Here is a 288,358-nt window from a genome sequence, read left to right on the forward strand (position 1 = left end):
ATGGGTTCAGAGTTTTTGTAGGAAGCTGTGGGAACCCAGCGCCCTCTCCTTCTCTATGCAGTCTAGCTTACTGTCCTTTCACGGTGCCCACAGAGGAGCAGAATTATATTCTCTGGAGAGGGTAAAAAAGCCAAGGGCAACAAGGGAGACACAGTTGACAATACAAATCGCACGTACACGTGCATGTGCTCTAGCGCACGCACACGCCTTCACACACATAACACATACACACACACTGAAGCTCTGCCACGTATAGAAATGTTCAAATTCCCTGTTCTTCCTCTCTTTGGCTCCCAGAACACTGGCAGAGTCCTGCTCTCTTCAAGAAGTTCCACCTTTCTAGGGAATTTTATAAGCCTGGAAAAAAGTCTGAAGATACTAATATGTTAGTGCCCTAGGGAAACAGGCAGGAGCTGTTGAGGAAGGATCAAGTCTCAGACCCTATCAGGCACCCACCTTTCTATGCCTGGCTCAGCAAACTGAGAGACAGGGGTTCTAAGTCCTTGCAGAAAACACCTATCATCGATACAAGGACCAAAACAAATAAGATCAAGCCACTTGGAATAGAAACAGTTCATGGAGAAAAAATAAACAAGCAAATGCCATCATCAAGAGCCTCAGTAAGAGAGGAGGCAAAACATGGAGGACAGAATGCTGGGTACAAAACGACGCTTGCATGCACCTCAAGATGGAGCTTTCAAAAGTCCAGTGCAAAAGGACACCATTTTAAAATAAGCCCAAGAGAAGGTTTGTAAGATAAAATTCGAGAAATAAGATTGCAAAGGCAATGACAAAGGAATGGAAATAGAGAGATATGCATTTCAACAACTCGGCTCTGATAGGAAACCTAGTGGGAAAATCAGAAAAGACATCGAAAGAGAAAACACTGGCAGTGGAGAGGAGAGATCATGCAAAAAACAAAACAAGAAAATGTCCCAGAATTTATGAATATGAATATCTGATTAAGGACCAGAAGAATATTTCATAAAATAGACAAAAGCAAAACTCCATCAAGTCCTTGTCATAAAAATTCTCAACATTTTTGGGAAAGAAATGATCCTGTATTTTCTAGGGAAAAGAAGTAGGCCTTATATATAGAACTGAGACTCAAGTTAGGGCATGGGCAAGATACTGTGGAGTTGGCTAAGATACATACAACCAGAAGTCTCTCCAGAGTCAAAAGTAAATGAGAAGATCATAAGTCTGATAGGTCAGCCTGGGCTCCATAGAAAGATCCTGTCTCTAAAATCAAACAAACAAACACAAAAGAGTCAGGGTAGAATCAGACTTCTCACCTGCCATTTTAGAAGAAAGAGAGACATGGTGGAATAATAGCTTCCTGCCCAGGGGAAGCTTCCTGGATGGGATGTGCCCCCAAAAGACCTTCCCAGAGACTTGGGTATTTACAAAATAATCTGAAGCAAGGACCACACTGAGCCTGGGCGAATAGGAGATATCTGTGCACCTGTAGTACCCTCATCAAACCAAGGGCACCTGGATTTGTAAAGTAATGGGAGGCCTTTAAGAATACAAAATTGGAACTTTTCTCTTGAACTAAATGCACATCATGAAAGTGTTTTGTTTAGCCTGGGCTAAAATGAACTCATTTAACTATACTTAAAGAAAATTTTGAGGGAATTGTTTCCAGGCTAGACATGTGACTAAGTTGCAAACAAATTAAAGGTAAGAACAGAATGGAGACATTTCAGCTATGTTCAGTATCCAAGTGCATTCATTCACTCTTAGGGAACTGCCAGGGATGCACTCTACCTAAAATAAGTGTAACCAAGAAAGGGAATGAGGTTTGGAAAATATAGAGAATTCTTAAAATGGTGGAGGGAGATCCCAAGGGAAGATGATCCATCCAATCTAGAGGGAAATCAGTTCAAATTAGGAACAGACTAAAAATGGAAATGCATGTTTTGCCTCTGCTGACTCCTAATTAAAAAGGAATTCACATTTTGGTTGTATTGGCTAGCTGCTGATGCAGTAAAGATGAGCTCCAAATTTAGATGCTTAAAATAAATGTTTGCTTATTCCTCCCAAGTCTGCGAGTTGATTCAGTGTATCTGCCGATCGGGGCTGGCGCAGATGCCTCATTTATAGTTATGTTGTTGATAAACTGCTCAGAGAAAAGCTGCCTGATCTAGGGCAGCTTCATCTCGGATGCCAAGAGTTTGTTTCCATATGCCTCTCACATGCTACCAGCTGGCTTGTGTAGGCCTGGCAGGAACCTAAGAAGAAAACGGATGCTTACACAGCTCCTGGTGGCCAAAGCCCAGAACTAGCTTTCTATGATGCCACCATATTGTATTGGCCAAAGCCAAACCCAAGAGTAGCTCAGATTTAAAGAAAAAAAGGAGATTCTATCTCCAATGGGAAGAGTAACAAAGACACCTTCCAAAGGAAGCTAGGAGACCAATTACATGTACTTTTAGTGTCGTCAGTTTACAGTAGGTGTGTTGAAAGATTTCTATGGCTCAAGGGTACCTCTCATGTTTATGTTTAAGAAATGTTGGGCCATATTGGCAATAGCATGAGCTTGGGAAACCCTGAGTAATTTCATAACCGCCGTGCTGTTAGAAAAGGAAGGAGCAGGCATGTGTGTTTGGGAGGATGCCCAGAGCGTTTAAAAGAGCATGAGCGTTGGCATCAGTATTAGATGTTGGGTTTTAATATTGATTCTCTCACCTACTTAATACAATCCTGCTCACATATCTTAAATAACTGGAGTCTTAGTTTAACATCTGCAACAAAGGGGTGAACAGGAAAACTGCCAGAGGGGTACTCTTATTAGACAAGGGACTTCTGTGTTGCCTGCTGTGTTAAAGGCTCTCAAAATGTTAATTCCAGGGCTGGGGAGATGGCTCAGTCAGTAAAGCACTTGTTTTATAGGCATGAGGACCCGAATCCTCACCTCCAGCATCCACATAGATAATCAAGTGTGGTGGTCTCACTAGCTCTGTAACCCCAGCACTGGCAGATCTCTGGAGCTCATTGGTCAGCCAGTGTAGCTTAATAGACCAGTCCCAGATGCAGTGAAAGAACCCGTCTCAAAATCAAAGATAATTAGGGATGTTAAGAACATTCGACATCAATGGCTGGTCTCCACACAGAGGTGCACACATCCATACACACACATACACACACACACACACACACACACACACACACACACACATTCCTACCTGCCATGTCCACATATACATAGGTATTTAGTCTCTCCCTTCTCCATCTCCTCCAAGTTCCTGAACTCTGATCTCAACTGTGTGGTTATTAACTTGGGGTGATTATATCCAGATTATTTCAGAATCAAAGGCACCTTGGGAAGGGAGCTCATTGATTTTCACAGAAGAGCTTTTGTTTTCAAAGCAACACCTAAGCGCAAGGAGTCACCAAAGCAAACAGCTGGCATCCTTGATGTAATATTGGCTACCTAACATGTGGCTACACATTAACCAAAATTGGGTTACCCACCCATGGCTTTGATGTCATCCTCAGGAAGTTGTCTCACCCTCGGAATGAACACATTCACCCTTCCTAGATGCACCTTGACCTTGCCCACGTGTTGCTGATATAGTTCAACTCTATCAACTCCCTCATCGTAGTGTCTCTCCTACTATGGCAGACCTCGTGAGAACTGGCTCTGTGTTTTGTACCTCCAAGTGGTGACAAAAGTCCCAGCTCAATTATGGCCTCAAAAGTGACTATTTACTACTGATCACTTATGGATGTCTGTGTTTATGCATTCAACCTAGTGAGGAAGGAATTCTTATCCCATTTTTAATGGATGAGTCAGCTAGAAACACAGAGAAGCACATTGTAGTCTCCAAACCACCCAACGAGAAAGTGCTATACTTAGGATGGGGCTCTGATTCCCTATGTCTTATTGCCTATCATTAAAAATGTGCCAAGTTGAATTTGTTGACATTAAGAGATCATCTCCAAACCTCGTGAGTCAGAGCAGCCCTCTGGAGCTCTCTGTGCCTAATGGCATCAAAAGAGTCCTTCAGGAGCTACTGGGAAAGGTTGGGAGTAAGTGAAAAGATGCACCGTGTAGGCTTTATTGACAAAGGAGTTTATTTAGAAAGCCATAAAGAACCCCACAAATGCTGTATTTACTGGAAGAAAAAGGATCAGATCATGCGGAAGTGTAGGGAGTTGGGCCATGATGGCCCACGCAAAGGGTCATGGAAGATGGAAGTCTGATCCAGTGCCCTAGCCTCCGGCTCCATTCCTTGCCTGTGCTGACATCTGGTCTTCAACACCAGTAGTTTGTTTGCTCGTTAGGGCTCCCCATCTCCCACCCCTTCCATGCCCCACCCCCAGGCTTCCAGACTGCTGACTTCATCTTGTGGTGACTGCTGTTTTCCAACACTCTCATCCAAACCACTTCCTCATCCTCGCTCCCTGGAGAAACGCAAAAACTCCAGGAAAGGCAGCCAACATTCAGTTTGAACACCATAGGCTTTAAAATCAGACTCTCAGTTCAAACCCAACTTGGTATTCTTTTGTTTCCTTATGTGTATCTTAATTCATTTAGCATCAGAAAGACATCTGGGAAATTCAGTGAAATAAGATGATGGTATTTGGTAAACGCGCAAGGCTTTTCTGCTTCTCCTCCTCATTCCAGACAGCTTCAACACCATTCTTGTGTGATACACAGTAGGAAGCTGGATAGATCATGAGTCACTACTGGAAGGGAAGTCAAAGAAGCGCCACAAGTCTCTGAACCTCTCGTCAGGCCTTCTAAGAATGGAACTGTTGAAACCCCAGTTCTTTCCTGCTATGCCAATAGCCATCAGAGAGGAAAGGGAGACCCCTTCTGTTTTAAAGTTTTAAAGTAGACAGATCTGTTACTGTAGGAGGAGAAAATGGTACCCCTTTCCAGGGTCCTGCCTCTGCAGAGTCTGACAGACAACTTGGACCTCATCTGTCCAGAAGTGAAGAGACAGGTTTTGAGCAGTGGCAGGCAAGTCAGAATTCTAGACAAGTCAGCGGAGTTCCGTAAGAGCTTCGCTTTCTAATTCTCCTCTTGTCATTTGAAGTCTGCTCAAGGACCGAAGAGTGAATTGCCTGGAAAAGCTGTCAGAGAGGTAAAAAGGAAAGCATGGAAAGAAGAGGGGACAAGTAGCTAACAGCTGTTTACTGTCTCATCTGAGAACACAGTAGCTAAATAAATAAAAATAGCTACAAAGCAATCCCACAAATTGGGTTTACAATATGAATTCCCAGGGCAGGGTGGATTAGCCACTCTTGGCTTCTCTTCTAAATCTTTGAAGCCTGTGTGTGGGGACCACTGAGCAGAAATACAAAGTTGCGGCTGAGCTGCAGTACCATTGCAATGCTGGGGTCTCAGTGTAACACCGAGCTGGCGTCTCACTGAATGAGCGAGGAATCCCTGACACCTGGGTTCGTGTACTTTATAGAAACTTGGCTTTCTCTTTGTGGTTTTCAGCCATCTTGTTGGCTATCTTTGACCTGTTGATAATGCGCCCCCTAGTGGACGTCTCAAAAAGTTCTTTTTGCTCTATGTGAAAGTTGAACTCTGCTCCCTGACTTTAATCTTTGAAGCCTCCAGGCAAATCCAGAAAGAAAAAAGAGGATGACCGTGAGGGTCCTTTCACTAAAGGCTTGTGTGGAGGAGCGGTGTTGCTGAGCAGTCTGGGTGGGGAAAAGTCAAAAGTACAGCCAGCAATCCATGTTCTGACTTAATCAGCAACTTGTGTTGTGAAAAAGATTCTCAGATCATGGGGAAAACAGCACATTGCAATGTGACTATCATCTGCCCAGCATTTGTGAATTCCAAGCATTGTGTTGTCTATTTACACACACTTATAGCTGAAGGATACAAATAACTGTAGTTAAGAGTTTTCTGAGGGGAATATATAGGAGGATTTTACCACTAATGACATGGTGTATGCTACCCTGAGTTATTCAACTTCACTGAAGACTGATAGATCCAGATAATAGAATGTGACTTACAGACTGAGCAAAACTAAACACACTCTCAGAATATTGCCCAATGCAGAGCTCTCCACTGGTGCACGCTAAAATAAGAAAGCTGAAGTGAGATGCAGAACACCTCTGTGAGATAAAGCTCCACTTGCCATCAATTCTACAGAGAGGTAAACTGAGGCACACGAAGCATGGTCACTCCACTAGTAAGGGGCAGAGATGAGCTCTACATGAACAGCCTGGGACAGAATACATTCCCTGAAGGCTACACCAGTCTGTTTTAACTTGAACATACCAAGCCCTTTCGGTGGGGTTGGGTGGGGGTGCTGGTGTGTGTGGGTTGAGGCTAACCTTAGGTGTTCTTCCTCAAGATGCTATAACCTTAGACGTTCTTCCTCAAGATGCTATAACCTTAGACGTCCTTCCTCAAGATGCTATAACCTTAGACGTCCTTCCTCAGGATGCTATAACCTTAGGTGTCCTTCCTCAGGATGCTATAACCTTAGACGTCCTTCCTCAGGATACTATAACCTTAGACGTCCTTCCTCAGGATGCTATAACCTTAGGTGTCCTTCCTCAGGATGCTATAACCTTAGGTGTCCTTCCTCAGGATGCTATCTGCTTTGTTATCATTGTTTGTTTGTTCTCACTGGCTTGGAGCTCAATGGTGCAACTAGGCTGGCTAGCTAACACTTCCCAGTGATACGCCATGCTCTGCTTTTTGAAATTTTTAGTGTGGATTCTGGGGAGCAAAGGCAGGTCCTCGTGCTTATATAGCAGCAAGCACTTTGAACCAACTGAGACTTCTCCCCAACCTTCTGTCATACCGTAAGCCCTTTCAACGGGAATATTTTCATTGCACTTCCTAAAGAGGACTGGTGTCAACTCTAATAAACCATCAAACAAATTTCAAATTGATCCAAATTGATTGAAATTACTCTAAAACAAGATTTGCCGATTAGACATGTGGGTTGATTATAAAAGGTTTTCTAGTTTTATTCCCGGTGTTGTGGTAAAAAACACCTGCGCCTAAAACAGGGGAAAAGTGATTTAGTTTGATTTACAAATCCAGGTTTCAGTCTATCATTGTAGGAAAAGTCAAGGAAGGAACTTCAAACATCTAGAAACATCACATCTACAGTCAATGATAAGTAAAGGCGTTGATGCTCGCTTGCTTGATTTCTCTATTCTCACACAGTTTAGAATCCTCTGCCTAGAGAATGGTACCACCCACAGTGGTCTGGGACTTCCCACAACAATTGATTTAGTGAAGATAATCCTTCACACATATTCCCAGAGGCCCACCCAGTGTGAACAATCCTTCACTGAGACTCTCTTCCCAGCGTTTCTAGGTTGTGTCACGATGACTGTTAAAACTAACATTCACGGAAGTACAGATTCATATTGATTTGTACTTGAGGAGCTGATCAACACTGTGCTGGTCTTTAGCTCTGTGTTTTCATTTGGAATTATCCTTTTGGTAAGATAAATTTGCTAGAACAAAATCTAGAACTAGTTAATAAAGATGATATAGCTTATTATTTTGACTTTTGTTAGGCTTTTAAAAAGTTAACATTAAAAATGGAAAAAAAAAAGTATTGGTTGGCTTCAACTTAAGTGAGAAATAAACAGTTGCCATCGATCTTCTGGAAAATGCTTTATGTCCATGCACAAATGAGCAATAACAGGAGACGACAGGTAGCAGGGGAAGCGACGTCTAACTCACCAGTTACTCTAGGATTCCCAGGGATCAGAATGCTACGTCTGGTGGCCTTTGGCACACATCATACAGAGATTTAATCTGGGGGTAGTTCCTCAGATTAGCTGCCCAGCAGCTTGCAGGATATCACCACATCATTGAGGATCTAACTCAAAATATGCTCAATGTGTTTTCCGAGCCACAAACACATTTTAAGTATGTTAGAAAATGTTATGGTGGATTTTACTTTAAATGGTGTCAGCGTGGCTGGATGGGCTGAGATTTCTCCTCTCTCTGCAGAATCTAAAGAAATGTGTCTTAGATGTGACATTCCTTATAGTCTAGCAACAGTAAGATTTCTGATAAATTACCACATGGGGCAAGGTAGGGATAGATATTTTTCTTTCTCTGGGCAAGTCTGGGTATTAATTCTGCTAAGAAGAGTATCAAAATGAGATGGCACAATTGCACTTGTCTGGTCAGAACAGGGGCTTTCTGGGAGAAATTAATGGTAGAGGTGGTAAGACTGGTTGGGTTTTCAGTAACCCAGGGGAAAACCAACCACAAGTCAGGGTGAAGCTCTTTCCCACCAGTGCCCAGGGGCATGCTTCAACCTGGAAAACCCAGAGGATGCAGAGTGGCATCCTACCCTTCTCCATGGGGTGTGACCACCACCGAGAGAAAAGCAGCTGACACTTAGGGATGGAGGGCGGGGAAGCTGAGAAGCTGACATGGTAGATGTTTCAGTATGGCCATGGGGAGGGGCTTGGGGAATAGGAATAAGGGTGGCTGTGAGGATGGCAGTTGGAATTAAAGGAAGAGAGGTGAGGGAAGGAGCTAAGAAGAGGTGAGGAACATCTCTTGGGGAGGTGCCCTTCACACTGCTCACTTCAGAAGAAGCACACACAGCAGCAGAGCTCAGACATATATACCGAGACACATGCATGACAGACACATGTGACTGCATGAGTACACATACATAAGCTTCTGTGACTTCTGTAAAAAGCTTATCACCCTTCCTCCATTCCACCTTTCCTAGTAATAATCAGGCTTTCAGTCAACTAACAGCTTAGACTCCACTAGTAAGTCAGCACCACATTCTTTGTGATCCTCCCATTCCTGGAAATGCCTGGGGCATTAATGTGTACTCACTTAGTTGAATAAATGGATGCTAGCCAGAACACCCTAGGTATCAGGGAAAGAGAAATCAACTCACTGGCTGTGTTTTAGAGCACTTCCAGGCTACCTGAATCTAAGTCATAACCTAGAACTAAACTGCTATATCTTCTGCAGGTTGGCGAGTACAGTGTCACCAGGATGTCAAGGAGGAGCCAGCTAGTGGAGCAATGACAGGCATGCTGTGCTGCTAGTCACAAAGGAGAACATGCTGTGAATCCCACTTGAGAGTGAATGGATGATTCAGATGTGATAATATTCTTCCCTCACTTTCCCTCCTCATCTCTTTCTTTTCTTTCTTTCCCTCTCCTCTTCTTCCTTTTTATTTTACTTTATTGAGCCAAGGTCTCATGGAGCATAGGCTGTCTATGTAACGAAAGATAAGCTTGAACCTCTGATCCTCTTGGCTCTACCTCCATAATGCTGGAATTACAATATGTGCCACAAGGCCCAGTTTAGTGTTGCTGGAGATCTACTGAACCCAGGCTTCATGAATTCTAGGCAAGCACTCTACCAGCTAGACTGCCTTCCCAGCCCCTTGCCTTCGACTTTCAGTTAAACTACACTAATAGGATATAGTCATGTACGTATTTCTGTAAAGAGAGCTCCCATCGTGGCAATGTCTCAAAAGAACATGTTCGCACAAATACAAAGACACTGGGAGAAGGAACACAAGGAGAGGAAGATGTGAGCAGAATTTGGAAGACAGGGAAGGCAGAGGAAGCCTGCTGGAGTCAGTGTAGGAAGCTACAAGCTAAGGTGTGGGCTGAGTGAGGGGTTGAATGGATGGCTCAGCAGTTGGAGCACTTACTGCTCTTCCAGAGGACCTGGGTTCAGTTCCCAGTACCCGCTTCAAATAACTCATGACCACCTGTAACTCCAGTTCCAGAGTGTCCAACATCCTCTTCTCACCTCTGTGGGCATTGCATGTATGTGGTGCACACAGACTCATGCAGGCACATGAATGTACACATGAAATAGAAGATAAATCATTGTTTTGGGGGGTTTGATGGTTGGTTGGTTTTTTTACTTTTAAAGGACTGTCTTATGTCCCAATGCAACCTGGGCACTTCTGTCCCATAGACACCAAGGAGGCAGAGATGATGGGGTGTGGAGTGAATGAGGAACATAATACATTCTCTTCTAAGGGCTTAGACTCTGGAGCAAAAGGCAAAGCGTAAGTAGTAGTCACCAGGGTTGCAAGGTTGAGGCTAGGTTCAGTAGATGGTGTATAGACGCTGTGGTGACTGTACCCTGCAGTTAATCTGCCTCCCAGACTCCACATTTCTGAGGTAAAAGATCCCTGGTCATCACCTTAGCAGACATTATGCCTAAGATAGCTTGCTTAATGTTTACTGTCTGTATCTCTTTATTTGTCCAAAGAAGCTAGGAAATTTCCTAGGCGAAAAAGCATGGGATAAAACCAGACTCTCTGAACATGGAAGACAATGAGGGCTGCTGAGAAGCCAAGGAAAATGGCACTGGGTTTTGATCCTACTGCATGTACTGGCTTTGTGGGAGCCTAGTCTGTTTGGATGTTCACCTTCCTAGACCTGGATGGAGTGGAGAAGACCTTGGACTTCCCACAGGGCAGGGAACCCTGACTGCTCTTCGGACTGGAGAGGGAGGGGAGGGGAGTGGGGGAAGGGGGAGGGAAATGGGAGGCAGGGAGGAGGCAGAAATTTTTAATAAAATTAAAAAATAAAAATAATAAATAGAGCACCGGCGCGCAGGCAGGCCCGGGCGGCGGAGGCACCAGCACGCAGGCAAGTCCGGGCGGCAGAGGCACCGGCGTGCAGGCAGGCCCGGGTGGCGGAGGCACCGGCAGTCAGGCCCAGCTGGCAGGCCTAGGCGGCGGAAGCACCGGCGCGCAGGCAGGCCCAGGTGGCAGAGGCACCGGCAGGCAGGCCTAGCCGGCGGAAGCACCGGCGCACAGACAGTTCCAGCCGGCGGAGGCACCGGCAGGCAGGCCCGGGTGGCGGAGGCACTGGATACAGGATAGTGTGGGCAAGAAACAGTGAAGCCTGCACTGAGAACAGATTGCCCCGCTACAATTAAATCAAACCCAATAGATAGCATCGGTAAGAGGAGATGGGCAGACGCCAAGGCAAGAATTCACCCAACAATCTGAAAAACAACATGAAAACACCAGAACCCAATGATCTTACAGCACAAGGACTTGAACACCCTATCACAGGAGAAGAGGAAAAAACTGACTTTTTGAAAGCAATAGAGTCCCTTAAACAACATGTAAAAAACGCCCTCATAGAAATGGATGAGAAGTATAACAAAAAGTTTGAAGAAATGAGTAAATACGTAAATGATACCCTGGGAAGCCAAGAAAAAACGATCAAACAGGTAATGGAAACAGTCCAAGAATTGAAAACTGAAATGGAAGCAAGGAAGAAAACACAAACTGAGGACCAGCTGGATATGGCAAATATAGGTCAACGAGCAGAGACTACAGAAACAAGCATAATCAATAGAATACAAGAGATAGAAGAAAGAATCTCAGATTCTGAAGACAACATAGAGAAAATAAACGGACTGATCAAAGAAAACACCAAAACCAACAAATTCTCATCACAAAACATTCAGGAAATATGGGACACAATAAAAAGACCAAACCTAAGAATAATAGGGATAGAAGAAGGAGAAGAGGCACAGCTCAAAGGTCCAGAAAACATTTTTAACAAAATTATGGAAGAAAACTTCCCCAACATAAAGAAAGATATTCCTTTGAATATTCAAGAAGCATACAGAACACCAAACAGACTGGATCAAAAAAAAAACGTCCCCTCGCCATATAATAATCAAAACACAAAATATACAGATTAAAGAAAGAATATTAAGAGCTGCAAAGGAAAAAGGCCAAGTAACTTATAAAGGTAAACCGATCAGACTTACACCTGACTTCTCTATGGAAACCATGAAAGCCAGAAGGTCCTGGATAGAGGTACTACAGAAACTAAGAGACCATGGATGCAAACCCAAACTACTATACCCAGCCAAGCTATCATTCACTATCAATGGAGAAAACAAGACATTCCAGGATAAGAACAAATTTAAACAATACGTTGCCACAAATCCAGCCCTACAGAAAGTAATAGAAGGAAAATCACAACCCAAGGAATCCAACATTGCCAACACTGCCTACAATAACCCAGGCATCTAGCGACCCTTCAACAGCACAACTCAAAGAAGGGAGACACACAAACTCTTCTACCAAAAGCAGTAAGAATAACCGGAGTTAATAACCACTGGTCATTAATATCACTTAATATTAACGGTCTCAATTCACCAATAAAAAGGCACAGGCTAAGAGATTGGATACGAAAACAGGATCCAACAGTCTGCTGTTTGCAAGAAACTCATCTCAACCACAAAGACAGGCATCTACTCAGAGTAAAGGGTTGGGAAAAGGTTTTTCAAGCAAATGGTCCTAAGAAAAAAGCAGGTGTGGCCATACTAATTTCTAACAAAACTGACTTCAAACTAAAATCAATCAGAAGAGATTGACAGGGACACTTTATACTCATAACAGGAACGATTCAGCAGGATGAAGTCTCAATCCTGAATATCTATGCCCCTAATATAAAAGCACCCACTTATGTAAAAGAAATGTTGCTAAAACTCAAGGCAGACATCAAATTACACACACTAGTAGTAGGAGACTTCAACACACCTCTCTCACCAATGGACAGGTCAATCAGACAGAAAACTAATAGAGAATTAAGAGAATTGTTGGAGGTAATGAATCAAATGGACTTAACAGACATCTATAGAACACTCCACCCAAATAGGAAAGAATACACCTTCTTCTCTGCAGCTCATGGAACCTTCTCGAAAATTGACCACATACTTGGAAACAAAGGAAACCTCCACAGATACAAAAAAATATCAGTGTCCACCTGTGTCTTATCAGATCACCACGGATTAAAGTTAGAAGCCACCAACAAAGCTACCCCCAGAAAGCTGACAAACTCATGGAAACTGAACAGTCAACTACTGAACCACACCTGGGTCAAGGAAGAAATTAAGAAAGAAATTAAAGTCTTCCTTGAATTTAATGAAAACAAAGAGACAACATACTCAAACCTATGGGACACGATGAAAGCAGTGCTAAGAGGAAAGTTCATAGCACTAAGTGCCCACTTAAAGAAAACGGAGAAAGCATACATTGGGGACTTAACAGCACACCTGAAAGCTCTAGGAAAAAAAGAAGCAGACGCACCCAGGAGGAGTAGAAGACTGGAAATAATCAAACTGAGGGCAGAAATCAACAAAATAGAAACACAGAAAACAGTCCAAAGAATCAATGAAACAAAAAGTTGGTTCTTGGAGAAAATCAACAAGATTGACAAACCCCTATCCAAACTAATTAAACGACAGAGAGAGAACACGCAAATAAATAAGATCAGAAATGAAAAGGGGGACATAACCACAGACACAGAGGAAATTCAGAGAATCATTAGATCTTACTACAAAAGCCTGTATGCCACAAAACTGGAAAATGCAAAAGAAATGGACACTTTTTTAGATAAGTACCATATACCAAACCTAAACCAAGACCAGGTGAACAATCTAAATAGACCTGTTAGTCGCGAAGAATTAGAAACAGTTATCAAAAATCTCCCTTCCAAAAAAAGCCCAGGGCCAGATGGTTTCAATGCAGAATTCTACCAGAACTTCCAAGAAGAGCTAATACCTATACTTCTTAATGTATTTCACAATATAGAAACAGAAGAGTCATTGCCAAATTCCTTTTATGAAGCTACAGTTACCCTGATACCAAAACCACACAAAGACCCAACCAAGAAAGAGAATTACAGGCCTATCTCACTCATGAACATCGACGCAAAAATTCTCAATAAAATACTGGCAAACCGAATCCAAGAACACATTAGAAAAGTTATCCATTATGATCAAGTAGGCTTCATTCCAGAGATGCAGGGCTGGTTCAACATACGCAAATCTATCAATGTAATCAACCATATAAATAAACTGAAAGAAAAAAAAACATATGATCATTTCATTAGATGCTGAAAAAGCATTCGACAAAATTCAACACTCCTTTATGATAAAGGTCTTGGAGAGATTAGGGATACAAGGGGCATACCTAAATATAATAAAAGCTATTTACAGCAAGCCGACAGCTAACATTAAATTAAATGGAGAAAAACTCAAAGCCATCCCACTAAAATCAGGAACACGACAAGGATGTCCACTCTCTCCATACCTCTTCAATATAGTGCTTGAAGTTCTAGCAATAGCAATAAGACAACATAAGGGGATCAAGGGGATCCATATTGGAAAGGAAGAAGTTAAGCTTTCATTATTTGCAGATGATATGATAGTATACATAACCGACCCCAAAAACTCTACCAAAGAACTCCTACAGCTGATAAACACCTTTGGTAATGTGGCAGGATACAAAATCAACTCCAAAAAATCAGTGGCCTTCCTATACACTAAGGATAAGGAAGCAGAGAGGGAAATCAGAGAAGCATCACCTTTCACGATAGCCACAAATAGCATAAAATACCTTGGGGTAACTCTGACCAAGGAAGTGAAAGATCTATTTGGCAAGAACTTTAAGTCTTTGAAGAAAGAAATTGAAGAGGATACCAGAAAATGGAAGGACCTCCCTTGCTCTTGGATTGGGAGGATCAACATAGTAAAAATGGCAATTCTACCAAAAGCAATCTATAGATTCAACGCAATCCCCATCAAAATCCCATCAAAATTCTTCACAGATCTGGAGAAGACAATAATCAACTTTATATGGAAAAACAAAAAACCCAGGATAGCCAAAACAATCTTATACAATAAAGGATTGTCTGGAGGCATTACCATCCCTGACTTCAAACTCTATTACAGAGCTACAGTACTGAAAACGGCTTGGTACTGGCATAAAAACAGAGAAGTCGACCAATGGAATAGAATAGAAGACCCTGACTTTAGCCCACAAACCTATGAACACCTGATTTTCGATAAAGGAGCTAAAAGTATACAATGGAAAAAAGAGAGCATCTTCAACAAATTGTGCTGGCAAAACTGGAAGTCAATCTGTAGAAGAATGAAAATAGATCCATATATATCACCATGCACAAAACTCAAGTCCAAATGGATTAAAGACCTCAATATCAGTCCAAACACACTGAATCTGATAGAAGAGAAAGTGGGAAGTACTCTACAACACATGGGCACAGGAGAACACTTCCTACGTACAACCCCAGCAGCACAAACACTAAGGACATCATTGAATAAATGGGACCTCCTGAGACTGAGAAGCTTCTGTAAAGCAAAGGACACTGTCACTAAGACAGAAAGGCAACCCACTGACTGGGAGAAGATCTTCACCAACCCCACAACTGACAAAGGCCTGATATCCAAAATATACAAAGAACTCAAGAAATTAGACCGTAAAAGGTTAATCAATCCAATTATAAAATGGGGCACTGAGCTGAACAGAGACTTTTCAACAGAAGAAGTTCAAATGGCCAAAAGTCACTTAAGATCATGCTCAACTTCCTTAGCAATCAGGGAAATGCAAATCAAGACAACATTAAGATACCATCTTACACCGGTCAGAATGGCTAAAATTAAAAACACCAATGATAGCCTCTGCTGGAGAGGTTGTGGAGAAAGGGGCACTCTCATCCATTGCTGGTGGGAATGCAAACTTGTGCAACCACTTTGGAAAGCAGTGTGGCGGTTTCTCAGGAAAGTCGGGTTCAACCTACCTCTTGACCCAGCAATACCACTATTGGGAATATACCCAAGAGATGCCCAAACATACAACAAAAGTATATGCTCAACTATGTTCATAGCAGCATTGTTTGTAATTGCCAGAACCTGGAAACAACCTAGATGTCCTTCAATGGAAGAATGGATGAAGAAAGTATGGAATATATACATATTAGAGTACTACTCAGCAGTAAAAAACAATGACTTCTTGAATTTTGCATACAAATGGACGGAAATTGAAAACACTATCCTGAGTGAGGTAAGCCAGACCCAAAAAGAGGAACATGGGATGTACTCACTCATATTTGGTTTCTAGCCATAAATAAAGGACATTGAGACTATAATTCGTGACTCTAGAGAAGCTAAATAAGAAGGTGAACCCAAAGAAAAACATATAAGCATCCCCCTGAATATTAACCTTCATCAGGCGATGAAAGAAGACAGAGACAGAGACCAACATTGGAGCACTGGACTGAAGTCTCACAATCCAAAGGAGGAGCAGAAGGAGAGTGAGCATGAGCAAGGAACTCAGGACGGCGAGGGGTGCACCCACACACTGAGGCAATGGGGATGATCTATCGGGAACTCACCAAGGCCAGCTGGCCGGGGACTGAAAAAGCATGGGACAAAACCAGTCTCGCTGAACATAATGGACAATGAGGACTACTGAGAACTGAAGAACAATGGCAATGGGTTCTTGATCCTATTGCATGTAATGGCTTTGTGGGAGCCCAGGTAGTTTGGATGCTCACCTTAATAGACCTGGATGGAGGTGGGTGGTCCTTGGACCTCCCACAGGGCAGAGAAACCTTCTTACTCTTTGGGCTGAGGAGGAAGGAAGACTTGATTGGGGGAGGGGGAGGGAATGGGAGGTGGTGGCGGGGAAGAGGCAGAAATCTTTAATAATTAAATTAATTAATTAATAAAAAAAATCAGCAAGAAAAAAAATAAAATAAATAAATAACCATTTTATTAATTATAAAAAATAGATTAATAACATCTATTTGCCTGCCTATCTATCTATCATCTATGATTTATTTCTGTCTATCATGTCTATTATCTATTTCTATGTATCATATTTTTATCTACCTATCATCTATTTCTGCCTATCTATCATCTATTTGTATTTATCGTTATCTATAATATATATTGCTGTTACCTACCTACCTATCTATATATCTATCTATTCTCTATGAATCTATCTCCCTACTTACCACCATTCATGTATCTCTATATTCATGTTTACACATAGTAACCTATGTATTTCCTGAAGCAAAATCCCAGCTGGAGAAATAAAACTTACATCTTCAGACAATGGCCACCCTGAGGAACTAGAAATAAAAGTCTATTATCAGCTTATGGAAATTACAAAAATCAACCAGTTTGTCATTGCTTGTCATAACATGGTTGATTTTTGTTTTTATTTTTATTCTACATTATGTATTTTTATTTTATTGTTGAGATAATAATATAATTACAACATCTCTTCCTTCACTTTCCTCCCCCAAGTCTTCCTTTTTTAGTGCTTCCCACTCTTCTTAAAACCTGTGAACTCTTTTCCCACTAATTGTTATTGTATTCTAAATATAAACTGTCAGTTCATGTGAGGTTACTTGTATACATGCATGCAGGGCTGACCATATGGCACTGGACAACCAGTTGGTATGCTCTTCCCTAGGGAGGATCACCACTACTATTTCCGGCTTTCCTCTGCTGCCTGTAGTACTTTGTGTAGGGTTGAGCCTTGTGAACTTTGCCTGTCTATTTGGGCGTGGCCATTGGTGTTGTCCTTGTTCAACAATTGGGCAGTCATGGTGCTGAGACTTTATGAGTTACTTTTAGTAACTTTTGGAGTTTTACTTTTAGTAACTTTTGGTATTACTATGAGACAAGTCTCACAGTAGACTCCCTCATTCTCTGGCTCTAACAGTCTTTCTGTCCTCTATTCTGCAATGTTCCTTGAGCCTTTGGTGTAGGAGTGTTCTGTTGATATATTGAGACAGAATCTCTTTATATAACTAAGGATGATCTTGAACTTTTGATCCTCCTAACTCCACATTCCAGATGCTGAAATTACAGATGTGCAGAAATCCAAGACTGTCTCCACTCTACCAACTGAGTTGCATCTCCAGACTCAGCTCCATTATTTATTCTTTTTTCTACACTGTTAGTGAGAGATTTATTTTTTTATTGTGTTTATTGAGCTATAATATATTTTCTCCACTCTCCCCCCTTCCTGTCCGCTCCTCTTCTTCCCTTTCACATGATCCCCATGCTCCCAATTTACTCAGGAAATCTTGTCTTTTTCTACTTCCCATGTAGATTAGATCCATGTATGTCTCCCTTAAGGTCCTCTTTGATGTCTAGGTTCTCTGGGATTGTGAATTGTAAGCTGGTTTTTCTTGTCTTTATTCTAAAAACCATTTATGAATAAGTATATATGATAATTGTCTTTCTGAATCTGGATTACCTCACTCAATATCATGTTTTCTAGATCCATCCATTTGCCTGCTAATTTCAAGATGTCGTTATTTTTTTCTGCTATGTAGTACTCCATTGTATATATGTACCACATTTCCACTTTTCAGTTGAGGGGCTTTTAGGTTGTTTCCTGGTTCTAGCTATGACAAACATTGCCACTATGAACATAGTTGAGAACATGTCCTTGTGGTATGATTGAGCATTTTGGGGGTATATACCCAAAAGTGGTATTGTTGGGTCTTGAGGAAGGTTGTTTCCCTATTTTCTGAGAAATCACCATACTTGCTGTGGGACAATGGTCTGTACCCTGTTAATTGTATTTTAATAAAATGCTGATTGGCCAGTAGCCAGGCAGAAAGTATAGGCAAGGTAAGAACAGGAGACTTCTGGGAAGAGGAAAGGGTCAGTTTGCAGTCATGGCCCAGCCACAGAAGAATCAAGATAGAAAGATGTGACTGCCTTGCTGAAGAAGGGTGCTGGGCCATGTGGCTAACACAGACAAGAGTTGTGGGCTGATTAAGTTGTGATGGGAGTCCTGAGCTAATAGGCCAATTAGTTTGTGATTGGTGTGGACCTCTGTGTGTTCATTTGGGACTGGACAGCTGTGGGACCTGGTGGGACAGAAACCTCTGTCAACAAATGGCACCCAACGTGGGGCAACTGCATCCACAGAAAATCTGAGAGAGCTTGGGAAGTAATTCTAGACACAAAATAACAGCATTAAGAAGGGCTTCTTGGTTAGAGCAATTTCTCGGGTTTGCTTTCTTTGCTAGAGGCAAATCCATCTCATTTAAGAGAAGTTTTCTGACAGCTTTAGCTGTGAAACTTTGTAGTACTTTTAAGAGGCCCTGCCACCAAACACTTAAATGGTGTTTAAAAATTGCTGACAGCATGCTTCTTGGTGGTGTCGGGGACCTTAAAATGTCATAGAGTTGTGGCAATAAACATGGCTCTGGCCAGTACCTCTACCATGAGGCTAGACTCTCAAAAAGCTAAGGAATGGGGTGGATCCATCCATCAAAGCCACAGCTTTAATCCTAGCCACATTGCTTAACAAATTAAAGACTCATGTGGTTAAAAAAAAGAGAAATATACAATAAAGATAGATTCAGATAAAGAAAACCTCTAAACAGTTTAGAGTCTGTTTAAAAATATATGTAGGCTTGGGAAAGAAAAGGTAAAAGATAAAATCCTTAAAAGAAATAAAATAGTAGTTGGGTGTGATGGTACACACCTTTAATCCCAACACTCAGGAGGCGTAGGCAGACTCCTATGAGTCTGTGGCACACACCTTAAATCCCAGCACTTGGGAGGCAGAGGCAGGTAGATCTCTGTGAGTTCAAGAACAGTCTGGTCTAACATGTGGCTAACACAGACACAAACAAGAATTGTGGGCTGATTTAGGTTGTGGGAGTTGATAGAAGGCCAATCAGTTTGTGATTGGTGTGGACCTCTGTGTGTTTATTTGGGACTGGATGGCTGTGGGACCTGGTGGGACAGAAATCTCTATCAACACATACGGATATCCAAAGGGGCTGTACCAGTTTGCACTCCCACCAGCAATGCAGGAGTGGTCCCTTTACCCCACAGCCCCTCCAGCATAAGTTTTCATCAGTATTTTTGATCTTAGCCATTCTTACAGTTGTAAGATGGAATCTCAGAATTGTTTTGATTTGCATTTCTCTAATGGCTAAGGATGCTGAGCATTTCCTTAAGTGTCTTTCAGCCATTTTAGATTCCTCTATTGAGATTTCTCTGTTTAGGTCTGTACTCCATTTTTTTATTGGATTATTTGTTCTTTTTATAACCAGTTTCTTGAGTTCTTTGTATATTTTGGAGGTCAGTCATCTGTCTGTGTGGGGTTGATGAAGGTCTTTTCCCATTCTGTACACTACCATTTTGTCTTGTTGACCATGTCCTTTGCTTTACAGAAGCTTCTCAGTTTTAGGAGGTCTCATTTATTAATTCTTTTTCTCAGTTTCTGTGCTACTGGGATTATATTTAGGAAGTAGTCTCCTGTGCCAATGCATTCAAGTATACTTCCCACTTTCTTTTTTATGAGGTTCAGTGTGGTTGGTTTTATATTGAGGTCTTTGATCCATTTGGACTTGAGTTTTGTGCATGATGATAGATATGGATCTATTTTCACTCTTCTACATGTTGATATCCAGTTATGCCAGAACCATTTGTTGAATATACTTTATTTTTTTCATTTGATATATTTTTTGCTTCTTTGTCAAAAATCAGGTGCTCGTAGGTGTGTGGATTAATATCCAGGTCTTCAATTTGGTTCCATTGGTCCTCCTGTCTATTTTTATACCAAAACCAGGTTGTTTTCTATACTGTAGCTCTGTAGTAGAGTTTGAAGTCAGGGATTGTGATCCTTCCAGAAGTTCCTTTATTGCACAGGATTGTTTGGGGGTATCCTGGGTTTTTTCCTTTTCCATATGAAGTTGAGTATTGTTCTTTCAAGGTCTGTGAAGAATTTTGCTGGAATTTTGATGGGCATTGCATTGAATCTGTAGATTGCTTTTGGTAAGATTGCCATTTTTATTGTGTTAATTCTACCTATCCAAGAGCATTGAAGATATTCTCAATTTCTGGTGTCTTCTTCAGTTTCTTTCTTCAAAGATTTAAATTTCTTGTCATACAGGTTTTCCACTCTTTGGTTAGAGTTACTCAGAGATATTTTATGCTATTTGTGGCTATTGTGAAGGATGATGTTTCTCTGATTTCTTTCTCAGTCCATTTGTCATCTGTGTAAAGGAGGGCTACTGATATTTTTCAAGTTATCCTGCTACATTACTGAAGGTGTTTATGAGTTGTAAACACTTGGTAGAATATTTGGGGTCACTTGTTTAAACTACTATATTATCAACAAATAGTGAGAATTTGACTTCTTCTTTTACAATTTGTATTCCCATGATCTCCTTTTGTTGCCTTATTTCTCTAGCTAGAACCTCAAGAACTACATTGAAAAGATATGAAGAGTAGAACAAGCTTGTCTTATTTTTGATTTCAGTGGGATCACTTTGAGTTTCTCTCCATTTAATTTGATGTTGACTGTTTGCTTGCTGTATATTGCCTTTATTATATTTAGGTATGTGCCTTGTATCCCTGCTCTCTCCAAGACTCTTATCATAAAGGGATGTTGTATTTTTTTTCGGAGATTTTTTTCAGCATTTAATGAGATGATCATGTGAGGTTTTTGTTTTTGGTTTTTTTTTTTCAGTTTTTTTATATGGTGGATTACATTGATGGATTTTTGTATGTTGAACCATCCCTGCATCTCTGGAATGAAGCCAACTTGATCATGATAGATGATGGTTCTGATGTGTTCTTGGATTCAGTTTTCCAGCATTTTTGCATCAAAGTTTATGAGTGAGATTAGTCTGTAATTCTCTTTCTTAGCAATGTCTTTGTGTGACTTTGGTACCAGGGTAATTGTAGCCTCATAAAAAGAGTTTGGTGATGTCCCTTCTGCTCATATTGTATGGAACAATTTGAGGAGTATTGGTATTAGTTCTTCTTTGAAAATCTAGTAGAATTCCTCATTGAAACCATCGGGTCCTGGGCTTTATTTATTTATTTTGGTTGGGAGACTTTTTACTTTTCATGACTGTTTCTATTTCTTTAGCAGTTATAGGCCTATATAGTTTGTTTATCTGGTCTTGATTTAATTTTGGTATGTGATATTTATCCAGAAAATTGTCCATTTCCTTTAAGTTTTCCAATTTTGTGGAGTGCAGGTTTTTGAAATATGACCTAATGATTCTCTTGATTTCCTCCATGTCTGTTGCTATGTCCCTCTTTACATTTCTGATTTTGTTAATTTGGATATTCTCTCTCGGCATTTTGGTTAGTTTTGGATAAAGGTTTGTCTATTTTGTTGATTTTCTCAAAGAACCAACTCTTTGTCTCATTGGTTCTTTGTATTGTTTTCTTTGTTTCTCTTTTGTTGATTTCAGCTCTCAATTTGATTATTTCCTGCTGTCTAGTCCTCCTGGGTGAGTTTGCTTCTTTTTGTTCTAGAGTTTTTAGGTGTTCTGTTAACTCACTAATGTGCGATTCTTCCAGCTTCTTTATGTAGGCATTTAGTGATATGAACTTTCCTCTTAACACTGCTTTCATTGTGTCCCATAAATTTGGGTATGTTATGTGGTCATTTTCACTGATTTTTTTGGGAAGCCTTTAATTTCTTCCTTTATTTCTTCCTTGACCCATTGATGATTCAAGTGAGCATTGTTTAATTTCCATGTGTTTGCAGGCTTTCTGGAGTTAGTGTTACTGTTGAATTCTAATTTTAAGCCATGGTAATGCATTAAGATACATGGAGTTATTCCAATTTTTTGTATCTGTTGAGGTTTCTTTTGCTACCTCATATATGGTAAATTTTTGAGAAGGTTCCATGAGGTGCTAAAAAGAAGGTATATTCTTTTTTATTTGTATGGAATATTCTATGTCTGTTAAATCCATTTGAGTCATCACATCTGCTATTTACCTTATTTCTTTTTTATTTATTTATTTATTTATTTATTTATTTATTTATTTATTATGTATACAATATTCTGTCTGTGTGTATGCCTGCAGGCCAGAAGAGGGCACCAGACCCCTCTACAGATGGTTGTGAGCCACCATGTGGTTGCTGGGAATTGAACTCAGGACTTTTGGAAGAGCAGGCAATGCTCTTAACCTCTGAGCCATCTCTCCAGCCCCTATTTCCCTTATTTATTTGTTAATTTTCTGTCTGGCAGACCTGTCCAGTGATGAGAGTGGGGTGTTGAAGTCTCCCACTATTAGTGTGTGGGTTTTAATGTGTGATTTAAGCTTTAGTAGAGTTGCTTTTACATATGAGGGTGCCCTGTATTTGGGATATAGCTATTCATTATTGAGATTTCCTCTTGATGGATTTTTCCTGTGACTAATATGAAATGCCTTTCTTTGTCTCTTTTGATTTATTTTAGTTTGAAGTCTATTTTGTTACACATTAGGATAGCTAAACCAGCTTATTTTTTAGGTTCATCTGATTGGAATTTTTTCCCAAACCTTTACTCTGAGGCAATGTCTGTCATTGAGGTTGAGGTAAGTTTCTTGTATGCAGCAGAAGTATGGATTCTGTTTTTATATCCAATCTGTTAGCCTATGTCTTTTGTAGTTGAGATGGGTCCATTTATATTAAGAAATACTAATGATGAGTGATTGCTAGTTCCTGTTATTTTAGTTTTCATTGTTGGTGATGTTATAGTGTGTGTTTTTCCCTTCTTTTGGATTTGCTGCAGTGATATTATCTGTTTTTTATGGATGTATTATTATCTATTATCTGTATATTATTATCTATTATCTGTGTTTTTGTGGATGTAGCCAACTTCCTTTGGTTGGAGTTTTCCTTGTAGTACTTTGTGTAGGGCTGGGCTTGTGGATACATATTGGTTAAATCTGGTTCTGTCATCGAATATCTTGTTTTGCCTAACAATGGTGATTCAAAGTTTTGCTGGGTATAGTAGTCTTGTCTGGCATCCAGGGTATCTTAATGTCTGCATAACATTTGACCAGGACCTTCTAGCTTTCATTGTTTCCATTGAGAAGTCAGATGTAATTCTAATAGGTCTGCCTTTATTTGTTACTTGGCCCTTTTCCTTTGTAGTTCTTAATATTCTTTCTTTATTCTGTATGTTTAGTGGTTTGATTATTATGTGGCGAGGGGACTTTTTTTCTAGTCTATTTGGTCTTCTGTAAGCATCTTGTATCTTCATATGCATATCTTCCTTTAGGTTGGGAAAGTTTTCTTCTATGATTTTGTTGAATATATTTTCTGTGCTTTTGAGTTGGACTTCTTCTTTAGGTTTGGTCTTTTCATGGTGTCCTATATTTCCTGGATATTTTGTGTTAAGCTTTTGTTAGATTTAATGTTTTCTTTGACCCATAAATCTATTTCCTCTATTGTATCTTCAGCACTTGAGATTCTCTCTTCCATCTCTTGTATTCTGCTGTTTATGCTTGCATTTGTGGTTCCTGATTGTTTTCTCATAATTTCCATTTCTATAACTGGTGTGGGACCATTCTGTATTCTGTCAATTATGTTTTAAATAAACGCCGATTGGCCAGTATCCAATAATAATCAAACCACTAAACATACAGAATAAAGAAAGAATATTAAGAACTACAAAGGAAAAGGGCCAAGTAACATATAAAAGCAGACCTAGCAGAATTACAGCTGACTTCTCAATGGAAACAATGAAAGCTAGAAGGTCCTGGAAGTACAGGCAGGACAACCAGACAAGAAGTAGACGCAGGTCAATGAGAACAGGAGAATTCTGGGAATGAGAAAGCCCATTTCTCCCCAGTCCTGTCCAGACCACGAAAGAAGCAAGATGTGACCTACCCTGCAGAAAAAGGTGCTAAGCCATGTGGCTAACATAGATAATAATAATGGGTTCATATAAGTTATAAGAGTTAATAAGAAGCCTGAGCTAATGGGCCAGTCATTTTATAACTAATATAGATTTCTGTGTAATTCTTTGGGACCTAACAACTGTGGGAACCAGGTAGAACATAAATCCCAACAAGTAGGCCCTCATGTTACATATAACTCACTTGGTTTGCACTTTCTTTATTGTCTCTATTTCGGTTTTCAAGTCTTGAATCATTTCTTTCATTTGTTTGATTGCTTTTTCTTGTTTTTCTTTAAGGAATTTGTTGAGTTCTTTCAAGTTTTTGTTTGTCTTTTCCTCCATTTCTTTGAGGGAATTTTTCATTTCCTGCTTTAGGGCTATCTGTGTCTCTGGTGATCAGTCTTCCAGGTGCTAGTGTATCCAAGGCTCAGATGGTTGCTCCTTGTGGTACAGTTAGGGACAGCACTCCAGTTACCCGGGAGGTCCCTTGGTGTTCCAAGAGGTCACTTGGCTCTCCAGGAATGCTCTGTAATCCTAGAGGTCATTAGGGCCTGCTTCAATGGAGGTTGTTTGTTTCTGGCTGCTCCCACTGAGGTCACTGCCTTGGGCCTGCTCTGGCAGAGGTTGCTAACTCAGGCCAGCTCTGGAGAAAGTTGCTGATTTGGTCTTGCTCCCTTAGAAGTCACTGACTCAGGCCTGGTTTCTCAGAGGTCTCTGGCTGGGGCCTGCTCCCTCAGCAGTGGCTCCCTTGTACTTGCCTCTGTGGAGGTCGTTGTCTCCGGCTTGTTCCTGTAGATGTTCCTGGCTTGGGCCTGCCCCCATGGGGGTCCCTGGCTTAAGCCTGGTCCCACAGAAGACTCTGGTTCGGGTGGATCTGCTCCCTCAGCTGTCACTCCCTTGTACCTGCTCCAGTGGAGGTCACTGGCTCAGCTTTATTATTTTTATTTTATTTTATTTGCATCAGTGTTTTGTCTGCATGAGGGTAACATGGCTGATTTTTAATTGCTTGATGGTTTGTTGCTTTCTGGAAGTGGTTGTTTTGTTTGTGAATTATGTTTGTTTATTTGTTGTTCCTCTGAGACATGGTCTCACTGGGTAGCACTGTCAACCTTTGGAATTGGTTAGGTCAACCAGTCTAGCTTCAAACTGACAGAGGGCTACCTACTTCTGCCTCCTGAGTACTGGGATTTAAGGGGCATAACACCACTATGCCCAGGTTAACATGAATGCTTTTTAAAAAATAATCTTACTTTTAATTTGAAATTGAACCAGAAAAAAAATTGTGTGTGTGATTCAGAATCTTTTGCCCACTTTGGTAAACACCTGCAGATCTAATTATCTTAGTAGGGGCTATCTCTCCTGCCTTTCCCTTGGCCTGCTGTGCAAGGAAGTCTTTATTACTATCAAACACATCATTTTCTTAGACATCATTTGTTGCCAGTGCATAAGAAGTCTCTTATTTTGTTTTCTAATGAGCTGATGGCAGAGAAGAAATATCTAAGCTGAATTTTAAAATGTTCTTCATACAATAAAATTTGGTCATGTATTTCCCCTCTCTCAACTCCTCCCAACCTCCCTACCCACCCAACTTCATGTCCTCCCCCCTCTCGCCTATGTGTTCTCTCTCTTGCTCTCACTATCAAAAATAAGATAAAATAAACCCAAACCAAAACAAACAAAAATACCAATTTGATAAGAAAAAAAATCCCCAACAAAAAACCCACAGGGGGAAAAAAACCACGGAATTCACTATATGTTGGTCAGCTCCTCTGGGGCAGGAACATTGCCATGTAGTGTGTTTGATAAACCCAGGGACAAAAACAAAAGCAAAAGTAACAAATAAGAAAACCAAAAACCTGATTTTCCATTTGCCAGCAGGCATCACTTACAAATGTCTCCTTGGTTAGGAGTAGAACCCATGCCTTCTTCACCCTCTAAGTGCTGGGACCCCAACTGGCTTGAACCCATGCAGGTCTCACGTGTCACCACACTGCCTGAGTGTTCACGTGTGTGTCAGTCTTGCTGTATCTGGAAGGCAGTTTTCTTGGAGTCCACCTCCCCTGGTTCATCTTCTGAGTTGATGATCCTTGAGGGGAAAGGTTTGATGAAGACATCTCATTTGGGACTGATGCTCCTAAGTCTCTACCTCTCTGTCTGGTTGTGGGAAGAGACATGTTTTTAAAGGCCTGTGACTGTAGCTGTTAGCATATGAGGCTATTTCATATACAGTAATAGGGTCTGAAGAAATGGCACTGGGGTTAAGGATACTTGTTGCTTTTTCAGAGGACCAAGTTTCATTCCTCTGCACCCACATGGTGGCTCACAACCATCAAAGATCCAGATTCCAGGGGATCCCATGCCTCTCTGGCTTCCATATGCATTTCACATATATATATCCAGGCAAAGCAATCATACACATAAAATAAAAATAAATAAATAATATCTTTAATGCCAGAGAAGATGTTAAGATATGTAATTCTGGGATCAAGAGAAGAGTCAGTCAATCTAGTGCTTGCTGTGCAAGCATGAAGGCCTAAGTTTGATTCTCAACACTACATAAACAGCTGGATTTGGTGTGTACACTTGTAATTCAAGCACTGGGGAAGCAGAGACAGTTGGATCTCAATGGCCAGCGAGTGTAGGTGAACTAGTGAGCCCCAAGTCCCAGTAAGAGAGGCTGTCTTAAAAAATAAAATAGACTATACCTGCCAACATACATATGCAGACATATATTTAGATCTGTACACACACATGTATATCTGCACATACACACACAGCTATGTGTATACAAAAACACACATGCATTCGTGTGCATGCACGCACACAGTCACACTCACATATACATCCTGCCTTCCCACTCCAAAAGAAGAAATGTAATGCCAAAGAAACTCTCCTATGCTCTGGGGACATACCATGCATTCACACAGACTCACATATACACATGAACAGAAAACAATAAAAACATTTGAAAATAATGTATTCATAATACTCCACAATTCATAAATAGTAGACTAAGATGTAGTGGGGTCTAGATATTGCTGAGAACCTGAGATAGTCATAAGCAACCGATGACCAAGATGCTCTCAGAATTTTCTTACAAGCTCTGCTTTTTGGAGCTACTAGGAGAGAAGTGTGAATATCATTTGTGCATGAACAGGATGCAAAGGAGAAAAGAATGAGAGAAAAGAAGCTACCGGGGAAAAGACCCACCCAAAGGAGTTCTGAATGGCTCTGCTGGGTTGGGCACATTCCACAGAAGTGATTTTTCTCATGACATTTGTCTCTGTGAGGACATGAACACTATTAGCTGGGGACTCCCCAGGGGACTCTCCAATAAAGAAAAGAATTGCTTCATTTCTCAAAATCCCATTCCCATCTGGAGGGTGAGAAGTTCAAGATCCCATCCCAGGGAGCAGCTTCTTTGGCCAGGCTTTTTCCTGAAGAAACCCTATGTCTTCTCTTCTTGCTGAGCACAGGAGTTTAGTATGTAATGAAGGGTATCTCGAGGATCAGACAATGTGAGCCCAGGACAACCATGGAACTTCTCTAGAATTAAGATGCATTACCGCTGACTAGTTCAGCAGAGGCCAAAGTCAGCAAAACTCAGGTTTGGGGAAAGGCGGCTAAACTGTAGACTACACAGTAATGTCTGTGTGATGTAGATGGGGAAAGGACATTTAAAGTGAGAGAAGGGGTGTGGTTTCTTGCAAGGTAAACACTAAGAAGTTGGGATCAATAGCACAAAGTGGTGGTGATGATGGTGTTGATGAAGAAGAAGAAGGAGGAGGAGGAGCAGGAGGAGGAGGAGGAGGAGGAGGAGGAAGAAGAAGAAGAAGAAGAAGAAGAAGAAGAAGAAGAAGAAGAAGAAGAAGAAGAAGAAGAAGAAGAAGAAGAAGAAGAAGAAGAAGAAGAAGAAGCAGCTATCTTTAATTGAAGCTTTGCTGCCCTCCAAGTACAGTGCTAATATTTTAAGGATATTCTGTCAGCTCCTCTCCTGGGCTAGGGAAGGAGATGAGTTGATAGAGCGCTTGCCCTATAAACATGAGGGTCTATGTTCAATCCAGCCACCTACATAAAAAGCTAGACATGGTGTTAACAATCCCAGAACTGGGAAGGAAAGGCGGGATGATGGGATCACTGACCAGTCACTTAAGGCGAATTGGCAAACTCTATCACTGCCTCAAGAAACAAGGTGGAGAGATCCTGAGCATTAACACCCGAAGCTGACCTCTGCCTTCCACATGTTTGTGCATATGTGTGGTACTCATGTACTGCCCCCTACACCACCATTAAGATCAAATCAGGTCCAGTCAACAGAGGAATAAGGCAAGAATTAGTGAGCAATCAAAGGCTCCACAGCAGTAAAAAGAAACAGTATGTAACCTTGACAAATCTCCCCATTACCACTAGCTCATATAAACAGGGTGTCCTCATATGCAAAAGACATAGGCTAACCTGAAAATACTACATCTTCCTCAAGATCCTTTATCATCTCACAGTGGAGTATGATCCCTGTCTTCCTCTCTAAGATGAGAAGGAAATCTGGGATCAGGTGGGAAAGGAAGCTTACATTACCAAAACAGAAAACAAAACAACAACAACAACAAAAAACTAAAAGAAACAAAACCTCTTTCTGTCCAGCTGAGGCCAATGGGAAACTCCATGACTCCTCTGTGAGCCTGATGCCGCCAGTGCCCGGAAGACATCTGAGGACTGCCAGAAGCCAGGGAGAAGCTCAGTAGAGCCAGGTTTTGCAACCAAGGAGGCAGCCATCCTATTTTTGCATTTTCCCTTAACTGGAAGCTACTAGATTGTTTCCAGAAATATTTGGGAAACTAAAATCTCATCACCTTACACAACAGAGGAAGCTTTTGAGGTTTTGCATATTCCTTCTGACTCAGGGAAGCAGGAGGGAGGAGCAGTGGAAAAACATTGTATTAGTCTGCTTTCTGGAATACACCACTCTCCTTATAAATGTGCAGGCCTAGAAGCATGAGTGTCTCTGTCATTTTCGTATCGCTTGGACGAGCTTCATAGACTATGATTTAGACTTTTACTAGGACAGGGAATCTATGGCCGCTCACTGCCAAGTGAGGGGATGAAGTAACTAAATTTTAAAAACTACCAGGAAAAAGCTGTAAAGCTAGAAGCATTTTCATTTTTGCCAGGGACTTCCCAGACTTCTATTTTTACACGACACGTGTCAACTCTGTAGGCAGCACTGTCTCCTGGCCTTCTTACTGGGCTGAGATGTTTGATGAGATCTGAGCTAGCTGCTGACCCGTCTTCTGTGGTTCTGCTCTTGAGCGTGCAAAGACCTCACTTCCTCATTTTATCCCCGTGCTTAGAAGGAGATCCCTATGGTTCACACTGCAGGGGCAGCCACACAAGAGCGCATCTTCTTCAAGGCCACTTTATGACTTACCATCCTCCATCCTGGGGCTGGCAGTAAGGATGCAATAAACCCAGAGGTTGTGTTTTCCTCAAACCCTAATGGCCACACTGATGGCATTAGCAGGTGTGACCTCTGGAAAATGATTAGTCTTGAAGATGAAACTCTCAAAAATGAGATTAGTAGCCTTGGTAAAGGGACACCGTAGATCATCTATCTTACCCTCTGTCTTCTATATAAAGACACAAAAGAAGATAACGGCATTAAAGCTGAATGGGGATCCTCCCCAGAACCTATGTTGTTCTGTGGACTCAGAGATCCAACCTCTAGAATGATAAATAATTTTCTGTCGTCTCTAAAATACCTAGTTTATAGTACTTTGTTGGAGTGCAGTGAAGGAACTATTGGTGGCTCTTGGGCGGGTAGAAGGATCTTTTGTGACTGCCTTTGTCCAATGGCAATCCATGTCACAGGGGACAACCTGCAGCGAATGGGCAGAGTCCATGAGGCCTCACGCATTATTGCTCAACGAAGATGTCAAGGACCAGGAAGGGCCTGTCTGGCTCCTCATTCTCCTCTAACACATCTCATGAGTGCTCCCACGCAGTCTGAGGAAGGAGGACCTCATCTTTTAAACTTAGCCATCCTCCTGCTGATGTCTTTGCATGACTCAGGGTCCCTGCTGGAGAATCTGACTCCCTAAAACAGGCAGTGGTATTTTGATCCCCAGGTGAGTGGCCCACAGAGGGCCCATGAGGAGGTCACTGAAAGTCTGGGTAAGGGTTCCTCAGCTTCACATACATGTGTATTATCATCATCACCATTATTAGCGTGTCTCAAGAGTGCACACTCCAAAGCCTCCTGAGCACACACAGAGGAAATACGGACGAATGTTTGCATCAGCTCCATCTGACAGAAAGAATTTGCTAGAAATCAGGCAAATGTTCACTGGCAGGAAATCAAGTAGCAATATGCAGCATACTCCATATGCTATCCATATTACCAGTGAAGATAAACAAGTGCCAGGTATCTTAAACAACACGGATGGACTGAAAAACACTGTGCTAAGCAGAGAGAAGGACCATGCTAAGAAAGCTGCATGTTGCTGTGGGATAATCCTTCTGTACGCTGTGAATGTGCACTACTCTCCTTAGTTGATAATAAAGTCAATTTGGCCTTTAGCAAGGCAGAATAAAGCTAGGTGGGAAAGTCACACTGAAAATACAAAGAGGAAGAAGGGCAGAGAGAGGGAGAGATGCGAGCCAGCAGCCAGATGAACGAGATGGGCTAGAGGATAGGTAAAGCCACGAATCATGTAGCAAAATGTAGATTAATAAAAATGGGTTAATTTAAGTTGTAAGAGCTAGTTAGTAATGAGCCTGAGTGATAGGCTGAGCATTTTGTAATTAATATAAGCTTTTGTGTGATTAGTTGGGACAGAAAAGCTAAACTCTGTTTACAACATGTGACCTGGATTCCTTTCTATAAGGACCCAAAGCTAGTTTAGGGTTGGTCAACAGGGTATGTATGCTTTTAAAGGAGATTGTAGGAGAGCTTGGCTCTTCCTCTTCTCACCTCAATCAGGAAACTATAATCTCCAATCTCTCTCTCTCTCTCTCTCTCTCTCTCTCTCTCTCTCTCTCTCTCTCTCTCTCTCTCTCTCTCTCTCTCTCATATGTGTGCATGGCCAGAGGTCAATATCATGTATTTTTTTATGGTTCTCTGCCTTAATTTTTGAGGCAGAGTCTCTGGCTGAGCCTGGAGGTCACTAGTTCAGTTAGACTGCTTTGCAAATAAACTCCAGGCTTCTTCCTGTCTCAACTTTCCCAAAACCGGCATTCCAGGTATATCCGATGACTGGCTCTTTATGCAGGTGCTGGGGATCCAAGCTCGGGTGCTCATGCATGTATGCTAGTATTTTACCCGCTGAGCCATCTCCCTAGCCCCAACCTGTTCTTTAAGAAGCAGAGGAATGAGCAACATCAAAGGAAGCAGCAGAACGGGCCAGTGGGGTGTGGGTAAAAGAGGGTCATGAAGGTTTGCATTCCAAGTAGAGTTACAGCTCAGATTTAGGTGACATTTATCCTGTTATAATAAGAAGTTATACATGTGTGTGTGTGTGCTCACATGTGTACATGTGTGTGTGATATGTGTGTGCTTACCTAACTTAAATAAAAAGCATTTAAATTTCAATGTTCAAAACTGGGAGATTTTTTTTTTAATCTAAGCCTATTATTTTGAATGTGCCAAAGACTTAATTACCACGGAAATTTGGACTTGGAATGCCCTCCTTAAGACCTGTGTATTCAAGGCTTGGGACTAATGGAAACCAGCAGAAACTCTGAAGAGTGGGTCTGCTAAGAGCCTTGCAGCCTCTGGGGTGAAGGTGAGTGAGGGTGGGAGCCTGTCTCTCTCTCTCTCTCTCTCTCTCTCTCTCTCTCTCTCTCTCTCTCTTCTCTCTCTCTCCCTTCCTCCCTCCCTCTCTCTCTCTCTCTCTCTCTCTCTCTCTCTCTCTCTCTCTCTCTCTCTCCCTTCCTTCCCCCCCCTCTCTCTCTTTCCCTTCCTCTCTCTCCCTCTCTCCCTTCCTCTCTCTCTCTCTCTCTCTCTCTCTCTCTCTCTCTCTCTCTCTCCCTCTCTCCCTTCCTCTCTCTCTCTCTCTCTCTCTCTCTCTCTCTCTCTCTCTCTCTTTCTCTCTCTCTCCATGGTCTTAAAGTGGGGAGGTTTGGGCCCATCAAGTACTTCCTGCCAAGTTTGCTACACTGCCTCAGACCCCAAAGCAATAGCATCAATTCACCTTGGTCTGTAAAACTCAGGCAAAGAAACCTTTTCTCTTTGTAGTTGGATCCCTCCTGGGCACTTCCTCCAGGAACAGAAAGCTAACAGTCGTGTTTGCAGAAGTCTTCAGTGTCCTAACTCCCAGTCTACAATTGCTTCTCTTATACTCACCCCAAATTAGTTTTCTTCTCTCCTTGCTTCTTTGTTGGTGACAAAGCAACACTTGGCTCACACAAATGGATGGATTCCCACTTTTGACCCATGAGTGATGGGTTCATGGTCCTACTCAAGTTTCTCCTAGTCTGTGTCATCCTTGGAAGGCCTGGCTGACCTTGGTTGAGTTGTATCTACTCTAAACATTGAAATATTCACCTTGACTCTGGTTTTAGATGTTTGCCATCTTAAAGAAAAACGGCCACCAGGAATGCTTTCTGTAATTGAGATTTTGGTGACGTTATGCATGTGAATGGGACACACACTTAGCTTCAAGGGAAGAAAGCATCAAATGAAACGTTCATTTTCACCAACAATTTAAGTAAATTGTCATCATTTAGTGATATGAATTATGCTGTGTCACGTCTATGAATTTTGATTATTCAATATCAGATATATGCCTCTTTCTTCTCCCAAGAATGGAAGAGAACAAATCCATCCCATCTATCAGTGGGGTGCAGTGTGAAATGTGGGCCTGTCACTATCTAGTGGACGTTCATTGCACAAGCACCTCAACATGTCTATAGCAATCCTTCCTTGGAAGACCTTGTGTTTAATTTCTCGAATATGACATTTTAATGCTTGCTGTGCAATACCTCAGGGATAATTGTTCTAATTCTCTTACAAGACTGAATATGATTGTTCTGTTGGGATACAAAGAAACTGTTTGACTATGTCTTTTATGGACTGTTTAAGGAGATCAAGGAAAAGTTTCATGTCCATTTTCTTGCCATGTATTTGATGAAGTTGAACTTTCTTGCCCCCTTGAAGTTAGGCAGAGCTGTGCCACTTGCTTTGGCCACTGAATCATGTGCACTGAGGGTGAGCATGGGTTCTGTTGTCTTTTTTTTACCTGCACTGGTAAACATGGAGATGGTCTCCCTCCTACTTCCTGTTGTGGTTTGTATGTGGATCTCTCGTACCCAAGGTTCATGTGCTCGAAGCTTGGTCCTACGTGTGAAAATGTTAGGGGATACGGGACCTTTAAGAGGTGGGATGCAGTGAGAAATGATTAGGTCATTCAAGAGACCATGCTCAGAAACACTGCTGTCTGCTTGTAGGCAATGGATTAGGTACCACATAACTTGACTGGTTACCTTGAGGATGGGTGGTTATTGTGCAAGCGGGTGTCATATTATTCTTTGTATTCCTCTTCTAAACACTACACTGACCGCTCTTGCTTTCATTTCTCTCATGGAATGTCACCTACTTTGGCATTATGAGGCTCTTGCTGACCGTATTCACCTGAACTTGGACATTTCCACTTCCCCGAAAATGATCCCAAACAAACATCATTTCCTCACAAGGTATTCATGTCAGATGTCCCAGAGAAGCCCCCAGTGGACTGAACACTCCCTGGATGAGGACAGTGAGGAGCAGGGTTTTCTAACTGAGTAGGGATTGATAGGCTGCATGAACAGGGCTTTTAGAAGCCTCTGAGGTTAGGGGCTAACCTGTCATGGCTGGTTCACTAATGACATATCCTAACACCCAACTCCACTAGCTTTACTTCATTAGACATGACTATTGTATACTGAGATTTTTCAAAAAAAAATGTTTATTTGTAATACTATAGATTTAGGTCCATAATTCAGTGATCCTTTTATCACAAAGATCACCGAAGATGTAACTAACACTCTGTAACTAAAAGAATAAAGTAAGAAACGAAGAATAGGCAACCACCAAGAGAAACTGGAATCCACATTTATTGATGATATATATATATATATATATACACACAAAAGTTAAAACACTTAGTGAAGGATTGGATTCCCAGGTTATTTCCATCAGATGAAGAGTATCCAGTTATTTTACACAGGAAATGTTACAGTTATCAGTTCACATCACAAAAACATTGAAGACAAACATGGGAGACCTCAGCTACCCAAGATGTGCTTTGCCAGCAAGGTATTTCCTAGTACCATATATAAGAAACAGTCTCCAAATTAGTTGAGTTTCTCGTCTTTTTCCATTCATTAGTCTTTAAATACCACGTGCTATTATAGATACACTATGCTACATGACACCAGACTAGCAGGGACTGTGAACTTGAGGGACACCATTAATCCTGCCTACAGTCTACTTTCCCTTCAGTCCAGTTCTCATCCAGAATTTGAAGGACCCAGACACCACATCCCCTCACTCCACATATCTGGAGCAGCCACTGGAAATGAATGAACTTCACATCTTCATCATCTCTGAAAGAAGGAGGGGCTGCGGGAACGCCAGAGCTCACAGCACGGTATTCAGTGAGTATGAGGAGGGATGTGGTTTGGGTCATCAGCATCAAATTGCCCTTGTTAATCTCATTCTCATCCACTTCACACAAGCAAGCAGGGCATTCTGGGTAGGGAGATCAGACTCCTGTCACATACTTGGGATCAGCGCATCAGACGTTGGCTGTCTGCCGCAGCCAAGGCTGGCCCCTGGCCACTGCTGGCCCCTGGCCTTGCTGTGCTTATAGTATTCTGTTGTTTTCTGACAAATGTGCAATGCTGCCAGGACTGTGCTTTGGGGGGGGGGGGTGGGGGCAGGGGGTTTCACCTGCACAGCAGCTAATCAGTAAATGCATCCTCGCTTTCTGACTCAAGACGTCAAGGGGAACACGGCTCTTCAGAATCTTAGGTCATGAGCATCATGTCATGATGAAGATCTGACAACCAGGAGGTTGACTCTTCCCCAAAGACATGATTTGAGCATGCCAAGGAGTAGAGGGAGCCCCCCCTTCTTTTGTCTCTATAGGACCAGCCCTCTGGTGAGGGAGGACAGGAGATGAGTGTCCTCATTCTAAACCTCCCTCGGCCTTGACAACCACAACTTCCCCAGTGCATGGAATGGGAAGGATGCAGGCATGGAATGACCTTTCGCTGTGTGGCAAGACACACATTTAACCCTATCCCTGCTCAGAGTTGTATTTACAAAGGTGCTGAACACATAGATTTGCAAACAATCATCAGTATGGAGGCTTCACAGGTAAGTTCTTCAGATTACATTGAGAAAGAGAAATAACCCCTAGAAAATACCCAAGACGGCAAAAAAAAAAGTATTCCAAACAGCAATCAACATATCTATTGCATTTAGATAAACAGCAAGAACAACATTTAAATTAAATTACATCTATACAGCATTTCACTGAAATTACACACAAATACCTACATTATCACTACACAAAGTGCATAGGCACTGTCTTCATGCGTGAACCAAGTGTCAGCGTGTACACACAAGAACGCCATGCTCTGACAGCTAGCTGTGCTTGGAAACAGGTACAATCTTAGCCAGTGGAGGGCACATCTAATCTGTTCATTAATGAGAAGCAGGTTCAAATACATGCGAGCATGTGTTCTATGTAACAGACTACCCTTGCAAACACGGCAAAATACTAGCCCTGCTACCACCTCAGAGAGTGTGTTTGGTGGAGGAAAGACACCGCGTGTTTTCCGTGGCTACTGGTTTACCTTGAGGGAAGGTTACATAGTTTGATGTCTACCTGAGGTTAATCTATTTGGGTTTATCCTAAATAAACTCAGTGTGCCTCTAAATCCCACCTCCAGTCCCCCAGTGACACAGTATGGATTCTGAAATCCGGGTACTAAAAATACGTTATCTTTAATTTTCTTTAAAAATATATGTTCAATTCATGCAACAATGTGAGGTTTTGCTCTCGTTTTGCTTGGCAAGACTCAAAACTGCACCTAACCTGTCCCTAATTCTTGTCCTACCACTCATCCTCAGTCTTTGCTACTCAACATTTTCCTAGGCCAATTTTCACATAAGCGTTTAGGAATGTATAGAAGACTCTGATATAGAAAAGACCCCACTGTTAGCACCAGCCTTTATCTTATGGGAAAGGAAAATTAGAATGGTCGATTGGGAAAGCAAGGTCCAGTGCCGGGAGAAGAGAAGTCATCCCCGTTCCTTGGCATTGGAGGATTAGCTGTCCAGATGCGCATCCTGAGTACCTAAGGGGGTTGAGCAATTCCTTGTGCCTAGTTAGGTCATGTTACTCATTGCATCGTCAAGGACCGAGTTCCTAAACTTCTCAAATGTGGCTGTATGCTCAAGAAACAGCTGATAACCCTAAATTGCTATAGTAACTTGTGCTCAAATTAGTTGCACTTCTATCTATGTGGTTGTATAGAAAATATCATAAGAAAATATCTGTCTGAAAAATTACAGATACTAAATACATTATTTCGGCCTACTCTGAGTCTTTACGATTTTTGAAGAATAGATATAAACATGCGTAATACTATTAAAGGCTAAATTAAGGTTAAACTTGTAATATCCAGGACTATAAATATTTCTCTTTATAAATAATAGCAAAGAACTTTGGGGATTCGTGTAAGAAAGAATGTAAGATTGGGCCAAAATAGCTTTTGTAGACTTAGGGTGCAATACTGATCAGAGGGCAATATGCTGTCCCTAGTAACACAGGTTCTTCCCAGGAAGCTAAAATATATCTGCTGGCATCAAGATAAATTCAGTTCACAGTTTGCCAGCTCTCTCCTCAAGCTGTAGAAAACAAATAGAAAAAGAATATACAAAATTTCTCTCAAAAGTAGGTTTGTTTTCATATATACAAATCTCTATATGACCAGATGATCTGAGTGTGATGTGCAGCGTGAAGGTGGGATGCTGAGCTCTCACAGAGGAAGGAAGGAAGGAAGGAAGGAAGGAAGGAAGGAAGGAAGGAAGGAAGGAAGGAAGGAAGGAAGGAAGGAAGGAAGGAAGGAAGGAAGGAAGGAAGGGGAAAAAGCTGAGGTGAGCCGTAGAAGAATCTGGGTACCAAAGACTCTTAAGACAGGAAGGGAAATATGGAGGATTAAGTCACCAGGGAGCCGAGTTTCTGACTGTGTTTCAGAGAATTTGCTCCAGCAGGGAGGAACCTTAGGGATATGTTTGATCAACTTCCTTGGCTTGTGGTGTATCTGTCCCCTAGGAAAGGCAGCGGGCTGTTTCCAGGCAGAGTAAATAGTTGCCACGAGGAGAAACAGAGCCCAGAAGCAGCAAGGCTCTGACTGCATCATGCCCATGTCCCAGAGGATGGTAACAAGGATAACAGTCGTTGTCAGGTTCCAAAGCTCATCCAGGGATTGGGGGTGTCTCCAGAGGAACCCATTGTCTAGGTTACATACTGGCTCTGCAGAGAACAGGTCTATTCCAACAGTAGATTTTGTTCTCGGCACAGAAACTCCTCAAAATACAACCAGAAAGACTTTTAAAAATACCAGAATGGGTAACTGGGTCACAGGATAAAAAATAAAACAAGACTGGAAGATGGCATAGGAAAAAAAATGCTGATGGGAAATGATTCCCGGTGGTAGTGTGCACCTTATTCCCCAGGGACCTTATCTCTCACTTTTCGACAGCGACCTCAAATGGGTCAGTTAAGAAACATTATCTCTCTCCTCTGCTCCCGGTCTTCTGCTACCTCAAGGCTGGGGTAGGGGTGGTGGTGGGGGACAGGGGGATGGATATGGGACACCCAACCACCATCACTACCACCAGCAAAAGGTAACCCTTTTAGACCTCGTTTTCATCTTGCATGCCCAAATCTGAAGAGCTGAAATCTTTTCTGGCAAGAAGATGTCCACTGCACTAGACATATCAACTCCACTCTAGCAGAAATTTGGTCAGAGGGCAAACACGCAAGCTATGGCCTATTACAACAGAACCGGAGAGGGTAAGTGGGCTTACAACATCCTAACTAGAGACACAGGAAAGGGCTCGAGCAAACGGGAAAACACCCCTCTTATAAGTGACGGCGTCCGTCCCTACAATGTTCTGTCCATTATGCAAGCAAACCAAGAGGGAAACTTTCAAATCTGCCTGCACGTCCCTCTGGAGGAAAGGTGTGGCTCCCTGGCTCAGGAATAGATGTATACGCCTGCACGGCACGCATGTGGAGGGAAAGGTACGTGGAGATGGTTGCTGTGGTTGTGTGAATCTCGCACCAAATGTCAGGAGTGTTCAAGCTTGTTTGCCAGAGCCTCCCAAGTTCCCACACAGGTTTGGCAATTAGGGCTGTTTGGGGAAAATGGTGTGGGCTGAGTATTTGGAGTGAGCTCTGTTGCCACAGCAGGCATGATGCAAGAGCCCAAGAGCATCTGTGAGGTGTCTGGTCCCTCACCGTGACTCTGCAGAGGATTTCCCTGGGCAGAATGGCCGCTCCTGTGAGAACAGTGAGTTTAGGTTAAAGGAATCTTTCAAAAAAAAATTTACCGTGGGTTAAAGTATGGGTTAAAATGGTAGCTCTCCAAGCTTATTTGTAAAGGATGGGATGAATAGAGGCTTGAGCTGGAGTCGCCCAAAGGGAATGCGGGGGGGGGGGGAGGGACATCTAAACCAATTATTCGTTATTGTGGGTTTTTACAACTTAAAATGCAAATAAGCCATGCTTTAGACCAGGAAGCCTCTGAAGATTAAAGAGAGTAAAGTAGAGATCAGAAAAGTACATGCGCAGAGCTAGACTTTAGTCATTTGGTCCAATCCCTTTCCTTCTCATATGGAAGCGAGAGAAGCACTGACGGACAGTGGCCTGTGTAAGCCACCCAGCTACAAGGAGGCAGTGTCTAAATCAAATGTTTCCTCTCCCAAACCACGTTGTTTTTAAGCATCCCTGTGCCGTTGCCTAATTATGGTTTAGGCAGTGAGACTGGATATTACTCAGTTAAGATCTGCTGTCTCCTCCCCGGCCAACCCCCACATAACTACATGATCATTTATTTACCACCCTGACTGTTGAGCAATGGGATGGAAAGAAAGGAAGAGAGCAGTGAACTGGGAAGAGAGTTTTAGGGAAATTCCTAAACCGATGGGTGTTTTTGAGCAGATTTTATATCACTCCACCCGCGAAAAGATAGCTGTCACTTTTGCCACCTGACTTGGTTGGCACGCAGTGACCCTTCTTTTGGGTATAGCCAGAAATTTCTACAGATGCCAAGACCATGAATATTCAGTGACAACTTGATTTAGGAAACCCTCACTTGAGACACTGTATCTTCCTACAGTCCTTGGCCCTGGGGTCCCGTAAGTATCCCAATATGGGAAAATCCCATCTGGTCCTTCTTCTCGGTTTATCACGAATTAGGCTGGAAAATAAGCAAAAGTGTGAAGCCCACGACAGAGAGCAGAAGCTGGGTGAGCTGCCCCTGGGCTGTAACTGCTGCAGTCTCAGTCATCAAAGGTCAGAGCTGCTCAGACTTGTCTACCCGAGTCACAAGTGTGGGAACTCCTGTTTGGATTTATTGCTCTGCTGCATGAGAGAAATCACGCAAAAGCGAGAGCCTGGGTCCTGACAAAACCAAAAAGTTAGAGTGATTTGCTTTGGAGGACAAACGGGAGATTATTTGCAAATCAAGGCAGGATTGGGTTTTTTTTCTGAGGACCCCAGAGATAAGTTTCCCAATATCTCAGTGAGAGAGGTCCTCTAGATAATTGTATCTGCATGCGGCATGATTTTCCAGCCATCACAGGAAATTACCCGAGACCTGGTCAGCTGACCATTGAGACTCCCAGCATCCCCTTGCAGAAACTGTCCCCTACACTGAATTCTTCCTACCCACTTCTCTGCTTTCTTAGTCTCCATCCAGGGACATTTCAGTAGCCTTTCACTCTTGACTGTCCAAGCTGACTAGAGAGAGAAGAGGCCATTTGTCTTCTATGGAGCATGAAAATTCTACAGGCAATGGGACCACACAGGCTTTTGCTATACCCAACAGGAAGTAAAAAACAGAATCTGGTTGTAACCTTGTGGTCCTAAAATCACCTCCAGGCCTTTACTGAGGTTTTGTGTGCTTATATCCTGATGACTGTATATGGAGAGGCTACCCTCAGAAATCTAAGGTTAAACACTACCTTCAAAACAATCATCTTATTCACTGACTGGATTGGCTTTGCTGGGTTTTACTCAATAGCTGAATATTAATTCCTCTTGCTTCTCAAAGGGAAAGGATGAGAAATGGAAGGCTGAATGTCTGCTTGGTTGGTTTGCTTCTGAAATGATTTTGTTTCCTAACAAGTAACAACTGAATCCATTTAAGGAATAGGGCTACCAAAGTACCAAAATACAAACCTCCCTAGATTTAGTGTATGTGATGACACATTCAGTGTGTGTGTGTGTGTGTGTTTTAGAGAAAGGGAGAGAGAGAGAGAGAGAGAGAGAGAGAGAGAGAGAGAGAGAGAGAGAGAGAGAGAGAGAGAGAGAGAGAGAGAACTACACATAAGAGACTGGACATTCAGATCTACAATTCTTGTGAGACCAGGTATGTAATCTGAAATCAGCAAAACCCGACTAGGGAAGCAGTGTCCCTTGGCTCTCCTAAAATCACTGCCCTCTGACATAGGTTGATGGGACAGCTAGGGACAAGCTGAAGACAAAGCAAACTAGAAAGGTTTTCAGGCAGACTATGAAACGACAGCACACATTGTCATCATGTGACTGCTTTTGAGAAAAGGTCAATGTATAAGTAACGATCTGGGGAGAACCATTGTATGGAAAGACGTCCCCCAACACACATAGCAAAACCCAGCATGCTCCTGGATGCCTTCCCTAGATACATCTACACAGGTAGGAAAGCATTTCCTACGGGAGTAGTGGGTACCACTTTCAGGCTATCTGGAACAGTTCCACGGCTACACCAAAGACTGTCATCTTGGTCCCTCTTGTCTTCTATAAGGGATTCATTGCCTGTCATAGCTACCCTGCTAACTGTCCTTCAAATGAAGGTGAAAACAAACAGCCCTCAAAAACCATCTGCCAGCTGATACGCTGGTGCCCATCTTAGAACTGAGGCTGAGCAGGAAGGCTGTGAGTTTGAAGCTAGCCTGGGCTGCACAGCAAGACCTTGTTTCAAAAGCCAAAAACCAAACCGAAAAAATAAATAAATAATTCAGTTAATACTGCTCCATGGTGGTCCTTGTTTAAAAACAATTAAGGTTTATGAGATTAAAACAAAATAAAACAAACAAACAAACAAACAAAACCCAGGAATCTGTTGTCTTTTGTATGTTTCCAAGCTGTCTGATTTGAAGGAGAGAAGTCACAGAACTCAAAGAGAGACAATGTCGCAGTACCCTTTGTCAGAGACACTGTATCCTACTCTTATTTATGAAAGTCTCCCCAGCTCTATTGGCCTCGGAAGACGTATGTACTTTGACCTATAGACCAGGTTCTATCTGCTCTTTAGAGTCAAATGTGTTCTGTTTCTCGGTTACTCAAGTTCCCAGCTCACCCTTAAACCCAGGAATCTTAGGAAAATACTGTGGGTTATTCATCAGAAGATAATAGTGGAGACAGAATTTTAGCTTGCACAACTGATCATTAAGGATTCATTGGCTGCATATCACAGGCAAACCACCATGCTGTGCCAATTATACTATTTCTTCCTTCAGACTTTCACAGCCCTTGGAAAGGATTCTACCTGGGAGGTCGTGTGGAGTCATTCCTTGTCCCTACTTGATGCTTTGAGGCTGCCTGCACTCTGTCTTGGGAATATCACCTTTACAGGGTTTTATATAGAGGTTGGCTTGCTGTTCCTTTCTCACTGAAGAGGAAGAATGCTTTTGTGTCTTGGGATGGTTTTCAGGCCCTTTATAAAATGGAACACTTTCTACATGTTATATATCAAAATGATACGAAAAGAGGCATAGTCAACATGTGTCCCTCTGTGTGAGGAAGCTAAAATGCTCAGCAATGTAGACGGATTAGAGTGTGATGGAAGCAATTTGGATATTGAAAATCTTTTTGTTAGGAACTCAAATGAGAATCTTATGCGTGGAACAAATGCAAACAGATCAGACGATCACACAACTTCACTCTACTGTCTGAATGCAAATCAAACAAGTGTGCTTGAATATTTAAGTCTGGTTAAAAGTTAGATTGACTATGTTCTCCTACTTTTCTCAAGGTATGTAGTAGTTACGTGCAGATAATTCCTAGTTCATTTTCAAATTTTAAATTCCCCATTTTTCATCTACACACACACACACACACACACACACACATAGAAGGCAGAGCAGCTGTGATAGGCTCCAGGGTCACCTGCCTTCCAAGAGTATGGGTACCCACTGAAACTCTGAAACATTTAACTTAGATAGTACCCAAATTGTAAGTCGTCAGAGTTCCCTACAACAGATGCTTCAGCTCAACGCAGGTGCTGACTCTACAGGTTGGAGAGGAGGAACTTCTAGAGGCTTCTAGCAGAATCTTTAGTGCAGAACAAGGTGAGCCATGAACACTTTAAGGAATACCATACTGCGTGTGCTCACTGTCTCCAGTCCCTGGCGTGTACCACACTGCTTTCATCCTGTCTCCCTGGGGAAACAGCGTACACAGGTCTGCATCGAGACACAGGGAAGCTCGCAAGAACGTGTCTTCTGTTCAAAGTGGTTTCTCCAGGAGCATCCATCCAGACAGTAACACAAGTAAGAAAATTAGACAGTTATGAAGCATTATTTGGCAAAGACACAGCACGGTGCCTGTCATCACGGTGCACAACAACTCCTCTAAGCCTCGGCTAACAGATTAAGTAAACATAGAAATATATGCATTTTTCCTTTCGCAAAGGAAGCCTGTTTAGAGCATCTTTTACCATAAGATACGCTGGGGAGTTTATTCAAGAATTGGCTGAGATTCAGGTCATTATTTTTCACGTTTCCAAGGCTCTTCCTCAACACTGCAGTCAGCTGACTTTCCATTGGCCGCCAGAGTTACCTGAAAACAATTACCATCAACATCCAACTTACAGGCCACGAACCACAAGAAACACTACCCATGGGTCATGTGGAGAAGCACCAGATCCAAGCTGAAACCATAGTTTTAAGTGCTATTCCTTCAAAATTAGTTTTAAAGCCATCTTGGTGTTCAACGGCGGATAGAGAATTAAATTATATTTGCCTGGAGGGTATTGAGGAATCACAGATACTCAGCATTGCAGGGACAGCTTCAACAATATTTTTAGGGTTGTGGGGAATCTCAGTGCCCAGAGATTCATTACATATTACTGTAATCCTGAAATTACAGTAAGTGCTACGTGCTAGTCCATACAACCATACAGACAGAAATCCAGAATTAGGCAGCTACTTCTACTCATGCATGTGAAAGGTTCAGCCACAGTGAGGCCAGGTGAATTTCATACATGTTTAGTCTTAATTACTGAAATGATGATGTTTTGTCTTTACTGAATATGTTATCTTGACTTGAGAAATGAAAAGGGGGGGGGGGAGTTTAAAAGTTGGAGATCAGTGGCAATGTATTCCAAATCATTTCAATGCAAACACCTAGGGACCTATAATTAGCAAACCGTACGTTATTTTTTTCTGGCCCAGAGCAAACGGAACCTTTATGCAGGAGGGAAGCCTTCCCATCCACTTCTAAGCAGGTGTCCTAGCTTACCTTCCGTCTGTCTGTCCTCAACGTCATGTGTAAACTTAAACCCAGGACTGATATTCCACATAATGAAGAGACTGGATTTATGGAAGCATTAGAATATGGAGACATGACAAATGCAGCAAGGTTTGAAAGAAGTCTGACCTCCTTTTTACCCAAGTGGAAATGAAATGCATGCATCTAGAGCATGCAGCATGCTAGGAACAGAGACCCAAGTGACCTTCGGGAACCATGCAATGAAAATAAAAAAACCTACCCGTTCTTTCAATTCCCATTAGCACACCCCAGCCCCTCTCCCACCATTAAAAAGCCCATGCAGTTAGCAGGGATGCCTCTCATGCTGTTAGTCCAATGAGAATTAATCGACTATTACATAGCTCCCAACTACCATTAGGAGTTAGAGACCGGCATGACATAACAACGCTTGAAATGTTTTGACCAGAGCTGCAGCAAACTGGTTTCCCCTTCACCAAACTGCCAATAAGGACTGCCAGGGACAGACTGGAGAAGCCCGCCTATTCCTGGTGACCTCGAATGTGCTTGTTTTGCTCTCAGTAATCAATCAGATCGACAGCAGCGCACAGTTATCCATCACGATGTGGCATCCTGGGGGAACCATACAACATGTGGGATGTGTTCTTTTTTTGTGTGTAAATACTGGGACCTGTATTTCAGAAGTAGTGGAAACAGTGGCTTTTTCTGGCACTTGTCCCCCTCCCGGCCCAAAGAAAGCTGAAAAGTTCTCTCCCAAACCCACTCTACACCTGTCTTGCTCAACCAAGGGTAGGGCCTTGGCAACAAGCATTGACACTCTTCCTGCTGGGCTCTAAAAACTGGACCTAAAAGGGGGTGAAGCTGAGAGCTGACTGGAAAGAAGTTCAAAGAAATGAATGGGTGCAAGCCGGATACTTGTGGAAAGGTGTGCTTCTGTGCACATAGCTCTGGCTGCCTTCTACACCAGTGACACAGGTACCAGAGGGACAAGACCGAGGATCTGCTCCTCTTCGAAGAGCTAAAGTCAATCGCCTCCCTAAAAAGGCAAGCATCTGAGATACTTATGAAACCGGTACACCCAGATACGTTATCCTCAGGGCCTGCTCAGATTGAATATTGACACCATCTAAATGCTAATTGTCAAAGACAGATGTAGGTGGTTGATAAGGTAGTCAATTTTATGGAGAGATTGAGCAACTCGCTGTATGATACTGTGCAATAAAAGGGCTATCTAGACACGACATGGAATCAAGATGCTAGTGCAGTTTAGTCAACAAATACGCACTGAGTGCCTACAACAGCCTAGGCACTGTTGGGGAGTCTGGGCACAATAATGCTGGATGGAGACCACATGCCACTATGTATGGGCTTGTTTTATAGCGACAGGATCCATTTATTCCCTTTATTTACCTTTGCAGTTTTCTTTAAAACATGTGGTAAATAGACTTACAATATTTTGCTTTGCTTTGTTTTGATTTTTGTCTTTCCAGACAAGCTTTCTTAGTGTAGCTCTGTCTGTCCTGGACTCCATCTATACACCAAGCTGGCCTCGAGCTCAGAGATTTTCCACCCTCTGTCTCCCAAGTGTTGGGATTAAAAGCTTGCACCATCACTTCCCAGCTTTCTGCAATCTTTAAGAAGAGGAAAGTGAGTCTGAAAAAGAAAGACATTTCCATAGCTCTACTCCTTCCTTTTCAAAACACATTCGGTTCCATGAAGCCCTTTGAAAAGTCACCCAAAGGGCTCCTGAGTTAACTGGGATTCTTCTTCACATAATAGCGAAACAAAAAATACATATGGTTATTCCTGCATCTCATCCTATGTTTCCTTGAGTGAAAATAATCTGAGTTCAAATCTTCTTTCTTGTGTTATAGTGCATGTTCTTGTTTGCATAGCCCCAGGACATAGTCAATGCCTTACAGGGACAGGCACTCAGTAAACACTTGGTGAATGACAAAACACATGCGATGTCATGGGGGAGGGGACACACACCACTAAATCATACAAGGCACACAATAAATACTTGATAAATATAAGATAAAAATCATTTCATGAGAATACTGACCCTTTTTGATCCAAAGATCCAAACTAACGTGTGTGTGTGTGTGTGTGTGTGTAAAGGAACTTAACATGTTCACTTGGATGTGAAAAACACTAACAAAGCAAGAAAATGGATTATTGACCCAAAAATTTGTCTGAAATTTAAAAAATAGACATCACTTTTGCCTTGTCAGTTGATCAATGAGTAGTCACACGCCTCAGTTTGTAGCAGAGCCTTGACTCATCTGCACATGTACTTGATGCAGAGGGAACAAGCAAGGCTCTCTGGTCTACAAGTACTACAGACCCATCATCCAGTCTGGTCGATGGAATTGCTCCTGTTAGCCTTAGCTCTCTGGCAGAAACCATGGAGTTATTTGGAATAACTCAAGATTTACCACAGTGCGAAGATTAAGCAGGATCTTCCAGCAGGAGTCAAAAAGGCAGCAGGGATCTCCGTTGACTCAAACCGGCCTCAGCCACACACTCAACCATTTCAGCAAGCCAACCCTTCTCTCACCACCAGGGTCTCCAGGTTTGCATCGCTCTGGTCACAACAGTATACCTTTAACAACGTCAGGTTAGCTACAGTGAAGGCCAGCAAGGACCCGTCAAGCTTACAGACTTGGCACCCAACAGCTTGGAGGAGAACCCAGAACACCCACAGTGCAGGAGAACTGGAGTGTGTGATACCTAGCATTTTAAAAAGATTCTGGGTAACTGTTTGGAAAGATGGTTATTCTTGGAACGGCATCCCTATTTGGGATGCAAAAAAAAAAAAAAAAAAAAAAAAAGAAAGAAAGAAAGAAAATAAAAAGAAAAAAAAGTCAGACTAAAACTTACCCTTCCATCCAAAAATAAAAAAAATAAAAGGATGACAGCCAATCAAACTTTAAAAAAAAAGGAATTTATAATACAGAGTAAGGAGGAATACTCATGCTACATAAAGTCAATGATACTTGATCAACATTTTTCTTGACCCTTCCTTTGAGGAAGAGAATATCTGAAGGCCATCAAAGCTCTAACGATCACAAATTCTTGTCCCAACAAGTGAAAAAAATTGGCCAAATTAGAGGAGTGAGGTGAATGAGGGAATCTGTTGAAACAAGCAACTGCTTGTTCTTTTGGAGTTAGATTTACTGATTTCTCCACCATGCAGAGTGGGATGATCTGGGCCTCATGGAAGCTTGGGTTACATGATTCCTTACAAAAGCATGGTAAGAATGGATGCAGGGTTTTGTGTTTTTAAGAAGTCCGGCATGCACTATTTATATGCAGGTCTCGATATCCAGGAATGGGAAAGGTACCTTGCACTCGTCTATGATGACAGAGTTGTGTGCAGCATAGACACACTGATTAGAGTTGCTTTCCCTATGGTTCTTCGTGTCGTCGTAAATCGACGGCGTCTTGGTCATTTCGATGTCTTCATGCATTCGGTGCTGCGAGTCGATGGTATCCAGTTCAGACTTGGAGAGGTGATAGACGATCCCAGCCCCAAAAGAGTCACCCACAACATTGACTGAAGTTCTCATCCTGTCCCTAGGGATGAAGCAAAGAAGCTCAGTGAGGAATTGCTCTTTCTATGAACCTAAGAAGAATATTTTGGAGTGTTTCTCCAACCAGCAAGTATCCAGAATATCTTTCCTTGTGTCCTATGCTGCAAGTTATGAATTTTTTAAAAAAGTGGTTGTTAATGATATAAAAACTCACTTCTGGGAATCAGCACCAAGAAAGCTCACTGAGTTCTTAAGAGTACTTGTGTTCGCTCATCAGAAAGTACAAGCCAGCCACGGTGAAGGAACTTTTGACTACATTTCCTACACTACGAAGTCCTGTCAATGAAGGTGCTGGAAAGCTACTCAAGAGCCAAATAAATAAACAAATAAATGTGAAGAGGGAAAGAATGGAGACGAAGGAACGTTGTTGCCAGCATAGCAGTAGCTGAGGACATTACGACACAGTACTTCGGATTCTATGAGTATGATTAAGGTACAGGAAGAGTGGAAACCTTAACTTTAAAATTCGAGCAATGACTGTGAATAAATTCTGTTTACTGGAATGCAGTCTATCTGTCATCAGGAAATAGGAATAATGAAGCTACACGCTCGAAGGAACCTGACATGGCTCCCTTGCACATCTGGCTGCCTGACTTCAATCAGGCAGATCTGCCCACGGTGCTGGGGGTGCCTGTCAAGTGATCAGCACTGGATCTGAGTTCTTGGGTGTGTCCCTGTCTTCGAATGTGCTGGTTCCTCTTCTGCTCTTGAGAATTTGACTAAGGGATGCTGGAGTCTGTATGTGAATGAAGATTTAGGCCTGAGGACATCCACGGGTACCTGAAGCTGATGGTAAAGAAACCCCAGCATAAGTGTCTAAGAAGGAACATGGAACAGGAGTTGCCAAGGCATTAGAGACCGTCAGATGAGAGTAAGAAACCCCACTGTGCTATTATATAACAGCAGAAATGCCCTGTACATTTCAAAGGCAAAAGAAGGATATAGGCAGTTTTAGCATAAAGAAATTAGTTCTGAGAAGACATATATATTTAACTTGACTAAGATACTACCCAATATGTATATACATACATACAATACAGATACATATAATATATATAATATATATATACATCAAGATATTATGTGGTACCTTTCTAATATGTGTGTTTTATATTTTAAAACATAAAATTATGTGCATAATATAAATTTTGTATATAGCAGAGAAAGTAAATTGTTGGGATGCAGTTCAGAGCATCCTAGCGTGTACAAGGCTTTGGGTTTTATCACAGCACCATAAGAAAAGTCATATATTCCAGAGGTAGCCTGCATTGGAGTCAAATGTGATCTTTGTATCTTACCTAATGGCAGCTCTGAGCATCTTATTACCTTTTAAAAAGTGAAATAACCAGAGGTGGCCAGTGCACAGAGTTGTTAGGAAGATAAAACAATAGAACCAAAATGTTGATCACAGTTTCAGACACCTGCTAAAAATTATAAAAAATTATTTAACCTGATGATAATATACATGTAATATCACTACAAGCTTTACTTAGTTAATCAAATGTGTCTTGGCAGTTTCTAGGCAGCACATGACTGGTTAAGCTGCCATCTCCCCCTGAAACCATTAGCCTCACCTTTACTCCAACTCCTATAACAGGCAGGAAGTGGCAGGCAATGCCAACTACCACCTTGAGTCCACAAAAGAGAAAAGTAGCTCTAGTTTTAGGAACAAAGAGACTGCAATTGATCCGACGAGAGCAGTCTATAAGGACAGAAACTGGCTTTTACAAGTTGAGAGGAGGAGTGGGGACATTATTTATTTCTCCAAAGGTGGAGAAAGCAAAAGGGATGGTTGATGAGAGAGGCAGAAAACACGGGTTGTTTTTATTTTAAAAGCAGAATACTTGGAGCTGATTAAACATTAAGTGAAGCTTATTGAGATGGCAAGACTAAAGGGATGGAGAAAAGATGATGCTCTCTGGTGACGAGTCCTGGATAGATTCAAGAGAATGGGACCCAAAGTGGAGATGACAACTGTAACTTTCGGTAGAGGGACTCAACTCTATAATATGGAAGAAAAGGGACGTAGGACAAATCCATGAAGATGGGCTCCTCAGGAAGACGGCGGGAGGGAAAGGAAGTATGTCAGACAGCAAGATACCCATCTTGCCAACTTCCCAGGATGCCCAGTCAGGAGATCAATCATGGCCATTCTGTTTATATGTTTTTTTAATTAATTAATTTTAAAAACACCCTATTTTTTTCTCATTTTACATATCAATCCCAGTTCCTACTCCCTCTCCTCCTGTTTGTATGTTTTTTGCTCCTCCAATAGTGCAAAGTCAAGCAACTTCCAAACCACCGGGAAATGCCTTACTCATTGTAGAGAACTGTAACTCTGGCCCAAAAAAAAAAAAAAAAAGATACGAGAATTTTTGGTTCATACATGGAAAGTTTTCTACAAGCAAATAACTTTCATTTTCTGTCATGGTCATCAGTGACCTCTTGGTAAAGTCTGTCTTCCATGTTGGCCCCAGTAGTAGTAGAGAGAGAAAAGAGGGAGAAGGGTGAGGAGAAGAAGGGAGGAGGAGGAAGAAGAGAAGGAGGAGAGGAGGAGAAAGAAAAGAGGGCAAAAGAAGAGAGGATTAAAAAATAAAAGGAATAGAAGTATTTATGCTACCTCTGGGATTCTGTCTGCCAGGAGGGCAAGAAAACAAAAAAGATGGGAGCAGAATTTTGCATTTAATGAATTCACTACAAATGGCACAACTCTTCTTTCTGGGCTGGCAGGAACCAGAAACAAGAGGAGTCTGAACAGTCCTTCACACCAATCACTGGACCTGGCTTATTTGAAGAGAAATAATTGCCAAGGTACTCTGGCTCTTTTTTGTCTTGGTCCAAGTCCTCTGGCAGGAAGGTGTGAGAATGTCTAAAGGTCCAAGTTCTCACAGGGAGTGCTGGGTCATCCAGCTCTTCTGGGTCTTTGTAATGTGTTAAATCCTGAGGAATGATTATTGTTGTAGATGTAAAAGAACCCAATACTGGAATCTCATAGAACTTCACCAAGTAGAAACTAAGCACAATGTGGGCTCTTAAAAGACAGAGTGTTGAAGGGACTGTCCTGAGGGTCTCTTTGTGGGACCCTCAATGAGTCACATAGAGTTCCTGACCAGGCTGGCATTGGAGGGTTAAAGCCACCTGGGGTTCAGGAAGGAAGAACACTCGCCCAACTGTTAGTTGAGATTGGATTCCATCTTGAAGAGCCATCCTGCTCTAATAGGTTTTTCTCGTGCAGCTTTCTCATTTGTCCCAGTTAGAACGGGTATACCCACCAGCGGGGAAGATAAGAACCGCTGACATGCCATCTGAGAGGCTCGCCACAAAATCTCAGAGCGGGTATACCCACCAGTGGGGAAGATAATAGCCTCCGACATGCCATCTGAGAGGCTCGCCACAAAATCCTTTGCATATAAAAGGCTGATATGGCACAAAGTAAGTGCCATTCCATTAGCTGCTTGTGGTATTGCTATTATTAGTCAAGTGATGAGTTTATTTCCTCTTTAATCCCCCACAAGTTCTATACTCCTCATTTTGCACCTAGTACACTGTTGGGATTTCTTGAGCACACCACATCTGGTTGCTGTTTTGAAACATCTTACTAGAGTGTAAGCTCTTTGAGCACTGAGACCATGTTTTATAGTTTCTATGGAGGAACTGGTTTCAAGACCTCCCACGGATACCCAAATTCGTAGATGCTCAAGTCCCTTACACCAAATGTCCTAACAGTTGCTTATAACCGATAGGCGTCTCCCCACATACACGGAACCACCTCTAGATCACTCACAATTCCCAATACAGTAGCAACACCACATAGACACCTGTACCATTTTGTTTTGAGAAGACTCAGAAGACAAAAACATCTGTACACGATCAGTTCAGATGCAATTTAAAAACAATGTTTTCTAGCTACACTTGAAGTCTGAGAACACAGAAAGCAGAAAGGGTTGTGAGCATTCAGTGTGGCCTGGGGCAGGGTGGGAGAGTTGGGAAATGGCTAGGAGCAGGAAGAAGAACAGAATGGATTGTTCATCTGGATTAGAAGCAGATGAATTTAAGAGAAAGAAAGGATTGTTTGTTGTTTGGCAAAACATCTGGCAGGATTTGCACAGCGAAAAGGGACGATGCAGGCATCATTCAAGAGGAGGAGCAAGTCACGGAAATCCAAACTGAAAGAGGTGGACAACGAGCTGGGAGAGAACAAAGAGAAGAGCAAGAGGATTCAACAAGTCAAACCACGGAAAATGGCCATCCAGGCAGGGGTGATCATGAGAGGTGTGGGTGCTGAAGAGTTGTTTTTTCTAAGGAAAATGATTCTCAGTACTAAAGTTATCATTGCTGACACAGGCTTGGCAGTTATGAGCCTGAACTGCTCTTGCAAAGAACCTGAGTTTGATTCCCAGCATATATATGAGGTAGATCACAACTGTTTGTAATTCTGGTTCCAGGAGTCCTGAAACCCTCCTCCGGCCCAGGAAACCCCACTCACATGCATATACTTACACACATACACATATATAAAAACGAAGCAAATCTCTTTTAAACTTTAATTCCTAGGCTGATATATCATATCTGATCTATCATAGGGTTCAGCGAACACTGAGATTCAACTGCAGGTGAAAGAGACTTTCCAATTTTACTTTTTTTTTATTCTTTTGTGACCTATCAAAACTGGTCTCGCTGTGCGGGGTTTTACGTGCAGCCGACCCCTGGATCTGTGATCGCCTTGCCTTGAGTTGGAGACCCACTGGTTGGGAGTAGAGGCCTTGGTGGACCGTGGATCACATTTTAGAGTAAAGTTGGCACAGGTTAGAGATGAGAAGAAGCCTGTGTGCATGAAGAATGAGAGCCGCAGACTGACATAAACATGGGCTTCTAGAATCTTCAAAGAGATGAGGATGTAGGAATTAGTTTTCTTTTCCTTCAGGATAGGAGTGGAAGTTAAGTATGTTTTGTATGTAGTAGTAGTTGTAGTGTGTATGTGTGAGTGTGTGTGTGTGCACGCACATGTGCTCATTCATATGATTATACACTTAAAATTATGCACATGGCTTAAATAAGGATCAGAGACTCCATCTTCTCGAGCCTAGACTACCCAAGAAACACCCAAGATGTCTGTATTTGAATGACAGGTTAGTCATTTAATAGCCACCGAACAGGATAAGTTACCACAACTACATGGCTTTATTTGTTGTGGTAACTATCAGATTCCTTAAAAATTGCTGTAACTTTTAAGTGAGCCTGAACTGCTAAGTGATCAGAACAACGGCTAATACTTAATACATTGACAGTCTAATTTCGTCGAATGGATGCATAAACTGTCAACAGTCATTCAATAGAGAGCGCTTAGATCCTGGCTGATCACAAACTCCCTCCCTACTCTAGCTCATTTTCCCAGGCGTGAGATCCCCCTGGACCCCATCATTAGCACCGCCTGGGAACTCAGAAGACATGTCAGTACTTGAGCTCCATCTTATACCTCCTGAATCCACATCATATTGGGTGCAGACTCGGTTTGAGGACCAAAGCTCTGCTGCCTCCAGAAAGGGGTGGTAACACATGGAGTGTCCCACATGGTGGGGACCATGTTAGGTAACATTTTGTAGATGTCATCTCAGTCACACTTACCCTTGCTTAGTAAATATGAGTCCAGAAAAGACCTTCCTAACTGAGTGTCTTCTGAGATGTGGAGCACACATACATGCTGATGTCACTGTATGTGGTTTTCCCTTAATAGCTCTTGCCAGGCCCAGGAACTGATTTTGGTATTGGGTCTCAGTTTTTCCTTCATCTTCCGTCTTTACCATCCTCCAATAGTTTCTTATAGATATCTGAGTTTGGATACAAAGGTTTCCTGGGTCCCAGGAGATGGTTCAAGTATTAACCAGGCCTGATTTTTTCATACTTCAGGACCTAGGCGTTTGGAAATGTTCTAGAACCTTGTTTTTCGCCATGACATTTACAGAACAGCTAAGCTTGCCCACAGAGACGTGCTGGGGCTTAGTGAGCTGTAAGGAGGCTGGATCAGCTCCAGCAATTGACAAATACTGTGACACATTAAATGTCTCCACAGGCTCTGTTTGGTTTTAAATTGAAAAACTGCTAGCAGAAAAAAAAAAAAAAAAAAAAAAAAAAACCTTACAGATTTTGCCTAAAGAAGAAAACACTCACCACTGTCTCTTTTTCTCTGCTCTTCCTCCACAAACTACTTTTCTAAGGACCAGACAACCTCCCCTTGCAACCCTATCTCAACCCAGCCCCCTGCCCCACTTAAACACCAGTGATCAGCATCCAAAGGATGGAGCTTAGCAAGTTCGGGCGCTTGTTTCCAGAATGCTCTCTGGTAGAAACGAATGTGACATCAGTACTGATTGAAAGCAGATGTGACCCAACTCCGATGCCCATCTTCCCAAGATCCTCCACTCTTCCTTCCTCTTTCCTTCTTGACCACATGGCCTCAGCCCCTCTGAGATCAGAGCCTTAGAACTAGAAAAGAGCTTTCCATTGGTGCATTGTGCTCGTCTTTCCTGTTCCAGCCCTGGAAGGTTGTTTGTTTGTTTGTTTGTTTGCTGCATGATTTCCTCAAGGAAATGAATCCAGATGGATCATCCTTTTTGTTGGTCAACATTCTTCCTGCTGGCACACTGCAGGCATACAGTTAGGACACCATACCCTCCCACACAGTGTGAGCATGTAGACATTGCATGGGGTGAGCAGAGAAGATCCAGTCCTCCTATTCCATTTGCTAACATTCAGGTCAGACAGAGGTGATAGAGGTGGGTCTTGTATCTTATCTGTTGTTTTCATTGATTAACTAATAAAGAAAACTGCTTGGCCTAATAGGACAGAAAATTAGGTAGGCGGAGTAGACAAAACAGAATGCTGGGAGAAGAAAGCTGAGTCAAGCAGTCGCCATGATTCTCCCACTCCAGACAGACGCAGGTTAAGATCTTTCCTGGTAAGCCAGCTTGTGGTGCTACACAAAATATTAAAAATGGGTTAGATCAATATGTAAGAGCTAGCCAATAAGAGGCTGGAACTAATGGGCCAGACAGTGTTTAAAAGAATGCAGTTTCCTTGTAATTATTCCAGGTAAAGCTAACCTGGTGGCGGGACACAGCCCTGATGCTCCACCAACACACAGGAAGGGTCTTGAATATGTCATGAAGTGACTCTCAGACAACAGGCTTGAGAGCAGGAGACTGTCAAGAACTCCAGGGCTCATGGTGGCAGACATGATGGGGCTGGAGAACTTGAATTGTAAGAGTAGCTAAGGCCTTGGTCCTACATCACTGTCCTACTTCATTAGGTTACTGGTTATAGTTTAATCATAGGAGGAAAAAAGAGAAAACAGGGCAAACAAAAGGTTCTTGGTTTTTAGTACATAGACTCAAGAATGTCTTTGTCCATTTGTAGTACTATAACAAAACACTTGAGACTGGGCTATTTGTAAAGAACAGAAATTGATTTTTCTTAGAGCTATAGGGCCTGATAAGTCTTGGATGAAGGCACCAGAACCTGGTATGGCTGTGCTCCTGTGCCATCAAATGCTAGAAGGTAACAGGGCAAATCAAGAGGAAGAAAGGACTGAACTCATCATTGTATGGTGGCACCAGTGCCACTCTCCCTGGAGCAAGCAGATCTTAAAGTCCCATCTCTTAATTCTGCTCAAATGAAAGTGAAATGCCAATGTGAATTTTTAAGGGGAAAAAAATAAAACCCGTGGGGAAGACCATGTAGGAGGTCCATCTTCTCCAGCTTTTCCTACTCCGGGCCTCTCTGTTCCCCTCTCCATCGACAGACTTTGTGGTGACAATTAAAAAACAACAGACACAAAGCAAAGAAAAACCAACGTACAAGTCACAATCCCAGAGAACCTAGACAACAGAGAGGACCCCCCAAGAGAGACGTACATGGATCTAATCTACAAGGGAAGTAGAAAAAGACAAGATCTCCTTAGTAAATTGGGAGTGTGGGAATCATGGGAGAGGGTAGAAGGAGCAGGAGAAGGAAGGGTGGAAAACGGAGGAAAATATATAACTCAATAAAAACAATAAAGAAAAAGAAGGGGAAAAAAAGAAACAACAGAGAGACTGGGTGGTAGTAGCCCACACCTTTAGTCCCAGCACTCAGGAGGAAGAGGCAGATGGATCTCTGTGAGTTCAAGGCCAGCCTGGTCCACAGTTAGTTCTAGGGCAGCCAGGGCTGTTACACAGAGAAACCCTATCTTGAAAAACAGAGGGGGGGAGGAGGAGGAAGAAGAAGATGAGGAGGAAAAAGAGGATGAGGAAGAGGAAGAAGAAGAAGAAGAAGAAGAAGAAGAAGAAGAAGAAGAAGAAGAAGAAGAAGAAGAAGAAGAAGAAGAAGAAGAAGAAGAAGAGACAACAGAGTCATCTAAAGGGTCCCTGTCCTGGTCATACTAGCTCTACTGTGCCTCAGCAAGACACTGACCCTTGTGATTAGCAGTGTCCTTGTCTAAGACATCCTCCATAGAGCCAACGCAGAGATGCTGCCATATCTGCCAAATGTGTGTCTCTCCCTCATTCCTGGTGACGTCACTCCTTACTCGCCACTCTAAGACCCTGGCGTGACAGGGGACTGCTCCACCAGCACAAATGTATAAGAGTTGAAATTGTGTGTGCATTCGTGTGCATGTGTGCAAGCACAAGTGTGATGGTTCCTGTGTGTGCAAGTGTATATGTGTATGGGAGACATGTCAGAAACCAACCCCAGCTCTCAGCCACTTTTATCACAGACCGCCAGCCTTGTTTGTGAGTCAGGCTCTCCTGCCGCTCACCAGCCTGGAACTTACTGATTTGGCTAGGATGTCTGGCCACAAATCTGCCTGTCTCTGCCTCCCCAATGCGGGGTTACAATGCATGCATCACTATGACTAGTTTATAATTTTTTAGTGTGTGCGTGCCACAATGATGCTTATGTAGAGAACAGAGGACCACTTTGTGAAGTTGGTTCTCTCCTTCCACTTTACATGGGTTCCGGGTATGGAGCGTGGGTTGTCAGCTTGCACAGTAAGTGTGTCTTTTCTCCCTGAGTCATGCTGATGGCCCACACCTACTATTTTTATATGGATTTTGGAGAATGAACTCTGGTCCTCAGGCTTGTAAGGAAATTACTACGTGAGCCATTCCCTAGCCCTGAAAGATTAATTCTAATTGCGGATTTCAGGCTTCAGGAAAAAAAAAATCAAGAAGGGATGAGGCAATGGAGTTGCAGCAAACAAGAGACTCCACAGCAGAAACTGAGGAGGCTCAAGAGGGAAAAGCTGGAAGAGAATAAAAGCAAGGAGTGACAGGGGAAGGGGGACAGAATTGGCTATCTGCCTTTGTCACGTCTTGTGGGGTTAAGGTTAGCAGACTCCTACTATGTCCTCTGTCCCCAAACACTGACAATGTCTTCCTCTCCCCTTGGTCCTTTTCCTCACCCGTATCTCACCTCACACCTTTGTCTCCTTCATCTGACTCCCTCCTAGTCCTTCTCACCCTGGGCCACCACCAACTCATAGCTGCCTCACTTGAGTAGATACCACAGCCAACACAGGGCACAGAAAAAAAAGGAAGTTGTCAGAGAAGGGCTCTCCGTGAGAATATGAGAGGCTTGCAGAGTCAGACATGAGGTCCTAGTCAAGCCATTCTCTGCAACACACCTCTGACATGAAAGAGGCAACCAGAAAGGGACATGGCTTCTCGGCAGCCCCATGGGACTGAACAGATTGTGTTCACCGAGCCTCTTCTTGCCCCAAACCAATCCCTACTGTTCACACAAACATCAGGCACAGATGTGAAGAGACCAGAGTTCTCCTTCTAGCCTTCCCCCGTGTCTTCCAGGCTTTGCATTTCTGGAAGAGTGTGACTATGTACACTTGAGTGGCTTCTTCATCCTGAAAACTGAAAAGGAAGTGCAGGCATTTTGGCTTTCCATCTCTGCTAACGCTTGTCACAGTACACCTCTTATGTTAAGGCTGGTGACACTGTCCAGCACTGCAAAACTGGATGTGATACATTGGTATGATGTTCAATAAACAGCAGTGTCCTTCAAGGCCTTAGGGAGGCTCTATTCCAATCTCCCTGCTTAGAGATGCTCTAGCCAGGCTTGTCCACCTTTATAAATGGGCTATGAATCTTCTACACTAGTAAAATGTTCTTCATCGGGAAATGCAGCCTGGCGAAATGCACACAGTCAGATTCAGCCTTCCTGCATGGTCTTCAAGGTGTTGTTCGCCTTACCGCACCTGCCATCACGTAAGTCTCCACACAGTGTGTAGCCCCATGCCTTTGCACAGGCGACTTTGATAGGGATGTCCTGCATCTCCTCCACCCAAGGAGCTCTGGGCTTCTTATCAGTATAACTCTGCACAGCTAGCCCTGCCTTCTGAAACTTAAATCTGACCAGGAGCAAGAAAATGAAGAATTCCAGAAGCAGGCAGGCCTAGGGCTGACCTATGGTATGACAATGATAACAGCAAACTTTCAGGACTGGCATAGCCTGTTACAGGATCAGACACATGTGCGCACCCAGATTCAGCAACCACTTCTACTGCTTTCTGATAGCTCCTTTTTGCCCTTTTATCTTAGACTGACATAGATAACTCTTTTCAACATTGTGCTTTTAACTGTATGTTGTCTTAAATTATGCTTCATTTAGTTGTAACTTATGTACATTAAAATGTACCAACTTTTTAAAGCACATAGTTCAACCAGTTATGACAAATAAAAACACCTGTGAATAGTGGATATTTCTATCATTCCTCAAAGTTTCCTAATGCCAGGGAACCAGTGATAACTTTTCACAGCTATGGCTTATAGTGTCTTCTCTGGGAGTTTCATGTAAATGCAGTTACACAGTGCACGTTCTTGTGTATATGGCTCCATTCACTCAGTAGATCATCTTGAAATTCTTTGCATATATCATTAGTTGGATCATTACTGATACATTTTCTTTTTGATACAGCTGTGTTTGCCCTATGCTGGTATTACAGCTATGAACCATGTAGCCTGGTTTATGCAGTGATGGGAATGGAAGCTAGGCACTCTGCCAACTGAGCTGTAGCCCAAGATCCTCTCATTGCTATATTTTATTCCTGTATTATGATTTATATGACCCCTCCACTAGACTACTGGACCTCAAATTACTTTTTAATCCTTTAGTCCTCCTGTGTAGATGATGTGGGAAGTTTTTCTGTATATGTGCTGCTTTTATTAGTTAATGAATAAAGAAGCTGTTTTGGACTGTGATAGGGCAGAGTAGAGTTGTGAGGGGTAACTAAACTGAATGCTGGGAGAAAGAAGGTGGAGTCAGTGAGACACCATGTAGCCTCCATAGGAGACAGACATGCTGGAACCTTGCCAGTAAACCACAAGCCCCGTGGTAAAATATAAAATAATGGAAATGTAGACGTAATAACTTTTATAGGAGAGGGGAGAGAGAGGACACACAGAATTACCAAGGGAGATTGGCTAAAGTCTTAATACAATCTTGTCACCTGTCTACTCCTAGAAGGCAGCACGCACAATCCCCAGAAGAACCCGGCCCACAGGCACTTACAAGAGCCAGTCCACCGCCACCAGCAGACTGATATCCTCCGTTGGCAGGCCCACAGCAGTTAGGATGAGGAGCATGGTGACCAACCCGGCACTGGGAATACTGGCTGCACCGATGCTCGCCAGGGTGGCTGTGAGGCTGCAAGAACAGAGAGAGCCGGGTCAGGGGAAGAAAAAGATTGGCAAACTTATCTTTGGCAATCTTATAGATAGATAAGAAAAAAAAATCTTCCAATTTTCCTATGATCATTAAAAATCTCCTTTTTTCTCCAAGGAACAAAGAAATGTGAAATACTACTATCCAGGAACTGAGCTTAACAATAATGAAAGCTTATAAATTCATGGATTGGAGTTGCATCCCCTTTGTGATGCCCAATTAGCCTAAGGGATACAGTATGAAGGCGTTCTGAGTTCTAAAACAGGCATGGAAATATTAACGATGAAGAAATAAATCACCCTCAGCCCTCCTGCGGGAACACAACTGCATTCATTTCTGTTTAGCCTCCACGTGTCTGTGAGTGCCACAGTTCTTTGGACGACGTGGAGAGTCTGAGGAGATGGTTGCCAATATTAACACGAGAGCTGAGGTTAGAAAATATACAGAACCGACTGAGTGGACATCAGGGGAAACAATCAACATATTCCAGGAGACATTCAGCTTCACTTGCCGGGACACGTCCCCCAAGGCTGGAAAAGACATTATTCAGAAAGAGGGGGCCACGTAACGATAATGAAATAAAAGGAAACTTCTCATGCACTTTCCATCAACGTTTCAAGCAACATCAGGAGCATACCTGGCACCATGTTAAACTCTCCGCAGAGTTCAAAGGTTAATCTTTGGTTCAAGTGTCCTGACTACATACCAGAGGGTTCTTGAGGCTCACCAACTGGCAGTGACTTTTATGTCATTTTATACACTCAATCTTTTCCTTTTTAATTGCCTAGGTGTGTGGGGGTGTATATATTGCTGCTAGTTTATACACATAAAGGTCAAAAGATAATCTTGGATGCCATCTTCAAGGACACCACCGTTCCCTTTGAGGCAGGGCTTCTCATTGGCTTAGAGCTCACTGGCTAGCCACTGTGTCCCAGGTATCTGCCTGCCTTCCACGCTCCAATACTAGGATGAAACACACTTGCCGCCATGCCTGGTATTTTTATGTGGGCTTGGGGATTGAACTCAGGTCCCTGTGTTTATCAAGCAAGCCATCTTTTGGGACTTGGAACTGCCCCTTCTTAACAGAATGTTGTTTCTTAAAGTAAGCCTCCCCAGTGTGGTTTTGTGACTGCTGATGAAAATGGGGGCTGCTTGCTTCGGAGTTAAAACGTCAGAATGTTTCTAGAACAGCTACTTGGGCCCCAAACCCCAGGCTCTCAAAAGGCTTTAACCAAGTCAGACCATCAATGTGATCAGGCCTGGGACCTCAAGGCCTGTAATTGAGAGGGACGTGAAGGAAAGGAAAGTCCTTGGAGCGCCAGTGGGCTGGCATATTTGTTCATGGTGTCATCTACAGAACATGTCTGTGCCCTTTCCTTGTCACACCAACATGGCGCTGGTGTTGGGTTTTAGAGAACTCCATGGCTGAATTCATTTGAGAGAGCAGACGGTGTATAGTAACTTTTTTTTTCAGTTTTCTTTTCTTTTTCTTTTTTTAAAAATATCCTAGGTTCAAATCCTAGCTCCACTACTTGTCAACCACATGACTTTGGGCGACTGCATCTCTTTGTACCTTGACTTCCACATCTGTGCAAAGGAGTGGGGAGGGGATCTCACTCATGAGGTAGCCAGCAGCTTTTAGGAACCAATAAGTGCAAAGGCACTTAAGAGAGGTTGGGCACATCACAACCCCCTGGCCAACAAACTGTCATTCTTATCAAGAGTTGTGGGAGAGAAACTTCCCTGAAGCCCCAACAGCTGGAAATCCTCAGACCTTCCCCAGTAAGAACAGAACAGAAGGGAAGAGGGGATTCCTGGGTTCCAGTCTTCCTTAGCCTTGGTTGTCTGATGTACAGCATCCGTTGCTTTGGCCATGAGTCACTCTTACAAGTTCTGTGGCCATTTCGATCTAACTAGTTTTTGGTTCTGGGAAACAAAGTCTTATATGTACATAAAATTCTTGTTGGGAGTCAAATGTTAACAGTAACTTTGCCCTCCTACAGATCGTGTTCTAGAGAATTCTCAACCTGCCGCTGGTCCCTCGGCTTGTTCTGCTTTGTCTGATATTCCACTTCCCTGGCTGGTTTCTCCAGAGTCAAGTTCCTGGAGGCTCTGCCAAGTTCTATGTACACAACATCAAAGAGGAACCTGACAATAACCATGCAAGGAACATAAGCATGTTATTTCACCATAAGACAGCCAGGGATTGGGTGGGTGGGGTCACTTAGGGTCACTAAGATCCAATGTGGTCTTCTGGGATTTGAACACTCCTCTGCTTGATACTGTTGCATGCTGACTCTTGATGACCCTGGGAGGTCGGTGACTTACTAAACATACGTAAAGTTCTTGGTCATTGCTCTCATACATGAAGGAGAAGAGAAAATGAAGGATTTACACAACAGCGCAACATAAAACTAGACTTGGCTACTTTTCCCCCAGACACATTGCAGGCAGAGAACTGCACAGACGCCCTGTGGGAGCCTGTAAAAGCAGACCTTCCGATGTCTACAATTAAGGAGGATTTGACTTAACTTGCCCAGAGGCCAAGATTTAAACATATATGGCCAACCTTATCCAATTTCTCGGTGAAATTTCCCAACAGTAGCATTGTTAATATAAAATAAATCCCAAGTAGATTAAATTATGTAATGCCGATGACATTCCAATCACTTAGTCATTGCCCTAATTGTAATCTCACAGTGTGCACTGGATGGTAAGCCTGGTTGCCGTCGAGGCCAAGAATGAAAGATCATGAAGCCATCACTGCTTGGCCAAAGGCTTCATTAAGGCAAGAGGCCCTCTCACCTAAGAGTTTTTAAGCATGGGAAGCTGGAAGTCTCAGGTGATATCTATTAGGACAAGAGCCATGTTTGATACTCTGATCTGAAGCAGGCTTCCCATTGTGGTTAATTTGTGGTACTCAAATTAAATGTGCCATAGCCACATTTTCAGTTACTATAATAGGATTGCTGTTTGACTTTATTGATTGTCATTGATAGGGTGATATGTGCCACATATGATGCTCCCGGCCACCTTAATTCTGTGACTGCCGCCTTTGTGGTACATATGAGGATGATGGAAGTTCTACTCTAGCATATACAGCAAAGGTGTCTGTAAGGTCTGATAAATCAACACACAAAGGCAGTCCAATAGCAGAATTAGTCCAATTATAGCAGAAGCAGTGTGACCCACTTTGAGGTGGCCTGGGTTCAAGTCCTACTTCACCATTTATAAGCATGATCTTGGGAAGGTGTTCTTTTCTTTCTTCATGCTTTATTTTCACCAGCTGAGATACACAGACCCATTACCCATTTTTCTAAAGTCACCCCAAAGGCCACAAATTAATCTTTAGTAAGCAGAAAAATATATCCAAATTTGGGAACTTGAATTTTAGCCATCCTTTGGATGACTAGAATCTTTGAGTCTCAGGCTCCTCATCTGCCAGATGAGATGGCTTCACAAGGCATTATTTGTATTTCCAAATCATATGTTAAGCCTGGTAAGGTTTCATTTTGTTCTTACTTAGTTGTTCAGCCAAGATTTGATGTGTATGGAATGTTCATTAAAATATTCTGGAATGGCTATAAGGAAATGAAAGGAAATAGTAACCCAACAAAAATAGTTCTCAATTGGCTAAAAGGCTCCCAGATAGATAAATGAGGCAGGGCCCTGTGGTGGCGACTCTCTGGGGTGTCTGGGATGTCAGCCCCTAAAACACTGAGAACCTCAATTTCCAGTGCCTGAGCCTGACCTTTCAATAAGCTCAACATGGGGAGAATCAGATACAAATGACCCCTCTTCCCTGACTCTTAAGATTGTCACCTAAAGTGATCCTAAGACAACCAAAGGCCTCCTACAGAATGAGCTACAGGCCAGACACCAGCTGTCATTCTAAAGTAGAGAAGACCTTATTGTCAAGGGTTTGAAGGGCAGAAAGTTCATTGCATGAATCTGGACACAAAGGGTATGGCCTCTTTTTCATGTGCAATGGAGGCGAGACCAACAGAACCATTATTCTAAAGGCTGCTTTTGAGTTAGGGAAAGGGAAGGGGTAGGGCGTGCAAAGAGGTTGCCTAAGGGGTTTGCAATGGGGACAAAAGCCATCCTTCCTTTGCAGATTGCTAGAATGTCTGAGGTGTGATATGAAGAAGGCCACAGGGGCCCCACGAGCCTGGAGTTCTCACTCTAGAAGCTAAAAGTTATCTCCATGTCAGTCTAATCTTTTCTCAAAATGAATCCGTGGGGCTGTGGTTGTTACAGTTCTTTGGATTTTCTTTTGCCTGTAAGTACAGTAATTATACAGAATGAGATCCATCTAGCCGTTGTATTTACCAGTCTCACAGAATCTGAGAGAGAAAGGGAACATAATTCACAACATCCCAAAGTAATCACTTTAAATGCCTTAAAGGGATAGGCACCGGTGGTAGGTGACAAGGCCAGGTCTGGGTGGTGAGGGCTGGGGGTGACCAGCAAATGGAAAACACCTGTCTGAAAGACACTAACATTCTAATTATTTTACAGCACATCACAGAACAAACAGCTAGGCTCCCAGCTGGCTTCGGCCCACCAACTGCCACATCAACAGTCCTCAACTCTGAGTGCCTTCCTCATTTGTAGATGGGAATTCAAGACACTGCGAGAGGGAGTGGGACTAAGTGGGACTAAGTGGGACCAGGAGGTAGCTCACTGGCTTTTTGTTGTGTTTTTTTATTTTAACTAAAGCCGAGAACTGGCTCCTAGTTTAACAGAAGTTCCTAGTTGAAGTAGCAGTGACGATACTAAAATGATTTCATAGTATAATGTCAGCACAACATTGGACAGATTGAAGGCTGAAGCCATCAATGACTCTACCTACAAATAAGATCTCCGTTTATGGAGAAGCGATGCATTTTAGATGACCTCTCGGGACCACGTTCTCACTGTCAAAACAATAGTAAATACAGGCAATAAATGAACGCATTAGTGAAAGCACAATTGTTTGCTACTTATTTACACTAACATATCCTATGTCATACTGAGGAATCTCAGTAGTTCATCATGTGTACCGTCATGCCTTGGAACATTGAAAAGAGCATATTTAAAATATTAATCTTGCATATTTATGTGTGCAAACAGTACATGTCTGGAGACCAGAAGATTTGGTTGTCTCTTTTCATTATGTTGGGCCTGAGGATGGAAGTCTGGTGGCAAGTACCTTTATGCACTGAGATGGCTAGCCTACCCAGAAGGGAACGTATTTTAATGACAGGATAATTGACCCCAAATTAGTAAATGTCACCCCAGCCACAGCCATGCCAGCTCAGACGAGTCGTATAGCCTGGGACAAGCCACTATCCTTCCAAGCCTAATTCTCCTTGTGTGTTGAATGAGCATACAACTAACTGGTCACATCATGTCTGGGCTGTGACGTGAGTGGGCATGCGTAATATACCAGTAGCCCCTTCCCTTCCTGTCACAGTCTTCCCCTTTCGAAGTCTGCCAGTCGTTCCTTCACTGTGCCTCACTGGAACGGAAACTCGAGCGGCTTCCATCAAGCAGAGTTCACACGGAGTGAGAGTAAGGAAGATGGATGCTTCTCCGCTCCTTCCGCGGGTGCTTTGCTCACCTTACGGTCACAATCTGCCCTCCGTCCAGGATGACACCATTCATCTGGGCTATGAAGATGGCGGCCACGGCTTCGTAAAGGGCTGTACCATCCATGTTGATGGTTGCTCCAACCGGGAGGACAAACCTGGTCACACGCTTATCAATCCCTAGATTGTCTTCCAAGCAACGGAAGGTGACAGGCAAAGTCCCAGCACTGGGGGCAGTGGAGAGAGAGACAGAAAGACTGCTTTAGAGACAGGACAAAGCCCAAACCAGAATGACACTGCAAATTTTTGCTCTGTTTTCTAATCAGTGTGACATGCCAAAAATAGTAACTAGAAACATTGTTCTTAAGTGAGTTGGGAGTTTAAATTCAATCTTAGTAAGCTGCTGATAGGCAACAAAATATTTAGTTGGTTCTGGTTCCTCAGAGCTACCCAGTGCCTGCCAAGTCCTCTATTCTTCAGTTCCTATTTCCATCTTAGGACAAATCTTCGAGCACATCTGATTGTGCACATGAACTGGGCTGCAAAAGAATTATGTCAGAAAGCAATCAGCTGTCAACAGCAAAATAGAATGAGGAATTTCTGAATGACCCATAACTTCATGCCAGAAATGCTGTTCCAACAAAATGACGGCCTGGACTGCATCGAGCCCCTGGGAACTGTCTTGAGTGGGGTATACTCATTTGGAGAATGCTGGGCAAACATGGTGTGTACCCTCCATCACGAACCCAAGCTTTAAACAGTCCACTGGGGAACTTGACATACAGTGAAACTCCCAGAGACAGGGCCTCCAGCCAGCCCTAAGTCTCTACAAGGACAGGGCAGGAAATCATGTGATCTGTAGCCAAAGGCCACGAAGAGTGACTTCACTTTCACTCCTCCCAGGCTTGGGCTGGTGATCCAACCGTTGGATCCGCCCTTAGAGGCGAGAAGATCTGGCATAGTCCTACGTCTTCTAAAATAGAACACCTAAGAGAACAAGGCTTCCTCGAGGCCAGAACATTACATCGTTTTAGACGGTACTGCGAAGGAGATTGGGTGGACTTGTTCAAAGTTTAAATAATGTTGAAATCAAGCAAACGAGCCAGACAACATGGGACTGTGCTGCAGTTTGTCTTGCTTTGATTGCTTTTGTCCTGTTTAAGTGAATTGGAAATTTTCCACTGCAGGCAGTATTTGGAGGTGCTTACAAACCTTAGTCAGAGTTAAACCCTCATGCTAGTTACAACTGGGGCTTCAACAAGACTGGACAAGTTCACAAAGGTCTCGGTTTCTCAGTGGGAGAAAAGGTCAGTTTAGGGATGTGCTGGTCCCGGGATCTACTCTGGACCAATAAATCTGAAAGCTATAAAATAAGAGACACCAAAGTCCACACCTTAAGCTGTCAAAACATTTTTTGTGGTTACAGACCAGGGCTCTGCTGTGCTTCCTGCTGGTCTTGGGGTGGGAGAAGTCAATTAATTGGGCCTGGGGGTGTATGTGTCTCCTTTACAAAAGCCTTACAAGCCCAAGGAAAAAGTGAGCCTTTGTTCTCATTTGCATGCAGGAAATACCATGTTCCTGGCTCGCTGCCTCAGCTGCTGGAATTAGAAGCTGGTGTCCTTGTATTCCTCCCCCTCCCCCATCTCCCCATTTCCTGGGACTGTTTCAAAGGTTTCCCAGATACCATAACTGATCTAAATTGGCTACTCTATCATTTTTGGTGGCCGGGATTCTGGACAGAGAGCCTGGGACAATGGTTTGCCAAGCATGAAAGCAGTTCCTAGGCTTCTACTGAGCAGGTTTTCTATGTATGCCCTCCAAATTCACATAACCTCCACTAATCCCAACTAGGATGTGAGATTTTCAGTGACTTCCTGTGCGCACAGACTGGCTACTCCAGCACTGACTGCTTTCCGGCTCCCATCAGAGAGGTCCTAGGATGTTGCTAATAGTAATGTCTAAATACTTGAGATTCTTCCTATGATTAATGGCATTCACTGAAGCCAGAGAACTTCTCTGATACCAGCCTCTGTGTCCATCAAGAAACACCAGTCAGCCACCCTCAGTGTTGCTATGGTTGTTGTGGTGGCCCTGTTTGGAGCGGTTTGGAACCTTTGGGATGGAAGGCTTTAAGTGGATATAGGCCAGATGGATGGATCTTGAGGCTTTTAGCCTTGGCTCTGCTTCAGGCCCCACCTCTGCTTTCTGATTGGCACTAGGAGAAGGCATCATCATGAGCTCCTGCTATCGTGAATACACCGCCCCATAGTGGACTGTGTCTCCTTAAACCCTGAGCCAGCACAAACCTTTCTTCCTCAGGTTGTTTCTGCCGGTGTTTCATTACAGTGATGTGAGAAGTAACTGGCCAGAGTCTGCCTTCAGCAGAGCGAGGCAGAGCAGTGTTTAATGGGCTGTTTCTGGGTGCTGGATATTTTCCCCCTTTTGCCCATTATGGAAAGACACCATGACTCAGTTCTTGGAATGTGCGTCTTGCCTGTTGCCTTTTAAGAGAGGGGAACTCCACATCCAGGCAAAAGCCACATTTTAAGTGAAGATGAAAACCATATTTTTCTCCCTATAATACGGAGTAAGGGAGGGGAACAGGTCTAACATTTGAGGCTTTCTTTAGATAAGCATTTGAGTTTGATTTAATGCCATCCATATTTCTTTAGGATTTGTCTTGCCTTTTAAAGTTACTAGGATAATGGCCTGACTATTCAAAAGAACAATAATAATAATTTTTAAAACAATTTAATGACAAAATTCACGAGAGCACTAGAAAAATGTGAAGCATTATGATATAATTCATGTAGAAAAAAACATTTTAGCAAAATTGAATTTCTAAATAACAAAAGAGTATTTACAGCTTTGAATGTATACATATATATATATATAAAAAAAAAAAAACCTCCCAGTATCAAGAATCATTATTTATTTTCAAGCCACATGTCTAGTGCGGAGGCTTCTTAGCTGTCGTGTGTGATGGAAGAGTTAATAACTTGCATGCATAAAGCGAGTCTGAAAGCCATCCAGGAAAGGATGAATATCCACAAAGGAAAACAACGAGCTGGCTCACACATGACTCAAGAGGCAAGGAATGGGGAGGAAAAGGCAATAGGAAATAAAAAGATGTTTTTCCTCGTCTGTAATCAAATATATGCAAATCTGCTGAGTAGCTTTGCCATCAATAAGACTGGAATGCACCAGAGCAACAGAGATGTGGGTGGGGAGAGACTCTCTCTCAAACACAGTCGGTGGGGATATTAAATTTGAGACTTTCTGCAGTGTTGACTGGTGATGCATCCCTACACTACCAGTGTGCACTCCTTGACTCAGCAAGACCAGGTCTAGACTACATCCTGAGGGGACCATCAGGGAGCCTGACAGAGGTGCGCCCTGTTTAGTGGGTGTGCTTCGGATTTACACCTCTGCACTCGGGTACGCTAGAGTAAGGTGCTTCATTAGTGATTCATGTTATTTTACGTGCTTGAGTGCTTTGTCCACATGCATGTACGTGCATGCCTGGTACCTAGGGAAGACAACAAAGAGTGTATTGGATCCCCTGGAGCTGGAGTTGCAGGTGGTTGTGAGCTGCCATTTGGGTGCTGCAAACCAAACCCAGATCCATCAAAGCAACACAGATACCGACTAGCCAGCTCTGGTGAGTGGGTAGAGAGAGACTCTCTCAAACACGGTCGGTTTGAGCAGCAAGCACTCTTAACTGCTAGGCCATCTCCCCAGCCTTTCATATCCTGTATACTATAATAAAGTTCACAAAAATAGTAGCAAAAATCTATTATATTAATAGATAAGATTTTCATGATCTCTTGGCCCATGGAAAAGAATAGAAGTTTCTAGAGCAGCATATATACATAGAAAAAAAAAAAAAAAAAAAAAACAAGGTCATTGCATACTGTTATTATCTGAATACCTACTTTGTCTGGTGAGGCTCAGTGTCTTCCTCAAAATTTTATTCTGTCTGAACTTTGTCACTAAAGAGATATTTATGATCAAATAACAAAAAGATAAATAAGGTTGGTTTCTATTTGGGGGTAAATGGTTGATTTTTCTCTGAAGAACAGTGTTTTCATGGATACAGACATTTATCTGCAGAGGATTTAAAGCATAAGGAAGTAAAAGGGAATTTTTGAAGTGTTTCCCTTCATCTCAGGAAACAGGATGCTGAGTCTGGTCCCCAGTACTGTTCACATTTGTGCCTTTTCTGAAAGCTCATATTCTATTCTCATTGAATTCTCGCTGGCTTGCAATATGCAAATATAATTTGGCTTCCCATGTGGCTGTTGGGTCATTTGAGGCGACTTTGACTGCCTGACCCTCCAGCCATGCTATGCCACTAAGTGGGGACCTCACTAGCAGGACACAGGCTCAGCAGCTGGCCCTGGTGGCCTTCCACTGCAGGTTTTGGTATTTGCTAGACTCTCAGTTATGATCTTGGGCTCAGTTTTATGATGCAAAGACAGATGTCAGAAGTAAAACATCAATTTCAGTCTGAAGAGCAAAACTTTCAGTCTTTAAAACTCTACAATTCTATTATTTTTTTAACTAGTTTTTTGCTAACTTTGGTTCAAGACTATATTCAAAAACTTACTTTTTGTTGCCTATGTTTGAGGTCACTATTGATTTCCTAGGCGCTAGAAGCAGATAATGAAGCAGGAGATGACTTTCTAGCAAGGTCACATCATTTAAGCTGGATTCAAGTAGGGTGAGTTAGGGTAGAATTGTCCAGTAAGAGGTTTATGCTAAAGTCAAATAATTAGCTGGTTTCTGCTTGTTAGAAAGGAAAAAAAAACACCATTTACCCTGTGAGAGTTGGTCCTTCTAGTGCTGGTGAGATGGCTCTGCGACTGTGCAGAGGCCCTGGGTTCATTCTCAGCACCCACATCAGACAGCACACAACTGCTTAAGACTCTGCTGGCCTTTGAGGGCACTAGGCACGTATGGAGAGCTGTGTGTGTGTGCGCACACGCACAGTCACTTACACAGACACATAATATAAAAATAGACACATCTTTTCTCAAAACAAGTTGATTCTCCCACTCTTGAAAAATTATTGATGAAAACCTCAAGAGCTATTTTAAAAATAATAATAATAATAATAATAATAATAATAATATTTTCCAAACTACAGGTGGTGTGTTAAGTGAACGATGCTGTTCTTTTGGAGACAAGGCCACACATGCGCAGAGAATACAGCCTCTCAGTGGACCACAAATCCCAGCAGCACAATGGAAAGCCACGCATGTGCAGGACATTTTCTCCCAGACACCTACAGCCCCCTTAAAAGTGGGGCGTCTCAACCCGCCTCCCCCTCTTTTCCTTTTGTCTCTTCACTCCCATCCCTTACCTATTACCCCCTCCCATTAAAGTTTACCCACGTGGGACCCCACGTGTCTCATGTTTCCTTTCCAACCCCGCAGAAATAATAACAGACGACATCATGCTATGACCTCTGAATAATACTGAAGGCTGCATTACATCAGTGCTTCAGGTAACACATTAGGCAAATTCACACAGTGCAGCCACCCAAACTTATTGTGAGGTTCTCTTTCTAGCGCAGCGGCCAACCAGCCAGGCTAACCAGAAGCTTCGGCACTGCCCAGGACAAGCCAACAGTTCAAAGTGTCTACCTTCTAGAAAATATTTTCATATGATGTGAAAGGGATTCTCACTGAATTTAGGGGAGATCTGGGGAGACAGGAAGTGGCTGATAGAACAAAAGAACCAACATGGAGAAAGGTGATTTCTCCCGCCCTCTACCTGGAAGCTGTTCCCAGGGCAGTGATCCAGGCTTGGAAAATACCAGCAAAAAAGGAGAACGGGTTTTTTCTGGTCACCACAAAGTAAATCAAGGGGAGGAAGATGCCCCCATGGATGATGAGGCCCACGATCACTGTGATCATGTACATCCCCAGTTGCCTAGCAACCACTTCTAAGTCCTTGATGGCGATGATCTTCCCACAGATCAGGCAGGCAATACCCAGCGGGGAGTACCTGGAAAACAGAAAAGGAAACAATAGCTTTGAAGAGGTCGTGAAGTTAGTGATTCAGGACCTAAATCCCACCTGGGGACTGCACCTGCAGGAAAACCCTCCCTCTTTTTATTTTTTTATTTGTTTGTTTGCTTTTCTGCACACACACACACACACACACACACAGTGCTTTGCTGAGGGTGAGCAGAAGATTCAATACTTTGAACTGACCGGCTTAACTGTTTTATGGACTGTGTGACGCATGTTCTGACGATTTAAGCGCAAAGGTAGACTTTATTGCTACGGTGAGTTCTAGGAATAAAGGAGGCAGGCCTTGCCGTCTTAGAGCTTATCTTTCTGCAAACACTGAGTTGAAGGCTGAGAGAGATGAACTGTGCCTCTGGAATCTTGTTTGACATCCTTGTTCTTCAATTCCTTCCTAGAATTTGGGGACTAACTTGAGGAACTTTCTGGAAACGTACAAACTGGGATTTGTAAATGTCCACCTTTTTTTGAAAATATTGGATGTTAGGAAATATATTTAAAATGATGGAGAAACCAGGAAAAATGGAAGGAATTAGAGAGAGGGGCCTGCCAAAATAAAAGCCCCTGAACCAATGAGTGCATTTAGAGAAACGTAGTTTGGTGACTTTTAAGCCTGAAAGCCTTTCTCCCCATATAACAGCAATAACGCTGGCACTGTTCGTTGTATTTCAGTCACTATAGCAGGGCCTGCACACTCAGAACCTCTCTTAACCTGACCACAACCCTAAAAGCTGCCCTTCAGTATTACTACTTAGTAATTAAGGAAACAGTCCTTTGGAAAAGAGAATCACTAGTCCAAGCCCACAAAGCCAGAAGGAGAACCATCCCTGCTTATGAAAACCCAGACCTTGGAGTTTTTCTTACCAAGCCAAACTGCTTCCCTTTACTGCACTGTCCCAGTTCCTTGTAGGTAAGCGTACAATTGCTATATACCAATAATGCCATATTGACATTTGTATGCTGTCCTTATCTTATAGAGGGCTTAGAAACTGTTCCGTTCCCCTTCATGGGAAAACTCTCTCACTTTGACTTGGTTTTTGATTGTCTGAGACTATTCTTTATTATAATTAATTATAATAATAACCAGTATTAGTATTATTTAATAGAGGCACTGCTGGGCATGAATTTGTTCACACTCTGATAGTGTCTGTTGAAATAAGATATTTATAGGAAGATTTATAACTCATTAACAATTAAAGACATATTTTTGAGAATAACGAAGAAGAAAATAAAATCCCCAGATAGGGATTCCAATGGGGAAGGGGAAGAGGTGAGACTCTCTTTCCCCTCCCTCCCTCCCTCCCTCCCTCCCTCCCTCCCTCCCTCCCTCCCTCCCTCCCTCCTTTCCTTCCCTCAATCAGGCCTGGGTCCAGTCCTTTTCTAAGTTTAAGAAAGGCTGTGGAGAGCAGATGAGAGTCCTTAAATACGGAAAACATGGACTTTCTCCAGTCTTTCACCGACTACTGGACCTCATTGGGGACATATTCTCATTTTTCCGCCGTGGGCATCAGGGCTAGGGGCTGACTCCGCCATCACCAAGTAGCCGTGAAGCTTAGCACAAACGTGCATCCATGTACACACTGCCAGATTCCCTCCCCCATCCTTCTCAGTTTGATTCCTGACTCTTGGAAACTTTCACAACAGCTTCAGATAGCACAAACATGGGCAACAAGGCCTCTCCTGGTCCATGCCCCTTCATTCAAGTCTGAGCTAATGAGGCTTTCTACAGCCTCTCGCAGGCTGCCCAATGGCAGATGGTCTTCTGAGCAAACCTTGTTCAGAAAGAGCCAGGTTATATCTGAGAGCAACAGAGTAGAGCCTTAGTGTAGCTCCGCTCTTCCTGGTGGAACTTCCAGCCTGACCCTCTCTTGCTCTTCCCTAGGGTGCAGGCTGGCCATGGTTGGGGACAGCTTCCCTAGACGTTAATAGCAGTGCAAAACAAGCATTCTGTCATGTCATTTAACCCTCGTATTTCTTGCCATTCGATATTCTTCTGGTGTGCCCATAGTCACAACATCTCATAAATCAGCTATGGAGCCCCAGCGTCAGCACTTTGTCACGGAGACTGTAAATAACTGAACAGAATGCCTTCCTATAGAGCCCTGAAGGGTTTATCTTCATGAACCAAGAGGTCAGATCTTTTCCCAACACCAATCACCCTTTAAAGCCATCCAGAGAAACAAAGATAGGAGCTATTTGGGATGCTAGTCAGTTCTCTTTCACCCCCCCCCCTTCCCCCCGGGTCAAGTCATCTGCAGAATGGAGGAAACACCTTTTCAAGGCGCTTAGCCATGGAAGATCAGCTGCAAAATTCCCCCGGGGCAGTACAGTTGAGCCAAAGGCAGATGGGCTAGAGAGAGGCTCAGCAGGAGCACCCAGCAGGTGGGGTTTGGGCAGAGGAAGTTGACACCAGCTCCCATTCTAGATAGAAAACACTAACCAAATGCCACTAGGTGAAGCAAGAGAGTTTGAGAGTACAGAAGATGGAATATGGAGTAGCCCTTGCTACTCCAAACACTTGTCCACCCCTAATTGGATGAATATTAATGGAGGGTGTAAAAGAGCCTTTGCCCTTGGACTTACAGCCCTTACTTCCCTGCGCCTGACTTGAGCTGTATTCCTGGGCTTCCACTATCAATGAATGAGCTCACTGTAGATGAGAGTCCATGGGAAAGAAAGGGGGAAATGCCCAAAGTCCAAGGCTACCACTCAAACTGCCTGAGTTGAAACGATGAAGACCATAATTAAGTGCAAATAGAGGCTTCAGGCTCCACCCAACAGTTCTGAAGCCAGTGACACCCAGTAATTACTGGGTCCGCTTCCAATTCAAGACACAGTCATTAGGACAGAAGTAGGGAGTGATTCCATGTAACCCACAGGTGGGTTGTTTTCTCAGCTCTGCGTTCTGTTTACAAGGGCACTGTGCCCCCCCCAAGCTTCCTGTTACAAATCAATTAAATTCAAGCCATGAGTGGCCCCCAAAGCCCCAGAGGCTCTGACTCCTGCCTGCCTCTCCACCATCACCCCCTCCTTTCACCATTTTAGCCATTCTCACTCCAGTGGCTCCACAGCTGGGTTCTGAACCTCAGAAGCCTCCCCTCCCGGCTCCCCCTCTTCAGAGTCCTCCTCCCAGTTCACTGTGCTGTCTGCCAGGTCTGGACCGTGTCTTCTTCCCACACATCCTGGTCACTCAGGCCTACCTCCTTTACTCTTGACCCTGCACCCTGCTTTTGCTAGACAGCAAAAGTGACATAGACTGTCACTAACTGGATTCGTGTTTGTTTCCTTTTGTCTGGTTCCCTTCTCGCCTTTCACTAGAATGTAAAGCACACATAGGGCAGAATCCTCTGTGGTATTCACTGTTACACCACATCATCATCAGTTTAGAAAGGATTAGTTATTGAGTGAATGGACAAATGGACTGAAAAAAATTCTTTGCTTTACCAAACTTTAGTTAGGTCCCTCCATCCTTAAGCTCTATTTGTCTCCTTCCTTTAGAACACTGTTTTAACAAAGAACCCCACCAACTCAGTTTAGTGAGTATCTCCATCCTCAGTGTGTGGCTGTCCATCTATGACCAGGTTCCTCATGGTCCACCACCCCCTTTGTGATATCTTGCTAACCTGGCCTGACTTCAACAAGAATCCTGCTAGGTCCTTAGCAGAATCCCAGAGTCTTGATTATAAATTCTCAACTTCACAGTACGGTTGGGTCTGAGCCTAGCTCCTTTCCATCACTGTAAAAGCACATTGCTGTGGTCCCTATCTCCTTTGAGGCAGCCTTGAAGAAAGCTACCTTCCCTGGCTCTTTAACAGTATGGTTGGTGGAGAACCAGTAGTCAAGTGGTAGAAACAAAGAAAGGGCAGATACCTCTTTCTCTAGTAGAGGAAGACTATGAGAAGTTTTGTTTCCTGTTTAAGATTTTTAGGGTTTGGAAAAAATTTTAAAGAATTTTCAAAAAGTTAAGTTATAGAACTTTCAATAAAACCAGAGGGTTTTCAGACTTCTTAAAGACTTAATACACACAGAGATGCAGGAGAGAAGGGTTAGATTGATAGTGAGAATGGCCGCAACAGAATAACCGCAGGCCTATTCGTAGAAATGCTGTGGTCCTGTGGGGACAGAACAGTTTCAATGACTGGGGTCACCATTTTACCCAATTCTCAAAGCAGCTTCATGACATGGATTTTACAATTATTCTTGTTTACTAATCAGAATATTAGAATTTAATGGGTCTAAGTTGCCTATGGTCGCATAGCTTGTAGCCAGAAGCTCTTACGTTTCATCTACTTCGGACTTGGAAAGACACTGAGTTAGACACAGCTGGACAACAGAGCTTTGCAACCTTTGTGCTTAGTGTTGGCATCTGGAAAACGGGCTACTGAAAGCATCTATTTTGTTAGGTACTACTAGGGAGAAAAGGGGTGAACGTGGAAAGTTAATTAATACCAAGTATATTGAAAAAAATGGAAAGTCTTAGCTATAATTTAGTGATGATAATTTTTTAATAAATTAATTTAATAATATATTAATTGAAGTTGAACACAAGACAAGATAAAAATCATTCCAGCTTACATTTTAATAATCATAATTTTTAAGCCAGATATGGAGGTGTATACCAATACTCAAAGGAAGGATTAAGTCATGGTCTTCCTTGACTACACAGCAAGTTTCAGCTGGCAAATACTAATAATACAAATTATATTATCTTCACAATGAGTTTTTCACCAAATAAATATGTATAAATTTAGTATCGCCCGAGGAGCTGAAGACCCAGCACCACTACCGATGGGAACACCGTATTTTACCACCCTCCCTTTATCCCTTCTTATTTCAAAAGTTCAATGAGGTGAACATGCCAGAACTAATATTTTGTCATCTTATTGAACTGAAACCTCAAAGCCTCCAGTTGGCCTCTCATTCCTCAAGTTTTAATGAGACTCAACCACAAACACATCACTACATTTGGCTCCAGGGAGATAATGTGTATTTCTCTTAATTCTCAGGTTATGGGATCTCAGGATATGAATGTTATCATCCTATTGATTTTGCTTTCTGTCACTTAGTTTTAATTTCTTAGCCATTTCAACGAACTGAATATATTGCCTGCCCCCATTTAAATGTTGAAATCCTAATACTGGGCATGTAGAAGTGGACCTTTTAGAAGTGATTAGACAACACTTGAATGAGTAAGACCGGTGTCTACTAAAGTTGGGACGGTTCTGTCCCCCAGATTCCTGCGTGTTGAGTCATAGCCTCAGAACGGTGGTTTAGAAGACGGGTCACTTGGAGGTGAGTCCTCCTAAATGAGATTAGTGTTTAATAGAAGAGTCTTGGTGAAGCCCATTCATTCCTTTCACCATGTGACGGCACACATACAGAACCGTCCACAAAGATCAGCCCCTCACCAGATACCAAATTTGCCAATGACTGATTTTATACTTGCCAGTCCCCCGACCTGTAGTTTAAAAAAAAATCCTTTGTTTGTGATTTCGCCTAGCCTGTGGTCTGCTGTTCTAGCAGAAGAAAGAAGCAGACTAAAGCAATGCTCAGGAGAAGAGACCTGGGATGTTCCCTCTTTCTCCCCTGAGCTGTTTCTTTCCCAATTCAGATGAATGTGTTAGGAGTTGATCACACAGACAGACACCTTGATCAGACTTCCAGTTTTCTGACCTAAGAGAAATACCTGGGGTGCACAAGTCCCTTAGTGTATAGCATGCTGTTACAGCAGTCAGAGCTGGGAGGACTGAACATGGGAAGCAATAAAACCTGCTCTCAAGTCAAAGGACAAGCACATCAGATTTGACCCAATGCCTACCACTGTGGGAAGAAAGGGAAGCAAGAGGGAGTGGAGGAGAATTTCCACCTTCTCTGTATCATTCTGGTCCACACCCACTCTTTTCTTACTGGGAGGAGGCCACTGTCCTCTGGGGACCAGGCTCTGCCTGGCACCATCACAATGTCAGACCAAGCAGACTTACCACATGATCATGATCACTAACTTCATTACGATCTCATTCAGGATGTTGAAGAACTCCACCATCAGTTTGGCCTGCTCGCCCATCTTCCCCATGGCAATGCCGAAAGCAATGAAGAACCCTATCAGACCTGTGGGCAAATGACAAATGAGTCAGGACAAATGACAAAGTCTGTGCTTCCTTTCCCTCGCTCTTCAGCATGATTGAAAGGGGGTCAATTCTGCCTGCCAGTCACCCTTGAATAAATTAGGAATTAGAAGGAAAAAGTATTCCATTTCACACTTGAAAGCCACCCCGCCCCTGCATCCTCTAACTGTTGCTTTTCTTGAGATTTTTCACATGGGCAGGCCAAACTCTAAGCAGTTCAAGTGTGAATTCCTTGAAGAAAATGAATTCATTTTCATTCCAAAATGAAAGGTGCCATCCTCTCTTCCTCCTCCTTAACAAATCCTGTGGGAATAGCTCCCATTATCACCCAGATTAACCGAGAGGAGCCTGTTGGCACTCAGGGATTGCCATGCAAACTCTGGAGCCACTGTTGGGACAGCAAAGACCAAACAGTCCATAAAGTTCTTGTTGAAGAAACGTCTAGACCATTTTGGTGTTGTTCTGAGATGACACATGGCAGGAACACTTCGCCCTGGACTACCCTCCAGTTACAGAGCAGGTAGAAGGAAGAGCCGGTGAAACACGAGACAAGAAACCCAAACTTGCTGGGAAACCCCAACTAATTGTCCTTTTAAAATTCAACTTGTCACGCCTTCTTTTCTCAATCTGTTTCAGGATGATAAAACCAGAATGTAGAGCTGATTGTTAGATCTTGCCAATACCTACCCTCTTGGCCATCTTCTCTTTTTAACTTGACATCCTAGTTCAATCACACACAGACTCCAGGGGCAATCCTAACCTAAGGCAGGATGGATTTGAGGAGCTCGCTCGCTGCTCCTCTCTCTTGATAGAAGCCTCATTTCACCACATCCTGAAGCAAATCCAACACTCAATCCCACACCTTTTGCATCTTTATCTAAGGACCTGGTAACCTGCCCTTGTTCTTTAGATCCTTAAAGACCAAGCCTGGAGTCTATTTCCAGAGATTCACTCTCACCCCCACCCCATCCCTAGTATCTCACCTCACACACTGGAGACTGGGCCCACTGGCCATCTTCTAATTCCTCTTTCTCCATCCTCTTCTTGACCCTGCCCTGCCTCAGTTTACCAGGGCTTAATTTCAAGTCTTTCCTTATTACAGCCAATTATTCTTGAATTTTGGTTTATGTCGGGTCAATCACAGCATTGTAATTCGATTCTCCTAGATATAAACTCCTTCTTTCTGAACCTCTGACTTTACCTTTCTCCCCCTCAGCCCCCAATGCCACCCTTCTTCTCTACACCAAACATTCATTAGTCTCGTTAACTACACTTGCTAGGATCCCATCTCTCTTTAGTGAAAATAATGCAGCCCTTGTATTGAGATGGCTAACATTTGAAATTTAATATCTTCCCTTCTTAGCTCTTGACCAGAGGGATTGATTAGTGACTTCAAAATTGAGTTATTGACCCCAGGAAGATGCCGCTCAATGAAGACCGAATGCAGGGTAGAATGAACTAATTTTGCAGTAATATGGAAAACTGGGTCACAGCTCTTCCTCCAACCATGCGGGGCAGCTTGCTGGGTATGACGACAAAGAGTCCATCTGCGGAAACTCAGGCTGAGAAGTCCAATTATTTCTGAGCTAATAGTGTTGATAATGTATTATACTAAGTCTTAAGATCCCAAAGAATTAGAATGAAGACTCTTCTCAGAGACAGCAGACACTTTAGTATCTATGACTTTATAGAAAACAAAACAAAAAGATTTTTAAAGGAGGAGTTGATGCTGGTTTAAGCAACTGGAGTTAAGTTGGGGATTCAGAATTCTTTTGGGAGTTCATCTGTTTAGCTGACTTTTGAGACCAGTATTGGTTTGCAGCTCAAGTTGGTCTTTGACTAATCATCCTCCTGTCTCAGTCTTCTAAATGCTGGAATAACAGGTGTGCTATACCACACACTGTAGCTCTCTGGGTTTCTTAGGAGAAAAACCCGTCCTTGAAGAAGTGGAAGAGAGAGCCTGGGCTCTATCTTCATGTATTGCAAGGCTCAGTCCTTGGGACTTTCCAAAAATCAAGAGCAGAAATACAGAAAAACAAAACAACAGAGTCACTACCTCTGCCCTTGCAAGGCCACGGAAAGAACCTTATTTCAGCTGAGACTGGCAAATGGGAAGTTTCTCAACAATCTAACTTCCCTTGGCTTCACAGTGCCTTGCTGTGTACTTGGATGGAATGCCGCCATTCAGCCTGCCATTTCCCTGGGTAAACATTGCCTAATTGAAATTGCTCACTGGAACAGGGGTGTTTCATTTGAACAAAGCCCTTTTAGACTTGGTCGTTGGGGTTGAGCGAGTTGCCAGTGTTTTGAAACTCCCAGGCACAGCCAAAGGTCACGTGACTTTCTAGAATTCATCAAGCCTCTGGAAAAGACGAGGGCTAAAGGATTCATTCCAAAATATCAGCCTGGTAGACGTTCAACCTTCTGGAGGGGGGGCTTCCTTTGTCAAGGAGGTGGTATCTAAAGTTACGACCCACCAGAAGGAGCACAGAGGGCTGAGAAGGCCCCCCGAGAAGCATTGTGGATATCTTTCCAGCGGGGAGAGAGAGGCTGCTGGCATACCTGCAAAGCCTCCACCTCACAGGGCCTCCCACACTTCCTCCTCTTCCCTCCAACCACCTCTGGCCTCTCACTGATTCACCTGTGCTTGCTGATTGCTGGTTGCCTAGTAACCCACTCAGTTTATCTCCTCACTCACTCTCACCTATCCAGCCTGCTTTCTTCCAGGTCAGCAAAAAAAAAAAAAAAAAAAAAAAAAAAAAAAAAAAATCACTTCAGCCCAGCAGTCACAAAGCCAAAGCTGCCTGCTCCTCCGCCACCTGCTCTCTACACGGATGTCCGTGGCGAAGGACCACCAAGCACAGAAAAAAATCAGTCAAGCAGAACTCCAATCACGTTCTGAATTCCAGATACATATGAATGTTTTTTCTTTGTTTTAGAATAGCCCAGGCACATGGGACATGCTTACACTAAATTACTATTATTGTCCTAAAATTATTATTTTTCATTGTCCTAAAATTTAAGTTTACCTGATAACAGTCCAAGGAGACAAGGGCATTGATGTCTGAGATGACAAAGGGACAGCATCTCCGAGCTCACCCATCTAAACAGTTCTCACTTGAGTCCTTAGAAACCTTGTTTGCAAGACCTCGCTTACAAATTCCTATCTTTCCATCTTCTGGATAAATGTCCCATTTTCTTGACATCATAGTATTGGTGAGTGGTGAAATTTAAGGCGTGTGGGCCCAGCCTGAAGCCCTACGGTGGTTGAGTGGGTAGTAAAACTGGGCAAAATTGGAGCCGATCCCATGAGGGAAACCTCACCCCCGCACTTGGTGAGATGTTTTCTGGTTGAGTTCTCCCTCGGTTCTTCATCTACTTTTCATAATGATCAGAGCTTGTCTGAACAGAACTCGGGGCATGTACTCATTTCACAGTTAAACGGCCGGTCCATGAAACCCAAGCCAATGCCATTTCAGCTTTCCTGCTGAGGCTCAGAGAAGTGGAACAACTTGCCTAGGAGGTAGACAAGCTAAATCCTAAACCCCACATCTGTCCAGCTGAAGAGAACCTTTGGATGGGTGGGGAGAAGGCACCAAGCTTGAGGAGAGAGGTTCCTGAGATCCTAGAAAGTCAAACACGATGCTCTACAGTGCCCCTTTGTTCCCCAATCTAATGCTGGCCAATACTGGTAACTTTGCATATTTTTTTATAGATAGGAATTGGGATGGGGCAACCAGCAAGGTGTTATTGCAAAGCAACATCTAAAAAAATTTTCTTAATAAACCAAAGATAAGGATATCTTATTTCATAAACTGGTTAGTGTCATAAGGTGAATTGACAAAACTAGACAGAGTCAAGGAATGCGCCTGACAAACGTCAGCTCCTTCCTCTGTTCCCATTCCTCATCTCCGACTGCCATGTCCCTTTGGGGTCTCCTTTCTGCCCGTCCATCCTTCTGTCCCTCTTCCTTTAGGGCTCAGCTCAGTCTCAGTGACCCTCTTTTCGTTCCCCAGATAGAGCCTCATGCGCCACCTAGAGGTCAGCATAGTTACTGCATCCTCTGAGAAGAAAGCTTGGGAAAAAGAGCTGAGGGAAAAAGGCAACAGCGAAAGGCTGGCCACTGTCAGCAGCAGAGGCGATGGACAACAGCAACCAGTTTACCTACCCAAGACATTCATCCCATCTTTGAACTCCAGGCCCTTCTTTATAATGATCTTAGTTTCTTCAGGGGCCTCGTTCATGGTTTCATTCAACATGGAGATGACCGCCTTGGTTGTATTTGCCTCCTCGGCCTGAGGTGCCACCAGGACTTTCTTTGTCACTGTCTGAATCTATTGGAGAGGGAGGAAAAAGCATAAAAGTGAGGTGTTGACTGAAAGGTCAACAATGACACGGCCAACCACATATTTTAGGGTTCCCAGGAATGCCAGAACGAGGCTAAGAGAAGTGGGAAATGATTTATGTTTATGCTCAACAGAATGTTAGCTCATTGTATACGCAGTAGGGTGCCACTGTCCTACTGACAAGGCTCTTAAATGATTTATGAAATTTATTTGCACCCTATGCTCCCTAAGCAGTGCAGTTGCTGAAGTTGGGGGTTATGTGTCCCTTTTTCCTCCCATGATAACACCTTGTTTGGGGGGATGACATCATGTGTCCATCTTTGATGCTCCTCCAATCTGTGAGACCCAGCTAGGTATTCCTTCTGCTGTACAACATCACCAGAAGCCTGTCCTGGGCCTTCGGTCCTCCCCAAACCAGGCTCTGCTTGAATCTGGACATCAGGGGTGACAGCTGCCAATAACTATCTTCCAGGATCATGTAATTCATATGTAAGGTGGGAAAATAACCCCTTCTTTCAAGCAACGAAGCCAGCTAATGCTTGCCCAATAATCCCCAAGCATCTCTCAGGCTATTCCTCGACATCCGTGGAAGTGGTTCTAATTTTAAAGGTGTCAGGCATCCTGCATGCAAAAATTCACATCTTAGCCTCAAAAAAATACCACTTTCGAGCGCATTAAAATAGAAATCATTCAATATCCTAGAATGTGGGTGCTGGCACACAGAGGTGACAGATGGCTGAACTTTGAATAGATACAGAAAAGGATGCATGGGGAAGTCAGCTGACGTTTCAGATGTCATAGTTATTAGCAGAGCTGACACTTGAACTCAGATGATCTGACCATCATTGAGTTCTACCCACCTCCTGCACCATCTGCTAAGTTATGTGGACTTGATCCTTCTGTGGCTGGGTTTCACAGTTAGCCATGCAGAACTGGGATGGCAAGGGCAGGGGAGAAGGATGGGCAGGCTTCTATAGGAGGTGCCAGGGGTCTTCCATGTTAACCTGGCCACATGTGTACAGGGTAAGAGGACCCAAGAGTGGCTACACAAGGAGATGGTGACCCAAGTTCTGAGGAATAGCAGCGTGAATAGAAAACACAGAAGTGACCAGAAGGGACACTTCTGGATGCAGCTGCCAGGCTCTGAGCCACGAAGGTGGTGAAGAAGCCAAAGCTTGGTTAATCTGAAGTGATTATCAAGGCCTAGGTAAATCGTGACCGTCAGGATCAGGTAGGAGGCCGGGAGCTAAAGCCTTAGCATCAAGTATGTCCTCTATAGGTAACCCAAGGCTTGATTCTCAGTTAGTCAGTGAAGTTAGATTCAACAGAAATCATGTTTGACTCCAAAATCTGCTTTCAAACAGCACAGGAAGGGCTTTCAGTTGAAGGCGAGGAGACAGGGACACTGACCGGCACACTGGTCAGGTCTTCTGCCTGAGGTCTCACAGAGCCTGTTGTGTTTGGGCCATCTGAATACCTGCTGTAGGACCTGAGCACAACTTCCCAGCATCCCTTACCTGGAAACTAACACATGCCTCCTAATTCACCTCCACACCTTCCTTCCACCAGCCTCTCACATTCTGCTAACCTGTTGCTTTGCCTGTACCCAGCTGTCACGCTGGGAATTTTTCAATAGAAAACCAGTCATTCCATGACTCAATCTTCATTAGAATAAGAATGTGGATTTGACCTGGGTCCACAAGCAACTGCTTGAGGTGAGTTCTGCCTTCTTCCATGTGACAGGAAACATGTGGAAACTTAGGTCCTCTCAGCCAGCCCTGAACAATAGGCAGGGGCCACCTTGCTTTTACACACACACAGGGGCTGACTCAAGCAAGTCAGGATGACCGAAAACTGCCTTCAATCTAGGAACTGGGCTCCTTCCTTTTCACATCTGTTTCTAATTCTGGTCAGGAATCCCCCTTCACTCAAGACAGGCAATTTTAAAATACTCCCTGCCAGGCCACAGGAACCCAGAAAGGACTAGTGACACCCCTTCTCCTCATCTCTGTCAATGTTACTCTGTAAGAATGGACCCCTCTAGTCAAGGTCCTTGGAGCCAGGGTGAGGATCTATACCCACTCTCCCCTCAAGGTAGAGGACTATTCTTTCTCACACCACCCCAACTCAAAGGGAGCTTGACCCAGGCCTTAGCTGGGGGAAGCAAAGCTCAGGGACCATAGGAAGAAGCAGGATAATGGCGGGGAATAGATCCTGATGTAGTCTTCTATCCCCTAGAGTTCAGATAGTACCCTTCGCCATGGGATAAAGAACATCACCACCCAGGAACGACCCCAAATGTGAATATGGCCAACACCAGAGAAGCTGACTCCGATAAGATCAGAGCAACAACTCCGCGTCCTAGGGCTTTCTGGTCTTGTTTTCCAGACTGGAATGGGGGTATCTGGGATGCGACCCGGCACAGGCAGGAGATCAGCTCTGTTGGATCTCTCATACATCCCCACCTGCCCTTTCTTAGCTAATTTCCCAGGATTCATAGGTACAAAACTCATATCTCAAAATTTTCAATATAGACTTGGCCGTCACTTGTACCTACCACTCCAAAACAAGCAATTTTGTTCTCTTAGGTGAGGCTAGGAAGCAGATAAACAGGGGATCCTCAGTATGGTTCCTTCCTCAGCCTGTAGTTACTCTACAGTCTACTTGTCCTGTCTGGAACGGTGTTCTTTAACATAGGTCCACATTGACTTAACCATACATATTCATGGTGTGTAATGGAATATTTCCATACATCAACAGACACTGATAATGATCCAATCAAGCAGAGGAGTACATCTCTCATTTTAAATATTCATTTCTTTATCAAATGCCATTTGGAAATCAGAAAAACCCATCCCAGCCTGCTGTGATGTGGGTTCAGGGGGAGTTGGCACTGCATTTGGAGGGCTGGAAATCCAGATTTTTCTTCTAAGCTGCCTGTCTCATAACTTCATTCTTCAGGGATTCCCTGAGAAAGCCTGAAGGAGACATATAGGGTCCAGTGTATTAAGGGGAGTGAGGTGTGTGGCCACCTAAGCTGGCCCTGTGAAAAGAAAGCAGGGCAGTGAGTGTAACCTTGGCTGGTGGCTCCATGGCTTCAATTAACAGAATTACCTGTTTTTAAAAGAAATAAGAGAGAGAGAGAGTGTGTGTGTGTGTGTGTGCGCGCGCGCACGGGCGTGCACATGCGTGTGCGCACACCCTGGTATGCATATGAAAGTGCATGTGGAGACCAATAGTTGATATCAGCACCTACCTTGGTCTTTCTCCCTCTTCTGTTTTGAGACAGGGTCTCCCAGTGAACCAGGAACTTGCAAATTCAGCTACACTAGGGATCCTCCTGTCTCAGCTGCCCCAGGGCTAGGATTATAGATGCATGTTGTTTTCACAATTAAAAAGTTATCCTAAGTCCTCTGTTCATTTTGAGGATGGATTACAGGTTTTCATTTTGTAGGCTAGATTAAATCGGTATCCTTTTTCTTTGTGGAATACATAGAGCTTTGAGATAGTGTTGAGAACCAGTGGGCAGTTCAGAAGCTTATGAATAAGACTGGTAAGAATGTGTTCATGTGCAACTCGAAGGCAGGAACAAGAAGGAAAAAGGGAAGGGTGAGTCTCGGAGTGACAAGATATTAAGGATGCAGGAAACAATGATTCTGGAGCCACTGCCAATGCTGGAATCCTTCCCCAGAGCACTTCATTCACACAGCACTTGGGCATGGCAGATGCAAATAAACATTAAGAAAATTGCTACTCAGAGCACTAGGTGGGAGATTGGGCAGGGATGACACGGGGCTCTGGGTTACCTGTTGGAAACAGGCTTGCACCAGGTTCTCCGGGAAGAGGTTTCTAATGAGATCCAGGAAGGCGTCCAGGCTAGACACCTCGTCGTTCTTCTTCCCAGGCCCCAGCTGCTTCTTGAGCTTGGGATTGCCAGGGTGGATGGCCAGCACCAGGATGACTCCCAACACAGCGGCAATGATGGTCGTGGACATGTAATATACCATGGCTCTCGTACCTAGGCGGCCACTGGCTTTAGCATCCAGGCCTGACAAGCCTGGGTTTAAAAGAAATTCAGAAAGATCAGCTCTGTTCTTTTCTACCCATGACCTCATCCCTACATATCTGCAACCCCTGGTTTTCCATCGTTCAGTTACATTTAGTGGTCAATTAACACTCTTCCAAGTAAATATGTAACCAATTCTATACTTTACATTTCTATTTTCTAGCGATTTTTCTTTTAGATTCTTTTTTTTCCAAGACAGGGTTTCTCTGTGTAGCCATGGCTGTCCTAGAACTCGCTCTGTAGGTCAGTCTGGTTTTGAACTCACAGAGATCTGCCTGTTTCTGCCTCCCAAGTTCTAGGATTAAAGGCATGTGCCACCAACCCCCGGCACTTTTTGAGATTCTTGAGAGCTGGTGGAGTTGGTGACAGTTGGCTCATAGTTTACAGATAGCTATATGATGTACACACCGTCAGTCAGCATCGCATATGTGAGAATAACGTTGAAGAGTTTTCCATTTTTAATTCCAAGGTAATATATTTTCCATTTTTGTGACCTTAAGTATCTTCTCGGGGGTGATGGTCTAGCTGAGGCTAGTGTTTCACTTGTTTACTATTGCTATTTATTGTCCTTTTTAAGGAGAATCAAAAGCTGGTACATCAAGGTCGTGTTCACATGTCTTTAGAATACATTACTAGAGCCTTAAATGGAGAGTCAGCACGGCCCTCCCATCTCTCTGTGCTGAAACGTGGTGGCCTCATGTGTAACCTCATGTGGCTATGGGAGAACACGTGTAAGAAGCAGCTGCCAGCAGCGTGTGCAGCATCTGTCCTGAGTGAGGTGAGAGGAAACCCCAAGTTAAGTCACACAGACCTCAGCCCAGTGGGTTTTTCTCCAGATGCTTTTTCAGTGTGCCCACTTCCTAGTTTCAGTTCCTGCCTCTGCTGAGCAGAGAGATTGAGTCTCTTTCTGGGGATAGGCCCTTTATCACATGGGGGAGGAAGTTGGTGTGAATTTCTCTGCATCAATCTGACCCATGTATGACCCATGTCTCTCTACAACCTAAAATCTAATTCTGGGCAAAGGAAGCCAGACTTCTCCTAGATGGCCTGTATGAGATTTGCTGAACAGAATCGGAGAACATTTTCTCTGGTTCGGAGAGATTCTCTGAACCCATGATTCAATGATTGCAAACTTACTGGGTCCCTAAACACTTGAACCTGAGACCCAGTGTTGCTGGTGTGAGGCTGTGGGGTAACTCGCCCAGCATCTGAGTCAGCTGGAGTTATTGAACCCCGCTTCTACAAGGGGGTCAGTGTCAAAGACAGCTCTCGAGGTCACCTGGTTCACCGGTACCTAGCTACAAACCAGCTTGGCACCTCTCACTCTTTTTGTTTCTCTGTAGCTTTGGAGCCTGTGCTGGAACTAGCTCTTGTAGACCAGGCTGGCCTCAAACTCAGAGATCCACCTGTCTCTGCCTCCTGAGCGCTGGGATTAAAGGAGTGTGCCACCACCGCCTGGCTGGCACCTCTCACTCTTAATTCCAAAGTAGTCACTATGCAATGCAACGTACCCTGTTTCAATAATATTGTCTGGTGAGAAGAAAATTATCAACATGAGTTCAAACATAGGAAAAACTCAAATCAATTAATTCTTTTAGCCAAAAATGTTAGAAAGTATGTTATCGCATATTAAGGATATAATCTTTGACCAACCCTCAGCTTTTATGCCTAGCATTTAATCTCTTCTCAATTCATATCTTCCCATATACCCAAGTAAATAATAAAGGCAGCGTACTTTTTCAGTCCCTATACCAGTTTCTGAATAAAATATATTTTTGAACATAATAAAAATGAAACAACAAGATACCATCACTGTTAATACACAGCTGTTCCTTTATATCTTTGTCTGTAGGGAGGAAAGGCAGAGTGAATGATGGTAGTTTTTTTCTTTTTTAGGACCAATGATTCATATCTTAGAAACAGTAGAAAGTTCAGAAATTCAACGATCACATCTGCTGACTCAGCCAAACAGAAACTCTACTTGGAACCTCAAAGCCAGGGCAGGGCTCTGCTGCCCTTTGGGCAGGCAGCAAAAAGGAGCGCTCACCTGTGATTAAACTGGAGATGATGAGAGGGAGGATGAGCATCTTCAGCATCCTCATGAGTATGTCCCCCGGGAAGGCTATCAACATGACCACATCGGGGTGGATGGGAGACGCCAGGCGAAGCAGCCCGCCACATACTGCCCCCAGGATAACACCTGTTGAAGAGAGGGAAGATGAACTTAGTGTTTTGTCCTCGTCAGATGAATAACTCCGCGGACTCCTCTCCCTCATTATCTTTTTCTCATGTGTCTGCCTAATGAACTACAAATACCACAAAATGAAGACGTGATACGTGGGGAACCGATTTTGACAACTAGCACGATCCCTCTTGGTACAGCTCCAACCATTCTAACACTAGGGGAGTTCAGAGAACATTTTCAGTACTCCACGGGGAGAAGTAAACACTTGACTCCGAAATCTTTTGAGATATTGATTGCATGTAGCACAGATTCTCAGAAGAACCAACTCCCAGCAGGCAGTGTCCTTTCTTCTCTCAGTCGGATCTGGAAATGTGATCTGACGTTTGGTGTGTATCTTTCCTTTTTACTGGAGGCCAGAGGCATACAGGGCTCAAATGATCTCTAATCTAGGAGGAGTCAAGTAGAGCGAAGATGCTGACAGAGATGCTGTTTGCTGCACAGACTCCTACATTCCACAGAAAAACCTTAAACTGTTGAAATTGGGTGGCCAACATAAGCTACAAAAGCAAAAACTAGAATCCAGGCCACGGCCCCTTTGGTACTGGGGAAGGAGTTGCCACTCACACAGGTCATGGAGTTAATTCCGGGAATGTACAGAGAAGGGTGCAACTCAAGGACAGATCTCTTTTCCTGGATCTACAGGTTAAAAAATGTCAATCTTCTTCGAGTCTTATGATGAATGAGACTTGATTACATAGTGTGTGGGTCTTAAAATAATGTCTGTGGTTCCCTGTTTCTCAGTGAACTAAGGCAATCCCCAGCCTTGATTCCAGTCCACTGGCAGCTGAGATGGCACAAGGCATGGGTGCACGGGTGGGTGCTGAGTGTTGGTGAGGAGGTGGGACGATGAACTTTAGTTGCTTCTCTGTAGGCTAAGTGAGAGCCGAGGAACAAGGAGAGAATCGAGAACAGAAACTGCGGCTGTCATTACAAGAAACTGCCATTTGCTCTGCTTTCAATACACCTTGTAGAAAACCCCAAAACGAGATTATATTGACACCTCAGACCAAAGAATCACCGTAGAACGAGGTCTCTTCCATGCCCCCCTCGCCAGCTTTATCAGTTAATCAAAGTCGGCGATGTTTCTGGCAAAGGCCTGATGGGGTTCTCTGGCCCTGTTGTCCTTATCTTGAAGCAAGTATTTCTCTAAATGTCTTCTGCCTGTCTGCTCAGAGATCACTCAGGTTTGCAGCACTGCCGATTCCTTGGCCTCTCTCCTAACCGCTCAAAACAATAGTCTTCATGAGTGTGGCCTGGAACGTGCATTCACACTCACGGGGAATATACACACACGTTATTGAGAACCACAGATTCCGGTGGACAGCAGATGCCTAGTTGGGATAGATTTGCCTCTAAGGCAGCAGGCTTCCTTTCCTGGGGGAAGCACTCTCTGAGAGGCTAGCTTCCCCACAAATCAGGCGAGCTTGGGAGAAAGGAATGGGGTGAACTCAGGAGAAAGGAGAGGAGAGACCGTGGGCACCTACCAAACACCGTCAGTGACAGCAGGAGGTTCTTCCCCAGCTTGTCGCACATGCGCAGACCCAGGTTTCGGTGCTTAGGCTCCTCAGAGCTGAGGTGGCTGTCGTGCATGCGCACTTCCACCTGCTTGGGCATATTGTTGGCACTGCAACAGAAAGCAAGCTCATGATTAGTGACTCCCTGGGCTGAGGTAATAGGGGTCTCCTGTAGGCAAAATAGGGGGACAAATTAGGGGCACAACAGGATTCCAGTTGACCTGTAGAGCAGATAGATGCTTCTACCACCGCCACACCCATTACCCTGTATCCCCATGGAAAATAGCAGGGTTTCTTTTCCAAGAGTCACTCCCGTGCGACTCTGGGATGGGGGTGTCTATTCCATTCTGTTGGGATAGGCTTTAAAATCTACAGGACATTAAGTTCCAAATCCGGATATGTCAAGTTCCAAAATTTGAGCTCTTTCATTCACCTAATGACAGGGGAAGCGGTATTTTTTTTTTCCAGGAAAGTCGCAACTTGAATTACACCAAAATTAGAATGCCCCCAAGTTCAAATTTTCCACATCCTACACGGGTGAAAGTCACACCTGCTGGTAACCCAAGCCTTCCCTTTGTCCTGGAAAAACCACTTATACAGCTAAAAGAAAGTTCAGCCAACTGTGGTTTTAATTTTTTTTTTTAAGACAGGGTTTTTCTATATAACAGCCCTGACTGTCTTGAAACTAGCTCTTGTAGTCCAGTCTGGACTCGAACTCACAGAGATCTATCTGTCTCTGCTGCCCAAGTGCTGGGATTAAAGGCATGCACCATCACTGCCCAGACTGTAATTTTAAAATGTTTTAAATCAGAGCTCTGCTAAATCGCCCATGAGTCAACACCACTAATAGTCAAAGCAGTATGGCAGCATTTTGGCCACTGTCATCCGAGATACAGCTCAGTCATTTCCCAGATGACACACCCTAAGTGAACACAAGCTGTCTTGGCGGGTCTGCTCCACAGAACCACTGCTACATCACTTCCTAGCCCAGTAAGATTTTTAGAATGAAGCATGCGCATTTCCACTTTGATAAACTGAGGACACATTTGGTAGCTCTGTTTACAAACACCATCGTTTGACGGGTGAAAACAGAACAGACGGAAAGACTGTAACGCCCAGAAGGACACGTCACTGTTGGCGACATGACAGTGCCTTTCAAAGAAGGGCGGTGGTGGCGCAAGCCTTTAATCCCAGCACTCGGGAGGCAGAGGCAGGCGGATCTCTGTGAGTTCGAGGCCAGCCTGGTCTACAAGAGCTAGTTCCAGGACAGGCTCCAAAGCCACAGAGAAACCCTGTCTCGAAAAACCAAAAAAAAAAAAAAAAAAAAAAAAAGGGTGCTACCCTTGCTCTGGTACTCTCAAAGGACTGGACAAAGCCTCGTGGAAGCAATGTCTGCTTACAGAGCAAAGGCCCGGCAGCATCTGTGATGGTAATTGGGAGAGGTGGACGTCAGGGGTCCAGTCCTCACTCCAGCACCTGCTAGCTGTGTGATCTAGTGTTTCGTGTGTCCAATTTTTTAAGCTGGAGGCCAGAGGCCAGGGCTCTAAAGATCTACAGTGTGCGATGAGTCAGATTATATTATTATATGGGAAGGAAGGCTCTAATATTCCTTCATGAAAATTCAGTAAAGGGGGAGACTAGAAAAATGGCTCAGTAAAATACTTGCCCTGAAAGCAGGGAGATTGAATATGGTCTTTGGAACTCACTTTAAAGAGCTGATTGTGGTGGCATGCATTTATAATGCCATTACTTGGGAGGCAGAGACAAGTAGATCCCTAGGGCTTGTTGGCTAGACAGTCTAGCCTATTAATGAGCTCCAGGCTAAACATAAGGGCTTGCCTCAGAAAAGGAAGGTTGACAGATGGCACCTGGAGAATGGCCTTTCACCTCCACATGCACATGTAGACATGTGCACACACATCTGCACATGCATGTGCACCCATCCCCCGGGACAACAATCATACACACATAAACAAAATGTTCAACAGAATACACGAGTGTGGTGCCTGCCATAGGCAGTCTCTTTCTCCAGGGGGCAAGAGGAAGAGACAAGACTCATCAAGCTCTTGGCAAAGATGCCAATACGTGGAAGGACCTACCCAGCTGCCCCTGCATGCCAACAAGATATTGAGACGTTAGCTCTGAGCTAAAACTTTGGACCTAACTTTTCATAACAAGCTGTTTAATGTATTTGATATCAAAATGCCTTAAAAATCAAGAATAGTACTTCATAGTCTGGCAGGATACTCACATGAGAATAAGTATCCAAAACCTAAAAGGTTCCTAGTGGCCCTATATTCTACTTCCTAAATTGATATTGTAGGCAACTCTGACTTCCTGTCACATGTGGGCACTTAGGACTACTCTGACCACTACAAAAAGAAACAGTATGGTTGGCTCCCCGTATTCATAAGGATTGCCAAGCAATCGGGGCCACTTCCTTCACTGCCAAGTGAAACAGACAGCCAAGGGCTACATGTGACCAGCAGGAGAAAATGCCCAGAATGATCTCTTTAACACAGACAGACCACATTTCTAGATGTGCATGGGGCTCTTTTTCTATTTTTAAACAATTCTCCAGACAAGGCTGTAAAGTAAAATGGAGCTCAAAACTTAGAAAACGACCAGTGAGGAACAGAGGTGGTATGAGTTCTGAGATAGTGAGGATGCTCCCTCAGCCAGTCCCTCCCCAAACTCTGGCATCCCCCCCTGCCCCACCCCAAGATCATCAACCCCCTTGCCTTCTACTTCAGTTGTACCCTGCTGCCATCGAAATTAGAATCAGACCCACTCTCTCTATTAAAATGAGCTTAGCAAGTATTGAAAGCAAACATTCTGGCAAGTTCCACATGGTCTCACAAAAGCGTAAGGCATCAAAACAGCCACGGCAAAGTGGAAACACGCAGATAGTAGGCTCACATTTGCAACAGGGCTGGGTGCCTGTTGCACACATTTCTTTGCTATACAAAACTGCTGGTGCTTGCTTAATCGTTTGCTTTTCCGTCTGTGACAAAAATGTCCCGGGAGCCCTAAATCAAAACAGCCACATCAAAGTGGCAGAAGCAAGATGTCAAGGATCCACAAGTGTTTACTTGGAACCCTTCTGACTTGCTTTCTTAGAATTAAGCAGATGCTCCAGGCATGTGGAAAATAAGTTTTAACATATAACTTTATTAATCTATTATTATATTACTATTATAGGGGCATCACGACACTCGTATGGAAGCCAGAGGACACCAGTCGGGGGTCAGTTCTCATCTTCCACCATGGGTATTGGGGGCTAATTTTCAGGTCACTGGGCTTGAACAGCAAGCCTTTTTACTCAGTGAGCCATCTTGCCAACACAGAAAATAATTTTTAAAGTAAATTAGAACCTCAGTTTCAGTCAGGGACACAGGAAGCTTCCCAAACTATCTGCAAAATTTCTGCAACCAACTGTTGCGCTTCTCAGACCACAAGGGTAAAGGGGAAGATTCTAGAATATTACTATGAAATATTAATAGCGAAGATGATTATATACCATTGCGCAGAGCTGCTGTGGCACCTACATACCTTTAGAATCTATACATATGCTGGTTACTTAGCAAGCACCCAAGTAACAGGCATGGATTCATTGGCTATTCTTCATGCTTCTCGTACCACGCTCAGAAGTGAGCGCCTTTGCCTGGAAAAAGGGAGGAAGTGGGCTGGACTGTAACTATCTGCTTACATCTGTGCTATGATAGAAACCTGCATGGGTTGCTACGGGAATCACGAGAACTACACTAATCCAGGCTGGGCAGGCAGAAGGGGTATTCAGGAAAGGTCTCTCGGAGGGGCTGGTTCCTGATCTGGATCGTTTTAAATCCCGGCATCCTTTACCAGTCTCTGAGCTGTGAGCAAGCAAGCCTGTGACATTTCATGGAAGCAGCAGCCAAAACAAACTGGGAGATGAAAAGATGGCCCGCTTTCTCCTAGGAAGGAAGACTTTCTACAGACGCTGGCAGCGTGTTTCAGCACGCTCTGTCCATTCTTGCCTTTAGTCCTCGGATTTCTTCTGGGAGCAGAGTGTAGCCCCCACTCTGTCAGAGCCACTGAAAATGGGGCCGTGAATAAAATAAACCCAGACCAAAAGCTCTTGCTCTCTTGGTGTGAACATGTAGTGAGTGAGAGAAGGAACAGATGCTGATGGCACCGGGCAGAAGTAGAGACAGGAGGAATATATGATTTTATGTCATGTGGTCATGGCGGGTCTCATGGGTAGGGGACATGTGAACATCAGCCTGGAAGAAATGAGGAGCCTTTTTGAACTATTTCTGAAATTTTTTCGTTGCTTAGCAAGTAAAATAAATACAATATGACCACAAGTACAGCTACCCTGCAACCTATAACTCTCACCAGATGTAAATTGTTATGTCTAAATGTTATATTTTAGCAGGGCACTGATTCAGATAGATGTCAAATAAGTAATACTAGGGCCTATTACCAACGTGAAAGTGGCAGGGTTTTAATGGTTGTCCCAGCTCCTACTGGGATACATGACTACTAGAAGAAGGGAGGATGGACGAACAGAAGGCCTAATGTCTCAGTGGTATAAAGGTTTCCTTCCAGGGGAACGGACAAGCAAGGCAAAACCTGATCTATGTACTTGCCCTGAATCAACGCAGTGGCTTCAAATGTGTGCGCTCATCTTTTCGTTGGTGTCCACACACTGTGCAAACAGAACAGGGCAATGAAGGGCAATCACCTAAGCAGGGAAATGGGGTACACTGACTCCATAGTGTTCTTCACCACTCCTACCCCATCTCCTGAGCTGCAGCCACAGACACTGTTAGTCACCTCTGTTCTTACTTGAGGACATCCTGAATGAAGGAGCTAGCAATAATTTCTGAATATTTGAGGCCGGCTCAGCCAGACTTCTCCCGTGCTCTCCATTGGCCAACAAAGGAAGGCCACGTGACAAAAAAGCTGGGGTGGAGGATAACTAAACCTTTACATGAGCTTACAGTTTCTCTCAGCCTTAGTTTCTCCACCGTGTTATTTAAACAGGCTGTTAATTTTGCCATCACTACCCAGCCCCATCTCATATGCATGCAAGCCCTGTTTCAATGGCAAATTCAGCTTCTCTTGCAAATTGTGCTCCGTGACTAAAAGGGAATGCCTAATGGATCCATGCTAAGTTTTCCTTGTACCTGCTTTCCATTGGTGTCTAATATAGCAACAGGCTCCTTAGATATGGTGGTGGAGTCTGATTTCCTGCAGCACACTCTCCTTTCACCTCGTGTGGCACCAATTCCTTTTTTCCTCCCTCCCTCTCCCAATGAAATGACAGGAGAATGCTCCCTGCTCTGGGCCTGGAAGTCAGAATCAGCTGGTGCATTTTTCCTGGAGGTTGTGAGGTCTGCAATGCATTCATTCGTCTGCCTCTTCAAAGTCCAATGCCAGGCTTGAGAGCCCCAGAAGACACGGTGAGGGCAGAGATGTCCCCACATCACTTTTGCCCCAAGAGACTTGGCTAAGTGACATAGTGGGAAATGCTCATTGACCAAGAAGTCTCTCTCTGACAGTTGCTGTGTCTTCACAGACCCTGCACATGCCACCTAAAGGGTTCCAGACTCCAAGGGCTCCTCCAGTCCCTTTTTCTGGTCCTTTTCTAGCCCCTGTGTTCATTCACTGAGCTACAGATATGCTTTCTGGAAAGGTCATGCTGAGCGTGGATTACTCCAGACTCCTTTAGGGGAGCATTTCCTCTAAGCTGCCCGAGTATCTGAGGGGTGAGGGGCTGGCTAGAGCACATCTTAGGCTGTCCCAAGTCAGGAGGCTAAGACCTTCCGGGAGGCAGCATTTGGGAAGGCAGCAGCAGAGAACAGTCAACACTGAATTTGCTTTCTTTTCTTTCACTTAATAAACGTCTCCACTGGTTCAAGAAAACCATTCGGACAATCTAGTCACATTTGAGTTTTAGGAAGGAAGCCCACCAGACTAGAAAGAAAGTGGGGTCCAAGCAGTTCCCCCCAGTCTTTGGCCCTGTTTAAAGTGGAGTGACCAGACAACTTCCTGGGGAACACAGGAAAAACAGAAATTATTGTCCTAACTTTCTTTCACAGTGATAAACTGACCTAAAAGCAGCACGGGAAGGAAAGGGCTTATTTCATTTCCATTTCCAGGTCACAGTCACTGAGGGAAGTCAGAGCGGGGTCCAGGACGCAGGACCATGGGGGATGCTGCTTACTGGTTTGTTCCCTCTGATGTTCAAACTGCTTTCTTATTCCGTCCAGGACCACCTGCCCAGGGCAGCATCACCATAGCAATCGGGCCTCTCACATCAAACATCAAAAGAAACTGCCCTACAGACTTGCATACATGCCAATCCTATCGATGCATTTTTCTCAGTTCAGAGTCCTATTTCCCAAATGTGTCAAGCTGGCATAAAACAAAAACAAAAACAAACAAACAAAAAACCCAGCACAATAATAAAACCTCTATACTTCTGGGAAATCCTCTCCGGGAGAGACACCTAAGGTTATTTTGACCTCACTCATCTGCCGTTTCCATGAAGACTTACTCACCATGGCACAGTTAGGAGTGTTTGGCCATTCCAAATTGGGAATCACTTCTAGAAATAAAAATGATGCCATGGCCTGAAGCACGCTGGTCAGCCCAGTCCCCAAGGGCACACTTCCAGAGTAATTGCTGCCCATCTCTGGCTCATGGAGCATGAGAATATGTCTGAAAACTTCACTTAGCTCCCACAACGTAGGGAGACCATAGGGCATGGCCTGAGCCACAGGGCACTTGCCCCATTTCCAGGTGAATAAAGGCCATGTGACTTTCAGAAAACTGTCTCCTCTGCCTGAAATACCCTTTGTATCACTCCATCCAGCCCAGGCTTCTTAAGCCAGCATCTGCTTCACCTTCACAACCCAGGCATGCTCACATCTAGAGGCACTGAGTCCCAGGATCGAGGTTCAAATCCCCCCTATGCAGGTTGCTCTGAAGGTGCTTTTAAGGCCTCTTTCAAACTTTGTGGCTTATTTTTCCCTATGAGAAGACAAATGCTGGAAAAAGACTCTCATATATTAGCTCCCTCTCCACATGTAGCATGATTTCTGGGAAAAAATGTATGTTTAATAATTATTTGTTGGACAGATGGATGGACGGATGGTTAAATAGTTCCGTGTGATACTCAGTTTTGAGAAATAGAGAGGTCCAGATGTCTGAGAAAGGGAGAGGAAGGAGAGAAGTGTAGTTTCTATCCAAGTCCTGGGTATCTATGCATGGATTCTGGGACTTCTGAGGATACCAGAGTCCCTTATACAAAATTACCTAGTATTTAACATGAAAACCTACACACATTTTCCCCTGAGTCATGTATAACACTGTGAATATGCTATGGGGTTAAGAAATAATGACAAGCAGAGGGGTGGGGTCTGTACCCATTCATTACAGACATAATTTTTTATTTAAAATATTTTTTTAGCCCATGGCTGGCTGAATCCATAGATATGAGATCAGCATTAGGTGTGAGGTGTATGGCTGCAAGTATTTGAGGGAGCAATGATTTAAGGGTGATGCAGTAATCTGGGAGATACCTGCGGGAGGAAGCAAGGGTAGGAATGACCTTCTGAGGTCAAGCATGGAATAAGAGGTTTCTCTTACGGTCATGGCTTCAGAATGACACATAGACAAAGCATGAGAAAAGATATCTGAAGTCCCTTAGCCTACAAGTACAACAGGAGTCTCAGGCAGCATCTTAGGATGTTGCCAAGGGCAACCAGGGCTTTTAAATGTAGTTAGAGGCCATGGCATCACTTTGTTCGCACATCCTAAAGTTACTCTAACAGAACCACATACCAACAGCCCTGAAGTGGTTTTAAAAATCCCCACCATAATGGATCATCAACATTTAACTCCTAAGCATCCCAATAAAAAGGTTTTCATTCCAAGTGTCCTAGAAGAAAGATTTTTCTCTTGCTCAATTCATATAATCTTCTATTTGGGGTGTGGCAAGGTTTCTTCATGTGTCAATGGCTTACCTGGATGGGTCTTAAGCTATGGCACCCAAGCTAAGATTACATCTGTCTTACTGAGTCCTCTATATTACAGTATGCACAAGGTCAGGCATCTATTGGGTGCTGAGTAAAACTGGGAGATTGAATTAAACATTAGGACAAAATACAGTAGTGGAGTTAAATGAGGTCTACAGTATTTCTTGAGTGTAGACATCTGGGCTCAAATACAGAGCGGGCTTTGAGTTAAGACAGAAATGTCAGGCTTTTTGTGCCTTGTGCATTTTTTCCTTCTTCCCCCACCCACGCTCTCCCAGTGTTTCTGAAGCTACATTCAGTGCACACTGAGCCTTTTGTACCTTACTTCAGAACAGACCCCCAACTCTGCGGTCCATTAATAAGAGTCTGGCTTTTATGGGGAGAAAGGGAAGAGGTTTATATCATACACAACCCAGAAAACTTCCATGGTAAGCTTTCATTTGGAGCAGTTTGGCTCTTTCCTTAGGCCATTGTGCCATGTCGGATGCAGTAAAAGTTGCCATGTTGGCTACTGCATCATCAACACTAGACTCATAAGCAACCAGGCTAAAGAAACCAGGCTTTTCATTCTATGTGTTCTGAAAGAGAGTTTTGCCCCTTCTAGACTTACAAACCTTCAAGTTGAAACAAGGTTTTGCCTTGAATCAGTGGCTCACCTAGTTGGCCCAAGGCTGTTGCTTTTATATTTGAATTAACAACATTCAAACACAAGTTGGTTTCATTTAAAAAATCCAGATTTTACCTCTCTTAAAATGTGGAAAATAGAACCATTCTGTGGCACACCTCTGAGTGGTTATCAGTTAGAAATGAGAAGCGAATATACTTAAGAGCCCACCACCACAGTTCCCGCCAGTCCCTAGTGCCTTGTTAATTAAAAAATACCAAGTGTCCATTAACATTTACCAGCAATCACCCTGTGGTGCTTTCCTAACAGAAGATAGTTGCCTCCTGCCTGCCTCCTCTGAAGGTGGGGGCTCTTTCCCTATTGAGTTCTGTCCTTGCATGGGCGAGACCATTCTCTGCATGCTTAAACAAAATTCCTGCACACAAAGTATGTACTGGACAGGAGACAAAAATTATAACAGTGAATCGCCTTGATTTTACAAGGATGCCACATAATTTATAACTCTGAGTAGCTTCTCTGGGGACAAATATGAAAACAGAAATGATCTCACCTTCAGGGCTGTGCAGAAAGACCAGCATGTAACTGGCAAGTCATAGGGAATGGAGGGGCCTCCATCTTCTTCTCTGCCAGTCCCCTTGTTATCAATGGTCCAAAATTATATCTCTCCAGAGTAATAACTCAGTGTGCTAAGACACCCAGCCAAGACATCAGCCTTTTCTTTACAAGTCTACAGTGGGGATAGGTGCTAAAGATTGTGGGCTGGACCCACGATATATAAGGGCTGGCTTGGCAGCAGGAGTTGTAGCACTTCTGAAGACAGTTGGGATGAATGACTGTTAGTCATTTCATTGAAGAGGGAGCAGGGATGACTAACTTGCTTGTCGTCAAGGAGCTGAGAAGGGGTAGAGCTGGGATTCTCAGCTCCGCTCTGTCCCCATCTAAGCCCGATTCTCTTCACTGTAGTATGGTGGCTACAAGAACCTAGAACTTTAAGGTGAGAATAGTATGTACAGGTGTCGCTTTAGTTACTGGATCACAGACCTGACCTCAATTATCTGTGTGTTTGTATCTGTGTGTGTGTGCATGCGTGTGCACATGCGTGCATCATGTGTGCATATAAGAAAAGAAGTGCGTTGTTTCATTTTACTGATCTCGAGCAAACTTCTCATTCTCGGGTCTTACTAAGACACTCAGTCTTGCTCTCACAGCTGTTAATTCGCCATAAACACCCACAAAACTTACTTATGAAAAGCAGCGTACCTATTTCTCATGATGATAGTCACTTAGATGGCTTCAGGGACAAGGCAAGTGCTTTAGACCTAAACACAGCAACTGTGTTTGCACAGCTAGTACAGTTAGATGAAGTCACTGGGACTGAACCAGAGGGTCCAGAGCTACTCTGACCTGTAATCACCCCTCACTTTGGCTCTGAGGTGATGCTGAAGGGCTTGGGTCAGAAGGGATTGATGTTCAGCTTAACCCTTGCTAAGAGCAAAGTTCAGAGGATGGGTTCGAAAGTGCTATTTGCCTCTGAATGATGGAGACATCATGTTTTGGAGAAAAGATGACAACTCACCCTAACTTAGTCCCAGCATTCATACAGCCATGCAAAAAATATCCCATCCAGTTCCTTCAGCCCTTCCCAGAAGATGCTGATGACACATTTCGGGATGCTCTCAACACAGATCTCTCTGAAGGAGACCCAGATATATCTGCTCATTAACATTTGGCCTTTTATTTAATTTCTAACAAGATACACAAACACATAAAAATCATACAAATGACCATGTGATATTTGAATATGTGGACATATTATGAAATGTGCAGACTGAGTTCAACTTACCTATGTCCTCAAGTATTTATCATTCTTCATTGGGGAGAGCATTTAAAAATCTTTCTCATAGGTTCTGAAAACACATCATACATTATTCTTTTTCTCTCATGAATAGATGTTCTCACTCAGTGAGTTAAGAGGTCCTGATGATGCTACCAGCATCTAGGGAGTTTGGGAGACAATGCCTATTTTCTGCTTCATCCCCATAGCAGCAGCTTGGCAGGCAGGCAGGGGTGGGGTGTGTCTCACTATAAAACTCTCAACTTATAAGGAGGAAACTGGTAACATTTAACTTGCTAAAATCACCTACCAAACAGCAGACCAAGGAGAAATCTGTATCTCTCCAACACAAAAGCTTAGGTTTTGATACTATAGCCAAGTAACCGGGAAGCCGTGTCAACCACACCTCTCTCTTCTGGTCCTGTATTTAAACCTTCTGAGCTCCTCGGCAGGAGCTGAAAATCATGACTCGACATGGAAGTGTTTGATGCCCCCGGCTTAGGGGAATGGCAAGCCAAATCCCCAACGCCACCTAGTTCTCTACAGCACTTGGGGACCATAAGATTCTAAAGTTTGTTTTCTTGATTCGTGACTCAGTCTTTGCACTGGAATTTGTAAGCAGATGTGAGCGAAGGCAGTGGGTATAACTTGAAAGGGGGAAATAAGAGCTCAAGATTCATCCAGGGCCTGCAATCACTGCAGAGCACCCGCTTAATCAAAATCCAATCAGTTTTCCAGAGTAGTCGAGAATTTGATGAGCAAATCTTGGGACACACAAAAGCTCCCATAGGCCGCTCTCTGGCCATGGGGGACTAGGGAAATCCTTACACCAGCATGCAGCCAACCTGAAGACTAGCAGTTTAGGAGTGTTCTTTTTTTTTTTTTTTTTATTAAAGATTTCTGCCTTCTCCCTGCCACCACCTCCCATTTCCCCCCCTCCCCCACCAAGTCCCCCTCCCTCATCATCCCTAAGAGTAATCTGGGTTCCCTGCCCTGTGGGAAGTCCAAGGACCACCCACCTCCATCCAGGTCTAGTAAGGTGATCATCCAAACTGCCTAGGCTCCCACAAAGCCAGTACGTGCAGTAGGATCAAAAACCCATTGCCATTGTTCTTGAGTTCTCAGTAGTCCTCATTGTCCATTATGTTCAGCAAGTCCGGTTTTATCCCATGCTTTTTCAGACCCAGGCCAGCTGGCCTTGGTGAGTTCCTGATAGAACATCCCCATTGTCTCAGTGTGTGGGTGCACCCCTCGCGGTCCTGAGTTCCTTGCTCGTGCTCTGTCTCCTGCTCTTGATTTGGACCTTGAGTTTAGGAGTTTTCTGCCCGCTAAACCAATCAAACAGTAGCAAACCAGGAAGTCGGCAAGGCAGTGATCAAGCAGCCTTTCAGTCCTTTGTTTTCAAATGCATTGAGGGGCATCTCATAGCCTCTGTGTGAGACAAACATCTGAGTCATGTTAGCAGCAAGGCGTTCCCCCGACTCACGAAACAACTGCCAATCCCGAATCAGTTCTTCCCACGAGCTTGAGGACCTGTCAAGACTCTTACCAACACTACTGCATTTCCCAGCCTGGATCCAGACACCAACGACTATCCATCTCTGCACACTTGTATCCAGAAATTTACTATGCATACCAGATGCCTGGAAGATCTCCACCTTCAAGACTGCAAGAGGGCTAGAGGAAACAGACACATACCCCAAAGCCACCCCTAACTTGTTATGTGAACTTGTGCATGTGACGCTTTTTATCTGAGCCTTGGGCTCTTCTATCTTTAAGGGGTGAGGGGGTGCATGTTGTATGTGCTCAGGTGTGGACCAGGGGAGGATGCTGAGTATCTTGCTCCATTTCTCTTCACTCGATTCTCCTGAGGCAGGGTCTCTCACCGAGCTTGAGTCTCACCATTTTTGTTGGTTGTCTGGTTAGTGGTCTCCAGTGATCTTTCTGACTCCCTTCGTGCCTTGTGCTGTGCTTACAGACCCATGGATACAGGGATCTGAACCTCGGCCCTCCTGTTCACACAGCAAGCGCTCTTACCACAGTGAGCCATCTGCCCAGCTCTTAGGGCTCACCTACAAGTGCAGTGTTTGTGTAGACTACCTGGACACTGCCTTCCAGTTCCATAAGTTGTTTGTGGAGAGGAAGCTCAAGCACCAATAAAAAGCATCCTAGCACACATGGCTGACATATGACTTTTGCTTCATATGTCTAGTTGTTCAGTTAGTGTTAGTGTAATTACCACCAAAGTTAGCTTGTTGTTATCCTTACGGCATGAATCATGCTGATAGCCAGCATCCAGTGAAGGCTCTTTACATGCAGATGTGATGTGCTGAGGTTTCTAGATTATTCTGGAGGAAAAGATTCTATGCACTTCATAGACCAAGGATCAGTAAACTCCAGTAAAGGGAAAATCTCAGCCCAGTGACTGTCCCCATAAACAAATGTTTATTAAACCCAGCCACGACCAGTGTTTACCTACTGACGAGGGATTTTTTTTTTATTCCATGAGCATAACTATGTAATTAAAAGAGAAATACTAAAATAGGTGCTAACTGGCCCTCTATAGAAAAATACTTTGACTTTATATTACAAACCCATTCCTTTGTCCTATCTAGGGCCTGATGCCACCCCTTCATATCTAGTTTCTCGACCATCCCTCTTCAACTCCTGTTCTTGTGGCTTGGGAGGAGCTGAGCTTATGCCCACCTTCAGCAGGGTACACCAGAATGTTCCATTTAGGACCACAAAGATGCACAGGTAGTGCCTAGGTAGGGTTACTACGGCCGTGATGAAACGCCATGGCCAAAATCATCTTCAGGAGGCTCATTCCACTCACAGGTCCATATAACACTTCATTTCAACAGCAGAGAAGGCAGAAACTCACTCAGGGCCAGAACCTGGAGGCAGGAGCTGATACAGACGCCACGGAGGGATGCTGCTTACTGGGCTGTTCCCCATGGCTTGCTCAGCCTGCTTTCCTATGTAACTCCGAACCGCCAGCCCAGAAATGGCACCACTCACAATGGATTGAGCCCTCCCCCATTGATTACTAACTAAATGCTTAATTTTCTTATGGAGACATTTTCTCCTGTCTGATGACGCTAGCTTGTATCAGGCTAACATAAAACTAGCTAGTATAGGTTGAGTCTGAGATCAAGTTAATCCAGCAAGATTCAGCCCTAAAACTTTTTTTTAAACATAAAAAGTAGGGATGAGAAGCTCTTGTTTGATGAGGTTTCTGAGTTGCTAGAATGTAAAACCAGGTCTTTCGGAACATCTAGAAGCCCATATGGAAGTCATCTCTTTGTATCTGAAGACAGAGAGGCATAGCAGAGAAGGCTCTGATGATGAGATTTAGCCTCTGGGACCTAACAGAGTCTAAAGTTACCTCTAGAACCTCTGGCAAATAACCTAAAGTAGCCTCCTTCATCTAAGCCAGGTCAGGCTAGGCATCTGCCACAACTAAAGAAAACAATCTCTTGACAGAATTGGTATTATATAATTATTTCCCCCACTAAGATATAACCGTTAAAAGTCAAAGCTAGTAAGGCACAGAGGCTAGAACCTACTACCAAAGGGGTCAGTGTCCAGAGCTCTCTGGAACCTACTAAAAAGGGCCATTGTCCAGAGCTCTCTGGAAGAGCTGGCTTCGATGAGGGACAGATCAAACAGGTTATTTTCATGACTTTGAAGAGGAAGCCTTGCAAAAACACGGAACTACTACACCCCAGCAGCGTACTGGCTTTTCATGGGTTAATTTAGAGTGAGTTTTAATAAAGAGTGTTGTCGTGCCAGTTAACTGGGAAAAGCATTATGAGGACAAAGTTGACTGCCTTCGGTAGAGTTATCCAGCAAGTTATCTTAGGTAATCATATGGAGATCAGTGTTGTAAGTCTACACCCCTCTGGGGTAAGGAATGAGTTAGGGCAGACTTCCCAAAGCCCAGGTTCCTTGGACTGGCACCCAGATGGAACCATCTTTGCCAAAGGGTATCTTCTTATACATTACATTGAAGAACAGGAACCAGGAGATGAACAGGGCAGTTTATGTAAGCAAAGCCATCAGAGACATCTTTGGTGTACAGGTCCGTGTTAGTCCTTCCCAGCTGAAGGACTTTATAATGACGTCTGGGTCCCAGATGGGATGGGTATCCCAGAAGCTCACAAGGCCCTGTGTGCTCATCCTGGCACAACCCCCAACAAGAGATTAAGCTCAAGCATTTTTGCATATTTTCAAACACAATGGATTAGTCTTAAGAGGGATGGCGGACAGGCTGTCTGTCTGGATGGATAGATGCGAAAGAAATAGATGCTGGGTAAGCATAAACATATTTATCATGTATACAAAGATTAAAATCAATATTAATCACAGTGCAATTGATAGTGGTGCCTCCCAGGAAGAAGTCTAGGGGTGTTACATGTGAAGAGAGGGTCTCACCCATCACTACTTACACTTTTACATGCTTCTAACATTTTATCATGCAACTTTATTACTTTGTAACGTCATGGTTAAAAACTCATGGGAAATTATCGCGAATATATTCAATGACATACCCTCTTCATGGAGGTTAGCCATCTCTCAATGGCCTGGAATGTTCCATAACCTTAACGCCATTGTCTCAGACTACCTGGGTAGGCTTTTTTTTTCCTTTTAAGTTTGCTGATACCTGCTATTGTAGACGGTCACATTAATGAGAGTTCTCTGCCCACGTGTTATTTCCCCAAGCAGAGAGAAGGAACCACGAGACCCAGCTCATGCCAGGCCCATGGTACATGTGACATGCTCTTTTGGAAAATACCTCAGCTCAGTGCCAAGCCACAGCAAAGGAGGAAAAAATGACATTAGGGAGTCCAAAAGTCCAGGCACAAAGACCCCCCTCCCAGTCCATCTGGGCACATCAGGATCAGGTCAGAGCATCCTTGGCAAAGAGATCAAAGCACTGGTCACTGTCTGGCCTTTAGTGCACCTGCTATCAGAAAGGCCCAAGCTCCATGTTGCTTTGCTGAAGAATGTGGACAAAGTTTAGACTTCAAGAGTATGGGACATGAAACTTGCTATCTATAAGGCCTTCAGGAAATCACTCACTCCCCAGAAGTCATTTCCTCCTCTGCCCTAGCAGTGGGGAAGTCTGTTGGGAGGGTATGTTAGTAGATAAGTGTGTGCTGTCCAGTAGCCATCAGTCCTGTCCTTCCTTCTCTTCTCCCCCCTCCCCCCCCCAGCCAGCTCTGTATTAAGGGGAAATTCTGTGAAAAGAAACTGATGAAAAGAGACAATATGAAACCCAGTTCAGAGGAATGCTCAGACTTCCTAGAAAACCCCACCATCTCTGAAGCGGCGCTCTGGACTCTCACAAATCCTAGAACATTAGCAAACACGGATGAGAGCAGCTCAGGCAATGGGTGAGTTAGAAGGCATCAGTGAATGGCATAGAAGTTAGAAACCACTAGGCGAGATGCACGGCTGGTTATCTGGCAGAGAGAGGGAGAGGGGATTGTAGGAATAATTCTGAATTTAAATGACCTCAGGTTGTCAAATCATCTGGATGAAGGTGGGACTCATTCTAGAATAGGGCCTGGCAGATCCTCTGAAGTGTCATACATTAGCCCCAGACAGCTGACCAGGAGAAGTCTGCAAGCCCAGGCCACAGAAGTAGAGGACAGGGTAGAGATCCTGAGGCTTGAGACAGACAAGGAGGGGCAGAGGTGAGCCTTGGATAGGGGATTTCAGTGGCAAGATGATTCTGGAAGAAGCTATGTGAAGAGAATTAATGCACATTTTCTGGGGTTTTAAGTAGAATTGCATTGTGTTTTTCTTTGCTTAGTTTTGAGACAGGGCTTTGTTATGGAACACCGGAAGGCCTGGAACTCACTATGTGGACCTGGTTGGCTTCAGCCATCCTGCCTCTGTCTCCAGAGGGCTGGGATTTCAGGTGTTCACCACCACACTCATCTGGGTGTTTTCTTTGGAAACACCATTGTTTCCGCATTGTGTTGCATAGTCAAGACTTCTGTCGAGAATTGTTAAGGGATCATCTAGAAAGGAAGAGGACATCCATTTTGAAAAAGAGGAGTCTGAGTAGCTGCCTGTACAAAGGCAGAGGCTGGCAAACCCTGGCTGACGGATGCCCTTCTCCCTCTGGCTCACTAGGTCCAGATATTGACAAAAGATAACCTTCTGCCCCAACAATCCAGAGTTTGTGTGTTTGAGACTCAGAGCAACAAGCAATGTGTCTCGGAGAGACGGGGGGTATTTTGGCAGAGTGTGCAACCTCTTTATTCTCCACGTTCAGCAGGAAGCATGGCATGATAGTTTCTTTCATTGACTCCTTTTAAATTAGAGAAACTGCAAAATCATTTTCTCAGCTCAATTCCACTGCTCCTTAGCCAAGAGAGCTGGCAACACCTGCCCATCTGGGTGCTCCGGCATCAAAGGACGCTTGCCCCAGGCTGGTTCTGCACATGCTTGTTCAACCACAGCACAATCTCTGAGCAAATAATAATGACTCTAGAGTGTGATGGAGTTAAATGGGACTCTTATGCATGTCCTTCTGGCAGCATCTGAGCTGCAAACTGAGATACTCTGTTGTCGTCAGGACCTAGCCTTCCATTTACACAAACACACACACACGCATGCGTGTGCACACACACACATGCATACAAGCATGCATGCACAGTGCGGTGGCAGTAGGGAGAACTCTCCAAGTTACCCTGTGTATTAAGGACTGATGAGATTCCCAAACACTGTGAAATCTCTCTTGACGGCAGCCATGCACAGGTGGCCAGGCGATCATTTCCTAGCAGTGAAAATGTTTGGGACAGCAGGAATTTAACTGAGAAGTGGTCCTGATGAGAATTCAGACCTTCTTTGTCAACCCATAGAAAAGTGTGAAACCCAGATATGATGAAAACTGCATTAGCCAACATTATAATAATTTCTGCATTCATGGGTCCACTCAACAGATATCATGGGGTGTCTGCTATGAGTCTGGCCCTGTTTGGCATGCCAGCAGGAAGCACCACAAAGATATTCATATTAAAAGCAGTTTATAAGCCGCAAACACTCCATGGGAGTACATACCACAAAGAAAGCTAGATGGGTGGAGAGTAAAGCCAGTGCTTATGAGGCTATGAGGAGGCGGGGATGAAATTTAAGGCACGACATGAAGTTACCATGCATCATCTTGGAGAAAAGTAACAGGGAGTGCAAAGACCCCAACATGGGAGCAAGCTTGGAAAGATGTGCAGTAGCCATGGAGACCGCAGGTAAATGGAGCCACTTCTTTGCTAAGTTTCTTGATCCACCCCTCATGGGGCAAAAGCAAAACAAAAGGAAAAGGCTAAACTCATTCTGCAGACCAACTAACAGGATTCCCTCTGAACACAAGATCCTTCCTGCTGTCTAGGCTAGAGGCTAACCCAGGGTAATGAAGACCCCTGTCCAGGACCAGCCCACCATTCTCCTCTGGAACAGGAGAGGTGTCTGGAGTGCTGACCTCTGTGACAGCAGGGTCGGATTCCACTGCACTGAGATGCAAATGACTCAGAGTCACTTGCTGCCTCTGGAAGGAAATAAGAGAACTGGACCATCTTGTTGGGCTTAGCAGCTCTGTTTAGACAGCAAACAACTGACCTATAATTTTACTTTCTAAGTGGAGTGAATACTGTAAGAATAAAGATGATGATGAGGAGGAGGATGGGGCTGAGGAGGAGGATGTCAGTTTAAGTATCACACACTACTTTAAGCATCATACTGAATCTAAACATCATCTCAGTACACACTCCAGTGACGTACAGCTGCTCTTCAAGCCAGTGTCATGTACGACTTCAGGTGCCTGGTGCTAAGCCTATCCCACCTCATAATTCTCACTAAATCCCAGGGTTCCAATTACAGCTTCCCTGTAAAACACCCCATAAACAGTGCATGCCTTGCTGCTATTCTCTCTCTCTCTCTCTCTCACACACACACACAGCCATACTTCTCCCTCTACTCCCTCTAAGCCAATCTCATTATTTGGGAGGGTTGGTGTCTCCACTGGCTGGCAGGTGAGCATGACAGAGGTGGGAATGCAGTAGGCGGGCATGACAGAGGCAGGGATGCAGCAGGCGAGCATGGCAGAGGCGGGAATGCAGTAGGTGAGCATGGCAGAGGCAGGGATGCAGTAGGTGAGCATGACAGAGGCAGGGATGCAGCAGGCGGGCATGACAGAGGCAGGGATGCAGCAGGCGGGCATGACAGAGGCAGGGATGCAGCAGGCGAGCATGGCAGAGGTGGGAATGCAGCAGACGAGCATGACAGAGGCGGGGATGCAGCAGGCGGGCATGACAGAGGCAGGGATGCAGCAGGCGGGCATGACAGAGGCAGGGATGCAGCAGGCGGGCATGACAGAGGCAGGGATGCAGCAGGCAAGCATGGCAGAGGCAGGGATGCAGCAGGCGGGCATGACAGAGGCAGGGATGCAGCATGGCAGAGGCGGGAATGCAGTAGGCGAGCATGACAGAGGCAGAGATGCTGAGAACTGGGAGTAAAGACCTCCTCTCTAAACTAAGGACTTCTGAAATACCAACAACAGGCAAAGAAGGAAGCTGGTAGGGTCAAAAGTACACCCCTTTCCAACCAGACTTTGTTCCCACTTCAAAACCAGAAAATAATTGTTCATTATATGGTCTTTAAGATTTACAGATCATGTGAGTTTTTCCCTACAGAAAGCTGTACACATGAAAGTGGAAATCAGTCCTCAATCCCATTTGCCAGGAAAATTTAACTCACAGTCAATATTTGTACCAATGAGTTACAGTGTTCTGGACTCATTTAAATTCATTCATTCTTTTAAATCTCACAACCAGTTTAGAGGCTGGGGTTGTTCTAAGACCCACTTCTCAGACAAAAATGCTAAGATACGGATTGTAATGTAAGGCTCCCAGCAACGGAGCTCAAGCATAAATCTACACCATGTTCTTAATGCATCTTAGCTCCCTGCTTTCTGCATGAGGCACCCATCCTCCACCCCATCTCCTGCTGCCAAAGGTCCAGCATTGCAAAGAGGACCTATCCTCAGGCTCCTACTGCCAGCCCTCCGGCCTCATGGGAGCCTTTCTGAGAACAACATATTGTAGAATGAGTGGCTGTCCAGACAGGAGGAAAAGCCACTTTCCAGTCAACTTCAGGGACATACACAGACCCGAGGGGATTGGATGGTGTGCAGCCAGCCCAGACCACAACGGGTCTGGTGTGTGGCTGAGGAATGCACTTAAACTAGAGGCTAGCAGAAGATGCGGTCAGAGTCTCAGCTCGATTGGGACCTGATTGTCTCATTGTCAGCAGGGGCTCATAAGATCCACTTCCTAACCATTGAATGCCTCTGGGAGAGAAAGAACCATGGGTGGTGGCATGGGATCCTTCTGAAAGGCATAAAGGCGACAGAATGGCTTTCTCAGTGAATGATAATGAGACTCGTGGGCTAGACTCATGTGACTAAACAAAGTGGAGAACAGGCAGTGGCAGTATCACTCCAGTGGCTGTTAACTGACACCATGCAGCTAGGATCCCAGCAGAGTAAGGCCAAGTGTTTTAAGCAGGCTGAGGAGAGAGCTCTGAAGGTAAGTAGGCGCGGATGGTGGAAATGACCCAGGGCCAGAAGGAGTTTTCACTTTGGAAACTCGGTTGCTGGTCTGGACTGGGGAGTCCGTGCCATTGGCCTCTAGTTAAAAATAGACAGGAAGCTATCAAAGAGAGCTTTTAAAAATTGTGGTAAGGATGCTGAAATGTCGCTTTCCACAACGGATGGTTTCTACTGGAGGTGCAGGTGGGGAAGGACTCAGTTTTCTTTAAGGGGCTGGCCACTGAGAGTTTGACACTCCCGTGAGTATATGGGCAACATAAATTGAACTTGTAGTATTTTTTTCTTTCTTTCTTTCTTTTTTTTTAGAGGGTGGGAGTGCAGACCTGGGAAGGTTGGAAATAAAGTATGGCTGGGGTACATTATGTGAAATTCCCCAATAATAAATAAATTATTATGTTGGGGGAAAAAAGCGAAAAAAAAAAGTCATCTATCCACTCTCCAACTGAAAGAAGTTAAGGGGGAAAAAAGACCTTACGACAGGCAAGGCCTAAATCTTAGGAAACAGCTATTTCTGAGGGGGAAAACCCACAATAGCCAGGGGAAAAGGAGTTGATGGAGCTAAAGGATTGGGGTGTCTCACAGATCAATCATCTCTGACTTTTGAGCACCACTGAGGGATTCTCCTCATCTGCCTTAGCCACTCTGAGGAATTCACTGCACACTGTCTTTTGGGCCTTTTTTTGGCCTTTATATCATTTCAGAGACAAAAAAAAATTGCATTAGAAGCATATTTCTTTTCTCAGGGGAAGAATCCAGCTCACTAACAGAGGCTGACTGGAGTAGGGTGTTGAGAAGGAGTCTGAGGTGTACTTCAGATTCATGTGAATGGGCCCTATGACTGATTAGCCACGTTCGCCATACACTCAAGCTTGAGAGAATCTACAGATGGACCCATGCTGGCCATGCTTGCTTTGTGGAGGTGAGCAGATCATTATTTTCTTATTGGCCATCCAGTCTGGCTTTTCTGGTGAGTTTCGGGCTACTGAGAAACTCTGTCCCCAACCCCAAACAAACAAACACACAAATAAGGTTCCTATGGATCAGCACTTGAAGGACAAGAGCAGAGGTAATCCTCTGGTCTCCACATGCATGTACATACATGTGCACACTCATGCACCTGCACACACAGAAACGTACATGTGTGTACACACAGAAACATACATGTGTGTACACACAGAATCCTCCTCATCAGACACTGGGACGAATGTTTCTGCTCTCAACATGTGTCTCTGTGGTTTATTTGCTGTGGGTTGGGAAGAGATAAAGATGAGAGAGGAGAGAAGAGGAGAGGAAGGGAGGAGAGGGGAGGGGAGGGGAGGGGAGGGGAGGGGAGGGGAGGGGAAGGGAAGGGAAGGGAAGGGAAGGGAAGGGAAGGGAAGAGAAGAGAAGAGAAGAGAAGAGAAGAGAAGAGAAGAGAAGAGAAGAGAAGAGAAGAGAAGAGAAGAGAAGAGAAGAGAAATCAAGTCTTGGGATTCAGGAAACTTAGAGGCGAGCATATAAAAGGTCGTTCCTGTCCAGTTCATATTTATATTTTCCAGCCAATGTCAGTAGTCACACATTGGAGTGATGGCAAATATGAACTTCATAATGTAGCTACCCTACAAACCCCAGTTCTCCCACTGAACAAACTGTGAGTGAGCCGTTCAGTGTCTCTGACTCTGTTTTTCTCCCTATGAAATGAGAGCACTGGATGGGGCCGCCTGCTCCAGGGGCCGAGTATTAAGCCTTGTGCCTCATAACCAATGCCTGAGATGAATCAGGAAATCTTGGCGGCTCACTCCTGTTTTCATCAAGGCAGACTGATGGTCAGATCACTAGAGAACATGCCCAAGTCCTAGGGACTGAAGAGATTCTGCTTTTAATTCTGACTTCAGTTTTTCGCAAACGAAGGGCCTAAGTGACTCTCCTGCCCTGCCTTGCTTTATTTTATGTGTGGGAGGCATCACCTTCATCGACTGTTCGCCCCAAATGCAGAACGATGCGGTGTGCTTCCCAGCCTTTCTCCTTTCAAGTCCTCACCCCAACATACATAGGTTTACTCCAGGTTAACTGAGAAAACAGGGAGGCTGGCGTTGTGAAACTTGTGCAAGGTCAAACTGCAGAGCTGGGTTACAATCCTGGGATTCTTGGCCTGTCCCATGTTCTGCCCTGGCTTCTGATTTGAGCTAGACATGAGCCTCAAGCACCTGGGGATCTTGGCAGAGATACACGCTGTGATAAGATTGCACAACTTAGAAAGTTTGGCTTAGGCAATAAGTCCTTTGATGATTGACTCCAATAGACTTGGATGACTGGTCAAGCCTGATTAGAAGAGGTCTAGGCTAAGACTCGAACTCCCCTTGCGTCTGGACCTACAAGCCACTGAAGCCATCAACTCTCAACCAGAAAATGTTAAATAAGGAATTGAAGGCTCCATTATTTCAGCCACACCGATCTTAACCCTCCCACCCTCTGACCACATACGCAAACCAGCTAACAGAGTTTTGTTTTTGTTTTTTAGGATTCAAAGAATAACCTCAATATCATTTAAGTAATTCTTTAAAACTTTCATACAAGCATGCAATGCGTTTTAATTGCAGTCACCCTCCCACTCTTCCCCAACTCCTCCCAGAGGATCCACTGAGCCCCACACCCAACTTCATGTCTTTTTTTTTTAAAATAAGCTACCAAGTCCAATAAATGCTGCCTATATATTCATAGATGTGGAGCCATTCCCTAGAACATGGTCCACCTTCTCTTAAATAAAACTGACTTTCTCCCTCCTCTGGAAGCCATCAACTAGCAATAGTTCTTCTTCTTGGGGTGGGGGTTCATGAACCCCTTTCCCTCGGCCAGGTAGAGTTTTACATTTCTTTAAGTGTGGCTCTTGAACAGTGAACCTATCTTCCCACTGTCCTAATTCAACTGAAAGCAATCTGCCAACTTAGTCTTCTTCTGAGCAAGGAATAGCAACAGCGTGTTAACAACAGCTACCACTTACTCCAATAACTCAGCAAACTAATTCCTACCACCCATGCCACTTTCCAGACAAGACCTCTGAGGCTCCGGAAATTGAGTATGTTACTTGTGATCTGGTAATTAGTGAGGGGCAGAAACAGAACCCATTCCAGAGACCCTGGCTGCGAGCTGGTGCTCCATGGTCTGCACCGTGCCATCCCTAGGAAGGTTGGGGGAATATTTCCATTCCTTCTCCATTTCCTAGGGTGATCAGAGGCTTTTAATGTCTCTGATGGGACCTCAGTTTACCAGAGGCTGTGGAGTCTGCTTGCAGAACATGCCAGACCACAGAATTTTGATAACAATATAAACGTGTGTTCCCCCAGGCTTTTCAGCCTACTCAGCCCTGGTTCCAACCAAATTTTAAGCTAAAAGTTGTCTGATGTGCAAACAATATTTAGTGAACCCATGAGATGGAGTGCCTTTGGGAGGGTGTTAAATGTGTATTTAAAGGCAAGATAGAAAGTTGGACATGCCCCATGAAAGGAGGCTTCAAGGGCTAGGAACACTAGCAGGGGCAGACATTTGCCACCAGGGCTCACTGTGTACAGTAACTTAGAATTTTAACTGCTTTTTGTTTGTTTGTTTATTTATTTGTTTGCTTTAACACCTCTAAAACTTTAATTCATATAGATTCAAAAACCATAACCATCTACTGTGGTGATTCTCCTTACTCCTCAAAAATAAATTCAATTTCAAGTGCACCTTACATGCAGGGCAGTAAAGCTGAAGAGTCTTCTGCCGTGCAGGTGAGGTGGCCCTGCTTGACTTTCTCCTTTCTGTCATCTTGATGATGCAGGTAGTAAAGCTGCAGACATCCAAATAAATCCTGGCAAGCAATGCCCCACTTCCTCCCTTCTCCACCAAGGCCCCTGTTTAACCTTCTTCCCAGGGGTCCAGAACTGCCCCTCTTAGAAGGCCCCCTGACCTGACTGCAGGTGTAACTCCCCTGTCTCTGTAACTGACTCCTATTGTCCCTGCTAGACTATACGCCCTGTGAGGATAAACTTAGATCTTCCCCCTTACCACACAGAGCTATAAAACAAGCGTTTGATTCCCACATTAAATGACCAGAAGTTTCTTTCAGTAGCCTCACCAAGACACAAATCCATTATTAGATGACAAAGATGTGTCCTGTGGGTGGCATCCTGGAAAAAGTGACCTCCTATGGATAGCAAAAGACTAAGTCCAAGAGTAGTTTATCAGTCATCTTTCCAGAAGTTTCTCTTCTGCCCTGAAACTGGCTCTCATCAAGGTGTGGTTTTGTAACAAGCTGCTCCAGCTAGGGGCAGAGATGCTTTGGTGATTACCAGTCAGGAACACTGCTAATCACAACTGCCTCACAATGGAGACTATCTGGGCCCAAGGGCAAATAGCACCAAGCAGAGAGATCCTACTGGGGCAGAAATCAGGGGAGGCCGAAGGCATAATGAGCCCTATAAAACTCCTCAGAACCCCCATCTCATCACTGACCCCCCAATAATACATCTGTAACTGTGCACCGTCTACTGAGGTACTTTACCATCTTCAATACGCACACAACTATGTGCCAGAAGACTGGAAACACCAGATATCTTCAGAGAATAGTTTTTGATCCTAAGATACATACTTTTCTCTCAGTTAAACACTTCTGAAAATGGAATTATCTTATAATTTATGTGATTTTCCTAAAAAGAACTGATGGTATGAAACTTATGGAAACTCTTATAAATGATTATACATTAGGATCTAAGAAACATGGTCGCTGAAACACACTGACATAGAAATAAACACAAATCCATGATTGAATGTGACATAACATTTCCAAGAATCAAACAAACACAAGGCTTCAAAGAATGTTCCCTCTCTGTTGGCTGCTTTGGCCAGTGTGAGCTCACATCCTCTACTCGGTTGGTAGAATGGCTTAAAAGGCAGACATTGCCTTCAGGACGGCCTATGGCCAGAGGACTGTGGATGGCACTGACCATGGCAGGCACTGTCAGGACTGCAGTGCCATGGAGCCCTGATCTTGCTCCTCCTGTATCCCCACTCCAGTCACCCCAAGCCTCCTTTGTCTGTTTTCTCCATAACTAGCACCAATCCAAGTGATCAGCCCATGGGCGTAATGAGAGTTCCAGGAAGACATGCACCCGGGAGTTCTGTCTGCCTGTTGTTTCCTGCACTACAAACAGCAGGGGTCCAGACTCAGCTTCAGAGTGGGGCTGGTAAAAGACACACACTTGCACACCAGCTGATTTGTTTCCTTGGACAAGTAGGCCACAACAAGAAGTCACTATCTTATGTCATGCAGAAAGAGGGAGCACTACCCATTCTGGGTTATATGTTCTTTGCTTTTTAAGTAAAATATGGTATTTTTGATAATTTTTTTTTACTAAAAATAGTAAGCATTACTTAATTCCTTAGCAAGCTTAATAAACATTTATTTAAGTCAATCTAATTAACTTACTTTTAAGTCCCTAGTAAGACAGCAAGTGGCTTAAACAATTCAAGAGTATAGCTTCCTGCAAGCAGGCACATTTGTCACTGTGGATAGCAAGTCTAACTGGACTTGCACTCTCTGGGAATTGGTAGGGAGTATTTTAAATCACATCCACCAGCCTAGGAACACAAGACTTATTTTGCAAATACGGTGCATGCATATACCAAAAATGGCATACAAACAAAGACAAGCACTTTCGATACTAGCTATGCATCAAGAAGACTAGGAAACCACCCAGTTCAATCTGAGAAAAAGTTAAGCAGGTGACATGGGAAGAGTGAAGCGCAGAGCCATGAGGACAGCATTTGTTATCCACATTTCCATGTGGTGACCCACTCTAGTGTGTTTAAAACTCCAATCACGGAACACACCTAGTAACACTGTCTACCCGATCTAAGAGCAGTCATAAGAATAAGGCCCAAGGCTAGCATGGAGTTTAGGATAAGGCTATCTAGCAAAATGGTCTAAGTTCATTTTCATTAAAATAAAATGCAAGACAACCTTAAAAACTGGCAAGAGAGCAAAACTGGAGAACACAATCCCAATTGTCTGCTTGTATATTACGACGAGAAGAAGACACATCTGGAGCTTTTGAATGGCATGGTCCCCATCCAAAGCTACAATATAACCCTTGCTCAGAATCCATGTGGTTCTTTTTGGTTTCCTGAGCCACTACTGTCAGCCGTTTCTGTTTCATCAATTCCTTTTTTAAAAAAAAAAAAAAAAAACACTTTTTTGGACTTCTGAAGCTATAAACCAGCATGTTTTTTAAAAAGGACAAGGTATTAGAATATTGTCCTAATTACAGTGATTCCCCCTAAAACTGTGCCAAGAGCCTAGTAGAGATGTGTGGGAAGCGGGGAAGCCCAGCCTTTTCTTTGTGCATCTGGAAGAGGAAGGGTAACCTGAAAAGGAGCAGAGGGACCAACGTGGGCTGCTGATTCTTGGAACATCCACACTGTATTGTAGGCAGTTAAAGGTGCACATTCTGCAAGGTTCCAAAGATACAGTTGGACAAGATACTTCATGGATTTGGCAACGCTAGGAAGATACCTTTTCACCACCAAAACCAAGTTAGATGAGAAAGCCATGGATGACGGTTTGGTCAAAGTGCCAGCTTTCCCAACTCACCACGGAGCATCTCACAGGCATGCAATTTAGGAGTCTCTGTTAAAGAGGGAGAGCTCCAAGTGGAAAGAAGAACATCAGCAGACAAGGCTCAGGCCCAACGGACAAACGCTCATTGAGAAGTGTGTCATGAGATGCCTGGCCCATCATGGTGCACAAAAGTTTGGAGACTTCCATGTCTGACACACCATCCAGAGACATCCTTTCACTCACAGAGCCTCTCCTTTCTAAGCAAGGTCTGCTTGGCTGTAGGAGGCAGATGTTGCCAAGTGCCAGCAATGGCTCTCACACACCTGTAATAGCACACCCTCCCTTGCATCCATCTTCTTCCCCTTCCTTCTGTCCACCCTCCCTTCCATCCTTCCTTCTAGTCGTTTCCCTATTCTGGGTGTACAGTCCTTCTTCCCTTCTCATTCCCACTCACAGCTCACCCACGCCACACTCAACCCCGCTGTCTGACCTGACTACTTGCTCAGCTGCAGGAATCCACTGGCTTCCAAGTTCCAGGATGAACTCAGCTGTCCATCCCCAGGGTGAAAATGGGTATTTTAAAGCTTACCTAGCCAGTGCTTTGATGTCAAAGAAGTCACATGCTGTCCTATTGATGGCTGTCGTTTGGCTCCAGCCCCCAAGGTTGCTAGGTATTTGTTTGTATATTGCATAACATACAAGAATTGAAGTCCTCGTGGGGACCAGTTGGGGCCTTTGATGTCCCTCTCTGCTCTGTGAGAAAGAGTCAAAGCTATCTCCTTTGTAGACCCTGTGAGTTTCCATGGGCTAGTCCAAGGTTCGGCAGCTTGCTTCTGAGTCCAACAAAGTCATGTGAGCCCTATCCATGTCACCACATGCTTTATTTCTTCAACATACTCCTTCCGAGTAGCATCATGTAGGCAAGCCCCCAAAGCCGTGCTTGCTTGACTTTTACCCCGGACCTAGAATCTCCACATCAGTGCCGAGGACTAGTCCAGCATCTGAACCTCTCTAGGCTTCCATTCTCAGTGGTCCAGGGTTTCATTTACTCAGCAGATTTTGCCCTCGTAAGCACCTTCATATCCTTCTCTCTGATAAGAGCACCTTTCCCCAGGCTGTGTCCCTGTGAGCCCTAGTAGCACCTTCAAGTGTCCCTTGATCTAAAGAAGGGGCCTCTGAAAGACTGGAAAGAGATGTGTGCACTGAGTGATAATGAGAACCTGGGTATCAAATGTTCTGAAAAGATCCGGTGTGAAGAAACTCATCCAGGAGCTGGGGAGGAGGCCCAAGGGGTATGGCGCTCGCCACACAAGTGCAGGGATCTAAGATTAGATCTCCTGTAGCCATGCAGAGCTGGATGCGGTGGTGCCCATCCTAATCAGAGTGTTCCTATGGTGAGATGGGAGGTAAGGACAGTAGGGTCCGCAGAAGCTCTAGGGCTTGCTACCTGGTGATTGCAGTGGCAAACAAGAGGCCCTGCCTCAAACAAGGAGGAAGGGTTTCCATATGGGTACTGTGGCATATTAGTGCACATATGCACACACACACACAAATATAGAAAGAAAGAGAGAGGGGGAAGGAGGAAAGGAATGGAGAGGGTGAGTGGGGAATGGAAGGGAGAAAGTGAGGGACAGAGACTCTTTCAGCTTCACCTCATTTGGCTCCCAAGGTCACAGAGACCCAGAGTTCACCTCCTTTCTTTATGAAGAACTGAACGTATCCTATGCATAATGGGCCTTTGAGCATACTCTCTAACATGGCACATGGCTGGCCTCCTGAGCCACAAGAGAACACCTCTTGGCATTGCTCCCGTAATCTCTGGCAAGCATTCCAAACTGTACTTGGGCCATGTTTCAGGTTCAGAGAGAAGCCACTGCAATGATCTACATGGTGGAATGCAGTCTTATCACAGAGAAGGCTTTGCCCCAGAGCAGGCAGGAGTCCACCTGACACATCTGGCTTTGCTGTGGCACGGGGAACAGAGCCTCTGTTTCTGTCTAGAGGCACCCAAGCTGGAGATATCTGCCCCAGGATGTGGACAGCGTGGACATTTCACTGATGAGCTCATGTGACTGTCCCCCATACCAGGGTAAGCCCCCAAAGGGTCCCCTGAGGTCCCCCTCTCACAGCTAGCCCTTGTATATGTGTCACTGTTTCATAGTGTATGTCCGGCCTCACTGTGGGCCATTTCAGTCCCAATCCAAAAATTGCACAGGCAATATTGTGTCTGAGAAAGAAAGGTGCCTAGCTTGCCTTCCAGTCACAGCTATAAACAGACATGGCAGGGTAATGTGAATTAGTGGACATGGTGACATCTGTTGGCGTGCCACCCAAGACTCATTCAGCTCTCCCTTTGACACACATGAACTTGGGCATATTGTCTTAAGAATACTGAATCTCAAACGCCTCATTCACACAAGGAGTGTTTCTGGTAATAATAACAACATGTGGTACTGTGGTAGAAACCTAATCAGCTGGTATATACAGAAATATCTGGAAGAGAACACGGGACACACTGTGACCACTACCACCACATCTAGTATGTATTTGATCATTTCAGAAATATTTCTTGGACAATATTCCCATTCTATTCTAAAACCTTAATTCCCATCGGGCATTTTGCTTCTGAGGATTGCTGCTGGAATCACAGCAGAGGCATGACGGACTGAACTTTCTGCTCCAGGTCTCTTGGAAGCTTGACTCCACCCACATCTAGCCACAGCCTCTCCATCCTCTTTAGCTGACATTCATCACTTGGGGCCATTGATGCTAGCTGACCGCCACGAAAGGCTTTCTATGTGATGGACACATTGAAAATACTTTCCAGGTATCTGGCTTCTTTAAATCTTTTCATGTCTGTAAGTGGGGACTACTCTATCCCCATTCACAGAAAAAAGAAAAGAAATAAGAAAAGAAAAAGCCCGGAGAGGCCGGGTAACTCTACTGGTTTGTAGTAGGCCAAGGGAGACTCTGAGCCTGACTTTGAACTTGGGTTGAGCTGTCACAACCCTTCCCTTATTGGGAAGGTGTGCCGCCTCCCCAGACAAGAAAACATGGACAGTGGAGGAGACAAGAGTGGGAAGGTGAGGGAGGGAAAAGAAGTCGTCTCTGGGAATGTGCAGAGATGACAGCTGGTTAGTGGATTAGTCAGGCATCACCCAAACAGAACTGAGTAGCATTCTGGAGGACAGAGCCAGCCTCCTCCCCACCATGCAGGTCTGAGCGGGAGGCGGTCAGCAATCTGACAATGAGAGAGACAGGGACAGGGGACACCTGGAACTTGGACAAGTTGCTAAGAGCAATCCACTCCTGGCAAAGGGGTGTGTGGTGTTCACAGTTCATCAGAGATACTCTTGAAACTGGGAGACAGATTATGGACCCCTCCAAGCAATGGGCTTCTAGGATATGGGTTCCTCGGGGATTCTGCTAACTAATCTGGCCATCTGGAAATGATGGACAGGACTGAACTTGAAAGCAGATGCTATATAGGAATTGCGCACACTGCACAGAAAAAAAGGGACTTGCCCCAAACACACTTTGCTGGTAGGGTTTCAAGTCAGGGTTGGAGCTGAAGCAGGAAGAAAATCATGTACTTACTGAACAGACGTCCCCACCTGTCATTTGTTCATCCCTTCCCATTCTTCCCATCCCAAGCTATGGAAGGAGCAGGGCTGCAAGGCTGCACAAGGCCAGCAAGCAAGTCCATGGTGCCCAGGAGCTGTGTTTCTCTTCCTTAAATGAAGAGAGTCTCCAAGACTGAAGGTTAGCAAAGGACAGGTCAGGCAGGAGGGCATACTTAGCTAGGGAACTGTGTGTGGCTTGCCAGTGCCACTGCCATTCTTACAGTTGCTATACTGGTTTTAATGCTAAACCATTGGCCTTCTTTTAGAGGTGAGTGGGAACTCTGGGCATCACACAATCTAGGCACAAGGAGACAGTGACTGGAGTCTGAGTGTCATTCATTAGCCCAGCATTTGGGCAAGTGGCTAGATTAATTCATGCCTCTGCTTCTCCTATGTAAAATAGAGAGCATGTGAACAACTCCTGTCCACTTGAATTAGCACACTTGGATCCCAGGACAGTGCCTGAAACACTGTTATATGCCATCCACGTAGGGACCATGGCTGTCATCTCTCTCTCTCTCTCTCTCTCTCTCTCTCTCTCTCTCTCTCTCTCTCTCTCTCTCTGTCTGTGTGTGTGTCTGTCTGCCTCTCTATGTCTCTCTCTGTTTCTGTCTCTTCCTCCTTCCTTCGCTCCCTCTCTCCTTTTTTCTTCTCTTTCCCCAACCACTCTGAGTATAGCCACTGTGGATGTAAAGGTATGTGGGCTTTGCAACCCTCAGTCCTTGAAACAGCCCTTTGAGGTGGACATCACAGAGAGCTGCTGAGACCAAGCCCATCACAAGACACCACCAGGGTGGTATAGTCTCATTATGCAGGTACAATAAAACTGAAGCCAGCAGCTGGTGTGGAAGGTCCTTCTGTATATGTGTTGCTCTTATTGGTTAATGAATAAAGAAGCTACCTTAGCCTGTGATAGGGTAGAGTATGGCTAGATGGGGACAACTAAACTGAATGCTGTGAGAAAGGAGTCAGAGCCACAGAAGTCAGGTGGCCACCATCAGAGACAGATCTGCCGGAACCTTGCCAGTAAGCCACAGCCTTGTGGTGATGCACAGAATAATAGAGATGAGTTAGGTTAGGATATAAGAGCTAGCTATAAATACGCTGAAGCTATTGGTCAAACAGTGTTGAAATTAATATAAATTCTGTGTGATTTTTTTTCGGGTCTAAACTGCTGGGGATGAACAAATAACCTCCTACAAAGATTGGCACGCCAATGTGGTCAGCTATGTACACATAAAACCTGAGAAAGCTTAAAAAGGAATTCTAGATACAAAAGAACAGAGTTAAACATGACGTTTTGGTAGCAGTATTTTCTTGGGCGGGCTCCATTTGCTAGAAGCAAGCAAATGCACAATTTTTTTTTTAAAGAGACAGCTTCCTGACTCAGCAGTAGCAGCAAAAACTGCATGGCTCCTTTAAAAAAGGCTTCCTAGTTCACCAGCACAAATGGCTCTGACTCATTCAGGAGTTTCAGGTATGGAGCATTTAAATGGGGGTCTGTGAGCAGAGTGCTATAACTTGCTTAATGGCATCATAGACCTGCTATAAGCCTAAAAACAGGGCTTTTTCTGTGTACATGGCTCTCAGAGGCAGCAAACATGTCTTCTCCATGTTGGACTGAGCAAAGCAAGCAGGCAGGGCCATGTTGGCCCTCGCCACACCCACTTAGCATTAAAAAAAACAAAACAAAAGGTGCTTCTGGTCAGAAAAATAATTACAGATACACAATAAAGACAAATTCAGATAAAGCCTCTAAATGGGTCATGGTGTTGGATAAACGTACACAGGCTTGAGAGAGAGAGGGAAAAGAATATAGACAGTTATAAAGAGAAGTAAATGGTTTAAAAAAGGGTAAAGTCAATAGTCATAGATTAAAAGAGTACAGAAAATAATCCATATAAAGATGGCATATACACAGAGAATTTGGATTATGTATACTATTGTGTTTTCTTTAAAATATTTGACTGTGAAGGAGCTAAGTGCAGAGAGACATTTCACTGTACAGGCTGCTAAGCTAAGCCAACATATACACTTTAAAGGTATCATGACTTCAATCTTTGGGTCTAAGGATTTGTTGCTTTGGAAAGGGGTTCTTCTTTTGTTCCTACAGAGGATGAGAACTTGTGGAGTTCTTCCAGATTAATGTGGTTTGATGGACCAAGACTCCCCTGAAAGGTCATCATTAACACCCCCCAAAATGACTTCACCTAACAAAAAGCAGGAAGCAGTTTGGAGAGAACTACACTCAAATTCCCAAATATTATTTATAAATGTGTGTTTGCATTTAAAAGGGAATATGCTATAGAGATGGATACTTTGCACTGGTATGGATCTTGGTCTATTGATGCAAATTTAAGGTCAATTTTATTATACTATATACAGGTATTCTTGCTCTTGATTAAGGTATTGTGTTTGTGCAGCTCATTTAAAAATGCAATGTACAATTAAGAAATACAGGTAAATAGATAATCATCTATAATAGTCAAACTTGTAGTCATATTAGTTAGGTTTTCCAGATATATAGAGATATATTTCAATTAGAACAAACAAGTGGCCTACTATAGCAAGCAGCAACAAAAAAAATTTATGATCTCTATTTCACAGGTGACATCACTGAGGCAGAGACCTGTGGAACCAGAAAGCATATCCTGTTCCCTTTGCACAACTCACACATGAAACATTGGTGAGACGGGAAACAATACCCACAAAGGTCATTTCCCTTGGTTCCCTTAGAAATCATGGGGCAAAGACACACTTGACCTCTTGGGCTGGGATCTGGCAGAACCTCTAACCCTAAGCACCTCCAAACCCTTGACGTTGCTCCTACTCCATTATTCGGAAGAAAGCATAGCAAGCTTACAGACAGCCCTGTAGTCAGACAGTGTGTGTATAAGAAGGCTAAGACAGCACACCCCACACCAGTGGCTGTAGTATCTCAAGTCTCCCACCACCAAAGATTGCATTCAACTTCCCATAGATTTCTGGGCCTTGGTTGTTATAGAGAGAAGTATTCAGAAGTATTAGAGGCAAGGAATACCACTAAACGTCATACAAAGCATAAGCAAGCCCCACCCCTAGGTCTACATGGCCACTCCCTCTGCCCACTGAAGAGCTCTCAGCCCTTAGCACCTCAGAGTTCATGTTATCTAAAGAAACTGCCTTTGTGTTTTCTGTATCTCTATGGAAGGATCGCATGTCCCTAAGCACATGTTTTGCCAATGAAATGTCCGCAATCTCAAGCCTTCAGTGTTTCTGCCACATTGCATCAATGGCCTCAGGTCAGCAGTCACCTGCTGGCATCTCTAACTGACTTCACCTAAGGCCCATCAGAAGTGAGAAGAAGGCGAGTCTGCCTGTGTTCACACAGTCTGATGCACTGCAGAGTTGGTGCCCCAAAACAGCCTCAACATTAACCAGCAAGCCAAGACTTGACAACACAAAGCCCAGGGTGATCCAGAGCTCTGTGGCTCATCTGTCTCAGCTGCTGGTCCTTCTCTGTCTCACTCCCCACTTCATTACTGTGGTTTCCTGCAAATAAGCTAAGTGAGCTCAGATTCTTGTCCTAGAACCTTCTAGGAAATCAAATAAACACAGAAGTCACACCTGTCTACTTCCAAACAGAAGCATTAAGAGTCTTCCCATAGTTCTGTCTTCTCTCTTTGGTCCTCTGTAATAAGAGGCACCCAGGCAGGAGCTACTTCTTGGTATGGATCCCATTCCTAGAATACACATTCAAAACCTGAAGTTCACATTTCAGTGGCTGGGATCCAATGAAACTGGGGGAGTTTGTTCCTGCAGCATAGCCCGGTGGAGGCTGACTGATGCAGGACCTCTTACTCTTTCAGAACCTGTCTCACTGGCTGTAGTAGACCCTGGCCACTTATCTTCCAACTGACACTTTCTACAGTGAGCATTGGACAACACAGCCCTGCTAGAAAAGGGGCTTTGGAGACAGCCATCTCCCCTCTGTCTCTGTGGACTCTTTCTGTAACTCATGGTGTCCCGTGCAATGGTGAGGCACTGGGGAACTGTCTGCAGGCTGAGCAATCTCACTTTGGGCTAACATGTCTACCGTGACTCAGTTTATACTTCACAGCATGAGAACGCGGTCCACTTACTACTATGGGAAGAGACTACAATGCTGGGGCTAGGGTAGAAAGGAGAAGAGGAAGCCACCCCAAAGCCACCCTCCGCACTGTCATCATGGGCAAGTCCCTACCTCCCCACAGTCCTGAGGCAGGCTCTGACCCCAGAGCCCATGCCAGCGGCATGACTCAGACTCTATGGTTCAGTGAAGACAGAAATGAATGTCCACTTCTCGTGTCCCTGCTTGAGCCATCAGTTTTTAGAACGAACTTGACTAACACAGTTTCAGGGGAACGGTTAGTTTACCTCGTCTACAAATGGCTCACTTCTTTGAACAAATGAGAAGTGGGAGTGACTTTGTTGGCTCCCCATGACCTTGACATGAGTTGAGTGTGAACCACAAATTCTGCACTGACTGGGAGCCTAGCAAAGGCAGCCTTTCCAAACTCCATGTTGTAGTTAGCGTCAGAGCCACCTCAGCTGCTATTCCCTCCAGAGGGGGCGGCACAAACTGCATTCCAAGGGACAGCTTTGCATTGCCTCTGTCAGGAAAAGCCAGTACGTCCTGCCGTGACTTCAACAGGAAAACAAAGATGACAGGAAATATTTGTGTTGAGACTGGCTACACATTCTTATTTGCTGGACGTAACAGCATGTTAGCAGGGTTTGATCTTTTCGCGATCAGAAAGATCAAGAGAAACACAAGGCAAGCGCTCTCAGCGTGCGATATGACTTTGAAAGTTCCTCACGAGGGCACCTCAACCTTCTTGTGTTCTGACATCAGCTGTCACTCACCAGGGCAGCCCTTTCATACTCAGGTTAGTGGTATTGTGTCCACAGATCCTTAAACAAGGATGGCCGAGAAACCGACAGCACCAGCCTTACAGCTGGCCCTCGCAGAACTTTATCCTGTTCCACCTGTGTGACTTTGTCAAAGTCGCTAAGCTTCTCTGAGCATTTTCCTCGCCTGCAGAACTGGGATGACTATGGCGCCCATTTATCATGTGAAGGCCTTCAGAAAGTTCTTGGCCAACAGTCCTGTTTAGTTAGTTATGGCTGTCATTACAATTTAGTACTATCAAGTGTCTTTAGTGTGTATATGTTTCTATCCATGCGTGTGTGTGTGCGTGTGTGTGCGCGCACATGCGTGCATGTGTGTGAGTGTGTGTGTGTGTGTGGTTGCATGTGCACACATGCAATACATGCCTATGGAGGGCAGAATCAACATGTCTTCTATCACTCTGCACCTCATTTTTTGAGTCAGGATCTCTCATTGAAGCTGCAGCTTACTGATTGGCTAGACTAGCCCGCTAGTGAGCCCCGGGAATCCTTCTGTCTCTGCCTGATCAGCTCTGAGATTACAAGGGTGCATGGCCTTACTAGGACTTCTACATGGGTGCTGGAAATCCAAAGTAATGTCCTCACGCTTCTGCGGCAAGGCCTTCCATCACCACTGAGCTATCTCATCAGCCCCATGATGGGAATGACGACACCAAGTCTATAGCTGACCATTGAGAAAGCCAATTAAGCAATCTGTCCAAATCATATCCTCTACTTCTCCCACCTCTAGGCTACTTCCTTAAGTGGCAGCAAAGGTTGCCACTGACATGTTAGGTTGGGTATTGTTATTTCAGTCCTGCATCTTTCCTAACTCTGTGGGCCTGCTTCCCTATGCCACAGGACGGCACCAAGGATACGGGCGCATGGCTGCAGGCAAGCCGTCTGGGTAGGTTCAGGTGCAGTTGGGATGTATGTGCTATGGTCCCATCATGGGCAGGTTGCCCTGTAAACTGCAGACCTGTGGAGGAAGTGAGAGAGGGCAGTAGGTCCTGGACCACTTGGAGGAGGACCGGAGCCCTGCTGTGCATCTCATGGTAGAATGGAAGCAAACAGAGCCGGTGCCTCATGCTTTTATTTTTAATGTCCCACCTGCGGCTCACCAGCTGCAGCAAACACATTGGAAAGCACAGCGTAGCGCGCTATAGCTCTTGCTCACACTCTTTTTAGCAATTTCTCTTCCAAGGCAGGGCAGCAACTTTTCACCTCACTCCGTGACTCTGCCATCTCCAGTGTTCCCAATTAAGAACCAGGAAGTTGAGTTAGAACAAGAAAAAAAAAATGGTTAAAAAAATAAACAAACAAAAACCCATAATGTTTAAGTTCATTTAACATTTTATACGGTGCTGCATCCATAGCTCTCCTGGGGTGCATGTGGCACACAGGCTACGGGTGGGACGCACTGACGACAAGGTGTGCTCTGGACAGGAAGTTCTTGACCAGAAGTGTCAGTGAGGAGTTTACTTCTTAGCGGTGGTCAGTGGGCAGCCACAGGGTTGGCCCAAGACCTTTCTATGTCTTCAGAAGATGCTGTTGGAGAAAAGCTGGGTCAGGGTCTGGGAAGATGGCTCAGTATGGGAAAGGGACTTGCTACACAGTATAAGGGCATGAATTCAGAACCACAGGACCCATCGAAAAGCTGGGAACGGCAGTGAGTGTCTGTAACATAAGTACTCGGGGTCGGGCAGAGATAAGTGGGTTCTACAAGCAATCTGACAAAACCTAAGTGAGCTTCTGGTTCTGTGAGATCCTCTCTCTCTCTCTCTCTCTCTCTCTCTCTCTCTCTCTCTCTCACACACACACACACACACACACACACACATACACAGTGGAGCACCACAAAGGGAGACGCCCAACCTTGACCTCTTGGTACACATACAACCAGATTAGAAGAAAAATGGCAATTCTTTGGTATGTCTAAAATGATCTTAAAATAAAATAATTGTTTAAAAACAGAGATGCCGAATGACAGCAAGAACCAAACCACTGCTGTTGTCAATTTATGAACTTACATGTTTATCTTTGAAATTATAAACTAATTATATTCCTTCCACTTACATAAGTGCGTATCTTGATTTAACTTTAAGTCTGTTTTAATTTGTGAATGATATTTTTGGAAGCTGGCAGCGCTTGCACTGAGCCAGTCGGATCTGCCTCAGCAGGACAGATCCTCTCATGTGTCTCCTGGTGCGGCTCCATCCGTGCCTGTCCCTCTTTTTGACTCACGTTTCCAGCAAACCTATATAACTGCTACAGGTCTATGGAGCTAGGAAAGGCAGGAGAAAGGTCATTTATAGGCAGAGAGAGGCTTCAAGGAATCCAGCACTAGTATAAATACTGAAACAGGTGAATGGAGACGCCAGTATCCTGATGGGGTCAGGAAAGCTGAGATGCGGAAGGCTGAGGGAATAGAGGGGGCATCAGTATTTACACTCTGATGTGACATGAGACATGCTGGAGGAGCAAGTCAGCTCATGAGTTCATTCATCACAGCCCTAGGAGAAAGGAGCCATCTTCATCATTCCTACGCCACATACCAGACTGCACACGTCAGCAACAGAGCCCAGGTACAGCCCAGAAACTGTAAATTTCTTCAACTTTCTCTTTTGTTTTTTTCAACCAACATAAGACTCGATACTTCTGTCACTCATCTTCTGAGATGTCCTCAAGGCTAAGAGTGGGTTGGGAGTGAAACAGGCTAGGGTCACACAGTAGGAGTCAGATAGAGCACACAGTGGGTGGTCAGACAGAGCACACAGTGGGTGGTCAGACAGGGCACACAGTGTGTGTCAAACAGGGCACAAAGTGGGTGTCAGATAGGACACACAGTGGGTGTCAGACAGAGCACACAGTGAGCGTCAGACAGGGCACACAGTGGGCATCAGACAGGGCACACAGTGGGCATCAGACAGAGCACACAGTGAGTGTCAGACAGGGCACACAGTGGGCATCAGACAGGGCACACAGTCAGTGTCAGCACACAGTGGGCGTCAAACAGAGCACACAGTGGGTGTCAGACAGAGCACACAGTGGGCATCAGACAGAGCACACAGTGGGTGTCAGAGCACACAGTGGGCATCAGACAGAGCACACAGTGGGTGTCAAACAGAGCACGCAGTGGGCGTTAGACAGGGCACACAGTAGGTCTCAGACAGGGCACACAGTGAGTGTCAGACAGAGCACACAGTGGGCGTCAGACAGAGCACACAGTAGTGTCAGACAGAGCACACAGTGGGCGTCAGACAGAGCACACAGTAGGTGTCAGATGTTCAGCATGCACTGGATCATGACAAAGAGGAGGTGAGGAGATGAGCATGGAGTCCCTGAGGCTCAGAAGGGCCAGCTGTTTCTCTGGTGTTACACTCACTGCTAAGTGGCCAGTGCTCAACACTGCCACTCTCCTGCTGACACCATCTGTGTGTCTCCCTCACAAGTCCAGAGTCACAAGCTGTAAAGACCATCACACAGGGACCAGAACCTGAAGCCCCAACAGCCTCTGGGGAGGAACCCTCCAAGGCAGGCCTGTGGGCACACAGAGGGATGGATTTGACCATTGCCCAGGTCCCGCTGTCGAATTTGTCAAACAGTTCTGACTGTAAACAAGCAGAAGGCCTTTCTTTATTTGACTGTTCTGACCCTGAGTCACCCATCTGAGATACCTACATGTTCTAACTTTCCAGGTGTGTGTGTGTGGGGGGGGGGCTGTAAACACCATTTCTTTCTTTCTAGTGGGGGTTTTCTTTAAGATCTCCGATCAGTTTCAAGCAGCCATCGCTAAATGTGGAACACATGTATGTGCACATGACAGGCAAGCAGCACGAGCATTGTACAGAATGTGGACACTTGTTTATAAGTTTCAGACAGAATAGAGACACATTAAACCAGGCAAGTGCCCATTAGTTCAAATTCAAGCCTTCACCTGATTTTATATTTGAAGATATGATCAGTAGCACCACAGCCTCCCATTCCAAGAGCCCATTCTCTGCTCAGAACTCCAAATTTTAAATAGTAACACAATGCATATCAGATGTAGGAAAAGACAGAACCCCAGGTCCTGTGAGGCAGGCTCACGCCTGTGGCTGGATGCCTCCACAAGGCTTCCCCTTAGGGACCCGTTACTCTGGAACGTTGTTTGGGTGATGGCTCCCAGAACGGCGGGGGACCTTGGCTCCTGGGAAGCCTTTTGCTCTGCAGCCCTACCAGAGGCAGAAGAAAGCCCAAGAGAGCATGGCTGCAGGCCGTTCCAACCAGAAGCAACTGGGCTCAAGTCACTAAACCCAGCCCTCCCAGAGAACTCACCCTTTGCACTGACATCAGCAGTCCAAGTGTACGAGAAACGCTGGACACCCGATGCCCCTCCTTTTCACAAAAACTGAGATCAACCAACACAAAATTAAACCATTTCTAATGCGCTGACGCAAGGGTCAGAAGACTAGCAATTCTATTCCCCTTTAACGTATAACAGAATCTCTCAAATGATTAAATCTCGGGCCTCACACTGAAGTCTCCTCGGAGAACTAAGAGGAAAGGAGGAGGATGTCTCCAAACGTACAACCCGTGGCTGCCTTCAGTTAAACTCTGTTAAAAGCCAAGTCTGGATGAGTGCAGTTGAAAAGGGCACTCAGCCAACCGACCTGATTTTAGCTCCGAGAAGGAGAAGGCAAACAGAAAAGTGTGACTATGAAACCTGCTGTCTGTGGGTTAAATGCCCTAAAATGTATGCTGCACAGGGAAGCAGCCTGGCATGCGGGAAGTGCTTTGTAAAGGCTAGACCCTTCTGCTGCTGCTGCTGTCACTGTTATGATGAAGTAAAGGCTAGACCCTTCTTTTGCTGTTGCTGTCACTGTTATGATGAGGTAAAGGCTAGACCCTTCTGCTACTGTCACTGTTATAATGAGGTAAAGGCTAGACTCTTCTGTTGCTGCTGCTGTTACTGTTATGATGAAGTAAAGGCTAGACCCTTCTGTTATTGTTGCTGTTACTGTTATGATGTGGTTGTCTTAATTCACAAACCTTCTAAATTCTTTGCCACATTTAGGCAATGCAAATTAAATAGACACTGCTGCTGCGCTCGCTCTCTCTCTCTCTCTCTCTCTCTCTCTCTCTCTCTCTCTCTCTCTTTCTTCCTTTTGTAGTCATAAGCTCCTTAGAAAGAAGCTCCCACCCACAAAGAGACACACACCCCTGCCTCTGCCCTACTCCTTGGGTGCGACCACCTAGCAATTTGGAAGCTCAGATGACTTCACTTGAGGCTTGAAAAGATGCCAAAGGCTCTCCATGAGAACAAGCCTAGGGAGACAGCTATTTGACCGAGTTTTCCAATGAGAAGCATATGTCCAGGGTACGCACATACTCTTTCCCTCATGTACGGAAGGAAACAACGCAAAGTACATCTTGTCCCAAGGACTGACTCAGCTTATCCTCTGAGACTTAGCTTTTTTATTTAAATCCCGGGATCCTGCCATCAACAGGTTAAGGGAAAGACTGTTCTGAGAACTTCTGGGCGATTAATCGAGTGACAATTACCAATGGAAGGCATGGAAGTTAGGTGAAGCCCAGGCATCCTCAGAATCAGTAAGAAGTCACCGCCTCTGTTTCTCCTGTCCCTGACCATCTCTCTAGTAGCATCAAGTCAGTTCCATTCAGTCAGCCAAAGCCATGACCTGGATGCTCTCACCAGTAGAGTCCATTATATTGTTAAACAGACACAAGGTGATTCCAAACAGCCTAGGAAAGGTCATATCTGTTAAGAGTCACGTATTTCCATAACTTAGCTGATCATATCATGCAATCCCTTGGCTAGCTCTTGAAAACCCCCAAGACGACCCACAGCAAGCAGCCTCGCTGACCGTAGCTGTTCAGCACGGGATGCCTACATGGGCCTCTTCAGACACAGAAGAGAGGCACACACTTGAATTTGGAAGACCCTGGTTCCGTGTGTGCTTCAACTCTACTGGGTTCTACAGAAAGACCTTTGGATTTTTCTTGGTTTTGGAGGAATAACGCTGGGTCGTGGCCCTGGTCGGCATGCACACTAACCTCCTCTGAATGCTGTGGTCCTTGGGCCTCTTCATGAACGCATGCAGGAGGGTTTGTCTAGGTGATTTCTTGGTAAGGAGTTTTAGTTTAAATCCCGGCTAATCTGCGCTGCTGCTCTGATCTCCTGAAACATCTTAGTTCACGTCTACAGAGAGCAGCCAGTCAGGGCAAACAAACAGTTATCAGTTTCCCTCATTTCCTCTCTTCCACCAACTGCCCCCTTGTTACCCCAAGTCAATGGGGTCCTGGCAGAATCTAAAACCCAACCCAGGGAGGAGGCGGATGAGCCAGTGGCTGTCCCTGCAGAGCCAGTGCTAAAGCGGCTTAGTGGCTGAGTGTCCGTCCCCAACGCCGGCACGCCCTGCTTGTTTTCAGTGCTCTGGGTATTTTTAGCATCTGTAGGGAAAAGCTAAGCCACACAGGGTGGCTGTTATGCCACTAATGACACCCTGAGCTCCAAGAAACCAGCAGTCCCTGCAAGCGCTGAGGCTTCAGGTGTGAGAAAACAATACTTCATTGAAAAACCACACCCACGAGGAGGTGGAGGAGGGAAAGGAGCGGATAAATTCAGCTGGAATGAGCTTTGGTGAGAGTTACCTAACTATGAGAATTTTCAAGTTTGTAGTAGCCACACATATTTCTCCTCTTCCTCTCTTTTGTTTTCTCTTCCTTCCTTTCTTCCTTCCTTCCTTCCTTCCTTCCTTCCTTCCTTCCTTCCTTCCTTCCTTCCTATTCCTTTCCCTTCCCTTCCCTTCCCTTTTGTCTTCTCCACACCTCTTTGGAGAACTACCTATCTCTATGTGCTCCACAAAAGTACATACAATAATTCACATCTAGCCAATCAGAGTGAGCTTTTCCTCACTGGTCACACCAGGAACAGATGAAACTGGAGTTCTCCAGTGAGCCTCTTCCCTGGGGCCCCTTCTGGAAGCATCATCACGAAAGAGGCAATTTTCACTGCTGGGATTGACTGTGAACGCGCCAGATGCCTTGAACTGTCAGGACCCATGGCTGCCTGAAACAAAGATAACTCAGAAGCAAGCCCAGCTAAGAGACTCAGTAACGCAGATCAGCTCCCGGGCCTGCTGTATCTAATCCGGCAGAATCCCTGGACACCTCAGTGATGTCGGCTGATAAGGTTTCCTCCTCTTGCCTTTAGGAGCGCCGCCAAGAATACTTGAGGAAAACTGTACAGGGCTGTCATTAACTTTTAAAAACTTTATAACAGAGAAACTATAAGTAACCCACAAATCTGTCCATTGACATCCACCGTGTTGTGTCAGGGGCCCCTAAATTGCTTTATCTCCCAGAGGAAGTAGGAGACTCAATAGGTCCCATAGTTGCCTTTCCAAGAGAAGCTAAACATCCCTGATGGCCTTGAGGTTCTGCATGCAGTGAGTGAACACGGGACTCTTCACAGAGGAGAGAGGCTTATGATGACGAGTATAACGGTATAACTGATGCCAGGGGCCTGCACCCAGCAGCCCACAAACTCACGTTCTCAAGGTTAAAAATGCTCACCATGCCCTTATGAAGCATGCATCTCAATTGGCCCATTTCACAGATGGAGACACTGGAGCTCAGGACTGATCGACTTGTGCAAGATGACAGCAACTGAGATGGGAATCCAGCTTCCAGTTCAGCCATTTGTACCACAAAGCAGGTGCTCAGCCACTGCACTGATCTTTCTACGGTGTCACCTGCTGCTCGTGGATCTCTCTTGCTGTCATTTCACACTGCCCACCTGACCTGCTCAACCTTTAACGTCCTCGTCACAACAGAGCATCAACTTCTCATGAAACATGTCCTTATCATTTGTGAAAGTACAAACCATACGTCTTAACATTTATCCTAATGCATGGGTGAGTGGTTAAGATCTGCCTCAAACACGTGATGTACTTGTTTCTGGTGATGCAGTAGTGAGAGACACTTGGAGGTTGGGTACAGGGGGTTGAACTCCTCACACCCTATGGCAAACACTTGCCCCTCCATTCAGCTGTATACCCAGTCCCTCAATGTTTTCTCTGAGTCTTAGTCTTCAGTCTGACTCAACTTTTGCCACCAGGACACCATACAAGCTAAAAATCTACAGCTAAGGAAATCATCAAAAACATAGAGGAAAATTGTGTGCTAAGAGATTTATCACAGTACATAATGATGCACATAATGATGAAGTCTTAAAAATAATATAAATGCCCAGCAATAGGGGACTTATTAAGTCAATTGCATATTGTAGATATAATTTAAAAATATATAAATTGACTGAGTTATTAATAGTGACATCAAGGAAGAATGCAATAGGAAAGATATCTGATTATTCCTAAATAAAAAATAGCACACTTCAAAGAGTACGCATAGATTTTTGTTGTTTTACTTTGGCTTGGTTTGGTTTGGGGTGAGGTGATGTTTTGACACCTTACTGTGAGGTTCAAGCATGTCTAGAACTTTCTGGTAATTGTGATGGTTAAGGCTTTTTTTGTCTCTATAACATAAGCTAGAGTCATCTGAAAAGGAGGAAGTGCAGTTGAGAAAATGTTTCCATCAGACTGGCCTGTAGGCAAGTCTATGCAGCATTTTCTTGATAGATGGTCGATGTGGGCGGGTCCAGCCCAGCATCAGTAATGCACCCCTGAGCAGGTGGTCCTGAGTGGTATAAGAAAACAGACTGAGCAATCCAGCGTAAACAAGCCAGCAAACAGCAGCTCCTCCATGGTTCTGCTTCAGTTCCTGCCTCCAGGTTCCTGCTTTGAAGTTCTGTCTTGACTTCTCTTGGTGATGGACTGTGATTCAGTGTGTAAGTGAAATAAACCTTTTCCTCCCTAAGTTGTCTGTGGTGATATTTGGTTTGTGATCTAACAAATAAAGCTTGCCTGAAGATCAGAGTGCAGAGCCAAACCACTAGTTAGCCATAGAGGCCGGGCGGTGGTGGCTCTCACCTTTAATCCCAGTACTTGGGAGTCACACATCCTCTTGGCTGATCTAAGTTCTGATCTCATCAGAATCCCAGGACTAGGGAGGTGGAGACAGGAAAAGATATGGCTGGGCAGAGAGAGGAATTATAAGGCGGGAGGACACAAGAGGCATGGCATTCAGTCTGAGGACTTCAGAGACAGGATACCCCATTGGGTCTGAGGGTTTCGTAGAGGTAAGAACTAGTGGCTGGCTGTTCTGCTTCTCTCATCATTCAGCTTTTACCCCCTACTATCTGAATCTGGGTTTTTAATTATTAAGAACAATTAGAATTTTTAAAGTTGCTTTTTGTCAGTGTTTTATCACAGCGACGGAAAAGCAATTGGGACAATACTCGAGCCAGCCTCCAACTCTCAGCCATCCTCCCGTCTAACCCCAAGCACGGAGGTTACAGGGATGAGTCCCCATGCCGTCACACAGCTCTGTCCAAGTGACAACCACACAGACTCAAAGGATGCAAACTGACAGCTTAAGGATTTGGGTAGCTTTTGTTTGGGTTTATTACTTTGTATGTACATATGTTTATTAATTTTGGACAGAAATTCATATTTTTCTTTTATTTTGAAGGATTATTTTCAAAATGGGCATTGTAAAAAAAAATAAGCCTAAATGTGTTGTAAGATCTAAGGAGATGAGACTGTTACTAGAACTTCTGTAATAGGAGTGTGTTCCTGCCGCCCCAGCTCCTGGTCGCCTGGCTAGCTTATGCCCCAAAATAACAACACACAAACTATATTCATTTAAACACTGCTTGGCTCATTTCTATTCATGTGTGTAGCACCCCAAGGTGCGCTTACTGGGAAGATTCTAGCCTACATCCATCCTGGGTCGGAGCTTCATCGCATCTGCCCCAGAGAGCAGAGCTATCGAATCTGAGCTCACTTCCTCTTCCTCCCAGCATTCTGTTCTGTTTACTCCACCCATCTATGTTCTAACCTATGAGGGCCAAGCAGTTTCTTTATTTTTTAACCAATGACCTTCCTCCATCAAACTTCAAAGAGAAGGAATGGCCAAGCTGAAAGGGCCAGGGCAGGTGCTATGTCAGAGGCAGGTGCTGGCGTGGGGCCTGGTTTCCTGCTCAGTAGCTGTGAATGTTGAGCTGCTCAGCACCTCTGGGTCCTCCTTTTCCTGTCCACTAAAGAAAGATGCCACTGTGGTCTCTCTGCCTGGAACGATAAGGCTTTCCGTAGCTTGCTGCTCAGAGCCCACCCAGGTGTGGAAATAGGGAGATGTTCATTCCAGAAACAAACCACTCATAACTTTCACGTTGTCACCCTGAGTAGCATGGCCACATCTTGTGGCTTCCAGCCCCACAAGGACAGACAGGAGTCATCCTTCATCCCATGTATGCATACTATGGATGCTAACCACTTTGTGTCCCTCAATAGCAACTCAGATAGCAGTAGATTATAGTCATGGAATCCCACAGCCTTTGATTAAATAATCCTAGTTCTACTTAATAATGGCCCCAAGGTGAGAGCAGTGATGCTGATAATGTATATTATAATGGTATAATATTATATATTGTTAGTTTCTTACAAGCCAAATTGATAAAGTATTTTCAAGGTACATACATGTAGGAGAGAACATAGTTTGTCCAGGGTTTGGTACTGTCCACCATTTTGGGTATCCACTGGTGTCTGGTGTCTTGGAACACAGTCCCTCACAGATGGTGAGGGTGGTGAGGGATGGAACACTACTCCTCACTGGTGTTCTGGAGATCACACAAACCAATGAATTTGATGCGTTTTAAGCAATCCCTGACATAGAATAAGCTCTTCTTAGGTCACAGCTCCCATTCTGCAGCAAACTCCTCAAGATGAGCACAATCAATCACTTGTCTCTGAATGCCCATCGCCTACCAACAGATTTGAGTCTCAGTAGGGGTCTAATCAGTGTGGTCTGGTGTCCAGTAGACTCTACAAGATAATGCTGAGGTTCTGAAGAACAGCCACCATGATATCACCTCCCAGCAGACACACTATATACCCCATCTCCTGACAGATCCTGTCTGTAGGCTCTCTAGAGCTGCAGGGACATCTGTGGGGTCTTCACAGTCAATCAGATGGAAGGGGCCACTGACAAACGATTGTCACAGCACAACAGACTTCAGCCAAGGCCTGTCCTTTCCTCGTCTGTTCTAGTCAACACTTCTGCAGTTGTCTGAAGAAGAAACACACGCCCGTGTAAAGGAGAGTGTGGTGTCGCTGAGCACAGCTCTCTCATGGAATCTCGTGGACATGAAGCAAAACGGTAACAGAAGCTCTCTTGTCAAGTGTGATTTGTATCTGTGATTAGGTTATAATCAACAGAGCCAGTTAGAGCTGAGAGTGATTTTTTTAACGATACTATAATTTTATAGATATTTGAGCTGTTAAAAAACCATTCATGTGTCAAACTGTGGAAAAGTTTGGATGTCACAGAGGACTAGGAAAATAACCATCCTTTTGGCTGATCTAAGTTCTGATCTCATCATTGGGCCCCAAGATTCTCTGAGAAGGAATGTATAGATAACGAACGTGTGTCTCCACCCTCCTGAATAACACAGACCCACATCTGCATAACACATGGCTGTAAATCAAAACAGCAAGTAGACTCAGGAGTCTTAAAGAATCTCAGAACTTCAGCTTTCTGGCCTGTGGATTAAGGATATCGGATCATCAAGTCATCGAAGATGCTTGTCAGCTGACTAGAGAGGCCGAGCCTCTTACCGAGGTGGTAACTTCATCCCCATCCTCATTTCTAAGTCTCAAGAAAGGGAAAAAAGACCATTATGGAAGTTTGATCCCTTATTTATTTTTTCTACTGTGCAGCTACACAGAGACTTTCAGCTACAGAACTGGAGAACTTAAGAGGATTTTAAAAATCCAAGCCTTACCCTCCCAAAGCCTAGAGGAGAGAAGGAGGTAGTTGTTGGTGATGGTGGTAGTGGTGGTGATGATGATGGTGATGATGGTGGTGATGGTGGTGGTGGTGGTGGTGATGATGATGGTGGTGATGGTGATGGTGGTGATGGTGCTTGTGGTGATGATGGTGGTGGTGATGGAGGTGTGGCGGTGGTGATTGTAGTGATGGTGGTAGTGGTGGTGGTGGTGATGATGGTGGTGATGATGATGGAAGTGATGGTGATGGTGGTGATGGTGGTAGTGGTGGTGGTGATGATGATGGTGGTGGTGATGGTGATGATGGTGGTGATGGAGGTGATGGCGGTGGTGATGATGGAGGTGATGGTGATGGTGGTGGTGGTGATGATGATGGGGATGGAGGTGATGGTGATGGTGGTGGTGGTGGTGATGATGGTGGTGATGATGATGGAAGTGATGGTGATGGTGATGATGGCAGTGGTGATGGTGATGGTGATGATGGCGGTGATGATGGTGATGATGGTGGAGGTGATGGTGGTGGTGATTGTAGTGATGGTGATGGTGATGATGGTGGTGATGATGGCAATGATGATGGTGATGATGGTGGTGGTGGTGGTGGTGGTGGTGGTGAGAAAATGAGATAGAAATCTGTTTATTCCTTTCTAAGTTGAAAATTAGAAAAGTCAATCTCCCAATCAAATTGGGAAAATGGGCAGCTTTTCCAGAACATAGAAGGGAGGTAACAAGTGTTACTACCTCAGATTCCATAGCATGACAAATATATGTCACATAAGTTCCCATTTCATCCTCCAGACAACCCTGCAAGGAAACCCGTATTGTTTACTCTTCCAGTTGGGCAAATGGAGGCTCAGAAAGGTTGAAAGGGTGAGCAATCTGCCCAAGGTTCAGCTCTTGGGCCTTCAGCTCTACATAGAGGGTTACAGGCCAGCCTGAGATACATGATACGCTGTCTCAAACCCCTGCCTCAGGAGCTCAACACTAGAGGAATGTTGAAGAATGGCCCAGGGATAAATCAACTTCGCAGCAATGGCTGGAACACAGAGGAACTTATGGGCATTGATTAAGTTCTTAACCACTGAAACAAATTTTTAAATTTAAACCCATCTTACATATGCGAAAACTGAGGCTTGGAAAGCTTAAGTAAATTGTCTTAAAATTCTCTTGCCTGGGAAACTTACCCTTCGCTAAACTCCAATTCTTTGTATTGTTAAATAAAATGAGGGGCTGAAATTTATAACTCAATACATAACAACGCAGCTTCTTTCTTCTTCCATCGCCTTTCAGAAACTATTGTATGAACTTGTTTCTGGTCAGCTAATCACTGAAGGTGATGGCCTTAATCTGTGGGAGAGGGTTATCTAAGCAGGGGTGAATCAAGTCCTTCCGAGGGACAGAGGAAAACGGGGTAAGGGGAGGGGACTGGCTCAAACATCCTACTTCTGGAAACATGATTCAGGGCACCAACTTTTTATGCAACTCCCAAATGCCAGGGGAACAGAGTCCTTAACCGGTGAAGAGGCCCCAAGGACTATGCCTGGCCCCTGTAAATCTTTCCCCACCAGACGGATCAGCAAGGAACAGTGGCCACTTTCCTGAGCAGTGGCTACGATTTACCTCTTCCTGAAAACACTGGGTGTGCTTATTAACTATGATGGACACAACTCATTAATAATTCACTTGAGAATGACTGGCAGGAGAGTGCTTGGCTGCCATGGTAACAACAGCAAGGCCTGTTCGCTCGCTTGCTTGCTTGCTTGCTTTAAAGCACAGTTGTGTGGTATATCTGGGATGTTTTTTCATGAATGTTGAATTCCTGGAGACACTGCGTGTGTCTGAATGAATGTGGTAAGTGCAGAAGAGATGTCTCTAAAATGCAGTTTATGGGCCACTAAATGGCAGGACATTGCAGCAGGGGAAGCTGAACGTCTTTCTCGGCTTCATACTGCACCCTTCTGGGAGGAAAAGGAAATAACAGAAATGCATCCTATTGCTGGATGCAATTAGCTGTTATTATGAAACTTTAACCATATCAAAAATTCTACTGAAAGTATACTTAACCTTTTTCTTACATTATTTAATATTTATTTATTTTTAATTATATAAATGTGTGTGTGCTTATATGTGGGTGAATGAAGGTCAATGACAGAAGCCAGAGGCATCAGATGCCCTGGAGCTGGAGTTACAGGCAGTTGTGAACCTCCTGAGAAGGATGCTGGGAACCAAACTGAAAATATTCTAGCCACTTCTGATTTTATCTTTTATGGACCTGCAAGATGACATTAAAAGCTTGCCTTTGCCTCACTCTGAGTCCCTCTGACCTCTGTCTATAGAAGCACAGATGCTGTCTTCAAGGTGAGCTGATAGCACATGGACCTGTGCCTCTCTGTCTGTGTGTCCAGCCAGCTCTACTCATGGGCCTGTGCCTCTCTGTCTTTGTGTCCCAGCAGCCCCATGCTCGACACTTAACCTGTGTTCCCCAGTACATGACTCTCTAAAGATGCTCCAAAGTGTTTCTGGAAGGAGTCAACGAGAGAATCTGGGCAAAGCAGTATCTCTTCAGTCTTGGCTTCCTCTCTTCCAACATTTCAGGTCTTAGTAGCTCATGAACCTAAGTCATCAGCTGACTCAGTTTCCCATTGGGGTGTCTAAAAGAGAGTGAAATATACACAGAGGGGCTCTTCTCCTGGCTGGGCACGTGGGTTTCATCGTTCTTGTTAAGTTTCTGCCTGGGGTTTGGATCTTTCTTAGGTCATCAGCTGTCCAGGCTTCAGTTTGTGTTCCGTCAAATGAGAAATTCTTTCTCAGACAGTGACATTCACAGTTTGTGATGCTGATTTGTAATTTGAAATGGCCACCATGACTTTCAGTAACTGGTTCGACTAGTTGTACACATTCATTTGGTCAGTAGGTGACTGACCCTGCCCCAGCAGAGCCCAGGGGGTGGGGGGGAAGACGAGAAGCAACTCAGGCAGACTTAAAACTCAGAAAACAAACAAAGAAACAGTTAACACTGAATTTTAAATTTTTGGCCACAGTTCACAGGAAGAATGTTTGTGTTCACTTTTTCACTGTGATCCAGGCATGTACATGCATACACAGGAATGCACACTTGAGTGTGCACACATCGACCTGCAGAAGCAACCCCTGGCCTTTCCACACATGGTGTACACTGGGTATATACTGCCACTTCAGATATATGGTGTTCTTTCTGTACAAGAATATCACTGACATTATTTAATTTCTCAGTTAAACACACCAAAATAACAAACAATACAATAGAACAAACAGAAGAACACACTGTACATACTGTAATAAAATGGTCATCATTGCCCCCCTCATACATCTGGGAACAGCTGTGCTCTAATCATTTCTATTCTCTGCCATTTTGTCTTTAGAGTTTGCTTCTGAGGTTTTTGTTTTATTTTTTTGTTTTGGGTTTTTTCTTTTTCAGGTCAATCACCATGTCACTACGCAGCATAATTCTGGGACCCACACTTTGAGAAGCACTAGTTGGAGCCGTGCTCCCCCACTGCACCCACGTAATGAAATGAAACATCACAGAGGTTGAAAGCACACAGCAGATTTTGGAAATAATATCAAGACTATGTGAGGGCCTGGGGAGACGACTTGGTGGGTGGAGCGATTGCTGTGCAAGTGTGAGGACCGGATTTTGGATCCCCAAGAATACGCACGAAAGTCAGGTAGGTGCGGCAGTCATCCTGTAACCCCAGCTCTGAGGACAGAGACAGGGAACCACCAAGCAAGGAGCAGTCTGACTGACCAGACTATCCAGAACCAGTTCCACATTCAGGGAGAGGAAGGTGCTCAAGCCTTGAAACGTGAACACGCACACCTGCACACGCGTGTGTCGAAGCACAAGCAAGCACTCAGCCTCAAAAATAAAGCAAATAAAAAATGAAAATTAAAAAACACTCATCAATGGTTTTTCATATCTGCTGTACAATGGAACAACGGAAGTTTCTGTGCCCTGAGATAAACAAAATCCTCTTTCAGAACTAAGTTCATCTCTTCCTTTATTACTGTGGTTCCGAGATAAATCAGTATTATGTATGTGACTCTGTTTTATTTCTGTTGGACAGAAATAATGTTTGAAATTTTTCTTTTTGTATATTTTATGCACAGAGCCCTGGTTTACATATTTTTATGCACACATATGTTTTATGTTGGGTATATTCCCCATAGGCCCTTCTGTCCCCTTTCTCATCCCTACCCCTCCTGTTAGTTCCCTTTGTTCCCCTAGGTAGTTTTATTTCTACTTTTATGATGTCATACAGACAGGCATGGTTTTATGTGTCTCTATAAAATCTAGAAGCCAACCACACTTGAGAGAACACACTAGAGCTATCTTTCTGAGACTGATTTAATTTGTCTAGCATGATTATCTCCAGATGCATCCACAGTATCATCTTACCATGGCCCACTCATCCAATAGAGCCTGTCATCTGCTTATGCAAATAAAGTTTTATTGAAACACACCCACAGTCATTCATCGACATATTGTCCATGGCTGTCATCCACACTGAAATGGCAGACTTGAATAGCAACAGCATGAACGGTACTGCCATACACAAACCCTAAAATATTCACTAGCTCTTTGAGGGAAAAAGTCAGCCCCTGAACAGAACACTAGCTCTGCAGGGCACTGGCTCTGGAATCTCCCATGGGTGCCACATCATGTGTAGAGCTAGTCACCTTCCACCCACCTGAGCACCCATCACCCCAGAAGGAAAGGGAGACGGGATTGGGTGGCCCCAGGCATCTTCCAGAAAACTGAAGGGTTTAAATGGCATTTCCAGGTAAAAGTTCTTGCCTCCCCACCCCACCCACCCCCCAGCATGCCAGCAAGTGCTGCAGTTCATAGCACCCTTTCAACGGTCAGAGTGGAAGCTGTCCACACCTGTCCACGCTCACATGAAGAGCCCTCAGATCGCGGGGCTTCAATCTCAGCTATCTCAATTATCCAAAGTCACTTTGAAAACAACGGATGGAAAAGGTTTCCTGGGCTGGTTTGGAGGGAAAATGCAAGCAATGTAACTGTTTGCAGAGTGAGGCCTTATCTCAGTAATCAGATAATGATCACTCATAACCATCCCTGTGTGTGCCTGCGCGTGCATGTATCGAACACAATTCTCAGAGAGTCAATGGGAGTCGTTTTCCCTTACGTCTACTTTAAAATTGTCCTATTGTGAAAAGTCAATTGCTTGTGCAATTTTGTGCTCCTGGTTGAAAAGAGCGCATTTGTCAGTGTGGGATTTTGAGCACATTGCCAGCCTCCTACTGACTCCTACAGGAAGACACACAACATGACCTCAGGCTAGTACACAGGAGGACCAAAGATGGTTTGAGGGTCAGATGGAGAAGCTAGCCAGCCAACTTTGTGCAAAAGAGAGACTACAGCACCCCCCTGTGTCAGGGCAGTGGAAGACCCAGGCATAAAAAGAAGTCTGCTTCTTGGCGTCTCCGGAGGGCAGGCACTATGGGACAATCCTGTGCAGACTGGGGTCTCCAGAGCCAAGAAGCAGTTAAAGTCTTCTAGAGTTTGTTGTTCATATTTCCTCTTGCCAGATCAGACATGTGAAGTGTCCAAGGCCCGTCCTGTGGCTGCTCAGAGAAGGGTCCAGCATTCCCACACTCATTTTTCCCAAGGGATCTGAGGGTCTTGGGAAAGCCTACTAAGGGGACTGTTTTTTCAGTGTCTGGTCACCCGTGGCATCCTCAAAACCCCCTTTTCTGGAAGATTCAGAATCAGTGAGGTGCACACGTTTGCTTGGAGAGGGTAATATATGTGTCACTGACAGGCGTTGAAGGATATTAACTTTGGAAGGCCCAATTCTGTGTGTTTTGGGGAAATATAAGCATCATTGGGCTTAAGTGGTAAGAGGTGAAAAGCTAAACCAGCTACCTTTGCCAAGCACTTACATGTTCCATGTAATGGCAAGAGACGGTTATTTCATCCTCCAAGGCAGCTGTGGTTTTACCTAGTCTATAGTAACTCTGGATAAGGAGCCTGAATTTCCAGAAGACCAAATAGCAAGTCCAGGAAATAGCCTGCGCTGGATTCAAACATCTTGAGGTTCCTCATTGGTGCCAGGCACCCTACACTGAGATTCACCCCAGAGTATCATGCCATGTAGCAGAAAACCCATAGGTACCCTACACTGAGGTTCACCCCAGAGTATCGTGCCATGTAGCAGAAAACCCATAGGTACCCTACACTGAGGTTCACCCCAGAGTGTCACGTCATGTAGCAGAAAACCCAGGATTGGTTTTCTGAGCACACAGGTTGCTACGCTCTGTGTGGCTGTCAGGTGTTGAGTCGGTGACCGTACTCCAGAAGGCCTTCCTAGCACCTAACAGAGGCCAGTCGATCTACAAGCATCTGCTGAGTGACTGGCGGATGCCACATTTTATTGCCACTTGAGGCTTCCGTGTTACAGTCCAGAGGGGCTCTCTGTTTACAGCCCCCACATTTAAGACGCGGGTACTTACTGCTCTCCCTCCAGTGCTAACTGCGGGGTTCCTTCCCTGATCACTTCAAAGACGGATGGTTGAAAGTGGTCTCCAACACACACCACCCATCGAAAAAGCTCTGGTACCCCGGCACCTTCAGCCCTTTCTGCTGCCTCGTTGGTTCAGACAGTGACGGCAAATCAACTCCAGAACCCGAGTCCATGATGCAGTCTTGAATTAAACTGGGATTTGGCAATGAGCAAGGGGCATTCAGGCAACACATGAAAGGATTTAGAAATATGGATGGGGCACCCAACACTTTCCCCTCCCGATTTGAACACTCCCTTCTGGATTTTGTGCTTCTCCAGAAACATAACCAAATGAAATTTATGAATAAAATCAAAAAGATGATATAGGTGCTCTAGGATTTATAGTGGGATTATTGCCCAACGCACCCTCAGTAAATTAAAAAACCTGTCATTTGACCATTCACTTAATAGATCTGACATCTACACATCACAGCTTAAATAAACCTATTGTAAACGTGCTGAGAATTTTACACTGGCCTACAGTTGGACAAACTCATCCGAAATAAGACCTATTCTAAGGTAGTGTTGCCTATCTTACACAGTGCCCTGTCTACTGTACTGAGAAGGAAGAGCAGAATCCAAATACGAGTGTGTTCTCTCCATCACGATGTCAGGACATCTTAAATCAGGGACTACTGTCTATCTAAAAGGGAGCAAGCCCCCTCCTGTTCACTTGAGTGTGAACTTGCTGTGTTTAACGGAGTGCTGCCTCTTTTGGTACAATCCCATCTCTCTTTGCAGTCCCCCTTCTTGCCCCCATTGAATACTTCTGTTCCAAGATCAGAAAACTTTGCCAAAAAGGCGGATTTTCTCACTCCCCTTGCTCAGGTAGTCCTGTTATCCTGGCTTTCCTGGGACATTGCAGCACACGTATTAGGTAGGCACCCTGTACCTGATGTGATGTCAGTTGAGCATAGGGGGACCAAAGACATCCAGGTGTCTGAAGCTTCCGTCTGCTCTACAGCACCACACGGATCAGGCCTCTTGTTGTTGGCACCCATAGCCTTGGTCCTACAGATGGCTGATATGCAGATAAGAAAACTGGAACTTGAACCTGCTGGAGTGGAAAGGTACCTTACAAGTACATGAACTAGCTAATTGAATTACCCTGATTGAGAACAACAACAAAAATTGTCTTCAGTTCAAAGAGTGTGAACTTTACCCTATTTACAATGTCTGGATGATCCAGCAATAACTGACCAGAAGGGCAGACGCCTGCTCGTCTCTGGAGATTGCATTCTATTGTCTCACCTTCCCGTATTTCCACAGACGCTGTGAGGTTGCCAGTCAACTGGCCATGAACAAGTTGGAAACCCAAGTAAAGTAAAAGCTAGAGACGGCATTATTTCTGTTAGGAGTGACCAGAGCCATTTGTTATTCCTGGGGATTGGAGAGGGACGGTACTGCATTTCAGTTCTGTTACACAAGAAGCCATCGGTAAAGGAGGAAAGGGCTTTGCACGAATGCATGGGTCATCTTTACGATGCCAGAGTAACTCAGACACAAGCTACATTGTCTGAGAGAGGTATTTCTCCCTTGAGGGCTTGAAGGATACCCGGCTCCTGAGGACCACCCTCAGAACCTGGGCACCATGTGATGGTTTCAGACAGCCAGTGAGAGAAAAGCTCTCAAGGGAACCAGAGACAGCCCGAGCTGCTGGCTAACTGAAAACAATTAGCCTTGGCTTCACCAGTAGCCTAAACTGAATAAGCATAGGCTGTTTCTGAGCAGTTAGGACGCTGAGGAGCGTGTGATAGGTCATGGAAGCTCCTACTGGACAAACAAGAAGAGAGGGGCAACCCTGTGAGGAGGACAGAGCTAGAGTCAGATGGACAGACTGAGTTATCTCTCTGGAGATTCCCATGGAATGTTTCCAAGATTTAAAAAAAAAAAAAAAACACTGAAATCAGCTGCTTTTATAATTGCCATTACTTTATCATTTGCCTTCAATAGGATCTGCACATTGGCACCATCCCTATATGCCCAGGAAACAAAAGGCCAGGGAAGCAAAGCGAACTAGAACTTTCCCATCTCCCTCTGTCACAAAGACATTTCGAGGAGTGGGCATCTAGCCTAGAAAGAGGCCCCAGCCTCACACACAGAGAAGGGGTGGCCCAAAGTGAAGCAAGGACACAAATCAGTCGGATAAGAGATCTTCAAACACGTGTGTACTTGGCAGAAAGAGGGAAGGCTCAGGGCTATCTCAAACATGTCTGGGAGCTCTGGGCTCAATAGTGTGAGCTTGTGTGTACGACCCTCCAGAGTCTACCTGCCGAAATCCTAATTGCTAAAGAGATAGGATCAGGTAGTGGGTCACTGAGAAGTGGGTAGGTCACAAGGACGAAGCCCTCACAAATAGGATTAGCACCCTAACAAAAGAAGCAGAGGGAGCTCATTCTCCCCTTTCTGTAGGCACAGGGAAGAAATGCCATCTATGAAAAAAAAAAAGGTAAGGCCTCACCAGACACCTGCCTCCATCTTGGACTTGGGCTTCCCAGCCTCTAGAGGCACAGAAAAGAAATTTCTATTATTTATGAGCCACTCGGCTTATGGAAATTTGTGAAAGCAACCAAAACAAATTAAGACATGAAGGAACCTCATTGTTTTCTTTTGCCCAGTCTTTAAAGCTCAGAAGATATATTGTGACATAGATTGGAACTCTTTCTGGTCCAGCAGCCAGTGAGAGCCAGGATCAAAACACTAACCTTTCTACTGACTTTTATCAAGCGCTTCAGGATAACGAAGAGGCAGGCCAAATGTTCTGGAATATTCTGAATCCACTTTGACAACCATTAGAAACACCGTACTATCTCCAAGAGTGTATAAGTCAGTTTGGCCTCTGCTTCCAGCTTTTACACACACAGAGCACTCGCAGTTTTGCAAAGGCTGAGACGAGATGGCACGCCGGTCCAAGGACACACAGCCTAAACTCAGAGTGGCACCCACAGCAAGCATGCCCCTTCCGAAGGTTTACTGTTAAGTCGGCGGCAGCTTCTCATTCCGCTAACTGAAGGCTGCTTCAATAGGCTTGTCAGGGTCTCAGGTTTAACTTATACTGTAAGTAACCCCACTGTCTGACTGTATCTGGGAGGTGATGTGAATTACCTTATCCCTCTGTGTGCACGTGTGTGTGTGTGTGTGTGTGTGTGTGTGTGTGTGTGATCAGAGGACAACCTCAGTGCCATTCCTCAAGCACTATTCACCTTATTTAAGATGGGATCTCTCTCACTGTCCTGGAACTCATCACATCGGCTAAGCTGGTAGGTCAGTGAACCCCGGGGCTGTCTGCATGCCTCTGCCTCTTTAACTTGGGGATTACAAGTATACACAACCATTCCCAGGTTTTGACTAGGGTGCTGGGTCCTTGTGTAAGGCAGACACTTTGCTGACAGAATCATCTCCCCAGCTCTGCCTCATTTTAGGGGTGTTGGGGTGAAGTAAAGTCTCCCACACACAGCAGCAGCAGGTTTAAGCCACTAAGTCAACTCCCAGCCCCATGAGTGTAAGAGGAAGGCCTTTCAGAAGAATCACCCAACAGCATCCTGGGTGGGGGGATGCCTGCCTAGCCCTGCAGCATCTGCCTGCGCCTGAGCCACCTTGCTCTAGGAGACACGCCGTTTAGCCGAGTGTATTTCCATCAGCCTAAAAGTTGCTTCCAGCATATAAATGGTTGGCTTGCAATCTGTTCCTCCAGTGTGGAAAGGGCAGGCCACCCACACTTGCCTTCAGCTTGTCCTTATGTTCCCTCTCCTCCTTCTCCCACCCTCATCCTGCCATCTGACCAATGTCGTCTCCCTTTATCCTTAAAGAAGCCAACAGCTGAAGTTTAACAGACTCGGGTTTCCCACAAATACTTCCTAAGTCATAAGGGGAGCTAAAGTTAGGACTTTTAATTATTCAGTCCAACTACCTCGCCTTTGATGTACTCAGACAACTGAACCACACTGCCCTCTTTCCTCTGTTTATTGGGAAGATGTTTTTTTCAAGTCTTCACCTGACTTTGTTATGTAGATGTCACTACTAAAGACTCCCGTACAAAATCTAGACGGCCATCACAGGAGGCAGTGAGTCTGAGGAGAGGCAAAGCCAGGTCATAAGACATGATGGCTGTGGTTGGGTGACAGTGGCTGTACCTCGGAAGGGACAGTTTCTTCTGCCGCATGTTACCTCTCATGGATGGATGGATGGATGGATGGATGGATGGATGGATGGATGGATGTGGAGTTGGGGACTCCTTGCTTGAAGTGATTCTGATATTACAGGAAGAGTATATAATAAAAAATAAATACTTGATTTTTGTCTCGGGTTCCTGGCACACAGTTCTAAAATCTTTAAAATCCCATTGGACTTCTAAGATCCGCTAGGTGTCTGTGTATGCTAATGAGATATCTGGTGGCTGAGGGGCCTCTAGCCAGCTTCGGGTAGGGCTGTTCACTAGGAAGATCCAGGATTGGAACTTTCATCACCACCCCAAATTGCCCAGGGGAGACTGGAGGTTAGTCACCAAGGATCGATGATTCAGTCAGTGGTTTTATGTTGGTGAACCCAATAAGTTGTGAACACTCTGAATCCTACTCCTGTACTCGATCTATGCATCCTTGTGTGGCTGTTCAGAGTTGTATCCTTTACCACAAACCAATAATTCAAATTCTGTCCATCCTCTGACCTGTTCTAGTTATGAACCATACAGCAGAGCCTTGGGATCCACCTAGATTTATGGCATCTATGGTAGGGGTGGACCCTTAACTCTGATCAGGATGAAACTGTCTGTAGAATTCCCTTTAGGTGCTGAGAAAGATGCTGTGCACTTGGAGTAAGGTGTGTAGCAAGTAAAACAAGTAAAAAGCTGAAAGCATAGAGAAGGGGGGATCTTCCAGCAGCCCACAAGCACAAACATGCCACTCACGCCATCAAAGACACCCGGGCTGCTTTTCTAATCTTATCGTTAATGACTTCATGGGAAAGACTTAGCAAACATACTTGTGGGTGCACACCACATGTTACCAAGTAGTCTGTAAAGTCAGGAGGCTGGTGAAAACCCACGCTGAGCACAGCAGGCTGCAGGTAACCAGAGTTACAATTCCAAGAACAACGACAGTGACCATTACTGGGAGTCACCCATATGCTAGGCACTGTCCCCAGAGTGCTTCACACATACCTTGTGTGCCAAACCCTGTTGAGTAAGTGGCGTTGCCCCTACTTTAAAAAAAAAAAAAAAAAGACGCTGAGCCTTAAAGCGGCTCATTATCTTGCCTGAAGTCTGAAGCTAATGAGCGAAGAGACAAGAGGTTTTTCTTGGGTTTGATGAGGGATTCAAACTTCTTCATAACTGCGCAGCATTGGCTCCTCGAAGCTATTTCATGCCAGGTATTTCATGGTCAACTACTGTAGTTTATAGCAAGATAGCAAGTGTTCTCGAGGTCTGCCCTCATCCCTTTCCTTGTCCACTACCACCGGAAGGAGCCTTTCGTGTAAGCTTGTTCCTGCATGACTCCCTGTTAGAACTGGCCACATAATTTGCAGGGGATGGTGCAAACTAACAACTTGAAGTCACTTGTTACTAAAAAGTTCTGCCAAGCACTGCGCCATACGCCCATGAAGCTGGCTGGCCCTGCTTTACTGTTTATGTTTGTTCCCCAGTAATCTGAGAGGCTCTCGATGGCGAAATCAGAAGTTCTTACGATAAAGACTTCTCCAACGAGCTCCCCTCCAGAGACTCTCACTCATTTAGCCATTCAACAAACATCGTGTGAGCCGATGACAGAAGAAACCCAGAGCTTCACTTCAAACGCCCTCCGAGAGACACTAAAGCCACAGCTGGGTGGAACAAAGACTTCCCTGCTTCCAGAAAATGTGGGCAAGTTGCCCCCTCACTGACTTGCCTCGGGAGCTTAGCCACAGGCAACGGGAAAGCCCTTAGAGGACTTATGGACCGGGGAACAGTCTTGCGCTCCTAAGGGAACGTGTCCTTTAACTAAAACGGGTTTGCACGCCTCCTTTAATTTTGTTGCCAACTGGCTTGAAGCACAAGCTAGTCCTCTGGGGTGCCTCGTTAGTCATTTTGAGAAGAATATCTGCTTTCACGACTCCATTCTTGAACTGTTTACTCTGGGGTTTCTCCAGTCTTTCAAATGTTCTCTTTATTTCCTCAGGTACCTTTCCGTTCAGCCTTAGAGCACACTCCTGTTCTAATCGATACTTGCCCCTTCATCTTAAAGAAGTCTGTCAATAACCCAGACAGAAACAGTTTGCACATACCTGAATCCAGAAACAGGGATCTTTCTCGAACTTTGCTGAAGAGAATCCAGGAGGCTGAGGACAAGGTGATAAAGAGGATCCAGGGCCAGGGTAGGCAATGAAAACCAAGACAGCCAGCTTCCTCGCAGCCCCAAGGTTCTCAGTTGGGTGTAGCCCCCAAAGAACTATGGATCTCTGGATGACTTGACAACTCAGGGTGACTTGAAATGTATAAAGTCAAACATCAGGGCTTTTTTTCGTTAAAATCCAGGCAACAGCCGGTGCTGGCCTGGGAAAGGACGATTTGCCCTCTGGCTTGCTTCAGTGGCAGGAAGATGGCCATTGCCCAATCTGTGGCCCTACAGCTCCATTGCACCCCCTGCTGGGAGAAATGCTTGATCCACTTTGGTGAGCAATGGTGCATGCGTTGATAGGCTTTGATATCTGGAGCTGACTCAAAATGTGTTAAGAGTCTTCTGACAGAGGAAGACAGTGAACTGGGGAGTGCCTGGTTCTCAGCACTCACAATGACTTCTGCAGCAGAGGAAACTAGAAAGTGCAGAACATATGATTTCATTGCATTTTCACACCAAAATCTGCAGCCTTGGATCTGAATCTAGCAGCATTCACCCCATGATAAGAGAGGGTGGCTGCAGCTAAGGAGCTGGCTTATAACTGGCTTCTTGTCCTGTCGAAGGTTCTAGGAATGGCTTTTGTCCTCTTAGTCCAATAGAATGCAAATACCATCAAACACAGCAAAGAACCAGAAAACTGAAGCAAAGGAGTCCACTACGGGGCGTGCTGGGGGATATGTATGTATGCATGCATGCATGTATGTGTAAACATTCTTGTTCAGGTTAGCAGAAAATGCACTTACTACAGATGTCATTTCTGTCCCTGTAGGAAGTCACAGTAAGGGAACTCCACTGGAAATGACTAAATGCTCCTTAGCAATCAAAAGCAACAATTTAGCCACATCACCGGCAGCTTCTGGTAACTATTCTTCTAAATCAGCTTTATAAGCAGTTAAACTGTCAAGCCTCGAGTTTTATGCACTGACGAGATTTAAATACCAACTTTGACTCAGACCACTTCTTCGCATCTGAATGTCTTGTTTCTTGTTTCCCTTTCTAGCTTCTTGTTTCCCTTTGCAAAGAACAAGGAAAGAAAATAGACAAGATTCTGAAGGGAGGCAGGTGGTCTCAGGAAACCAGAGACCTCAGAGATGCTTATCTGACCAGAACCCACTGTGTTCTGAAAGAGGTACAGAGAGGGGAGTTTATAGTCTTTCCCAGGCAGCGGAGCAGGGACACAGTGGACTATGGTAAATCAATGTTTGGCTTCAAAAGATGAGTTGCTGCCCAAATGATGGCGTTTGTAAGCTACTTGAACCCTGCTAACTTTTAGCTATCAAAAGGCTGGTTATTGACTGTTGGCCAGGGATATTTCACTGACCGATACCCTATAAAGATGGCCACCTCCCAAAGAACCAAAAGACATCTTTTCCTAACCCCAGCTCTATCACTGGCTTAAGCCTATTTCTTCTCTCTTCTATATGCCCTTGTGAGTCTCTTTCCCAAAGCAGACAATTCAATTACAGCAACATTGACTGGGATGAAGATAATAAGTGGAGGTGAAAATAAATTAAGATAGTCCCGATCCTTGGAGAGGTCTGAAGGACAGGCAGACCAGGAAACGCTTGGTACAATCGGATCTACTGATCTAATGAAGTGCTGAGAGAAGTCTGAGCAAAGCAGAGCGGGACAGCCTCCCTGGAGGAAGCTCAACTCAAATGTCACCCCTTTTAAGACCCTATCCTTATTTCCCCCAGACTGAGAGGGCCATCTATTTGCTGACTGCATGCACACACTATCTTAAAATCTAGGAAGATGCAAAGCCAACTGGTCCTCAATATTCTAACAACCCATGAGAGCCAAACGAAGAAGAGGACAAATAAGCAAGGCATCTGAAAGCTATGTTTGCTGCAGAGAAGGAAGAAAACTGTGAGGCCAGGAAAGGGAGGATCGTTCCTGATGGCGTAGGGAGCGGGGAGAAGGCCCTTCTAGGAAATGACATTGAAAATGATCACCAAAGAAGACATAGCCAGCTTGGGATGATGGGAGAACAATGGAGAGAAGTGGCCTGGGAAGGAAAATGGGTGTGCAAGGTGCAGGTAAGAAAGATCTGGAAGGTTGGAAGCTACGCACCTCCAAAGAAAGCACTGGCTGTTGCCTGGGCTAAAGTGATACCTGTGGCTACAGAGGGAAAGGGCCAGACTTAAGAAATCTTCTGGAGAGAAAGACACCAGCAAGCCTGTGTAGCAGAACTGAGAGAAGAGAACAGGACAAGGACGAAGTGGGTATTAATGACTTCAGTGCTTAGATGTGTGGCCACATGGTTGGCTGAGGTGGGGTGACCTGGAAGGAAGCAGGTGTGAATCTGCAGAGGAAATACCAACAGCTCCACTGCAGCACACTCATCCCCGTGTACCCATGCATTTGTGCAATGCATGGGTGCATGGGGACTCCAAGCAGGCCATGAGATCTGGCAGTCTTGGGGTAGGAAAGGACCTGAACTAGTACCGTTCTTCTGAAGGTGTCAAGAAGACAGTAGTATGGAAATGTTCCAGAAAGGATCCAAAGAGAATGCAGAGCCCAAAACATGACTAAAATAATATTGAATCCAGGTCGTGTAGAGATAGCTTGGTGGTTAAACTGCTCACTACACAAGCCTGAGAAACAGAGCACAGAAGCCCAGCATCCACATAAACAGTCAAGTGCACCAGCATGTCTGTAATCCTTTCACTGAAATGAGCAGGGAGGGAGAGACAGGAGGATCCTGGGAATTGTTAGACAGGCAATCTAGCAAACTGATGAGCTTTGGGTTCAGTGAGAGACTCTGCCTCCAAAAATAAGGTAAGGACTGGCAGAGAAAGATGTCTAATGCCAATTTCTGGCCTCTACACACACATACAGGGATGCAAGCATTCATGTGTGCTACATCTCTCTCTCTCTCTCTCTCTCTCTCTCTCTCTCTCTCTCTCTCTCACACACACACACACACACACACACACACACCACTGAGTCCAAGAAAGTCTACACAGACATTACATAATGACCTGGGTTTAAGGGGAGAAAAAGAACAGCTCCAGCTAAGGAGACATAAGAAGGTTTATACAAGGTGGCTGTAGAGAAAAATGGTACCCACTGCCCAGCAATGATATCCTAGCCAGCTGCTAACAACAGAGCTATACAGACAAGATAAACTGACTGCCCACATCCTCAGGTCATTATGATTGATGATAGGAATTTGCCCATTTGGGCAGGGAGTGTTTTCCTTTTTCTCTGCTGTGAGTCATCCTCCCTAAGTGTTCTGGCTAGCCTATGTCAACTTCACACAAACTAGAGTTATCTGAAAGGAGGGGACGTCAATTGAGAAATCTGTTAGATCCAGCTGTAAGGCATTTTCTTAATTTGTGATTGATAGGGGAGGACCCAGGCCATTGTCAGTGATACCACCTCTGGGCTGGTGGTCCTGGGTTCTATAAGAAAGCAGACTGATCAATCCACGAGAAGCAAGTCAGGAGGCAGTACCCTTCCATGGGTTCTCCACCAGCTCCGCCTTCAGGCTTCTGCCCTGTTTGAGTTCCTGTCTTGATTTTTTTCTGTACAGATATGGAAGTGTAAGCTGAACAAGTCCCTTCCTCTCCAAATTGCCTTTTGTTCCTGATGTTTTGTCACAGCAACAGAAACCCTAACCAAGACACTGTGTCATTGGCTAAACATGGATTGGTTAAACATGCTGTAGGAAGCTTCAACCAAGAATTCCCAGAGACACCCTGCGCTCCCTCCAGGAGGCCAAAGCAAGCAATAAGCTGACTCCAGCTCTGATTCTTGTCTTAGACACAATCTTGCAAAAAGATGAGTCTGAATGCCTTCACTGACCCAGGCTTTCCCTCAGAATACACACACATGCTGCACTCACACACCCCAAAACTAAGACAGAGGACCCAAAGTTCACTCTGCTGCCCTGCGTATCAAATTTCCTAATCACCATCTCTTCTTGATTACCACTCAAAATTACAGTAACAACAACAACAACAACAACAACAACAACAATAATAATAACTTTGAGGTGGAGGGATGTCTCAGGCAGTAAAGGTATTTGATGAACTTTCAGAAGATCCATATTCAGTTCCCAGCACCCATATCTGGCAGTTCACAACCACCTGTAACTTGAGAGCATGTGCGGGCATTCGTGCATGCACACACACACACACAATAAAATAAAATTAAAACAAACCTTAAAAAAGCAACTTACATTTTCTCTCTACCCATTTACAGCCTACACCAGTAGCACTACAGAACCATCACTGCTGATTCTTGGCTGGCAAAGTTGGCCTTGAAACTGATTCACTCAATGGCCGCTTTGCAGAACTTGGCATTTCAGGCATGTCTGTGACAGGCGACATTGTCAGCCACTCTGAGACACCGGGTCCCTTCTGATTCCTCTCCTTACATCTCGGCATGCCACAGATTTAATTACACTCATCTCCAACCTTTAGAGACATCACGGCTCACCAGGATCCTTTCTCAGCCCCATTGTTAATTCCTTTCATGATCAGCCGGGGTGAGTTTGCTTACTCTACCATTGGAGTAGCATTCCGTAGAGACCTAGGTTCTTACGTGAGAGTATATGCCTGGTGTCGCACACATGCAAAAATTTTAACCCAGCGCGTGAGATAAATTCCTTATCTTCTTCTTCCTTTAAGGTGTCACTCCTTCCCTGAATTTTTTCTCTGAGCTCATCTTGTCCCCTACTTGCTTCAGCTAGGAATCTCAGAGCTGGCTTTATGCTCATCTTGCCTCCATAGGCACTTGGTCATTGAGTAGTCCTACCAGGGCCAGAATATCCACCCCACGCCCTAATTCTTTCCACTATCTCCTTAACTTGTCCACCTCAATTATCACTGTTATCTTCTCATTGGTCTCAATGACCATGTCTCACGCTTCTTCTGCTTCTACTCACTCAAAGGCCACCAATATTATTATAATAAGAAAGGCTCAGCAATCGCCCACATGTCTAAAAGAGACTGGTTAAATGGATTTTTATATAACAATTCTGTGATCTATTATTACGTTTTGAAATACCTGTTTTATATACAGCATGAATCGCACATCACATATGTACCACAAACTCATACAACCAAAAGTATTGGGTGAATAAACAACTAGCTACAACAGTGTGTACAGGATGTCCCAATTTGCATATTAAGATTAATATATTTACGTATGCATAGAAACTGTTACAATCATGAAGATTTCAAGGGGACAGGATCAGAGTGGGAGGCATGCTCTGCCTTCATGCCCTCCTATAATATGTGAGGCATATATGTTTGTTTTTAAGAATGCCCATAATTTGTCATATGGGAAGAATGGTAAAAATTTTTGTAGAAAACAATTTTGACAATGACTCCCAAGTCCTTCAGACCTATATGTTATTTCAATATGCAAAATAAACTAAGTGTGGATTGAATTTAATCTGTGACCTCTTTACTGAAATACTGGAAATATGCACCGCATTTGACTTCCATGGCAAATAGTGGGTGTTATTTATTTAATGAGATGTTAAAAGGGAAGGAAAGGGACCTGGAGTGAAACTGGCCAGCTTGTTTTAGTTTCTGTTGCCCTAAAGTTGTGCCCCCTTGAACGGAGTTGAACTGCTGAAAACATAAACATGGGGACCACCAGTGTCACAGACTCAGAGCACAGCTGAGGGACCTGAGGAATGAAAGGACACACACAGACCTATCATCTCCAGGACTTGGGTTGTGCACAAAAGTGTTCTTCTAGCTCAGGAAACATAACACTCAGCAACAGGACAGAGATGACAATGCACAAGCGGCTTTGTAGATGCTGGAAAACGCCTGACGTGGGTCCCTAGCACAGCAGAGCAGATATTCCAGAAGGGGCTCCCAGGTTAGTGCTCACTCTCCTCAGGATGAGGACTCCAGGACAGCACAGGTAGGAAGAGACAAGCAGCCGTGGTCAACCCTGCGCGTTTCCATAGCAGCTAGTTACACTCTGGTCTTATGATTACTGTTGCTTCTGGCCCATTCCATTAAGCTCACTGCTCAAGATGGCAGACAAATGGAACCAGAGCTGATGTCTCTCTCCAGGACATTTCAGATAGCATCTTCTCATTGGACCAGGCTTGGACCTGAGCGGATGGCTGTGTGGGTCATAACTAAAACTAAGGAGGATGACAGCTTCTGATATCCTCTATTTCCTCCTCAAGGATTCACTCCCCTCCCATTTCCCCGTACAACGCCCTGCTTTTAAGGTATGATTTGATGGATTGATTGAATTACTTTTAACTGTAATTAACAAATAGCTCTATGTATTTATTATGTATATATGTATATAATTTACATAACATATGCATATATTATACAAATATAATATATGTATATATTATTAAATGACTAACTCAAGTTACTTAGTACACTTATTACCTTGCATTTTTTTAGTAGTAAAAAGACTTAGACTACAGTCCTAGCCATTTTTAAATAAACAGGACATTGTTATTAGCTGTGATCCCCTGTGTTGTGATCTGGGAACCTGGGATAGGGAGATGGCTTAGCATGTAAAGTGCTTACCACACACACATGGGGTTATGAGTCTGGGCCCCCAGCACACACGCTAATGCAGAGCAGGGCTGGTATGGCAGCTCCTTGCAATCCCAGCACTTGGTGGACCTAGTCAGGGGGGTCCTTGAAGTAAACCGGCTATTCAGCCAAACTAAGTTCTGGGTCCAAGTGGGAGATCCTGCTTCACTATATAATGTGGAAAGCAATTGAGAAAGACACCCAGCATCAACCTTAAGACAGCATACATTCAAACATCCATAAACACATGTGCAAAGACACACACACACAAACACACACACACCTCTTTGAACTTATTTATCCTATCTACCTGAAATTTTAGAAAGTTTTTATTTGTTAACTGGAGTAGCATATCCTTTTGCTACAGATGACAGCACGGGGGTAAGGGGGAAGCTGTCATCCACACTTCAACGCACAGACTGAAGGCATCTCAAGTGGGCATGATGTCATTTCCCAAACACTTACACGAGACAGGAAGTGGCTACTGCAGTGCACTGCCAGATGCCCAGGCCTTTGACTTCAGAAAAGGGTTCGCTGGCCTAGCTGTTAGGAAAGTTGGACTGACAGCTCTTGGGTATGGCTCTTTCCAGACCCTTACATTTTACCCATACAGAGCCATGCTCCTGCCCTATCCCAGTTCCGCTGAATGACTGGTTATTGTGGGGGTAGAAAACACGTATCTTTCTCCAATCAGGGAGCACTCCGAAGTGCTCCAGAACATCCCAGGGGTAGGATGAGGCCTTGGCTGAGTTTTCACCTCTCCATCTGCCCACTCTTGTTTCCTTTATCCACCCAGGGAATTTTAGACAACCCCACAGGCTTCCAATAAACTGCACACTTGTCAGCCTCCAGCTCAGACTCTGCCCCCTGCACCAGTTCCTCAAATCCAACATGTCAAGGCTCATGGGGAAAAAAGAAAGTCCAGATCTAAAAGGGTTAGCTTGGATAAACTCCCACAGTAATTAGTGTTTCATTTGAAATGTTGGCATTTAATCTATATGACCATAGCACCTGATCTCATCATGCTTATGGTCATGATCTTAAAACAGATAATTCAATGTTATGATTCCATGGTAGTTCCAAAATGTTGGATAATGGATGACTTTGAATTCTCAGAAAACACTGGGAATTAGATCCGGTCTATAATTCCATTACTCTCAAATCCATTCTTAGAAGTTAGTCCAATTTTTATTCCTGACACTTCTTTTCTAGACCACATGTTGCATATAAATATAGACAACACCATCTGAGATGTGCAGTCGTCAGTTGATACCCATCCATTTCAACCCTAAGTAAGCGCATCGTTCAGAATGGCTTCCCCCACTTTCCTATAAAATCTGGCCATCAAATCCCAACTGGCCATTTAAGTATGACTGAGATAAAAACAAGCAAATAAATGGATCACTAAGGCTTGGGAGCTTGACTTCCCTTGGCATTTATAGGGGTGCTTTCCTTCCTCCCTGTGTCATTTTTCCTTATCTCCCCTCAGCACCGCTGCCCCGTTTGAAATCCCTCTGGTTTGATGTCTACAAACTGCAATGCGACAATAGTTCACCATGACCTAAACTTCCTCTTACGTCTCTTTACAGTGCCATTTTCTCCGCAGCATCCTTATCCAGAGATAAGCTGATTTCTTCCTTCTTGTGCATAACCTACGGCATGTCTCAAAATCTTCTTTCTTCGGAGGGCGCTTGCTTCCTCTTATCAAAATGACTGGAGTCACACACTCACAAAAATGTAGTAAAAAGAAGGAAGGCTTACCAAAGTTGGAGGAAGCGTGAGGTAATTGTGAAATGTTAAAAATGCTATATTAGATGACAAAGGGGAGGGGACTAGGAACCCAGTGATGGCATTTAGCCAGAACTTCTCTAAGTTTCAGTGTCTCTCTATATCTAAAATGAGCATAATATTATGAGCTATTTCAAAGATTAAATTAAGTCACAGACATGCAGTCACATGCACTTGAAATAAAAACTAAGTGAATGTCCCTACTTAAATCTGTCTAGGGTGACAGCTTCCACCACTTCCATATATGACAATTATCTCATTACTATCCGACTGTGTGTATGGTAGAGGAACACTATTTGATCAAAAGGGAATGAGGTGCTGCGCTGTGCTGTGCTGTGCTGTGCTGTGCTGTGGGATCTGGGATTTCCTAAGGTGGAAGAGTTTCCAAAGGGCGTCACATTTCCACAGACATTAACTGCTCTCACTGACCCCTGTTGGGTGATCAACAAACTCCATTCTCTTTAAAAGGGGGGTTGGGGAGCAAGGAACTAGAAAGATGGCATAGTGGATAAGAGCATTTGCTGTTCTTCCAGAGGACCAGAATTCAGAATTCAGCACCCATGCTGGGTAGCTCACAACAGCTTCACTCCATCTCCAAGGAATCCAATGCCCTCTTCTGACCTTCTCCAGCATGGGCACACATGTGGCAGATACCCAAACACACTGAGTTACAGATAAATAAAAGTAAATCTTGAAAGCATGTCACACAGACACAGCCTCTGAGTTCTTGCCAATTCGGAAGGTGTCCTGGGGGTCATCACTATTTGCACCAGGCAAAATAAACGATATCGAGAAACTGAGTAAGTCACGTCACTTTGATGACTGCTCGGCTACATCTGCCACCAAAGAGCACAGAAGCCGAGCCTAGCGATTGACCCACATGATCACACAGGCACTGTGGAGAGACGAGGCAATGCCATTAGCTTTGTAGAAATCAGTAATTATGGAGGAACCCTGTTAAGAGCAACTCAGGGCAAAGTTAAAGGAAATGACAAGAAGTGGTTAGGGGAAGGAGTGGTTGTGGGTTCAAAGGAAAGAAGCTGGGGGTGAGGAGAGAGTGGAGAGGTTTCTCTTCTCTTTTATTGCAGTGAACCTGAGTTCTGCTCCCAGCATGGTCACTCGCCTATCTCTGTTTCCAGTTCCAGGGTATCCAATGACCTCTTCTGTTGACCTCTTCTGACTTTCGTAGGCACCAAGCACACCTCTCTCTCTCTCTCTCTCTCTCTCTCTCTCTCTCTCTCACACACACACACACACACACACACACACACACACAGAGGCAGGCATTCTTACACATAAAATAACATAAAATAAGAACAAACAAATCATTTAAAGTGTCTTGAATTGCATGGCATCTGACAACCTCTTCCACGCTCAAACCGTAGAACTTAGGCATGGTGTGTGTATATACCATATATATGTATACAGACAATAGTGCGTGGTATTAGCGTGTGTTCCCAGTTGAACCCTCGGTTGCTGCCCAGAGAGGTAATGGATTGTGCATAGAAAATGAGTAGTGACATGGCCTCCCAACAATGGTACCCAACCTGAGTGACATGAGCTCTGTCTCAGGATTCTGTCACCTACTCCTCAGCTTCAGCTAACCACGGCCACAGAGAGAAAGAAACGTGGCCCACTAGTTAAACGCACGGCTCCATGACCCAGGATCACTGAATTTGAGGTCTAAGAAATTTGGGTCAAATTGCTAAATGATTTTCCGCTGCAGTTGCTATCTCTGGAAACACAGCACTAATAATAATGTTTGCTATCTCATATATTGTAAGAATTAAGTAAATGTGTAGATGCAAAGTGCTTTAAAAATTCTTAAAGCTGTGGCACAGGTCTGTAGTCCCAGTTTCTAGAGAAGCTAAGGCAGGAGGGACAGTAAATTCAATGTCTGCCTGGGCTATAAGTGAGTTCAAGGCTAGCCTTGAACAACCTAGTGAAAATTTATCTCAAAAATAAAAAATGTGAAAAGAGAATAGAATATAGTGCAAAGGCAGAATGCTTGCCTATCAGGTGCAATCTCTAATGCCAAACACATGCTCGTACATGCAACAATGAAGCATATACACCCTCAAACATACATACACGCATACACACAAGCAGACACACATCACACACACACACACAAGATACTGGCTTAGAATCATAATAAACGTATTAAGACAGAAACGTGAGTTCTCTGTCAACAGGTTTCTAATATTCCAAAGAGGCCAGAGTGAGAAATTTGGGACTAGAGAGATAGCTCAACAGTTAAGAGCTCTGGTTGTTCTTCCAGAGGACTCAGGTTCGATTCCAAGCACCCACATGGCGACTCACAACCAACTGTAAGTACAGTTCCAGGGCCTCGAACACGCTCTTCCTGCTTCCACAAGCACCAGACATGCATGAAGACACAGACATGCTGCAGGCAAAACACCCAAACACATAACACAACAAAGAAAGATTCAAAATTGGGAACTGTTTTTCAAGTAGGCAAATAATTCAAACATTTTCAAAATCCACTTAGAGCCAAAACAAGAAGACAGTTCTGGGTTACATGAGGCCTGTAGTGTCAAGGCCCTCACATTCAAAGTTGTGGAAAAAGAAAAACCAAGGCAAACAGAGGTTCTGAATCTGTCTCAAGTTCCACGATTCTGAGAGAGAGCAGAAGCTGGAGACCAGGAGCGGGAGCATATGATTCAAAGTCCCCTGCCAGATAAGGAACAGCAAATGACAGATGGTCGTCATGACCAATGCCACAAAGCAAAGTCCCGCCTGCCATCTAAATGGCTCCTTTAATATACACGACGCCCAGCATAATATCTACGCCTTTGTCCCCAAGGACCTCATGAAAGGTCTTTGCCATCATCCGTCCTAGAGGGGACTGGGCTTGACACAGATCAAGTCCAGCTGCCCAAGCGGAGTTCATTCCCTTCACTCTCTTTTCAAAGGCCAGCCCTTGCTCGATGAGTCTATAATCCAAGGCAGCTGGCGACATCACCAGAAACTCCAGCTGACAGTCGAGCAGACAGTGACCACGTCTGCTTGTCTAAGTGAGACAGTAAGTAAACAAATGAAAGAAAATAGCAGTGCCGTTGAGAAACAATCTTGAAAATGCAACAAAGCTATGCAAAAATAAAATAAAATAAAGGTATATCCTTTGAAAGGTTAAGGCAGCTTTTGTTCGCTGTCAGTGTAGCTGGGGCCCAGGGTCTTCTCTGATGCTATCTGAAGCCAACCAGACAGGTACGCGGTGAACAGCGGCGGCCCCTTTCTCCTCTGCTAACAAACATGCAGCCCATCTGCCTCCAGTCAATAACAGAGCACGTGGAGATGGAACCATGAGATATTTTTAAACACTCCCCCCCTAATTAATTCATTCTAAGGACTTGACGCTGCAGGGTGAGGGGCTGGCAGAGGGAGGGGAAAGCAATCCCACAGCCCTGGCAAATAAAGAGATTTGCTGTAATCTGGATTCCAAACCCTTTCTACGACGCCTGCATGCCTCCTGCCCCAAACCACGCTGTGGGGAGGGGCGACTGGGGGCCAGCAGGCACTGACTGACATTTGTGAGGTATATTGTTCAAACCGTGAGGACACATCTGCTCGAAATGCAAACCTAAATAAGTCTTTTTATCCTGAGATCTGTGCTTCTGCCTACTAATGCTAGAGAGGATTTTTAAGTTATCTCTGCTTCATTAGATTAAAATAGTGATAGCAGGCAGTTGAAATGAAGATTCAGCTCATTCCAAGAGACAAGGCAATCCGGGGGGGGGGGGGGGGAGGCGAACAATTCACTCTAGGAAACAATTTAGCTCGCCTTTAAAGGGAGGCAATTCAGACATCATTATAGCCGATGCAGTCATGGGGGAAGGCGCACAGGGAATTGTCAAGAAATTAACCTGTGTTTGAGCTTCAAATTGTGAAGACGCCAGGCCTATCTGGAATTGAAGGGCCTCAGCGCACTGACCCAGAGTGCTGTGTGAATATTGCTTGTTTGTGTGGTGAGAGCCTCGTCTTTGAAGGACTCGGCCAGGTCTGACACATCCCTAAGTGCAGAAGCCAAAGGAGAGGATGCCTCACCGTGTAACGGAAAGGGGAAACAGCGCGACCCTTGGGTCTGAGGCTCAGCCTGACCGTTTGGTTTCTAATAAGCCGCCATTCCCACTTTGCAAGTCTCATTTGGATTTAGAAATTATTTCTGGAGAATTAAGTTTTCAACTACTCACAAGAGACTGCCTCGGTAAGCATGGGACGGCTTTATCATAGCTCCGCTCATACCCATTTCACCTAGTTGAAAGTGAGAAATGAGTTCCAGTGCAGCCTGAGACATGGTATATGCAAGCCCTCATAGACCCCCATCGCCCCGGCCCTCCAGTTATCCCATAATAAGCCCACTCTACGAGCTCATCCTCCTGCTCCCTTCCATTTCATTTCCAGAGGCGGGGGGGGGGGGGGAGGCGGGTAAAGCAATCGTTATGTTTAGCGTCGTGGGTTGGGACTCATAAATTCAGGGGTCCCCCTTGGCAGGGCTTTTTTGCTGTCAGCAGTTTTCTGTTTTACTTGCTCTCTAAGACAGACTGAAACCCAAGCCCTCCTGATTGGTGCAACCCTGACCCCTTGGCTCCTGGGAGCTGATCAGAAGATAGATTGCCAGGAGTCTCTGATATATGTGCAGACTCCAGCCCTGGCCTTAGAGACGTATTTCTAAAATGGTTGTCTCTTCAGCATCTGGCCACTCCACTTTGACCCAGTCAATAACCCACACTAGTTGGCCTGTCACCAGCGACTTGTAATCTCTTTCCAATTTGGGTCAGGAACCTAAAAGCCATCTCAGTAATTCCAGCCTAGGACTAGGGAACGACAGCAGCAGCAGCAGCAGCAACAACAAAAGACATGCAGCTGTTAAGTCGAACCTTGCTTTTGCAGGAAAAAAACACTTATCAGAACCTGGAAACTCCAAGAGCTACTGCTGAATTTTATAAAAGCCATGCTGATATTCCCAGTACAACATAATCAGAAACTTCAGATTTTCATAACAACGTTATGTTATGGTCTATAAAAGGACAAGAATCAAACACATGAAATACAGAAATATTCTAAAAGGCAACTTTCCACAAACGTATACAAAGATTTTAAGGAAAGCCGCTGACAATAGGCACAAGCCATGCCTCGCACGCTCGTTACTGACAAGTGGCATTTCCAGATGCTACCCCAAAGCTCTGCCAAATCCCGCAATCTTCCTGGAAAGAAGGCATTATGTTGTGCCTTCATGGCATTTTTTTTGAACCTTCAAGTCTGTTTTCATTGGATTGCCTACTGCGCAGAGCTATAAGAAAAATGAATATAAAGATATATAAATATGCTTAAAACAAGCGCTAAACAAATATATTTGTTGCCTCTAATAATTCTATAATGAGTAGCAATTTGCATATGCTCTCGAAGGCGACTTGATCACCAAATAAACACTCAGCAGATCGATTGGTTTAATATACCACTCCACTCCCCCGGCATTCGTGAACAGAGTTGAGCTGAACATGTATAAACTGAAAGCTTGTAATTACAGTGCTATTTCAGCATCCTTCCAAGCAATGTATATTTCAGAAAAACAGCTTTAATATTGTCAGAAGACAAAGGCTGACAAAGAGACTAGCTTGGGGATTCTTCCTGAATTTCCTTTTCAAGGTGCATTACCCAAAGATATCAGAAGGGGCAAACGGATCTCACCAGTGCATGTGAACAATCTGGAAATAAAAGTCCCCCCCACCCCACCCCCCCAGAAACCCTTCTGAAAGTCATCTCCAAGGCGGGCTGTGTCTCTTTATCTCCACCAGAGAGCTAGCAGGTGCATTCTGCCCAACAAGGATTCTGCAAAGGCTTCTGGGAGAAAAGAAGGGTTTTGAGGATGTCTCCTGCTGACCAATTACTGCTCTTAAATAATAACATATTTTTCTACATTTGTTTCCCAGTTTTCAGATTTTTTTTCAATTTTCATCTCTTAAAAGCAAGTTTATTTGGCAAACATTCCCTAACCTTGCACAGTGCACAAGATGGCACTAATTGGGCTAGAATTGGTTTTCAGTCTTGAAAATCACATCTGCTTTACCTTAAATGTCACACTTAGGAGGAAGGAAAAAGCACATTTGAGGAGTTTTTGTTGTCTCTACTGTCTCTCCTCTGACCATCAGAATAGAGAGTAAGTTGGATGTTGTGTTTTGAAGACAATAATTTTCAAAGAGATTTTTCAACTAAGACTCTGAAGACTGAAGTAATTCTAGAAGATTCCTATAGGTAGCCAGAAATACCTTTATACCCATTCTAAGATGAAAGTCTTTTAAATCAAACACAGAGTAGCGCTGATATTAAGCCATGTGGAGTCTTAATATTTAACTCTAGAGATGTGTTTGAACACAAGAGACCACCTTCCTTGCATCCGAGTACCACTCTGGAGCACCTTTTTTGATAAGTAAATAGAGCAACGTGAGGAAATTTCATGCTAGACAGGATGCCAGGCACCTCTGGCAGGACTCGTGGGAAGAGAGACATAGATAGATAATTTTTTTTCTCTTGGATACACGTTTAGAAGAATTTTCCTTGTGTGAGTTTGGAACCGAGAAGTCTGGCTTTGAACACCATCTCTCCACTCCTGCTTAGAGCTCTACCACCCACCACGGAAAGCTGGCGATTTCTATTTTAAAAGCTCCAGAAAATACCAGAACCAAAGTCTCAATGTAGAGTCCCTAGAAGCCCCCATACTTGCTTTGGACACCACATGTGGGTCCGGGGATCTCTTGCAAGCACCCAGTGCCATTTTGTGATATAATTGAAAAGCTGGGGTCTCCCATCATTCTTTGGGTTCCGTCTAGGCTCCGGAAAGTCTGAAAAGTTTTTGCAGGAGACAGAATCAGACTGCCTTGGAGTGAGTATTCAAGGGACTCTCTTGCCTTTGCATTCCCCATGTCCCCCTTTGCTAAATACAGTTGTCCTTCTATATCACAGAAGCGATCACCATGCCAACTGCAGCTTCAAGAGGCGAACTCAAGGCCAAAGGCAAAATAAAGGGGCCAGTGATATTCCCAATAGAGTCTGGAAACTCCTGCCCTGCTCCAAGCTACAGGTTTTCTCCCCTTCTTTCGGGAAGCACCCAAATCTCTTCCACCCTTTCTTGTTGCTGGCCAGGGAGATTCCGACGCCTAAGAGCAAAGATCTCTTGGGTCAGGGTTACCCCCCCCCCCATCCCAAAGCTAGAGTTCAAGGCCTCGTGCTGCTCCTTGCCCCGCCCGGACTCAGGTCCTGGCTCATTCATTCCTAGCGGTCCCCACCTTGCAGCCCAGACAGTGTCTCCTGGCACCAGGGACAATCTTTTATTGTCTTTAAGTCTCTGAAACGACCTCCAAAGGGTTTCTTTTTACACTTTTTCACATCCCATAGTACTTCGCCCATTACATTAGAACCAAGACTCTGTCTTCCGCATCCTCAGAGGACAGCTAATCCATCAAAGAAATCAGTCCCCTTCCCCACCACCTCCAGCTGTCGTCCTGTCGCGGTTTCAAAGGTCCAGAATCACAGTTCTCTGTTCCCATCTGGGATAGGGCAGCATCACCCCGCGCGTGGCTCCCGCTTCCCGGCAGGTACCCAGAAAAGCCCTCTCACCCTTCCGTTGATGCCATGGCGTGGGGAACGCCCCCTCCTCCCGGGCACGGTCTGGCGACGGTGGCGGCGAGCTGGGTGAGCCCGGAGTGCGGCGGGGAGCGGTATTTAACGGGCAGCCTCTCCCCGCCCTCGCACCCCCCTCCTGGGTAAGCCCTTTAGCGCCTCGGCGCGCGGGAGGCTGCTGCGGGCGCTAATCCACGAAGCGCGGTCCGCGTTCCCGTCCGCGGCTCGCGGCCAGCGCTCCGAGAGGCTCTGCGGGGATCCCACACTGGCTCCTGCTGGAGCGCCCCGGCTGCAGAGCTGCAGGAACGCGTTCCCTGCCTTCCAGCCGCCACCTGTGTATGCTTCACCGCGGAGCAAACTGGTGCGGCGAGTGGCCCGCACCTAGAGACACCCGGGAAGACCGGGAGTGCGGGGGAGTGTGTGCGTGCGTGCGCGTGTGCTGGTGTGTGCGCGCCGGGGGAGGCGGTGGAGGCCGCTGCGCCCTGGCTCGGCGCCGGCCCGGGAGGGATTGCAAGGTTTAGCCCCGCTGGAGCTGGGGATTTGCAGGCGATCCCTCTCTATTTTTGTCCAGAGCTGACATCACCCGCGCCGCAGCCTGGGGCGACTTCTTTAACCGTCACCCCTACCCCACATCTTCAGACGCTGTCCTTCCTCTGTCTTCCTTCCCCCATCAGCTTCCAGTCATAAATTAGCCAAAAAAAAAAAAAAAAAAAAAAATGCCCTCCGGTAGTCCGGGAACGCTTTGGACAGCCGGTGGGTGGCAGGAGCCCAGGATCTAAGGAGTCTCTATTGTTTCCTCTCGAGTCTGAGTGGCCCTGGGTTACCCTTTGCTGGGCCAAGTGCTGAGACCCGGGATGCCCCTCCGTCCCCAATCCTTGGAGAAGCCTTGGCCCCCATCACTCTCTGGACACCTGCTCCGGCTCACATCCCACAGGCGGGCACACCCACCCTCCTCGTACCACTTTTGGGAGAGGTATCACCACAGAATCCTAGCCGCAGTAACCCTCAGGTGGCAGGATGGAACCGCGACCCAGCTGCGGGTCCTCCTTCGTCAAGGCCAGAAAAAATCTCAGGCATTCAATTATTTATCTAGATTAATATTAATGTGATTCCCCGGAGGCGGGCGGGGTGTGACGGAGGCCATAATTTCAGGGGGTTTGTTTTATAATTCGAAAGAGATCTGCCTGGAGGGCTCGGGCTAGAAAGGCTCAGAGAAATTGTCAGGGCCAAGGTCTGGGGGTGCATCTCCACCCACCCGACTCAGTTCACGAAGCCCTCTGAGTCTAGGGGGGCGGCGAGCAAAGACAGATGGGCTTCTGCACGAACGAGTCCAAACCTCCTGCCCAGCTTTGCATAATAATGACTTCTTCGCGCAGCTTTTATTTTCTTGGCCGCTGGGACACAGCAGACACCTACAACTCCACCACCTGCTGACCCTGTGGCTACCTGGAAGGCAAAACCCTTCTTTCCTCAGCTGGACAATGGGCGTCAAAACAACCTCTTTTGCAGGGTCATGATGAGAATTAAACAGACTATTTTGAGAGGTTTGTAAAGTATAAACAAAGATATCAAAGAAAGCGTGAGCCTAACACTTGGGGCTTGCCAGAGAGATCTCAGAACCCTAGTGTTCTTATTTCTTTTCTTCTCACGGTCCCCTCCAGGATCCTAGCCCTGGGGAGCCTTTCTCTTCCATCTTTGTTTCTTTCTATCAGAGGCAAACTGGTGGTATCACACCTTCAATCACACCTCGCAAAGGTAAGTAATAGAATGAAAGACATTTTTTAAAAACTGTTCTGCTAAACCAGGCATGGTGGTGTATGCCTGTAATCCCAACGCTCAGGCTGAGGTAGGAAGTTCTCAGGTTCGAAACCAATCTGAGCTACAGAGGAAGCCCCTGCCTCGGAAACAAACAAAACAAAACAAATCAAAGCAAAAGGTTCAGTTAATTTCAAGGAGCCTTAGAGGTTGTTTCCTGGGCAAAAGATTCAAAAACGACTAGGCAAATGAGAGAAATAAGGAGGAAAAGGACATGGGGCGGAGCTAACAGAAGTTAGCGCCCCTCTTCTGTTTTTTGCCTGCCAATTACCTTGACCAGATCTAAGGGCTGACTCCGGCGTGGAGAGACAGCTCTTGCAGCGAGCCTAGCTTAGATTCCTAGCACCAGCAGCATCTCATAACTCTGTAACTTCCGCTCCTGCCGCTCTGACGCCCTCTTCTGGCCTCCAGTGGTTCCTACATGCTCTCAGTGCACAGACACGTTAATACATAAAAACTAAAAATGTTTTGATGAATCAGGATTATTTTAACTTGTACTTTCTTTAAAGAATAAGTTCTTTGATTGTCCCTTCATACTTGGGCTTTTAACTTTCATTAAAACAAATTAAAGTATGTGTGCAAAACTGGCCTCCCGAAACTCGGCAGTGCGCTTGGCGTTGCCTTCTCAGAAGCCCTGGACCGTGGCTTTGTGTCTGAGGTTCTCATTTACTATTTAGAGATTTTTCTTGCTTGTCTGCTGAGGTGGCAGCGGAAGAACAAAGTCACAAGAACCCCACCCTGGCTGGATACCCAGAACCCCAGAAACACTCCTCCACCGCCAGAATCCCCTTTAAACAGAGACGAAATGAGCTGCTGTGTGGTGGTCACCCCTCGGCATCCACATAGCCCCAGAGACTTCAGCTGCACCATTCTCTGGAACTCTGCTCCCAGCAGGCTCCTGATGCCCCCAAACACAGAATAAGTTAAAAGATGGGGAAAGGAAAGCAATGAAATTGTTTCTATTGAAAAAAAATAATCTTAGTGAAAATCGTTCTTAATTATTTATGTTTTCCATGGTGAGGACCTTAGAGGATTCAGGTGAGGGAGTCATTAGGCATTAGGATTAGATAGGTATAGTCATTCTGGCTTGCCACCTTCCCTGTAAATGGCCATCTCTGTGTGCCCTGACATCACTTCCTGCGTGAGAGAGACATTTGCATTCATCTGACTAGGGAGTTAGGTCTACTAGTCATGTGGACTATACCACAAAAGATTCGGGCTCAGGAGAAGCTGATTCTCTGTCAACACCCCCCCCCCAAGGATCTTGTGAACACTGGGTGTAAAATAAGATATTCTGGCAGAGATTTAATTTGGTTTGGTTTGGTTTGAGCTAGTAATACTTGGGCTGCTTTGTTGAGATTTGGGTACTACCTATTTAAAACTGATTGGTATCCCCCCTCACCCCAGGTAAAAAACTGAATATTCACATATACAAGAGTAAAAACCCACTCAAAATGAACCAGAGACATCTAGTGCAAAACCTGAACATGTGAAATTTGCCAGAGGAAAACACTTCAGATTCCAGCATATGCATGCGCTTCTGAAAAAGACCCTAGCATCTCAGGAAGTAACAAAACCTGGCAGACAGGACTACATGAAATCAAAAGGCTTTACAAAGTGAAGAAAAGCCTACAGGTTGGACGAAAATCTTTGCCAACAACACATCTGGCAGGGGAATATCTAGAATCTATAAAAAACTAAAAAAAAATTAAACACCAAAAAGTCATTCAATGGGCAAGTGAATTGGATGGTTTTCCAAAGAAGTACAGAGAGCCAATCAATATGTGAGAAGATTTTTGACATATTACCCATTAAGAAAACTCAAGAGTCAGGCAGTGGTGGTGGCCACGCCTTTAATCCCAGCACTCGGGTTGGGGGAGGCAGATGCAGGCGGATATCTGTGAGTTCGAGGCCAACCTGGTCTACAAGAACTAGTTCCAAGAGAGGTTCCAAAGTTATAGAAAAATCCTATCTCAAAAAAAAAAAAAAAAAAAAAAGCCAGGTGGTGGTGGCGCACGCCTTTAATCCCAGCACTTGGGAGGCAGAGGCAGGTGGATTTCTGGGAGTTCGAGGCCAGCCTGGTCTATAAGAGCTAGTTCCGGGACAGGCACCAAAGCTACAGAGAAACCCTGTCTAGAAAAAAACAAAACAGAAAAAAAAAGAAAAAGAAAAGAAAATTCAAAACTCCATTGAAACTCTGTATGATCCTCATATCCTCATGTCAGAATAGCTATTATGAAGAACATACATGATAATCAATGCCACCAGAGATGTGGGAAGAGAGAAACACACACAACTAAAGTGAATGCCAATCAGTGTAATCACTATAGAGATCAGTATGGAAGTCCATCGGAATAAGTAAAAATAGAAAAAACAAAGGATTCCATTCTATCAGTCTTAGACACACACACACATGCAATGAAATTTTAAGCCAACATACCACAGAGATAATACACATCTATGTGTATTGGTGCACTATTCAAAATAGCCAAACTGTGGAACCAGCACAGATGTCAATCAACAGAGGAATGGATAAAGGAAAGGGTCGCATATATTCAAAATAGAATTTTATTCAGGCATAAAAAGAATAAAAATTACATAGTGTCAGGGAAATGATATAACCGGAGATCATCATGTAAAGCAAAATAAGCCGGACCCAGAAAGGTAACTATTGGATGATAGCTTTTGTATACAGATCTAGAAGATATATCTGACTCAGCATGGGTATAACCTTCTCAGTAATCCACTTTTCCAGCCAGACTCTACCACGGGAATGCTCCAGTCTCCAAGGCATGGGACTTTGTATTGAAAAACATAAGGCCATAAGAAACATTTTAGATTCAAACCATAACAGCAGCAATGGTCATCTCAGGGTTGTCATGAGGATTAGACAGGATTACATGTAGAATGAGCTCAGCCTCATACGTCAAGAAGTCTCCCAGACACAGACAGGTGAACATACTGAGCTGCAGTTACTAATTTTAGCTCACGTGTGAAGCCAGTCTCCCCAATCCAAAGTATGACTTGTCTCTTTTATCCCTCACAGCCATCTCTAAGTCCCCAGGGAGCAGCAGGTGGATGGAGCCTTGATTCTGAAAATGGGACAGGACCACCCTGAAAAGTATTGGGGACATTGTTTAGTGCTGCCTTGGTCTGTCTCCTCAGGATTCCACACTGCAGACGTGGTAGAATGCTCTGACATTTGCACATAGATTTGTCTTCTTAAGTCAAGCTCGTGTATTCTCCAATATCAATGTAGAAACTATTCTCAGAACTGAATAAAAAAAAAATCAACCATATGCTCTCTCTGATAGGCGACTTGATGGACTTATTGTTTTTAAGAAAAAGGACGTTTCTTTTCTTCTTGTTTTATTGATTTGTGACTTAAAACCTAACCCCAGTTGAAAGAAGTGACTCAGAGTTGCATTAAGGTAGTGTTTGAACACCTTCCTGCTAGTCGTAGCTTTACCATAACATTTACCGAGGGCTTTCAATGCACGGGAGGGCCCTGTATCCAAAGCTTTGTTTTCTTCTTGAGATAACCTTCTATGGAAGACATTAATGCTGTCTCCAATTCACAGAGAAAAAACTCGAGGCAAGGAGATCAAGGGGGTTGCTTGTGGTTACAAAACTGTTGGTTGTCTCACTCGGGATCCTAGCTGGAGAATGATGACACATTCAAATCAAATGAAGGAGGCTGAGTTTGGTTAAGAGACCATGTTGAAGGGGACTTCAGGCTAAGTGGGGAACTCTCCAGACTAAGACAGATCCGTGCTAGCAACAGTATGGCACCATTACCCAATCAGAGCCTGAGAAAAGTTCACCTGCAGCAAGTCTTCTTGTTGAATTTTCTTGGACTGACAGCCCGCAAATAATGACCCAGAGACTTTTTATTAATTGTGAAAGCTTGGCCTGAGCTTGGGCTTTCCCCCCAACTAGCTCTTATAACTTAATTAACCCATATTTTTCCATTTTTTATTTTATTGATTTTTACTGAGCTCTATATTTTTCTCTGTTCCCCTCCCTGCCTCTCCCCTTCAATCCTCCCCCGAGGTCCCCATGCTCCCAATTTACTCAGGAGATCTTGTCTTTTTCTACTTCCCATGTATATTAACTCATATTTTTAATCTACGCTCTGCCCCATGAGTTGGCTGACTCTTCTTAGCACAGCACATCTGACTTGCTCCAAGTCTGCAAGTGAAATGCGCGGCCCTAGATTCCTCCTCCTCGGCACACTCTCTGCCTGGAAGTTCCACCTATTCTTTCCTGCCTAGCTATTGGCCATTATCTCTTTAGTAAACCAACGAGGAAGCACTGTAGGCAGAGACATGTCTTTACAGTGTAAACAAATATTCCACAATAGTTACCTACCAGTTACTAGGACCCCCAAAGAACATCCAATGTGGATAGGGTCACCTGACAGAGGCCTTGGGGCTGTGACACCACAGGAAGAAACCCAGGGCCGAACATCTCTAACCCCTTCTTTCCCATCCTTCAGCCCCCACAGGGCTCCTGAGTGACTAGAATTTGGAGGGTGAGGCCTGGCAACAAATCCTTGTATTTCCTCTTCCCGGAAAACAAGGGAGGAAGAGGCCAGTGCAGAGGGATCTCCATAGCAACAAAAATGTTGGAGTTTGAGTGCTAGCTCTCTTCTTGCAGAACCTTGTTTTGTCCGTCTCTGATGTGATATTTTTGTGGCAGAAGAGTCGTTCACACTGGGACAGGCTGCCCCTCTAACATGAAAGGACATTCCACATTTCTGGCAGAAAAAACTGGCTTGGTCAGATCATTTTCTAGAGATCGGGAAAAAATGTACATTTGTATCATGGGAGGTGTCACCAAATGGCTCCAGAGGGCTCAGGCCTAAAGTCCACAATTCTCTGAGGTCCTCTCCAGTGATCACAGGAACTTAGTTGAGTCAACAAAGAAACAGAGACTCATTTTCCCGTTGCGTCTTTTGAAGATTCTATTCCTGTCTTGTTTCACTTCTAAGTGTTTGAAACTAGTTTTTGCAACTCCACATAGGGATCAGAAAGATGGGCCTCCTAATATAAGAAGAAAAAAGTAAAGTCTTGTGCGAGTTTCCATAAAAAGTTGATGAATTAGAATTATTTTCCATTATGGTGACAGCAGAGGAGAAATGTGTTAAACTTCAAAGTATGTCAGAAGAAAATGGCCTGAAGAGAAGTGAAAGCCAGTGATCCGAAGACTTCCCATTATAGAAAGAACATAAACTGTTCCCCCACAGACTCGCGTGTTTGCACACTTACTTGGTCTCAGGCCACTGGTGCTCTTTGGGGGCCTTCACAGGAAGAGAGGCAGAGCTAGAGGAAGTGGGCTGTTGAGGGCGGGCTCTGAAGGTTATAGCCTCGCTGCGTCCTGGACAGCACCACCTTGTGACAGGTGTAGCACCCTCCTTCCACCATGGACAAACTCTCACTTCATTCCCCTTGAAAAGGGCGCTACTGCCCTGAACTGTGATTCAAATAAATCCTTGCTTTCTTAATACCTGCTGCTGCGGGGTACCGAGCCACAGCAAGGAGAAACTTAACTAGTACACCCTCCTAAAGGGGACTGTCATTTGTAAGGTCTGAGGAAACATGCAAAGACATGCTTCCAGTTGTTCCATCTAACGCAGTTACTACTGCCTCTGCCCTGCTCTTTCTGATCGATGCTCTTCAGAACTTAGTAGTGAGAAAACTGCCCACCACCAACTCATTAGTAAAGCAAGTGTTTTTGTGGTTCTTGTAAAAGTCAGAACTGCCCAGAGGTCAGATTGATTCCCTCCCAGTGTCTAGGCAGGTGTTACTGGAAAGAAAGACCGTGCTGAGCATGCAAAGCATCTTGTGTTTGAACCCCAGCACCTCTACAGATAACACCAAACGTGATCCAATGTGTCACCCAACTTCTCTGACGCTAAGTTCCCCTTCCCCCTTTGTAAAATGGAAATAATTCTTACAGCTTTAAAAAGTTTTATATATAAAACAGCGATCATGGGGTCTGGCACTTACTGTGAACTCACTAAATGTTTGTGCTCTGACTGGCACATCTACTTAAAAAGTAAGTTGTGTGTCAGTATTGTCTTTAAAACTCTGATCCAAGAAGATGGTGCTGGTGGCCTTGGCTGCCTAAGGGTCATGCTCCAAGCTCTTGCCAGGGGTTGTGGTGACTGTGGCCTCTGCCTGGGACTTGATATGTCCCTCTCCTCCCACCTGGTGAGAAGGGACCACGAGAGCCATGCTGAGGAGAAAAGGCTGTGAGAAGTGGCAAGAGAGTGGTGCTCATGCCCAGCAGGAATCATAACTGGGATCATCAAGAAACAGATGCTAAATGCCAGGAAGTACAAAGACAACAGCAAGGCCTGGCCAGCTTCAGCTGGGCGAAGACAAGGGGTGGGGCAATACCGGCCAAAAGGGCGAGATGTGACATGAATAAATCAATGGTGGGGGATGGGAGAGGAAGAATCCAGCAAATAGGCGGCGGGGAAATGGAAGATGAGCGGTTTGTGTGCTATGAAATGAGGCGGAACAGGAGACATGAAGGTGGCTGCTACTCTTGCTCCTTGGGAGAAGGTGAATTACACTGCCCATCAATAGAACCAGTAACAAATACAGGAGCCTACAACGTCTTCCTTTGAGAAAACTGACCCCTGTATGAGTCGCTGCGACTCCCAGAGCTGCATCTTAGCCCAGCAAGAAGAGCAGTACGGAGATTCACCCTGACTGGGCATGTCCTGCTGTGTCTACATCTCATCCTTGGTTTAGCCGCTGATTTCTCTAGCTGGGGTGTTGCCAGTTCAGCTATGAGACTGAACGACTGGACGCTGAAAGGCAATTTTACTGTGCCACAGATAACTCAGGCTGGAGATTTATTTCCTTTGGAAACTTCGAGTTGAACTGACAGGTGAAGACACCCAGAGGCCCCGCGCATTGTGTGACTCACCCCCCAGCATGCGCCACTATGATGTCTGAGAGACGGGAGAGAAAGAGAAGTGAAACAGATTGAACACTATGAAGAGAGGCAGATTTGGAGACACGAGGATAGAGAGGAACAGCCTGATGTGAGTAGCCTTTGAAGCCACCCGAGGCCATGGTGAAGCCCCGGCCCATGATGTCACTGAGGGCCGTGTCGAGGTTCACGGCCATACAGCAGGGGTCTGGGTCAATGTTCATAGCCCATGTTGTCACAAAAGGCCGTATGGATGTCCCTGGTCTGGATTGCCACCTGGGACCACAATAATATCCAAGAGCTTCACAGAGTTGGTCCCACCCCTTATTGGCTACAGCATCCAGGAGCATGGGCCCCTGCACCTCACCTGGGCAGCCACAGCAGAGCTGCCTGTGGTGGCTGGAGCACAGTTGAGCTGGCCCTGAGAGCATGAGAGTGGGAAAACTGGCCCTGTCACTCATCTGCCATCCAGTGGAATGGGTGAGGGAGAAATGCCCCCCATCACTCCTTGTCACGTGTGGCAGGTGGGAGAGCTGGCCTCAGGGGTATGGGAACAGAAAAACTGGTCCTGCCCTCACCAGCTACAGCATGCAAGAGAGTGGGCCCTGCACCTCACCTGGGCAACGCAGTAGATCTGGCCTGGAGGTGTGGGAGCTGAGCTGGCCCTGCCCTCTGCTGCCTGTAGCACTGGGTGAGCTAGCACGGGCAATCCTGGACCGCTCACCATGGTGGTTAAAAAACAGAGAGATGGAGGGCTGACCAACTCAGCTACCACCCAGGTCCGGATCCAGGGCTATGAGCTGGCCCACACCAACACCCACCCCTACTATGAACTGCTGGAGCATGTGAAGGGGCTGGTCCTGCAGACCCAAAGCTGCAGGATCTCCATGACACAGGGCAGCAACTGGGAGTCCCAGTGAGGATCCAGTATTGATAGTGTAGCAGAAGCCAGAGGCTTCAACAAGACCAATGACTCAGTGCAATGAACATTTGTAAGAAAGAGTATGTACAAGAGGGTGTACTGTGTGACTCACAGTGACACAGTACAGCTTCCACAACAAGACTTTTTTAAATTTTATTTTATTTTGGGGAAGAGGTTGCAAGGACAGAGAGCAGATATGAAGGGACAGGGAGATGGGTGAGATCGGAGTGAATGATGTGAATTCACAACGAATCAATAAATAGTTAAAAAAAAACTGTGCTCAAAGCTGAGCAGGGTGGCACACTTATATAATCTCAACACTCAGGAGGATTGCCAGACTCAGTCAAGTAGAGAGATCCTCATCCAAAAGCAATCAAAAAAATAAAAACTAAACTGCGAAGCCATCACTAAAGCTGTAAGTCTAGACATTTGAAAGTTTTTAAAAATTAATAAAGCATAAGTTCCTTTCATAAATGAGTAGAAGTATAAAGATCAGTGTAGGGCTTCTATTTTTGAGGGAGAATATGTTTAAACTCTTCTCTACATCGGCTCAGAAGCCAAGAGCGCTCAAGGCAGGAGATGCCTGAAGCTGAAAGGTCTTAGGAAGCAAAGGGAGGCTGACGTAATAAAAGGCAAGGGAGGGGTTTCCGCTGGAGGTACCTGCTCACTCAAAGAATAAGCATGAGAAGAGTGGGCACTGAAGCTGTAGTACGATCTTCAGAACTCAAGCAGTCATCCTTACCAAGCACGTTTGGAGCCCTGAGAGATTCGAGTTGATTTCATCATCTTCTCTTTCCATTTTGAATGACTGTAAAGTCACTTACTCAATCCATCCGTGAATGTAGTAATGAATAGGATCTGTCACCAAAAGCCCTTGGCACAGCTCCAGGCACACGGCAGTGACAATTATCACCTTTACGATGCCAGCTTCCCAGCTGTCACTAGTTTGTCACTCAGAAAATCAGTAGTAGAGCTTCGAATTCAGCCACACAGCACCACTAGCAATGAGCCAGCCTGTAATCTTGTCTTCCCACTGTGGCTATTAAAAAGAAAGGCAGTTATCCCTGTCATGGATGTGGGGGAATTTCTTTTTTCTTTTCTTTTTTTTTTTTTTGCTTAATGTATTACTTATTGAGTACTGATGGAATTTCAATTGTAGTATACAACAACAAAGCCAGAGCAATGGATTCACAGCTTGGATAAGAGCCTCTAAATATTGTTTCCTATTGATGGTGGAATTTAATAAATAAAATAAATAAATAAAATAAAAGATTTCTGCCTCCTCCCCGCCACAGTCTCCCATTTCCCTCCCCCTCCCCCAATCAAGTCCCCCTCCCTCATCAGCCCGAAGAGCAGTCAGGGTTCCCTGCCCTGTGGGAAGTCCAAGGACCTCCCATTTCCTTCCAGGTCTAGTAAGGTGAGCATCCAAACTGCCTAGGCTAATGTGGGGGAATTTCAAGACACAATTTGAGTTCATTCATGTTTCCTCGTGAGCACACATCAGCAAATGACAAATGAAGAGGTTCTATTCTTGTCTCACTCTCTGAGCTAATGAGAAAAGAGATGTTTCTTCATTGTAGCTTCAATTCAGACTGATAGCTTGGTCTAAATATAATCTCCATGGGCATAAACCCTCTCATTAAGTACCCAGAAGGTTGAAACATTCCTCAGCTACGCTTATTGCCTAATGAATTCTAGTAAAAAGAATGAATTCATTCTTGCTTAGTATAGATGAGGTTAGTGAGAAGATGATGCAAAAAGGAATTATTGCGAGGTCTCTGCCTACCTTTCCCAAACCAGTCTGTCTAGTACAAGATCTCTTGGGACTCAGTGTCAAAGTTAGCTCAAATTCATTTGTGTGTGCCATAAAAACCACAGTACTTTGAATCAGAGTGACTGTCTCATTCTTGTAAGGTTCATATTCTACAAAGTGGGGAGACTTTGAGAGTGATTGCTAATATTGGAATGTCTATACCCAGTTTCTCCCCAATCTTGGCAAAAGTGACCTCTTTCTTCTGCTGGGACAGTGATCAATAATGATGTCTTCCCGGACAGCAAAGAGAAAAGAGAAATGCATTGTCTTCCATGCAGTTGGTTTCTTCGCTTCGCACCAGTTCATTGCGGTTAAATGCTGTGTCAGCCAGGAAAAGGACTGGACTAAGGACCTGGGCCTGGTTCTGGTGCTTCCAAAAATCACAAAGATAGTCTGCTTTCTCTATTTACTTCTTAGTAAAATCCTTAATAATCATGAGAGAGGCTGTGTAGCAAAGCCTAAAACATTTTCTCTTAAAGGATGGTCTGCATTAAAGAAAGAGCTAGTTCTTCAGTTTGACTCTAGATTCACAGATAATATTTTTCCACAGAAGGCTAAAGACCGACACTCCAGAGAGCTGGGGCTTCTCCCTCGTTCAAATCAAAATTCCATCTTTCCCACCTGGAGACTGATTTGGTTATGACACCATTTCCCCTTCAACTGCAAGTAAACTTCCTGAGTGCAATTAGTAGCATTCTTCTCTCTCCTGTGTTAAATCACATTTCTAGAAACCGGAAGTACAAGAACGTAACCAGGTGTTTGTTTTCCTCAATGATTGCCATCTGGAATTTTATTCCTCATCTGAGATATTGTTCCCGGTTTGATGTTCTAGTTTTGTTTGCTTGGTTCACAAAGGTCTCTCTCCCAAGCCTAGAGCAAGCCTCTGGATAAACACTGAGTGAATTGGGTTACAAATGTGAAGTGAGCCCTTAAAAATGCAGCCATTGAGGCTGTCTTCTTAAAATGCTGGGCCTCGACTGCACATCCGGGCAGAGGCCTGCCAGGGAAAGCTAGGGCCACTGCCAAGAAAAGCAGAGAGAGAGACCACAATTTGCCACCAAACCACTCCCAAATGTTCTCCTCTCTTCAACAGTGCAGAAAATATCAATTTCCCCAAGTCCCAGGGATCTAAAGCATTTTAGTCGGAATTATCTCAGGATCCAAAGACGGTTAATTCAGTGGGAGGGATGGGGCCGGCTGTGCCCTCTCACCTGTCGTGGCTGTCGGCTTTCCCCTTGGACTCATCTCTCCTGCGAGAGAATTCTGTGTTAGAACAGTGCAGGGTCGTGTCAGTGCTGAGTCTTAGGTTTTCATTCTCACTCAGGCTTAAAAACTAAAAGAATCCCAAGTCACAGCCAAGGGATATGCCTGCTTTAAGGCCTCTTGAAGAACTAGAGCATGTGATAGGAGACCGTGGGTGCAGTGTGGCCCAGGAGCACACTCTGACCTGATCCTCCCGCATCCAGCACCACCCTGCATCGTGTGACTTTGTTTCCAGCCTTATGCCTACCAGTCTGCTTGCCGTTCTTTCTTCTGAAGCCTTACTTGTTTTCTGTTCTACAAATATACCAGGAGCCCACCTAGAGATTCTGCACATGTTTCCCCCTCCTGAGTGTTCTTCCTCACCTCCCACCCTCATTCCAGCACTTTCATCAACCACTCAGCTTCTGGAAGGTGAAACCATTTTCCCCAGCCCTTCTAGATTAAATAAGGACCCAATCCCAAACTAGACGTCCTTAAAGCATACTGTCTTTTCCTCCCCACTACTGACTCTCTCTCTCTCTCTCTCTCTCTCTCTCTCTCTCTCTCTCTCTCTCTCTCCCTCCCTCCCTCCCTCCCTCTCTCTCTCTCTCTCTTCCTCTCTCTCATTTATTGGCTTAAATTGTTTCATCCAATACATCTGGATCCTGTTCTTTCTCCTCTCCTAACTCCTAAGGTCATCCTCACTTTCCTATCTAACCAACTTCACGTTTTTTCTCTTTCAAAATAAAATATCAAAACAAACAAACAAAAAGATGAACAAAGCCATCAAAGCAAAAGAAACAAATAAAAAGTAAACAAAAATAGGGAGTCTATTTTCTGTTGACCAAAACCATACAGGCATTCAACCCGCCCTGGAGTGTGCTTGATACACCCAGTGCCACTACATTGGGAAAAACTGATTTTCCTTCTCCCAACAGGCATAAATTACAAATAGCTTCTTGATTAGAGGTTGGACTTTATGCCACCTTCCCTTCTCTGTGCTGGTGTTTCTGTCTGACTTGAACATGTGTAGCCATTGTGAATATTGTCACAGTCTCTGTGAGTTCATATCTGACCATGCTTTCTATTTCCGCATGTATGTCTCAGTTGATAGGCCTGGTTTTCCACCATCGGTGTTGCCCCAGTCCATGCCATATAGGAAGCATGCATTAGAGTTTGGTTGAGGAATGAATGGAAGATAGGTAGAAAATAGATTGACTCATAATCTTTGGTAGAATTCAAGATGGAAGAGATTTTATAGAGCAATATCCCGATAAAGACAGTGAATGCAGACAGTCCATTGAGTTTTTAGTAGGTGATTTGACAATTCAAGAACCCATTGTTATGACTGCAGAGGATGGTGGGTATTGTACTGTAAAGAAGAGGGTTGGTGACAGCAAACTCTGACTGGGAAGCTATCTAGTCTCTTTCAATAAGCCCAGTGTGCACCACTCTCCACCCCGCATCCCCGTCCCCATCTGCACGAGAGAAACCCACTTTAAAAGTTTCTTCCAGCCCTGGATCCTTGTCTCAGAAATGTGTCTAGATGACTTTTGCCTTCTAGGGTCTTTTGAACCTTGACCTCACAGGTTCCCACTCATCCTTTCTCAAAGAAGAAGAAGAAGGAGGAGGGGGAGGAGGAGGAGGAGGAGGAGGAGGAGGAGAAGGAGAAGGAGAAGGAGAAGGAGAAGGAGAAGGAGAAGAAGAAGAAGAAGAAGAAGAAGAAGAAGAAGAAGAAGAAGAAGAAGAAGAAGAAGAAGAAGAAGAAGAAGAACTGACATGATAGAAGACACCTGGTGTCAACATCTGCTCTTACATGAGATGTGGACTGTTATTGCTTGTATCTTGATCCACCACAGTCACAGAATGATCCCCATGTTAATGTCATTCTTCAACATGATTTGTCTTTAAAAGGATAACACCACAGCCTTGCCAGTAATACCCAATTAACCCCTATAAGCAGAAGCTTTGTCAATAGAATACTGAATATTAGGGATTGCAAATGTATATGAGGACCAAAAACAAACCTGCGACATGGCTCAATACATGAAGGCACTTGCTGCTAAGCCTGACAACCTGAATTCAGTTGCTGGACCAACATGATGGAAGGAGATAACTGACTCCTGAAAGTTGTCCTCTGACCTTCACATGCACGTCATGGCATGTGTACATGTGTGCAGCGTGTGTGCACACATGTACACACCCAATAATAAAAAAATAAAAGTTTTACAAGACAAGTTTTAAAAAACAGAAGCAACTACTGCAGAAGAAATGAGGACCAAACTATAGTAGATAGATGGAGGTTGTGTTGGCCCCTCCCCAAGCTATCCCTAGTTGAGAGCCACTTTCTCAGCAGTAGCATACCAGGACTTCTCAGAATTTACACTGTGTCAGCATCAGAAAAGTGGAACTATGCTTCAGAGCTCCTGGCCTTGTATGGGGCTGGGTTAGAGTGGGCTTAAGTAAAACATGAGCTTTGGAAGGAAGAGAGTAAAAGCTAGCTTCACACTCTGAAAGCTGGTACAGTTCATGAGACACCACAGTGGCAGTTCACACCAGCTGCCTCTTTAAGTTCACTTCACACTCTGAAAGCTGGTACAGTCCATGAGACACCACAGTGGCAGTTCACACCCGCTGTCTCTTTAAGTTCACTTCACACTCTGAAAGCTGGTACAGTCCATGAGACACCGCAGTGGCAGTTCACACCTGCTGTCTCTTTAAGTTCACTTCACACTCTGAAAGCTGGTACAGTCCGTGAGACACCACAGTGGCAGTTCACACCTGCTGCCTCTTTAAGTTCACCTTGCAGCCAGCTGTGGGAAAGTACCCAGGCCCCAGATCCTCTGGAACCTATTGTAAACCTTCTTTTGGCTTCTGTGACTCCTGGACCATGGGAGAGGACCTGGATTCTCCAGTAGGCCACTTACCTTAGAGGCGAGGTCTCCATAAAACCCAGTATGTCTCTAATCTGCCAGATTCTTCCCAAGAGACATAGCCGGCACCTCAAAGAGGACAAGAGATAGTTTGTTCTTAAATCAAATATGAGTGACTATGGCTGCATACATGGATTAAGGTCACCCCCAAAGACATCTTCCTTTGTGGAAATTATTATGAGATATTTCATTATTTATAGAACAAGAAAGTTATAAGGCACTTCCCAACTATGCAGATGGGTTCACCAAGAGGTGGGTCATAGCAAAGCAGGGAACCTCTGTCGTGAGTTTCAGACGCCATCTAATGACATACTTAGTGTTTGGATTGGTGGGACACAGTTGTTTGCTAAAAATAATCTTAAAGGCTACACTAGTCACAGGGAGGTCAGGTCAAACGCAGAGGTGACAGTAAATGGCTTTTGGAGGGACTAAAAATAGCCCAAGATCATTGGCTTTGGCCTGTAACAGTTCAACTCTATGATTGGGTTTTTCTCTCATCTGGCCTTGGAGAATATTGAATTCATATTTTTCCTTTTCTTTCTGGAAACTTCAGTTTACAATGTGAATGAGGACTTAAGCCTCCAAGAGCAGTGCCAGGTAGAGAGGTCTGTGGGTGGGCACTGCAGAAGCCTGTGGCCGTGAAGCTAGGAATCAAGCTCCTCAGTGGAGTTTTGTGACTTCCAGGAATATATGAGCTGGTGTCCATTCACCTCAGAAAGGGCACTGATAGAAAACAAAAGAAACTATTCCACAAAGTGTAGCCTAGTCAAGCAGTGAGTTTGCTGAGCTACTTATGGGAGCACGGGTATGGGGCTGCTAACATGAACATAGGTGACCCATGGGCAGCCACATGAACAGACAGCCCACCCCATAATGGGTGGTGATTCAGGAACTTACAGAACAACTTACAGGAGGCTCCATGGGTCACAGACTTCCCCTTTCCAGCAATTGTTGCTGCTTTTCCAACCCGGGGTAGCATGAGAAAGGGATGCATTCCAGATCTTGTAAATTTCAGGAGCTTTCTGGGCCTTGTAAGCTTCACTTACTTCCTAAACCTTGCAAATGACACTATGGGTAAAGGGGATATAGAGAACATGCAGAAAATGTTGGTCTAGGCTGGTGGGGGTTGGGGTCAGGTTAGGAATCAAAACAGACAGGTAACAGACATTTTAGAATGGGTGGTGTGGACTGCCCATCGAGGCAGACATGGAGAGCTTGTGAAGCTGTGCCCAGAGGAACTCCTCCAGCACTGCTCAGTATAACGGTCATCAAATAATACGGCATCTATTCAGGCTTTGAGCCTAGAATAGTACAGTGTATCACGGAAGGAGCACAAAGGGGGGGGTATAAAAGTGGCTTCTCACAATGGAAGCTGGAGAGAGAAGAGGCAGAGAGAGAGAGAGAGAGAGAGAGAGAGAGAGAGAGAGAGATCACATAGTTCCTTCAGGGTAAAGCCCCTAATAATCTAAGTTGTACTGGACTCTGAGCTACGGTTCTACAATGTGCCAGTAGCACCAGAGGCTAGCTAACAAGTGTTTAGAGCACTTAGCCCAGAGGGAGAACATTTAATAACCATGGGTGATTTTGTTTCTTTATACATCACAGTTGTCACAGATCACAAAGCTACCACGTGATCTTCTTATGACCATTTAACACACGTCGAGCTGATATAGAAAAGTTAAATGACTTGTTCGGCACCAAAAATAAGAAAATGGAAAGACAAGACCTGAGTCCAGATCTCCCTGACCTAACTCGCACCAAACTTTTTGTGGTCCTAGCTTTCTTAAAACACAGTTTTTGAATCACCTCATAACTATCTGAAGAATCAATCCTCCATGAGAATAAATGGGTCTACTTTTAAATCACCACATGTTAAGTAACCTGCTGTAATTAATCCATTGCCCCTTGATTAAGCCACGAGGACAAGAAGAAGGTTTGTGTGACTAGAGGAAATGACTCACGGAAAGCCCCAGGAATGTCTGATAAAAGAGAAAGTAGATGCCATTCTCTTCTGACTCAAAGAAATGTGTAAAGGACCAAAGGTGAGAAAGCAAGCTGGTTTACAAGCACACCTTCACCTCCTGTCTCAGAATTAAAGTCACCAAGGTTAAAGTTCTCTGACTCAGGTAGCAGGAGAAGAAAGTTCCTGTTTGGATGGATAGAAAGCTAAGGTCTTCCAGGATGGTCTATAACAGGCATGGGTTCTCCTTTCTTGTAAGGGACAGAAAAGACTTAGGAGTCCCCACAAGCTTCCAAAGGTATGTAGCTAGAGAAGCTGTCGCTGTGGACACTGGGTTGACTGATCCAGACCAGGGTCAAATAATAATCAACACCAGATGCCAGTCCCCACAAGAGCTGAGGAGAAGCCTGGTCAACAGGAAGGACCACATGGAAACCAGACAGACGTTACACTAAAGATTAGGAAAACACCAAGGAATTGGAAAGACCCATCACACACACCCAACAAACAGCATGAACTCAGGAGTTTCCCCCTATTGTCTCAGTGCTCATAAGGCACTATCTTGTGGGCAGGAAAGACGGGAGATATTAGAAGTGTTTGTCAAACCCCAAGAGAGAAGGTACTGGAAAGATCATAGAATTTATAAGTCGGAATTTGCTTTTTCTTCCATTCTAATGGGAAGTGAGAAGGGGCTTCCAAGGACACTCACACACGTTGTGATAAACCACTAAGCCTTGGGTTCTTGGCAGATCAGATTTGGTGTAAGCAAACTTGTGAAACATGTCTATGCTTTGGAAACATAGACCTGTGGAGGGACTGACTGGTCCCATGGCTCACCACATAACCATATTTGCCACCATGCCTGGTGATTTGAGTTTGAATCCTGGGCCCACATGGTGGCAGGAGAGAACTAACCCTAAAATCTGTCCTCTGGCCTCCACACTTGCATGATGGCAAGCACTTGGCTCACACACACACACACACACACACACATGCACACACACACACTAAATGTATAACTGTAATATTTTTTTAAAAGATTTGTGGGGGCTCATGGCAGTTTTATAACTGAGCCTAAAACATAGAATCAGGGAGACACTTGGAATCAGTACACTACATTAAACTTTCTTGCTGCTGTGACAAGAGAGGATTAGTTGAAGAAAAAAAAAAGATTACTCTGCTCATGGTCTCAGAGGGGTCACTTCATCATAATGGGAGGGGTATGAAGGAAGGAACGTGCATCATGGCAGTCAGCAGAGAGAAAATGCCTGCACTGGCTGACTTCTTCCCCTTCCCCCTTTGTTACACCTAAGCCCCCGGCTAAAGGATGGAATGTGGGAAGCTTCCCACATTCAGAGTAAGTCTTCTCTTCTTGACTAATCCCTGGAAACAGCCTCACCGACACCCAGCCATACTTTACTAACCTAGGCAGCCCTCCATGAAAGAGAGCGTGTAGTCAAGATCAACCAGCAGCATCACTCATGATGTCTTCTCTGTCTTGTCAGACCTGCCTGTCCCATGCTCCTTCCTCCAGACTCCAATGACTGCCTAGCCTCTGACAGACACATTGGGAAATTATATCCCTTGGCTCTATGTTAAAGAGCCCTCACCAAACTATCGGCCCAAATCCATGTAACTCAAAAATGAGAGCAGTACTTTCACTTTGTAGGTCAGAGGTTAACCGTTGTTTTATTGAAATGTGTACAGAAGATTGGGAAGGAACGGGATCAGAAAATCTTGTGACAATGTGCACAGGAGCAAAAGTCACATCCAAACTCCTTTGCCAAGGGCTGTCATGCAGGCTGTCCTTTGGAACGTTGTCTGAAGCCTGGTACAGCCCAGAGTCTCCCCACCCCACCCCAGGTCAACCCTTTCATCCAGAACTGACTATGCTGTTTACATCACTGTGAGGTGGACAAGGTCTGGGAGATTTTTTTTTCTATTCATGTGGTTTTCTTTGATGAAATTCAGTTCTTGCAAGCCCAGACATCTTTTAGATGATTTCCAAGCAGTCAGGAAGACAGTTCCCTGCCAGAAAGCAAAACACTACTCACCCTCTACTGAGGTATATCCATGAAATCAGAGACCTTTCTGAAGCCAAGGTCATGGGCAAAATCATAGTTCAGGTCCACACTGAGCCATATGCTATCTATACAGGAAAAGCTTCTCAGTGGCCTTGCAGCTGGTTCATTTCATGTTCCTCTCAATCCATTCTTTGAACGGTAGCACCTTGGTGAAGGCTGTGGCTAGGCCATTGCTACACGTCTTGTCATAGCTCCAGCTGACCAGCCCCACCAGATGCCAGCGTGGCTCAGGGGATGCTCGGCCTGGAAAGGACAAAGCAGCAATGCCCCCTGTCTCCGCAGTGCAGATGTTGGAAGGAGTGCTGGGGTCTTGGCTGGCACAGAACATGTTGTCAGTGACACTAACTGGAATGCCGTGCTCTTCATGCTGTTCTTCACAGAGCAGTGAGTCAACTACCCTGACCATTCCAGAATGCAGTGTGTCATTCTTAAAGCCAGGGCTCCTCACATCTGCCAGGATGTTCCACCCAGCCACAGTGATGTGAGATTCCGGAAAGGAGGCACTGAGGTCCCGAGTGCTAGCCAAGCAGACAGGCTGGACACGGGTGCTGATGCGGGCCTTGTCTAGGAGCTTCAGAATGGCGATGTCAGCGTCCAGCAGGATAGGGTCATAGTTGGGTTGTAGAATGATAGCAAAAATCTACAAAAACGAGGAAGAGAGAGCGGGGGTGAACAGCCTGCTCCACTGTGGATAAGAAGAGGTTCAGTTAGGAGCCAAATTATTGAAACTGTCTGAGTGGCCGCTCAATGATTTGAAGACACATTGCTCAATGAATCGTAAAAAATACTGTTGTGTTTTCAGAGTTGTCAACTCAAATGCCTATTGGAGCCTGGAATGCGGTATTAAATAAGTGGAGTCTACACGTAAGGTCATAGAAGTGTGTGTTCACGCCCCATCTAACGTGGACAGATGATGTTCTGTTACAGGTGATCACTGCTGTACAAAGATGTGTTAAGCATTCTGATTTTTACCAGAGAATGGACTCCAAGTCTTTCTTTGAAACACCTCAGTCATTTAATGTTCAATGAGCTGATTAAGAGATCATACATTGGCACTACCATGTATAAGCCCTACATGTTAGTACTATCCTTCCATAAGCCCTACATGTTAGCACCATTCATGTATAAACCCTACATGTTAGCACTATCCTTCCATAAGCCCTACATGCTAGCACCATTCATGTATAAACCCTACATGTTAACACCATTCTTCCATAAGCCCTACATGTTAGCACCATTCATGTATAAGCCCTACATGTTAACACTATCCTTCCATAAGCCTTACATGTTAGCACCATTCATGTATAAACCCTACATGTTAACACTATCTTTCCATAAGCCCTACATGTTAGCACCATTCATGTATAAACCCTGCATGTTAGCACTGTCCTTTCATAAGCCCTACATGCTAGCACCATTCATGTATAAACCCTACATGTTAACACCATCCTTCCATAAGCCCTACATGTTAGCACCATTCATGTATAAACCCTACATGTTAGCACTATCCTTCCATAAGCCCTACATGCTAGCACCATTCATGTATAAACCCTACATGTTAACACCATCCTTCCATAAGCCCTACATGTTAGCTCCATTCATATATAAACCTTATATGTTAACACTACCCATGTATAAACCCTACATGTTAGCACTATTCATGTATAAACCCTACATGTTAGCACTACCCATGTATAAGCCCTACATGTTAGCATTATCTATGTATAAATCTACATGTTAGCACTATTCATGTATAAACCCTACTTGTTAGCACTATCCTTGTATAAGCCCTACATGTTAATGCTTTGCAATCTCTAGCCTACTGTTAGCATTTCATGAACCTTCGAGCCAGTAAGATAGAGCTATATTTCCTAACAGCAGTCCCTAAGACTTTTCCACAAGAATGTTCTCAGAATACACTATAAGATTTTCCGCAGGATAGTTACTAATTATTTTATGCATTTCTAGTCAATCATTTGCAGGGGCTTCTAAAAACCCATATTCAATCTTTCAATTTTTAAATGTATAGTTCTATTACTTGATGCTATTTCCTTGGGGGCTTATCTTACAAAATACTGTTCATGACATACTGATCTGACCCTTCCCTCAAACTAGAGAAAATAGCCATTTTATTCTTCTCTCTATATTTTCCATGGATAACGTGTTGTAGGGGCTCAGTAATAGATAGATGGATGAACTGAGGCACAGACAGAAGGATGGGTAGAAGAAGTGATAGACAGGTGAAAGAAGTATAGGCTAGGATAGATGGACAGATAGATGAGTGGAAGGAGGGAGGGTACAAGACAATTGAGAAGTATAGCAGTTAGGAGTATCCTGGATAAAACCAGTGTCCTCAAAGCCTGCTTGTGATAATTCCCAAACCCAAATGTGAGAGGCAATTAGTTCTCTTTTCTAATTCAAGAAACACCCATTAATTTACCTTGATCTGGGAAGTCAGGGCACAGTAACAAGTCACACCATCCCCTGAACAAGTCATTTCCAACAGAGATATCCATGAAACAAACAGCTTCATCAATGTTTGGTGTATTATCATTTGCAGTATGTGCTAAAGATAAAGTCTGTGTATATTTTACTGTAACGTGAATGACTTTCAAGGACTACAGTAGTAGGTGATGCCTGGCTCTACCTTGTTTTCAAAACAAGCAAAGGTATGGAGGACAGCTGAATGGTTTGCTAACTTTCCTGTCCGGAGTCTGTCAGTCTGAAACTCTGAGCCCCTTCTGCATGCTAGGCTTTGGATCGGATACTGACATGCCAAAGTGATGGGGCTGATACAGGCCCTGCTCCCCTGTGCTCATAGCTGGTTAAGTCAAAGCTCCAGTTTCCCAGAAAGCCCTCTCTCACCCGTAAGTTCTGGATGGTCTTTTCATCCCGCTCATCGTCCCTGTAGAATTTTCCCAAGACAACCTTGAGGTCTGCTGTCTTGATGGTGGTGACCTTCCCCAGGTCAGTCACACAGTGGGCAGCCACAACCACCGTGCGCTCATTCACCAGGGCACCGCTGCAGACCAAGAACCATGCGCCTTTGTGCAGCCCACCATCGTGCACGCCGCTGGTCCTTCGGTAGATGGCTGCCTGCCACGGCCAGGGGCTCCCTTCCGTCTTTGGAGAAGCAGCACTCTCGATTTTTCCACAGACTGTAGAGAAAGCATTAGTTTAATTGGATCAATCCAGACCATTCCCATATGACAGCAAACGGGTCACTCAACCATGACAGCACAAATCTGAACAAGAGGACCTGATGGACATGAAAAGCATTGAGCGAACCGACCCAGTTATCTCTTCTTTTCATTTACTTTTATATACTTACATTCTTGTACATATGCGTTTATGTGTGTGTATGCATGTGTTAGCACACAGACACACATGTGCATATATGTGTGAAGATTAATAGTGACTGTCAGGTATTAAACCTTCTTGATTTCTCTCTACATTATTCTTTGAGACAGGGTCTCTCCCGGAACCTGGACCTCAGCAATTTGGCCCAGCTGGCTAGCCTGCAAACCCCAAGGATGTTTCTGTCTCTGTAGCTCAGAACTGGGATCATAGGTGCATGCCACTGTGCCCAGACAAACTCACGTCTGTAATGCGTGCACAGAAATTACTTGCCTGCCATGCTATTGCTCTAGCCCCCTTCCCTTTGGTTTTAATCACTATCTGACATATAGTTGGCCATAAAGTCTAGAGTTAAAAGTGGAGACTATGGTTCAATGAAACAATGGGACTTTGGACAAATTGTTAGACCCTTAGATCCTTGGTTTCTTTGCCTAAAATAAATACACAGAGAAATAACTATGACTTTAGGGGCTCTCTGATAAGACCAAATGGGATGATATGACAGACAGATGATGTCGCTGTCTCCATAAGTGTGACCACGACCAACTCAGCCATGCTACTCTTTCACAAAGAGGATGACAGTGGCGGCTAACGATGCGCATGGTCTGGGACTTCTGCATTTTATCTCACATTATCTACTATTACCTCGTCATTTCATTAATGGCAATTCCTGAAGATCATTGGATAATGAGTATGAAGATGGAGTCTTAGATAGGTAGTCCAGATGACCAAGGCAGAGGTCTACTCACAGCTATACCTGTCCCCATTGGTATTTAATTGTGACTCTTTCCTTTTTCTAGACATGATAATATCTAGATAATATTTTCTCTACAAGAAAATATTCCTCTAAGAGTCAATGTGTCAATTTATCCTGAATAGTAGTTTAAGGCAAAAGGAGGACGCTCTTCTTATGGAATTCCAGAGGTCACCAAACTTAGGAAAGCAATGCAAGACCATCCCTTGCTCAGTTCAACTTTCCATAAAAGTCTTTAGCAATATCAACAATTTTTCACAAATGGCTCAAACTCAAAGATGAGCCTTGACTCACTTGGGACACAGGATGGGGCACGCCCACTCCACTTGCCAGTTCTCAGGCATGTCCTCCTGCTGCTTCCCAGGCGGCGGTAGAAGGGCGAGATACACTCATACTGGAGCTGGGTATGCAGATGCTGATACCCAGGTGGCAGCTCCCCAAAGGGAAGGACTGGCTTCTTGGTAGAGGCGTCCTGCAGTTTCTGCTTGCTGAAGGCTGCGGAATAAAGCTGGTGTAATGGTGTCTCTCTGGATTAAGGCACACAGGATCAGAGAAAGAAGAGCAAGACTTTAGCATCCAACTCCCATGCTGCTATTGGTTACAGAAGAAAACATCTCCCATTTCCCGTTTTCTGTCTTTGTCCTCTTCTTTGTCTACCCATTTCCTCTTCCCTCCTGCTTCTTCTTGCTCTCTTTCTCTCCCTCCCTCCTTTTCTCCCTTCTTCCGTCCTTTCCTTGCTCTCTCTCTCCTTTTGCTACTGAATACATCCTCTTCTGTCACTCAATATTGTATTCCTTTGTTTCTGGAATTCTTCCAAGTACTTGGGGTTTCAATCAAACAGAATAAAGCCTGACATAATATTACTATCCCAAAGTATACTGTGTGTGTGTGTGTCTGTGTGTGTGTGTGTGTGTGTGTGTGTGAGAGAGAGAGAGAGAGAGAGAGAGAGAGAGAGAGAGAGAGAAAGGGAGGGAAGGAGGGAGGGAGGGAGGGAGGGAGGGAGGGAGGGAGGAAGGGAGGGAGAGAGAACACACATTTAATTGCAAAATTAGATAGGAAAAAGAGTTAATTTCAATGAGAGAAAGGCAGGCACATCTCTTTTTCTCTAACCATTATCATAATGGAGCAATATTAGGAACTGACTTGAACTAAACTGTGTTGATACAGTAACTTGATTTGGCAATTAGCAAATGTAATTACTTCACCTCAGAGACTTGAACTTTCTCTGAGGCAACACTGCTTGGGAGAAATAAAAAAACTTGCATGTAAATGTGAAAAGGGGCATTAAATGAGCCCTGAAGTTGAGGCCCCTAAAGACACTCTCCAGGGAGAGATGTTCGTATTTGCAGCTTGTGATAGCTTTACATTGGGGTAGAATGGCTGTCAGCCGGCAAAGGGAACTGTTGTCTTCAGGGACTGTTGTCTTCATTTCTGTGTTCTTCATTCTGCTGTCTTCAGAGCTACTGCGGGGGTGGGGTGCTTTTGAGACTCGGTGAAAGTAGATGACACCCAAGATACCATTCAGCAGTCACCATTTCCTCCCTAGAGTCTCCACCATATCAATCTGATATTGTTTTAAAATGAAATCTATTTCTTGTGTCTCTATGGTGTTGGGCTCAGGAAACATCCAGTCCACACTGCCTTCATTCAACAAATATCGTCCTATGTTTATAACCAGGTCTGGGAGCTTCTGAATGTACAGTCTTTCCCTTTGGGTCACCGAAGCTACTATTGGTTTCAGGAGGCTGCAGAAAGTAAGAATACCCGCTACTTCAGGAGCTCGCCTCCCAGAGACATTTAACTAAACTGTACACTTGCTTTCTCAATTGCAGGAGTCGTCTAGCACCTTCTCCCCAATCTCCCGTTAAAATTGCTGTAACAGTAGGAAGCCCTGTTGTCTCTTGTGCTCAGGATCCCTATACAGGCACCACCACCGAAGAGACATCTTGTTCGCGCCTTGGAGGAAGTTACTTAAGATCTCTGAAACATCAGTTTCCACACACGCAAGGAAACGTTGGTAAGGTAAGATGCAAGTAATAATAAAAATACCCAGCTTCACAGTTACCGGGAGAACTACACAAATTAGCCTATGTAAAGTGACAGGGGCAACCAGTGGCACACAGCAAGCATGAGGTCAACGTCATCTGTCAGTATGTTTTGTTTTTTTGTTTTGTTTTGTTTTGTTTTTGGCTTTTCTGGAATTCTTTGTTGTTATTGTTGAAGTGCTGGTGGCTTAGCTCTTTTTTTTTCTATTTTTCTTTTTTTAAAAAAATTTAAATTTCTTTTGCTTCCCAACTGCAATTCCTCTCCCTCCTCTCCTCCCATTTCCTCCTCCACCTCTTTTCTAACCCCTCCCTATCCACTCCTCAGAAAGGAAAAGGTCTCTTTTGGGAGTCAACAAAGCCTGGCATATCAAGTTGAGGCAGAACCAAGTTCCTACCCTCAGCATCAAGGCTGAGTAAGGCATCCCACCAGAGGGAATAGGTTCCAAAAAGCCAGCTCATGCACCAGGGACAGGTCCTGGACCTAGGGGTCCCACAAACAGACCAAACTACACAACTGCCACCCATGTGCAGAAAGTCTAGGTCGATTCCATGCAGGCTGCCTAGATGTTGGTCTACAGACCATGAGCTTCCATGAGCACGGGTCAGCTGTCTCTGTGGGTTTCCCTGTCATGATCGGGATTACCCTCCCTTGCTCATACCCTCTCTTCAACTGGACTCCCGAGCTCAGCCGAGTGCTTGGCTGTGGGTCCCTGCATCTGCTTCCTGCTTCCGTCAGTTACTGGATGAAGGTCCTATGACGATTAGTGTAGTCACCAATCTGGTTACAGGAGAAGGCCACTTCAAGCACCCTCTCTACTATTGCTAGGAGTCTTAGCTGGGGTCATCTTAGATTCCTGGGAGATTCCCTGGCACCAGGTTTCTTCCTAACACCATAAAGACCCCCTCTATCAAGATATCTCTTTCATTGCTCTCCCTCTCTGTCCTTCCCCCAACTCAAGAATCCTGATCTCTTTTGTTCCCATCCTCCACCCCCTCCTCTTACCTCCCCCCATTTACCCAGGAGATTTCATCTATTTCCCTTTCCCAGGGTGGTCCATGCGTCCCTCTTAGGGTCCTCCTTGTTACCTAGTTTTTCAGGGACTGTGGATTGTAGCCTGGTTATCCTTTGTTTTATATCTAATATCCACATATAAGTGAGCACATACTGTGTTTGTCTTTCTAGGTCTGGGTTACCTCACTCAGAATGACTTTTTCTACTTCCATCAAATCTAGTGCCTGCAAATTTCATGGTGTCATTTTTTTTTAATCATTGAGTAATGTTCCATTGTGTAAATGTACCACATTTTCTTTATGTATTCTTCAATTGAAGGGGCATCTAGGTTGTTTCCAGGTTCTGATTATTAGAAATAATGCTGCTATGAACATAGTTGAGTAAGTGTCCTTGTGGTATGATTGATCATTGGTTGGTTATATGCCCGGGAGTGGTATCGTTGGGTCCTGAGGTAGGTTGATTCCCAATTTATTGAGAAAACACCATACTGATTTCCAAAGTGACTGTACAAGTTTGTACTCCACCAACAGTGGAGGAGTGTTCCCTTTGCTCCACATCCTTTCCAACATGTGCTGTCATTAGCAGTTTTGATATTAGCCACTCAGACAGGTATAAGATGGTATCTCAGAGTCATTTTGATTTGCATTTCCCTGATAGCTAAGGATGTTAAACAATTCTTTAATTGTTTTAATGGGCCATTAGAGATTGCCCTGTTGAGAGGTACCCCATTTTTAAATTAAATTATTTGACACTTTGATCTCTAGCTTTTTGAGTTCTTTATATATTTTGGAGATTGATCCTCTGTCAGATGCTGGGGTGGTGAAGATCTTTTCCAATTCTGTAGGCTGCCATTTTGTCTTGTTGACAGTGTCCTTTGCCTTACAGAAGCTTTTTAGTTTCAGGAGGTCCCAGTTACTAATTGTCTGTGCTATTGGTGTTATATTCAGGAAGCAGTCTCCTGTGCCAATTCATTGAAGGCTACTTCCCACTTTCATTTCTATCAGGTTCAGTCTAACTAGATTTATGTTGAGATCTCTGATCCACTTGGACTTGAGTTTTGTGCAGGGTGATAGATGTGGATCTATTTGCATTCTACCTGTTGCCATCCAGTCATGCATCATTGGTTGAAGATGCTTTCTTTTTCCCATTGCATATTTTTGACTTCTCTGTCAAAATACATTCATAGGTGTGTGGATTAATGTCGGGATGATCGATTCGATTCCATTGATCAACCTGTCTGTTTTCATGCCAATACCAAACTTTTTATTACTATAGCTCTATAATAGAGTTTGAAATCAGGGTTGGTGATGCCTCCAGAAGTTCCCTTATTTTACAGCACTGTTTTAGCTATCCTAATTTTTTTGTTTTTGTTTTTCCATATGGAGCTAAATATTCTTCTTTCAAGATCTGTGAAGAATTTTGCTGGGATTTTGATGAGAATTGCATTGACTCTGTAGATTGCTTTTGGTAAGGCTACCATTTTTACTATGTTAATCGTTCTTATCCAAGAGCATGGGAGATATCTCCAATTTTCTGATATCTTCTTCAATTTCTTTCTTCAAAGACTTAAATTCTTGTCATATAGGTCTTTCACTTGCTTTATTAGAGCTACCCCAAGGTATTGTATATTATTTGTGGCTATTGTGAAGGGTGTTGTTTCTCTGATTTCTTTCTCAGCCCAGTTATTTTTATATATAGGAGGGCTACTGATTTTTTTTAGTTAATCTTATATCCCGCCATATTACTGAAGGTGTCTATCAGCTATAGGAGTTCCATTGTAGGATTTTGGGGGTCACTTATGCATACTATCAAATCATCTTCAAATAGCAAAAGTTTGACGTCTTCCTTTCCAATTCATATGCCCTTGATCTCCTTTTGTTGTCTTATGGCTTTAGCTGGAACATTGAGGACTATATTGAAAAGATATGGAGAGACTGGAAGCCTAGTTTTGCTCCTGATTCTAATGGAATCATTTTGAGTTTCTCTCCATTTAATTTGATGTTGACTGTTAGCTTGCTGTATATTGTCTTTATTATGTTTAGGTATGCTCCTTATATCCCAGATCTCTCCAACACTTTTATCGTGAATAGGGGTTGAATTTTGTCAAAGGCTTTTCCAGCATCTAATGAGATGATCATGCTTTTTTTTTTCTTTCAGATTGTTTAAATGATGGAGTACATCGACAGATTTTCATATGTTGAACCATCCCTGCATCTCTGGGATGAGATCATGGTGGATGATTTTTTTTTAAATGTGTTCTTGAATTCGGTTTGCCTTTGTGGTTTTTATCCTTACAACAATTCTCCAGGATTTTTATTAATTACCTCTGGTTTTAAAAAGAGAAAATGAAGGTCCAGTAACTTCAGGAAGTTGCTTAAACATAACTAGGATTAAAGAGAGGAAGAAGCATATTTTGAACCTGTGACTGTCAATCAAATTTATTCATTCAAGAACTATGAACTGAATGACTTCTATGTGGCAGAGGTGGTATCAAGCAAGAAAACTTAAGCATGAACAAAGCAAACAGTATTCCTTTACTTGTAAGTTGTATATTTGAAGTGGGAGGAGGGAAGAGGAACGGGAGGGAAGGAGACAGGGCAAGAGAAGGAGAAGACAGGGACTCTAAAATGAAATAAGAATCACGGTGAAAGACAGAGAACACAGGCGGCAATGGAAGCAGCCTGATGTGGCATCAGGACACGTGTGTTGCTGCTGGTTTCACTGAGACGACAGCTCGGGGCTGGGGATGTGGTAGTAAAGTATTTACCTAGCATGTATTAAGCTCTGGGTGCATCCCTCAAAACCATAAAATATTTTGAAAATAACCATGGAAGGACAGTTAGAGATGATATCTCTCCTCGGTGAAACAAGCAGAGAACTGAAAGATATGGGGGGAGGGGCTAAGCTTCTGTGATACACAGAAGGAGCAGATTCCAGACTGAACAAGCAACAAGTTTAATGTTTCTGACGCAGAATTGTGCTTGGATTGGTAGAAGAAAACCAAAGATGTCTGTGCAACTTCAGCAAAGAGAGTAAAGAAGAGGACGAAGCAAGAGAACAGAAATGGTCTTTCTGGCCACCTCCTCTGTCTTCCCGAGAGAAGCATCGGGTATATACAAGAGTTCATATCCCTCATTTAGATTGGTCATTTATCTTTAGCTCCTGGGCTCTTCCAATTTGCCTCATCTGGTTGGCCACCATCAAGCTTGTGTTCCTAACCCCTAGCTGGCTGCAGTATTTGGCAGGATTTGCCAGCTCCTAGAAGCCGCCATAATAAAGAAGCAGTGGTTTCAGGAAGACGAAAGTACTAAACTCCAACTCCTCAAAGATCATCAGGGAAGCTCGCTGCTTCCCATCAGCCATCTGCTTTCCCACGATCCAGTAAAACTTGTACCTCTTCCAGTAGCAGCTACCTCTTGGCCAAAAGCAGCTGGCTAACGAGCCTCCATCTAACAAGCCCCATTCTTTCATGACCCGTTAGTACTAAATGTCCCTAAGAAATGCCAGGCTGCCTTTGGCTGAACACAAGTGGAGAAGGGAAGATAGTCATTAGCCCTGAAAGTGGAGTTCGGGGGCTTGGTCTCACCTTGACTGAACCTGCATTGGGAGGACTCTCCTTCTCACCAGGTCTGAGATCTTTGGTTCCCGGCAGGCTAGAAACAGATAAGCCATACTGAGTGATTCTTTATCATCTTCACCATTCACCCCATGGCATCCAGAATAATACCTGACTCCCACCTTCTAGACACCATGCATCCATTGCCCCGGTCTCAGAGGCTAGATGCATTAGAAAAATGTCAACAGTGCACTTAGCACGATTTCAGCTGCTTTTCACCTAAGCTGACAGCTGTCTCTGGAGAATCCAGTAGTCCCCTCTGGAAAAGAAAAAAACTGTTCTGCCGAGGTGACTTAGGACAGTGGCACTTCATAGATTAGGGCCATCTGTTCATGGGAATGATGTTAGCAAGCTAGATCATAATGGGATCAAACTCAAAGTGAAGGTGCCAAAATACAGCCCACAGGGGGAATTAAGAAGTCCTTGTTTAAAATCAGACCGCAGGCCAATTATAAATAAGTCCCGAGTAACCAACCATTCCTTGTCCTGTCTCCGCAATGAAGGTCCCTTGCAGTCACCAGAGGACAACTCAGAGCCCAGTTTCAATTCACTGAAATCTTTCTCTTTTTTTCTTCCAGGGAAAAAAGGAATCCTTCCCACCTCACTTTCCCAATCCAGCAGCCAACATTTGTCTAATTAGCAACTTAGAGTACTTTGGTTGTATTAATTTGTAAGAGAAAAGTTGACAAAAACCTCCAAGGACATATGCAACACCGTTCCCATACTTAATGAAATAAAAGATCAGGCCCTGCGCCGGGCGGGGGAGAGTCGCTCCTGGCGAAAGTCTAAAGTGATTGTTCCCTTTCACATTTATGTCCTCTTCTCTTTCATCCCTTTCCCCATGATCCGGGCTGTTGACAAACACCCAGCAGAGAGAGTGGAGGGTGGGGGGCAATGGTTTTGACAATCTAGGACATGAACCCAATTTTCTTCTCAGTTAAGGCAGCGTCAGCCCAGAACAACTAAAGGGTAAAGTCGGGGAGAAACTGCATCTTTACTGTGATGGAAGGGGGAACGCCGACATCCCTACACAATGGCCCAGGGTTTTCTGTTCCCAGTCTATATTTTAAATGTTACTTCCTAGACTGGCTTGCTTTGAGCATGCCATAAGACAGACGCTTCCAGATCCATCTACGCCCACTTCTCCGTCTTTCATCCGGAGTGCTAGTGTCCTTAAATCCCTCTTGACTGCTACAGATCCTACCTCGCCATCTCTCAATTTCAGGACTACTGATCCTCTCTCTCTCTCTCTCTCTCTCTCTCTCTCTCTCTCTCTCTCTCTCTCTCTCCTCATTTGTCCTTCTAACTGCCAGCTAGATGTTTCACAGTCTACTGTCTTTGTTTTTAGCCATCTACATCGGCAGCCTCCCCAGCAACACGTACTTATTGACTCTTTTATTAGAGACACAATAAAAGCAGCTAGGCAAAGGTTTACAAATTCCATCTTTGGATTTATGTATCTACAACTTGGCCTGGCTATCTTTCCCAACACGCTCTTCTCTATCACCTTAGAAAAGATGAGGGTGGGGTCTTCTTGGGACCCAGAAAAAAAGAAGCACAAGTTTGAAAGGATACTCTCCAAGATAAGAGTTGCAAATGATCTGCAGGCAAGCCTACAAGAAGATATTATTCCAGAAACTTAAAAGCGGGCATAGGAGCTGCCAAAGAATTACACCAACTCTGTGCACATCTACAGAATCCAGAAACATCCCGAGTTACCTTTTATGCAAATGGGCTGCTTCCCCGACCACTCTCCATCCTGCTGGCAAGTTCTTTTCTCGTTGCCACTGAGAATGTAGGAGCCATTACAAAAGAATGACACGACCGTGCCGATTTTCACGTGCTGCTCATCGAGGAGCCCAGGCCCTCCTGTGATCTTCTTGTACCCATTGACTGGGCCTCTGAGGTCTGAGCAATTTTTTTCTTCAAGGACTAGAAGTGGAAGAAGAAGAAAAAAGAACTGTTGAAAGTCTGAGTCATCCGGTTTTAGAATAGACTCCTCCACATTTCATTGAATTAAAAATACAGTGGCAGAGAGCCTGCTAACAACACTGCTTAGAAGGAACTCCGAGAGGAACCTCAGCCTAGGGAAGCATGTGGAAAGCGTGTCTTCGGCTTGTTTTATGGCTTATTCCTGAATCAAGAAATCATTCATTCTAATTATAAATCAGTTAGACACTAAATCTTGGCCTTACATGACATTGTTCCTTTTGTTCTCAAGCTGTGGAAGCTAGGAAAGCTCAAACGATGTAAATATGTCACCTAGACTTTTCAATCAATATTGCATGGTTATTGTTTTTTGGACGAATTGTCCTTTATGTTTCACTTTTTAACACCTAGGCAACTAAACCAGACTCCACCAGTTTCCTACTTACGCTGTGTACTCAGAAAATAAACTGACCTGAAACAAGAGTGCTTATCTAAAATGGATGTAGGCTTTAGTTTTCATCTCCAGGAAGAAAACAGTATGCTGAAACTTTTTGTTTTGTTTTGTTTAAAAAGAAAAAAAAAAAGAAGCAGGGTGCTAGGGGAGTGCTGGAAAGATGGCTCAGCAATTGGGAGCACGAATTGCTCTTCGAAAAGACCAGGGTCGATTCCTAGCATCCACAGAGTAGCTCACAACTGTCTATAACCCCAGTTCCAGGAGGTCTGTCTTCTAGCCTTCAGGCATCAGGCATGTAAGTTGTTCACTGACACAGATGCAGGCAAAACATCCATACACACCAAATAACGCTATATAATATAATTGCAGATCCAGCAGACTTCCCTCATCTCCAAATGGAACTTTCCATCTGCACAGTGAGCATTCATTATGAAGAAATCTCTCTTCTTTCATTCCTGTCGGACAGAGACTTAAAGTCATAATGACATCAGCAGCTATTCTGGGCCTTTCCAGCCATAGCCTAGACATGCTCTGTTGGGTACGGAGTGAAACAGACTAGGACACGGTAATGAACATGACCAGCCTAGGGAAAAACAGCGACTCTCCTGAAGAATGTAACCTGTAATTATTGAATTTGGGACCAATGGCTTTATCAGCTTCCCTTGTTTCTTTTTACAGTATTTATTGTATTTTATGTGTATGAGTGTTTGTTTGCATATATATGTATATCATATATACATATATATATTTGTGGGCTACATGTGTGCTGGGTGTGTGCAGAGGTCAGAAGATGGGAATCTTATGCCGTGACTGTTGTGACCCACCGGGCGTGTGCTGGGGATGTAACCTGGGTTCTCTGCAAGAGCAACAAGTGAGCCCTGTCTCCAGTGCCTATCTCTGACTTCTCTTCAGTCATTTCTTCCCAGGCGAAGATTCATTCCCTGGAACAGTCCCCAAGTAATGCAACTGTACCTTCTGCAGGCCTTTCTTTCTATAACTCACTGCCCCAATTACCTTCCCAGGAATTAATTTACTTGCCCCCAGGCAAGAAAAGAATTTCCATTCACATAATACCTTTAAAATATTCAAAAATTTAAAAGAAATAAATATTGTTCCCATGTACCACTTGGGAAAATTGCTAGAACCAGCCAAATGAGTAGCTTGTCTCTCCTCGGAGACTGTCGAGGCCATATGGCAATAGATCAATCGTAATCTGTGTGCCTTGTGGCTATGTAATATAAGCAGCCCCTCTGGTGAGTGAATCCTAAGCTCCTATTTTAAGTGTAAGAAAAGGGGCCCCACGGAGCAAGCTGCTCAAAAATACTGAGATGGCATAGCAAGGCACACCACTTCAGATGGACTCAGAAAAGCTCAGTGTTAACGTTTTCAGGAATGCCTCTCATATGGGAGAAACAGGCAGAGGAAATGCCCAGTGCTGCTCCCTCCATCCAGGACAGACGCATTCAGTTCTGAGCACACAGCCAAAAGACAACTGCTGGAACCACAGTGTATCCTGCCTGCATGTTAAAAACTATGCAGCTAATCATAACACAGTAATTGGGAAGCTTTAAGTCAAGTTGCTGGCCCGTCACGCAATTCAGGACTGAAATCCCTGGATCTGCGCTTCCATAAAGTAACCATCAACTGGAGTTTGGAGTCGATAAGCAGCCCTTTGCCTTCATGAGGCAGAATTATTCACTTGGGCCATGATCCCCAACTAGATTGCCTAGCTGGGGCTTTTACTTAAATCTATGGCAAATTAGTCAATCAACAGCTGAAGTCTGTATAATATAAGCGTTGTTCTTTCTCCATTTGGACCTTTGCTCATGGCCAAGAGAGGCTGGGTGTCATTTAAGGCAAGTCCTACAACAGTGAAAACCGAAGAACTGAACTGTAGCCACGGCAGCTTCAGCAGACAATAAGAAATCCTTTCTGCTGATGTTTGGGACAGGGAAGCCTGAGAGCTGGCTTTCTCTTTCTTTGGAAGGTGTCACTTTCAGAATATGATAGATGCCCACATGATGATTTAGCATGGGCTAGAACCTCAGGAATCGTACATCTGCTACATTTACTGTGGGTTTGAACACTGAGGAGTTCTTGAACTTTAAAGTCATTCATTTCTCTCACTGGGAAGGCTTTAAAATAAGAATGAAAGAGATGCTAATTTGGAATACATCTCCATCTCTACCTAAGCTGTGAGAATATGACTCTTCACAACGCTTCAGTGTGTACACTTTACAACACGACATTTGTCAAATCAGGTCATATGTAGACTTTTCATGTAGCGCATCTTACTTCTGAGCCAAGAAAAGCCACAGCTAAATCAACAGAGAATTCTGAGAACACTTACTGGTTTAAGTTATTGCATATATAATATCACCAGGATAGATCCAAACATACTTTTAAGTGAGGATCCAATGGACTATTCAGTGGACTGAATACTCGTGTCTCCCTCAAAAACCTTGTGTTAAAATCCTAACTACTCCCAATAGTGTGGCATTCACAGGTAGAATGTTTGGTAAATAATTAAACCATGAAGACAGAGCCCTCATGAATGGTATCATTGTCTTTATAAAGCGGAATCCAGACAGTTCTCTCTCCTGCCTTCCTTACACCTATGAACTGGGAAGTAGGTCTTCACTAGACAAGTTATCTTCTAGTCTCTTGATGTTGGATTTCCTAGCCTCTGTAACTATAAGAAATAAAATGTTAAATCACTTAATCGGTGCCATTCTGTTGTAGTAACCAGAACTGACCAAGAAGGAAGACAAGACCACATTACTCAGTATCAAGAGAAACAGACCAGAGGAGTTTCATTAAAGACCCAGAGAATGAAGTTTTGTGATACCACTTTAAAAAGAAACTATGCTGAATATGCTCAAGGAAATCAAAGACAAGATTGGTAGCTTTATCAGGAAACTGTAACCCTCGAAATATAACCACAAGAAAAATCTAAAATGGAAAAGTATAATGACAAAATAAAAAATTCAGTGGATAATTTAATAGGAAATCTAATGGGGCTGAAGAGTATTAATAAGCTGAAAGAACACTTTCAAGAAAAGAATCATAACTCAGCCTAAATGGCCAAGAGATGAAAATGTATAGGAAAATAAATATATATACAAAAATGAATAAATATGTATATAAATTGATGTTCATGGATGAGAGGCGAGGGAGGAACAGAAGCAATGTGCTAAGAGAGAGTAGCTGAAAAACATCCACAGATTCACAGTCTCAAATCCTCCAAAACATGAAGAAACTCACATATAGATGGACATATATTTACAAAGCAGTGGGGGGGGTGAGGGAAATAAATTTTAAGCTAGTCATTATCTATGGCTTATAACTCCAAGAATAGCTTTTGCTTTTTTATATTTTGTTTTCAAAATCTGCAGTCTTAAAATATCAGCAAACAAGTTTCTTGTTTATTATTGTTAATGCTATTTCTATTGTTAGACTCTCGAGGATAAGGCAAGACAGCCTGGCCCTTCTCTGTTAAGTATCTAAAGTCAATATTTGCTGTCCTGTGCCTCTTGTCAAATGTCTCATAGGCTCTCCATCCCAAGAAAAATCTCCTTAATATTATGCATGATCATTGACAAAGTTTTTCTTTGAAATCTCTTCAGCCACTAGGCACTGGTAGAAAACAGTGCCTTCTAGCATAAGAGTTCAAATAATAACAATTAACCAGAAAGGTAGAACTGATTCATTCATTCTTCTACTAAATGAACAAGGATTGAAAATTAATGACTCAAAACCTTATTTTTCTTGTGCGAAAAGCAGGAGTATAACATGTGTTTAGACTGAAAATGTAAAAAAAAAAAAAAGTTTATTTTTCTATATCTGCAATTGTTTACAAAGTTGTCAACTACTTTTAAAAGTCGTCTTCCCAAATTGAAAACACATTACAGAACATCCCAATGAGTGCCCATTATTGGAACTATTAGAGAAGCAGTTCTCAACCTGTGGGTCGTAACTGCTTTGGCAAACCTCAATCTTCTAAAAATTATTTGCATTACTATTAATGAAAGTAGCAAAATCACAGTTATTGAATAGGAAGAAAAATAATTTTATGGTTGGGGGTCACCCCAACATGAGGAATGGCATTAAAGGGTCACAGCATCAGGAAGGTTGAGAAGCACTGCTCTAGAGCATAATACCGTGTTCCGCTCCGTTTCCTGAACTTTAGTAGCTTACCAATGACAAGCTTCCAAATTCAAATTCAAGTCAGCCCACTCAGACTTCTGAGCACCAAGTGCAGTGTCTTACTTTCACATTTTAAATCCTGCATACTAAAACCTTAAAACCTTACTCCTATAGCAAACAGCCCCTGGACAGAACTGTCTCTTCTCTGCGCTCTCTGGATCTTCCCGAGCTGCACACCCACTTACCATGCTTTTGAAGGGAAGTCTAAAACTTGGTCTACCCACCATTGCTCCTCCTCGTTAGACAGCTCCCCGGGGGGATACAGACCATCCGCATCTCATCAGAGGTCCTTCCCACGGACTTCAAAGCAACCCCCAGGCCTCCATGTGTTCTCCTTTTGGAAACCTTTGTATCTCAACATTGGACAGATTCATGATTCTTTTCTCTTTGATTTTTTTTCAAGGTCTTTATGTCTCATTTCACCTCAGTGGAAAGGATATTTCAGACATAGCCAATAGAGAATTTAAAATATCCCTATGTCTGGCTTAAAGGAACTAGAGTCCCTACTTTGTTAAGTAGAACATCCCATGATGGATAATAAATAGCATGTTGCCTTTTTATGCTCAGCCTGGGTACACAAACACATCAAATGCAGCATGCCCTTATATGCTAGTGCATGAACAAAACATTCATCAGAGGGGCATTTTTCTAAAAGATTGTTTCAGATGAAGAGTTAAAGGCCATCCATATCCTTAGTCCCTCCCTCCCTGAAGGGCACTATATGAGGTGGTTCATTATGACTCCATTTTACAGACACACGTGGGAAAACTTTAAACTGTTCTTGTCTTGGATTCTCCAGGAGCCTTCACCAGGTTCCTGATATCCCTATACCACCCAAGAGAGTTGCCTTCTACTTTTCAAACTGTGCCTTGTTGCTGAGAACTGGCACCTGCTTCCTACAGAGGACTGTCTTTGGGTATGGAAACTAACTTGTCCAACTTAAGAGAGTGGAAAATTTCTTTGATTTTGTCTCACCCTTTATCCAACCAAGAGTTACCAATGGGATGGGCATGTTTTGTGACCTCTAATTCACACTTTCCAGAAGCCTATGGAATCAGGCTGCATTTGAGAATTCAGTAGAAAACACTCTTGACTGATTTCCTCCCCTTTCTTGTCTCCTCCAGTTCCTGTACTGTCTGATCCTAGGAGCGTGTGCTTTAGCAAAAGCCTAGTGCCAAATGTTTGATCCAGGAGAAAGTAGCCTAAGATAGCTCTGCTGTTTCTTACCAGAGGCACCAGAATCCTCATGCCTTCCCTTCTTGACTCTGTAGACAGTGATGGGAACCTAGTGAGGCAATTGTTCCAGAGCCCATGAACATGACTGGGTAATGAGTTCTTGAAGGAAGGTGGACAGGAAGTTAGAGGATAAATCCTTAGAGAAGGCTTCCAGCTTCCATAAGCACTCTCAGGCTCCAAGGCAGAGATGCATCCCAGCCAAGCTACCGTACCCGAACTGCTCAGGTCGTGTAGAAAACAGGATCTCTCAAGATGAAGAAAGAAGCCTTACCTGCCCAGGTGATTTAATGCTGTCTACATAGCATGATTCTATACAGCCTGTAGCATGAAGAAGACCCCTGCAATGACCAGTACTGAATTCCCAATTATAGATCTGAGAACTACCTTTAAGTTGATTTAGAGCAAATTAAGTTATATTGCTTTTCTCCCTACTGATTGGCACAGTAAGAACCACTACTGACAGCTGAGGTGACCAAGGTCAGAAAGCAGTGGACACAAAGATGACAGCATTAGACAATATGTCAGGACCTTGTGGCATTGTCTTCAGGAAGACTGGTTCACTGGCACACACCCGTAACACCACTTCCTGCATTCAGATAAAGTCACGCTGCCTGTGATGGAGGGAAGTTCATACTGGAGCTACCTCATCCATCCCTCACCCATTCACCCAGCAGGCCCTGGGGCAGAGCCCAGTCATGGAAAACCAATCTGCTCCCTCTTCCCTTCTTTCATTATCCATATAATATTCCTGTCCACAGAAGAAGTATATTTTATGAATGAATCTAGAATTTTAATGTGCTGCACTAATCTTCTATAAATATTTATCATTTTTCTTTTGCTTAGATCTCCAGACTCCAAGTTCAGATTTGTAGACAAGAGTAGTTACAAAGCTTTCTGGGAACAAAAAACAAACTTACTCTGTCTTTCTAAAATCTATCACGTCACTTGTTGGAGGACTAGAGAAATAGTGATCGATCACTATGTATTTAGCAAGTGACCCTCACCCATGCCAAGAAGAAAAAGGCATTGACAGGTGCTTTTCTATATCTTTTAAAAACATTTTTATCATTTGAGAAATACATACATGAATTTAATGCACTTTGATCAAGTCTGCTCCCTGTTCTGTCACCTCCAATTCCGTCCCTATACCCCACCACCACCTTCCCCTCCTAACTGAATTCTCTCTCTCTCTCTCTCTCTCTCTCTCTCTCTCTCTCTCTCTCTCTCTCTCTCTCTCACACACACACACACACACACACACACACACCTGGTTAGTGTTGCCTATATGCGCATGGATATGAGACTGTCTACTGGAGCATGGGGACTTTCAGAGACTGCATCCCCGAGGAAAACTGATTCTCCTCTTCCCAGCAGTCATCAATTGCAGGAGCTTCCCAGCTAGGAGTGGGACTTCATGAGTCCTTCCCCCATCCTTGCTGGAACTAGCTGGCTGGATTCTGCACAAGCCTCGTGCAGTTGCGTGAGTTCACGTAAGCAGACAGAGGGGTTCTTCCAAATCCAAACCAGAAACACAAGTGATGTTAGTTGTGGCTTATTCTACTAAGACTTGTGTGCCCAACCTCTCCTGGGCCTCACGAAGGCACTAACAAATGAAAAGGACTCATGCCCATACACATGACTTTTAAAACATGCCATGCCCTCCTGCCCCTACAAGGTTCTTATCCATTTCACAAATCAAATGAGTTCGGTCCATTCCTTAAGTCTCAGTAATCTTCATTTTCTTACTTCTGCTCAAAAACTCAAAGGATTTTTTTGAGACTTAAGACAAACTCTGGGACATATGAGCCACTGTGAAATTTTAAAAAAAATCCATACTTCTCATATTGGCACAGAGTAAACATTCCCATAGAAAAGAGAGATGAGACCAAAGCAAGCCCAAAATGCAGCACAGCCAAAATCAAACATGGTAGTTTCATGACCAGCATCTGGGGAAAATGCTGTTCTTCATGAAGCTTGGGAAGCCCTGGCCCTCTAGCCTTCTGTTCACCCAGCTACATTATTGGCTCTCTGACCTTCAAACTTCATCACCAGATTTTCTGGGTCACCACTTTACAGACAACAGATGATGGGGTTTCTCGGTCTCATAGTCATATAGTCAGTGTGTATCTAGGTGTATGCATGTATGGATTACACACACACAGGATATATAAAATAGTCTGGGTCTGGATAAAATAAATGTTTTCACCCCTAGATAAACTTGTGGTGACCTTTGTCTAATCTCCTCAACACCTTCTTCTATTTTTATTGTTCTTATTCTGCTTCTTTTTATTTTTAATTAATCAATTGTTATTATTTATGTCATTCTTAATTTCACAAATGGTCTATAATGAACACAAAATGATGAATGAAGAAGTATATTTGCTTTTTGGCAAATTTTAGTCACTTGAGAAAGCAGAGTTACCCACTGAGCAAAAGTTGGGGTTGGTATTCTCTCCCTGTGAGAATTTCAGGGCATTGTGACAAAGGACACGGGTCTGAAGTCAATACAAGTCGTCACCCTATGATCTAGCTGTGGTAGGAGCTGGGATGGAAGGTGTTAGTTCCAATTCTCAGCATACTCTTTATATCCACCCAACCTCACCAAAATCAAGGGAAGAGCCTGTAACAGTTCGGTCTTTGTTTGGGCAAAGCATTAGCCTCCTCACTAAGGTTATTCTAAAACCTGACTCAGGCCGGGCGGTGGTGGCGCACGCCTTTAATCCCAGCACTCGGGAGGCAGAGGCAGGAGGATCTCTGTGAGTTCGAGACCAGCCTGGTCTACAAGAGCTAGTTCCAGGACAGGCTCCAAAACCACAGAGAAACCTTGTCTCGAAAAACCAAAAAATAAATAAATAAATAAATAAATAAATAAATAAATAAATAAATAAATAAGACCTGACTCAGCACGAAGCCAGTGCTCAGAGACAAGCAGACGATGGCCTATTTCTCTTCCACACTTTTCTTGTTGTTGGGTTCATGCTTGAATTTGGTGCTTCTGGACTAAAACAAGTGTGTTTTACTCTCTTGAAGGTCCTCACTGAACAGAAATAATGACACCAGCTGATGTTACAACCTTCACCAAAATCTCTTTTTATCCCTTTCCAGCCAGTAGAATTCTGCTTCCCTGATGTTTTCCAGCCTTGTGTGGGTGTGAATGAGGTGCTACCATGTGAAGCTGGCTTGGATGGCACACACTGCTATTTATTCATCCGGCAGCAATTTGGAGACTGGGCCTTAATTGGCTATTTGATCTTAATCAGTATTGTCTTGGGCCTCTGGTACACTGTGTCTTTCAAACCCTACTTTCCGGTGCTTGGATGGCCTATTTAAAACTGCCCGTGTCCAAGAGACGGTCAACACTGACAATTTTTCAGAAAGCCTTAGCTGTTTAATTTTTTTGTTGTTGTTGTTCAAATCAACCTGGCATATTACTGTGATAGAGTAAGTGGGCCACTTTTGTGATAGGAGACACTTGATGGATCTGCTTCTGGATCTGCTTGGATATTACAGTCTTCTTTGGTTTTCCCCCAAATTGCAGGAGCTTTTTGGGTCATAGTCAAGATGGATATAGGACTGAAGACACAGCAGAAGAGCTCAGGAAGGAAAGTGTTTGCCACACAAACATGATAACCTGAGTTCGAGGCCCAGAACCCACATGGAAAAAGTGTATGGAATGAGCTTGTAATTCCAGTAATGGAGAAGAAGAGACAGGAGGAACCCTGAGTCCTTCTAAGCAGTCAGGCTAGCTGAAAGGGAAAACTCCAGGTCAGGAAGAGACACTGTTGAATAACCAGATAAATGGCCTCTGAGAAACATGCCTAGTTGACTCTGGTTTCTACATGCACATCTGGAAATCTGTGTATAAGCACACGTGCGCGCGCGCGCACACACGAGAGGAGCTGGGCACAGTGGTCATCCCTGGAATCTCAGGACTTGGAGATCAAGGCAGGAGGACTGCAAACTTGAGATCAGCCTGGTTGACAGGAGTAAGACCCTGCCTCAAGAAAAACTTATTTTTTAGCACATGGATGCCAGCAAGAATGCTTTGGAGTTTACAAAGGAGACATTTTCAACTTTTGAAGTTGGTAGAAACCAGGTGAAGAATGTTCCCCAAGGCAGGTCTTTAAGAAAGATAGGAGTTTTGTGGCCTGTGTTTGGGGCTGGAGTTCCTCTGGGGCTGTGGCCTCAGGAATGCTTGTTTCCATTTCAAGTTATTTTTTTTTTATTTGGTTTCTCTGTATAACAGTCCTGGCTGCACTGGAACTTGCTTTGTAGAACAGGCTGGCCTTGAACTCACTGAGATGCGCCTGCCTCTGCCTCCAGAGTGCTGGCATTAAAGTTGTGCACCACCACCACCCTCCACTTGGCCCATTTCAGGTTAATTCTTTGGTTTCACAGCCCATTCCAACTCTAATGGGTACCTCTTAACCCAGGATCTACATAAGATCTGTCTCCTGCATTAAGTACGGTCTCCGTGACTTCATTTGCCAAAACAAAAGCCAAGAGGACAGGGACAAGGAACAGGCAGATGGACCCAGAGCCTGAGAAACCCTAAAGCAGGTGGCCCTTACCACGTGGTTGGCTCCATCCCATGTTTGTGGGAGCAGCTGAGCTAGTGAGTAATTTCTATGTCTTTACCTATTTCTCCTATTTGCGGGGAACACTTTTTGCTGAGCTCTGACTAGGAAAACACCCCCTCCATACACACCCTACATGAAACAAGAAACAGAGGGAGGAGGAAGAAGGCTGAAGGGAGATGGCCATGGTCAATGACTGCTATATGGATGGATAGAAATATCACATAAAAGTCCATTAACTATACAGCAGGAGCAAGGGGTGGAGAGAGGAGAAAACGCGGTTGGGATGCATCATATGAGAGAAGAATCTATTTTCAATAAAAGTTTAATTTTTTTAGTTATGTAGGAAAGAAGAAAATGTATTTAAAAATTAGTTTATGAATGAAATTAGACTATTATAAAATTAAAAAAAGAAAGGTAAAATATATAGTCATTTTTTTTCTTTCATGTACCGTGTCTTAATGCGATTCTATCCTAATGTGTCATTAACATTACTGTCATTAATCATTATTATAAATAACATAGAATATTTTAGTGATTTATTCATTGGAACTTTACAATAAATGTTAAATGACATTTTATTTAAAATAGGCATTTATAATAATAATTTTAAAATAATGGCTCCTAATACTCAACTCTGCCTTGCATAGATCACTAAACTTCATCCACAGAGACGCCATGGAAACGACCTGGTATTATTTTTCTGAAATTTCTAACTCAGAAAATGGAGGCTCATACACGTTAAACCATTCGTTCAAGGCTGGCCGGCTGGGAAACACTAACTCATAGTCAATCCAAAGTCAACTAGCCTTGAATTCCAAGGCCTCCACGCTGGCATGCACCACCTCCCTTTAGACAAAGATGTATCCATTTCCCACATGCACAGGGTGAGAGGCCTTTGGAACTGAGCAAAAGGGTGATGAGTCCATTTTTTTTAGAGCCTCACCTGCCAGATCTCAGGACAGTTCACATCAACCCCTCGCCATTTGTTTTACCCATCTAAGATGAGACAAGGCTGCTGCCCACTAGGGGTCTCCTACAGTCTCTTCCCATTAGCATTGATCTTTCCACGGACCCTCCCAAAGTTCACAGTGGCTCATTCGGATGAGAAACTCCGGCTGTTGCTTTGAAGCTCAAGAATAAAGTGCGCCTCTTATCCTGCTCTTTCTCCTTGGTCCTTGGGACAGACCAGTGGGAAACCTCCTGAGACTCCAAAAGCCCCAGTGAGTCCAGATCCACCGTTTTTTACTTTAATTGGTGAGGACTGGTTTGCTTTGTTCCGAGGAGCGTCAGAGCCTGCAGTGTGAACACTGTGACTGAAGATTTAGCCCATTTCATCGGCCTTCATTAGGATGCAGAGGGAAAGCCCAGCTCTGTCAACTGGGCCAGAGGAACAAAGGCAACATGGAAATTGGAGCAGGCGATGAATCTCTCACTCTCCACTCTTTCAAAACAAGCTTCAGACCATTTACTAGAAGACTTGCTTTCTCCTTGTGCTCCACACAATGAAACAGGAACCCTCAGAGGAAAGAAAGGCCCCGTTTTCTCACATGGTGGCCCGGGGATCCTGGAGGTCGCTGAGGGTGTTGGCAGGAGATGAGCTGAGTCTGAGGGCTGAGGAGGGGCCATTCCCCTTAGTTAGGTTTCTGAGGTCACTCAAGAGCAGGGGAAAGGTTTCCACCTTGGGAAGGGTCTCAGGGAAGGTGAGGCTGAGAGCTAACATCTATGGGCTGTCTGTCAGGGGCTTTGACATCCTCCTGGCCACAGGAATGAAGTCAAACCTCATACATCTAAACCAGGAACTTCCTCCTCAGAGTGAGGGTTCCTTTGAGAATAGATCCTAGTTTCTGAAATATAGGTCCCAGTTCTTATTTTGAAGAGCAGCAGTTATATTAGGCATTATTCTGTAGATCTGACACAGCAGTGGTGAGGTCCATTAAGGGAAAACTGGTTCCTTTATGGTCAAGAGAAAAATCAGACCCTGTTATTCCAAACTACCCCAGGTATAAGGGAATTAGTCCAGACAGCCCACTCAATCACCTGGCCAAGGGACCATCCCTGGAAGTCAGGACCACTATGGAGGCAGGCTCACTTCAAGCCATGCTAAAGAGACCCCTTTAAAGAGTGTCAATACCTTCCCTTCCCAGAATTCCTGCCCAGCATACTCTGTTACAGAGCAAAGTCTATCTGCTTTCCTGAGTCACTCAGGAAAGCCTAACTTGTTCTTTTCTTCTATGCCATTCCTAGCTCTGTTTCCCCAACACTAAGGGCTTCGTCCTTCCTCTAAAACCCACTCCCCGACCTTCGGTCTTTCGCCACATGGCCGCCCTCCATGCTGGCTCAATTCAAATGATATGGCCTCCCCTACCCTTCTTCTCCACTATTATCCTCTGGACAGATGCTGAGATTTAGTGCTTCCCTGACCGGGATTTTTTTTTCTTTTAAACTCTAAATAAACTTGTTCTTTTTGAATAAACATTGACTCTCCAGGTTTTCCTGCCTTTTTGATCCTTTAATCAGCAGAAAAAATGAACCCATTCCTGCAACCCTAGATGGTATCAGATTGCTTAAAAACAAATCTTCCAGTTCCTCTTCAGCAATGGCTCTCAAAAATATAAGCATGTATTCCCTCTGAACAGAGAGCCCTCTTCATAATAACACAATATTTCAAACAATAACAAGTCCATTTTAAGGATTAGATGAGTGCACATTTTCACATTCGCCACAGAATAGTGAGCAATCATTTTGTTGAGAAAAAAGTCTATGCCACGGATATTGACAACACATTGAAAATTTGTAAGTGTGCTTTCGTCTACTTTTGTTTAATACAGAGTCTCCCAGCTTCTTCTTGCTGGCCCGGGACTGAATTCCAGTCCCAGAGCCTGTCCTGTGTCTTGAAGGATGTTCAGCAGCACCCCTCAGCCCACAGGAGGCATCCGCGCCCAATTTGCATCCAAATCATCTTCCAATATTGCCAAATGCCATCTATGTGTGGAGGTGGAGGGCAAAGCCACTCCAGTTGAGAATCCCTGGTTTAAAGTATGATTTCAATAACTAACTTAACTTTGCCTAGAAAAAAATCTGAGAAACATAGATCCTAGTGTTCCTCAAAGTGGTTCCTCTGAGAACAAAGATGGGTCAGGAAAAATAATACTTCACTTTTATTTTATATACCTGATGCTGCCTGAGCTCTTAGAAATAATTGTGTGTGATGTGCACGTGTGTGTGTCTATGCATTTGTGTATGTGAATGTTGGCATGCACAGGTCATAGCACATATATGGAAAACAGAGGACAACCTCCAGCATTGGTTCCTGCCTTCCACCTTTGAATCAGGGATTCTCCACCCCTGCCCACACACACTGCATACACTAGGACCACCACTAGGAATTCTTCTGCCTCTACCTTTCATTTTCCCATTGGAGCACAGAGATTGCCAATGTGCGCAGTAATGCATCTGGCTATATGTGAGCCCTGGGGGGTTGACCTCAGGTCCTTACACGCTGTAGCCAACATTTTACCCATGGGGTGACCTCTCAGACACCTATTGGACTTTTTTAAAGTATATGCTTCTTTGGGAATGAAGTGGAAAAATCTATTCCTATTCTGCTCCCATTCGCAGGCATGAGAAATGAGAGTATCTGATGTCAGGACCAGGTCTGGAACGGAGGAGCAGATGCACCTTACCTGGCGGAAAGGACTCTGGTGAGCAGAGACCGTCAGTCACCTGGACTCTCACCACACCAGGTAGGATCTGCATCTGAGCTATCACAAGCTGTATGAGAAATGTGTGATTGTGACTCCCGACTCTGAGTTTGCTGGGGACCAGGCTTAAAGGCGCATCCATAAAGGGCTGGACTCTCGTCCGTGCCGGCTTTGCTATTCTTGAAGCTACTTTTCAAAGCAAGTGCCAGGTCCAATTTGGGTATTTTGGAGTTTGGAGATTCTCCAAATGCTTGCTTGCATCTCTTGCTAATTTTGAAAGGATTCCCTTTGGAAATATTGCTCCAGCCCATTGATATCCTCAGAAAGAAAGCAGGAGAACATGCATACGCACACATACACACACACACACCCCACACATACACACATTACACACACACCACACACATACACACACACACATACACACATATACCACACACACATATACACGTACACACACACCACTGACATATACATACACACACCACACACACACACCACACACACATACACACACACACACACACTCTCCTGCTCTGTTTTCCTCTCCTCATGGACAAACTGCCATGAACAATGGCTAAGATCTGTTTTGAAACAGCAAGGTCAACTGCCTTGTCATGTTTTGCCAACCAACTGAGTTAGAATTCACCCCAAGCTTCCTATCAGAAAAATCAGACCTGGACCTTACAGAAAATAATAAAACTTTAATTTCGCAGATGGCTGGTAGCAAGTGACAGGTGACATGCCCACACTCAACTCCTCACCCAGCTGCACGATAGTACTGGGGGTCACAGTTTCTGAACTGCATTTTGAAAACTGGCAATGGAGAATTAAATCCCTTGACCATCTTCCTAGGGGGTCGTGGTGGTTGTTTGCTGTTTTCATTTGTTTGGGACTTTTTGTTGTCTGCAGCGCTGGGAATCCATGGCCAGGCCTTGCATGTGCTATGCACGCATTCCATCACAAAGCTACATCCCAACCTCCCTGGTATTTAAAAGGATTTGAGAGCATTTATGAATCAAGCTGCCATCCGCGTGTTTTCTGCTACATTCTTTTTTTCATGATGCTTGTTTTTCTTTTGATAGACTAACTTTACAGAAAAAAAATCCATTTTTGACTCGCAAGCCTCTCCTGCATAGCTTAGTCATAGCATCTGGAGCAATTTGCTTTTCTCTCCTGGTTTGAAACAGTTCTTAAAGGTGTCTGGCTTATGTGGCCATGCTTGGCTTTTTTCTAGGGTTACCTCTATCAAAACTGTAGCTAGTCATTCAGAAATCAAGCCTTCCTTCTCTTCATTTCCCCTTCTGAATCTCAGAGTGTGCCGCTGTTGAGACTCTAGACCATTTTAATCTTTGAAATAAGAAGGAAACAGCACCACTCTCATCTGCCTTACACATTACACCGAAGCCTCAACTAAGAAAGTGTTCATGAATCTCAGCATCGTCTTCTCAGCCTCTTATACAGTGACACTCGGGTCAGCTGTATCAAACCAGAGATTTTAGCAGAACACAGTGACGTCCTCAGGGACCCACTGTTGAAACGGTACTGCTTGTAAAAAATGCTAGTAAACATTCACCTGAAAAACACACCACCTTCCCAGAAGGCTCTCAGACAGCAGCGGAGCACAGAACACGTGTGCACTGGTTAGGAATGACTGGAGAAGACACGGCTGGTGCTCTACTCTTGAAGCCCTTTCTCCTGCTCCTGGGTTCTCCTTTCCCTCCCCCCATTGAATCGTGTGGCCTATATGATCCTCTCTGGGTTCCTGGAACCACACGGAGCATCTGCTCAGGAAGCCAGGCATATGTTCTAGTTTCCTTTCTGTTGCTGAGATAAAACACTAGGACCCAAAATAACTTAGGGAGGAAAGGGTTTATCACTTTTACACTTCCAGGTCACGGTGCACCATTGAGAAAAGTCAAGACAAGAACTCAAGTCAGGAACCTGAAAGCAGGGCCACTTGCATTACCTCCAAGCAGGAAACTCTCTCCTGCCCAAGGAAACGCAACAGAAACGAGGGAACAAGGCTGTTCTCTGTCTCATTTGTAGGCTCAGGCTTAGCAAGGTTTCTTTCAGAGCCCAGGAACACAAGCCCAGAGAATGGTGCTAGGCTGGGCCCTGTTATGACTGATTAACATAGAAGACAATCCCCACAGACAGGCCTGTGCCTGTCTGATCTGGACAATCCCTCAGCTGAGACACCCTTCTCAGGTGACTCCAGGTGGCATCAAGCTGACAGTTAAGCTAACTAAGACAGCATGCCTGAGTCCACATTTCCCCTAGGGCAGTCTTGGCTAGTGACCAACTGCTCTGTGGAGAGAAGAACCTGGTACTGTGCCTCCACTTCCCTGGCATTCCATATTTCACTACCACCAAGCATGCAGTGGGCCTGGGGTTCCTCTTGAAGTTGTTTTTGCTTGACTTTGTTCCATTTCCAGGTCAGTTCTCCCAAGCCATAAAAGCATCTCTGGGGCGCTTGTCCTTCCAGCCTCAATGGCACATGCCCCACCTCTGGATCTATTTTGAGGAGCCCTGCTCAGGACATTATCTTCCTCCTCTCGTCCTCAAACCTTCATTCTTGCTCTGCACATCTCTTTGAAGAGTGATAGCTGTAGACAGTGGCACTAATTTTTAGGTCTCAAATTTCTGTGAGGACACACATTATACATAGGATCTTGGCTACCAGATTTCTGGACTCGATAATGAAGTTTCATTTCTCTTTACCAATGGCATGGTCCTCAGTACCACATATAGAGTTGGGAGTCGTGATGTCATAGTACACATACTCCTCAAGGCCAAGGCTATGCCCTGTGATATGTATAATTAAATTCAATGAGTTAGAGTTGGTCTCTCTGACAAAAGCTCAAAACTAGGATCAGAAGAGAATCATGTCCTGCCTTTTCAAGGACATAATTTAAAAATTCCTTTTTTTTTTTTTTTTTTTTTTGGTTTTTCTGCTGCTTTGGCGTGAGTCATTTGTTTGAGTCGGTTTCTATTTTTTGAGGGTCCCAGGTTACTGAGGGCTGCTATCGCTCTGCTTTTCACTGTCCACAAGAACCAAAGAGCTAGAGATTTATTGGGAGAGTCAATCCATGACACAAGGAATAAAGCTGTAGTTCAGTGGAAAGATGTGTGTTCCGCACGAATGAAATCCTAGATTCGATCCCTAGCACCCAAACCAAGAAAGAGACATAGGAAAGAAAGGAGGAAGGAAGGGAGGGAGGGAGGGAGGGAGGGAGGGAGGGGAAGGAGAAAGGGAAGGACAGAGAGGGGAGGGAGGGAGGAAGGGAGGGAGGGAGAGAGAGGGGAGGGAGGGAGGGAGGGAGGGAGGGGAAGGAGAAAGGGAAGGACAGAGAGGGGAGGGAGGGAGGGAGGGAGGGAGGGAAGGAGGGAGGGACAGAGAGGGGAGGGAAGGAGGGAGGGAGGGAGGGAGGGAGGGGAAGGAGAAAGGGAAGGACAGAGAGGGGAGGGAGGGAGGAAGGAAGGGAGGGAGGGGAAGGAGAAGGGGAAGGACAGAGAGGGGAGGGAGGGAGGGACGGAGGGAGGGAGGGAGGGAGGGAGGGAGGGGAAGGAGAAAGGGAAGGACAGAGAGGGGAGGGAGGGTAGGAGGGAGGGAGGGAGGGAGGGAGGGAGGGAGGGAGGGAGGGTGGGAAGTAAGGAAAGAAGGAAGGAAGGAAGGAAGGAAGGAAGGAAGGAAGGAAGGAAGGAAGGAAGGAAGGAAGGAAGGAAGAGACACTGGGGATATGGCTCAGTGGGTAAATTGCTCACTGTGAAGGCATGATGGCCTAAGGCTGGATTCCTAGGATCCATTTCCTTGAAAGTCATTATGAGAGAACACATCCACAGTCTTGGTACTGCTGTGAGAAGCAAAGAGGAAGACGGCCTTGCTATCTGAACATACTAGCCAGTCAATGAGTTCCAAGATCAGTGGAGGAAAATAAGGAGGAGAACAATAAAGGAAAATACCCAACATCAAACTCTGGCCTCCATAGGCACACACACATCGTGATGACAACAACAATGTCAACAACCACGACTCCGGTGCCCATATGATGTGCCATCTCAGACACACCACTGGAGACAACAAGAAACCAAAGTGCTGTAGCCCCCGAATCCCTTTGCGTGCCCCACTAACACCCAGAGTCACACTTACAGTTTTCACAGCGCTGCCCAGTGTAGCCAGCCAGGCAGGCACACTTGTAAGACCCAGTTGTGTCAAGGAGGCATGTGCCATCATGGAAACAAGGGGACGAGGAACAGGCTGAAAGAGAAAGGCATCCATCAGTGTCACCTCCAATAGTGAGTCCACCTCCCCAAAACTGTAATCTGAACCAATGTGTTTTCCCCAACTTCTTACAATGTTATTGTTCATCTTACTGAATTCATGATGCTGTGATTTAGAATGTAGAAAACACACAGATATTAAGTGTCAAATGATGTGGATGCTGTTTAACACGTATGAAACACCTAAAAGTGTGCCCAAGGTATCACATGTTGTTTAATAGTATTTTAAGGTGTGTTACATTTGTTTATGTTGTGGAAATTTGTTTAATGATGCGAACATGGGTTGTATTCTTTCATGTTGCATTTGTTTAACTCTGTGAAGCTGTGTTACTTTCTAAAACACCTGATTGATCTAACAAAGAGCTGAACAGCCAATAGCAAGGCAGCAGAAAGGATAGGCAGAGCTGACAGGCAGACAGAATAAATAGAAGGAAAAAAAGAGAGAAGTGAGGTTGAGGAGCAAGAGAACAAGGAGGGGAGGATGCCAGGGTCTAGCCACCTAGCCACACAGCCAGCTATGAAGTAATAGAGAAAGTAAGATATACAGAGGTAAGAAAGGGAAAAAGACCAACGGCAAAAGGTAAATGGGATAATTTAAGTCAAGGAACACTGGTTAGAAATAAGCCAAGATAAGGCTGAGCATTTATAAGTAAGAATAAGTCTTCATATGGATTTATTTGGGAGCTGAGTGGTGACCCTGAAGAACCAAAGAGTAAAAACAACCATCAACACCCACACAGAGAACGCAAACCACAGAGCATTACACAGTGAAACAGCTCCGTGCGTGCATTCTCTCTCCCACAGGGACTGGGCAGTTTCTTCCTCCAGGTTTTACAACCAGAGAGCAAATAAGTGCTGGATAAAGGAGACTCTTCCCCGGTGTAGCTGTCTGCAACTGCACAGGCAACCCCAGTGATGCAGCCTTTGGGGGCCATCACCAAGCTAGGCTATGCTTCCTGAGTGGCTTCCTCAGCAGCTTCCTGAGTGGCTTAGTTCCTGTAAGGACACCTCACCATGTTCCTGCAAGAAACCCTAAAAAGCTCACTGTTTCACTAAACCAGAACTGAATGGTTTGGGAGTCTTGGGGGTTTTTGGAAGCTTTTGTTTTGTTTTGTTTTATTTTTTGTTATTTTTTCCAAGACAGAGTTTCTCTGTGTATCTCTGGCTGTCCTGGAACTCACTCTGTAGACTAAGGTGACCTCAAACTCACAGAGATCCACTTGCCCTTGAATGGATTTTTTTTAGATTCCCCAAGAAGTGTTACTCAAGGTAACGGATCAGATCTCATTACTGCAGAACTTCTTAGCTCAGTGGCCTAATGTGCTTGTGAAGTTTCAAGAATACATATAATATTGTCTTTTCAAATCTTACCAAAGCTCAGAACCTATGGCTTACTGAGCATCTAAGGACTTTCTTTTCCTGCAAAGGTCAATGGGAAACATTGATGTATGTGTTAGTCCTCATTTCTATATTCATGTATGGTCATGTAGGAGAACTGTACCCCTTGGCTCAGTTCAAGGAAACAGTAGTAAGGGCCCTGGAGAGTAAACAGAGGACTTCCTGTTTACTGAATCAAGGCCATGTAAAGGAGAGTGTACAATGACTAGAGTCTGAAGCACAATGCAGTTGGTTTATAGTGAACAAAACAAGTGCTACAGGGTAGCCAACAAAAGAGCAAATTCATAGCTCAATGGCAAAAGAGAAAGGGAGCAGAGAAGAGGGAATGTGGCACAGGGCCTGCGGGACAGGATTCAAAACACAGGTTTGGGACAGGTCACCTTAGCCAGAGGGAATAACTCAAGAGTAAGTCAACAGTTGGGAGTGCTTGAGGGACAAAAGGTGGTACTGCCTGCTGTCCGCCAGTGCTCCTCAGTGGGGAAGATGCTTCTTCACTCACAGGGCCATGAGACAAGCTACTGCTGTCACCCTAGCTACCTGGATAGCCCAGCTCTGGCTGTGTGTTCCAAACATCCACCGACGCCTGTCATGGCATCTCCTCAATCTGTTCTGCAGGGTGCCATTATAGAATGAGGGGACAGCCAGAGACGGACCACACGCCACTCCAGCAACCAAGCAGCCCTCCTTACATTGCACCATGGGACACAACAGGAGAAGGAACCAGACACTTGGACAATAAGGAACAACTGCGCAGAGCTACTGCGAGCACCATCTTCAAGGTGGGGAACACTGGTCTTGGCCAGAGGGTACAGCTGAAGGGACCCTGATTCTGTGACCTCTTATTTCTTCCTTCCAGAGACTTTCACATTAGACCGTCCTCCCACGGCCTTCTGAGAGCCAGGTGGCCACTGCACATTGGTTCTTTTCCTCATTGCTCTTACTCAGTAGCTTTAAAATTTGGCCTTAAAGCAGAGTCTTCTTGTGTAAACCATGGGAAATCCAGACTCACAATAAGGAGAGCTGAAGTGATTCCTTAGAATTCAGTATGTTGTCCAGATGGTCAAATCTTCCTCTAGATATGACCAGATAATACCAGGTAGGGCCGAAGCTGAACTTGGAAGTAGACAAGTAAATGGCATTTAAGTTTGAGGTTTTGAAAAATATATTTCTGGGCCTGGAGAAATTACTTGGAGGTTAAAAGCATTGAACCTGGGTCTTTCAGAGGACCCAGGTTCAAGTTCCCAGCACCCACATGACAGTTCACAACTGTCTGTAACTCCAGTCCCAGGTGATCGGATGCCTTCTTCTGGTCCCTGTGGGCACCAGGCATATACATCGTACACAGACTTACATGCAGACCAAACACCCATTCACATAAAACAAGTATTTTTAATTCTATTTTTTAATGGATATTGTGCATTTTGATCATTTTTCCAACCCCTCTCAGCCTTTCCTGCCCCCTTCTAAATCCCTTCTTGCTTTCCTATCTGTCTTGGTTTTGTGTGCTTATTTTTGTGACCCACTGAGTTTAATTGGGGTTGCTGGTCTGACCACATGCAGGAGCTATTACTGGAGCATGGGCTCCAACTAAGACCTGACATGCCCATTTCCAGACTCCTGGCTTTGGCGGTTCTGAGTGCCTCGACTGTACAAACTTCGTCTTCCACAGTGTCTTTAAGGATCTTCCACAGTGTCGTCTTTAAGGATCTTCCACAGTGTCGTCTTTAAGGATCTTCCACAGTGTCGTCTTTAAGGATCTTCCACAGTGTCGTCTTTAAGGATCTTCCACAGTGTCGTCTTTAAGGATCTTCCACAGTGTCGTCTTTAAGGATCTTCCACAGTGTCATCTTTAAGGATCTTCCACGGTGTCTTTAAGGATCTTCCACAGTGTCTTTAAGGATCTTCCACGGTGTCTTTAAGGATCTTTCCATCTTTTTTCCCTTTTATTATTTCTTAGAAAACTGAGGCCCACAAAGGCAGAAGAAATTTTCCAAAGTCACGGAGCTTGGTTACAAAGCCAGTACTCTTCACCACGAGTGGCCTCTTCACATGGTTGCTAGAGTCAAAAGCTTTGATACAAATCCCAGGCTCCACCCTCATACCTACATAACATAGCCCCTGTGGGCTCCAACCACCTCCTCTGGATGCAGGAGGCATAATTCCTTGTTCCAGTTTTGGGTGAGCTTTGCTGAAGGAAAAAAAAAAGCCCTCATCCTTCCTCTTTTTTTCTCATTATGTAGGCTGTTTCTGAGAGCTGGGCATCCTAACTTCGGATAAAGATGAGCAAGGAGACCTAGAAAGATGCCTGTTAGGAAGCAAGGCATCCCCTGCTACAGTTACCACTGCTTTTTACCTGTGATCTCCTCGAAGACAGCATGGAATCCATCGAAGTTCTTGGAGCCATCGGAGCGGAAAAGGACATGGAGGGAAGAGCCTGTGCTCCTAATGGGAGCTGGCCGCTCGTTGCCACAGAAACGCTCGATGATGGGGCTGTCACTGTTGTCCCCGTCACGAACCTCAACATAGTCATACTGGCACATGTAGTCAAACTCCAGGCTCAGCATCCCAAACCTGCATGGGGAGAGGGTGACAGAAGGAGCTGGTGGGCCCAGGTCTGTCCTGAGATCCTGGGAAGGGGGGTGAACTCAAGGTCAGATGATGACGTCATGGAGACAAATTCTAATATAGAAAACAGATAATGAAGAATGAGACGTGGGACAGGTGCAGAATAAACCAATAAGATTCGAAATTAACTCGGAGAAAAAAGGTTACGTTAGGTAAGACCTCTCTGAAAGCCTGAATCCAAGCAAAATTTAAGCAATGCAATAGAGTCAGACTTGTGAAGGTCTTGGGTAAGAGTGACCTAGGGAGGAGAACCTGTAAGTGCAGAAGCCCTAGTAGCCGTAATGACGGTGGTATGTATGAGGACCTGAAAGAAAATCAAGGCTGTTGTGGAGCTATGAGTAAAAGAGGAACAGAGAGCAAGGCTGTGAGTGGAGGAGGAACTGCGAGCTAAGGCCGAGAAGGAGAGCCAGAGTTTCTTCACCCCGCATTCCCAGGGGTTCAGATATTATCCGTTCAGTAGGCCACTGGTGGCAGGTTTCAATAATGGGATGATGGTTGGATCACTCTGAGAGGAGGAAATGGTAGCATCACTCAGAGGATCCAGGACCTATCTCGGGGAGAACTGGTGACCCCTGCAGCAAAACTGTGACAGTGGGTGAAAGGGGATGTGGGTGGCTTGGGGGTCATTTTCCAGGCCGGGAAAGAGATTTGCACAGCAGCAAGGATGTGGTAGGTGCCATAAATGGAGCACTGGCTCCCAGTGTTCCCACAAGTCCAGCTGTCCCTGGCCAGGAGGCTCGCGGTTAAGTAAGTAGAATGAATCCCATGTTTCTGCTCTTCTCCGGGACTCTCGAATAGCTGACATGTTTCTTCCATTTTATTTTAGGAGAGGTTTATTTTTGTGCCCTGAGTCCTAGAGACACTCTCAGAGGTTCTGAAATAACCATTTGTCTTGGTGCCTGAACCACTGAAATATTAATTTCTTATTTTAACACCTGATTTCTCATCCCCACAGACCCAGCCCAGAGTCCACTAAACAGAAGACTATGACCCCTCACTGGCTCCTTACATCAGCTTTTGTCTAGAAAAACGAACCATCGAGTTTCATCCCCAAGTCTAGGTCCTCGGATTGTGGGAACGCCAGATATCAAGTACGGTTTTGCTAAAGAGGATTTAGGAAGAGGTCTAGACTGCTTCTCCTGGTCAGTTTTGATGCCATGTTGCTCCTTTTGAAGGGCAGAAAGCCATTTAAGAAGCCAGTGGCATGTGGCAACATTGGCATGAATTGGTTCACTAAGAAAATACTTACTGAAGGCTCAGAGAACCAGGGGTTTTAATCACCTGGTCCTCATCACTAGTTAGAGAAAAACAATATTCCCAGAAAGTATATGAGCGATGGGATCATTCTATCCCCTGAAAGGAGAAGGAGAAGAGCTTCCAGGAGGCAAAACTACGGGGAGAAGAATGGTGCCAATGTCTCATCGCTGGTCACAAAGACACAGGACCCTCCATCCCAGCCCAGTTTCCTCATAGGCACATCATTTCTGGATCCAGCACCTTACCTCAGCTGGATGATAAACCCAGGTTGGGCATGAATGGTCCATTCGCAATGAGCATTTAAGGGGTAGCTCTCCAACAGAATCTGACCCTTCGAAGCTCGAAGAACCTGGCCACATCCTGAAAAGAGAAGAAAAGATCTAGACACGGACAATAAGGTCAGTAGAAGAGATACCAGAGAAATTCTGACAGGAACTTAGTGCTTTAGTTACATCCTCAAGAGCAAAATAAATGCAGAAAAGGAAGACGAATGTTAATATTTCGTAATCTTAGCAATTTGCATAATTTAATTCTTTTATTCCACTCAGTCATGTGGGACAGAGCGGTACCATCCCAGTTTTTCAGTCCTGTCACTGAGAGACCAAGGCTGTGCCTGACGTAGTCATGACACCTACCGTCTGCCTCTCTGTGACTTCATTCTTCCTGCTGCTACCTCCTACAGAAGGCTTGGACTCTCTGGCATTGCTCCTCCCTCCTTCCCAGCCCATTAGACAATGTATGTGTTAAGCTGTTCTGTGACCCGTTGTGGGATTTGTTCCATGACATACTACATAATAAAGGCTTCCTCAATTTACAACACTAGAAAAGATGAATGATCTTCCCTGGGTGAGCTAGATTAATGGTTTTCACTTTTTATCTTACCCCCAAGTCCTCTTGTTCAAGCTCTCATTAGATCTGTCAACCAAAAAAATGCAAACTATGAATAGAAGACAAGCAGAAGCAAGAGCCAGAAGCATTCCAATCCCGGCTTCCCTGATCCCATAAACTGTTTCCAAAGACAACCCTAAGACTTAGAAGTCCCTAAAGGGAAGTTCTTCAGATTGTGCATTTACTCACAGTAAGGTACACCCTATTTTTTTTCTGTTTCTTTTTTTTGATTTATTTATTTCTTTATTAAAGATTTCTGCCTCCTCCCCACCACCGCCTCCCATTTCCCTCCCCCTCCCCCAATCAAGTCTCCCTCCCTCGTCAGCCCTAAGAGCAATCAGGGTTCCCTGCCCTGTGGGAAGTCCAAGGACCACCCACCTCCATCCAGGTCTAGTAAGGTGAGCATCCAAACTACCTAGGCTCCCACAAAGCCAGTACGTGCAGTAGGATCAAAAACCCATTGCCATTGTTCTTGAGTTCTCAGTAGTCCTCAATGTCCGTTATGTTCAGTGAGTCCGGTTTTATCCCATGCTTTTACACCCTATTTTTGTTAAAGGGTTTGTGGTAAACATTTTCAGGTGATTTTATAAAAAAACAATTCATTTGAGTAATGCAAATAAATGGTCTTCTTTACCTGATCTTGGCAAATTATGACCCAAAGAGCTGAACAAAGCCTGTTCCTATTGCTATAAATGAAGTTTCACTGGTCTGGGTGTGGTTATGCACCCAATACCCAGGAAGGCTGAGGCAGGAGGATTGTAAGCTTAAGGATAGCCCAGGTTACAGAGCGAGACATCATTAAACAACAACCAAGTTTTCTTGCCCACAGCTGTGTTCACCCACCAGGATACTATTGGCTCTTCAGCACAGTAGCAGCAGAGCTGAGGAGTCACAGAGACAGTCAGGTCTCAGCAAATGCAAATACTTGCTACGTAGAGCATCATAGGGTAAACTGATCTACTCTGGTTCTACACAGAGGTCAAGATATCACAAACTCTAGAGACATAGTAGTTCCATCCCAGAGCCAGCCCTCAGGAAAGCTAATCCCAAAGCTAAAATAAAATAGTAAAATCAGTGGTGCTGGCCCATGGCACTATGACAGTAGAGATGTGAATATGGTCTTAGGGAAAGAGCCTAAATCCTATTTTTGACAAGGGTGAGACCCAAGGCCTTTTAGACTGACTAGGATGTCTAATTTGTCTCTTCACTGAGATGGGTGACTGCTGCCCTGCTCTGCCACGAGAAGTGTCACTCACTGCCATCCACTGTGGACCCCTGTGATGGCCCAGCCTCCTCCAAGCTGTCTTGTATACATCGTTAGCACTCAGCATTCTATTCTCCACACAGATCCCAGACCTGTTCTTATTTATCTTAAATGAATAAATAAATCAGATAGTATCACTCTCGATTTAAGTTCACCAAAGGTCACCCCTGTGTGATCCCCTTCCCATGTGTTGTATAGCTATTTCTTCTGTATTGAAACATTCCTTCCAGAGGAAGAGGAAGTTGGTAAGACTAATGAAGTAAAGGAAGCTCGTAATGCAAGAAGTTAATGAAGCCTACAATGTTGAGGATGCTCCAGAAACTTACAGGGCTCATGAGGCCCCTGCCCAATGTGTTAAAAGTAGCAACAATTACTGGGGAGAGGAGACTCTCTGGTGGGTGAAGCAGCCTGTATTTGTGCAGTGCGTGGTCATCTATTCTAGGAAATGTATTTATTTGCTTGATTGTTGCAACTGTCTTTGAGCCATCCACGTTCCTATAAATAACTGCGCACATGTACTCTTCGTGTAAGTAACCCAGGTAAACTCAGTGATTTACCAAGCTAGACGTCAGTGTCCTGTCTAGAGAGCACAGACATTCACTCACCTCTCCCCAGAGAAAGCCACACAACACAGTGACATTCACAGCCTTGCCTTGTAGACCATGTCACATTGACTCTTAATCCCCTTCTGCCTGGGCACTCTGCCCCAGCCATACCAGCCTTCATAACACCAGGCCTTGAACTTGCTCCTCCTTCAACCTAGGAAGCTCAAGGTCTTTTCTCCTCTGGTGATTAACCTCAGCTGCCCCTTTCTCAAAGACCCTTCTTTGAGCATCCTTGGAAATGCCTGCCTCCATTCTAGTTGAACTTTATCTTATTTTGTATTCTTTATAACACACACACACACACACACACACACACAGCTAAAATCATTTGACTTTTCTTCCTCCGTACTTCGATAGAGCTGAGACCTTAGCTAGCTTGTAGTTAGAAAAGTACCTGGAATGTTTCTCAAATGAAGGAAGGAAAAAAGCACTAAGTCAGGCTCTGACTTGAAGCTGTACCAGGCTTTTTTCATGGAACTCTCATAATAAACCCGGGGGAAATAATGTTCACTTTCTCATTGCCTGGATGCCGAACACTAAGAATAAGAATGTGATGTTCCCAAGCTCAGATAGCCAATAGAAGACCCTGCCCGTCTCCGAGCCTCGTTACGTTAGGACAGAGACTTCAAAGTCTGTCCTCTGAGGCTTGGTTTCAGGCTCATAGCTGTGCAACTTTGGATAAGTTACTTCACCTCTCTAAACCTCAAACCTCAATCAACCCCATCAGACGTGAATGAAGCAGCCCCTAGGTCACTGTGGTTTGTGATGCTGCAAACAGATTGGGTATGGAAGTGGTAACAAAAATCAATGATCATCAACTGTTGCTACTAGGTGGCCAAGCAGAGATTTGCGTGTGTCTAGTTTGGGTAGTGGGTCTTGGATAATACACTGTACTGCCTTAAGGACTTTCTGATCTAACCCTCTCACTCTGCACTAGGAAGCTGCAAGAATTTTTCTCCTCTTTCAGCACACTACCCGCGAAGCGCCCCCCCCCCCCCACCGGAAACACACATTCTTTCTTCCTGCACACCTCACTCTCTTCTCGCCCACATCTGCCCATCTGCCGCAAGGCTAAGGAAGTGCTACGTGCTGCACTGGGTGTGAGAGACAGAAAAAGCAGCCTCCCCGCACAGTCTCAGCTCTCCAGAGCCTGGCAGCTTCCCAGCCTGCAAGGTGTTAGATCCCCACACCCCCTACAAATCTCCTGCTGGGAGCCCCAAGTTAGAAGCAGCTTGAAGGCTGCCAGCCTACTTCCGGTTTCTTCCCTTATCTCCCTGTGGAAACTGGAATCAGATAGTCTGTGTCTGTGGTGAAGCTAGGACAGCTCCAGGCTTTCATGCAGTCTCTGGAGGACTTAGAGCCCCCAGTCCCACGCAGGGGAGGCTGGATGGTTTATTCCTGCCTCAGAACTGTCCCCAAAGGAAGTCAGGCTTCCAAAGCAGATGCAGAGCCTGGGCCCTTCATCATGTTGTTCCCTCTCCCTCTGAAGGGGAGGGAATATTTGGCTCCAGGAGGAGGAACAACTTCCAACCAACCAAAGACAAAGAGGCTACTTTCTGGAAGTGTGCTTGGAGAGTGGACACTGGGCAGAAAGGAAGAGAAGGAACCCCACTCCCTCCCGTATTAGGAGCTTCCTCAGCTCCCTTCCCACTTTAGCCTCTCCTCTGGAATTGGCTGATCTGGGTGCAGAGACAAGCTAATACACCTCTCTGTCCAGAACAGAACAGTGAACATAGCCAGAGTCCCTGCCAAGGAAGTGCCCCTGGCCAACCAGGCAGGTGGTCCTGTGGTAAAGGACCAGAGCAGGATCAGGGCCCAGAAGACATGCTCAGGTTCCCTAATTATGTCTTACTGTGCACAAGCATGCTCGTGTGTATGTGTGTGTGTGTCTGTGTGTCTGTGTGTGTGTGTGTTTGTGTGTGAGTGTGTGAGTGTATGTGTGTATCCAGACCATCTCCAAGACTTCCAAACCCTGGACTCACCCCTGTTCTTGCCCACTGCTACAGCTCAACATGGATGGGATAGGCAGACAGACCTGCTTCTGGTTCACACAAATGAAAAGAAGTCTTCCTTAATATCCAAACTATTAAGAGAGCTGGAAGGGTTCCCATAGCACACCTCAGCATTCATGAAAGCTCACCATCTCCAGCACTGGGTGTGGGCAATGAGTGTCAAGAGAGACACAGCACACCTCTGAGAAGTGATTTCATTTTGTCTTTAGTTAATCTTCCATCTTGGGGGGGGGGGACTTGGAGAAACTGCCCAGACAGTGAGACACTGGTGTGTCTTTTCTCTTTCAAAGATAACTCAAGAAGTAGGCCTCAGTCCATGAAAACAGCTTGGGTTTGAACCCTAGGCGAGTTCAGTATTGTCTGAGCTAGTGTGTCTCATTTGCAGGTCAGACAACAGTAATACCTGTCATCGTGGCTTGTCTTATTTTCTCGTTTGAGTAAATCTGATCCTTCCTTCCTTCCTTCCTTCCTTCCTTCCTTCCTTCCTTTTTCTTTTTTGAGATAGGGTCTTGAGTAATCCATGCTGGTGTTGAATTTGCTAGCTGAGGTTGAGGCTGACCTTGAACTTCTGATTCTTCTCTCTCCACCTGTCTCAGGAGAGTGTTCCCCAGGTACATCTCAATGACTAGTTTATGTGCTGCTTGGGATCAAACCTAGGTCCACTTGGGCCGGTGCTTCACCAATTGAGCTCTGACTCCAGCCTGGTTTTCAACACAGTAACTGGTTCCTAAAACTGCTCTGTAAATGGCAATCATTTTACTCTTTCTATTGAGTACTTTCTGGATCAGAGATGCTATCTTAGCATCAGATTCCCAGGGAGAGCCAGGTTCTGCCCTGTAGTCCAGATCATGAGAGCCACGTGGTAACACTGGCTAGAACCCTGCGGACACACAGCTGGCAGAGCTGAGGCCTGATGGTGGCATGTTAACCTGCCAGTGCACTTGGCCAGGGTCAGAAAAGAAGCCTAAACCTTGTGTGTGACTCCAGGCATGATACCATCACCGTTTAGGTCCTCAGCCAGACTCTCGGATCCATGACTTCTGCTGCCCCCGTTCTACGGGGATAGTTCAGAGAGGAGATGGAGGACAGGCTTTGGTACCAAGTTCCCTGGTTCATATCTTGGCCCAGACACTTACAGATATGTGATAACACCCCCTCGACTCCATCCTGTCCCTGATTTGGAAGCATTAGCATCCTTATCTATAAAATAGCTCTGATGAGGGTTGCAGTGAGTCTGTGCATGAAGGTGTCTAGAACAATGCCTTGTTCACAGGAAGTGCCGGGCGAAGGCTTTGCTTTGATGGGGACTCTTGTCTTCATCAAGATCACTAGGGGTCCCTGAGCATCGTTCCAAGCTGTGATTTGGCCTGAAACCCCACTCAGCCTGGCCTTTGTAAAGACTGCTGATTGAATTATATTTTTTGTACTTAATAGTACAATTGGGCGAGAGCAGGGACGATGTCATTTTCACCTCTTTATAAGTATCAAGCTGGTGCCCAGTGAATTGTTAATCAAATGGATGGCCATACCAAATAATTCAACAGCTCCCTTCCCAATCAAAGCATTTCAGAGTCCCTTCTTCCTAGACCACATGTGTCATGCCTTCCATTAAAATGACTGTTTAACATCAAAAATACGTACCCCTCTGAGGCAGGAGACATTTCCTCCCCAAGCTGCCTGAATCCTTTCACATTAAGTCACCTTTCCAATCCAGCCAAAAAGATAGGAACTGGAGGAGGGTAGAAAAGGAAACCAGACTGACTGGATCCAGCCCCCATCACTCTCCTCTGCATCCTACCCAATTCCTCCCCCAATCCACTTCTTTTTGCATGTGTTAAAATATCACAATGAAGTCCAGGGTTTCATACAATTAATAGACACTAATTAAAAAAAAAAAAAAAAAAAAAAAAAAAAACATTGAGGACTCTGTGTCTTGCCCTGGCATCAGTTTGACTGACTTTTGTTGGTCTGTCTTTAATTCTCTGTCTTCCTCCTCGTTGGTTCCCTTCAACTAATATTTTTGTTGTTCTTCATTCAAATACTGTATTTATAATTCTTGGATGTTCACTTTGTTCTTTTATTTTTCTAGCTCTCACCTGACATTTCTCATGTTAGTCCCTAAGAGATCTATTTTTCCTTTAGATCATTTAATGTAATTTATTTAAAAGTTACTCAAAGTTCTGGTCTGAAAGTTCTACTATTTGATCATCTAGAAACTATGGGTTTTTTGTTTGTTTGTTTTTTTTTTTTTTTTTTTGCTAATTGTTCTCTTTACTGCAGTTCTTTCTTTTTCCCTTTCCAACAGAAAGCAGCTCATTGCTTCTTCTGACTAGAAATGTACTCTCCTCTCTTAGGCCAGTGAGATAAAAACTGGTCAGTTTGGTTCAGTCAGATCAGAAATAGCAACTGGCACATTCTAGTTAGAACTGGGACATTCTGAGGTTCTTACAACTCTACCACAAATGACTCGAAACCCAAGCACCAGGAGCCCTCTACAATCTCTGTTTGACTTTTCGAGTCCTCCTCCTTCTGACTTCCGCCACTTCCCAGTCTACAAGACTAAGACACTGCACTGGGCTGAGCTCCCAAGTCCAGTTGAAGAGTGGGAGGAGTGTGAATATGAGCAAAGAGGTCCAGACGATGATGGGGACACCCACTGAAACAGTCTGCCTGAGCTAATGGGAGCTCACCAACTCCAGCCGGACAGGGAAGAAACCAGCGTAGGACCAAACTAGTCCCTCTGAATGTGGGTGACAGTTGTATGGCTGGGGCAGACTGAGGGGCCACTGGCAGTAACAGCAGGATTTATCCCTACTGCATGTACTGGCTTTTGGGGACCCTATTCTTTTTGGATGGATACCTTGCTCAGCCTGGATATAGTAGGGAGAGCCTTGGACCTTCCCCCAAAGCAATGTATGTGCCTTATCCTCTCTGAAGAGTGGATGGAGGATAGGGGTGGGGTATGTGGAGGGAATGGGAGGAAGGAAGGGAGTGGGAACTGGGATTAATAAGTAAAATGAAAAAAATAGTTTGTTTTCTTTTTTTGGAAAAAAAAGATAAAATATAAAAAAAAGACACTGATTTTCTGAGGCTGTGAGGCCCGAGACTGCAGGTTTATGAATCTGTGATGGCACCCCTGTAATGACACCCCTGTAGAGATCTGCTGTCTAAACCTTACCCTGATCAATTAACAAATCTTCATTTCAGAAAATACTACGTGGAGATTGTTTTCGCTTTAGGTTTCTGCACAACAAGCTGGCTCATAGGATTTCCAAAAGCCTTATTTCTGCTTTTTCTCTGACAGACAGTCTTCTTCGTTGGTACCCTGCCTTCTACCTGCTTCAGCAGCCAACCCCAGGAACCAAGCATCCTTGAACCTTGTTCATCTGGGAAAGAAACTGAAGCCCTGCTTCTGGAGACTAAAGTCTTTTAGGTTCTATATTCACAGATATCTAGTGGTCTTTAAGAAAATTCTGATTGCATTCTGCTAACCTAGTTATTCGTTACTGTTGGAGAAGGGGTCTTTCATGCCTTTTTGTAGATGGAAAAGCGAGCTGCATTCTCGGCGCCCGGCCACCCGCATGGCTAGCTTTACACCCAAAATAATTACACGGAAACTGTATTCTTTTAAACACTGCTTGGCCCATTAGCTCTAGCCTCTTACTGGCTAATTCTCACATCTTGATTAACCCATTTCTAATAATCTGTGTAGCGCCACGAGATGGTGGCTTACCGGGAAAGATCTTAACCTGCGTCCATCTTGGAGAGGAAAGCTATAGCGTCTGCCTCACTTCCCTTCTTCCCAGCATTCAGTTCTATCTACTCCACCTACCTCATTTTCTGTCCTATCAAAGGGCCAAGGCAGTTTCTTTACTTAACCAATGATATCAATACAAAACAGAAGACCCACCTACATCACCTTCTCCTCCTCCCTAGACACTGAGCTTCAGCCCAGTCATGGGCAGCTGTCTGCAGCCATCCAAACATTAACTACCTGGTGTCAGGAAACTTCTAAGACAGGAAACATGAAGTGCTATTTACCACAGAACACATACCCTGGCAGGACTACATCCTCCTTTTTTTTCCTCTCAAAATTTCTTTTGCAATATACTTCTTTTATATTAATGTCTGCCCAACATACATACACACATACGTACATGTGTGCGCTCACAAACAAACAAGAAAAAATAAATAAATAAACCTAAGTTCTTGGCTTTGGGTTAATAATAAGAATAGTATTGTTCTGGTATTATTTCTAGTACTATGATAAATTACCCTGTTGAAAAGCAACTTACGACAGAACAGGTTGTATTCATCACATCAGGAAAGTCACAGTGGCAGAAATTTGGGGCAGCTATTCGCTTTCGTAGGCAAGAGCAGAGAAAAGGGATGCTTGCATGCACATTTGCTTACTCCATAGCTCTCTCCTCTCTTATACTGCTCAAGACCCACTGCCTAGGGAATGGTGCCGTCTGCAGTGGGCTGGGTTTCCTGCACCACTTGCCAGTTCCCTATAGGCCAACCTTATCTAGACAGTTTCTTGTTAAGACTTGGTCCCTAAGTGAATCTAGGTAGAAACGCACCAGCACACACATTAATTATTTATTGAGTAGTTACTATTTCTCAGAATAAGGAACTTATAGACAGCACTTGATTTAATTCTCACAAGAATTAATAAATACAGACAGACATGCATGCACACATACATACATACACACATACAAACAATCTCTAAAGACCAAGGACCACTGCTGTCTCTATTCATAAAAAAGAAACTGTGATTAGCAAATTTGTCGTCCAGGTTCCGACTGCTGACCACTACATGGCACCACGGCACCCTCCTCATAGTAGACCTAGTTGCTCTTTCCCTAGAGAAGTCAGGACTTGCCACAGAAAGCTGTGACAAGACGATCCTGTTTTCAATGAGTGATCTCCATTTTTCCATCTCTGTCCCCAGTCCCCACACCACCCTTCCATCTTCCTCTAATCTTTCCCCTCTCAAATTTTCTCTTAGTCATTTCTGGATATAACCTTGCACAAATCATTTCACATTTCCTAGCCCTCAAACATTTGGGGGCATGACTCACATATAGTTCTTCTGCTCCTCTGCCTCTGTCCAAAACATAAGAAGATAAACGAATTAGTGGGCCATAATCTCTCCCCATAAATCCTCTCATCTTGGTTGGTTTCCTAACCTTCTTATATACCCAATATCCTTCAGAGGTTGAATTGTTGGGATCACTGTGATATTGGCCTCAAGGGTGACATCCTCAAGATTCCAGGCCCTCTTGCTGTCCATATGTATGGGTGAGCAAGAAGCAGCCTGAAGGTCAAGTTAAATAAATACCATTCTAAGATGAAACTAGATACCTATTTCTCATCCTGTATAAAAGTCAACTCCAAATGGATCTAAGATCTCAATATAAGACCTGAAACTCTGAACCTATTAAGGAAAGTAGGGAAATAATGCAAGATAAGGAACAGTGAAAGACTTCCTAAATAACAGTTAAGTCACTCAGGAAATAATGACAACATTTGACAAAGAGGACTTTGTGAAATTAAAAACATTCCTGCACAGAAAAAAAATTGTTAATCAACTAGGAAAAAAAGTCTACAAAAATGGCAGGAAATCTTCACTAGCTATATGTCCAAGAGAGGATTAATACCGAGAATATACAAAGAACTAAAAAACTAAACAATAAGAAATCAAACAACCCAATCAATCAATAAGTGTACTAATGAAATGGACAGTTTTCAGAAGATAATCACAAATAGTCAATAAACACATGAAAAATGTTCAAGTTTATTGACTATAAGAGAAACATAATTTGAAGCTACATTAGGATTCCATAGCGCCAGTTACAATGGCGATCATTAAGAAAATGAATCACAAGTACTGTCAAGGATGTAGACAAAAGGGAAGCCTTATGCACTGCTGGAAGGAAAATGGCCAGTTACTATGACGTTTTCTCAAAAAGACTAAAGCTAGAACCACGTGATCCAGCTATCACTCCTGGGCATTCACCTGAAGGACTCCAGGCCAACACAGCGGAACAGAAACACAAGGACATCGACACTTATTGCAGCATTGTTCAGTGTCTAAAATATGGAACCAATGTAGGTATCCAACAGCATGGGAGCGGATAAAGAAATGTGCCCTATATACATGTGGAAATTTTCAGCCTTAGAGAAGAACAAAGTTGTCATTTGCAAAAAGGAAAATTATTCAGATGGAAGGAGATGAACATATTAAGCAAATTATCCCAGTCTTACAAAGACAAATATCATGTTCTGGCTCTAAAATGTGGTCCCTAAATTTTATATAAATATATGAAAATCACGTGTGTGTACATGATATGAAAGTTGAAGAGAAAGGGGACTGATAAGAGGTGAGGGATTAGAAAAGGGGGTGGGGCTATGGAAAGAATATGTTCAGTGTACGATTCATATTGTGGAAATTGTCCTTAGGTAACATAATACCATGAACAATGAATATATGCCATGAAAATTAAATTTAAAGAAAGAACAAAACATCCCATCTCCACACACACACAAATAAATAAAACATTCCAGCCCAGAAGCCAGTCCTGGAGGCCAGCAGGTAGTTCTACCCAAGAAGCTAACTTTCCTGTCTAAGAAACTTTGAAGACAGCCTTCCTCTTAGCTTTAGATACGAGCACTTCAACCAGCCAGCACTTAGTGACAACCCTGAGTACCCCTCCCCTTGACAGGAACCCAGAGGCACAGAAAAATGACCATTTCAGGACCCAGAGGAGAAGTACAAGAGAACCTGAAATACTTATGAGGACTGAAAAGGGGAGGGAGGGTGCTCAGAACCAATGAGCAGAGATGGTGTAAAGGATCTTCGGTGGCCAGATTTGAGGCTCAGAAAGAAACGTTAGTTAGACATCACGAAGTACAGCTGTCTCTCCAGCACACGGAAAGACGACACGGGAAGACAGAGACTTCCAGGCCATCCTGGGCTACATCCTGAGACCCTGTCCAAAAAGAAATGAAGGAAGGAAAGGTTGTATTAGCGTTATAAGACACAAAACGCTCAAGTTTATAAGTACAGAAAAAGAGAAGCCATGTCACACACTGAGAAATGATCACTGCTGAATCTAGACAGACAATACAAACAAAGAGTTTTTCAACTCAGTAGACTTGAAATTATTCTAACAGTTGAGAGATAGAACAAAGAAACATCTTTCCTTTAGTAATACAGCACCCTGGCTCTTAGCATGAATAGTTTGAGAACACCAAACGGTCTTTCTTGAGCAGGAAGGTGAAAATGAGTAACTCTCTTGGCCCTGGAATCAAGCATTCTCCTAGAAACTAGAATCTGACTGTAGCAATGGACCAAGTTTTAAGACAGGAGGCAGGTTAATATTATCATCCATATGAACTATTAACAAATCAAGGTACTATTCCGTCTCTCCAGTGCCAATAGCTCTAATGCTTTAATAGAACCCGGAGTCTTTCAGTGTTGACCGGCCTTTCCCCTTTCTTGCTAAGGGGGTACTCTCAGAGGGAAATTGCCGGAGCCCTCCAAATGGTACCCTGCAGGAAAGAAGCTGGCTTCAAGATAGATCAAAAGGATTGTTTGGGCGCCATCTACTGGCAAAATTCTGGTACTGTCTTGTAGCTCCCGCACTGTGCCTCAGCCAGGACAGGATCACTCAAGTCTCCAGTCGCCTCATCACAGATGGCAGCTTAATGCCCAGCTGCAGACAGGCATTCAACAAACAAACATAGGGATCATTTCTTCCCTTGGATTTGTTTAGAATGTATGCAGTGACAGAATGTAGTGTAGGTGATAAGAATCTACTAACATAAAGGCGATGTCTTCTTGGGGTTGACCTTTTCCTACAGATGGAATTTACCCTCCTTGGGGGCTCACTGTATTCTGTGATGGCCAGCCCAGGATATAACAAACACCATGTGTGTGCTTGCATCTGTGGTCACATACATTGTGTGTGGAACGAAGCTTTCAAAACAGGCAGAACGCAATCACGCCGTCCCATGTGTCCAAGACAGAATCAGATGTAGAGAGGAATCTGGGCCTTAGTCTGCTTGTTTACTTCACAGAATAAACTGTTTTCCTTGTTTCTTTTCCCTCTTTATTGTTGTTTTTACCTCCCTTTGCTGATCTGCAGCTCTACAACAGAAGAAATCATATCTGTTTGCTGGTCGTCCTATGTCCAGCAGCCGGGGTGCATTCTTTTGAATGAATCTGCAAACTGATGAATAACACCAAAAGCTTCCTACTTGACCTAGTGAGATCACTGTCTATCCTGAGTCAGCTCTGTTGTCCTTCAGAGTGCCTGGCTCCTGGAGTGTTACCATCAGCAACCTAACCAATCAGACTCTGCAGCCAGCTCTCACATCTGCAACCCAACCAACCACTCATGCTGAGACTCAACCCAAGACCCAACTAACAGAGACTTTAGGAAAGGCAGTGCGTGGGCTATCTCTGGGTACCCACTCTCCTGTAACTATGCCTTATCGATCTCCTGAATGCAAATATCCTTTCCCTCTGCTCTACCCCATACATGAGCAATCACATGGGTAAGTGGAATGCATGTCCCCTTGGCATCAAGAGCACGTGCCTACTGGCTGATTTGTAACTTAGCCATGTGGCTTATTTTTTGCTGGCAGGATGTTAGTGAATCGCTGTGAGCAGAAGTCTTAAGTGTGTCGCTGTGCCCAAACGGAGTTCTGAATGACTTCTGCCTTCTGCTTGAGGCTGCAACCAAAGCTCTATCCAGGCCAGCACTGAGGGTTTCATTGTCACCACCCCAAAAACATTCACTTAGAAATCCTGTTCTCAGCCTGACACCTCTACCGTCTATGATGCTCCATGGCTTTACTGCCATAGACCAGATTTTCTAGTTCAGCAGTTCTCAACCTGAGGGAGGTGACCCCTTTGGGGGATGAATGATTCTTTCACCTAAGACCATCGAAAAACACAGATACTTACAATACGATTCATAATAGTAGCAAGATTACAGTTATGAAGTAGTAACCAAGGGGGTCATCACAATACAAGGAACTGTATTAAAGGGTCATGGCATTAGAAAAGCTGAGAACCACTGTTGTAGCTCATGACTGTCCCCAGTCCCCCTTCTGCCTCCACCAGTCTCTATCTACTTCATGTCCTTTCCAATCTGAGGCCATTTCTTCTCCCGTGCGGCAGGATAGGATCTCCCAGCCACCCTAACTGACCATGTCACCTTCGTAGCAACTTCATCTGCCGCTGTATCTCAGGATATTTGTGCAGGCCTTGCCGCATCACTCGTGGTCCCTTTCCTGCTTCCGAGGAGGCAGTTTTAAACATTGGAGACTCTCAAGCCCCAGCCTGACTCCACTCTACTCTCAGCAGAGGGCGCACTTCCTTACTTGCCCTGAAACAACAGACCTAATAGACAGGAATTCTCTACTAGAAGGTAGGAGACCAGTGTGCTGTGTGTGTGTGTGTGTGTGTGTGTGTGTGTGTGTGTGTGTGTGTGAGAGAGAGAGAGAGAGAGAGAGAGAGAGAGAGAGAGAGAGAGAGAGAGAGAGAGAGAGAGAGAGGCTGAAGAAAAAGAATATGTAGTTAGAGCCCAGCCTGAGCAATATAATACAGCAGGTCCCTATTGAAAGGTAGAGACCAGTTGTGCCTCAGTGCATGAGCACAGGTAAATGCTAACACCTGTATGGAATGGCTCACACACCCGGAGTACTTTGAGTTTCAGAAACCTATTACCCATACAGTCTCTTACTGCTGCGCAAGCTTCCACTGACCTCAAGCAGAGCGCCAGCTCACCAATACCCCCTGCTGCAGCTACTCAGAGTGGGAATCAAACTTGAGGCTGCTCACCAATCTTCTGACGTGTCAGTGCCAGTGAGTGGCACATTCAAGCCCTTCCTTCTCACGACTTGCTCTCATGACTAAACTAGAATTCCTAAATACGACCGTTGCCCATGGTGCTAACTCTGCTCCAATGGGCTCTCGATATGCTGCTGGAATTACCTGTCAGATGTCACTTTTCTGGTTATGTGGGTTAGTGTTTATCAGCTTGACACAATCAGAAGTCACTTGGGAAGAGGGAATGTCGGTTGAGGAACTGCCTCCATTGAACTGGCCTGTGGGCCTATCCGTGGGGAAAATTCTTGATTTCTTACTGATGCAAAAAAGCTCAGCCCATTGTGTATGGTAGGTGAGCTTGGGATGTAGAGGAAGGCAGCTGAGTACCCAGGGACAGCAAGCCAGTAAGCAGCATTCTTCCATGGTCACGCTTTAGTTCCTGCCTTGACTTCCCTCATGATGAATTGAAGCCCTTCCCCACTATCGCAAAGTAGATTTTGGTTATGGTGTTTTTCACAGCAACAGGAAGGAGATTAATATATCTATCAAACCGTCAATACACACCAAGAATCCTCCTCCAAACCATCAAAATCCGAGCTCTGGCACACGCAGATCTCTAGAGCCTGGCCTCACCTACCTTTCCAGTCTCTCCCCAGTACCATCACACTGACCCAGTCACACCTGACATCCCCTGCCTCAAGACACACCACAGTTTATACCCCGACCCTGGCATCCCCTGCCTGAAGATACACCACAGTTTATACCCCAACCCTCCCATTCCCTCTGCCTTTTGCAGCCCCTGAGTAAAGCCAGCACTCAACCATCGCCTGTCAGAAAAGCTCCCTACCTTTGCAGCAGACAGACGTCACTACACAGAGACATACCCAATCAGAATGCAGAATTGTCGGGCTCACTTCCAGCAGATAAATCTACAGAGCATTCCTACTCCTAAAGCTCAGGAACCTTATGGAAGAGGAGGCAAATGGCATCTCAGTGCACCTGAACTCCGCAGGGCCACACAAGATTGTAAAAGCCAAAGGATCAAGAGCTTGATCCAAAACTATGTCTCCCAGTAATGCCAGATGATACATCCACCAAGTCTCACCAACATGGCTGCTCAACTCTGAGCTAAACAAGGACAACACCAAGGAACACACCAAATGATAGAGAAAAGCTCACAAAGCCCCAACCATACACAAAGAGCTGTAGACAACTGAAGGAAGCTGGGCACGGGAGAGGCGGGTTCCCTGGGAAGAGTACACCAACTGATTGTCTAACGCCAAATGGTTGGCCCTGAGAACATACAAACAAGTAACATTATGCAGACTGAAGAGGAAAAATATAGACACAGATACATATCTGTATGCAAAAATAATTAGGTTTTTTTTTTTTTAAAAAAAAAAAAAAAGAGGCCACAGATTTGAAGAAGAACAGGGAGGGGTGTATGAGAGGTTTTGGAGAGAAAAAGGGGAAAGGAGAAATATTGTAATAGATAATATTTCAAAAAGATTCCTATATGACTTTTTATATCTGTAATAATTGTTCACTTAACTGTGTTCTCAGAACACTTAGTTTAACCCGAGTTCATACCTCATAGTATTCATATCTCATCCTTGGTGAGATAGCACCATGCCTGGTTTTTATACAGGTGCTAGAGATCCAACCCGAGTCCTAACGGTTACACGACAAGCACTTTCCTGTCTGAGCTCCTTTCCAGGATTTTTCCTAATTTGTTACTGAAAGTAGTTTAGTATTAGGACTTCTTGCTATCTTATTAAATAGAGGTATACGGAAAACATTCAGAATATCATGTGTATATGGCATTGGGCTTTCACTATCTCTAAGCAAAGCACTAAATTCCCTATGTGCATTTAATTCATTTAATCATCTCTATAAGGTAAGCAGCATTCTTCCCTATTTTAAAGAAAAGACAGCAACTGTCATCGAGGCTAAATGACATGCCCAAAGCCATATGGAGTTACAAGGCAGTCATTGCTTTAACCCAGGTCTGTGTCATTGTAGAGTTTGTATCCTGATCATTGTCCTCCCGCACTGTCTCATAGAACAGCTGCCAAGGTGAAGAGTGGGCTATATCCTACAGCTGACCTACCTGGAAAAAAATCTACACATCCCAAAATTCAATTTCCTAGAACCCAATTAAAGTGGCATAGAAGCTTCAGTAGAGACCAGCACCTTAAAATACACCCACCTTCTAGAACTGTTAGGTTCACACTAGACTACAAACAAACCCGGCTCCTGCCCTGGCTATGCTGGAGTCTCCAAGTACAACTGTTTGACCTCACATTGGGACCAGTGGTTGGGTCAACATCACTCCAAAACATCTTTGTAAACTGGGAATGTTGTTCATAGAACTGAAGCTGATCGTCCTAACTGCTTCTGATTCCGCTAAAAAGCAAACAAAGCCGAGCTGCTGAAATCACACAGCATGGGCATTGCTGTGGATGCAGGCTCTCAGAGGACCTCAAGGCCAGCCGTCCCGGGGCCAGCCAGGAGGCTTTTCCTGTTCTGAGAGGGGTGCTAGCTTTCTAGTCTACTTCCAAAGATCTCTGAAGCTCAGAGAAGAATAACAAAGACTAATCCTCCCAGATCAAGTACTTTCCAGAAATTCCCTTCCTGGGTAAAGTGGCTTGCTGGCAGTTTGCTGTGGTTTCAAGAATTTAATCCAGGAGTTGAGAAATTTATCAAAGGGATTCCGATTTTAAATGCACTACAGACAACAACAGCCTACTTTGCTGTCTCCTGACCAAAGCCATTTCTCAAGTTCTCCTGGCATGGACACCAGGTGTGTAGTATATGGAACAGTTTGGCTTCACTTGAGCAAAAGGCAAACTTGATAAGGAAGCTTCTGGAAACAACAATCCCAAATGCATGTCCACTATTCACCCTCCATAGATGAAAACACATCTTTGATTTGACAGTCCTACCCACAAAGCCCTCTGGCTACAAGCTTTCCAAACTCAGAGTCCACCAAGATAAACTTGGATTGTGTTGCAAGCTGGACCAGGCAATGGTGCAGTTGCCGAGTGTGTGCAGGGTGTCTACTTACGCATGCAGTCTCCTCCGTACCAGCCTGCTCTGCACTCCGCACAGTAGAACCCCTTCACGTAGAAGTCGTCCAGAGTTCCGCCCCACGAGCCATTCCGGCAGCTCTTGCAGTTTTCAAAGATGGTACAACCTGAAACATCCCATAATATTAGTCTATAGTCTACACATTTGCAGATTCTGAGGCTTCTCGGGAAGCAAACTCTCTCTCTCTCTCTCTCTCTCTCTCTCTCTCTCTCTCTCTCTCTCTCTCTCTCTCTCTCTCTCTCTCCCCTCCCCCATCTTCATAGCCCCATCTCTGCCTGGGGCATCTGAACTTGGAAAGATGCCAAAGATCTTAGGTGAACCTGCTCCTCCCAAGGAACATGAGAATTACTGGGTTTCAGGCAAAGAGTGTGGAAGGAAAGGGATTTGAGCATCTTCCTGATTAGCGGTTGTTGTTTTATAGAAAGAAATACAAAGCATCTTGTAGTGCAGGATGGAATCAGCTAGTGTGGTACTAGCTTTTGCTTCTTGCAAATTCATTTCATGTTTATCATATAATAGAAGATTCAGATGAACAAAAGAATTTATTTAAAGAAAAGAAAACAAGAACACCCAAAATGGTATCATCTAGAAAATTCTGTTAACACTCTTTCTTACACCTGGTGGCTGGGAATATAATCCAGGACTAAATTCAATCCCAAAACCCAGGTTAAAAAAAAATCTGGGTATGATGGTGTGAAGTTGTAACACAGTTTCGTGGAGGCGGAGACGTAGACAAGCAGATAGCTGGGGCTCACTGGCCAGCGCATCTAAACTATTTTGTAGTGATATTTTGTGCTCTAACAATTAAAGCTTACCTGGACAACAGAGCTCGCCACTAGCTAACCATGGAGGCCAGGCATTGGTGGCACACACCTATAATCCCAGTACTTGGGATTTCATGCCTTTGAGCCCAGTACTTGGGAGGCACACACCTTTAATCCCAGCACTAGGGACGAAGAAACAGGAAGTGCTCTAACTGGGCAGAAAGAGGACTATAAGGCAGGAGGAGACAGGAGCTCGCTCCCCTTTCAGGCTGATGAGTGGGTGAGGTAAGGAGGAGCTGTGGTTTGCTCCTTTGTCTCTCTGATCTTTCAGCATTTACCCCTCTATCTGACTCTGGGTTTTTATTGTTAAGACCAATTCGAATTCATGCTACACCATTTGGCAAGTTCCAGACCACTGAGAGACCATGTCTCAAAAACCAAGATGGGTCATATCTGAGGAATGACAGCCAATGTTGTCCTCTGGCCTTTGAACACATAAACATATACGTATGCGTGGGCATACATATACCCGAATACTTATGCACACACAAAATTAGGCTTCTTCTATATATTATGCATTTTTGTCTTAATAATTCATTTTTATTTACAAATGATAAATACCTTTCTATTAAATATTCATCTATGTCATGCACTTCTATAACAAAATTACAGAATGAAATCAGCCCCAATAACTAGCTACAGTCTTGCCCTAGAAAGGTCAGGCAGGCAGCCCCAACAGGCGAAGCACATTAGAGAGAGCTGAGTGTTGTTCAGATGTGGTTTGCCTCAAAAGCAAGGTCTCTTGAAGGGTTGAGGGGATGTGAGAAAAGGTAGAAATAATTCCTTCTATTTATCAAAACACAGACCTAAGCCCTGCCTTAATGCCCTTGCCCGTCAAAATGTGATTAAATGGTATCTACCTCTCAGAATTGTTTAAAAATACATTACCATGTGCAAAGTGTTTGACACATAATAGTAAGTACTTTCAGATTGTGAACTCTTATTATTCTGCTTTCCCATAATTTCATCTGACTTATCCTTATTATTGTACACTCCATACCTAATGTTACCTGATATTGCCATTCTCCTATTGCAGACTCAAGCAAAGGGATATATCTTGATCTGCATTAAATTCCCAGAACCCATTTTAGTGCTGAACAAAAATTATGTTTGAATAAATGAGTGAATGACTAGTGAACAGTTGGAGATGGCCAATGTTGGCTTGGGCTAATAACATGGTTCTTCACTTCGTGTGCGTGTGTGCGTGCATGCGTGCATGCATGCATGTGTGCGCGTGTGTGTGTGTGTGTGTATACATATGTGTGTATGTATGTGTATGTTTATGTGTGTATATGTGTATGGGTGTGTATGTGTGGGCGTGGGGGTGCTCTATATCAGTGGGACTCAGAGTCCTCTTGCCATTTCTTCCTGGCTTTTCTTTCTCTTTTACCAGAGAAGCCAAGTTGCTGATCTGATTAATGTGGTTGACCCATCCTCTGCCTCAAAACTGAGACCCAGGGGGCTCTCTAAACCTTCCACAGACCAAGCTCACTGGTATGTCACTGAGGAGACAAATGCACTCAGAACCTGTACTCAATGGCCCCGCTAACTCTGTTCCTTTAGCTACACCTTAGGTCCTTAGGTTCCAGCCACAAAACTCAGCCTGGAGATGAAGGTGAGCCAGGCTCTGCAAGAAACACACTAGGCTGCTCACGGGCTGACAAAGGAGCCTATTGCAGAGCTGCACAGCCCTGTGTCAACAAGCTATGGTAATTCACACAATGCAGTCATATGCAACTGAAGAAATGAACAGGATGGATCTTTCTGATGTGAAATATCTCCAGCATATATTGTTATAAATAAAATACTACAAGATAGTTTACAATGTTTATGCTATGTTGTCTTTTCTGTGGAATCAAGGAAGAGAAATAAAAGTATGTGCCTATTCCCTTGTGTTTTCAGATACAGAAAACAAATAACCTATCTAGATATCAGATAGGTGGCATAACACCAAAAAGGAAGCCACATCCATTGATTTTACGGTACAGCGTTTTGATTATACACATCTACCTGCGTGCACTCTAAAGTCAAGAGTGGCCATAAAGAATCATAATTGTATGAAATGGGATTATGGGTGGTACAGACAATGCTATTGTTATTTTTCACATTTATAGTATGAAATATTTTCACATTTATTATGAGGCAAATAAGGAATTATGTTAAAATTTATAGGAAATGACTTTTCATCATGAGAAAAAAAACAAGGAAGTAAATAGCCTTGTACTGTTATGTATGGACTTGAGCATTTGCGGCTTTCTATTAGTTCTTTAAAAAGAGTAGGTATAGGACAGATAATAGAGGGATCAGAGATAGAGAATAGAAGATAGATAAATAGATAGATAAATAGATAGATAAATAGATAGATAGATAGATAGATAGATAGATAGATAGATGATAGATAGATAGATAGATAGATAGATAGATAGATTTATAGATAGATTTATAGATAGATTTATAGATAGAGGGTAAATAGACAGACTGACCACACCTTTAATCCCAGTACTCAAGAGCTGAATTTTGTTTAAGAAGAGCCTGATCTACATAGAGTGATCCTCTCTTAAAAGCATTGGGGTCTGGGCACATAACACAATGGTAACATGCCAGGCACTCTGGGCATGATTCCCATCACTGCAAGTGTGTGTGTGTGTGTGCGTGTGTGTGCTCTAACAAATATCACACAAAGAAAGAAACTAAAAAAAAAATGATTACCTATTGTCTTGATTAGGGTTCCTATTGCTGTGAAGGGACACCATGACCACAGCAACTCTTATAGAGGAAAACATTTCACTGGGGCTGGCTTACAGTTTCAAAGATTTGGTTCATTATCATCATGGCAGGGAGTATTGTGGTGGGCAGAGAGATTTGACTGGATACTGGATACTGGAGAAGGACCTGCTACATCTTGATCCACAGGCCAACAGGAAGTAAACTGAGATACTGGGCATGACTTAAGCATATATAAGACCTCAAAACCTGCCACTGCAGTGACACACTTCTTCCAACAAGGTCACACCTCCCGGAAGTGCCATTCCCCGTGAGTTTATGGGGCCCAATTACATTAAAACTATCAGCAATGACAACCCAAAATTCAGAAATATCCACAGTACCAAGACTGTGCTCTTAGGATAAGAGTTTCTTGGAGGGCTGGAGAGATGGCTCAGAGGTTGGGAGCATTGCCTGTTCTTCTGAAGATCCTGAGTTCAATTCCCAGCAACCACATGGTGGCTCACAACCATCTGTAATGATATCTGGTGCAGAATACAGTATATTAAATAAATAAATAAATAAATAAATAAATAAATAAATAAATAAATAGTTTCTTGGAGAAATGACTGAATGCAGATCTGGGCTGGAATATATATAAAATCTGAAAGACTTGCTCATGGTAGAAACCCAAGAAGCTTCTAACGCCAGTGCCCATGTCTGAAAGACAAGGAGTAAAGAGTAAAGGAACTCTCAGTACCCTAAAAACAGGGTCATATGTATGCTAAAGATGGTAATGACAGGAGCTGATAGACTACAGATATAAACAAACTGCGGTTCCCAATGGCACATGCTGAGGTTTCTTGGACCCCAATGGTGGCTTCTCAGGGCTCGGAAAAGGAGTTTCAAAGCAGCCTTCTTCCTTTGCCTTGCCTGCCCTTCAGGGTAGCAGAGTGATTCCTGTGGGACAATCCTCCACTCTCCAGAGCCAGCGGCTCCTCCCAGGACCTCCGAAGGAGGGACTGCAGATCTTGCATGCTGCCTGTAGGTTGTACCTTTCTTGCCTATCACATGACTGACTGACTGACACCCACATCACCTTATAATAGCTGAGGTTACCCTGTGGTTACACAGTAAACACAGGTCTCCCTCAAACTACTCAAAATCCTGCAGACCATGGCTAGTGTCCCACAATAGAGGAATTTTGAGGCATTGTTCAGTCATTTCTCTACAGACCCCTCTTGCCAGCCAGGAAGTTGGGGTGGTTAAGTTGCCTTTCTGAAATCAAATTGCAGTGCTACCGAAGCTAGTCCTGCTTTGTTTTCAAAACCACCCTCTGTTTTTAAAAGAAGGGGAAGACAAAAATTCCAACAGCACAGTTTTGATCTTTCATTCCTTCGCCTTCAGAAAGATCACCGGACAGTCTCTGTGTCCCCTTCCTTCTGACCTGTCCTGGAGGTTCAAGGTAAGCCTCCTGGGTGGGGGGTGGAGTGGGAGTCAGAATGTAAGGCAGTAATGGTCCCTTGTTTTCCTGCTGGTAAATGCCCAGAGCCAGCCACAGTGAAAACACAGTGAGAGGCTCAGCCTCTGTCGTCCTTGCTTTCTGCTCTTCCCGCCCAATTCCACTCCCCCATGACTCTCAGACCTTTACCTAACTCTGTCCGGCAGCCTTCTGACCTTCATTGCAGTGCCATTAATTCCCTCGTGCCCTTCGCTCTGCCCTCCTTCAGATCTTTTCCCCATCTATAGCTAAAGAGAAATTGCTTTTAACCTTTCCCCAAAAGATCTCCAGCAGCCTGGATCACACTGCAGGGTGTTGGAAAAGGCTCTTTTTCATTCTGCTCCTGCTCTTCCTTTCAAATTGCTCTCCCTTAATATCTTCTTGCCTGTCTCTCTTTCCACACGTCTCCCAGCACAAACTTGCTTTCCTTGACAGAGTGAGCTCCTTGGAATTCTCAAAATCTCATGCTTCCTCCTGATGCAGGTCCCTTGCACATTCTGTCAACAGCTGAACCCTCCAGTCCCCTAGATCCTCTTGAGACTGCTGCTTCCATCTTCAGTATACACATCACATCACCTTGCTTAATAAGTCTTCATTGATCTTTCCTCTGCCTCATCCCATTCTCATCCCTGTTACCATGGTACCCTGTGCATCTCTACAGTCCTTACATAGAAACAACCATAGCTCCCTGTTCCCCACCTTCCCTATCAGGCTGTAAGCTCTGGCAATGTTGGGAATGTGTCTTTAAACAAAATGGCTAAAGAGATGGCTTAGTGTTTAAGAATGTATACTGCTTTTGCTGAGTTCAGTTCTGGTACCCATATCAAAGCTGCCTGTAACTCTGGTTCCAGTGGATATGGATAATACATCATCTTCTGACCTCTATGGGAATACACACACACACACACACACACACACACAGAAAAATAAAAATTTTAAATCTAAAAAACAAAACAACAACAAAATCATCTCAAATTGTCATCTCCATAACTGCCTAAGAGCTACTCGGTCTGCTTGCTAAGTGAACAGATGAGTGGACAAACTCTCAGATGTACAACTAGATTGCAGAAAAGAATACCAATTATATAGATAACAGATAGATAGATTCTCTTCCCTGCAGTCAGCCTTAGCTGAGCTGTGTCACTCTTAATAACCATTGCAGCACAGCCCTGGATGGATGGCTGCCTGCTAGAATCCAGACGTCCACTCTGTGCCTGTCCATGACCTCAGATAATGGGACGATACCTTGTGGTGTCCCATTGCACACTCACCTGGGTGAATCAAGCAGGAGTCGCATTCATTGTCCTCATTCCTGCAGCACGGGATGGTGTAACCCACCACTTCCTTCTTCCCTGGGCAGACGCACTCAATCTGGTCGTATTCACAGCACTCCCTACACATGATGTTCCACTCAGCTCCAGGGCAGGCTTCGTTAATCACTGTGTACTCTGCAAGGGAAAGCAAGCAGGTGAGGCTAGGGGCTAGCAGGCATGGGAAGACCCACAAACATTCTACCGTTAGGAGCAACCTTGCCCTACCAGAGTGTCATCTTGTCTGAATGAGAGGTACTGGTGTAACCTCTTACCAGGTCAGTGTGTCCCAAGTAAGGTGACCTACCCCAGGGGTATCCAAAGCCATTCCTTGGTATACATAAAACATTGGTTCTGTTTTTTATCTTATTTTTAATCTTTATAGAATCAAGCCTCAGGGGCTGTGGATGTAACCCACTTAGTAGAGTACCTGCCTAGCTAGTATGCATAAAGTCATGATCTTGATCCCCGGCACCACAAAAATGGGTGTGGTAGCTCATATCTGTAATCTCCAGTGTTTGGGATGTGGAGGCAGGAGCGTTATGAATTTTGAGCCATCTTTGATTTACACAGTGAGTTCTAGGCCAGCTTGAACTACAGGAGAACTTCTCTCAAATAAAATTTAAAAGTGTGCTTCAGCAAATACAGGTAGACAAGCAGTAAAATGTCTTTATAATCAATATACCAATACAGATTCTTTGTCTTTATAATCAATACGCCAATACAGATTCCTTAGGTTTTGAATTTGTTTTAGCTGTGTTAAAGACTAAAACCAAAGCACTCATTGCCAAACTGCGGTCCCTCCTGAGTCCTCACTTCTATTTTTCTTGAGATATATCTGGCTCCTGCTTATAGATGGCATGTGTTGCTCACTGCACAACACCAAGAGAGACCATTCTAGCACGGTTGCATAGGACAACCCGACAGTGGGACCCATCAGAAAAGCCCAGAGACCACTATCTAGAGGGGGCCATTCAAATACAAGACTAGTGGCCAAGCAGAAACTATGTCATTGCTTCCACATTTGACTCTACCGTGATGCGGCATACCATAGCCATAGTATCTTCAAATATAAAACCAACAGAGAAGACAACAAGTATCTTCATTAGAATGTTTGGGAGAATGTCAAGGCTGAATTCTTTAGCCCAACAACCAAGCATTCTTTCCCTGGACAAAAAATATTTGTTTGTGGGTTGGATATTTTTCCTTTCATTTTTTTTTCATTTCTTTTTATATATACCTTAAGTAAAAAAGAAAACCATCTGGCAAAATCTATAAGAGGGATCGGTTGGAAGCTGTACAGAGCAACCCAGGCTAAAATATAGACTTGCTAACTCGTATTTAGTCTTCTTATTTTTCTCCTTCCCCACTTTCCATTTCCAAAACTGTTGCATAAGATGATTAAAGCAGAAGTGGGTCAGGTATTTGAGGAAGAAAGTGTATCTGTCTGGGCAAGGTCCCATGGAGCTTTCCCTAGAAGCTGTCTGCAGGTTTCCCCAGCATGCATTCTGCCTAGCAGCCGCTATGGCTTCAAGACCTTTGAATCTCAGAGTTTAGCTCTCTGTTCTTTTCCTCCACATTTGAAAATTCCCGAGGTTATGTCTGGCTTAAACTTGTGCAAGTCTTGAACACAATGTCACATTCTCTGTAAACTTGTGTGCACTTGGCCTGTGGTGTCTGGGAAATGCTATTGTCTTAAAAGCACCCACTACCTCTGGTTCTTACAGTCTTTCCAACCCCTCTGACATGGATCCCTGTGTACTGAGTGAGGGGTGTGAGAAAGACATCCCATTCAGGGCTGAGCACTCCAAAGTCTCCCAGTCTCCGCCCTTTGTCCAATTATGGGTCTCTGTGTTAATCACCTACTACAAGGAAAAGCTTCTCTGATGAGGGTTGGAGAATGTACTGATCTATGTGTATAGCAAAACATCATTAGGAGGGTTTTTGGTGTAAAATAATTAGTATTTACATAATTTGTATATTCAGAATATAACTGCTTTTTTTAGAACAAGAACATTTACAGATGAAGGATATTGCTATTCTTTTGTCAAAAACTTCTTCTTCAAGTAAGAAGTTGGTCACTTTCATTTAGAATAATATCATGGTAAACAGAGGATATTAATATTTATATCTGTGCCTTCATTGTTTATGAGCGATTAGACTTTTGGACCATGATGGACTACTTGCTAAGATGTAAGTGATCTGGATGGAAAAAAAAATCAAGAAAAAGAGAGACCTTTAATCACATCTTGAAGATTTATAAAACAAATTCCTTACAACATATTTATATCATAGATCTTTCCACCTTCTAAGCTAAACACCCTGATTATGTTACTTTATCCCAATATTTGTTTTGAAGCTATAATAGTAGGACAATTTGTTGACTAATTTGATTCTCTGTAAAATGAATGTCCTGTATTCTTTATACAATAAATTATATCTTCCCATAAAATTAGTTTATTCCAGAATAATAAGAGACAGGGGTTAAAAACATAAATATTATACAGGGATAAATAATAGTTTACTCAGTCACAGTAATCTAACCCAAGTAACGTTAAGAATAAAAGTCTTTCCAGAGCATAAATTTTTTTTAAATTTACAAAAACAGCATTGAAATTGCAGTATGAATTACTCCCACGGTTTTGCGACATTACTCACATGAAATAGATGAAAACTTTTGAGAATTTTCTTCTAGTATATAGATCTTCCTTCATAACAAAGATGTTAAGCCATAAATTTGATTCTAAGCCACAGAATGGGAAATGCACTCACAGCAAGTTTCAGCGAATTAGCATCACTCTGAGGTTCACTGAGTCCTATCCTCTTTTGCTTAAGAACATGAAAACTGGCCACCATTTTATCAATGTACAAGATAAAAATTACCTAAATATAAAAATATTTTTCCAACTAAAATACACTCAAAATGGTGAAAGAGAGAAGTTCACAGCACTAAGTGCTTACATTAAAGAAAGCTCACGAGCATCTCTTTTGTCATTTTTAATTGTTTTTGTTGAGTTATATATTTTTCTCCACTCCCCTCCCTTCCTTTTCTCTCCCCTTCTACCCTCTTCCATGGTCCCCACACTCCCAATTTACTCAGGAGATCTTGCTTTTTCTATTTCCCATGTAGATTAGATCCATGTATATCTTTCTTATGATCCTCTTTGTTGTCTAGGTTCTCTGGGATTGTGAAATGTAGGTGGTTTTTCTTTGCTTTATGTCTAAAAGCTACTTATGAGTGAGTACATATTATATTTGTCTTTCTGGATCTGGGTTACCTCACTCAATATAATGTTTTCTAGATCCATCCATTTGCCTGCAAATTTCAAGATGTTATTTTTTCTGCTGTGTAGTACTCCGTTGTATAAATATACCACATTTTCCTTATCTATTCTTCAGTTGTGAGGCATTTAGGTTGTTTCCAGGTTCTGGCTATGACAAACAATGCTGATATGAACATAGTTGAGCACATGTCCTTGTGGTACAATTGAGCATACTTTGGATATATACACAAAAGTAGTATTGATGGGTCTTGAGGTAGGTTGTTTCTTAATTTTCTGAGAAACGGCCACACTGATATCCAAAGCAACTGTACCAGTTTGCACTCCCACCAGCAAGGGAGAAATGTTCCCTTTACCCCACAGCCTCTGCAGCATAAGTTGTCATCAGTGTTTTTGATCACGGTCATTCTTACAAGTGAAAGATGCAATCTCAGAATTGCTTTGTTTTGCATTTCTCCGATAGCTAAGGATGTTGAGCATTTCCTTAAGTATCTTTCAGCCATTTTAGATTTCTGTGTTGAGAATTCTCTGTTTAGGTCTGTACCCCATTTTTTAACGTATTATGTATTATTTTGATGACCAGTTTCTTGAGTTCTTTGTATATTTTGGAGATCAGACCTCTGTCCTATGTGGGGTTGGTGAAGATCTTTTTCCATTCTGTAGGCTGCCATTTTGTCTTGTTGACCGTGTCCTTTGATTTACAGAAGCTTCTCAGTTTAAGGAGGAACCATTTATTAATTGTTTCTCTCAGTGTCTGTGCTACTGGGGTTATATTTAGGAAGTGGTCTCCTGTGCCAATGCGTTCAAGGCTCACTAGCATCTTAATAGCACACATGAAATCTCTAGAAGAAAAAGAAGTAAGCACACCCAAGAGGAGTAGACTGTAAGAAATAACCAAACTGGTGACTGAAATTAATAAATAGAAACAAAGAGAATAATACAAAGAATTAATGAAACAAAGAGTTAGTTCTTTGAGAAACTAACAAGATAGACAAACCCTTATCCAAACTAACTGGAAGGCACAGAGAGAATATCCAAATGAAGAAAATCAGAAATAAAAAGGGGAAAATAACAACAGGCACTAAGGAAATCCAGAGAATCATAAGGACATACTTTAAAAGACCTGTACTTCACAAAATTGGAAAATCTAAAGACAGATAATTCTCTCGATAGTTACCACTTACCAAAGTTAAATCAAAATCAAGTAAGCAATTTAAAATAGACCTATAACTCCTAGTTGAGTAGAAGCAGTCATTAAAAATCCCCCAACCAGAGGGCAGTGGTGGTGCATGCTTGTAATCCCAGTACTCAGAGGCAGGCAGATCTCTATGAGTTCAAGGCCAGCCTGGTCCATAGCATGAGTTTCAGGATAAACCAGAACTTCTTTACAGAGAAACATATCTCAAAACCACCCCTAACAAAGAAAACTAGGGCCAGAGAGTTTTAGCATAGAATTATACCAAACTTTCAAAGAAGAGTTACCACCAATACTCTTCAAATTATTCCATATAATAGAAACAGAAAAAATATTGTCAAATTCATTTTATGAGACCACAGTTACCCTGATATCCAAACCACATACAAACCCAACAAAAAAAAATTACAAATCTATTTTCCTTATGAGCATAGATACAAAAATACTCTATAAAATAGTTGCAAATTGAATCCAAGAACACCATGACAAGTAGTCTTCAACCCAGAGATGCAGGGATGGTTCAATATATGAAAACCAACAAATGTAATCCACCATATAAACTCAAAAAAGAAAAAAAAACCCACATGATCATCTTATTAGATGCAAAAAGGGCCTTTGACAAAACTCAACACCCCTTCATGATAAAAGTCCTGGAGAGTTTAAGGATACAAGAGACACACCTAAACATATAGCAAGCCTATAACCAACATCAAATTAAGTGGAAAGAAACTCAAAGCAATTCCACTAGAATCAGGAACAAGGCAAGGTTGGCCATTCTCTCCATACCTACTCAATATAGTAGCTCTATAGCTAGAGCATTAAGTCAACTGAAGGAGATCAAGGGTATACAAATTGGAAAGGAAGAAGTCTAAGTATCTTTATTTTCACATGGTAAGATACATAAATGATCTAAAAATTTCACCAGGGAACTCCTACAGCTATCAAACTCTTTCAACAAAATGGCTGGATATAAGATTGACTTAAAAAATCAGTAGCCCTCCTAAACCTAAATAAATATAACTGACAAATGGACTGAGAAAGAAATCAGGGAAACAACATCTTTCCTAATAGCCACAAATACTATAAAATATCTTGGGGTAACTTTAACCAAGTGAAAGATTTAAATGATAAAAACTTCAAGTCTTTGAAGAAAGAAATTGAAGAAGATGCCAGAAAATGGAGAGATTGCCCATGCTCATGGATCAGTAAAATTAATGTAGTAAAAAAAAAAAAATGGCCATCCTACCAAAAGCAATCTACAGATTCAATGCAATCCCCACCAAAATTCAAACACTGTTCTTAAATACAAACCTTAGAAAGACAATTTTCAATTTCATATGGAAAAACAAAAATCCGGGATAGCTAAAACATTCCTGAACAATAAAAGAACTGTTGGAGGCATCAGCATCCCTGATTTCAGGTTGTACTGTAGAGCTATGATAATAAAAACCACATGGTACAAGCATAAAAACAGACATATTGAACAGCAAAATCAAACTGAAGACACAGACATTAATCTAAACACATATGGACACATGTTTTTTGATAAAGAAGTGAGAAATACACCCTGAAAAACAGACAACATCTTCAACAAATGATCCTGGTCAAACTGGATATCTGTATGCCAAAGAATGCAAATAGATTCATATTTATCACCTTGCACAAAACTCAAGTCCAAGTGGACCAAAGACCTCAAAATAAAACCAGATACACCGAGTTTAATAAACAATAAAGTAGGGAATATCTTTGAATTCACTGGCATAAGAGACAGCTTCCTGAGCAGAACACTGATAGCACAGGCACTGAGATCAACAACTAATAAATGGGACCTCATGAAACTGAAGAGTTTCTGTACAGCAAAGGACACCATCATTCAGACAAAGCAATAGCCTACAAAGTGGGAAGAGATTTTTTTACCAACTCCAAATCCAATAGAGGACTACAATCCAAAATATATAAGGAACTCAAAAAACTAGATATTAAAAAAATCAAATAATCCAATTAAAAATGGGATACAGATCTAAACAGTGAATTTTCAATAGAGGAATCTCAAATACCTGAGAAATACTTAAAGAAATGTTCAACATTCTTAACCATTGGGAAAATTCAAATTAAAACTACTTTGAAATTTTATCTTACACCTGTTAGAATGGCAAAGATCAGTAACACAAGTGATAGCCCATGCTGGCAAGGATGTGGAATAAGATAAATAACTCATCTATAGCCAGTGGGAGTGCAAACTTGTACAACCACTATGGAAATCAATATGACAGTTTCTCAGAAAGTTGGAAATTGATCTACCCCAAGACCTAGCTGTAACACTCTTGGGCACATACCCAAAGGACGTTTCATCCTACCACCAGGAAACTTGTTCAATCATTGCTCTTCCTTGCTGCTGTATTCACAATAGCAGAAACAAACTAAATGTTCCTCAACAAAAGAATGGATGAAGAAAGGTATATTTACAAAATGCAGTATCACTCAGATGTTTAGAAAATGACATCGTGAAATTTTCAGGCAAATGGATAGAACTAGGGGAAAAAAAACAATCCTGAGAGAGGTAACCCAGGCCCAGAAATATCGTATTATTCACTTGTATGTGGACATTAACCATTAAATAAATAAAAGCCAACCTACACAGACCATAGACCCAGAGACATTAGGTATAGAAGAAGGGACAGGGGAGAGGGCACTTGGATCTCCTTTGAAGAGTGAAATAAACAAGATATTGAGGGTGAAGTGGGGAAAGGTGGGGATGAGAACAGGAAGATAAGGTGAGGATGCGGAGGGGAGTTAGGATTGAGGGAAGGAATTCAGGGAGAGACATTTGAGGGATGATACAGAAACCTAGGGCAGTGGAAACTGCCTAATATATCTGAAGGCGATCCTAATGAGGTCTTCTAATAATGGGGGCTATGGAGTCCCAGCTGGCCATCTCTTGTTGCCAAATGTGGCTTCTAGCATCATGACTGGGTTGCAGTTAGTTGAGCTGTCAGCCAAGGGGATCCTATGGAAATCCCCAAATATTTGAGGCTGTTGCTCAAACAATGGTTTATACTTCAAAAACTGACAGCAGGGCCCCATTTCTGAGGACAAACACACTTCATTGAACATGGAGAAGTAGAACTGGAGCCTGCATGGAGCCTTCACCCCTACATTCTAATGTCTTTGGTTCAGAAAGGTGCTCTGCAGGCTACCAAGAGAGAAACAGAAACACCGATCCAGCCACGAAACCTTTGGCCTACAATCTATTTTGCCTACAAAATAGGCTAGGACAATGGTGGCACAGAACCTGTAGAGTAGTCCAATCAGTATCTGATTAGACTCAAGGCCCCTCCACAAGATTGAAACTACACCTAACACTGCTTGGGTGACCAAGAACCGGAGACGAGATAGCCCAGAGACCTAATGTAAAGTCAAATACTACTAATCTTTAAGAAAAATTAATAAATTGACTCCTAATGATAGTCTGCTGTACTCATAGATCAGAGCCCTACCCAGTCATCCTCAGAGTGGCTTCCTCCTACAGCAGATGGGAACAGATGCAGAGACCCACAGAGAGAGTGAGTCCTTGAGACACACAGCTCTAAATAGGGTATCTCCATCAGATCACTCTCCTTAGCGCTCAGGGAACCCGAGGAGGCAGAAAGAGTGCAAGAGCTAGAGGGGATGGAGGATGCCAGGAGAACAAGGCCTCTGTATTAACTATGAGAGGCTCCTATGAACTCACAGAGACTGACGCAGCAAGCACAGGGCCCACATGGGTCTGCACCAGGTCCTCTGCATATATATAGCAGCTCTCAGCCTGGTATCTTTATGGGACTTCTGAGTGTGAGAACAGGTGGGTCTCTGACTCTTTCACCTGCTCTTGGGATTCTTTTCCTCCTGTTGGGTCACCTTTTCCAGCTTTAATATGATGGCTTTGTTTTATCTTATTACCTTTTATTTTATCCCGTCTGGTTATTATCTCTTGGGCCTATTCTTTTTAAATGGGAAACAGAAAGGGAGTGGATCTAGAAGGGAGGGAAAGTGAGAGGAACTGGAAGGGGTAGAGGGAGGGGAAACTGTAGGCAGGATATATTGTATGAAAAAATAATCTATTTCAATCGTATGGTTAAAAAAAGAGAAGAAAGGAAGGAAGGAAGGAAGGAAGGAAGGAAGGAAGGAAGGAAGGAAGGAAGGAAGGAAGGAAGGAAGGAAGGAAGGAAGGAAAAAAGAAAGAGAGAAAGAAAGGAAAAGAAACAGGAAACACAAATAATGGTCAAGAAGGCAACACAGAAAGCTCTGCTGTGCCCACAGAGCTGTGAAGAGCCCGGTTCCTCGCCTGTCCCCCGCCTTACCCTGATGTCTGTCTAAGACCACTGTTTCTCATCTTTTCTCGGTTGCTCTGAACGCTCCTCCCCAAGCTCTTGCCTGCCACAGGACCTTCCTCTGTGCTTTTCCTATGGCCTCTGTCCCAGCTCTGCATCACCCCTGTCAGGGAGGGCCTCTCTGGCCTTCTCCTCAGAAACACATCCCACGAAGGTGTCTCCACCACACACTGCATCCCATTGGTTATCTTGCAGCCCACAGCGCTGCTTTTATTCTTTCTGTTTCTATTACAGCTAGCCCTCCTCACCTATGGGCACGGCACCCCCACAGCCAGCCCTCCTCACCTATGGGCACGGCACCCCCACAGCCAGCCCTCCTCACCTATGGGCACGGCACCCCCACAGCCAGCCCTCCTCACCTATGGGCACGGCACCCCCACAGCCAGCCCTCCTCACCTATGGGCACGGCACCCCCACAGCCAGCCCTCCTCACCTATGGGCACGGCACCCCCACAGCCAGCCCTCCTCACCTATGGGCACGGCACCCCCACAGCCAGCCCTCCTCACCTATGGGCACGGCACCCCCACAGCCAGCCCTCCTCACCTATGGGCACGGCACCCCCACAGCCAGCCCTCCTCACCTGTGGGCATGGCACCCCCACAGCCAGCCCTCTTCATCTGTGGGCATGGCACCCCACAGCCAGCCCTCCTCACCTATGGGCATGGCACCCCCACAGTCAGCCCTCTTCATCTGTGGGCACGGCACCTCCGCAGCCAGCCCTCCTCACCTATGGGTTTGGCACCCCCAGATTCAAACAAATTTCCCTATATTAAACATGTATAGAGACTTTTTGAAAATAAGTTTTGTTGTGTTTCATTGCCAGTGCCATTTTAACTTTTTTAAAATTTCTTTTTGATAAATGAACTTGAACTCTGTAACTCAGATCTGGAATGTTAGGGTTTGATGCAGCCAGCAGCAGACAGGCTGCCTGGCAGGGTTAGTCTTTTGTCGTTTCAAGTGATTTTCCTATTAAAAACAAAGGGGGAAATATCATACAAAGAATAAAATCATTATTAAAGAATATATCAGCTGTCGGGCGGTGGTGGCGCACGCCTTTAATCCCAGCACTCGGGAGGCAGAGGCAGGCGGATCTCTGTGAGTTCGAGACCAGCCTGGTCTACAAGAGCTAGTTCCAGGACAGGCTCCAAAACCACAGAGAAACCCTGTCTCGAAAAACCAAAAAAAAAAAAGAATATATCAGCTATTTCTAGCGTGGTACTCTGTAAGTCTGATAAGCTAGGAATGCTTCTAAGCATACAGGAGAATTTGCCAGGTATTACCTGAGATACTTGAGCATACATGGACTTTGCATAACCACAGGGGAGTTGGAACCAACCTCCTTGAATACCATTGTGGGGTGACTGTCCTTGCTTATCTCCTGTCCCCTTTGCATGACCCAAATGCAGCTAACTCAGTCACAGCTGCCAGGAAAGGCTGTGCCAGAAAGTGCAGAGAAAGCAAGCATTGATCAGAGCTCATCAAACTCTAGAGCTAGCTCCCCCTTTCCAGTTAAATACGTAGGATCCATCTTGGACCTCTGAGCCAGAAGTCAGCTTTGCCCGTTGGATGATATCAAAGCTGGGACTTGTTCTTCCCCTGGAGGGAGTGTCTAGAACAGCTGGCCCAGGTTTCCTCCACTATGGGTCTGTCTTCCTCCAATCCAGTCCCTGCCCACATCTTTTCTGCCCTTTCTGAACAGCAAATAGCAAGGTGTGGGCTCATGTCTTAACAACTCTCCATCCCTCCAGCCTGGAGCATCATCCCCTCCCGGGTTACCTAAAATTCCTAGATCCTGGTAACTTCTTGAGGCAGCTCATGGCACAGTTGAAACTCATTTGCAAATTTTAGGAATTATCTCTAAGACGTCATATTCTGACATGGAAGGCCAAATGAGGTTTGTTCTACTTGGCCACATCCTGTTCGCCAAGCAGCAGATTGGTTCACTTCCAGCCTGGGTGCCTCCATTTTATCCAAGAATTAATTCCCTGAAGTAATTTCACTAGCATGTCTCTACTTCAGTGAGCAAGCCCAGCTCTGCCCTGCTAGCCTGTTCTATTAATAGAGCCGTTACAGCCCCAGATATTGACCTCAGGGCAACCTGGTGGAAAGGATTTGGCAGATGCAACTTATTAAGGTATACTGGGATGAGAGAAGGGTACAGGATAGTCCAGATGTGACCAGGGAAACTACAGGAGGGTGTAAGAAAGAAGTAGGAGGGTGAGAGTCAGAAAAGAAGGCGGGCACATACGAGTAGAGTTTGGAGGAGCAAGGGACTTTGACAACAGAGGAGGGGGGTCAGGTCGGGAGTGAGAAGAAGGAGTTCTGGAAACAAGAAAGGAGGGAGCAAAGGTTTGAACAGCCCGGTTTTGCCTGGAAGATTCATTTCAGATTTAGCTGACTTCCAAAGTAGAAGGTGATCAATGTGGGCTATTCAAAGTCATTAAGTCTGTAGTTATAGACTGGAAAATCAATAGGGGATTAACACACTGGGTCCACTCAGACAGGCTAAGGCACAGCAAGTCACATGGTCACTCTATGCCTCATTTCCCTACTAGGCTGAGCACCAAGACCATGGATGAACTGATGAATTAACTCTCTCATTCCACAAGAAATTATTAAGTATCAGGTATGTCTTAGGAAGGAGACTGACTACTGACTACTGAATAAACAGAGAGCAAACATTTCTGACCTCAAGGAAATCACAGTTTGGTAGAGGGATAGAGGGTCAGATGACCTCATGGGATCATAAACTGAGATAGGAGAAACTTATGAAAGTAAGTAATCATGAAAGGATCTTTAAATAAAATGGACTGGGGTCATTTAAATTAAGTCATAGAAAGAAACTGAGCTATTGTAAAGATGAGACCTTTTCCAGGAAGATAGGACATGACAGATAAAGGTCATTGTTTCAAAGGGTCATACAAAACTCTTTTTCTCACGGTCTAAGTCCATGGTCCTTCTTACTCTGTCAGCTTGAAAGATTCAGCAATGTGGCCTCTGAAATGGACTTGTAGTAAGTAAGCAGATAGGTGTTGATGGGGTTTCCTGTCCTGCCTGGTTTCTGTTCTCCCACCAGGTCCCACAGCTGTTTAGCCCCAAAGAAAATCACACAGAGATCTACATAAGTTATAAACTGATTGGCCCATTAGCTCAGGCTTCTTATTAACTCTTACAACTTATAATAGCCCATTATTCTAGTATATGTTAGCCACATGGCTCAGTACTTTTTTCGACAGGGCAGGTCTCATCTTCCTTCTTCCGTGTCTGGACAGGACTGCAGAGAGAGCTTCCTCTTCCCAGAATTCTCCTGTCCTTCTTGACCTGCCTCTACTTCCTTCCTGTCTGGTTGTCCTGCCTATACTCCCTACCTGGCTACTGGCCAATCAGCATTTATTTAAAACATAATTGACAGAATATTGACCATTGTCCTGCTCCAGATAGATACTGGAGATGTAGTCCATCAGTTATGATCACCTGCTGTTCTTGCATAGAACATGAACTAAATTCCCATCACCAACAATGAGGGACTCACAATTTCCTGTAACTCTAGCTTCAGAAGATGCAATACTTCTCCCACCTTCTACACATGTGCACATGTCCCCATGCAGATGCACACATTCATACTTGAAAACAAAATACATTTTAAAAATAGACACCTGAAATATCCCAGGATAGCTTGAGCTAACCTGCTAAGGAGACTTGAGGTGTATATAATAAGCAGTCAAGAGCAGTGCCTTAGAAGTCTTCTCCATTTATTAGAATTACGTTTGTGGGAAGAGCACACTGAGGACTTGACTTCAGCTATAAAAAATCAAGGCATTTCAGGATGGAACTGAGGTCCAGTTTCAGGACCTAAGACTGACAGAAACAACAGCAGCAGTAGGCATTTCGTCTGTTTCCTCTGTGTATGCTGAGTGTCTTAGGGTTCCCATTCCTGTGAAGAGACACTATGACCAAGGCAACTCTTATAAATAAAGCATTTAATTGGGATGGCTCGATTACAGTTTCAGAGATTCACTTATTTTCATTGAGGCAGGGAGCATGGCAGTGTGCTGGCAGACACGGTGCTGGAGAAGTAGCTGAGAGTCCCACATCTTGCAGGCATCAGGGAGTCGAACTGAGACACTGGGCAGTTTCCTGAAACCTAAGAAACCTCAAACCCCACCCCCATAGTGACACACTTCCTCCAACAAGGCCACACCTCCCAGTAGTGCCACTCTCTATGGGCTTAGGGGGATAGATTACATTCAAACTACCACACTGAGGCACATTAGCATTTCCCTCGCTTTAAAGGCACTTCTGTATTCTTTATGCAGTCTTCTTCAAAGTGAGCCAGGGAGGTTCATAATGTACTTTCTTTTAAGTCAGAATCATTTGCTCTAACCTTCATTTTAACAGGGAGAAAAGGTTATGGGCGGGAGAGGGGGGGGAACCCTAGTTACCTTATTAATGGAAGCACAGAGAAACATGTTGTGGTTTGAATAAGTAGGCAGCAGCCCTCCATGTCCTCTGTATCAGCTCCTGCTTCCAAGTTCCTGTCCTGCTTGAGTTCCTGTCTTGACTTCCTTTGATAATGAATAACCATGTGGAAGTGTAAGTTGAATAAACCTTTTCCTCCCCAACTTGCTTTTTGGTCATGGTGTTTCTTTGCAGCAATAGAAACCCTAACTAGAAGAAATTGGTCCCAGGGACTGGGGAACTGTAATAGGCCATGTCTTTGCCTGGACTTTTGGACACTTTAAGTGATGTTTAATGGGCCATACTAGTAGGAACATGGAAGACAGTGGTACTGAGGATGACTTGAATCGTGGGAGACTGGCTCAAGTGATCTCAGAGGAGAAGAATATTAATATGTGGTATAGAGATAATTCTTGTGATATTTTGGCAAAGAATGTAGTTATTTTTTGCCCTTGTCTGAAGTGTCTGTCTGAGGCTAAATTGAACAGTTTGGGATTAATTGCTTTGGCAGAGAAAATCTCAAAACAACGTAATAATGACTCTGTCATGTGGTTATTACTGTTCACTTTTATGAAGATATATAATGAAAAGGAGCAAACTGAACAAGGAAAACTACGCAACTTGAAGAGACAGGGTCTACCAGGAAGTGGAACTGAGCTAAGTCCTGTGTTCAAAGAGATAACAGATTTTTAAAAAGCATGCTGTTAAATGGAATAAAGGCATTGGTGACCTCAAGTCAAAAGCTCATGCAACTAAACTTGCAACTTTTAAAAAAAGAAATTAAAGCCGGGCGGTGGTGGCACATGCCTTCAATCCCAGCACTCGGGAGGCAGAGGCAGGCGGATCTCTGGGAGTTCAAGGCCAGCCTGGTCTACAAGAGCTAGTTCCAGGACAGGCACCAAAAAAAGCTACAGAGAAACTCTGTCTCAAAAAAAAAAAAAAGAAAGAAAGAAATTAAAGTAAAGCTTAGGGCCAGGTGTAGTGGTACATGCATGCCTTTAATCCCAGCACTCAGATGGTAGAGGTGGTCAGATTTGCGAGTTCAAGGCCAGCCTGGTTTACAGAGCAAGTTTCGGGACAGTCAAGACAGTGGAGGAAATCATGAAAAAGAGAAAGCTGGTGAAAATGTATTTGAATGAGGGGGTCATGTTCCAGTCTCCAGAAGAATCAGACTCGGCAGCTTTGGCCATATGATCCTATCTTTAGCGTCAAGGACAGAAGAAAGGGGTTATGTATTCTCCCTCTGCAGTTAAGAGAAGTCACAGAGACCAGGTATATGTCAGGGATGTTCCTGTGTAGAGGCCTATAGGGGTCATTGAGTGAAGCTGTGAAGGTGAAGCCTGGATTGGGTTGGAAACCCCAAGATGCTGGAAATGCCAGAGTCGTGGGATACCTGCCGAGGAAAGCTACGGATAGGGAATGGAACCAGACCAAAACAAAGAAGTGCACTGCAGTGAACAACGCTGAAACGAGTTGGAGAAGGGAGGAGCATTTTGATACCAGATACGGAGATGCAGAGTCTGGAGTTTGCCAAGCTGGCTTTGGTCTTGTTTTGCCCAGTTCCTCATTATGTTCCCTTGCCTCTCTTTCGGAACAGTAATGTATATCCTGTGCCATTATGTTGAAAAGGTGTTATCTGCTTTTTCATTTTGACTTTACAGGGACTGCAGTTAAGAGATGGCCATGACTCTCAGAAGAGACTCTGGATTTTTAAACAAGTCTGAAACTGTTATAGACTATGGGACTTTTGAAACTGAACCAAATGCAGTTTGCATTATGATATGGCTATAAGCCTATGGGGCCCAGGGAACAGGATGTGATGGTTTGAATAAAAAAGGCCCCCATAGAAAGTGGCACTATTAGGAAGTGTGGCGTTGTTGGAGTAAGAGTGGCCTTTTTGGAAAAAGTTTGTCACTAGAGGGCTCGCTTTGAGGTCTCGGAAGCTTAAGCCAGGCTTGTCTGTCTCTTCATGTTGTCTGCGGATCAAGATGTAGAATTCTCAGCTTCTTCTCCAGCACCATGTCTGACTGCACACACCACACTCTGGCCATGATGATAACCGACTAAACTTTTGAAATTGTAATCCAATCCCAACTAAATGTTTTCATTTATAAGAGTTGCAGAGAGAGAGAGGGAGAGAGAGAGAGAGAGCATTGCCATGATCATGGTGTGTTTTCACAGCAATAGAAACCCTAACTAAGACACACCCCAGCATCTTTTCTAAGAAATTAATTTTAAAAAGAAAGGAAATTCCAGGGTTGGAAGAAGATGAACAAGTTTGCTACTTAGGAGAAATAAACTCCTAGGGTGGGACCAACTTTACTTTCTCTGTGTTTCATGGCTAAAACTAATCTTCTCAGGTGTATTTATGTAGGAGAAAGGTAAGCATGTGTGGTGCCTACACATAACTGTGTGGGTCTGACGATCCATGGCCCCTCCTAGGGAAGTCGGAGGAAAAAGACAAGTATCTTGATCTGTCTCTGACTACCGTATTGCCTTGAGAAAGGGGCTGCCAGGAAACCAGAAGTTCAGCGTTTTGTATGGGCTAACTGGCCAGGCAACTCTGGAGGGGACCCTTCTCTCTGCCCTCCTCAGTGTTGGGGTTACAGACATGCATAGCCTTGCCTGACTTTCACATGTGTGCCGAGGATTCAGGTCCTCACACTCGCCAAGCAAGTATTCCACAGTGAATCATCTCCCCAGCTCCTGGGCTTTCTGTATGTACATTCATTACTTGCTTTTTCTTTGGATAAAATAATTTTTCATTCCAAATTCCTTTTTTAGATGCCATTTTCGGTTCATAATAAGATTCAGGGGGTAGTTATAAAGATTGGCCATCCATGCCTGCATGGTGTCTCCCACTGACAGCATCCTTCTCCAGAGTGATAATTTGTTATAATCCACTAATTATCATCCAGCTCATTTTTAATATCCAGTTCACTTCTTGTTACGTACATCTCTTCCTCATTCACCCACAAAATAATACATGTTTCGGTATAAAATAAAGAGGGGGCTAGCCTTGTGAAAGCTTGAGAAGTTAAGAAAATCATCAATAAAATATAATAAATATTCAGAAATAGCCTCAACATTTTGGTGGCTATCTTTCTTAGTCCACATAAATACCCACATGTTCGTGTAACCGTACAGTATTCTGATCTCTCGAAATTGAAGGCATACTTTAATTCAGAGAGTTTCTTTTTTACTTCTACCCTGAACGTTTTCTTTTGACATGAAAATCTCAATGGTTATTTGAAATTGCTGCATAACTAATTATTCTATATGTGTAAAGGCTTCTCTATGCCTCCTTTATTTAAAAAATAATAATAAAACAGGGTTAACCAACATCAGGAGTTTCTAACGTCTTGGTTCTGCCTAACAGAGAGAATACCAAGGCAATCTACACACGGCCGCTCAATCAGCACAGCTGCCATGCATTTGGCGAAAAAAATAAGTAAGACAAGAAAGACAGCTGGCTGCTGTCATCTTTGTCACCACCATTATTTTGCACTCACTTTCACTGTCCTGGAATGTGCTGGCAGTTTGCTTTAGGGTTATCTGACCCTGGTCTCCTTCTACTGCCGATGAACTAGAGAAACATTTCCTTCAGCAGTGCGCACTTATGGAGGCAGAGGGAGAGAGGAATCCTTTTCTCTTAAAAGAACGTTAAGGTGCAAAGTTTTCACCATTATTAAAGATATACGTGGGCATGATGGCCCCTAGGGTTGATCTGAAGACTGGGGACTCTCTACGGAAACAGGAATCTATCTATTTCATATCCTATTGAACTATTGAACAACCACATCATTTGTTACAACAGAGGTCCTAGCTTCTCAAATTCAGTGATTCAGGCTTTCTTTCTCTGGGTCCCCCTTTGGTTAGTAAGATAATGACAACTACAAAGTCAAGTCCTTTATTATCACACTTTGTAAGTCATGGTGTTGAATGAATTCTTTAGCAATCTGATATTTGAATTCCTGTATGTTTGGGAAGGAAGGAGAGTGAGAATTAAAGTCATCACTTGCTCTTCCTCTTCACTTTATTAGCACGTGGCTCCCCGAGGCTGCTCAGTCCCCATTTACATCCCACCACACATTGGGGCTGGCTCTCAGTCTTTGAAACTTATCGGTCCACCCAGTTCCCTAGACCCAGACATTCTACAAACCACTTCCCTGTTCCTAATTATACACTTCAAAGTCTCTGAATGAGGATGCAGGGTTACCATGGATACCTTGGTCTTCCACAGACTATAATCAGGTATGTCCAATCCACTGTCTACACAAAGAGAGCTATGAAGGCAATCCAACACAAAACCACAAGAGTACTTAAAACATTATGTTTGCCTATTTTTTAGTGACTCAATAGAGTCATTCTTAGGTGAGTTCTGTATTTCAATGTCAAATGGTTGGACATGCCTAGACCCACTGCATCATTGCCAAGCACTCATAAAGTTAGTGTTACTGTTTTCATAATTATGTTCACCAACGCCAATGCAAGCCAGCTTCTTCTTCTATAAAGACAGCTGACTAATAATAGATATTAAGAGCAGATAGTTTACAATTGTAATGCTGAGTCCCATCAGGTTGACCTCTGATGTTCATGGCAACTCAGGTAGTCTAGCCCTTGCTAGAGTAACCTCCTCCAGCTCTGTAAGCTAGAACAAGATGAAGGGAACTTCTCACTGAGATGTCTGGCTAGGCCACAGTGGATAGCCACTGGCAACATCTCATCTTCATACTATTAAGGGAACCTCAGTGTTTGTGCTACAACATAACTATGCCAGAATGACTGCTTCTATTAAACACTGTCTCCTAAGTCCCTGTAAATCCTTGCCATGGGCCCCTTTTCAAATAAACAGACTTTAAGGCACAGAATATGAAAGCATGTCCCCTAAGGCTGGAGAAAGCATTGATAGCGAAAGCAAAGGAAGAGAGTATGTTTCCTAAGACAAATACATGTTGAGTGTTTGGGGATTTTCTTTTCTGACAGGAGCACAGGCGAACAGAATGGGACTAATCATGGATAAAGCAAGCCTCAAGAAGACCATGCAAGTCCCTTTCTACTATAGATGAAGAAGCCCACTATTGCTGCTTCTCCATTCTCCATTGTGACATTTCTGACATGGAGACAAGAGAGGACAGATTGAAGGGCCATGAGACTCCATTCTGTAGGCTCAGCACAGTCGTTGCTGTCATTAACTCACACAACTGTCATTACTGATACTGGGCCCCCAGGAAACCAGTTCAGCCAACAACCTATTAAGGAAGGGGAGGGCTCCCAGGACTATTGGTTGTTAGAAGAATCAGGAGAGGGAAAATCACTGTCTTTTGTGTACCCTCTGCTGAATCAAGCAGGCTCCGATGGATCGTTCAAAGCCACACAGGTGGCTTTGGCTAACATTAATGGATCATAAAACAAAATGAATCGACATGAGCATGAGGGGAAGATCTGTGGGGAGGTGGATGAGGTGTCAGGGAGGAGGGTAGTATGCTTGGCAGATGTGAATATTTCTAAAAGAAAGGACTGGGTAGAAGGCTTTAATCTCCTGAATATTCCCTGTCTTCCAGGCAATGTGTTAACTACATTAAATTGTTCCATTTAAAACTTTCAATAAACCTGAACAGTAGCCATCATCATCCTTGGTCTATAGGTTGGAAGATGCCAAGAGAGATGAAGTAAGTAAAGAGGAATATAGGGGTAAATGATGTATCTGAGATTTGATCCCAGCTTGGGAACACACTAGATCCCAAATATACATTATTATCACATCTATACATGAATATATAAGCATTCAGATCTAGGCTTTTATTCTTCTGTGTACATGCACAAATAAATGTGAATATACTCATACCAAGACATTTCACGTCAAAGATGAGCCTCATATACACAGTGAGTGGGAGTTGAATTTCTGAGACCTCGTGTTTCCAAGTCCACTTAGACAAGATGCCTTTTATAGGAACAGCTGTTTTTGTTCCTCACCCACGGCCACTGTTATTGCATCTGAAACAAGTTTGGGCAGAGAGGAGGCAGGCAGTATGAGGGCCAACACAGAAAACACGTTGCATGACAACAAGAACAATATTTTGTAAAGAAATAGCAAACCAAGGCTCAATGAACAACCGAAATGCATGTGCTGTCTCCACGGAATAAGTCCCAACTGCAAACAGCCGCATTACTTCCGAGCTGTACAAATCCGGTATTGTGTGTGAACTATTCCAGAAATAATGGGGAAATAACATGAGACTAGACTGGGGACAAGGAGGATATGAGTGGATCTTGTCGGGGGGGAGGGTAGATATAGGCCTTGGAACCAGTGCTCCTATGAATTCAAAGGATGCTCAATTATCCCTGCTGCTCTTGAAGAAGAGATGCATCTAGTCGGGAAGTCAAGTCACAAGTCCTCTCACTCCTCAGAACCATCACATCACTGTGAGTGGCTCATTAATCAGATTCACAGCCCAGAATGCCCAATGATCCCAAGCCAATCACACTGCAACCTGACTGCAGGAAATGAATTTTCTCAGTGAGTCACGCAGCTGAACGCTAGCCAGAATTTTCTTCCAGTACCGTGGATGCATCACCCTCTGTAGGATCTTTTCAGTATCTGGGCAAGTACTAGTAGCAACAACATTGGATTCTGTTCACAACTTAACAAAAAAAAGTCTGAAAAAGAGAAACCCATACTTATTTTGGACTTTAAAAGCCCGCCCCCCTTTTTTTAATCCTTTCCTCTGTAGTGGTAAAATTATTCTTCAATGATTTACTTATTGTGAGTGAGAGACTAGATTGTACAACTGTACCCCATGAGGCACTAGTTCTACCGAGCAGTATAAGATGCGTGCCAAGAAAGGCTCCAGGGCCAAACAACTTTGTGATGTACCAGTGACAGCTTTCCTTGCTGTGGGACCCTTCAGATCTATAATGGACTTTGTATATTATCAATCCCCAGGCTTATATTATCGTAGCCTCCTGGATTCTCTCTTTTGTTATTAAACATCAACCTGGACTTGCAATTTGGGAAATTCACATTGGGAGGGAATTGCAAAGATGAACCCAAATTCCCTCAGCAGGCTGCAAATGTTGTTAAGAAAAGGACTTTGTCTTATTTATCATGATATCCCAGCACCTAGAAAAATTCTTGGTACCTGATAGGTGCTCGTTAAACATTGCTGAATAGATACATGACTTTGGACAAAAGAGGCAGGCGTAATCTCTGAAGTGAAGGCTATTTGTGACAGAGACAAATGCTAGACTCTTCTCCAGCTCCGATACTTCCATCTTTATTGTGGCGTCTGGAGATCCATCATATCCCTCGAGCTGGGCATTTCTGTCTATTAATGCTTGTGTCACATCTCTATACGGCTTCAGACACTTACTCTTCTGTTGACGCATGAGCCGAGGAAGCCAAGCTTACCCAGAGGAGATGCTGGGCACCATTTGGAAGAGCACTACACCCCCTAGAGGCAGAAAGACAGGTCAAAGCGTCCTAGACAAAAGATACTCTGCTCCCAAGCCTATCTTTTCTCGTGCTTAAATTCAGACAAGACAGAGGTATGTTGGAAATATGAGAGAATTTCCTAGCCACAATTCAACTCAGGTGCCATATCTTAGGACACATAAGACATTCCCATCTTTATTGGTAACTCTGGAAGAGGGATCATATGATCAAGGGAGTTCACTGGTTGTCTTTAGTGAAATCTTCTGAAGTAATGGGAAGGGAAAGTGGCTTTGGAAATACTACTATTTATTCCTCATAGTCTCAAACAATTTAGTCAATTGAAATAGATTGGACTGAGATCTCACCTCCACTCAAGGGTTTTTTATTAAAAAGGCTGGTATTTTTTTTTAAACTAAATTAAGGTATGAAGAAAATCATTGAATTTCCCTGTAAGCTACAGATGGCTAAATATGTTCATTGCTCCATTTTGGCAACAACGGTAGCCATGGTTTTCCAATCACAAAACCAACTGACCAGACATCTACTTATGTAGACACGCTGCCAGACCACGATGAAGACGCCAAGCCTGAAGGAAGAAAGTGTTTATCCAACTGTGGAGGCTGCGGGGTGACAGAAATAGGGGTCTTTGCTCTCTGTGGCACAAACCCCAGGGTAATGGTGTCTGTCAGGCATGCATTCTCCAGACTGAAATGACTTGGTTAAAAGGCATCCTACTATTTATAGTGAAGGACCAAGTCTCCATCTTCTGCAATATCCATCAACTATGTTATGCCAAAAGAGAAAGGAAAAGAAGCTTACAGGCCAGCTCCTCCTATCGCATGGCTTACAAGCATTCAACTGATGAACCTGACAGAACAAATCCATAAGAAAACAGGAAGTCATAGAGTCAGGGACAAACTTGAAATTCGTCTCATGTTCAGGCCCCATCCTGCAAACATAGACGTGATTCAGATTACAAAAACTGACCACGGGACAATTCCCACGCCCGCTTCCCATGTCTAATCAGAGTGGGATGCACGACACTGTGAACGCCATCCCTAAACATGGTTGGGTTTTGAGTCTGCTTAGCAGCTGTTTTCTCCGTGGAATGGCTCCTCTCAGAATCCATATGGTTCCGTTGAAGCTGATTTTTCTGCTGTTTTCCATCCCCGCCTCCACAGAGGTGAGCACCTGCCCTCATTTGGGTCAGGCTGAGCACTTGCAACAGTCGCAGGATAGTCAGACATTCAGTCCTGTTGGACCTAGAGCTCACTGCAGTACTGTTTGCAACGATACAGTTCCTACTTCATGTAGACAGACTGTCTGCACTCAGGACAGGCGCCCAACCTTCAACCCTGGTGGAAACGTTGTCTGAGTTCTTCCACATGTGAACTGAGGCTCACAATCCTTTTTCCTATGTTTATTGCAAGGATTAAATATATATCCTTGTCTTCATCAGAAACAGTCAGTTGTTTAGGTAACCAAACTTGGAATTAAATCTCTCAGGTAAGGTATAATATGATAGAAACCTCTTCCAAGTTGCCTCCATCTTTGATAGTTCATCAACAGTAAAGAATTTGATGCAGAACCCTTTTTACTCAATTCTCAACCTATAAGAGCTGAGTCTACTCACAGGTCATTGCAACCCAGAAAAATGGCAGGAGTGTGGTAAACAGAGATGGTAAATGTTTCAGAGCCTGCTTTAATTTTCTACCTTCCTTGAAGGCTGCTGTTTATACATAATGAGACTTAGCTTGTCGTACTTAAAAAAAAATACTTCTTCTCTGTTATAAACCCATAGCTTTGCTAGGATCTTACAAAGACTGTCCAATTTCAGCGGGAATCAGCTTAGAATCTGGTGGACTTCCTCTGCTGATCTGGAAGCTTTGGGTGCTCTGGCTCGCCTCTGAGGGCTTTATTCCGGAATTTGGGGACTGAAACACACATTTCGCTTCCATTGTAATGGTAAGAAGAGGAGAGGAAGCCGAGCCCTTGTAACTCTAAAATAGCCATGGAGTGTGGCTGCCAGTTCCTTCCTCACACGGAGGACAAGATCACGCCCTTCCTCATTTATCACGGAAAGGGCACCTTCTCCAACAAGCACACAGTTCACCTAAGTTGCAGTGTCTAGGGCTGACCTTGGGGGAGGCCAATGGAGAAGTTTTCTTTTACATCAGGACTTCCTGGTCCCTAACTGGGCAGATGGAAATAATTTTCTAACTTGAGGCTAGTCATAGGTCCCTCAGACACCATGGCTGTGCCAGTCCTGTCTCTCCGTTGTAACCCAGATACAGGCAAGATTGAATCAAACTTACATTCTATGCCAGTGACATTTAAAGGCTCTGAGTGTTCGCAAGGGCCTTGCATGCTCTGTGACTTCCGCTTCTGAGATTCTAGTTCCAAAGTATTTCACCCATAGTTTATGACCAGGCATAGACCCAGCCTCACCCTTGGTTTCCACCAAAAGCTCTCACTTAAGGGTTTTCCTGGGAGCTAATACTGTGCCAAGGGGTAAGGAGATAACAGAGAGAAGTGAGACCAGGCCCTATAAGACTTGTGGGTTAGAACATAGGTAAGGGTTATACAGATATAGAACAGGAACTTGTAAAAGTCCTGTTAGTCAGCCGGGTGGTGGTTGGTGCACGCCTTTAATCCCAGCACTCAGGGAGGCTGAGGCAGGAAGATCTCCGTGAGTTCGAGGCCAGCCTGAAAGTGAGTTCCAGGACAGTCAGAGATACACAGAGAAACCCTGTCTCAAAAAAAAAAAAAAATTCTGTTAGGCAATCTTCAGACCATAGCAGTTTTACACACTTGTCCAGCGTTCTGCATCTTTCTCAGAAACTCAAGTGCTGGTAGCCAGTATCAAATATGAGAAGATGGGATGTACCAGCTGCGGAGAGGAGCCAGCCTCCCTCAACACAGTCAGGTTCAAATGTTTCTAACCCTTGTGTCCCACTAGATATTTCAGGGCATGTGGCCCCTGGGTGGTCAGTGTGGAGTCCTTTACTCTGTGGCCTCTCTCAGCACCCCAGCTACCCAAGGCAGAGAGCTAGTGCCCTGCAAACAAGGATGGCAAGGGCCCCCTCCTCTGTCTTGTGTACCTTAAGCTTTACCAAGATTAGATGGGCTAGATAAAAGGTTACAAGGTAATGTGATTTTGAAAATTATGCGGCCAAAGTTTACCTAAGGCTCCACCCATTTGTGCCTTCAGATATTTTTTATCTATTTATTTATTTATGAGAAGGGGAGTCTCATGATGTAGCCTAGGCTAGCCTCAAACTTATAGTTCTCCTGCCAAGTTCTAGGATTATATAGGCATGGACCACTTGCTTTGTCCTGAATGTGATTTTTATTGTAGGAAATATATATATATATATATATATATATATATATATATATATATCATCTTTATAATGCACTGATTGCACCTACACACACACACACACACACACACACAGTAGTTCATTGGCATCAATAACCACTTTGTTGATGTCATACAGTGACCAACATTTATTGCCAAACCTTTTCATCATATCAAGACACAGCTCAGTATTCATTAAACACTAATTTCCAATTACTTCCTGCAGGCCCTGGCAATTGACCTCTTAACTTTCATCTTAATGACTTTCACTGTGCCTCATTGTGGTGGTTTGAACAACAATGGCTCCCTGAGGCTCATACGTTTGAATACTTGGTCTCCAGTTGGTAGAAGTATTGTTGGAGGAAGTATGTCACTGGGAGAGGGCTTTGAGGTTACAAAAGACTAGCACCATTCCCATTCTTTCCTCTCTGCCTGCTGCTTGTGGTCCGTGATGTGAGTGCTCAGTTGCTGCTCCAGCTAACTGTTTGATGCTCTTCCTCTGCTATCATGAATGCTAACCCTCTGGAACTATAAGTCCAATTAAATTGTTTCTCCTACTAGTTGCCTGGCTCATGGTACTTTATCACAGCAATAGAAAAGTAACTATGACATTCAAATGCAATCACACAATGTTTTCCCTCTTTTTGAACAGGTCTTAAGTATAGTTAGAGAGCTGTTGGTTACCACCGAGGTATCTGTGCCACTACAGCACCTTTAGGATTATTGCACCACTCTGGTTGTTGTGACTCACAGGCATCACAGCTGGGTGGGACTACAGGTTGTTTCCTTCCGTTGGAAGTTTGCATGGTGCCTTATGGTACCATGAGAGCTAGCCCTCAGGGAGGAAGCTTTCGGGTCAGATTCAGCTCAGGGGCCTCAGGGGCCTGTGGCAGAAGTACATCTCCCATGAAATTATTGCCCTGTTGGGATGCCAGGCATTCTCAGAGTAGATGTTAGGGGAACACCCTCTTCATGCTGCCTCCACACAACTCCACCCCTGCTAAGGAGGCCGATTTCCATAGTTCTCCTTGGAATGTGCTAACGTATCCGCTGTAAGGAACCTCTAAATTTTTTTCTGACGGCTCCTCCCTTGCTTACTCTCAACATTCCCTTTCTCAGCTGGCTGCTCCTGCTCACTGAATATCTGTGCTTCCAATTATCTTCCCCACTCGCATTTGTGTCCACTCCCTACAAGCTAATGTCTGTTGGAAGCGACAGTTGTGAAGTGATCCGTATTAAGATTCCATTTCCCAAGAGCCCCATATTTTCAATGAGGTTTTCCTCTTAGGCAGAGTCCCGCTGGCAGCGCCCCTGCTGCTGCTGTCTGGTGGAGTCAGCGGAGTTAGGTTTCCCCTCACACGCTGTTTATATTAGGTTTATCACTTGGCCCCGTGTTTAGATTCTCCTCCTCCAACGTGAATCACATGTCCGTGAACAACAACTTCCCGGACCAACCCACGGGTTGTTTACATACCAGATACTCTTTTTAGAAAAGCAATTAAAGGAAATGTCCTTCCAAGCTTCCCTTGACGGGCCCAGGGAGTAGACGCCTTCCCTGCAGGAAGAAGTGCTTTCCTTCCCCACTGTTTTCTGCCTTGAGCGGGACCACTGGTAATCCTGCTAAACAGACAAAGTCGCTGTTTGCTTCAGCCAGTGGCTTGGCTGACAGCGCACCTCACACCCTCCTCGGAACTTTTCCATAGCAAAAGGTAGGAGAGAGTCTTAGGTCAACAATAAATGAGTTTTGCAGCCCCTGGGCAAGTTGAGCTGTGGTTCCTAAATTGTAAAGGGTGGTGCTGTCTCACTTGCCACAGCACAGAAGCTAAGCAGAGGAATGTTGGTGGCACCATGGGAGTCTGGGGCACTGGGCTCTGGAACTTAGAGGAAGCAGGACCCCCTGGAGTAGGTCTGGGTCACCCAGCACACCCTAGAGATTTGTATCGAAAGGCAGCAATGAAGTGGGGAAGACTCTTAATTCTGCATCCTCAAGCCATCCTAAGTGTTCAGGCATTTGCTTTATGAGCCCTCCTCACAGGGCTCCTTCCTTCCTTCAGAACTGTATCTTGGCTGCACGAGATGTCAGTGAGGTGAAGTCTGAATGAGACAAGCAAGCTACCTTCAGGTGAGCTCCATGTCGCTGAGATACATACCCAGACAAACAGCTTCCACCACTTGGGCAATAAATCATTAAGGAAGATTTGGCTGAACACAGGCAGGCTCCTGTACATGGAAGTTATTAACCAAACATGGCAAGGGAAGTCTCGTGTTTCTGGGCTCTGTGTTGACACTAAGGGAAGCTTCTGAAGGCTGTGTTCTCTTTCTCTGCAGCAAGCCACTGCATTCAGCACCATCCACTTCTGTGTCTCTCTCGCGACCGGTCACCTCCTGGAGCAGAGCACCGTCCCTTTGTGGGGAGCGCAGGGTAGAGCCAGCCAACACACAAAGACTACCAGAAGGGCTCACAGGTGCTCTCACCCCCTCCCCCAGCAAAGTTTCCCCTCCTAGGCAAATCCCAGCTGTGCTCATCTGGTGGGCTCTTACTGTCTCTCCTGACCCCTCACTTCTCCAGCTCCACACTTCATCCCTCCAAGCAACCCTCTAGACTCACTTCCTTGCACCTCTACCTTTCTGTCTCGCATCTCAGCTGTCCTCACACCTCAGCCTTCAGGCTTCCTCCACCCTTCTAACCTCACCTCTTCACACCTCAGCTTTGCACCCTCCCAAGACAGAAGCAGACAGAGTCCCTGCTTCCCTCTTCTGAGACCTGCCATTCTCTGACTTCTATTCCATGATCTGTCAAGGTGCTGCCATAAACCCTGTCGTGTCCCAGCCCCTTATGCCCCTAGGAGCCATCTCCTGGGAACTATGGCAACAAATAAGACATATGAATAACAAGCCAGAACTCTTTCAAATCAAGCGCTGCACTCCAAGAAACAGCTTGCCCATTTTCTCCAAGCTTCTACTTCATACTTCCCAAGATGTAGGGTGTTTTCCGAGTGAGCACAGCTCCTATACTGGGCATCTGCTAAGTAGAGTTCCCACCTTGAGACTTTACCAAGCAAGGTTCGTTAACGATATACCCACCTAATCCCTGCTCTCCCAGGAAACCTTGATTTTGCAGATCAGAACCACAAACTCACAAATAATGGACGTCCCGGGGTAATGTGGTACTTTAAGGAAATAGGCAGGCAGAAAGACAGACAAACAGATAGATTTCATAGGAGCTCTCTCCTTTCCGGACAGTTCCTCAATTAGGGATAAAACATTAGCCATTTCTTAGGGAGGACAGCAGGGGCATCAGAGCCACCAGAGAACACCCCAAATTATCACTGCAACAACTCCCAGACTGGTAAGGCTCCCCATGAGCCCCCAGGAGGGCTCCCAGTCCCTAACAGTACCTCTTGGCAAGGATGAGATGAGAAGGAGCTGAAAGAAAGCGAGCCCCAACTGCGCCCAGCGGTCCAGCTCCATCACTCCTGCTGCTGCGCCGGTGGTGCCTGAGTAACTGGAGTGACGCTTGGGCGAGAGCAGGGCAGCAGGCTCAGCTCTTGCCGGGACCTCCCCAAGTCCCAGCTGAGCTGGAGCTCGGGTTTCAGCCCGCAGGGCTCTCCCACCCTCCGCGAGAGGGGAACCACCTTCAACCAGAGCGACGTCAGCCCAAAGCTCTCCTCTTAACCCTTGACAAGCTCGGGGAAACGTGGCCGCGCCTAGAGGCTGGTACACCGCGACCCACGGGGAAGTTGCGGGACACCAGGGCCAGCTCGGTCCCGTAGGACTTCCGTGGTCAACCTCTGGTGAGGATGAGAGTAGAGGTGTGCGGCGGGCAGCACCTGGCTGGAAACAGAAGTTAGGAATGGTTCTGGCACCTCTCTGTTTTATGAGGTTAGAACGACGCTCGCTCAAACATCCCACACCACCGCATAATCTGAGCTAGAAAGCTAAATTGAGAAACTAGGATTGAAGCCTAGAATCGGAGGCTGGGATGGAGCTGGGATAGGAGGTTAGGATGGGGCTGGGATGGGAGGCTGAGAGGACAGGATGGAAGGCTGATGGAAGAGACTGAGAAAGAGGGTTCAGAAGGCTGGAATGGGAGGCTGGGACAGGTGTTGGTTGTATTTTCCCTGTAGCGGTCAGGCAGGGGGTCAGATTAGAAGAGTAGCCTGGGGGCCAGCGAGATGGAAGAACTGTTTACTGTTCAAGTGCTGGGACCTGAATTTAATCAAGCCGCGGAAGGAGAGCCTCTCTCCGACTCCAATAGGTGATGGGCAGATGTAGGAAAGCTCCTGTACTCCCCCCTCAACACTCCAATTCTACCTCCAAGCTCTCTTCCCCTTTTTCTGCTCCGTGTAATTGCAGTTTAGAAACCAGGCCCTTTGCTTATTACGCAGAGTACTGGGGAAATACCGATCTTCCCACAACCCCCCCCCCCCCAGTGCGTTCACCAGCGCAAAGCACTTCCCAGTGCATACAGGAAGGACCTTGGTGCCACTTTCCCACAAACAGGGAAATGAGCCCTTGAAATTAACTTATCTAAGGTCACAGGAGTAAGGGGCACAAGCTGGGGTTTGAGCCTGTGGCTCTCAGACCTACAGGCTGTAGCTCTGACATGCTATGCTATGTAGCTTCAAAGGTAAAACTCACATAAGAGCAAGTTTAACCATTATAGTCAAGACATACAATCAGTAACATTTTCTAAAGATTCTGGAAAGAGATAGATTCAGATTTTGAACGACTTGCATAAGATCACTGGACTATGATATATACTCAAGTTTGTGTTGAGTGGGAGCTCTGGGCTATGCCAATATTGTGACTAAAACAAAAAGTTAAGAGAAATGGGTGATTCTTCCATGCCAGAACTAGTGGGAAAAGTGAGATCTCCATCCATGGAAGAGGGCAGTGAGAATTTTCTAGAAGGAAAGCTAAACCTGGTCAGTGCCGTTGGGAACAATGTGTGTTTATAAGTTGATCTCAAACCTTGACAGCAAAGAGGACTCTAAGAGAGACACACGTAGGAAGTAAAAAAAAAAAAGACAAGATCTCCTGAGTAAATTGGGAGTGTGGGGATCATGGGAGAGGGTAGAAGGTGAGGGGGGAAGAAGGAAGGAGAGAGGAGAAAAATATATAGGTCAATAAAAACAATTTTAAAAAATAAAATAAATGAGAAAAAAGTTAATCTCAAAACATGCATATATCTACTGTAGTGGGTTGAATGAAAGTGGCTCCCATAGGCCCATAGTGAGTGTCTCTATTAGGAGGTGTGGCCTTGTTGAAGTAGACATGCCTTTGTCGGTGTAAATGTATCACTGAGAGTGGATTTTGAGATCTCAGATGCTCAAGCCAGGCCAAGTGTCTCTGTCTGTCTGTCTGTCTGTCTGTCTCTCGCTCTCTTCCTGCTGTCTGCCAGTCTGGATGTAGAACCTTTGGCTCCTTCTCCATGTCTGCCTATGTGCCACCATGCTTCCTGACATGATAATATGGTCTAAACCTATGAACTATGTGCCAGCCCCAGTTAAATGCTTTTATTCATAAGAGTTGCCATGGTCATAGTGTCTCTTCACAGCAATAGAAACCCTAACAAAGACATTCATTTCCTCCAAAGTATCTATAGCAAAGTTAACCAATAAAATGCACTTTAAATGGCTTAGATAGATGATAAAGGGATGGATGTGATGGATGGATGTGGATGGATGGATGGATGGATGGATAAATAGGTAGAGACTGGCAGATAAGTGACAGATGATAGATACATAGTAAGCAGGTAGATAAATGATAGATAGATAGATAGATAGATAGATAGATAGATAGATGCATACATAAATAGAACGATGATAGATAATTGACGGACAGATGGTAGATATATATAGAGAGAGGGAGGTTAAATAAGAAGCCCACTGACGGAGGATAAGTGTGGGGTTTGGTATGGCAATGAGCAAGAACAAAGTGTGAGGGCGGCAAGGTGTCTAAATTTTATCCTCCGGTTGTTGGGGCCTTGATGATTTAGTACTGGTCACAAAGCAAAGAAGACAATCATGCTGGACTACTCATGAGGGCCTGAAACAAGGAGCAAACCATAGAACTGGAAGGGAAAATATGACAGAGACAACTTAAGGGATGATGAACATCAGAAATCGGGACAGTTTGGAAAGACAAGAGCCATGCCACAGGGCTCACTTTCTCCACTCAGGGAGATATGGTGATCACCCAGAGCTAGTGAGAAGAGCAGGCTCTCCATCCATGCATGGAAGTGGGTAAGAGCAGTGAAGAGTCTGGGAGAACTCAGCATTCAATGACCCGTGTCAAAATCCTTGCTTCATGATTTGATTTGATTTGATTTTGAGACAGGGTTTCTTTGTGTAGCTCTGAGTATCCTTGAACTACCTCTCTGTAGACCAGGCTGACTTCAAACTCACAGAGATAGGCCTGTCTCCACCTCCTGAGTGCTGGGATTGAAGGTGTGCGCTGCCCGCCTTGCTTCACTTTCTGAGTACATGACGTGGAGTGAGCTAGCCCAACTCTCTAAACCTGTCTTCAGTATACAGTGAGTGCGATGGTCAAACCTGTCTTGGAGACACTTGGAAAATGGAATGGGGTTATACATGCAAGGGCACTGCATGATCTAGCACACACTGACTGTCACAAATAAATGTTAGGCCTCATCATTGTCTATCCTGAGACTGACCTTGAGGAAACACATGGTGTGGTCTTTCTTCCTCATTGTCAACATCTTTGTCCAGGATACATTTGTATAAATGAGTATCAAGAGTGGCATTAAAGAGAAGAAAAATGACGAAAAAAAAAAAAACAAGATGGATATCTGAAAGAGTGCAAGGCAGAGATTAGAGAAAGGAAGTCTGCTCTGTTGTTGGCCAACCACTCCTGGTCCTTCGGTAATGGCAAAGGAACATAGGTAGCACCGCTTCTAAACACCTGTGGATATTAAGACCTCTCAAGTCTGCTAACAGTTGACTGGACCATTTCTTTCCTTCCTCTGCCTCCATCACCCAAGCCTCTTTCCCACAAACAGGGAAATGACTCCTTGAGTTTTAACTCATCTAAGGTCACACAAGTAAGGGGCACAGGGGAGGTCTGAGCCTCTTGATCTTAGATCTACAGGCTGTAACCCTACCCACTATGCTATATGGCTTCAAAGGTAAAACTGCACCAAGCCCTAGCAGCCTCCTCCCTATGGCAGCCGTACTCCAGACAGGCTGGGTTCTGGGTGATGAACCTGAAGAGCACCAAAACATGCCACCCAAATATGCCACTCCTACAAAAGACTGAGCTGAAGCTAACTGAGAAGGCGCTAATGTGAGAAGAACTTAGTGCTCCTTCCATTTGGAAAACCCTACTTATGAAGCAGTCCCCATTTCCTGTCTATATAGGAAAAGCAGAAGCTAGTCTTTATAACCCTTATAGGCCTGGAGGAGCTGATACACAAACCCAATATCTCCCAATAGGTCCCTTATATATTTATGGTGCCTCACAATTGTAGCCCTGGAAACCCATCATCCTTGTTCTTGAAACCTCACAAATGCATTGCTCTGCTAAGATGCTCTATAAACAGTAGGTGTAGTACATTCCTGTGATACAACCCCAGGAAGACCTCCTTGGTCTGTTGGTCAATCAGTCTAGCCTAATGGGTGAGCTCCTAGCCAATGTCTCAAAAGAGGTGGACAGCATTTCTGAGATGGATAGCCCGAGCTTGTCCTCTATATACATGCATGTATGCATACTATACACACATGTGCCATGAGAGCGTTAAAACATGCATACACATGTATACTCCCAGGTATATGGATTGTGCATATATTTAGTTTTCCTTTTATTAATCTCTCTCCTACTGTCTCATTGGCAGCACCCCAATCAATGATCACAAAATGGTTAGAGGGAAAAAAAGGATATTCTCCCTCCTTTCTAAGCCTTATTGATGCATCCTAAGAAAGTCCTCGGTTGCAGTTCTTGGCTTCTCTGGAGTGAAGAACTGAAAACACTTCCTCTTCTGTTTCTGGAGTCCCTGCAGGAGTCTGCACTGTAGTTTGAGCCATTAATTTGGGTTTGCAGGTTTCCTTGGGCAAGGGAACTTGGAAATCATTCTGGAAAAAAACCCTCTGCCATACAAAGGAGTGTGAACATTTGTGTGGATAATTGAAAGCAGCAACCATCAGATAATGCTCTGCTAAGCTTCACGGGAGCCGCTGGGCTGCTGTGATGCTCCGTGGGCAAGTCAGTTTATCTGAGGCTGCACAGCGTTACTGACATCTGTTTTCCAATACGAGTGTAGATTCCTGTGTTCCCATTAATATCGGCACCATTTTTAACATAGAGTTGAGTGTTGTTCTTTTTTTTTTTTTTTGGTTTTTCGAGACAGGGTTTCTCTGTGGTTTTGGAGCCTGTCCTGGAACTAGCTCTTGTAGACCAGGCTGGTCTTGAACTCACAGAGATCCGCCTGCCTCTGCCTCCCGAGTGCTGGGATTAAAGGCGTGCGCCACCACCGCCCGGTTTGAGTGTTGTTCTAAATCAGATCTTTTAAACAGGGAGTTTCACACCTCTAATCCCAGGACACAGGAGACAGAGGCAGACAGATCTCTGTGAGTTCAAGGCTACCCTGGGCTTGAACAGAAATAGTTCCAGGTGGTGGTGGCTGACACCTTTAATCCCAGTGTTTGGGAGTCACATACCTTTAATCCCAGCATTAGGAAGGTGGAGACCGGAGCGATATGGCTGTGCAGAGAGAGTAATATAAAGGGGAAGAGACAGGAAGTCACTGGAGTGTGGAATCTGAGGTTTGGTGGAGACACAGTGCAGTCTAGGTAGTCTGAGGAATGCCCCTTTAGTCTGAGCATTGGTAGTGGTAAAAGGTCTCTCTAGTGGCTTACTGCTCTGCTTCTCTGATTTTCAGCTTTAACCCCTAAAAAACCAAAACAAACAAACAAAAACAGGGAGTCTCATGGAAAAAGGGAACTTAAGAGGACCTTTGAAAGTCTCAAAATGCAAGTATTTGTCCACCACTCTTCCCCCGCCCCCCCAGTGGTTAAGAATGTTTGTTGCTCCTCCAGAAAAATGGAGTTCAGATTCCTGAACCCATGTCATGCACTTTACAACTTCCTGTACCTTCAGCTCAGAGAAATGATTCCATAGGCATATGTGGCACCCCAAATACATACATACATACACACACACACACGAGAAACAGGCCCACACATACATTGACAAAACATAAAAATTAAAAAGTTGTACTACTCATCGTAGTAGCAGTGGCAGCAAAAGTAGGCATTACGGTTACAAAGACACCAGCAAAGGCAATGGTAGTGACGACAGAGAGGCTGCCGCCTCAGCAAATGCATCAGAATGGCAGTAGAGGGTGGCTGTAATGGTGACATTATTAACAACTTTAAAGACATAGTTGTCCACCACTCTTGAAGGAAGAGGAAGCCATAGCCGTCTTTAAAATACCGTCTACAGACTTTCATGAACATTGATCTTGATGAGATTTAAAAAAACAAAACTTGACTAAATATTATTTTTTAAATTTAAAAAAAGAGTTCTGCCCAGGCGGTGGTGGCGCACTCCTTTAATCCCAGCACTCGGGAGGCAGAGGCAGGCGGATCTCTGTGAGTTCGAGGCCAGCCTAGTCTACAAGAGCTAGTTCCAGGACAGGAACCAAAAGCTACGGAGAAACCCTGTCTCGAAAAATCCAAAAAAAAAAAAAAAAAAAAAAGTTCTGTACAGCTAAGCAATTGTTGAATCCAGGCCATAAACAAGATGTTTGCAAGGTCTGTACCCCACCTTTAAAAGAGTATTTCTAGAGATGTAGAGATGGGTCAGAGTTAAGAGTACTTGCTGATGTTGCAAAGAATCTGCGTTCCAATCCCAGCACAAATGTATGAGGTCTCACAACTACCTGTAACCCCAAATCCAGGGGATCCAACCCACTCTCCTCTATGGGCACCTACACACAGCATGTTCACAGACACACTCATAGATAAAAATAAAATCTTCAAGAAAATAGTAATCTTGACTTAGAACTCACCCTGGATCATGCTCCCTAGTGTTGACTGACCCCTGACGATCTATGGACTTATGATGTTCTCACTTCCTCCATTTGTTAAGTTGGAAAAATAATGGTATCAGCTCCCATAGGTTTGGAGCAAATAACGGAACCGCCTCCCATAGGACAGGAGCAAAGCGCTCAGAGCAGTACCTAAAATCCAACACTTATTTGGTATATGATACTGGCATCCATGATTCTTTTTTAATATTTTTACAGTTATTCATCTATTTATTTGTACATGTGCGCGTGCGTGTGTGTGTGTGTGTGCGCGTGTGTGTGTGTGCGTGTGTGTAAGTCAGAGGACAACAGAATTCTAGGAGTTGGCTCTCTCTTTCCACCGTGTTGCTTCTGACACTCAAACTGAAGTCCATTCAATGTTTTCCTTTAGAAGAGTTACTGTGGTCTTGGTGTCTCTTCCTAGCAATAGAAATCCTAAAGCCTTGGCAGCAAGTGCCTTTACCCACCAAGCCATCTTGCCCACTAGACAGCTATGCTTCTTATCCAATACTCCGGGGAGTAATAAATCCCAAGTAAGAGGTTAAGTATGAAAAAGGCAGAATCATCCTCCAGGAAGTAGAAATGACAGACAGGATGAAGAATTATCTCTTGCCCAGATATGGTGACATATACTTTTAATCCCAGCACTCAGCAGGCAGATGTAGGAGGATCTCTGTAAATTCAAGACCAGCTTGGTACTCAGAATTCAACAGTGGGCTGTAGTAGACGGAGTCAAAGCACTCTTAATGGCCATTAACTTTTACATGAGAGGATGAGATGCTTAATAAAACCTGTCCCACCCCACCCCTGCTGGCACCTCCAGCCCACACATACACTATACACAGGCAACACCAACATATAAAGACAGTTGGCTGTCTTTACGAGTGCCAGCAGGTCCCCCATTCTTTAGCCGGTAAGTCTCTGCAGACCATCTCCACACAGGAGAATCCAGAGGAAAAAACACAGGGAAGAGTGGTCTGTGAAAAAGTAGGGTAATTAAGGTTGGTTTCCATCAGCATCACAAAAACCTGTGTTCAAGTCAACCAGGACAGGAGAAGGCAAGGGGAGCTCTGTGGAAAGGAAAAGGACCTTCCGCTGGAGCCTGCTATGACTGGCCCCACCATGGAAGTGTCCAGACTTAATAAATCCCTGCTGCTCTCCTAAACAAAAAACAGCCATGTTTCTGCCTCTGGCGCTGGCTCTGCTCCTCTCCTTTCCTGCTGGGAGTCAGGCTCGGAGAAGGTGCCTCTGTGGTTCTTCTCTGGCCGCATTCTTCTGGCACTATGTCATTCATGCGAATTGCTGAAAGCCAGCAAGCCTCTCTGCTTCAGCGTCCACGTGCTCCTGCAGCAGCTGGAGAGCCATGGTCTTGACTTCCACATGTGTATTTATGAACTTCAACTGAAAATAAGAATTGCCTGCTACACACAGCTTTACAAAAACACTGGCGAATGTCTGGCCATGATCCAAGTGGCTAGCTAAGGAGTTTCGGGTAGTGGAACCATTTGAGGTGCGAACACAAAATAAAGTCATTTCATGAGAAGGCAGCAGAGGGTGGAGGTAGGTATGACCTCAGTACACAAAGAGGGCATTGTATGCAGCAGACCCCATACACACCAAGGATCTACTGCTGACTTTTCTGCATTGACCCTCTGGGTCTCAGTTTCTACATCTACATCTTTAAAGCAAAACAGGACTGGTTGACAGCACAGCAGATAGAGACACTTGAAGCCAAGCCGTATAACCTGAGTCTGATCCCTGAGACCCTCATGTTAGAAGGAAAACTGACTTCCACACGTTGTCCTCTGACCTTCATGGCATTTGTGTGTGCACATGGGTGCACAAACACACACGTGATAAATAAACAAATAATTGATAAAATTTAAATGGAAATGGTAACAACCTTATAAATTTGCTTAGAATTTTCAAATGAGCCTGGTAATATACAAAAGAACCAATATTTACCATTACTGTGCCTATCTATAAAATCCCACTGCAGCTCTTTCAAAAACAATAATCCATTCAAATGGTTAGCTGAAATTAAAAAGTGGGTACTATTTTCCTCAGATCTGTAATTTAAGCTACATTATATTGCTATTGGTTCAAGACAACAGCACATTTTAAAAGTGTACTTTTTTTTATACAATTATGTTTTTAGCTGGAGGTCTAGGGGTAGAATATGCATTCAGTGGAAGACAGAAGAGGCTTATTCTGGATCCTGCCCAGGTCCCAGAAACATCCCCGCACTGCCAGGAGCCTAGCTTTGAATATCTGGTTCAATCTCACCACATTGTTTTCTAGGTAGAGAAGGGTTTGTATATAAATCAAGCTGCTTCTCTCTGTGGAAGGAAATAAATGGTATAAAGCAAATACTAGATAAGCAGCCTCCACTCAGTCATTCAACACATTATTGTATATTACGTTCATCATTGTAGATCCTAGCAACATGGCTGTGATGGAAACCTGTGTGCGTTTCCCCGTTCAAGACATACAGAACACACAGGGGTAAACCCCTGAGCAAGGTGCTAAGTATAATAAGCAAAGACGGAATATCCTTGATGTCGATAACAAGGAGCTCAATCTTCCCTTTGGGTCAGAAACCCTTCCTGAAGAAGAAACATTGTACTTCAAGACCTAGAAAAAAAAAAGAGCAGAGGCTAGAGAATCAGAATGGACCATTTAATAAGGTGACAAGACCTTGAAAACAATGAACTTTATTCCAAGGACAATGAGAAACAATTGAAAACCAGACAGTTACCAGGTCATATTGAGCCTCAGAATAGCTCTTTGTGCCGTGCATTCGATTGGGTGAAAAGAAGTGACTTGATGGAAGGGAAAAAAAGGAGGTCAGAAAGATGGGACCTGTGATTGATGGCGCATGGAGGATTGAGAGAGGAGTCACTGGTGCTTCCCTGTTTAAGGGCTGTGTGGATATTACCTGGCTCATGGTAGAGCGCTGAAGGAACCCCTCTATTCAAAGAGAGAGGAGGGAGAGAGAGGGAGAGGAAAAGGAGGAGGAGGAGAGGGGAGAGGCAGCCACCATCAGTTGCCCTGTTGTGTGAGTCAACCTCCTAAGCATCGCCAGTAAGGATGGGTGGTAGGTGTTGCTGCCATATTCAGAAGTGGCCCTGAAAGAGAGAAAGCCGTCACTACGGCTAGAGCTTGCGTGCTACTACTGGTCCTCTGCAGTGTGGGAGGAAAAATAGTCTGATGCCAGCACACATACACATACAGGCTTAGGGTCCTGCGGGCTGGTCGGGAGCCTGAATGGCTGGGGAGGTCCGGAGTGAGGCATGCAGACAGGTGTATGGTGTGGACACTGAGTGCGACTGTTAAGTATGGCAATAGTGGATGAGAATTCAGTCACCGAGAACAGGCATTGGACCGTCAAGTGTAGACAGGCCCTGAGTCACAATGGATCAACTTAAGGTTGTCTTACTTTATGATGATGTTAAAGTGATGCTGAGTGGGATATTTCTTCCAGGCTAGTGATGAATTATATGATATTACAAGAGATGCTGGCAGAATCAGTGAGCAATAGCTCCTAAGAGGCCACAGGGTCACAAGGGGTGACAATGGACGCTGCACCCTATGCTGTGTTGCTAAACTACGGTGTGCAGGAGGTTGCCTATGCAAACACGTTTTCCATTATCAGCTTTTGATGGGGTTATCAGGTGCCCTCCCATAGTTAGTCAGAGAAGATCTACAGACAAACTGCAGAACCAGTTAACAATAACCAGAGATGGGCATTAGCTGCTGACACCTGACACGCATGCATGAACACATGGCCCTAGTGGCTGAGATGGAGGCTAACCAAGGCACACCACCCTGGGCTATAGCTCACAGAAGCCAATCTGACTATTAGAACTTCTGTGCATGCCAGAGGGCCCAGAGCTGAGTTCCCACGAGGCACTTTCAGATCCAGCAAGGCTGAGACGGAGACCAGAGATGTCGCATTTCTAACAAGGTCCTAAATAAATCCAACGTGACATAGGTCCTTGAACTGCCACTTACATAGTGGGGACTGAGATGGACAGATGTCGCCTTCTCTAAGGTCACAGAGGAAAGCTCTTCTCATAGGCTCTAAAGGAGTCATAAGCAGGTTAGCAGGGAATGCACTCTCCTCTGGTAAAACGAGAAAGCGGCAGCCAGAGAGCCTGACCCTTGGGAGCTGGCACCACACACTGAGTCTAGATGGATTAGGATGGTTTTCAGGCATGCTTTTGGGAATGAAGCCAGGTGGCTTACCAAGGAACAATCATGAACTGTGTTTCCTCTTAAAAGATTTAGGACTGGTATTCTCTCTTTTTCTCTCCCTCTCCCTTCCCCGCCTCTGTCTCTGTGGTGTGTGTGTGTCTTTGTGTGTGTGTGTGTGTGTGTGCATGCGTGTGGGGGCGGGTGGGTGCATATATGTGGATGGAGGCTAGAAGACATCACTTAACTGCTTCTCCATTTCAGTTTCTGATGGGCTGTCTTACTCACCTGGAATTCCCCAAACAAGCTAAGCTGCCTGACCAGCAAGCCCCAGGGATCCTCCTGACACCCTACCTCCCAAGTGGGATCCCAAAATTACAACACCATGCCTGGTTCACCTGGCTCTCTTTCACATGCGTTTTGGGAATTGAACTTAGGTCTCAGCCTTCTCCGCAGTCCAGGATTCATGCAGTCTCTTTTCCTCCACCCTGCTGGCCTGACCATGGACATTAAACCTTCAATCTTGACTGTCTGTGACCTGGAGCAGAATTCCCATGCGGGGAAGGATGCTGCCCCCCAGAAACCTTAGAGGTCAGGAGGCATCTGGCAGGGGCCCTGGTAAATCCCAGTCTGTCCATACCTTTCTTGTTCTCGGCAAATCTTCTCTCCCTTCCCCCTTCTGCTTCACAGTGAGCCTCCCACAGCCTCAAGAAAACCATCCGTCCGGCTGGACCAGAGCCACGTCACCAGGCTATGCTGGAATATCCCTCTGCTAGGTTAGGTCCATTTACCTGTGATTTGGCTCTGGACATTTCTCCTTATCATGTTTCATTGGAAAATCTGATCTCATTTGAGGTTACTTTCCAGCTCTGTTTCTGGACCAGTAACCAGTGGAAGGCAGCCAGAGAAATGTAAACAGGTAATGAAATGTAACAGGGCCCGCACATTCATGGCTCTTCCATGCCTGCAGCAAGGCTAGCTTCCTCCGCTGTACGCCTGTGTCTGTTCTCCCTCACCATGGCAAGTGCTTCAGAGAAACAGAGGTATCTGCAGTCATTAGAAAGTCAAGTGCACCTGCTGGACCAAGTTCCGGAAGGAGGGCACGTCAGGGTCAGCTTAGAGGTGGTAGATGGGGTGAAAGTCTGGCCAGAAGCCCAGAGGGGCCCATAAATCCCACAGGTTTCCAGAAGCAAGGCACACTCCTGGGAGTCAGGTGAGACCCCACCTGCAGCCGGACGACAGGATGCTATTAAACATTGGCCCCATGGGGCTTCTACAAGTGCGCTGGGTTCCTTACACCCTGGAAACAATTTACTGCCCTTGTATGTTCTTTCTCATTATGGTTCTCTGCGAAGCCCCTCCCTTTTGCACACATGCTTTTGTTTCTCATTTTCTTGCGCCCACGTCTTTCTGCCCTTCCTCCATCCTCTCTACTTCCCTTTTGCTTTTCTTCTTTTCTTTTCGTCCCCATTCACTTCTCTCTCCTTCTCCTTCCTACAGGAAGGCAAGGCGAAGAGCCTAAATATGAGGCCATTCTGGAACATTCTCGACTGGGAGGGGTCTTGTAAACAGAACTGATACTCTAGAACCGGTGAGTTCTGCCCGAAGGAGGCATAGCTAGTGTCATTGTCCTCCGATTTTATTATTTCCCTCACTTTAGCTTCTGCTCACCTATCCTGACACCACCCCCAGAGACCAGCCCTACAAGCCTCACCCAGTCCTGCTACAGCTCAGATCTGAAGGTATCTCTGCCTGTGCTGTAGCCATTAACTCGCACCTCACAGGCTCTTACAGGCTCACACGAGGAATCCAGATCCTCCAGGGTTGTCTATCATTACCGGGAAAACTGTCCCATTGAAATCACCATAGCTGGAGCTGGGGAGATGGCTCAGTGGGTAACACACGTGAGACTGGAGTTTGGATCCCTAGCACCCACATGAATTCTCAGCAGTCACAGCCATCTATCTCTGTAATCCTAGCACTGCAGAGGACAGGAGACCCTTATAGCAATCTTGCTAGCTAGAATAGCCAAATTAATGAGCTCTGGGTTCAAGTGAGAGACCTGATATATAAGGTGGAAAGCCATCAAGGAAAATACCTGATGACAGCTTCAGGCCTCTACATGCACACACACACACACACACACACACACACACTACATCTTTGCTAAGTACACAGTTTTAGAGAGAAAGAAAGTCCTATTGGAGGATGCCTTTGATTAAGGGTACCATCTGGGAGGCACCTAAGGTTGGCTGGCTTTCTTCCATTGTAATCACACTGTTGGGAGCCACACAACCTGGGACCCCGCTTGTATCTTAACATACGTCCCCTCACCAGGTCTCAGTGGTATGAAGGAAACATCAGCATGCCTAGAGTTCAGATCTCTGTCCTAGCTCTCTGTACTGGGGAAAGTAGTCTCTGTGTAGGATTCAGCATCCTCCCAGTATGGTGAGGGATCGGGTGACTCACCTGCAAAGCCCTGTGAGCCTCTCCCATCAGTGAACTTGCTCTGTATACGAACCTGTGCTTCACAGTTCTCTGTGACCTGTGGTTAGAAACCTGGCATTTCTCACAGCCATTCCACATATTCCTGGCTCTTTCATAGGGGCCTACAGAATACCAGTACCTTGTAACTTCTCAGTCTCTGTCTCCTGGCATTCCAGGAGGGGTCTCCCAGGTCTTGTCATCTAGTCATGTCACCACAGACACAAAACAGTTACTTGGTTCTTATCTTCTCCTACTCCACTTTTGCCGCCCACATCTAAAGTCTCCTAGCACTCTCAATGTGTATGCCCAGTTGCAGTGAAGGGGTTGTCCACTCATCCACACAACTACTGGGTCTCCAGATGTCAATGAGCTAATCTATTCAGAAGGGAAGAGATTGTCTCTCTCCACAACATAGGATCATCCAGACCTGCAAACAGCCCTGCTGTGCGTGCAAGTGTTACTGGGGCAGAAGGAGGGGGTCTATTGTCTAATACATACACTTTCTCAATTCTAATCCTTATGCACCTCATATCTAAGCGCTCAAAATGCAAGGTATGAACTGCAAAAACAGGCTCCTCTCCATGCCTTATTCCTTCCAGCTTTGGGTGGAAGAGACTGCCTACAAATCACCTCCTGAGGCCCCCCCAGCTCTTCTGCAGATGTGAATTCCATTGTAAGCTCAAGTTAAGACTTAACAAACACACACCTGCACTTTACATCATTGCAGCAAATAACGAGTTGAGTGAATGGTGTGTGTGTGTGTGTGTGAGAGAGAGAGAGAGAGAGAGAGAGAGAGAGAGAGAGAGAGAGTTCAAAGGAAAAAGGGGACTAAGGAGCTCAGGGATATAGCATAGTTGATGTCTGGACTCATCGGCTGGGGACACTGACATGGTCACTGTAGATTCCATCCCTGGTACTGCATAAAATTGGTGTCTATGTCCCATAATCCCGACATTTCAATAATAGAGGCAGGAACATAAGAAATTCAAGGTCATCTATGGCTACATAGAAAGTTGGAGGACAGCCTGAAATACATGAGACGCTGTCTCAAATATCGAAGGAGAGAGCATGTTGTGGGGGTGGGAGTGGGGAAGGCGGGGAAGGAAACAAACACAGGGAGGCCGCTGTGAGAACTCTGAGCAGCTCACTCATTTATGCCATACCATAAAACGCAGTAAAACCAAGAATTCTTTCTTCCAGCTCTTTCTCGCCATGTATTCTGGCAGCAGGTCTTAATCTCCAAAGCAAACCTGCGACATGTAGGGCTGTTGGTGATGTTTAATACCCTGTATTCACTGACAACAAAGTCAAATTGGCAAGGAAATACAATGATATACTGTAAAGAAAGTGCTTTCTTTCTGATAGTCAATGTAAGAAACTTGAAAGCAAAACTACAGGCTGGATGCTCGGTTTGGAAAATATGCATGATATTTTTAGGACTAATGAAAAGAGCCTTATATAAGAACAAGGCACAATAACATCCATTTTTCTCCCTCTAGGAATGAAAAGTAAAAAGTGGTTACCAGTTTGCACCCAGAATTCACCTGGAATCTAAGGCTATGCTGTCTGCTCTGTGCTGGGGAACTGGAACAATAAGCCAGACTGTAGAGGCCTTGAAGGGAAATGTGCATATGATAGTTGACTGTGATACTCATATCAATGCCACACATGGAACCAGAAAAGAAAACTTAACTTTCAGGAATCAGGAAGGCTTCCCTGAGGAAGTGCTGGCAGGGCCAACTTTATAGGAAGAAGAATTGACAAGACCATGGAGTGACATAGAAATGTCCTAGGCCAGGAGTGAGGAAGAAGGTAGGCCTGGAAGGCAGCTGAAGAAGAACCTGGTGTATGCAAAACACTGGAAACA

The 288,358-nt window shown here is 44.3% G+C and overlaps 2 protein-coding genes across 3 annotated transcripts; both read right to left on the reverse strand.

Moving 5' to 3' along the window:
• Nucleotides 1-34,524: 34,524 nt before the first annotated feature.
• On the reverse strand, nucleotides 34,525-166,496 carry Slc1a2 (solute carrier family 1 member 2). Of its 2 annotated transcripts, none has more exons than XM_057780396.1 (11): nucleotides 166,406-166,496; nucleotides 89,402-89,541; nucleotides 87,720-87,872; nucleotides 85,413-85,663; nucleotides 81,429-81,594; nucleotides 77,117-77,243; nucleotides 70,879-71,112; nucleotides 65,133-65,327; nucleotides 59,375-59,509; nucleotides 47,567-47,798; nucleotides 34,525-43,550 (listed from the first exon to the last, which is right to left on the reverse strand). In XM_057780396.1, exons 2-11 carry the CDS (start codon nucleotides 89,529-89,531, stop codon nucleotides 43,479-43,481), a joined length of 1,695 nt encoding a protein of 564 aa, XP_057636379.1. In that variant the 5' UTR covers nucleotides 89,532-89,541; nucleotides 166,406-166,496; the 3' UTR covers nucleotides 34,525-43,478. The 2 variants fall into 2 exon arrangements, with proteins under 2 accessions (XP_057636379.1, XP_057636378.1); XM_057780395.1 differs by lacking the exon at nucleotides 166,406-166,496 and adding an exon at nucleotides 165,444-166,091.
• An 18,262-nt stretch (nucleotides 166,497-184,758) lies between these two features.
• Nucleotides 184,759-273,350, reverse strand: Pamr1 (peptidase domain containing associated with muscle regeneration 1). The gene is made up of 11 exons (XM_057780977.1): nucleotides 273,161-273,350; nucleotides 245,623-245,799; nucleotides 239,301-239,429; nucleotides 221,863-221,977; nucleotides 220,089-220,306; nucleotides 216,207-216,314; nucleotides 197,667-197,879; nucleotides 195,918-195,984; nucleotides 189,569-189,801; nucleotides 188,029-188,321; nucleotides 184,759-185,803 (listed from the first exon to the last, which is right to left on the reverse strand). The coding sequence occupies exons 1-11, from the start codon at nucleotides 273,231-273,233 to the stop codon at nucleotides 185,267-185,269; spliced, it is 2,163 nt and encodes a 720-aa protein (XP_057636960.1). The 5' UTR covers nucleotides 273,234-273,350; the 3' UTR covers nucleotides 184,759-185,266.
• Nucleotides 273,351-288,358: the final 15,008 nt, after the last annotated feature.

This window comes from Chionomys nivalis, chromosome 9 (genome assembly GCF_950005125.1).
Source record: "Chionomys nivalis chromosome 9, mChiNiv1.1, whole genome shotgun sequence".
Taxonomy (NCBI): domain Eukaryota; kingdom Metazoa; phylum Chordata; class Mammalia; order Rodentia; family Cricetidae; genus Chionomys; species Chionomys nivalis.

What these genes read in the sequence shown, in the direction of transcription:
- Slc1a2 (XM_057780395.1), bottom strand. An exon ending in CATCTCCAGTTTAATCACAG is followed by an intron (nt 85,664 to 87,719) that starts GTGAGCGCTCCT and finishes TTTTAAACCCAG; the next exon opens with GCTTGTCAGGCCTGGATGCT. An exon ending in TGCAAGCCTGTTTCCAACAG is followed by an intron (nt 81,595 to 85,412) that starts GTAACCCAGAGC and finishes CCTCTCCAATAG; the next exon opens with ATTCAGACAGTGACAAAGAA.
- Pamr1 (XM_057780977.1), bottom strand. Translation starts at nt 273,233, where the DNA reads ATGGAGCTGGACCGCTGGGCGCAGTTGGGGCTCGCTTTCTTTCAGCTC. An exon ending in CATCTCATCCTTGCCAAGAG is followed by an intron (nt 245,800 to 273,160) that starts GTACTGTTAGGG and finishes TTTCCCTTGCAG; the next exon opens with AGTACACAGTGATTAACGAA. An exon ending in TGCCCCATCCTGTGTCCCAA is followed by an intron (nt 188,322 to 189,568) that starts GTGAGTCAAGGC and finishes CTTTCTCTACAG; the next exon opens with TCTGTGGAAAAATCGAGAGT.